The 288,358-nt window shown below is 40.2% G+C and overlaps 5 protein-coding genes and 1 long non-coding RNA gene across 10 annotated transcripts; 3 read left to right on the top strand and 3 right to left on the bottom strand.

Moving 5' to 3' along the window:
• Positions 1-7,137: 7,137 nt before the first annotated feature.
• Positions 7,138-38,232, top strand: PRDM1 (PR/SET domain 1). 4 transcript variants are annotated; one of them, XM_065735477.1, is made up of 7 exons: positions 7,138-7,235; positions 16,819-17,067; positions 23,634-23,753; positions 26,809-27,061; positions 34,721-35,829; positions 36,139-36,267; positions 36,682-38,232. In XM_065735477.1, exons 2-7 carry the CDS (start codon positions 16,885-16,887, stop codon positions 37,255-37,257), a joined length of 2,370 nt encoding a protein of 789 aa, XP_065591549.1. In that variant the 5' UTR covers positions 7,138-7,235; positions 16,819-16,884; the 3' UTR covers positions 37,258-38,232. The 4 variants fall into 4 exon arrangements, with proteins under 4 accessions (XP_065591549.1, XP_065591558.1, XP_065591541.1 ...); XM_065735486.1 differs by lacking the exon at positions 7,138-7,235 and adding an exon at positions 15,240-15,507; XM_065735469.1 differs by lacking the exon at positions 7,138-7,235 and adding an exon at positions 16,240-16,559.
• A 1,058-nt stretch (positions 38,233-39,290) lies between these two features.
• LOC136048139 (uncharacterized) lies at positions 39,291-49,003 on the bottom strand. The gene is made up of 2 exons (XR_010622151.1): positions 48,633-49,003; positions 39,291-40,098 (listed from the first exon to the last, which is right to left on the bottom strand). It is a non-coding gene; the product is annotated as an uncharacterized LOC136048139 (long non-coding RNA).
• An 18,855-nt stretch (positions 49,004-67,858) lies between these two features.
• ATG5 (autophagy related 5) lies at positions 67,859-141,581 on the bottom strand. Of its 2 annotated transcripts, none has more exons than XM_065735609.1 (8): positions 141,517-141,581; positions 140,738-140,898; positions 134,370-134,497; positions 128,200-128,278; positions 122,899-123,061; positions 112,491-112,585; positions 95,109-95,226; positions 67,859-68,869 (listed from the first exon to the last, which is right to left on the bottom strand). In XM_065735609.1, exons 2-8 carry the CDS (start codon positions 140,843-140,845, stop codon positions 68,733-68,735), a joined length of 828 nt encoding a protein of 275 aa, XP_065591681.1. In that variant the 5' UTR covers positions 140,846-140,898; positions 141,517-141,581; the 3' UTR covers positions 67,859-68,732. The 2 variants fall into 2 exon arrangements, with proteins under 2 accessions (XP_065591681.1, XP_065591688.1); XM_065735616.1 differs by having other exon boundaries at positions 141,527-141,555.
• A 14,890-nt stretch (positions 141,582-156,471) lies between these two features.
• CRYBG1 (crystallin beta-gamma domain containing 1) lies at positions 156,472-247,629 on the top strand. The gene is made up of 23 exons (XM_065735383.1): positions 156,472-156,543; positions 186,095-186,224; positions 207,472-208,964; positions 214,287-215,742; positions 215,821-215,997; positions 218,455-218,502; positions 218,595-218,713; positions 220,138-220,294; positions 221,215-221,354; positions 224,149-224,275; positions 224,573-224,608; positions 224,987-225,129; positions 225,845-225,971; positions 226,071-226,216; positions 232,403-232,529; positions 232,714-232,746; positions 234,479-234,588; positions 234,865-234,994; positions 238,553-238,692; positions 241,017-241,140; positions 242,135-242,293; positions 245,065-245,227; positions 247,413-247,629. Exons 2-23 carry the CDS (start codon positions 186,189-186,191, stop codon positions 247,499-247,501), a joined length of 5,280 nt encoding a protein of 1,759 aa, XP_065591455.1. The 5' UTR covers positions 156,472-156,543; positions 186,095-186,188; the 3' UTR covers positions 247,502-247,629.
• Positions 247,630-250,024: 2,395 nt separating this feature from the next.
• Positions 250,025-269,550, bottom strand: RTN4IP1 (reticulon 4 interacting protein 1). The gene is made up of 9 exons (XM_065735370.1): positions 269,292-269,550; positions 268,693-268,844; positions 268,066-268,134; positions 267,681-267,805; positions 263,980-264,028; positions 262,129-262,265; positions 260,374-260,557; positions 258,942-259,034; positions 250,025-250,331 (listed from the first exon to the last, which is right to left on the bottom strand). Exons 1-9 carry the CDS (start codon positions 269,533-269,535, stop codon positions 250,215-250,217), a joined length of 1,170 nt encoding a protein of 389 aa, XP_065591442.1. The 5' UTR covers positions 269,536-269,550; the 3' UTR covers positions 250,025-250,214.
• Positions 269,551-269,788: 238 nt separating this feature from the next.
• QRSL1 (glutaminyl-tRNA amidotransferase subunit QRSL1) lies at positions 269,789-281,563 on the top strand. Its single transcript, XM_065735359.1, has 11 exons — positions 269,789-269,814; positions 269,912-270,071; positions 270,507-270,605; positions 272,022-272,118; positions 273,995-274,171; positions 275,946-276,121; positions 276,247-276,359; positions 277,862-278,054; positions 278,447-278,564; positions 280,414-280,619; positions 280,896-281,563. Exons 1-11 carry the CDS (start codon positions 269,791-269,793, stop codon positions 281,105-281,107), a joined length of 1,575 nt encoding a protein of 524 aa, XP_065591431.1. The 5' UTR covers positions 269,789-269,790; the 3' UTR covers positions 281,108-281,563.
• The last annotated feature ends 6,795 nt before the right edge of the window (positions 281,564-288,358 follow it).

Below are 288,358 nucleotides of genomic sequence, written 5' to 3'. Positions count from 1 at the left end.
AAGGACAGGGTGAAGATAGAGTTAGCATCCTGACAATAAATAACGATAAAACCCAGGTTTGGCTATATGCAATGTGTGGATATTTGCCAGCTGCTGAAGTGCACTGCCTTATGCTTGCAGTGGGGCATCCGCTCAGTGCCTGCACCTTACTTTGAGTAAGTGTGCTAGCAAATGGCTTCTGAACTGATTTACTTGAAACAATAGTGATAAAACTCAGGTTTTAGGGCCTGTATTTAAACAATGCCATCAGCAGGCAGTGAGCCCAGCTCCACTCCAGCCAGGCAATCCTCAGTTCTTGTAAGTAGGGGGAAACATTGGGAATGCCACTGGGAAACTGGGAGCGGAGTTGTGCCTGACTTCCCATTTAACAAAATGGGGCTGCTCTGTGTGGCAGACAGAAACATTTCAATTTACAGTTGAATCAAGACTACTATTCAGCTGGAAACTGCCCCCTCTCTCCCCAGTATCCCTCACAACAGATTGTGGGGGCCAGAGGCTGCTTTAAAATATCGTGTTTCCTTTCACAAATTAGAAGCTCTGGGAAGTTACGTGGGCTACTCGAGGTATGGACCCAGCTGTCTTGACTAATGTGTTCTGATTAGAGATCTTAAGAGGTATTTGCAGAACTGAAGCACTTATGTAAAGAAGTGTTTTTTAAAGTAACATAAGTCCTCATGACAGCATATAAAAGTCAAATGACAGTGCAATTCATGGGTTATTGTTACAAAACTAACTTTTCAAATGACTACCCAGAGTACTGTGTGGTTGGAGTTTCACTTAAGGAATTTACTTTTAAGCCACTTTCTCCAAGTTTTAAATCTGCCGACAGAAAACTTCAAAAACTTTTCATATCACTCCATACCTGACTAAAGAAAAAAATATCTATCTACCTTCTGAAACTGGGCATCAGTTTTCCTCGACAGCACAAAAGCCACCGTGCCAACACTTAGCAATGCAACGCGTCGCCTGCTCTTGCAGCTCATGCTTTATTCTCTGTATCAAAGCTTTGGGGGGGGGGGGGGGGGGGGGAGAAAAAACAGAGAGTGAGAGAGCGAAAGAGACAAGCTCTTCAGAGCCTCTAATGACGCGTGCCAAACACGTGGAAGGTAAATCCCCTAATTCAGGCTATTCTTTCAGCATTCCCTGGCGGGAGGCCAAGCTAAATATTTCTGACGGATAAAAAGTGCACCCTTGCATGCAGCACTTTCTTAACAGGATGGCTCTCGGGCTTTGGTGGAGGGGGCTTCTCTGGGGGAAAGCCAACATGTGTGTTCTCTTATCTATTTATTTATTTTATTAAAAAGGGGCTTTATGGACTGTGATTGGATTAACTTAGCGAACCCGAGAGGAAGAGGAAAAACAAACTGGGAAGCTGGTTTAGCACCCCCACCTTTTTGTCATCTTCTTTTGGGATTTCCTGGCTAGCTGCCACCTTGAGCCTGTTGAATGTTCTTTAGATCAATCAATTAAAAAGGCTTTAATATTTGGGTGATTGGAACGCAACATATGGGCTGCTGGTGCGGATGTCATGTGGTGCGTGTAGTTAATTGAAATGATTAATAGAGGTGTTAGTTTCTTCAAGACTAATTGAAGAAATAATATAATTGGAAGCATTGGCTAGCCACTATTGTTGGCTTTTTTTTTCCCAGCATATTGTGTCTCTTAGACACTTTTAAGTGTTCATAAGCATTTAAATGAATTTTGTTTAGATCTTTCCAGCATGGTGATTAACAAAATCTTATTTACTGTATATCTAGACATCAGACCAGTTTTTATGCAAATTAATCTGAAAAAAATATATATTTCCACTTCTCTTGTCTGTTTCAGTAACCACCACATACTCTGAATTTCTGGTACCTGTTTGTCTTTAAACCAATTTACCCTGCCTCCTTGTTATCTGTGTGTTTACACCATCTGTCCTCAGGAACTGACTGTGTGTCCCTGAAGGGCTGCTAGCTCAGTCCTCTCTCTGCAAGGAGTTGTGCTGTTCTGCATTTTTCTGGTGTCCCAGCACACTGCAAATGTGCCAGGTATTTGGGGGAAATTGCATCTAGATTGTACTGCCCCACACCTAGTCAGCCTGACTGTACTTCAAAGGGATCCAGTTCTCCTGGCTTTGATTGTCAGAAGGAGACATTAAATGAGAGAAATTCAGAGGATTTAGTTGCAGTCAGATCTTTTGGCCTCTCCACCTTCTTTAAGAACAGTACATGCTTTTTTTTTTTTTTTTCAGTAATAACAGTCTGTGAATTTTTACTAAAGTTCTTAAGCGATTGTGAAGTACAAAACCAAAGCCATGAACTGACTGCAGAGGACATCTGGCAGTACAGTGAGGGTACAAAAGGATGTGTCTTCTGAAAGTCACCCCACCAAAAGGGCAGCTTTCAGGTTAGAAATGGGGAAACTGAGAAAACATGACATTCTCTTGTCTGTAGTCAGCAGTCAGGGCTGGGCAGCGCAGCACTGTGCTCGCTGTCCTGCTGTGGTTCTCGGTGCTGTGGGAAGCATTCAGCTGTAGATTTCTTAAGACTGAAGATCACACCCAAATAACATGTGAATCTGGTAGAGGGTAAGTGGTTACCTTTGGGGAAAGAAAATCAGGTAAGATGTGTTGAGGCGTAACCTAAAGGCAAGTCAGTTCCGAATAGGAGAACAGCAAAGATACATTCTGAAGTGTGGTATTTTCACACTAGCCTTCTTGTTGCCTGCTTTTGTTAATGGAGGGAAAGCTTATACGTATTTTTAATGTTATGGGACCTAAGTGTCTTTCTGGAAAGCACATACCACCTTATTGTTTCCTTTCCATGTATGGTGCAGCTTTGTGTATTTGTGCATCTTTTTCAGTAGTCGAAAAGTTTGTTCTGCAGCCCAGAATAAATTGAAGAGAGAAGTGATAAGTTTAGAGGGGTTTGTTGTTGGCTTAGAAGAATAGAGTATAGGATGGTTTTAATATTTTGGAGTCTTCCCACACAGATTTCCAGTGAGGCTTTGAAGGCAACTGTGTGTCTGCAAAGACTTTGAGCCTCCCCGGAAGATGTGGCCTGTCTTGTGTACAGATCTGAGCAGAGCGTTTGTAGAAAGGAAGTGGCTGTCCTGTACTGGGGGCTGAGAGGAAGGGAAGGCATTAGGTCTGATTGCCAAGCTTCTCTTTCTCCCTGTTGCCTGATTTGTGTGTGTATAGTGATGGTAATTCTAAACGAGGAGTATGCCAGGGCAGGCTCGTGCAAATTAATCCTTCGTTAGCTAATTTCAGTAATTCATACTTTTTTTCTCATTATTATTTGGTGATGGTTTTATTATAGCGGACTACTGCAATAAGACAGTCCCTTACATATTTTTCTAATCATAACAGTAATGAAAAATAGTAGCATCAGCATTTTTGTTGGCCTGTTGCTCTTTAGGATTTAGTACATGAAAAGAGGCACTCTGTAAACTTGTTGGAGCTGAAGCATCCTGTCTCCCTTGATGAAACCTTGTCGTTTTTTATAACTGATACAATTCTGGTGCCTTTGGTCTGGGCACTGAAAAAGTAATGCAGGCAAGGAGATAGGATTTAAATCTTTGCACTTGCTTTGGAAGTGATTTTTGTGTTATGTTCATGTTTTCTTTAAAACACAAAGGATAATTTTCAATAGAAATAACCTCAGGAAATTAATCTCTAGAGTAAGTAGGGCTGGTAGCATCACCTGTTGTTAAGACAGACTGATCATTTGCATTAGGAGGCTCTACTGCTTTTAGATGTTCATAAATCTATCAAATTCTGAACACGTGTTTCGGTTATCTCTTACACGATGTATTTTTCCCTGGAACCTATCCTGCTATTTCCAAGAACTTGTCCATCCCCATCTCTGACTTCAGCTCCCGTACCCAGAATTGCTTTTGAGGTCGAAGCCAGCCCAGATGATGAGCAGGCCAGCACCCCAGAGCTGCTGGAGAGCATCATGGCTTTCTTCAGAGCATGAATGCGGTTCAGTCTGGGACTGAGTGCCTGAACTGAGAGGGGATGTTTGATGATTACTTACTGCAACCTATTCTGAGGCCAGAAAATCACAAAAAGGAGCAGTTCAAAAAGCCTGTGGCCAGGTGTTGAATCTGGAAGGGATTATGAAGGAAGAGAGACTCTGTCTAGAGATCCGCAGTGTCAGGAAGGAGGGAAACTGAGAGTAAGGTTGGTAAAGGACTGGGGGATTTATCTTTATGGGTTATTGTGGACGAAGACGAGCGAGCTCAGTGTTAAAAGCGGGTGGGATGTAAGCCAGCTCTGATCCAAAAGCTGCCTGACTGCATTAGCACAGTGCTAAGCCCAAGCTAATATATCCGGCTTCTCACCAGGGCTTATTAGCTCGGGCTCAGTGCCATACTAACATAGTCACAGGACTTCCAGTTGGCTGGACACCATGCCTGCTTCAAGTGTGAATGGTGCTCAGTGCTGTGTGTCTGCTGAGGAGCACCAAGAGGGGCCCGGAGACCTGCCTGCACCTTGCTGTTGCTCAGGTGCTGCAGACTGGGCCTGCTGGGCAGTGGGAGGGCAATTGGGCATGGGGAGCCCACCCCCTTCTCATAGAGCTGCTGAGAAACCAGGAGGAGATGAAACCTGGTGGGAGAACCCAACACAAGGAGCCTGGGAGAGGGAGATGGGAGTGACTGGAAAGGGAAAAACTGCAGGAGTGGATGGGAAGAGAAGATGAGGACTTGATGGGCAAGGGGTCTGATCAAAAGTCTGTGCTGAGGTTTGGAAGATGAGATGAAGACAGGAAGAGAGAAAGGGAGGAGCAAACTCCACACCAAGCCTGGAAAACAACCAAGATTCTTGAAACGAGTTATTTCTCTGCTTCCAGCAACTCACTGGGGAGACCCACCGGGAAAATGTCCTGTCCCAGTGCTAGTGACAACCTTGATAAAAAATCATATCATTGCTCAGATGGGTCTGCTGGCTGCCTTGGCAGAGGTCTGTCCATGGCAGACAAGTATTCCAGTTCCACTGATGATCTGTGCAGGTATCGGTGTGTTGCCAGGTCACAGGTTCTCTGGTTTTGGTATTTGCAGTTTTAAAAATCAGGAAACTGGGGAAAAACTGTGGAAGAAAATTACTAAAACTCCAAACTCAAACTCTCTGGAGTTGAGGTTGCTTGCCTAACCTCGCTTTGATCCTGTTACACATCGTGATACAGTTTTTAATTACTCATTGAATTACTTTTTTGCCAGTTACTTGCCTCGTTCAAGCATTAGACAAGCTTGCTAGCACTAGTACCTTCATCAGTATATGGAGGAGAGACTGTGAAAATCAGATTAGTCATTATTTGATATTTGTGAGGCATTCAGGGGGTGCTGTTGTGAAGAATAAATTGGAAAAATACAAAGCTACACTGGTTATTTTGCCTTCCATTTGAATGGTCTGTAGTAAAAGGAAGACACTGGACCTTTCAAGGAGAATGAGGAGAGAAAAAGTTTGGAAAATGACTTTGAAGTCAGCACTCTTCCACCTAAACACTGAATCAGGAAGAGATCTGGTGGGGAAAAAAAAAGATAGTGCTTCCAATGCGAGGAGGGCAGAAGAAAGCTTGTGTTTGTAACTCTCCACCCAGTATCTCCTAACACTGGAGAGGGAGCCTTGCTTACACCAGGAAAGCCTCCATTTTCTGTAGTTTTGAAGCATTGGTCTTGCTGCACAAAGCATGGCGTCTTAGTGAAGCTGTCATCTTGTGAGGCGGAAGGCTTGCGCTGGGTTTTTATAGAACCTTGACTCAGCTTCAGGGAAGGAGGAATGAAGAAGCAGAAGAGCGAACTGGCAGCTGAAACCCTCCTTTCCCTGTGTTTGAGCAATCTGTGCTCTTATGAAACCTTTTGAAATCTCAGTTGCTGATGTCTTTCTGACCCCCAAAATTATTCTTGTGCAAATGTTGACACCCAGCAGAGATGAAATCATTGACTTAAGAAAACACATCCAGCTTATCAGAAGCCACAGGATTCCGGCAATGTACTGGCAACACTGGCCTTTCTTTTTTTTTTCTTTCCTTTTAATTGTTTGCAGTTAGTTGACAGGTAGCATTCTGAATCAGGTTGTACATATCTGAAGGAGCAGAGTAGTTTTTCAGTTCATACAGAGCTGAGACCGTGTCATATACCAAATGGATTTGTGCTTTGGTCTTCTACTTGTGAATTCTCTGTGAACTTATGATTTTGCTCTGTTTGCTAATTTTATGTTGACAGTTTTAATTACACACTCGTGGAGTGTATAAACAGAACAAGAACTAGATATGGCCAGAAGTGGGTCTCAGTGCAAACAGGCACGTTTTCCAATTGAACTCAGGCTTTGTGTAAATCTTCTGTGTGGACTGGACCTGCAGCTCACCGAAAGCAAAGGACATCAGAATTTCTCCATTGACTGCCCTTTCAGACGCTCCTTTGTTGTTCATTTCTTGCTGATTCTGACACCAAATTTCATTGTTTTGATTGCTGGAGGAAAGCAAACTGAATGTAGGTGGAAAAAACACCATCTAAAGAATGTCCAGAAGCTTTGTCCTCCCATGCAATATCATTAGACAACAGGTAGGGAAGAGCTGCAGCAATTACAAACCATTGATTCGTGGACACTTGTAAAGCCAGGGGATGCCTTTAAACTTGATTTTGTAAGTTAGATTTTTAGTGTTATTAGGCAATTTCAAAATGAGAACATGTTTATATGGAGTTGAGGTACTACTGTGCAGGAGGAGGGGGCAGCCCTCTAATAAAACTAGCAAAAACCCCCAGTAGTCTTCTCAGTCCAGTTTGGAGCTGTGATGTTCAGAGTTTGGGTTTTTGCTTTTTAAATTAAAGGCGTGGCCAAATGTTCATTATCCCTATGATAAAAGCTGTAAAAATAGGTGCGAAGCAGCTCTTGTGCAATGTTGTAATTTACCTTTATTTTAAACTGGCTTACACATCTTAATACATTATGACAATCAGAATTATCAGGCCACCAGGCGGAGAGGAGTTTGTTTTGTTAATTGCTCTTGTTAAGCCTAATTACGGAATGGGGTGGAGTGGATGTGAGGGGAGGGAGGAAATTCTCAAATCCTCGGAGCAGTTCCAGGCAGTGCGTGTCGGGGAGCGAGGGCGCGGGTGCGTGCTGAGCGTGCACGGGTGTGCAGCGCTGGTGTGCACAGCGCCGGGCGGATGGCAGGCTTTCCCTTGGACTAACATCCCAAGATGTGTGAGCTGGAGGTGGGGAGCCCGCTCTGTGGGGACACGTGAAGGTACAGCTAAACAAAGAAGTGGGCTGTGTTCTGCTTGGTGAATTAATTCCTTACTTCTCTCCTTTTTCTTTCTTTCTTTTTTTTTTTTTTTTGTAATTATTTTTTAACGACGTATATTGCTTGCTTTGCTGTTAATTTTTTTCGAGTCTCGTCTTTGGTTGAGTGTCAGATTGATCTGTTGTTGTGACACGCCGTTCTCTGATGTGACGGGTTTGCAGGCACGAGGTTGGCATACGCAGCTACGGGTCATTATCCTACCTCTGAATCCTTTGCCTTCTTCCCTGTGGTTGCGGGAGAGACACACCACCCCAAAGCGGTGTTGTTTTGACTTTTCAGAGGAAAGCGTGCACCTGCAGAGCTCTTCTGCCTGGCAGGACTGGGTTTTGTTTGCGTGCCCCACACTGCTCTGCCTGCCCATCAGCATCCTCGGGAGCCTGCTGGCCCACAGTTTCCAATAAGGCATCTTTTGAGCATGCAAAATGTAAAAGCAAGGGTGATATAACAAATCGGTGATCTTCTCTGGGGTTATGTTACCTGACTTGTTTGCTGCCAAGGTGGTTTTATTGTTTTGGCTACTGGGTGGAGGGAGGAGACTAGCAGAGCAGCTTTTGTTTTGTTTAATTATAATGTATGCCTTTAATAAAACCTTTTAGCGCCGTGAATTAAATGGCACTGCAGCCCCACACAAGAAGAAAAATGCTACTGCTGTCGTGGCTGACAGCTGAGTGGTGAGGTGGCCGGCCGGGGCTGAGCCTCAGGAGCCTTTCTGTGCTGCCTGCAGATACTGCTGCTTAAATGTGTTTACTTTTTCCGTAGTATTTATACTAGTTAATGTGTCGCACTAGATAAATCTACTTCCTGAGTCCATCTTTCAGCTCTCTCTCTCCCCTTCCAATTGACAAATGGTTTGAGTTTGACACCGTTTTATCAGTTGAGCCCCTGCTGGGTGCTGCATGCCTGCTTGGTTTTGCTTTATCGTGAAAAGTGAATTATCTGCAATATTTTGTTACCGTCTAGCTAGCAGTTGGCAGGCTTTCGTATAGGAACTGATTTGGGTTTTAGCAAGGGGGAGGCTGTTGTCTTTCCCTGCAACACCCCGTTGTTGCTCTCCGGGAAAACAAAAGATCCCGGAGCTTTCTGCACCACAATCTGCTGCTGTCCCACTTTCAAGGAAGTGTTTTGTTTGTCGCAGCAGCTTCCTATCTTAAAATGATAAATCAAGAGAACGCGTGTGCTGCTTTAAACCCCTGTCTCCAAGGCTCTACGTACACTTAGGGTAAAATGCATTATTTTGTGGTAACCTCTGGTGAGATCTAGACTTCGTTTAAAGATTACAGAGCAAAAGGGAAAGCATCAACATCTTTAGCGGGGGTAGTTTGATGGAGAATAGCTGCCAGGAGAAGAATTCTACTGACTTACCTCAAGTGGGTTTCAAATGCATTAGGGATTCATCAATATTAATAGTAGAATAGACATTTCCTGCATTCGTTTGGTATCTTCCATGCTCTCTTTTTTTTTCTTTCTTTCTTTTTCTTTTTTTAAAGAACGACGTAGAGTGCAGTTTTAACACTTACTAAAGTTAATACAAGGTTGATAAGCTAAAGTTAAACAGAAGGAGACCCCTGAGTGTGTGGGGTCGGTCTCTAGGAGTCCTGGAATTTGGTGCTGTGCTTCAGAGACAGATTGTGGTAAACTCCTGGGTGAGGCTTCCAGGGCAGTTTGCAAAACGGGTCCGCTGGGTCCAGTTCTAACCAGAAGAAGCGAGGGTGGGAATCCAGTTCTGGGAGGGTGACTGAGGGTTGCTATCAAGAGATGGGTTAATAACCACATAGATTTCTAAAGCGACACGGTAGCGGCTTGTTCATGTGTTCAGGGTTAAAAAAGAAAAAGCAAGTCATTCTTCAGCCTCAAAACCTCTTGTAATGCTTCTGTATGAAAAATGAGTAAATCCAAGGTAATCTGTATTTGTCTTCTGTCTAGTGATATCTTCTAGACTAGTGATAGTCTTAAAAAATAGGGAAAGGAAATCTGAGAAAAACACCAAATACATTTGAGATGCAGGATAAAACCCAGAACATTTACCAGCACCCAGAGTGAACACATACTGGTGATGATCGTTCTCCAGTGTCCGGCACAGCGCATCCCCGTGCGACCCACTGAGCCCTTTAATTCGAGTGAACTCCTCGCAGCAAAGTGAGGCAGGGGCTGGCTTTTTATAGAAAGCACAACTAAGAGCTGCAGCCTGTGAAACGTCAAAGGAAAAGTGTAAGTCGGCATGGAGAGCCAGCTCTGGCAAAACTGGTGATGCAGCAGCTACACAAAGAGCAGAGCAGGACTTTGGCAGCTCTCGGTGACAGGGCGATTGGGATCGTCAGTGTGCGTCTGCTCTACTTGTTGATACTAATGAAAAGTACAGTTTAATCACTGGTGTGCCAAATTGAGCATGATTAGCTGTTATTGCAGATTAGAGCATTGTCTGGGGCTCCAGAATTATCGATCCGGGTGCTGTGTGCTGGTGTTTTCCGTGCCCTCTTCTGTAACCTCTTCTTAATGCCTCGGGGAGGGAGGCAGGGAAGGAGAGGAGGAGGAGAGAAGTCCAGATGGGAAGAAAACAGGTCCTGAAAAGACCACATAGGAACTAGGTCAGGTACTCTGGAGATTAAAGAAGCATGCTTCATCCCTGGACGCAGGAGGCAGGGACAAGTAGCATACAATTACGAGGAATTAGAACGGCAACAAGTAGTGCAGATTTATCAGCTTTAATTGTCTATTGTCAGGACAGAGCCCTTCTTGTAGATCAGGCGCTGCCAATGCTTTAATACCTCTAATGGACTCTCTATTGTGGGATTATCTCTCCTAAGGACAATGTCTTTCTTTTAAACTAGTTGTTTGGGGAGACCAACGAAAAAAAAAGAGAGAGGCGAGGGAGCTGCAGCTCTAGGTTTTCCCCCTGGCTTGTCCCATTCTGCAGGAAGCGGCTGGCAGCCCGGTGCTGCTCTTCTGTCAGCAGCCCTATTCCTGCAGGGGAGCCCGGAGACACCTATTGAACATTAACCCCCTTCGCTCCACCTTCCAGCCAGCTCCTCCAGGAACAATAGCTGCTTGATAAAGAGCAGATAAGCAAGGACACGGGGCTTAGGAATCTCTGGCTATCTTTATTTTAAAAGCTTTCCTGGGTTTTGCAAAGTAAACATTACAACATTTAAAGAAGGATAAGGTGTCAACTGTTTAATGAGAAGTTGTGTTTAATAGCAGAGGAATTCTTCCCTCCCCCACACAACACACAGGTATGAAAAGACTGTTATTTCACCACTGTGGGGTAGGGAAGGTGGAGAAGTGACAACTGTACTCTCAGCAGCTTAAAGTGCAGTTGCTCAGTCCACCCCAGCCCAATTCCTTAACCAGCTCCGATCTCACACTTGCTGTGTCGAATCCTTCCGTCCCAGATGTGTGGTAGCAGCATTGCTGGGTCTGTGATAATCTGTGGGTAAATATTTTCATTTCCAACACACGCACTCCGTCATGGTGCTGAGCTGTTGTTTTTGTTAATCTGTTTTGCAACGTGCTCGGTGGCCAGTCCTTTGTCTGAGAGGTGGCGAGGTTCCACCCTCCTGGATCACAACCTCCTGCTGTGTGCACCAGCCCCTCGCCGTCCACAGCCTGGGGAGCTTTCAGTTGGAACCAGAACAGGGCTGGGACACAATCTGAGGCTTCACCATGGTTCTCATCACTGTTGTTTGCTCAGGGGGTTGAGGAGAGGATACCCCAAAAAGTGTCGAGGCATGCAAGTTGAATTCATGCAATTCTTCCTGAGATTGTTTTGGTATTTCACGTTGCTCTGAGGTAGGTGTTGGAAATATTCATAGGAGTGAAACTTCTAATACAGTTATGTATGTATGTCTGTATTCCGTCATATCCCTCCTCCATAACAATCTGGAAATCAGCCTATCTCAAAGGAAAGTTTCCCCAAACACACACCCTTTTTCAGGGTTGTGTTCTTGTCACCAGGAAGAATGGGAAGAGATTGGAATGGACTGGGTGCTTTCAGTCATTTTTCACAGACTTGATTGCTACAGGCAGAACACTGAAAATGCTGTATATGGGACATTGAAGGTAGACTTTTGCGCTCAGGTTTGCTTGCCCAGGATTAATTTGAGTTGGCAGAAACATGCAAAGACAACATGAGGGTTGTTGTGTTGGGTTCTGGCTATCTTCCCTACCTCTCCTAGGACCACCATTGCTCAGAGTGTGATTGAAAGGCTGCTGGTAAGCAAGAGGGGATCTTCTGATCTTCTGTGGTCCCTCTATCCTTCTCATAAGGAACAGGGAGATGGCTCCTTCCATATAGTCAGTTCTCCATCAGACATCAAAGTCTGTTGCCTTCGAACAAAAAAAAAACCAACACATCAAGAAGTGCGATGACAAAGCTGCCGCTGCTGTTGCAGCTTTCTCAATACCTTCACCAGAGCTTGCCTCCTGGGAAATGAGAGCAAGTGTCTTCACACTGTTACGTCTCTGCTGTGGGGCTGCACTCACAGCAAAGAGAAGCTGAGCTTCTCACGGTGACTTCTCACTCTCCCAGCATCATGCCCAGACAGCCATTTCCTCAAACTCGAGGAACTAAACGTGCTTCTCTGTGCTGCAAGACTGTTTTGTTGTTGTTGTCGCTTTTTCTATTGGAAGGGAGTTGTTTTGGCTTATTCAGAGTCATCTGAGCAGTATTTTAATAAGGCCTAGCTGAAGACAGAAAAGGATATGGCATTTTTGTTCGACTTCTTTTTTTCTCTTTTTAGGGAAAATTTCCTTAGAGGATCAAAGACCATCGAAATCTAAGGAGCCATCTAGGCCTCCACTAGAGTGCGGCCAAAAGGTCTCCTCTTCCTGTAGCACACCAGAGACCAGAATAAACGTACAGGCATTTGGAACTGCTAGGAGGCAGTGGCCAGGGTGCTCTGTAATTAAAGGTAGTCCCTGAGAGCTGAACGCGTTTATGTAAAAGCCTCCTGGCTACAACATACACCACCCCAAATGCCCTTGCAAAAACCTTCATGCAGATTCAAGTGTGATTTTAATTTCTCTCCTTACAAGCAGTCCCTTGCTGGAGTAGTTCAGGGCACACAAAGCCTCAGAGATCATATCTGAAGCCTATAGGCTGTGTTTTGGAACAGTCAGGCCAGTGTGTGGGCAGAAGGCTTTAGCTCACCCTGTCGCTCATCCACCAGAGCATGCCCTCACTCTGGCACGGGGCACATACTCAGAAGCACAGCCCTGAGTAAGTGTATCTCAGCAGAACTCTAAGGAAGCTCTTCTTCCAGTGCTGCCTCTTTTAGAAGAAGTGCAGTCGTGCAATTCCATTGCGTACCTTCTCTGAGCAGTGACCACAACTGGTCCCCAAATGTTTACTAGCACCAGGATGCCTACATACAGGAAGTGGGGAAGGGGGTGGGTCTGGTAGTGGCTCTTGATGTGGTCAATCCAGCACTGACCTTCTTTGGGTAAGGAGATGGGGAGGATGTGAAAATGAGACTGCGCTTTAATCTCTCGTGTGCATTTTATCTCCCCTCCAACTTTCTGAAGAAGTTTCGTAGGCTCGAGGCAGCTCCTTGCCCTCCTCCTTCCCCTGACACTTCCCGCTCTGGCAGGGAGAGCGGCAGCAGCTGAGCGGAGGCCTCGGCTTGTTGTTGAGCTGAGGTGGTGATAGCATCAAAGGAAATGGATGGGGATTTCTGAGATCAGAGCCGCTAGGGCCATTCATGATTTGTTGCCAGGCTGAAAGCTGCTGCAGAGAGAGCTGCCTAAGAAATGCTGATTAATACGGTAATTGAGGTTTTCTATGAGCGAGAAGGAAAAAATGAAAATATGACTAAAAATGTTCTTTTTTGAAATGAACAACATTTTGAAATTGCACATTCCAGACAATAGCAGCTACTGGTATGAAATATTTTTATAAAAGAGCAGAGGGCTGCCGGTTGAGTAGGGCATCTTTTTATGTTTCTCTATTAAAGAGGAAGGTCAGAAGGTCAATCTGTGTATTTCTTTAATAGCAGAGCTTCCTTTATGATCTGGCTTCAGCACACATTCTTTTCAATTTGTTCTCTCTCTTCTTGATAAACTTGCTTTTATTTGAGATCGGGCAGTGCTGCGTGCTGTTGAGATCCCTTCCCCTCTGCAGCTCTGGGGGCTGATTTTGGGCCAACCTCGGAGTGTACCACAGTTGTTGGCAGCTTGTGTGCTCAGCGAGCTACACTTGCCTTCCTGGGCTCTGGCAGAGCTCTTGTGGCATAGGCATCCTCATGTTGTCCCAGAGAGTATGTCACTTCATCTCACCTGGTCTGTCCTCTGCCTCCTCTCCTTCCTTGAAGGAAGGATTTGCTCTTTTCTAGCTTTCTTTCACATTAAGATCAGCCCCTAAAGGAGATGTACCAACCCTATTTTTCTTGTTCCCTCCTCTTTTTTCCTGTCACTCTAACAGGGAAGTGAAAAGCTCTGAAACAGCTGCCTCTCAAAGTGAGACTATTTTTTGGTAAAATAATCACCTTCAGTATGACTACATTGTTTTTCTGCTCTATGTGGTGTGACTCAGCATCAGTTAATTAACCCAATCAAGTAGGCCGGATTTCTCTCCTTTAATGAGTGGCTCTTCCTCCTTCAGAGCCTTCCTAGCCCTCATTTCAGCTGTGCCTCGCTGCTACCCCATGCGGCCAGTGCCACCCTGAATCCCCTAGCCCAGCACTCCACCTCTGGTGGAGTCCCTCGGGGTGATGGTGACATCAGGACACCACTCGCAAGGCAGCTGCTCCACTTCTGCCTGCAGCCATGAGCCCTCGATGCCAGAGCACATGAAGGTCTTTGCACAGATGTACTATTCTGAGCGCTGTGAGCCAAGAGTAGCAAAGTAATCCTCCTCACCATGCTTTATTGGGAAGGAGGAACGTGCGGAGGGAGAGGGCTGGGTGTGCACCTGCCAGGGAGGCTGTGCCAGGGCAGCAGCGACAAAGGTGCTGGAGATATGAGGTGAGAAGGAGGTTTGCCTCGGCCCACATCTGCAATGGGCTGAGCGTGGCTATAAATGGAGCCATGCATCATTGTTTCTCTGAGCTGGAGGATTCCTTGCTGTGGGGACAGGACCACTGGAGGAAGTAAGGCATCTGGCTGTTTTGCAATGAGAAGCAGGAATGCTCTTAATAATAAACAAACAGGACATTGTATGCCATCATCACAGGATGTCCTTCCTTTAGCCAGCACGTTGGCTTGGGTCGGGGGAAGAAACTGGGCTTGGGGTCTGCTGATGACTATTGCAACTCTCTTCCCACCACCATCACTTTCATATTACCCAGCACAAGGACCAGTGCTCTTCTTTTTATTATTATTTTTTAATGCTGCAAATGAGGTGTCAAGTTTTGAAGTGCTGCCCGCTGTGCATTTCCCTCCTGTGCTTCCCTGTCGTTACGTGGGGAGAAGGGGATTTTATTTAAAGGGAGAAATTGAGGTGATTTCTTCGTTCCCTTTACAGACCATTAGAAAGAGACTCTGTGAAGGACTAATACCAAAATAACAAGACTCCTGGACAGGGCTTATCAAACTGCTGTAATCGCTGAGGTTTGGGAGTAGGGGCTTTAAATCAGAGTTGTAATTCGGTACCCTGGAAATCGTTTTTCCTTGTAATTTTCATAGCATCGTAACCACTTAAATCGGCGGGGGGTGGGATGGGGGAGGGCTGGAAACGGAGACCTTTGGCGCTCTGAGCTTCAGACAGCGTTAAAACAAAACAAACCAAAGACGCGTTTCATGTCAAGGGGGGGGTTAGCAGAACCGCGGCGCCCGCACGGAGGTGCCCCGGTGGGGCTGTCCCCACGGTCGGGGCAGGCAGTGCTCGCTCCGGGGAAGAGCAGAACGAGCCAGAAACAAAACGAAAGAAGCAAAGTTCCGCCGCGTTGCGTGAGGGCCGGGGCCGCAGGTACCGCCCCACCTCCCGCCCGGGCATCGGCGGGGCGCCTCATTGGGAATCCGAAGCGGGGAGGGAGCGGGAGCGGGCTGCAGCCTTTGCTGTCTCACTCAGCCCTCCAGTGTCTCGGAAAGGCAAAAGCAGCGAGCGCGCAGCACCTGTCTGCGGCGGGAGGAGGAGCGGGAGGGCGCGGAGGCGCTAGGTGTGAGTCAGTCTCCCGGGGACCCAGCGGCTGGAAGGAAGAAGCAATGTTTACTCGGTAGATATGAGCGAGATCCGCCGCGGACGAGGGGCTTCTGTGCGGAACCGCTCCCCGACTCAGCCCCGGTAAGCAGCGCCGCGCCCCCGCCGCCCCGCGCCGGACCCCGGAGCCGCCGGCGGAGCCTTCCCGGACGGGCAGCGCCGACCCCGCGCCCGCCTCTGCTACACCGGAGCCCCGGAATACGGCTCCGCCGGGAAGCAGCTCCAGCCCGGCGCACCGCAGCGCCGCGTTCCCGCAGCCCGGTGCCCCGCAGCCCGGCGCTGCCCGCCCGCGGCTCGGAAGCCCGCGTTCTCCTCCACCTCCCCCCCCGCCCCCCCCGGCCCTTTCGTTTTGTCGGAGGAGGGATGCGAATGTCGCGGGGCTGCGTTTTCGCTATGGGATAAGTGGGATACGGCTGCGTGCCGGCTGAGCGCCGTTCCGAGCGCCCGGCGTGAGCGCGGAGCCGGGTCCTTCATTTACCTCGGGGAAGGAGCGTCCTGCTACCTGCTTGGCGCCGTGTTTGCTAGCACAGCTTTTGTCCCAAACAGAAAGAGTGGGTTTGGAGGAATTTCTCACTCAGGGATCCTAACCAGTGCTTTGTGAGAGTAATTCCTGAGGTGCCATCAAATTCACGAGGGATACGAGGACTTTTTTTTTTTTAATTATTTTTTATTTTTCCAGTTTCCCTCGCTCCCTTTCTTTGCCTTTTTGACCCCCGGGAATGCGTGGCAGTGCTTTGTGCGGGGCGGTGGGGATGCTGGCAGGATGTCGGCTCGCTCCACCGCCCGTGCCAAAGGATAAGGGGACGGCAGGAGGGGGAGTTGGGGCGGAGGGGGGGGCGGGGGGGGCAGGTTGTTTTGAAAGTTGTTTGTGTGTTGAAAGCCGGTGGGAAAGTTCAGGCTTCCCCATTTGGAAAAGGCAAGGCTGGGTTCCGCTCTTCCAACATGCGCTTTCCATTTTTAGCTTCATTCAGACGCAGACAGCAGCTCCTTTCCTCTTCCTCTCCTTGTTTGTGTGACACTTTCTGAGGCAGCCTTTCCACAGGCAACCGAGTGGTCGCGCGGCCGTGACCCCGCGCTTTCTTGGGCATGGAATATTTTTCTCTTCTCGGAGACACTGAGGAAAGGCTCTGAGAAAGGTACAGCAGCTGTCAGCCCGGGGATTTTTTTCCTCTTTGTTTTGGTTCCCTCCTCGCTGTGACTGAGGCTGGCATTTCAAGGCGCTGCTTCAGCCGGCACAGCTTCATTTACACTGCTTTTTGGCTATTACTCAACTGTACCAGCTATCCTGCATACGCTTTTAAAGTGTCACAGACTGCTGCATTAGTCACGCTGTCTCAACGGAAACCACAACACTGAAGGACAATGAGGATTAAAGGCTGTTTTCTTATTTTCCAGGCTGCTACACAGTGTAGCTCGGACGCTGTGAGTTTCAAGAATCTGGTGAAAGGGAGAGAGTGGACAATGAAAATGGACATGGAGGATGCTGACATGACCCAGTGGACGGAGGCCGATTTCGAAGAGAAGTGCACGTACATCGTCAATGACCACCCGTGGGACCCCAGTGCCGATGGAGGCACCCTCACTCAGGCAGAGGCTTCCTTGCCAAGGAACTTGACTTTCAAATACGCATCAAACTGCAAAGAGGTAAGCGGCGGTGCCCGGGGAAGGTTGGAGTCAGACAATCCAAACCACAGTGCTTCAGAAAGCGTGCGCTCGCCTTGCCTTCCGCTCTTTACGCACGCACACTATGCCACCACCAAGTGCTGCCCACTGGTTTTTAGGATGGGACCCTCGTAATACTTTTAAGAAACAGTGGACGGGGCATCTGTTGCGTGGTATTTGCACTGCGAATTGCAGCCAGCCTGTCTCTGAACCCGGCTCTGAGCCAATTCACAAACAGTTAAATTTTCACACAATTTGAACAGCATCTGAATAAGCATATTTAAACTGCGGGGTGGTTCCCCGTGCCAATTTCTAGACTGCTGTTTGCCAGGACCATTCATTGCTTCTGGCACAGAGATTAAAGTGCCTCACTTGTCCAATAAATAGCTTTAAAAAAAAAGTAGAAGGGAAAAAAAAAAACAAAAAAACAAATTCCTGGAAATGTGTTTAATTATTTCTTTTTGTTTTCTCTTTGGTTATGAAATTGCTTTATTCTTTTCGTGAGCTCGCCATGGTCCCGACTTCCTAAATACTTCAGTTTGGCTTATCGATTGAGGATGTGGTGGGACTGCCGTAAGCTGGACAGCAGGATAGCCATAGCTCAGGTTGACTTGTGTTTATCTGGGACAGCATCTTCACTGGTAGCTGGCCGTGCGAGTCTGTCCTATCCGTGTCCCTGGAGTGGGTGCATTCTTTGTTGTTGTTTCAGAAGGGCTGGAAAGAAATGAGCCCAGATGAGCAATTTAGTTTTGTGTTTACTCCTTCCTATAGAGTAGCTATTATAGCTAGGTGTGATGTTCAGCGGGGTAATAACCCAAGGGACAACCCTTCATTTCTCCTTGTGCTGAGACTTGTGGTGTGGCAGCTATTACCTGTGCTTCTGCTTTGGCTAAACACACTGACCACAGAGCTGAGAAGGAATACACTCATCTGTGTCTATCAAATGTTTCCTTCTAAAGCAGGTACTTGTTTAATCCTGCATACAGAAATAGGGCTGGACCCCCAACTGGAGGGTATTGGCACCATGGAATTGAGTTTGGCAGTGCCTTATACAATGCCTGGTAGAGGTTTGCTAAGAGGTTAAAGCTAAATTCCCATGTAAAATCACTCTTCTCTTCCCATCTGCCCTGCCCTGCCCCGCAGAACTTGGCAGAGTAAGGACGTGCTCCCAAAAAAAAACAGCTCAAAACCTCATTTTACCTCAGTGTATCGTGAGATGTGTCTGACTTTCGGGAGAGATAATGCCACGACTTCACTGTGTGATGCAGAGAGCTCTCTGGACCGAAGGATGAGCTTGTGGCACAGGGCCCAGGCAGCCAGCCGGGGACTGTGAGCCCACCCAGCTCGGGCTGGGTTCTCCAGCCACAGTAGTAGGTGTCCAAGCAGCTTTCGGAGTTCCCAGCACTGTGTTGGGAAATATCGGCATGCAATTTTCTTGTGTTATAGCTGAGCTTGGTGAATCGAGGCGGGAGGATTGCTGTATAGGAGGTGGGGGGGAAGGAAAAGTTGCTGAAGGGTTCCAAGTTCTTCCTTGTCAAGTATGACCCGCACAGCTCCTTGCTAGTGGGAGTCTGAATATAGGACATCCTCCTTTTGTTCTCCAAAGCTCGTTTATTTGCGCTGAATTGCACCTACTGGCAGGAGCAATAGGAACCCAGGAGCCCTGGCTATTTCTAACGTAGTTCTGTAAGAAAGAGAGTGGCTTCTTTTCTGTGAAAGGTCTGGTGCTGTAGCTGTGAGGACAGGTCACCTGTTTGCCGCTTGTCATTGGGGTGATAGCTGCATGCGGCACAGCCCATTTGCCCTCTCACAGCTCCTGACGCGGAGCATTATTTTTTTTTTATCTACCTTATAAGTCTTGGTTTTATTCAGAGGGGTCAGAACTGGGTATGTGTTTCTCTTACGCACCGGCGTCTGCGAGGTCAGAAGGATCCTGGCTCTGGTTTTGACCTCATGGAAAACCACCTAAGTCCTGACAGCACAATAGGGTGGGATTTTTCACTTGCAAAAGTCTGAGGTAAGGCATCGAGGGATGCTTGCGTGCATGTTTGCCAGTGGATTTCAGATGTGAGCTGTCTTCATTGTTAACTTTCGGGAGAACTATGGCTTCATCTGGTTGAGAGTTTTAAATGCTGAGTCAATTTATTGACAAAAACATGTCTGATACATCGCTTGTGAAATGCTAAATACTGTCATGATTAGATCATGTGGTTGTCATGATTAGCATTGTATCTCTGTTTGGAGAAGGAAAAGTACTGCGTGCCTGCCTGGGAGGGAGGAAGTATAAGCGCTGCTGTCTGGGGAGGGCTGCTTTTCATGTTTCTTTTCCTCGCACGCTTTGTGAAGTGAGTAGTGCCTCTGTAAGAGCGTATTGAATTTGCGAGGGAGTCCATGACACATCATACTCTTGTTTATTCTTGGATCTTGATCGGGGATTTTTCTGAAGGACACATTTTTCGTTATGAGTTCACAGTATGTGTCAGCATTTTAAAAAATAAGTTACTACTGCTCGTAACATTCTGGGCTGCTAGATTTACGTGAAGTCATTTATTTATTCCTATGCATGAATTATTTATCTTTGTTCCAGTTTTAGCACTTGTCAAAAATGGACAAAACACTGTGCCAAAATCACACTCAAGAAGGCCATATGTGAATAATTTTTTTTGTTTCAAAATTTTTTTTTTCAATTATTTTTCCCTTTGGCTTCACTTACAGCCCAATCAGCCCTTCTTGACATCAAAAGGCAGTTATTTGGCTGCCTTGAATACTGCCAGTGCCCCATCCTGGCACCCCATCCCGTGCTCCTGTCAGCGAGAACAGATCTCAGTGAGCCAATAACTTGTATGTCCCTGAGATGCGGACACTGTACTGAGGCAGTGATTTGATGCTGTTACCAATGCACCTCACACGCTTGCTGTCATGCTTACATTTTCCATCTTTCATGTATGATCAGAGAGGAAGCAGCCTGAAAACATATCCCCTCATGGCAGCTCTTTTTTAGAAAGTGCTAACTGAATGAAGGGGTAAATTTACATGGGTTTATATAACTGTAGACCTAGGAGTTAAGAAAAATCAGCATTATTCTAAAGCACATAATGGCTTGTCCTGATTTGCATTTGGAAAATACTGTTCTTTCACAGTGCTCTGGAGCCAGTAAGATTTATTTATTTATTTATTTACATTTTTGCATTTTAGCTAGTCCTTTAAAGCTGTTGGTCCCACTGTAAAGTAACTCCTGTAGGAATCTGCCCGAGTTGTTTGTTTCCATGTTCTCACTCCAAACAGTTGTAGGTCTTTTAAAGTTCTTGGTAATAGTGAATCTGCACTCAGCCCTGCTCTCTCCTGTGTGCACACTGTCCCGCTGACACTGACAGATGTGCTGAGGCAGTGGCAAGGCCAGCGCTGCCCATAAAGCATCCACTGGACGGGGTCCCCTCAGGCTGACCGGAGAACCTGAGCCTGGCATCCTGGCAGCGGGCTGGTGGCAGATCGGCCCCCCGCACCGCATTAGGACCCTGGTCAGTTCCAGGGCCGTGGCCGCCCTGGGCTGGGTGCTCCACGCCATGCAGCCCCCGGCTCCCCGCGGCCCCAGGGTGCAGACGCTGCTCCTTATGACCAGCAGGGCCCTCTCTACACACCCCGTCCCGCTGGGACCACGGGGAAGGAGGGGGAGCTCCTCTCGGCTTTGGCTGGTGTGCTAAGATCTATCATCATCATCGTGCTATCGGGTTTGGTTTAGTCTTCCCAGTGCAAATGATGTTTTACTGAGAGGAAGGATGTGTGTGTGTGGCCCAGTTGGGAGAGTGCTAAAAGTTGTTAAGTGGCTATAGCTTAAAAAGAGAGGGGATAATTGTCAGTAAAGAAGATAATATTCTGCAAATAGCGTTCTGCTCACTTACTGCACAGGTTAGTTAGGCATGCTTGCAGGGGCTGTGTGAGAGCAGAAGGCTTTTATCAGGGCAAGCAAAACTCAGGTCACACTTTTCTGTGGTTCTCTGCCATGACACTGCTTCAGAAGGTCTCAACAGACGGAGAAATGTGCTGAAGGACACCTGGTGGACACAAGTCTGAAATGCCTCTCTGCTATGGCTTGTTGGCAGCCCGCAGCCAGCTTCCCATCAGTCTGGGCATGCAGCTCCTTTGCTGTTCAGCTGCAGCCCTGAGCAGCTCTGCACTTTGTGGGCTCCTATTAAGTGATCCCGAAGTCACGGTGGGGCAGGAGTCCTTCCAGCTGTGCAAGCGTCTGACGGTGGCTTGGTGCCTGGTACTGGCTTGACACAGTGGTCCTCCCTCCCCTGGAGGGCAGCCCTCCTCTGGCACCAGCTCTTAACTCCTGGGGACACTGGGACCAGTAAGCCATGCTTGGTTAAAGATCAGCTGGGTAGCTTTAGTCTGATTCAGCAGAGCAAACACACATGTCTAGAACTTCTGCCAAAATCACCTTCTGATAGAAGCTGTCCTTGTGTTCTGGGGAGGAAGAGAATGCTCTATGGAAGTGGATATCAAAAAGCATCTGCTGTGTCAGAGATGCCAGTGTGCAGCGAGTGTTTCAAGTTGACTGGTTCAAGGAGTGATTTCTAGAAATTCTGAGAATTTCATTAAAGTCATTTTAATTAAGAGCAAGATATTTTAAAACCGTGAAAAAAACTCGAGCTACCTTGCAGTCAAACGGGTAGGGTGTGCTGTATCTTGGTTGTGAACTTCTCTTGAGAGGGCAGATGGATGTAAATGAAGATATATGGGGAAGATGAGAAGAACATCTGCCTTTTTCAGCTCTCTATGAGAAATGTACAAGCAAGACAAAAATAAAACTGAGCCACTGAGCTTGTTTCAGCTTGTGGTAGATGTAGGAAAATTTCTGGAAGTCCCTTTTTTGTCTCTTCAGTCCAGATGCACAGATCAATGGAGCATTTAACTACTTCTACTGTTGACATTTAATTTGTTTTGCGGTGTTCTGAAACACGTTAAAACACAGACAAGCGTGAACAACAACCACGCCACATACACCCAGCAATCTGTTTCCGGGTGGATTATCTCCTTGATGCTTGGGCTGTTATTTGTTCCCTTTATTTTGACATCTCACATGAAATTATGCCAGGCATTAGTTGGTTACTGGGATTTTTAATCTTAACCAGAATACAGACAAGTACTTGTCTGTCTGTCTGTTTGTCTCCCTTTCTCACACTGAAAGTAATGCAACAGAAGAAAATGTAGCATGAGAAAAACACAAGGCTTGGCTAATTTGTGGAGTGCTGTCTGCAGTTCAGGGTTTTTACCATCCTCTGCTGTGAAGGGCTGTTACAAAGAAAATGAAATGCTCGCTGAAGTGAGCTATCTGCAGGGTTTGGTGACTGCTAATCTGCTTTGGTAAGAACGTTGATTCCTTGCTGAGTACAGACAGCAGTAATCCCCATTCTCAGTGTTTATCAACAAACTCTGCTACTGCTGTCTTGCTCTGAAATCTTGATGAGCAAAAAGACAACTATTAAGTGGCAAGGTGCACAAAGGGAACATTATTAATATGTTCTGCCAAGAAAGTTTGGTTATAATACAAATTTATGAGCTTTTTACCATCCTTTTTCTCCACTGTCTGAGCAGCAGGATCCATCTTGCATAGTCTCGGGTTTCTGGTTTACAGGATTGCTGTTTTTAAACATTCTTTGGATATATTAAATTTGAGAAGATTGGTGAGAAACAGAGAGGGACAAAACCAATAACTCAGCAGTGTTTTGCAAAGGGTTACTCCAAGGCACGTTCTTCTGAATAATGATGAATTGCTTCCTGATTTGTGGTCAGTGACTTTTTTTGGTATAATTACTGTCAAGAAGGAAGCTGAGCAACTAGAGTACATTTCTTAGACCTAGCAGTGGAGCATTTTCATCAAAACCTTTACGCCTTTCTGACCAAACCCACTTGTCATATGTTACCGGAACTGCTGCCTCTTTTTTTATAAAAGAGGGTGATCTGTGAGTACATGTCCCACTGCCATTTCGTATTCTGTTTCGTATGCCACTGTTGATGAGAGAATTGTAGGTCTTGTTGTTGCTGCTTTTCTCCTTTTAGCTATCAGGAGGGGTGTGGAGTAAGAGGAGTAGGGGTAAAGTTTCATTCTGACCTGGAGATGCAGTCATTCCAATTCCTCACTATAGCTGGCTGTGTAGCAGCAAAGTGATTGATAGTTCTTGAATATTTTTATTTGCTGGAACTAGATTTTAGAGGTTGCCTATTAATAGGAAAAATAACTTACAAAGTTATTTGACAATCTCTATACATTTTGCTTACTGTTTCTTCTTGTATTTCTACAAAACACATTTTTCAGGCATTGTTCATCTTAGGCTTTTGTATGTCTCGGTAAGACTTTAGTGTCTAACAGAGCTGGTCATCTCATATCCGGCACTGTTGTTAAGTATTTCTGTTTTGCCTGACCACTGGCTAAAAACTTCACATATTAGTTGTTTAACCTTGTAAGTTTGCGGGGCAGGGGAGAGGAAGGAAGAATTATCAATTTCTGCTGGCAATGGACTGATCCTGTGCTGCTCTTCTTGTAGGTCACTGGAGTTATAAGCAAAGAGTACATCCCAAAAGGAACGCGCTTTGGACCCCTGGTAGGAGAGATCTATACCAGCGATACGGTTCCCAAGAATGCGAACAGAAAATACTTTTGGCGGGTAAGCAGGAAAAAACAGCACCATGTTGTTGCAGTAAGCAGATCACTAAATGAGTACAGCTGAAAAGCTGGGTCACTTCCTGCTTCAGGCCTGTGCGAATGCAGGGGGCAACTTCTGTGTGCTGCTGCCACGGAGGAGCAGAGTGAACGTGGTGAGCTAAGCTGAGTAAGAGACTGCCTGTCTTGAATATAGGGGTTGTGTAGGTGGAGAGAGCAAGGGAGATACCCAGCCCTTCCTGGCTCTGTCCTCTGAAGCAGATCAGTACTTGATGGGATAAAGAAATAATTCTGCTTGCTTGCTGTAGGGGAAGGTTATCTTGAATTTCTTGACAGTTGATATTCATTCTTATTTATGCAAATGCACATACACTTGATTTTTCCAGCTCTGAAGAAGTTGTGAAAGTACTGCATCACCTTTTTCTCTGGAATCACGGTATCTTTTAGGGTATTTTTTCCTGGTGTTGAATAGAACTGCTGTAACACGGAGATGATGATGATCTTCAGCATGTATAATTCAAGCCGTAGGCTTTTCTAGTCTTCTTCAGAAAGAGAGGCCGTGAATCCTAGTGAAAATTTATTAAGGGCAGAGAAATGTTAGAGGTGATGCCTAATTTCTATTCAGTATTGTAAGTTGGAAGGGAGCACAAGCCGACTTGTTTTGGCATGAAACTCCGTGCTGGGGAAATTGCCTCCAGTTTATCAATTAACATAATCCTCAGTTTCCTTTGCAGACCCATTATTAGTTTTTAGAGAACGTTCTTTAAGCCCCATTTCTTCCATGGATTTGTTTTCCTGCCTTTAGCCATTTAGGCTGTGTTTAAATCAGTGGATTTGGGAGTACATCCAAGCCTCCGTGCCCAGGTGCCTCCCTGCCACATAGCAAAATCGCAACCTCACATCCAGGTGAAACCCAGGGCAAGCACAGTGCCTAATTGCATCATTTTGGTTTTCTCTGATCATCCTCATGCAGTGTAATACAGCATTGCAAAGGCAGCTATTTGCATGAGTGTTTGTACAAAGCAGGCAGCTGCTTTTGCATTCATTGGGCTACAACACTTTTCTTTTAGCTGAGGTCAGAGCTCATGTCTGACATAGGAAGAGTGCACAGCAATGTGCTGGCCCTAGCCCTGCCAGTGGTTTGTAATAGAGCAGACTCTGGGATCAGAGCTGCTCACCATCTTGCTTCATTCATACATGGCAGTGGGAAAGATGACATCATTTTCATGATGTGACTTTAAGCCTAAATGCGAGGGGATCCTTGGAAATAATATCCGAGGAGCCATCTAAGCATCATTAAATTCCCTGCTATAATCTCTTGATTCATTCAAGATACACTGCTGCACTGAAGATGAATTCTTTCCTATGGGGCTGAAGCAGGCCTGCATATGCAAAGGAAATTGTGGGAGATAACTTCCCACATGTTGCTGAAGGCACGCCTGGCTCGCTGATGGGAGCGGGAACATCTGCAGCACGCAGGGGGATGCTCGAGGGGAGCGGGCCGACGTCATTTCTGGGAACTGTGCTGTGACTCAGCACATCTGCTCTCCTCTTACCCAGAAGAAGTGGGAGCCCAGCAGGGCAACTAGGCTGGGGAGGCGGGGGCGTAGGCCCTGCCGTATCCCATCCTGTGCTGGCCATGGGGAGCAGTCAGGGCAGGCGCTGAGTGCTGCAGCCCCACGCCGTTCCTGGAAGTTTGTGAGCCGGGGCAAGCGGAGAAACTTGACGGCTCCTCTTGAGACAGCAGAAATTCACCCATCTCCCTTCCATTTTCTCATAACAAACACACCGCAAAATCTCTCGCAGGCCGCTTTGATGAGGCCACATGTATTTCCCCCTTCTCGGTTTACAGGAAGTTACTCTTAAAGAAAGTGATTCTGGTGTTTATGGCCTGTGTTAAAGGGCCAGGCTGCCTCGGCCCTCAGCACTGTGGGCCGTCAGGACGGCAAGGAGAGGTCCAGGTGGGCAGCAGGCCCGGTGTGCCCGGCCAATGGTGTGGGCATGCTAAGGCAGGAGCAGGTTGCCCAGCATTCTCCTCCCTACAACAAGCTGCGTCTCCTCTTCTGGAGGTATTTCCTACCCAAGGAGACTTGTCACCAGGGCAGACTGCTGCTTTTCATGTGCCCAGCCATTTAATTTGCGAGCTGGGGAACTCCGTTTCATCCAGTGTGGAGCCAGTTCTCCCTGAGAGCAAGGGATGTGTCCAGAACAGACATATCTCCTGGAGGGTTTTTTCCATTTTTTTTTAATACTTCTCCTATTCTTCCCACTTTAAGAAACAGTAGCTTCTCCCAGTGGCTGGGACTTTTTCTCCCCCAAGCTACAGAACAGCATGTAACTCCACATATTCGTTCCTTTCCATGGACAAGTCGGAGCGTGTCCCTTTGATAGGAAAAGTGACTTCTCATCGACTGGCCCCTTTCCAGGTCTTCGCTGAGTTATGGCAGGTGAAGTTCATCTCCGCCTCGCCCAGCCTTCCTACAAAAGGGCTACAGTCCAACAGTGAGCAAGTGTTGCTTTAGGACTCTGGGGGGTGGTGGAGGATGTTTGCATAGTTTAAACCTTTGGGCGGAGGTGGTAGGAAACTGCAAGTACAGAGGCCATAGAAAAAGGTGAGAAAGACTCTGACGTAGCACAGCCAGTCAGTCTTATACACAGGTGACTCAAAGCATTAATGCAAGCATGCACTCAGACCTGCAGTCATTAGTATCACCCAGTTGTTGATCGCAGCACCAGGAAAAGGACTCAGGCAGGGAGAGTACTTGCGTTTCAGATTTTGTGTTTGATTTGTCCATACTAGCAGAGGTACATCAGCTGAGCAGAGATGGAAGAGGTAACTTGCCTGTGACTAAGCATTTCTTTTCTTAAAACAGAGAATATCATAATTGGAATGGGAAGAAACCCAGCTTGAACTCTTACTTCAGTAATTTCTGCTCAGCTTTTTCTTGAAAGCTTTTTTTTTTTTTTTTCTTTTGAACTTATCATTTTTCCACTGTGGACTCTGTGCACGCACGTTGCGTATCATGCATACATATACTCATAGGCACTTTCTGTTCCAGATCTATTCAAGTGGTGAGCTTCACCACTTCATTGATGGATTTAATGAGGACAAGAGCAACTGGATGCGTTATGTAAACCCTGGCTACTCAGTTCAGGAGCAGAACTTGGCAGCCTGTCAGAATGGAATGAACATCTACTTCTACACTATCAAGCCCATCCCTGCCAACCAAGAGCTGCTTGTGTGGTATTGCCGAGACTTTGCGGAGAGGCTGCACTATCCCTCCTCCAGAGAGCTGACAATGATGAACCTCAGTAAGTGCATTACAGTATAAACAAAGAATGCTAGTAATGTCTCTTCTGCCTATATGATCTAATAATAAGTTGTATAATTACACAGCTGCATCATCTGTTGTGTCACAGTAGGTAGCTTGGAGTGGAAAAGGGGAATTAAAAAAAAAAAAGCACAGCAGAATGAGTTCCCTCTGCCTATACAAATGTAAACAGCTTACTAAAATCTCAACAGTTACTGTTATTTTATGGAACAGCAACTGAGTATTTTCAGATGAAATTCTAGACAAACAACCTGAAGATATCCTCTCCCTTCAGAGCCATAGCTGCTGGTTCACGCATAGACTTTCAAGTCCAGATCTCATAGTATATTGAACAAAAATCTGCTTTGATAGCATGTGCTAAAAGCTGTCCAGTCATTTTCTGAAAGCGCTTCCCTTACTGTACAAGGAAGTGGCTGTGTGCCATGACTTTGTCTAGGTGTCTGACAAAATATATGTTGACTGTGTAATAATGTTCTTCAGGCCTAACATCTAAGGTTACTTATCTTCTGGGAGCAAACCTCATGTGTTCTTCTCATCTGGTTTCTCATATTTTAAGCTTGGTATATTCTGTCCTCATTTCTTGGCTTCACAGTGCAGCTTTCATTTTCTGTTCAAAAGTAATAGCACGGGGGAAGAGGTATTTCCAGGAGTTTATCTTTGGGTTCCGCTGTGGTTTCTTACCATTTCCAGCCTCAGTGCTCTACTCATAGCATTAATCACTGCATGGCATCTCACTCAGAGTTCCTTGAAGAAAAGGAGCAATTCCTGCTGACTTCTTATTCAATTCTTAGGCATCTTCACCTCCTGTCCGCTGCTCTGAGACTGAGCAGAGCATTCTTTGGTCCTTCTGCTAGTGCCAACACTGAAATTTGAAGCAAAATTGGAATCAGTTTTTTTTTACACAAAGGTTTGTTTACTGTTATTTGGCAACGAACAATGGGTTATAAAATATCGGTGTTACTTTGGGGGTCATTAGAGCTGAAATACATCCCTGTATCAGGAAAATGACATCGGATTGAATTTAATCGCAAGTACTTCTGTCATCCATGAATGTCTCCCTTTCACTAGACTTTGGTGTTTCACTACTAAACATAACATGCTATAGAAGAAAATTTGCTTTCTTTTAAGGAAGAGGAGGAGTAGAGGGTTGGTGGGGATGTCTTGTGCAGCTATATTCCCTGTTCGAGAAATATCTCACTGATCCTGTCATCTTTGCACATGTCACTTTGTCAATAGCTGTGTGGGTTTATTTCCTGACATGATGAACTTTTAGATTTCCAGAGGGGCCTGCAGGTGGGACAAGTCAACAGTATTGAGGGTTCCCATGGAAGAGGACCTTGCAAAGATCTAGCCAGAGCTGGCTGGGCACTAACTGGGTGGATACACAAATACAGCCATAGTTTCCTACATCTGCTGTCACCTCAGGTTACCTTACTGAAGTAGTAAGGAATGTATTATTTGCTAAGTGTCAACAAATTACCCAGTTACTCTTACTCATGTCAAAACGAGGTTTGTTTGAACACACAGAATATCCCATTCTAATAGAAGAAGGTTTAATACCTGGATTTGAAGTGACTGGATCTTGAGCAACAGCTGTATAGCTCAGCCTTAACTTTAGAAAGGGTCGCCTTTCCAGATGCTGAGGTTGAAACATCTCTTCTTCCTTCTAAAGATAATTATTGAAACTACTTAGATATTTATGTAAACCCCCTGCGCATAAAGAAAATGAGAAAAGAGCAAGAGTTTATTGGCTTATTAAGCATCTTTCACTGACAGTAACAGCTGTCTCATTTTTATCTTGTTCCCTTCATCTTTGTGACAAACATGCTCAAGCCTGAGGTCTACCATTAGGCCAGAATACCATAAGAATTGAGGTTCCTTAGCATTTTGGTGCCCTTTCTTAAGAAGAGCAAAAAAAAAAGTCCAGAGGTCTCTCAAAGATGCTTATTCACTGCAGGGCCTGTAGCAGCCATGCAGACGGGGATGTTTTTCTAACATTAATACTGGAACCAGATGAGTTTAGAGCAGATGTCAGCACCGTGCAGCTTTTTTCTTCCCCTTCCTCCCAGACTACTTCTCATAGTTAAATTTAAAATTAGCAAGCACCCCCTCTCCAGCCTCTCTCTCTAGCATGCGCTTGGCCCAGGCCTCCTCACACAGTGTTCATCTAGGGCTGAAATGCAGGCATCTTGTCCTCAAAGTCCGTAGCACTCTGCAGATGGAGTTTTGCCCCATCAAAACACTTTAACACAGTCTTAGCAGCTGAGATCAGTGCTTGAGGGACCCTTCCACTGGCCACCCCCTCAGGAAAGCTCTTTCCAGCTAAGGGAATCACTAATAATGTGGCATTTCAGGTGGAATGGCTTCTCACCGAGGAGCAGCCAAGCATCACCTGGCATCCTCTGAGGAAAAGGAAGGCAAAGCTGGGGTGTGGATCACATCAGGATTCCTCTCTGCTGGGACACGTACCAGTGAAGTGCAGGACACTGGCACTGACAGACCACAGTGTGTTTGGCCCCAGTTCCATCCCTCCCCCACTCTTGGTTGTGCAGAAGGCTTAGGAGTAGCTGAAAGGTGACCTTGGACACACACTGATGGGGAACATCCAGTGTCACCTCAGTTTTACTGGCTTAAACTATAGGCAGGTGCTTTATGTGCTGCAGGGACTTTGGGATCACAGTCCTAACCTTCAGCACCTCAGATCCTCTTTAAGCACCAGAGTGGGGTTGATCCTCCAGGGAAAAATGTATCAGAGAATTTCTCTGGCTTTATTTCCTGTAATTAGTGGCCTCAAAAATGAGAGAACTACCACTTTGGAGCATAAATATATTTACACATCCACGTATAACATCTACTTGCCTCTGTAACAGCAAACTTTCAAATTAAAGGTACCTTCTCCAGCATTAGTTCATTTGCACCGTGGAAGGAAAGCATCCAGACCCAAGACAGCAATTAGACATGCACTTAGTTATGGGTTTAGCCATGTCCTCTGTGTTTTCTTGAATTGGGGCCTTTGACCCAGTCCTTCAGACGCTGAAGCACACACCTACCTTCTTGGCCGTGATTAGCTCCGATTGAAGCTACATAACCTCGAGTAGATGCTGAGGTGCCTGCAAGGGTTGCACAACTGTGGTAGAAACAGGACTCCACTCTGTCCCGGGGGAAGAAACCGAGTCTCATTTCAACACAACTCCCTTTTCCTTTCCGCCTTTTTTGAGTCTGCTAGTGTTATTTTCTGTCAAGATTTGAGACATCAGACGTTGCCGTGTTGTGCAGTAAATTGCTTTAAGTGTGATGGCAAGTTTACTGTGTCCTACAGACCAAAATATTCGATTTTGATAATTTTTAGGTGTGCTTCTTATCCTTACTGCATTGGAATTGACTGTTTATCTGTGATATTCTAGGTGTTTGGATTAGCGAACAAACTGAGGAAATTTGTTTAGGGATCCCACATAATCTAGCATTTCATTCCTACTTATCGTAACAGCTTTATTTTGAAAAGAAGGGTGGAGAGGCCAATAGTGGTTTTTTTTTATTTCTAAAAACAAAATACAATTGCATTGACTCAGGTCATGACTATTTGATAATAATGTTCACGTATTGCAATCATGTGATGCAACTTCCTGCTATTCATGTCGTGTTTGTCTCATCAGTCAAGCACAGGCAGGTGACATCTTATTTTGGTTAAGTTTCGGAAAGAAATTTGAGTTCAGCGAAGATAGTTGACATTTTTGGGAAACATTTGGCAATTTTTTGTGTTTTGTCAATGGTTTCTGTGATGTTTTAGTTAATCTTTGTATCCTGTGAAGATTTCAATGCTTGGTTTTAAAATGCAATGTGTTTCTTGCTTTCTGTACACTGACTCTCAGAAATTTGTCGTTAGCTAACGCATGCTCTTTGCTTTCCCTTTTGTTTATGGTCAGTTTCACTTTCTGGTTTTAAAGCTTTTCTGTTTGGGTCAAAAGGAAACATCTGCATTTGTTTAAAAAGTGCCTACTGGAATCTTCAAACGAGCTGAGGAACATGATTTTCAAATTGTGTACAAAGTTCTCTCTGCAAAACCAGAACTTGGGGCTGAAGTTGACTTAATACTGAGGATTATTTGAAGGCATCTCTAAGTCCTTCTTTGAGCAAAACGTTTTCAAAGGCAAATCATACTGCCTCGGACACATTTAGAAAACAGATGATCAAATTATAGACTTCTAAGTGTTGGTCTCCACTCTCATTTTGAGTGGAAACACTTTTTGTTTTGCCTATTTCACAACTTCGAGGTTCTCTTTCTACTAGCACAAGCGTGCTTAATTTAGATCAAAAATGTGAATCGGCATAATTAAGCTTCACCACTCAAAGTGTTCAGTGCCATTTCACTCCTGAAATTACTATTGAAATTACTGTCTACCTACAACCGTTTTTCAAGTTTTTAGAAAAAAACAGACCATTGTTTTTATGAAGCCTTTCTCAGGCTGTAGCTAGGAGCTCAAGTAATGAGCAACACTGACAGCACTGCAGCCGTCTGTAGCTGGAACACCCACATTGGAGTGACTTCAGGCAGCCCCTCCACTCACGTTTCATTAATACTTAAAAGTAACAGGCTTTCTGTCCCTTTTCCTCTCGCACGCACTCACAAATCTCAGATCTGAGCAAATAATCTGTTGACCTCAGTGAGAAGTGGATCAGGCTCCTAAGGAGGCACATCTGTTGGTTTTTTTCCCCCTCAGATCAGTAACTTGCAAATGCAACTGCATTGTTCTTCTTTCGTCATTAACTTCTTTTCTGTGTGCCTGCCTGACCACAGGAACAATACAGATCTTGAAAGATTGCGTGCCTTTATCTATTGTCTGTGTGCGTGCAGGGAGGAGTGGGGTGGAGAGAGATGCATAGTAAGAGAGAGACATGGTAATAACTAAGAACTTAAATCTAAAATCACAAGTTTGAAAAAAAATCAATTTATAAAACATAAATCTCTCTAACTTTGAAGTATGGCTTCTTTAAGAGCAGTAAGAAAGGCTGTAAACCTCTCAATCAGTTTCAACCCTGGTTTAAATCCACATTCAGCGTTTAACATCGAACCTCTCCTTGGCTTCTGACATTACCTTCTCTTATTTTACACAGTGCTGACACACTTGTTTGTATTTTGATCTCTGGTGTTCCAGGTCTTCCTTGGGCTCAGGTAATAGGGGAAAAGGCAAGAGGAGATTTATGGAGCGAAGATGACCTCCGAGCTAAAGAGCCCTGTCAAAGTTAGACTTGAAAAATAGTCCTTAAATGTGACTTCTGTTGCATGTGAAAATTAATAGAAGGGAAGGCTTTATTGGGAACTTTGATGGGAAAGAAAGAGCCACTATCTTCTGTCTGTCAAGTGGGGTGGTTGGGCAGCTGTGCACAGCAAGTTCTCCGCGTGAGCTTCCTCTCTGTCACTGGCTCTCGGGCACATCGGCACGTACCTCCCCACCCTCGGCTTTACCCTTGTGACACTGAGAAAGAGCCCTTCCTCCAGCTGAGGCGTCTGGGTTTCTCTATCACTTTTCCAGCAGTGCTGGCACTTCTCCTTCCTCTTCCCTTCCCCCAGGACTTGTTTTTTTTCTTTAAAAAAGAAAAGTGTCAATTTGAACTTCCTGCTTGACAGACCCCACAGAGAAACTGATAGGGGCCTGATAAGGTGGTATTTATTTATTCTGCTGTGAGGCTTCACAAGTCCCTCCCTCTCCCAGCCCACCCCCCGCCCAGCTTTCAATACTTCCGATCCCGATACTTCCCATTGCTGATAGCGTCACTGGGAATGTTTGCTCGGAGACGCTGGCGTGGTGACAGGCAGCTGATAAGGAGATGGAGATAACGTTATCCACTGTGCCAGTGTGGGGCTGCAAACCTAGTTGCCCTACTCCAAAACCTGCGTGGGCATCTAGAAATGAGTACGGACAAAGTGACAGAAGAAAAGCGGGTGATTTCTAATGCCAGGCAACACGACCTGTTGTCAGTTTATTTTTGAAACAGCTCTGAATTAAACTTTAATGTCGAGTAAAGTAGATGGGAAGCCATCTGCACGCTTACGTGTGTGCTTGCTGTACAACACACCCTGTGTTTGATCATAAATGCTTTAATTGACCACGTCTATGTTCGATTGCATTCCGTTGCGACTTGAGCATAAACAATCTGCCTGCATATCTCCTATTAGGTATGCTTGCTGCCAGGCTAATGCTGTTAGAAAAAAGATGCTACTGTACGAGCGGGTTGCTGTGAGCAGGAGCATGTTTTGAAAGCAGCTGTTTTCTTGGACGTGTTTAATGGCTGTTTCTTTGCCTTATAGGGTAATGTTGCCAAATGATAGATTCCGTGAGGGTAGTGAATAGCGAAGCAAAGAATCTGCGCTGAAAGCGGTGTGGTCATTGCCTGTTTCCATCTTCCTCACTGGGTTTAGCTGGTCCTCCAGAAATTAGAAACAACTGTTTCTCAGCCCAGTTAGCAAAGGAAGAACTGTCAGTCACAAGAGCAGAAATTCAGCAGAAGGGCTGCGATAGTTTTGAGTCATGTACCTTCAGCACTGACTTGCATCTTCTGATGGAAAACCTTGCACATAGCTAAGCACTAACACGAAACTTTCTTGCAGTTTTACCCCTATAATGAAGTATCTTTCAAGTCATCATTTCGTGATAATGTAACTATTAACTTAGGGAGATTAGATACAAGTAGAATTCTTTTTCTAACCTCCAGTGGGCTGTTTGTATTATATAATGTCCAGATAAGAAGGTAGAGTCTTTGAATACAAACAGTCTACGTGCTGAACTGAGCCAAATGGATGTTAGCTTCTATTTCTTTCTAAACGCACATTTCTTTTTCTTTTTTTTTTTTTTTTTAAGTACATTTCAACTTAAGCTGGAGCCAACCAGTCTTGCTTTCTTTTGCTTTGCTTCAGCATTTTTTTTTATAAAGTACAGCTGTAAGCAGAGGAGTTTTGCATAGACTGAATGCCACAGAAATCTGCAGTAAATAGTCTGCTTTGTTGTAGATGTTCCTAAGCAGTATATTTAATGAGTAATGATCTGTTTACTGATGGAGAATACCTTCTCTTTGAAGAAGGCTTTCATCCCAGCCAGCCATGGGCTTTTTGGTACTGTAAGTAATTGAACTGGCTGGTGAAGTGACTGCTGCGGTTTGGCAAAAGCCGATTTGTCATGCCTTGTTATTTTAGTGAGGAACATTTCTGGGAGCTTGTGTTCTGTAAAGTCCTTCTGGTAAACCTGTATTGTGAGCAAATGCTTGTTACCACATTTGCTAGAAGTACTGCTTGAAGAGATATCCAGCAGTGAAGCTGGTCAAATTTAAGGGGAAAGTACAGAGAAATCAGTTTGCAAAGTGGAGACTGTCGCTTCTGCAAATGAATCATTGTCCAGATCCGAACAAACTCGTAGTTGTCCCTTAAATTAACAACAAGTTTTTATTAATGTTTCATACCAGCAGGCATTTCTTTGCACAAAAGTCTTTTTTTTTTGTGTGTGTGTGTGTGTGTGAATTAAATGAATTTTTGTCTCTGGCAGCGGCCCGTCCTTCCCACTAAGCACGCAGGAGTTAGATTGTGTTTTGAAAAGAGATAATGAAGGTGGCTTATCTTAATAATAATTACCTTATCTTTGTATTTCAGCACAAACCCACGTTAATCCAAAGCAGCACAGTGCTGATAAAGATGAGCTCTATCAGAAGAGCGTCCCAAAGAAGGAGCACAGTGTGAAAGAAATCCTGAAAATGGAATCCAGTCCTCCAAAAGGAAAAGACTTCTTCCAGACCAACATTTCACCGGTTACTCCAGAAAAAGACTTGGATGATTTGCGTAAGAACTATAGCCCAGAGAGGTGTTTCTTCCCTCGAGTTGTCTACCCGATCCGACCTCACATTCCAGAAGACTATCTGAAAGCTTCCTTAGCATATGGGATGGACAGACCCAGCTACATTACTCACTCACCCATCCAGTCATCTACCACACCAAGTCCTTCCGGGAGGAGCAGTCCAGACCAAAGTTTAAAAAGTTCAAGCCCTCACAGCAGCCCAGGGGTCACAGTTTCACCTCTGGCACCAACTTCCCAAGAGCACAGAGAGTCGTACCCGTACCTCAACGGATCCTACGGCTCAGAAGGATTGGGTTCTTATCCTGGATACGCCCCCCCTAGCCACCTCCCATCTACCTTTCTACCATCCTATAACCCTCACTACCCCAAATTTCTGTTACCTCCATTCAATATGAGCTGTAATAACCTGAGTGCTTTGAACAATATCAATGGCATCAACAATTTCAATCTCTTCCCACGGATGTATCCCCTTTATGGCAACCTGCTCAGTGGAGGTAGTCTTTCCCACCACATGCTGAACCCCACCACGCTCCCCAGTTCATTGCCCAGCGAAGGAGGCCGTCGATTGCTGCAGCCCGATCATCCAAGGGACTTCCTCATACCAGCACCTAACAGTGCCTTCTCTATCACGGGCGCTGCTGCCAGCATGAAGGACAAGCCATGCAGCCCCACCAGTGGGTCACCCACAGCTGGTACAGCAGCCAGTTCAGAACACATAATGCAACCTAAACCTACCTCAGTGGTGTTGGCTGCCACCGGTGGTGAAGAAGCCATGAATCTCATTAAAAGCAAGAGGAATGTGACTGGTTACAAAACCCTCCCGTACCCACTGAAGAAGCAGAACGGGAAGATCAAGTACGAATGCAACGTTTGCTCCAAGACCTTTGGCCAGCTCTCCAATCTGAAGGTAGGTGGTGGAGACTAAGACACACAGGCCCATTGGAAGGCTCTGATTTCTCCCTGTAGGTTTTGTAGGAAAAGTGGGGACAAGGCTGCGGTGTTTGGCAGGCTATTGATCAGTCTGGGCTAAATGCTGAATCCCCCACCAAGAGAGTGTGACCGCACAGACAATTCCTTAATGTTGACGCCACCTGATTAACTAGGTAGCACTGCATTTTGGCAGCAAGAGGCTTCTGCTAACTTTAGGAAACATCTGAAAGTACTTTCATTGCATTACTGGAAACTGCCAATTGTTAATTGCTTTGTTTCTCCCTAGGTGCACCTCCGAGTACACAGCGGAGAGAGACCATTTAAATGCCAGACTTGCAATAAAGGCTTCACACAGCTGGCTCACCTCCAGAAGCACTATCTGGTACACACAGGAGAGAAGCCCCATGAGTGTCAGGTACGTAACACACGCAGAAACAGTTTCCCTTGGAGGCTGACAGGACAGAAGGGCCCGTGCCCTCCCTGCCCTGTGTGCCTTGTCACGACAAGCCAGCAGCTGCTGGGAATTCACATCCATGTCATGGCTGTTTCCAGCCCTGGTGCACCAGTGCCAGTGAGACAGCACGGTTGCCTTCAGCCTGCTAGGGCAGCATCCACCTGAGGCAATTTAGCCATCACCACGCTGAAAATGCTATTCAGCATTATTTAAATAAAAAAGCTGGGGATTTTTTTTTCCCCCGGTGAGAAAGTGTGAAGACATAAAAAGCCACTGCTTCATCCTGCCGTCTCCTCCTAGGTGTCTGATTTAAAGCATAAAATCCCCTCCCACTCACTCAGTGTTTCTCTGCCCCCCCCCCCCCCCTCCCCTTAGGTTTGTCACAAGCGGTTCAGCAGCACCAGCAATCTCAAAACCCACCTGCGGCTCCACTCAGGAGAGAAGCCTTACCAGTGCAAGCTGTGCCCAGCCAAATTCACCCAGTTTGTGCACCTGAAGCTGCACAAGCGTCTCCACACCCGGGAGCGTCCCCACAAATGCATCCACTGCCACAAGAGCTACATTCACCTCTGCAGCCTCCAGGTCCACCTGAAGGGCAACTGCCCTGTCGCCCCCGCCTCCGGCCTCTCCATGGAGGACCTGAACCGAATCAACGAGGAGATTGAGAAGTTTGACATCAGTGACAATGCTGACAAGTTGGAAGAGGTGGAGGACAATATCGACTTAACGTCCATCGTGGAGAAGGATATACTGACCGTGCTCAGAAGGGAAATGGAAGGAGCTAATCTCAAAGTATCTTTACAGAGGAACCTGGGAAACGGACTCATCTCCTCAGGATGCAACCTTTACGAGTCTTCAGATATGTCAATTATGAAGTTGCCTCACGGTCACCCGCTACCTCTGTTACCTGTAAAGGTCAAGCAAGAAACAGTTGAACCAATGGACCCTTAAGACTTTTTGGCAAAGTGATTTTTTTTTTATTTATGACTTGGCAAGTCAGGGTGCCTGTAGCAGTTGCTTGTACATAGTTTCAATGCTGCAAAGCAATCTTGGCTTACAGTAGTTTCCCTACGCTCTCCAACTGAAAGAAGGAACTCCAAAGTTACTGTTTTCTCAGGGCATAAAAAGAGGCAAAGGACTGTGTGTTGCCTCGCCAGTTACTAAAAGACAATCATCTATCCATAATTATTTTTTCAATGATAGTACTTCATAATTTATTATGCAATTTATCATTCTAAAAGCAATAATTAGAAAAAATGTTTACAATGACTGAAAGATTCATTGTAATTTTTACTTTAAGTGTTTTTATTTTTTGTTTTATGGCCATTCTCCATAGAGTTTTTTTTCCTCTGCACATCTGCTTTAAGAACCTAAGATTGGGGTTTCAGTAACCATGTTTTATGTACCAATGTCTTTTAAACAAATGTGGGTTTTTTTCTATTGCCAAAGTTGGACATTTGACATACAGAATCCTAGATCAGTCAGTCTGAAAAATATGCTGGGTACTTTTATGTGCAAATCACCCCATTGGGATCAAAAAGGAAAAAAAAATAAAAATAAAAGAAAGAAAGAAAAAGGGTAGCAACAAGCAGAGAAGAAACTGCTGCCTCGGCCTCTCTGAGGGCAGGAGAGGCTCTTCTACGTGCAGCTCTACCCAGAACAGATGTGACACAGCAAACACCTGCATGGACGATACCGTAGGTTTTTAGAGAACAGCTATAGTCCCACACCTTGTCACGTAACTTTATGACCAAAGGAACGCATCAGCTTAAAGTGGCTCTTCCAAAATAAAATATCACTTACATGCTTTTGTTTCCAGCAACGGTTTAAAAGTAAACACGCCAATATTCTTAATATTCTGCCTCAAGGGAGATTTTCGGCAGACTTTCTTCTCTCTTTCTCTTTTTTTTTTTTTTTTTTTTTTTTTTTTTGTTACTTTTGGTTTTGGCCAGGGCCTTCCAGGGATACAAAAAAATGGTCAGATTCCCTGACAAACAAAAGAGGTTTGGTTTTACATGTGTTTTTTCTCTCCAGCTTTGCCTGGGTGTAGAAGTGGGGAACAAAGTCCTTTTCTGGCACATACTTTTTTTTTTCTTCCTTCCTGTACAACTCAGATTTTTCTCAGTATTTTTGTTTGTACATTTTGTGGTTAATTTAATTAAAGAAGAAAAAGGGCATTGCAAAGTTGTTGAACAACAATTACCTCAGTGCTTGTGTCCAGTGGTGCAGACAGTGCTGTTTTATCTAAATGCTTTGCTACTTTAGAGAAGAAACCAAAATATGCACAGGGAAAGATAGAATGCACGTCCTTTATCTTTTTGTTTTGCTAAGCCCAAAGATGATACGGTGACATTTGAGGTGTAGCAAAGAGTACATGTATATTTATAGATATATTTATACCACTATACTATATATGTATATGTATATATATTTATACCACTTAAGTTGTGAGCCAAACCATGTAATAAAACCTATTTTTCATCTAAGTGTGAAAATCAAATGTTATCCAGTTTTGCATATTACCAATGACCTCAAAACCAAAAGGTTGTACAAAGGCATTTATCGCTTGCGAGTACACGTGCAGGGCTGCCCGTGCGCAGCCCGAACTTGCAAACGCCTGATGTGAAAAACGTCGCCCACCTGGGGAGTCTGGGCAAAGACAGGGGGAGGAGCCATGTCTGCAGGACTGGGGTCCTCGGTGCCCTGCTCTCCTGGCAGTGTGTACTGGGGGGGAAAGAGGCGGGTGGGCAGTGAAAAAACAACCAGCAAACTTAACCAAAAGAACCCGAAAAGAAGCCAAATACTACCCATGCATGGTGTAAGTGCAGAGCACAGTGAAGGGTAGGCTGAAAGTCAGGGGAGGGTGAGCTTTACTGAGCCCCCTAGTCTCATTATACCCGGCCATTAATGAATTGCATCGTCAACTTGCATCATTCTTGGTAGCATTAGTGCAGCCATCCCCTCCAGGTGTATCTTTCTGTCTGTTTCTATCATAAATGGTAAGATTTCCCACTTCATCAATCCAGGATTTGGTGATTTTTTTTTTTTCCCCGTGGAACTTTGTTTTAATGCCTTCGGTTCAACAATCCCGACATACACACAGCTTTTGAAGGACTACAGTTCATTACATTTCCACTCCTGCAACTTGTGAGGCTGACATCTTTAAAATGTAGCAATAGTTCATGAATATAGTACTTACTTGTAGGATAAACCAAAGTATCATTACTCTGTCACTGGACACACACTTTTCCTATATTTGCCTGTAGTGCTTTCTTGTATTTGATACAAATTTTACAAGAATTTATATGCATCAGCTTTAAGAATTGTTACTTCTCTTTACTGTTTTCCCCCCTCCCTTAGAAGTTTTACATGTGAATGTAGCAACAATCAACAGTGTTTTGGGGTTTTTTTTTTGTCTCTCTTAAGAAAGACTCTGACCAAAGTTAACAGGCTTTTTACTTTGCTAGAGCAACAAACTATCATATGTTTACGTATTGGTTTACATCATTATTTATGTGCAAATTGTCAAATGTAAATTAAATATAAGTGTTCATTGCTTTACTGATGCTTCACTTGTCTTCAATGTCTCTGCACTGAGTGCGCAGCCTCGTCGCAGGGTGCCTTCCCCTCCCGGCCGCAAGCACACTGTGCGCTGACGGCGATGATGTCTCCAACAATGCTGACTCCTGCTTTTGTGGGCTCTGATTTTCCGTGATTGAAAGTGGTGAACAACAATGCCAGCGCCAAACACCCTGGTTGTGTCTCATTATGGCACGCTCTTGTAGCCAATACCTCAGTAAAAAAAAAAAAAAACGCTTTTTTTTTTTATTATTTTGTCAGTGTTTCAATGGAAATACTTGAATGCTATCTGCCTCTAAGATATATGACTAGGGTTCTCATTTACATTTTTCCAAATGATTGTCATTTCTGGCCTGAAACCGTAACCACTGGGACCACAATGACACACTCAAAATGTCAGCATGAGACCACTTAGCCCTGTATCAGCGCGGTGGGAACGGCATTCAAAACAAATGTGGATCTGCTTTTGTCTCTCACCACCGAGACATGAACACGAACCAAACCTAAGGGAGAGGTCAAGCATCCACCCCCAAAACCCCCAAAGCCAAAAAGTAAATTTTGACAATAACATTGTGAGGATGCCTCCGAAAGCAAATTCAACATTTGCCACTCCCAACATTTACCATGAGATCCAAACCAGAAAGGCCATGTGCTGGCCTCCTCTACCTGAACAGCACGGGAATAATGTGCCGTCTCATATTGAGACACTCAGCGCTGTATGATGCTTTAAAAGTATTTCACTGTCCTCTTAAAATTCATTTAAACATCTGTCTCAAGAATTTGACATTCTGCCAACGCAGAGCTGTGGAGTTAAGAAAACCAGAGCCCTGTTGTCATAAACGTGCCAAATGCAGCATGTTATATTCCTATATTCGACAGAGCTATTGCTGTAATAATTTAAAAAAAAAAAAAAAACAACATAGGATAACCGTTACCACCATAAATCATACTTCATTACTTGGCAAGGCAGTACTTTGTGCTGGAGAGTTATGTCCTGGGGACACTTGTAAGCTTTAGAAGATGTTTAATAAAATGTGTTACATACAAAGACAATGCACGTTATAGATCACAGCCTCACGAGGCCGAGTACGGCAGCTGGGGCTGTTGTTTCTGGCAGACCACAACCAGTTAGAAGTCACCAGAAATGTGGGGTCAGCAATGCGTGGTGACAACACCAGGACAGCACGCAGTCTGCAGGGTGACCAGTGTGAGCACCAAGAGCTTTTGGTTGCTTTTGGATGCAGCCCTGAGGAGCCACTCACTGCCATCACCTCAGAAATGGGGGACATGGTGCTGCCAGCTGAGCTGCCTCACCACAGGAGCTGAGGCTGCAGCTTTGAGGAGGGTCCCACCGTTCTGGACAGTTTATAAAAGCCTGGAAGACCAAATGTGGGCAATTGCAGCTGTGAGGGTGAAGAAGACGATGTGATTCGCCCACGGGACATGAGCCCATCATGTTCAGTTAGCAGCTGTGAGTACGTGGAGCTGTCCCAACACGTGCCAGGCCAGTGTTCCTTGCGAGACAAGGCCCAGGCCTGTGCTTTTGTGTGGAGGATGACATTAGAGGGCAATAGTTCTGACCATAATTAAAGGCAGCCAGGAAGCACTTGGCTAATTACTGCGTGAGCTGTGGCTGAGTGGCCGTGGCGGGGCTGGGGAACGCGTCCGTCACAGGGCAGGTATCTGACAAACAGAAGCCACAATGGCGGCCTTGGAAATGCTCCCCAGTGTGCTGGAGGAGGTTGACGACAGGTTTCACCAAAATGGTTGCCCCATCCCTTCCCACAGCTGGGATGTGGGGAGCACAGGTGGACAGGGAGGTTAGTTTGTCATGCAGTGCTGAGAAAGGGACATCCTATATGCAGCACAGGTGCTGCCATTCAGTTCTCATGTGGGCACGCTTCACATCCATTGTGGCCGCAGCGGCAAGAACTGCAGCCTACAGCTGCACACTCAATATCATCAAGCACCAGCTACAGGACGTGTGCTGTGATGCACAGGCACCAGCACTAGGGCCTGGGGCAGAAACCAGTGCCTGCAGCTGGGAGGGCACACCCCTACTGAGAGATGCTGGCCTCTGAGTGCTGGTCCCCTGCCCAGCTGCTGGGGCCAGGCAGCCCAGTGCCACGTGGGCGCAGCAGGCGGCCCTCACCTTGTCAGGTGTGCAGGGACATGGTTGGGATGCCGAAACACTTAGGTAGGTGTGACCAAATAGCTCGGTTAAAGGGAGCCAAACCAGTATGACTTCCTCATTGTGCAATGATTAATAAGGGCCTTCAGCTCTTTTTTTTTTTTCTTTTCCCCCCATTAATTGTGACTAGGCAAGTCCTTGATCATTTCCTTATCCCAGTACCAAGCAAGATTCCTTACAGCATTCCAGCCCCAAAGTGGCCTCACTTCACAGGGAAGTGCAGTGATTGGGCTCACACTGAAATACGCACAGCAAAATAAATGCCGGGGGTCTCATCCCTGCTTACCCTGTGCTGAAGGATCACCTGCTGGGACACGATGTGGGACCTGGTGTGTCTCCCAAATAAGTTTACCCATTACATCCAAGTTTAAATTGGAGAGGAGTTCTTATCAGGACGATGAACACAGCAGGCAGAAGCCCACACAGGACTGACTGTGCTGGTCCTGGTTCCCAGGTTTTTACCTGTTTTCACAGCAAAACTTTCTACATGAGAACTGTCCCTCTGCAAACCACAGGCGGCATTTGCTTTCCCCTGTCCTTAGCTTACCTCATCCACTCAGGCAGCATTCTTCTAAGGGCAGGTTTTGTATATATTCACAGGCTGCTGTGAACTAGCTCCTTGCCAACCTCAGAGCCCTCCATAAGCATCTGTGGCCCTCACCAGTAGGAAAGGATCGGAGTTCTGCTGCTGCTGGCTCCTTGGAGAGTTGTCACCTGGCCTGCAACCAGTCATGAAACAAACAAAAGTTAAAAATGGTGCAGAAACCATAACCAGGTGCGAAAGGAGGTGGGGATACATGAAAAGTGAAAATGTGCCTTTTTAGTAAGTCGTGAATGCTGAGGAGGGAACACACACCAGTGCTTGCAATCATCAGTGTGCCCCTGTGTGCTGTTTTTTCCCCCATTTCCCCCATCCCCCATGTTTTATTTTCTTCTAATGAGACCCAAGGGTGCAAGACAAGGCTCCTCTTCTAACCTGTCCTGCAGCAAATCGTGCATGTCTGTAGCTGTGGGTGTTATGTGTTTTCTACTTTGAGTGGTGAGTTTCAGTTTGATTCTGCTCCCAGGAGCCACAGGGACAGTTTGCTCTCGTCTTATTAATGCAGCATCCTAACAGCTTCAGCGTGTGCCCAACCTTCTGACAGTGCAAGCTGAGAGGGGGTGCTTTGAATGCAGTCAAGTGAGTGGAATGATGGCTGGGGGCCTTTCCTTAACCAAGATCTCCAATCTACTGCAGCCCTAGTGCTCAGCAGGACACTAAACTCCCTCCAAATTCTCAGCCTCAACACTGCCCTAAGATGCCCTGCAAGAGCCCAGCTGAGACCCGGTGGCTCAGGCTCTTCTACATCCTTGCTGTCCCAAACCCCACAGCACCTTCTCAGGACCTGACGCTGAAGGTTCTTGGGCTGTCATCATGTCTTTCACCCCTGCTCCTCCTGCCTGGGGTCCTGCATGGGCACAGCCCTGGCACTGTGGGTATTCAGAGCCTCCAGAGTCTCTTTGCAGCAGAAAGCAACCCCACAGTGACCCGATGAGCTCCTGCCCCCATGGTCGCGGCCCAGTGCCCTACACAGCTCTGCTGGAAGCTCTGCCTTCACCACATCCCTGGTGTTTTTATCCAGGAGGATGATGTCACGGCAAATGTTCCCTCTGGATCTGCAGGAGGTCAGCACAGTACTCCTGAGATGCTCCCCAACCCATTGCCTTCCTCAGCGCCAAGCACCACAGTTCTGCGAGAGGCCTGCTCCTAAAATATCTGAATGGTTCTCGAAAGAAGTTATGACCTACATTCAGCTTAGAGCGATATGCAGATTTCTTCCCTCCCTCAGATCTGCATGAGGTTTTCAATCCCCCCACCCCCTCACAGCTACAACATTCAGGAATGACTGTGTCGGCCGCTTCACAGTCACTTTTCACACTTGAAAGCGAGCTCAGGGTTTGGGGCAGAGCAGCCCCCACAGCATGGCTGCCCTGGCACACGCGGCTGCTGCAGGGCCAGAGTGAACATATTCAGAGTTGAGTGCAATCACAGACTTCAGCTACAGCTCCTTTTTTCCCCCTGGTCTGGGGTATCTGAGTCTGGGAACACCAGTTGATGTCATTTCTAATGCAGCTGTTTTTCAGTGCAGTTGTTCAGATCAGTCTAAACACTAACTCCGTGTTAAACACCTACACGTGGGGATGTAGTAGCCAAGTTTATCCGCCAATGGAAATACAAAGACAGACTCCTTTCTCTCCAGAAATTTCAATATTTCAAGGCCAAAGCCAAGTTTCACATTGAGAGCAGTGCCCCAGGAGCCAAGATCGCCGATTCTGGTTTGCTCCCTTCACTAACTCGGTTGCAAGGTCTGCAACAAGTCAGTCAACCTTCCCATACAGCACCCGACTCATCTGTAGAATATGTACAAGGCCTGTACAAGCTGTGATGTAAAACCAATATTTGTACCTTGTTTTGAGATCCTCCAGTCAGTAGTAGCATGTATTTGTGCTGTCTGTAGAGAGAACAGGTTGCTGATACTAATATCTGCAGTACTGCAGAGTTCAGAATTCCTCACTTAAGGGCCATGACTGCACTGCACACAACAAAAACTCTCTCTGCCCCAAGGAGCTTACAAACTAAGCACTATTAGAAACCCAAAAACCACAGTGGCTAGGTGCAGAGCTTAAATTTTCATTTTCTCTCCGAATTTTCCCACGAGGGCATTGCATGTGAGAGCACACAACACAGAGTCAGATCACGCCTGGTTCAGTTGTTCTGGCATGACATTTGGCAATACAAGAATGACATAAATTAAAGTGAAACCTCTTCACCTCAGCCAAAGTGAAAATGTGAAGAATGAGGGGGGCGAGGAGGAAGGGGGGGATATTGATCTGTATCTACTCAACAGTCAGACCAGTGGTGTGGCAGCAACAAAAGACATGCCTTTGCTTTTTCAGTAGCTAATAATCTATAGAGAACCATTTCCTTTTCTGCTGTTAAGATAACACATTTGCCACCTCAGCTGCATGCAAATAATTCATGCCTCTACTTAACTAATTTACCTCTTGGGTGCAGACAGAAGGGAAGAAACCTCGGCTGACACTCACACTGAAAAACGAGCCACCTCGCCCCAAACTTTCTGTGCTGTTAGAGGACAAGAGTACAAACACTGCAGGGCGGAGTGGGCTTCCCAAGGTACAGGGGGAACTTTTGTTAGTCCCTGCTCCTGCCTCTGACCCACATGTGGGCTGCAGGCTGGAACTGCCATTATCTGTGGAGAAGTGTTTGGTATCTCCTCACACAGACCACAGCTGGTCAGCAACTTATTCCAGATTTAAGCACAGTAATATATGAGATCTCATCTGCTGTCAGGAATATTACACACGATTAAAAGCCTGGGCCCCCCGAAGTGTGCTGAAACTGAGTGGGCCTTCACTTCACATTGCTTGGAAATAAATGGGTATTATATTGGACATCCATCCATACCTGGTGGAAACCTTGCTTGAATCAAAATGCTAATGCAACTTTCACTCGCTTGCAGACATCTCTCTTCTCCACACATCAAAACAATGTGAGTGTGGTTCCAATAGCAGAATCATCTAGGTTGGAAAATACCTTCACGATCACTATTTCAACCACCAACCTGACCGACCAAATCCCATCACTAACTGAGGTCCCTTAGTGCCACATCCACATGGTTCTTAAATACCTCCAGAAATGGGGACTCGGTCGCTCCTTTGGGCAGCCTCTTCCAAAGCTTGACCAACCCCTTTGTGAATAAATTCTTCCTAATACTCAATATAAAGCACCCCTAGTGCAAATAGAGGTCATTTCCTCACATCCTATCACCTGCCACTCAAGAAAAGAGCTCAACACTGCAGCTTCCCTTCAGGTAGATGTAGAGAGTGATGAATTCTCCCCTCAGCCTCCTCTCCTCCAGATTAACAATCTCCGATTCCCTCAGCCTCTCCTCATAACTCCAGTTTTCTAGTCCCTTCACCAGCTTCATTGCCCTTCTCTGCACACACTCAAGCAACTTGCACCCTTCCTGTAGTAAGGGACCCAGAACTGACCACAGTATTCAAGGTGTAGTTTCACCAGTGCCATATCTAAGAGGGCAATCATCTCCATAGTCCTGCTAGCCGCACTATTTCTGATGCAGGTCAGGCTGCATCGGCCTTCTTGGCTACCTGGTCATAGTGCTGGTTCAGGTTTAAATCGGTTATTGACCAGTACCACAAGACCCTTTCTGCTGGGCAGCTTTCCAGCCACTCTTCTCCAAGCCTATGCTGCTGCATGGGGTTGTTAAGACCCAAGTGGAAGACCAAGTACTTAGTCTTCCTGAATGTCAAGCACATTAGAGTAATGAAATACTAGAAACAATCAAATCTATCTTCCAATAAGGAACAGCCCTCCTCACCAGGACCGCATGCCGTTTTTTCCCACAGGAACAATACCTCATTCAGCACATGGGATGAGAGATGCTTTTCCTGCATGGGATGGGATAGGGCAGCCCTCCTTCTTTCACCTCTGTCACACCACCCTCACACTCCAACTCTGGACAGGTCTGGTTGGCCCCTGGTGTTTTTGGTGGGCCCAGCAGGAGAACGGCAGAAAGCTTCGCCATCTGCACCAGTGTCACACAAAACCCACATCGGCAGGGAGATGACATCCCTGTGCGTGATGGAGAAAAAACAAAATAAAGAAGTTGGAATTCAGATTCCTCTTTGGGTGCCCAGATTTCTCTGGATGTTTTTTTGGTTTTTTTTTTTCTGAAGCAAAATGTTATTTGACTATAGCATCCAGGTCAGTGGGAATACTCAATTCTTTCAAACTGGACACCTAAAATGAAGGACCAGTATATTTAATGGCCTGTGAAAATTCAGGTTCAGTGAATTCCACTGTGTTATGCACAGCTTTTTTGAGATCAGCCAGGGAGAAATGCATCTCTTGCAGGCAGTGTCCAGCTCCCTGGCTGAGAGGATCTCTCTGTTCCACCCACCCCAATGCCTTCTGGGCAAGGAGACACACACAACTGAAGGCAGGGGTGAGATGAAAAACTACAAGTAAAGGGAAAAAAAAAAAAAAGGAAGACAGCTCTTTTCACAGTTTGTAGATGTAAAATGAAACTACTTTGACAGATTCAGTTCTCCCACGATGAAAGGCCCGGAATTTCTCATCTCTGACTTAAAGACAAGAAGTTTCACCCATGACTTGACAAACTATACTATTCTCAATGCACTGACACTCGTTAGACATCTGCTGCTACCCTACCAAAGTTCATCTTAGGCATTTTTCTGGGTTGGTATTGTCAAATTACTCCTTTTTTTTAGGGTTTCCCCTATTCTGATGTATCTTGCATTGACAGTACTCCCCCCTGGAGCTGAAAACCCAGTGGTGTGGAGCCCATGCTTTTGTAAGTACACTGGGTACAGGCATTAAGGGAAGAAAAGAACAGAGCCCACATCAGTAAAGCATTCCCTTTACTACAAGCGACCACCACCAGCATTCCTGTAGATGCTGAGAAAATTGCTAAGCTGCTAACAGAGGCAAGAGTGCTTTGACTTCAGCTTCCTCACAGGGATTCACCTAGTTCAGTGCATGGCAGATCCAGCTCAGCAGACTGATTTTGGAGTCTTCATCTACAACCCATGCAGTGGAGACATAAATCAATATTATTCTATGCAGAAGTATTTAAATGATGAGAGCTGTGTTTAAGCCTGAGTTTGTGAACGCTCAGCCATGTCCCTGTCTTACCAAAGTTTGCTCACAGGGATAATAATTCTATGTATTGCCTTTGAAGTGTGAAACTGTTTTTGCTCTATGCTGCTTTTGCAAAAAGAACGATCTATCTACAGATGTGAAGGGACTGGTAAATGTTGCAGTCTGGCTTGAGCATCTTTCAAAAGGCCATAGCCTATCTCAGTGAAGTTGCAGAGGGCCTCAAAGGAGTGGTGATACTCTACAGTGTGTACCATACAAGGAAACAATCAAGGATTAAAAACCTATTATTCTGTGATGACTGTACGGATTTTCCTCCTAGTATTTTGAGAGGTTCTGTTTTCCTGATCACAAATCACCTGCTAAAATGTTATCTATGTACTATCTCATCCACTCCTCGTTTCACCCTTTGGTTCAGAGGAGACAGGTCAAAAAAGAAGTAGCAGATGGCTGTACCACCTGCAAAATATTTACACCTAATGTGCTGTTTGCTATAGATGCTGTACTGTAGCTACTTAAGTTGCATCTCCTGCTTATTTCTCTTTCTCCCAGAAGGTAACTTCATTATCATTTTGATATCACAGTTAGCTTAGGCCTTGATATGTGTAGGAGCACATATGCTGTCTGCTCTGCTTCAGCATGGACTCATGCACCTCTCTCGAATGACTTTCAAAAATCAGGAATGGGAAAGAACAAAAACAGAAGACAAGTTCAATGCTTTGGAGACCTTTTGTCATGATACACATTTATTACATGGTGTTTGTCTCCTCTTTCTGCTCTAAACACAGAAATTGGGCCAATAAGAAAGAGTGCACTTGCAGCTTTTAAAACATAGAGAGCAAATGGCAGTCTTACCTTTCATCTCCTTTTGAAACTGAAGTTAGGCCTTATTGGTAACAAGTGAAATTAAACTGGTTGTTGCTGTTTAACCTCTCTGTGCTATTTCCTCACATGAATTAGTCATGATCAAATCTGCTTGGCAGTTGTCCTTACAAAAAACAGAACAGAAAGAGGGGTTAAGCACTCCCATACAGTTTACCCAATAAATTTGTCATACCCCTTATATAGAGTTGTCCCTCCAGTTCTGCCTGTTCCCTGACATATCTGGCAGTTTGAACAATGTTGGCAATATTTGAGCAATTAGGCATTCCAAGTGGAAAGGTTAATATACATTACCCTCAAACGCAGGGTGTGTTTGGTCTTGTGCCTTCAGCCATCCTTGATGAGCACTGATTGCACAACAGCCACAAGGTAGGAAGGTCTTCTTTCAATTACAAGATGGCCTACATTGTTTTGGTTTAGCAAAAGGCCAATACGCCGGTGACTAGGAGCGGACTGACGCACCTTGACTTGTGTGCTATCAAGGAGATTACAAAGAGGGAAATTCATTGCCATTACCACTTTCTGAGTGCTAAAGCCTTTGGTCACACTGGCACACTTCCCCTCTTTTTGTTGAGAGGTCTGGTGGGAAGCTCTGTGTAGGAGTGGGCAGGGCTGGAGGAGTCTCACAGCCTTGTGCCAAGTGGGGCCTGCAAGATCTCAGTCCACCAGCACAGGAAGGAAGCAGCGCAGCCAGAACTGGAAGTGACAGTCTCAGCCCACACTGTCGCTGAGGTTGGGGAGTCAGGGTGAGCTGTAGATGACATCCCTGCAGAGGAGCCCAAGGTTGCAGGAAGGCCAGCTGCTGCAGGACTGGCTGTCACAGCCTCCTCCGCTGGTAGCAGGGCAAGCCCAGGGCAGCCGGCCCACCCTGCCTGGCAGGGATGCTTGGCTGCACAGTCAGGCTTTAACAAAAAAAAACAACACCAGAACCTAAGCAGCAGAGGAAGAAGTCCTGCAGGTTGCAGCCATCATCTCCCTGTCCTTCGCAAGAGGTTTGGAGAACAGGCGGATGAGGGAGGACAGGTCTGAGGTGCCCAGCTGCCTCCTTCTCGTGTCACCAGAATGGTTCACTGTGTCCTAGATGATCTGACCTGTGCTCAAGTGCTCCTGCAGGGCCCAGCACCCCTCACCAGGGTCTTTCACATGGCAGCCCTGTCTTGGTGCAAACGGCTGAGAATCAGGCATTCGGCCTCTCCACTTGTGGCTGGTGGTATTTCCCTGGCTGGGCAATGTTGATGTTCGTAATGAAGCTTTGGCAGAGAAACAGAGACATGCTGTAACCATTAGCAGACTTTGCATTAAGGATTTATCTCCAAAAAGGACAAAAGGATAACTCAGCTTGGGGGTGGGGGGGGTTGTGCAAGTTCAGGCCTACACTCCCCATTGTAATACCAGTCCTGGTCTTCACCATTGTCTTCCTCTGACCCAGAAAAACTTGATCATGAAAACAATGTTAGTTAGAAAATAATGGAACTGATAAGTCATTGCAGGCACATGTGCGTCTCATTATACATCAGTTCGGTTTCACTATATATTTTACACTATGTAACATAAATTTCACTATGCACCACAAGTATTTCAATATGTGATAGTCAGAAAGTGGCAGTTTACACTAAAAGTTTCAGTATGTGGTAGGATATTTCAAATACTATAAATTCTCCTTTTAAATGAAATGTGTTGTGTAGATTAGTAAGAAATGCAGTTGTTTTAGTTTACCCAATGTGGTTTTCTTTCAGAACGGCATTTAGCACTGTTCAATTGCTCTATTTACTTTTGTTATACATATTAATGGATGATTAAGTGAAAACTTATTAAACGTATGCCATAGAGGACTCAGGTTGCCTCTTTCTTACATCTTTTACCTCAGCTCAATTTATACCATATTAAGAAGCATACTAAGTTTACAAAGATGTCGTTAATGAACAAAATGGCCTTCCTGTGTGAAGCTGTTATCTGCCTGCTGTTTTTCTTTTAATGACTTCACTTGGAGTAAGTATAATTTGAGGGACATGAAAGTGCAAATTGGGGCAAATTGTTTAAACAAAGTTTTAACAAGTCCTCCACCAAACTGCCATTTATTGCAGATAATCATCATTTTAACAGCAACCATCAGCAGGGGAATCTGCGCATTAAGCACTGCACAGTTTTGCATTCAATGATCAGATGACCATACAAGGATCATGGTAGTCAGGCCATTTCCAAGCAAAGCCCTTCCCCATTGCTAAAAAGAGGCATTCACTGCAATATTTCCACACCAAGAAGCGTTTAGATGAGGTGCTAAGGGATTTGATTTAGTAGCTTAGTGGGCAGGGATAATGACAGGAGGATGGTTGGACTAGATGATCTTGTAGGTCCTTTCCAACCTAATGTATCTATGAATCTATGAATCTACATCAAAAAGCTCTCAATTATTAGAGTTACAAGGTCATCATATTTTTGCATGTGATGTCCTTCAGCACCAGAAGGTACAGATGGTCTTTAAGGGATACTCGCCATGAAGCAAGAGCGTATCAAAAGCAACCACATGGCTGAGCAATCCAAAGCCACCTCCTGCAACCTCTGCCAAAGCTATGCCAGCATTCCAGAGTGGTTCAGCAAAGGAATTTCCCCACATCCAGTCATTACCATCAGTATGCGCAGAAAGAATTAAAAACACTAGGCTAAATTTTGATTATGATTTCTTCCCTCGTTCTTGAGTCCCCTAAAAACAAGCTACACTAAGCAGCATTTACAGGTGAAGATCTATTTTAACCAAAGGGAGCATGTAACAGTGTTGAGCTCCTGCCCGTGAGAGAAACATCATCCAATCAAACTTCACTTGCATCTGTCCCTCAGAGATAACCTCACAGATAATTTTCTAGCAGTTTTCAATTGACAGTTTTGAAATGGTAATGGTGCCTTCAGTGTTGAGAAGAACTGAAGGCCTCGTCTACCCCTTTCTGCGCTCAGTGGTGACCCTAAGCCTATGCAGCCCTGAGCAAGCCACTTAAAGAATGACAAGGCCCTGGATTAATTAGAAACTAGGTCTTTTAATGTAACTCCTTGCCCCACTGCAGACCCAGCAGACCTCATTGGCCCCCCGCCAAATAGTTCAAGCACCTATTAACCAAGGAAAAGGTAAAGAGCTTGGGATGAAACGTGCTGGATTCCAGCCCAACAGCTCTCAATCTCCTAACCCACAAGAGCAGCTTATCTGTGTTTGCAGGTCAAAGACCTCAGCAAAGCCCTGTTAACAGGTGCTCGCTGGCATAAAATCAAACATTTGGCTCTTCAGATTAGAGCGATTCTTCAGTTTCTGGCAAGTGGGGCAGAAGGGCACAGAAGTGGATAGCGACGCACTTGAGCCTGACCTCAGGTTGTTAATGATAATTATTTGGCAAAACATATCACCACATATGCTTCTTTAGCTCACAGGTGCCGGAACCAAATGCTTAAAGCATACAACTTGGCTACCCCACCCTGACTTCCAAAATTTAAAACAAAGGCCCTTAGAACTTCTTATTTATAGCCCAGACTTAACAGGATAAACAAATTCTGACCCAGACCCACCACAAAGCAGCTCATGAGCTGCTTCAGATGTTTCTAGGTGGCCAAACTGAAGGGCCATGTTTGTGTCAGATGTGAGGCACAGAGAGAGTCCAGTGAGCAGTGATCACTGCATTTGTCCCAGTTAGGGCCTAGATGCAATGGGAAAGCCTGCGACACTGAACGAAGACATTTCTCTAGTGCCTCCTCAGAGGCAGCCTGAGAGCAGCTCTGCAGCCTGTCAGAGGATACCTGCACTGGACAGGCAAAAAATTTGGCCTCTCTTTCCATTCAGTATTTGGGCTAAAACAAAGGGAATCTTTTTAAGTGTCTGCTTTGCAGCATGACCAAACCTGTGTTTTTCCTGTTATTGTTCAAGAAAAGGAGAAGAGACAGTGATGCAAGCCTTCCCATATTTTCTTGCTCTCATGATAGATCTGGGCTGAGATCTGTACAAGGCAATGCATTTATGCCCTAGATTCCTCTGGAGATACAGCCAACAAAAACCAAATTACAAGGATTTTCCTATAGTCAGGTTGCTAGTCTGACAAGTTTTGGAATGAGGGAAATACATTACACACATCCTCCACGTCCCCTCCTAAGCAGTGTCAGGCTATAATTTTAGTTCAGTCTTATTACTGATCATGTGTAATTGATGTTGAGCCATTCTTTTGTCATCACAAAAGTTACATTATCTAAGCTGTTGCATTACTTTCACTAACTTACTTAGTCCGAAGACATCAGTATTTCTTGTCTGAAAGGGCAGAACAGCAACAAAAGTTCATATGAACGTATACCAACTCATTTCTCAAATCCAAACATTCCCACTCAACACATTTTAAGTTTCACTTGCAACCTAAAACACGCGAATTCCAGAAAAGAAAGCATAGCATAACTTGATTCTCCGTCATGATTTCAGAAGCAGTTGGCATCGGCTTGAAGAGCATAGTTTCATATGTACTAATAACATCTAACAAAGGACTTTTTCATCTTATCTGACAGAAGAAGTAGGACCATCTGTAGTGTATAATTAAGCTGTTGAGTTTCCGTTGTTTTGAATTTGACCTACCTTTTTTCCTCTTTACTCAGCTATGGCTAAAGCTAATCTCTGCTCATCAAAATCCTTCTGTTTTGAATCAACGTATCTTTATGCAAATCTGCGAGAAATGCTCATGACTCTGTATTCCTGAGAGCTGAAGCATTCCTTTGGAACATCTCTGTCACCTTCACCTTTGCTATTTGAAGTCAAGGTTTTCACACAGAAAATTTACATCAGCCACGCTTCCTCCAAATTTAGCAACAAAACACTTTCATCAGCAGTTAATGAGCAAGAACCTCTCAAAGTGACAACTTACAGAAAAAAAAAAAAACAACACAAAAAAACACCCAACCTTTGATTAAAAGGCTGTATTGGCAAGGGGTTAAAATGTTCCACACCAGCAGCTTCCTGCATTCTTTTCCGTTGATTTTCTTCAAATCAGCCTTCCTTTCTTCTTACAAAGAGAAAATGTATTGGTGCTTCTTTTAGTTCCGACTCATAACAACTGAAGATTTCAAAAACACGGTGCAGCAAATAGTATTCTGCTGATCTTATGGAAGGAAAAAGAGCAGCCCGAGCAAATCTCATTCATTCACTGCTGCAAGCAAGTGTGTGCTTCTGCACCTGTTCTCTTCTGCACAGGAGAAGCAGCTTTGCTTCAGTGATAAGATGTGATTGAGTTTTGATTGAAAAAGGGCCTCTCCTCAATGTCTGTGCTGTGACTTTTAGGCTGCAAGACATAAAACAACTGCTGAATCCAGCATCTCTTCAGCTCTGTCTACATTAACGGGGAGACGTTTCCTGCTTTGAAACTGGGATTTGCAATATCACTTAAAAGGAGGGCAAAACCCTCAGCTTTTGTTTGCAAAATGATCTGCAAATAGAGACTATAGCCAAGAAGGGGATACAGTTGTTGCTTATATCTTAAGCGTGTTAAATAAAAATAAATAATTTACTAATTAAAAAAAAAACAAAACCACACACTGTGAGAATTCCTCTGCAGCAACATAGCGCATTTTATCTTCTGGACAATTGTGCTCACTTAATATCACACTTCTATACCTAGATATGTGTGGGTTCCCATTTCCCATAAGTATGGGATAATAGTGAGACAGTTAAATTTCACTCTGCCACAATAACAGAAACCAGTAGTCAAAAAGAGTGCAGCACAGACAGGTGCACTTTAACCAGTACTTCTGAGGTTGGCATATCTGAGGTCGACCTCTGAGGCTGGCATATCTAATCATTCATTTTCTCACATTATATGTATGTATTTACATTTAAAATGTCAACCATTAAAATATCCCATTATTTCCACAGAGGGTGAAGATCCAGAGTCAGAGAGGATTAGACCAAAGCCAAATAACATTTTCCAAACTTCAGAGGATGCTGCAACCTCAGAGTGTTTCCAGGAAGCACAAGAGCTGGGGATGGTTTCTGCTGCATAGGTGTTGTTCCTGGGACTGGGCACTCAGGTAAAGCCTTTGGAGAACACACTGATCTAAGGGCATAAACCAACACTGTTTCCAGTGGCAGAAAAGATCCTCACCAGTTTGGACACACCCAGCTAAACCCATCAGATTATAAAGTAACAGCACTCTGAATTCATGTTCAACAGGTGTCACTGCAGAATGGATTCAGACCTTACCTGGAAATTTGTACTTATCCTTCAGCTGCTTCCGTGTAAATAAAAAAAGCCATCAAAGTGAAACTCGGAAACCAACCCAAATCAGCATATCCCATGCCCGGGGTGGCAGGAGAGGGAAGCAGTGCTGTCCTTTTGTCAGATAGCAATACCCCAGAACATATTAAAAGCAGTTATTTCCATATGCTAGTAAAAATCTAATACACCAGTGAGTAACCAGAGCTACCTGCTGCTTTCTTTCATGACTGGTCACAGTATTCTGCTGATACCTGTGCAGCTGACCATTCCACCATACCTGCAAGGGTGGATGCAAACACCGGTCTCCAGACTATTTGGTAAGTCAAGCAGAATGTGAAAGAGAATACGAAGACACAATGTGCTGTCCCTCTGCAGAAATTACTTTTTCCTTTCGGTCTGAATTTAAAGAGTATTAGGCTAGTCATTTTTTCCCCCTCTTTTGAGGAAAAGCGGTTATCTGCCCAAATAAAGACTTGCAGGGAGATAAACGCATTGACATTACAAGGTTCCTCTTGCAAACAGCCCCCACGTATAATACAAAGTAATTTCAAGATACATGTGTGGGACTTCAGTAGGTACAAACAGAAATGCCAGTTCTACAGCTGCCACAGGTCAGCCCATAAAACCTTCAGATGTTTAGCTGGTCAGTGACAGACTGGTTGTCAGGCACGGCAGATGAGAGCAGAGGTATGAGCTCCACAGATGTCTTCCATTCCTCTACCTCCAACTTTTAGCCATCCTCCCCTTCCACCAGGAGCATAGTATGAGCTGGGAAAGAGAAGGAAAAGAAAAACTAGCTACCAGCATCATTTCAGTACCTATTTAAACCCTATTCATTTAAACAAGAACTAGCCCAATCTCTTGGTGCTCACTTTATGCAAAACTCCCCAGGAAAAAACAGGCTTTTTATCTGAAGGCACAATTTAAACTTTGAACACTGTGAAGTTTTCTTATTGAATACTGGATGACACAGACCAATCTGTCTTCCACATCTTGGTGAATGAATCTTCTTCAAAGGACACGATATGACAAAGACAGCTAAGCAAATTCCCAGCCTTTATAAACAATTAACAACCAAGTACATGAACAGGGAAAATAGGTGACCTTTCTCCAAATGATGTGGAAGTCTGGTACCTGGCTCTCTACACACAGGCACGGGATGCACCCAGATTGTCAGTCATACAAGCTACACTGCATGACCAACGAACCCTGGGCATCTGATGTACATACAAAGTACACAAGATGACTTCAATCTGAGATATTCAGCAAAGGGGGAGTTGCTGGTTTAGCAGGACTAGCAGAATTTTAAATAAAAGATGACATCATACACTTTTTTTAAACAAACAAACAAACAAAAGAATCTCTGTTAGGAGCAGATGCATAAATGCATGAAGAGAAGCTCTCATGTTTGCTAGAAAAGAGAATCCTAACTGATGAAAAATCTGCAGTTGCTAAACTTGTCACAGTATTCACCATACATTTCTCAATAAATGAAAAGTGGATTGGCTAGAAGCAGACAGGCTAGGCAACCACTCTCCCATTGTTAGAATAATTGGGCTGTCTCAAGATTCTCTATTAAGATAATGAAGGAACTATTGTGGTCCCATCTTGTTGAAATATTTTGAGTATTATCTGTTTCTGACAGTCCAAGGAATTCTGTTATTTCGCTTGACAAAAGAGGCGAAAACAGAAGGTCTGCATGATGAATCCCCACATATCCATCCACCCTCTCTGAGACAGTTCATAGCAGAGCTCTGCTTCAGACTGCCGTGTTCATCCTCCCCTTCTTGTTCAGTGGGAGCTGTGTGTGCCAGATGCGATGCTTTCCAGAAAGGAGATTCAGATCCAGAATCTAGAACACTAGGAATGCCACCTCCCCCCCCCCCCTTTTCCTCTTGTTCCAACCCTATCGAAATAGAAAAATCGGAGGTTGCTGCATTGGATTGGTTCAAATTAAGCAAGCCAACTAAGAGATTCTTAAAATTTTATTTATGGGATGTGAAAAAGTTGCCTTCAAGTCTCCAAACCATAGTGCTAAATACCAAAAGCGCTGTGAAAGGGGCGCCTCTATTATTCAGAAAATATTTGTGTGCTTTTGGTAGAGTAATTGTATTTAGCATTTTGGTTAAGCACACAAACAAGCACAGCTTTTTGTTGTTGTCTCAAATGAAGCCAGAAACGGAACAAAAGGCACTCAACTGAAGCAATTTGGGTTTATAAACGTATTAATTTTAAGAGCGCTATGTGTACACTTAAAATGAATTTAAAGCAGTCAACCTTTGCGGCGTGATGCCCAGTTCCCCTGAATCCAAAAAATCCATAAATCCAGATGCAAGTTGTCACAGACACTTCTTTGGAGAGCTTGCAAAGTTAAAAGTCCATGTTTCCTATTAATTAATAATTGTTTTCAGCTGTTTTGGCAAATGATTAAAACAAAGCGTCTGCCTTTAATGTTACCATATAAAAGTTTTCTTCTTTAGAGGCCTAAATGCCAAGCGGGAATTACCTCATTTGCAGGAAGGTGTCACACTTGATCACTTGGAACGTTTGTAAGCAAGACGACCAGCAATTGTACCTGCTGCTGCAAGGATTTCCATGCAGCACCCATTAAAGCTGCCCATCGAGCACTTTCAGAGGAACGTCAGCTGAGATGATTAAAACAACACTTTTAATGTTAATGGAGGAACACACAATGAAAGAGTCATTCCATAAAATAAACTGCATCATTCAGCACACTGTGCCATCATGTGGACTTAGCATCAAATGCCCTTTGCACTACAGCATTTCAAGCTTTAAGCTGCAAAGCTGCTGCAGCACCTGTTTCTCTGAAGGCTCAACCATTGCCCAAGACATCACTGACACACACTGAACACATCGGAGGTTTGTCCAGTTTCACAAAGAGGAATCACCACCTCTGGAGGTTTTCAAGTAAAGGGTTGTTGTCACATTGAGTGACACGGTCTAGAGCAGCCACTGGCAAGGGTTGATGGTTGGACTAGATGATTTTATTGGTCATTCCATCCTCAATGATTCTTCTATTCTTTGATTGTGTATCTACAATTCACTGCTTGAAACACAGCAGGATTCAGCAATGGTTTTGCTTTCCAAGGCCTCTTAAGTCATCACTTACCCCCACTGTTCTTTCCAACAACTTCACAGAAGCTTCAGGGGGAAGAGTGCCTGATGTCAGAACATGCCTCACACGTAACCATCTTCTATCACTGTCAACATGCAATACACAAGCAAAACTGTGCAGCTCCAACAGCAGGCCAGGCCAGGGGATGTGCCTGCCCCAGTTTCCTGTTGCTCAGTCCGTAAGCAGATGGACTCATGGTCAAGTTCCACCCTACCAGCCAAAAAAGGATCTATCTATAGATTTCACTCAAGTTCTATAAGAGAATATTTGTCAGGCTTCTCTTGGACAGTACTGTCCCCAAAAGCTGAGGTGAAGACAAAGCAAGCTCCTTTTTGATATCCCATTTTTTCTTTCAGAAATCAAAATTACAAAGCACTTTTCCTTTGTGGTATCAGCCCATCTTTAGAAGATGCGGCACAGTTTTCATGTTTTGAGAAGGAGCTTATGCTGTGAGAAGTGTTTCATTTGATTCCCAAACTTCTACCAGTTTATTCCTTCAGAAAATTGGGGTCACAGTTCTCCTGGAAGCTGACTTTCCCAATCCCTGCAGAGGAAGGACAGTACATTTCACAAGCTGAGAAGCTCTTCTTGCAAAGTGGCAGGTACTATTTTACAGCTGCTTATGTCAGTATCCTCCCAAATATTGGACAACTCATTGAGCAACCTGCCTCTTCCGCTGGAAGGTTGTGAAAGTGACTGAAAGTGCAGGGCTTGAGCTCCTCTCTTTCTGATACATCATGGGATTTACTGCTGGCAACTTCTAGCTATGGCCTTAACAATTCCTAAGATGTTATTCTTTTGTTGAGGTAGGACTGTTACTACCATTATTTTGACTAAGTGGTACACATTTTCTCTCCCTGCAAGGCAATGATGAAGCTGCGGACTACGATGAGCAAGCACCAGCACAGCTGTATTCAGGGGCCTAAAAGGCTGAGTTACTGCCAGAACTCAGAGGAAACAGAATCAGGACTTGGTCAGCTCTCAGTCTGGAGAAGGATATCTTTCCACTGGTACAACAGCCTTCCACATTATCCAATTACTGGAGGGATGCTCCAGCACTTAGGGCAAACAGTAAGCACCAAAACACTAAGCAAAAGGATATAAGCTATCATGTTTTCTCATTTCTGAGACCCTATCTGCCACTGCAAAATAAACTTGTTCTGAGGAAATATGTAGCCACGCAACTCACACTTAATTGCATTTCACTGCACATTGAAATTAAATAAAAATCCCAGCCACTGACTTGCTTTGCATAATTAGCATCAATGCCAGAGTCAAGGAAAACATCGCTTGATGTAAATAACTCAGAAGAAATACTGAAAGCAAAGGTGAATGCCCAAAGTCATGACTTCAGGGCAGCAAAGCATCCAGTCAGCCCCATGTTCTACCCTCCCTGGGCAGTGCCAGGAAAAAAGCCCTGCTTCCAATGAGCCACATCGACTCCTTGGCCCAAGGACAGCCCGTGGTAAAAGTGACTTGTCTAAGGGCGGCTCCGCAGGGCTAGTGCCCTCCTTCACCATGTGGCAACTGCAGCACATGCCCACGCGTTCAGACGTTAAGGATCTCCTCCTCTGCTGATGGTATCCTCATCTAGTTTGGCGTAGCACCTCACAGGACATTAGCATCAAAGCAGAACACCTAAATAAGTTACACTGCATTCTAGTGCAATATTATAGTAAAGATTAAGAACGCATTTTTATGCTATGCAGACAGTACCTTGCAGCAAAGGCTTACTTGCTGATGTTGCAAACGGTGTTGCAGATGTCTGATTATTTCAGCATCTTCCAGTGATGAATAAACACCCTTTACAAAACAAACATATTTTTGCTTGCACTCTCAGGCCTCCTGATACCATCAAATGGTGCTTTGGAACAGCAGCCGCGCGTGGTTTTGAAGCACTGTTAATTGCCTGCAGTGACACATGCGAGGGCTGAGCGGGGCACGGGCTGGGGAGCTGCCTAGCGCCATTACCGGCCCTTTCCATGTGCCAGCACACCGGCACCATGAGGCTTTCTTCTTGAAAGTTTACAGAAAGCTGATTACACAAAGACAGCAAAACAAGTGTGAACAGAGCCCTCGTGGATGCTTCTGTTTAATTTAATGCCATTTTTTGAAGAGAATTTAATTTACACCTCGCGTTATCTCGCTGGAAGCTTGTGTGGTTACCCAGACCCGAGCGTCTGTTAGAGGTGTGGCTCAAAAACTCGAGAGATCTCTATTTCAGAAAACACAGAAAGGACAGCTCAAGAATTAATCTTCATGCCCAGCAGCTACAGCTCATCTGCTTCACTGTTCAAAGCAACAACAGCAACAAGAGACTGCACTGAAGAACACGGCATCTTGTTTGCAGAGGGAGCAAGAGTGCATGCAGGTAGACTTCAGAGAACCAAAATGCTTTCCCCACACCACAAATCTGAAAGACACTGAACTCAACGTGATTTATAGAGGCCAGAGAGAATGAGTCCTGATCACAGCAGAACCACTGGATGCATTCAAGCTCCAACATGAGATGAAATTAAGACCAGTTCCTTTTATTGGCATATTATAAAACACATAATTTATTTCAAGGAAATTGCAAGCTGACCCATTATGATCTTGCCCCTCTTATCACTGAAATAATTGAACACGTGGGGCATCACTAATTTTACTAAAATCTAATTCTCAGAGATGGATATTGGAGCAATAAATAAAACTGATCTTTTAATTGCCATTATAGCTCTTGTGCCATGGTAATTTCCTCAACAACTGTCATGTGTAAATTTATATACAGTAAAACAAAACTTCCACGAAGGAGCACATCTCCATGATTGCCACTGCCCTGGCGGTTCAGCAAAAAAAAACACGTAGAAAGGCAGAAAGGTACAAGGCCTTGCTTGCTATCCTGTTTAAAGGTGTCAAAGTGGCGAGAGCAGGATAGCTAAGCATTAAAGCCAGCATGTCTTCTTTCTGTTGCTTACAAAGCCTGACTAAGAATATTTAAACCATTCTTTACAACTAACTCTGCTATCAGAGAATCATAATGGTTGGAAAGACCGACAAGATAATCTAGTTTAATGGCCAGCCCATGCCTGTGACTACTGTAGACCACGTCTCTCGGTGCTACATCTACCTTTTTCTTAAACACCTCCAGGGATGATGATTCAACCACCTCTTTGAGCAGCCTGTGCCAGTGCTTCACCACTCCTGAGAAGAAGCAGTTTTTCCTAATATCCAATCTGAACCTCCCTTGGATCGTTGTAAGGCCATTACCACTTATCCTATCACTGTTACCCAGGAGAAGAGGTGAACCCCCACCTCGCCACAACCTTCCTGAGCAGCACACCAAGCTGCATTGCACACTCCCAGGAACAAGGCTGAGCCATGGTGGTGCCACCAGATGCTGCACTTATCACATGAAAGCCAGCACCCGTCGATGGAAGGGCGGGAAGGCAGACACGTAGTGGGAGCTGTAGGGTTATGAGTGAGCGAGAAATCTGGGCGAGATACAGAATTCAGCCCTGTCATTTCTCTCCCCACTGATTATTTTTCTCTCAAGCCCCACCTTCACTGTTTTTTATTCTTCACGCTTCCCTCTCCCCTCCTCCGCAGGTTTCTTTTGCTGCTTTCCCGCAGGGCTACTCAGTTTGTGGTAACTGCCAGCAAAACCCAGCCATGCCTCAGACACAGGAGCAGCCCTACGCGAGGGTCACAGAGTGCTCTGAGGATTGGGGTTTTAGTCACACTCACTTTTACAGTTACTGATAACAAACCTGCAACGGAGAAGAAAACTAGAGAGCAAGGGGCAGCCGTGAGCTAATCTCTGTTCAGCTGAGGTCATGGATTAACTGAAAAAAGGAGAAGTTGCAGATTAAAAAAAAAAAAAAGGTGTTTGCAAGCAAGTGACAAAACTCATACAATAAAATTGTCGGAGTGGAAATGATGAACAGCCTGCGTACAACTTCCTGGGTCACAGCAGCACTGCAGGGCACACGGCCACTCCCACGTCTGATCTCTGCTCTCATCAGCCCTGCGCAGGCTGGGATAAGCGTTCAGATGAAGGAACACCAGCTTATTTCGCTCAGTCTGAAGTGTGGAAAAAAAAAACAGGGAGGGCGTGTACACATGCAACTGATGGAAATCAAACCTCTGTAGTGCAGATTATTTTAATTAAAGCTAGAAGAACACGTCCAATGCAACTTTCAGCCAGGCAGTTTCCATCCTGATCTTTAATTCTCTAGTGATGAAAAAACATATGAGTGACTCTGTTTAGCCCTCACACGGACAGAACTGCAAATTGCCTTTTCTTTTTTAATGACAATTGGGACACTACTGACCCTAAGCAACAAAATCTTAATTATACGCAAAAAGAACACAATGCAAAATAGCGCTTGGCTTCTATACGTTGTTTTTCATTTGCAAAGCCCTCAAGAGATGCCCCAAAGAATCTCCACTCCAAAAAAAGAAAAGAGGAGCCTCATAGCTAGGAATCCAGCCCACATCCCTGCTCCCACCCCAGGCCCCTCATCACTGAGCCACATTAGACCCCAAACATTCTATGGCACATATCTACTGCACGCAAGAACCAAACCAGAAGCAGCTTGGCATTAGGAGCACCAGCACTTTGTGCTTTTTGAGTGTAAGACACCCACTGCAGCCTTTATGAGGCAAAGGAGGTGGAGCTTTTGTCAGCAGACAGGGAAAAAATAATAATCTTACTGCGTATTTGTGCTTATACCATGAATTACTAAGTGAATGAAAGAGCCGCTTCCTTCTTAAAATTACTTCATGCTTGTGACAAGCACAGTGAAACAGAGGCATGGTGAATGGAGGGACACATCTACCAAACAATGCTACTGATTTTTTGAAGGAGAGCTCAACTTAGAGTAGCTGTCAGGATGAGCGTGTAAATTTGCAAAACAGAAAGTCTTGCAAGCAAACCTGCAAAGTCTGGTAGATGCATAATATACCATGTAGTGGTTTTACCCTCTCCTCTCTACAACATTCACAATTACCACGAATACTAAGAATATAAAGTGCATTAGGAACTAGATCACACATTTGTTCCCACAACAGATTCATTTTATTACATCTTCTGACCCACATTAGCGAAATGATGTGGAGATTAAGGCTTTACACATCTCCAATGGAAAGTGCTATTTTAAAATCTGATGCATTTTGGCATTTTCAGGTGCAGCTGAGTTCCTCCAACTTCCAACCTTAACATGGCTTCCTCTCTTCTACCCTGACTGTTTCTTATCCAATATAAATATTATTAAAGCCTTGTGAAAAACCATGCCTTTAAACCTCACTGATTGCTATTTCGTATACATGAAAACCTGAACTACACGAGACTTATCTTCATGTACCTGTTTGCATACCTGCATTTGAAAGACGCTTGGTATTTCTGCATTCTTTAATCTTTCATTCAGAGAGAGTGATTTTTCATTTCACAGTTAAGAGAACTTCAGTTACGTGAATCCTGGGGACATGAAAGGTGAGGGGGAAGAAAAACATCCATCTCACTTCAAATTCTTCTTCCACGAGCAAATTCGATAGTATGACTTAGAAATCTGAAATCTACTTCTGAGCATTTGAAACCTCACATCTTTTTACCTCTCTAAGGAGATATTAGTCAGGGTTTGTGTGATATTTTGAAATGTCACTATCCCTGTCTCAAAACCAGAGTTTTTAACATACAACAGATACCTCCTACCTGCTTTAATTCAGAAATGTTGCATGTGATGATTCAGAAATTCTGTATGCGATACGATATTCTAAAAGCCTCTGCTCAAACTACCTGAATCTCTTTCCTGTCCAAGCGAGCCAGAACTGCTGAAATCAATGACTACGGTCACTTCCCAAAAGCCTCACTGCATCAATACAGGCACAAAGTTTGAAACAAAAACACCTCCCAGCTTGAGGTGGGAAACACTGTCTCCTGAGATATTCTGACACATTGACACGTATCATTGTTTTTCCACAAAGACCTTACAGCATAATTTTGTTTATGCTGAAAGGTCAGATTTGGAAAAAAACAGTAGCATGCTCTGGAGAGTCACTCAAACTGTACAGCTGGTCCACGTGCAGCACCAGAACAACTGCTGTGGTGGGATCCCACACAGCCACCTGTGTGGTGCTCATAGGTTCATAGGTTCATAAGGTTGGAAAAGACCTACAAGATTATCTAGTCCAACCATCCTCCTATCACCATCCCTACCCACTGAACTACTAAATCAAATCCCTTAGCACCTCATCTAAACGCTTCTTGAACAGCGCAAGGGATGGTGCCTCAACCACCTCCCTAGGCAGGCCATTCCAGTGCCTGACCACTCTTTCAGAGAAAAAATGTTTCCTCAGGTCTAATCTAAATCTTCCCCGGCGCAACTTGTGGCCATTCCCTCTCATCCTGTCGTTATTTATCAGGGAGAAGAGGCCCACCCCCTCCTCACCACAACCCCCCTTCAGGAAGTGGTAGAGTGCAATAAGGTCTCCTCTGAGCCTCCTCTTCTCCAGACTGAACAATCCCAGCTCCCTCAGCCGCTCCTCATAAGACTTGTGCTCCAGACCCCTCACCAGTTTTGTTGCCCTTCTCTGAACACGCTCCAGGGCCTCAATGTCCTTCTTGTAGTGAGGGGCCCAAAACTGAACACAGTACTCGAGGTGCGGCCGCACCAGAGCTGAGTACAGGGGGATGATCACCTCCCTGCTCCTGCTGGCTACACTATTTCTAATACAGGCCAGATATGCTCCTTCCAGCATTTGATAATCATGTGTATTACTCTGGTGCAGAAGTTGGATGTGATTGCATACTTGCACAGAATATCACATGAGTAAAAACATTCTCTATACTAATGCTAAGTTTACAGGTAAACTTCTAGACTGCTTGAAGAGTTTAAAATCACTATGACATATGATAATAATTTGAGAAGTACCCATGAGAGGGATCTGTCCTTTTCCTGTCATGCCCCTTGATTTGCAAACTTACCGCTGGCAAGCTGTGACATTTGCTTAAAACATTCCCAAAAGTGCAGTCACTTTTTAGCCCTAGAAGTCCTTGAAGAGCGTGCTAATACACTCATACAGCTGACACACAGATTTTCCTGGAGATGAAAATAGAACAAAAAGTCCAGCAGAAGTTACCATCAGTACCATAAACACGGATTTTCACTCAGATGTCATTCACCATATAAGGAAATTAAAAACACCATAATTATACAGTACATAAACAATAGTGGTAGTGATGATTAAGAGTCTTCATCATCTGATAGGTATCTGTCAGAACACAGAACTAAAAGGACTTTCCCGGTCACCGTTTTTTTTACCATTTTTGTAATTTAACCCCACATGGGTTTGTTCCACAGCTCCTAAAACCCATAGTGGAGATGTAACTGGATGTAGCTCAACAGTTTTCCTTCCATTAACGATTTATTCCTACTGCATGTTGCTGTGTCTGATTTGGTTTTTAAGATCTATTACTTCTTTATGATCTTTCATTTCTCCACATTCCTCATCACACCAATACGGATTCCCAGCAACATTTGCGTTGCTGTCACTAAAGCAGCACAGTCCATTCCAGGCTGAATCTCTTTGCTTTGCTTGTGGGAGATCAGAACACTGCATCTGAGAACTACAGCCTCTGCAGACACAACTTTCCTCCTTTTACTGTACTTAATGGGAAGCCAGAACTAGACGTGATTCAGCAGCGTAACATAACACCACATGATTATCTGGGATTTTCTACTCCTTTTTTAGCACAGTTCCTTCTGATTAGCATCTCTGCATACCTCGTATATTCAATTCTGCACCTTTTCTAATTCCTCAGTCTTCGTGGTTACCAGTTCTTCAGGTATCAATTTCACATTCTTCCCAGTAGTCATAATGTCTTTTTTTTTTCCCCTAACCTGAACATATTTTCTGCACTCTTATATATAACTTTTTCTTTTGTTTTTGTTTTTGCCAAAAGAACTCATGGAAATCAATTTAAAAATTAGAATAACCAATTTCTAGCTTTTAATGAAAAGCCATCACCTTGAGTGCTAGTTGACAGCATGCTGAGTGACGATTGGTGGTATCAAAGATCAAAGAAGGCATTGGAAAATTCTCTTTCTTCACCAAACATTCAAAATCCAAAGCAGACATTGCCAAACATGAAATAGAGTGAACAACAAGCTCTGTGTCTTGCTCCTCTTCAAACCGTGCTCTAACTTTCGCACTGGTTGTACATCTAGAGAAAAGTGTTGGTGTACCTTTCACTTTTCATTAGCACTACAGTAAGTTTAGTGAGCACTATGTTAAATTCTGACCAATTTAGACCAACTCTGTTCGTTTGGTTTTGAAGTTTTGCAGCGTTTTAAAGTGAAGAAAAGTAATTAAGCCACAGGGCTCCTCCTGCTCCAATTGCTATGCACATGCTAAGCAGTACAAACTATAGAACCATGATTAGAATCAGGTGAGCAGACTCCATTTTGTGATGGGTCCTCTTGATAGTTGCATTACCTGACCCCAGTTCTTGAAGCAGCTCTCACTTCTCAAACGTTAACAAATTGTTTCTGTCATCCCATGACAAAAGTCCTTGTTTAGATGAAAATAAAGACAGACCCAAACTTTTAAATTTTTTAATGAAATTTAAATAGATTTTGAGGAAAGAGTATGTTTTAAAGCCAAGCTATTTGTTTGTTTCATGCCAGGCCTTAGAAGTTGCACTTACTAGCAAATAATGGAAATAACTTCTATAGGTTTTTTCATGTACTGCCTCTCACAACTCTATCGTGATTAATGGAAAAATTATCCCTACAAAATACTTTTTTTTTTTTTAATATGAAAACTACAAAATATTTGCTTTATCCACTGGCAGGACTTTGAAATTCTCCAGAATATTTAAATGTGCCTGCCTAAGAAAGTTTACAAATGCCAATCCAACACTGCAACAAAAATTCCAAACAGAATTGGAAATCAGAATAACTCAACCAGAATATTATATTTCAGTTCTGCACAAACACAGACCAGCATGTTTCGCCACGTTTTAGATGTTTGTCACGTCCCACAGAATACAGCATATGTTTATTTCCCTATTTCTTCTTTCCTTCCATTTCCTTAATACCATTTCCTTATTTACATTTAAAACACTATCTAATCTGTTCTATTGACATTTTTCTGCCCTTTGGGCCTTTCTAGTCTCAGCTCTATCCTCATCCCAGGAGATCCCACCCCCCCCCCAGCTTCTAAAAGAGTTTTTTGTTTGTTTGATTGATTTTGATCTTGTTCTTTTTCAGCTACAGGTAAGTATCTTACCAAAAAGAACAGAAACAAGCAGAACAGGAAGAGCAGTGGGAGTTATCAGGACATTTGCAAGCCATAACTTTGAGTAGTAACTTCAACAGCTACACTCTTGGATAGAAAAATGTCATGCTTTTTTTTTTTAATATATATATTGATAATATTTGACATACTTGATAATATGTCTACTATAAACATAGCGTTGTGCCGCACACAACCAGAAACTGTAGACAAAGCAATATGGCACACACTTTGATGAATTCAACATAACACAAAAAGTGACGGACTCCCAGCAGCAGCTGTAATGGTAAGAAAGACTTAGAAAACAAAGCACCTCGATAACCTAAGAACAGATCTGCTAAAATAAGGAAAGTTCTGTGCAAGGAGATTATAATCTTTCAAACATCAGACCGATTGCCCAAGGATCACAGTAGAAAAGTAAACTCAAAAGCAAGGAAATATTAGCTTGGAAAAGCCTCAGCTTTCCAAAAATCAAAATTATTAAAAAGCAATGTATCTGCTGATCATCCTACAATTTAACTGTTTTCTTGTCCATGGGAATAAACAGCAGGATACAACAGTTTGCAATATCCGTTTACTTTTTTCCCCCAAATGTTTTGAACTAATTAAAGAAAATATTCTCACAGAAAAAAAAAATTAAATGAACACAAAGAAATGTCATGACAAATCCTGAGACGAATTACCCTACAACACTGCTAGTCCATGAAAACTGGCTGGAATAATAAACATAGCAGAGTACTCAGTGACAGCATACAAATCAAAAGTATTTGTAAATTATTAAGCTGTGCATGTTTTTAAATGACAAAACATGCTCATGGGTTTGCTTTTAAAATCTCTCACTGTTTGTTATCAAAGTTAAAAGATCATTTGCATACCAATACACATACTGTAAACATGACATTCTCATTAAGGAAAGATGGGTTTACAGTAATTCGATCTTTTACAAAAAGCTATTGGTAACTAAACCTGTCAGTACCTAACTTTTCTAGAAAATCAAACCAAGTTTCCACTCTCGAAGTTGAAACGTTACCACTTTAGGAAACAGCCCTGCGTATTTGTTAATCAGAAATATAATCGAGTGACATATTTCCATTTGCTCCTTGGCTGACAGTTTCAGCTTCATTACATTTTACAAGAAAACAGCAAACTTGCAGAGGTCCTGTAAATTCTTTCATATCGCAACTGAAGTTTAATTACAGCAGTGAAGAAAAGCAGCAGTGATGCAAAATAAGATCAGCCCAATTGCCCTTATCTGATGATAGGATCTCTCTTCCTGTTTGGCTTGCAGCAGTGAGGACTTCTTGTTTTGTTTCATATTTTGTTTTTTTTTTTTTTCTGGTCAGGCTGCCTGTCTCAAGACTGATACAAGCAAGCAGTTAACATGCCCCTAAGATTCCACCTTGAGAATGATCCTTATACCAACATAACCAAGTTTCAATCAGTAGGTCGGGGAATGATACTGATGTGAAGAAAATTATCTGGATAGCTCATATGTTCGCTTAGCCACTGTAGTGGTGTTTCCAGCATTGGCTCAATTCCATGAATCATCACTTGAGTCGTCTTCTCTCCATCTGATTCAAAGAAAAAGAGAAACCACTGAGTACATCACTCAAAGTTCACAGAAAGATTAAACATTTACTTATACTTAATTTACAGTAGATTTAATTGGTGTTACAGAGTTCAGCCCTTAACAGAATGAAAAGCAGGAAGTACTGGTATGGAGAAAGCTGAGACTAGTATCATCTAAGAAAGAAACAAACGTAAAATAATTGCAATTAAAAATTGGTTTAAGATAAAACTTAATCCAAGCACCATTCTTCTTCATTAGCTGCAAGGTTTTTTTGTTGGTTTTTTTTCCTCCCCTACAGCAATCACAGCTTGCCGTCAACACAATTAAGACATATCTATCTCTCCCAGATGTAAGCCATATGAATACTTTTTTTGTGATTATTAGGCTTCCTGAAACTTACTGATGACTTTTTTTTAATACTTAGTGTGCTTTCTGCTGAAAGACTATGTGCAGTATGTCATAAACATATGTAATGTTCCTGAAGTAATTCTGTTTTGCTAGGAATAATTTACTTGAGAATCTAGCAATATTGCTGAGTTACTCAGAAGGCTGAGTTGGCACCAGCTTTTCCTCACTTAATTTCATCTCTTGGAAAAGCTATGTTTGTAAATGATTCCCAGTATGACAAGAATATATTCTAAGAATATTTCAATTCTTTTTATTTATACTTGTCCCAGAGGATGCAAGTACTTTGATCCTTTGATTCAAATGATGGGAACCAGCTAAAGCAGCTGACATAACTGTCACAAAATGAACTAAAAAAACCTGAAAATGAAAATTTATTTCAGAGTCATGATATGAGAATCGCATTTAAAATATGCTCCAAATAATGGTTCGAGGGAAAAAAAAAAAAAAAGAGTAAGTGGTGACCTTCTGTTGTTTTTATACTATACTCTGGCTTTCTCACATGGACCTACCACAGTGATATCCAAATTCAGTGCGCAGAAATATCACTGCCTTTTCTAACTGGCATTTCATCCCCCTACCATCTACAGAGCAGATCAAACCACTGCATTGCCCAAGAGCTGCATGAGACAGAGTGGAATCCAGGATGTCAGAAGTGCCATTACTGGCTCTTTCATTCAGCTCCCCCAGTTACAGCGTAACTCCTACTTCATAAAACAGATACAAATCTTATTTGTGTTCAGTAGCCCAAATGCTTTGAAAGATGTCTGAAAAAGTTCATATTTTAACTTGATATCTGTTCCAGCACAGGCAATGTTATTTTAGGAACAGTCACCCTTGAATACACTGTTAACTTTATACTATAAATAATTCCTACTGCAGAAGCAGACAATTGTGTCTGTCTAAAATAAAGTATCATATATTAGTTATATGTTAACTACACATGGTATTGTACTCTGCAAAAATTCCTGATGAAAAACAGAAAACTTGATTACATAGATGGCACAGTATACATGTTATCATACTTGATTAAGTATAAACAATTGCCAATTTCTGTTTTCATTGCAGACTGGTCAGAAAACTGCACATCATGTACAATAAATCTCTGGTATTTCCAACCAAAGCAAGTATTTACAGGGTTGAAACACCACTCATCAAGAGCACAAACTCCTGAAGATTCCCAGTAATCAAGTTTTTATGCTGAGAAGCTGAAAACATCCAACGTTTTCTAAAGTAGAATACACATTTAGCACACTGAAGTCAACCTGCGGTATTCCATACATTGGCCATAACACTGATGACAGATATTTACATTTCAGAACGTTAGTTTATTGTCAGAGAGATCTCATTTGCACAGAGATGGCAGAAAATACCGTGTTAGTTTGCAGACTTATTTTACAGCAATTCTGTCACTGCAGAGGAAAAAACCTTTAAAGCTCAAGAAAAAATTTCAACAAGAGTTAAACTGTAAACACAGATGACAGAATTTCATGTTATGTGACAATATAAGAGAAGTGATACTGCAAAATTTGATCACACATCATACATTAAGACTCACACAATAATTCATATGTATTATGCATATTCTTTCCTTAAAAATAACTATTATGTTTCCTCTTCATCCCAATTCTAACCCTGTCCCTAAATTTAACACGTAGTTATTCGTACATCTCTTTCATCTGTAAATTTAGTAAGAATGTTCTTGTTAATGGGCTGGATGATAGAAACATTAAGAGTCTGGCCAGGACTTCTTCAATTCTTGTCAGGACAGTCTTCAGTTTCTTCTTCCTTTTCATCTGCAAATCATTCGCAATCACTCTCCACCTGGACATTATTTGGTCAATTTAGTACCTCTAAAGTTTCACCAAAAAAAGCCATTGGCTTCCTTGCAGCTTTCAAGGATACACTGTAATCTAATGCCAGAAATCTTACACATTAAAGAAAAGAGTAAGAGGAAACAAAAGATTAATTTGAACCAACTCTGCTCGTGACAAACACACATTGGCTATTGCACACATCAACGTTTATGTACAGTTTATTCTAGGTCCAGATTGTGCTAGCTCCTTATACACAGCTGTTTTTAGCAAAATCCTGCACTAAAATGGATTAAAGATTTCAGAATTCGAGCATCACCTTCTTATGATTGTAGGAAAAACTTATAAACTCTTTCATTTCACTCCTTTCCTATATAACAATATTTTTGGACATGTGCATGTGTGTACTAACTTGATGCCTTTTGCTTAAAAATGAAATGCAATTTATCTGTGTATCCCATTTCCCCTTCCCCCCACCCAACTCTGTCCCTTACTCATGCAAATCTTTTATTCTGTTTCTCAGCAAATTGAGAAAATCTCAGGGGTCAATGAAGAATTTATGCTGTAATTAGAATCTACATCTCTGCACTAGTGCTGTTTGTGCCTTAGTGTTATCTCTGACAAAGCATCACTTCTCTTTAAGTCTTGCTCCCCTGGAGGCTTGATGAAAGAGCTCTTATCTATTAATTCAATATTTACCGTAACCTTCTTCCACAAAATCCCTTGTTTTTACTTCAGTATTTTCCCTTCCTTTTGTTACTATAGAGCATAAACTCTCACTTAAGTGGCATTTACCCAAACTTTCTTCAACTTTTATGTTTTGAGTAACTTCCCCATTTTCAATCACATACAGACTCTCCATAGATGGCTCCTCTACTTTACGTAACAAAAGCTGAAAACAGCAAATTATTAAAAACCTTGCTGAAAAATACTCAAGTCTCAACAGCTGCCTGTCTAATCAGCACCCACATTGCCACTCTGATCTGGGTTCTAAAGATGATTTGTTTCATCTACCTGGCTTATATCTGTAACAGATATGCATCACGCTTTTCTTTCCATTACTGTTTGTAAACTTCTAGGAGCCGTAGATCATTTGGTTTGCATCCTGACACACCAAGTATTGTTCTCTGCTTTCCCACTCCATATTCTGTGGCACAAAGAGATTGTTGGAATGCTTCTGTAAAAGAGTACAAGTTGCTAAACATAACATATATTTAAATAAGTGACATAAGATTTCAACTGCTTAATTATGTAGAAGATTAATGCCGTGTCATTGGACCAGGTCTATAAAAATTAAGAGCTAATAACTTTGCTCATCTGTGCTGCATGAGGTTCAGACTCGGAAAGATCATAACTGTCAGCACCCATTTTACACTACAGAGTAACATAGTAAAAACTCCAGAATTTTCTCATAAGCAATGTTAAACTGTTCTAGTCACCCCACTGACTTCTCCTTTTAAGTCAAGATAAAGTTGGGTTACATGCTAGGTATCATATGACATACAGATGGTTTCTTTTACTTTGTTGCAGATTAAGGAAGAAGAAGAAGTGAAATTTTTCATAGAAAATTTTACAATGCGTGTACACAGTAACTATTTACATCAGAGCATTTACAGTACTACTGAACTGGTACCAGTGATAAATACTGTTCAAGCATTTACAAAAAAGCTTCAAGCAAATGAAGCTACCTGCTATCAGAATAGCTATCAAAGGATTGATTTTCCCTTGGTTTCTTTGAAAATTCATGAATGCAAAAAGCACTATAAGCCCCTGGAAGTTGCTAGTGGTGAATAAGCAAAGGTTATTAAGTCTGTTGGTAAAACATCACCAAGTTCCATCTATAGGCACACAGCTACGACTACCGGTTGCATACTAGATCACTAAATGAAGACACACTAACTTAAAGACCGTAATGTGAAGTATGCACCTGAAAGCATACCATGTCTAGTTTTCCAGCACTAAACAGTCAGCTCAGACCGAAAGGAAGGAAACAGATTTCTACCTCAGTGCTCCCGATCAGGAACCCACCTTGATCCAGACAAAGCAAGCGTTGGTATAGGGCTCTCTTGCAGATAGGCATCTGATAAGAAGGAAATGAGATGGTGGTGTTGCTGCATCTCAAAAGAGACCTTGAGAGAGTGCTTCAAAGCACTTCTCATCCTCAGGCTGCCTGAGTCCACCCTACTATCCCTCCCTCTCTGAGGAGAATGCCCGACTACACTATTTCCTCTCACTGATCCTAAACTTCCTCTAAAACCCTCAATGTTCAATAATTAACGAGAGAGTGCAAACAAAGAAGAAGGGAAAATATGCAATCTTCAGGGAAGGTGGGAAGATGTGCAATGCAAAAATATAAAGTAACACATTATAAGTTTCTGTATTTCCTTTAGCCATGTAAATCATTGCTTGATAACTAAAACACTCAAAATGAGAACACGAGAATTAGCTCATTTAGCATCAAATCAGACAGTTATAATATTCCTGATGTAATCTAAATACTACTGGATCACCTCTTTTAGAGAAGAACAACTAAAGAAGATGAAGAAAATCAATTGCTTTTCAGATAGTTTCCAGAGCAGAATGGTAAGAAGGAACTATTCTGGCAAAGCTGCATACTTCAGCCACTTTTTGCCGCCCACATTTGCACCACAGCGCTCACCAATGTTACAGCTAGAAACTCCCTTTCATCTACCCAAGATCAGCATCTCTAGCCAACCTACATCACTGCTATGCACCACTTAAAACTCTTTAATGGCTTGAACTACCTCCATTCAAACTTGTTACCTCTTAGCAAGCACAGGTCAGGGCAATGTAGCTGGCTTAAATCATTTCACTGACAGACACTGCGAGTCATTTCGGATTTAGCAAGATTTTCCCTAGTGTACTTCAGTTACAATTCTCTGTATGCAAGTCCTCTGCATTTAAGTCCCAGATCTGGCCTGCATCCATCAAAATGGACAATGCAGAACCCTTTCTTGTTCAGGGACTCACCATTTACCAAACTGCCTTTAAAACCCCAAAAAGGGAAAACAAGGAAATCAAATAATGTGCATCTTGCATGATATATGGTCACAGGAATATATTAGACAGCGATACTAAAAATTGTAGGGACTAATAATAAACAAGGAAAATGTCATGCACTATCAACAATGTAATAGGAGTTTCCCAGCATTTCCAGATGTGAAATGGGCCATAAAAACTTGCTTATCTTCAGAATACATCACAGGTTCTGGATTAGATATCACTAGTGACTCCTGACAACAGGTTATATCACACAGTATAACAGGGAGCAGATATTTCCCTCTTTTGTGACTCTTCTGTAGCTGCTCTCCTTTCCATCCCTCCTTCTCTTCACATCACCAGAGAGCAGAACAGCCCTGAGGCACAGGTACCTCAAAGCAGCCAAAACACTCCTTGACCATGTGTGCTCACAGATGGTGCTTTGGACAGCTCAGAATCTGAAGAGACACCTTTACAGGGCAGACTCTAATCTGCCTCTTTAGGATCTTTTAGGAAATTATTTACACATAGGTAATCTTCAGTAATGTGCTTCACATGTAGCTGCAACTACCAAATTTTTCAATGACACTGTTGTCTGTTTTTAAAACAAGTCCTGGGCAAGAAAAGGTTACAATTTCCCTGAAAACTAACATGTTTTGGTTAAGAGCAAAGAACTGCATGCAAGTCTTTCACAGAAGACTACACTGAATAGCAAGCAAATAAATTCAAAGCTTCTATGTTCTAACCTGTAACCACAGGTGGTAATAAAGAACTGGATGGTAGCTGGAGTAACCCTCACATTTGTGGGCAGGCCAGGTTGGTTACTTTGCAATATGTAGAGAAGAGACAGCCCCAGACAAGCCTTGACAATGATTTGTGTACCAGTTGTAGGATATGAATACACACACTTGATGAATGTATTTCACTTTCTGTACTTTTAAGTAGGTAAAGTCTTAAAAAAAACCCAACAACAACAACAAAAAAAGACCAACAGAAACAAAACCCCAAACTGCAATAGTCCATAATTGTTTAATTTGATACAGTACTCTTCCAACTGCTAGCACTGAAACTGATGAACAGCATTTAGCTCTTCAAGAGCAACCTTTTCAAAATAGCAAATAATTCCTATGTCTGAAGTTTAAGTTGACAATATGTAGACACCATTTACAGCAAAGCAATTACTTTTATTGCATGTGCTACAAAGTTGCACCTGCTCATAGAATACCTGTAAACTTCTGAAAACAAAACAAAACAACAAAAAAAAACCCAAATACCTAAGGGGTATTTATTAACTAAACATTACAAAAGTAGCACTAAGATGTTTAGTCAGACACCACATCTGCATTTATGGCAGAATACTTCTTTGCTTCGTCAGCAAACCTACCTATGGAATGAAACAAACCCGTGTACAAATCAAATATTCATGCTTTTCCTTTTTTAAAGTATATTAAAAAAAAAAAAGACGTATTAAAATATTTCAGTTTTATCTACTTATAAGCTCAAGTTTCTACAATTCTTTCCTGACCAGTGCATGTGCAACAGCAACTGAAGTACAGAAATGCAGTGAGAAGTTCAGATTTTACAGTAGCAGTGACCTCAATATAAATGTCTCAAATACAAAAACACGTTAAACAAATCTTACCTCCTCAGTTGAGTACTGACAGGTACTCAATACCTGCACAGTTTTACACACGAAGACAAAAAAAATGCTGAGCCTGGTCTCAACTCAAGACCAACTGATCACATGGCTCTTTCTAATAAGCTCAGCACATGAACTTCAGAGGGGGAACATTAGAAGTCTCTTTACTGATACAAAATACTTAAGCAACCATTACTTCAAAGTCTAAAGGAATTACACATCCTACATCAAGTAGGACTTTTTTTATTTAATTTTACTTTAAAAGCTATTTAAATAGAAAGAAAGTCTTAGTTCAAGTTTTCAGAAGCTTCAAGGTAGTTTATTTCAACCAAAGGTCAAAGGCTTTCCTTACTTCTCTGTGAATTCATCTTCATTGCAAAAAGGACCGACCTTGTTCTTCACAGTAGTATCACCACTGCCAGAAGTTACTCATTCCCACAGCAATCTCAACGCATTTTCCACCTAATCACACACAAGCTATCAAAATTACTGTTTCTTCCTCTCCCCTAATTTGGAGTAATTAGCAACATAAAGAGAAGCACAGATGAAATATTGGATCACAACGGGCAAGATATGCTGTTCAGTACACTCTGAGCAAGAATGAAAAAATAAAAAATCTGAGAAGCTGACTCTAAAATAGCCTAGCCACAACAAAAGGTTCTGTCTGACCTCAAAACTTTAGAGGCTGATGTGTGACACGATGGCACAGCAATGACTTGTCATTCCTTCCTGCAAATCCTGCCAGCACTGGGGAAAGCCACTGATGCTGATTCAGGTGAAGAATTCATACAGAGAAATATCTGTTCAATACACTAGTCAGAACCAGGTTTTTTTTTCCCCCTCAAAATTACTCTGCATCTGGAACAAGCATTGTTCCAAATAAAAGAACAACTTGGGGAAGGATTCCAGTTCATATGTAATCCAATTGCCCAATATAAGTATAACTTAACCATCAGGTAGAACTTTTTAACAGGCAGCAATACATCTCTCATTTTAACTACTGGAAGTAATATAAGTTCAATTCCTCAAACTGAAGGTCATAGCTTTCCAAAATATGTTCAAGGCTCTGGATATTTTCAATACCTACAGAAATATACATAAATATCACACACTTCTTTTAAACGCGCCTCACAGACAACCAAAGGTAAATGAAATCCAACACTTTCTAAAGACATCCATGAAAGCAAAACTGTACAAAATATCTCAATTATTCCTCCACTGTGATATTGCTGTGAAGTCTACACTCACAGATTTGGAGCTATGCTTGAAATTGTGTTGTATTTCTCTATGCACTTTTTTTTTTTTTAATTTGGTTTATCTCCACAGGATCTTCTAGGGGCCGAGATATTTATTACATTAAAGGAGAGGAAATTGCCACCATTCTTAGTATGATTAGATTCCCTGAATGATATTCCAGTAGTCCTAGCCTTCTCTATCTATAAAATGAAAGTAGCTGAATATGCAACATAATCATCTACATTAAGCATCATTAGATACTACGAAAAAAACAAAGTATTTGGGATTATTCCTATTCATTATTTTCTTCATGCAATTCTTCCTCTCAATTTCTTGTCATCCACAAATCAGTCCTCACATTAGAAAGCTACATTTCTGAAACACAACAATGTGACCAATCATCTCTTAGAAAAGTTTAATAAACTTCAGAGCAGCTTATTAGAATTTGGGATGCACTTCAAATCTCACAGCAGCTAGGCAGTAGGTAAACTAGAAAACGTTTCTATCTCACTGAAAGGTTGCATGAAAAGTCTTTTGTTGTTGTTGTTTGCTTTAAAATTCTTGTGTATTTAATAGAAGCTCTTAATAAAGCTGTTGCAGGTAATCCCAAGCTAATTTATGACAAACCAAAAGTGCTTTTCTTCAACCACGAAAATTTTAGCATTTAAAAGGTTTTAGAACACTGAGTCCAAGACACTTCTCAAACATCCAAGCCCCAAGAATATGGGAAAAAATTGTGAACAACCTACCAGCAAATACTCTTACATAATAATAAATCCTTTCCTAGTATCCATGCCTTAGCCTAAACTCTGAACTAATAATGCATCTGTGTCACTTCATAATATACTCAAATTCACAATTGAAACTTTTTTTTTTTTTGCAAAGCACTTAAATTTGGATAAGCATGTGTGAACAAAAGGCAAAGTTCTATGTATACTGAGCCACTGTCCACATAACAAACAAGCACACAAGATACATATACATGCAAAGAATAGGCAAAGTTGTGTTAGGAGTTGTGTAACTTTTCAAATTGCAGAATACTGACTTAGGAGTTAACTCTTACACGCACCATACATTTAATCAGGTTTGAGGTTTCCCTTCACTCTAAACTTTATACAGGTGATCTTCAGAAACTAAGACTTAGTTGAGTACTGACAGGAAGTTAAACGTAACCAAGATTCTTGAAAAATTGGAACATTTGATAAAGATTAGTATAAATCAAATCAATTTGCTGTAAGAGTTCTTGTTGCTAACAGTTCACAAGGACTTTTGAAATGTCATTGTTTTCAACTGTACGGTTCTCCCAAACAATTATCAAATACTTTATACAATTTTATATTTCCTATGCATATGCACATTTATGCACTTTTAAAGGTTTTTAATGGCATTCCTGAACTTTCAACCTCTATTTGACTTCATTTTCAACTCAACTTCATTTTCACATAATGCCTGCAAATATTATTCAATTGTAGCCATCGTCCATCTTTTATAATTAACTTTTCAGCTACTCAAATGATGAACTACTCCTAGCAAGACAAAGCAAAGGATTGCTGTTGCTACAACATTCAATACAGAAAGCATCAGCAGCTTTATTTGTTTTCATAAAGCCATCATGATATTTTTTAGTTTATCTGCCCGGTTTAATAAATCAAACTCAGAATTGGACTTTCTGACATAATTATAATTAAAAAAAATTGCCTGAAAAAATGATAGGAGATATATACAGATCAAAGATCTAATGGTTGCTACTTAATGTTTTACACCTTCCTACATTTAACTGAAGAAAGATAAACTGGTTTTGCTTTTTTCAAAACGCTACATTCAACAATATCGTTATGAAAGTTATCAAGGTAAACTTCACAAGCAAAGTAAACATGAAAACGTGGATAAGCTACTCAACTAACCCATAAGAACAGACAATTTTATTCCATGTCTGACAAATTCTCCAACCTCTGCGATGTTGATCAGTAAAATCCCAGCTAATTGAATCCATTGATGTGAAAAACCACAGGCTCAAATCTGTACTGCATACATCAAGCTGAAGTATTTCTGCTTCAGCCATGGCGGTAATAGTCAGGGGGTCAGGTCAAAGAGGGTTAAAGCGAGTCAGGATATGGCCAAAGGAATACATCAAACACTGATTTTAAAAGGGCAATTAATCTTAGACAGAAATGCTTCCTGGGGAACGAGATCTCAATCTTAAGAGCACACTACATGATGTAGCAGTAAAAATGTACATATACAAGCTTAGAGAGCTTTCATCCTGTGATCACAAACAGAAGGGGAGTGTTGTTTATCAGAGAAATACAAACTCTTGCTACAATACTTACATTAGCTTCTTCCAGGCCCTTAGTTATTGAAAAATAAATTCTTTAATGAGTAGACAATAGAATTAGCACACATAAAATTTCTCTGTACACATACTGTAAGTTCTTTTGAGCAGCTAGTACATAAAAGCATTTAGAAGTCCCTACCACGACACAATTAAAAAAATTTACTCTTGAAAAAATTAGGAAGGAGTAGATAAAGGAGCAATGGAATACCTGAAGGGCTATTTAAACAGACCAGCAACTTCCTAAATAAAGTCACAAAACAGCTATCTGTTCAAAGGTTAAGACTGCAGATTAATTTTCCTCAAAAGTTCAAAAATAATTTCCATACCAAAATAATACCTGAAGAGTTAGCTCCAACAACTGATAACATTATCACATTATCTTTTTAGACAAAACTTGACTTCTTCAGAGCCCTGGAAGTATTTTTCCATTTTAAAGCATAACAGTGGATCCAGGAATTTTTTAACACATGCATGTAATATTTGTAAACAAGAATTTGCTAAATTAATATCATTAAGCCATGTGGACATAACAATGTAGGAACACATTTCTGAAATGAGTTACAGCTTATTTTGTTGCACTAGTTTGTGCTTTTAAAGAGCTAACTCTGCAACCAACCTTCCACCAGAGGATACTGATTCCTAACATCAGGAGTAGCAGAATGCGATCTACTTGTGTAACTGGTACACTCATGGTTTCTTTGCTTTAATTCACAGGAAAACAGAATAGCATGAGTTGGAACTGGATGATCTTTAAGGTCCCTTACAGTCTCCCTGCCACGGACAGGGCTGCCAATCACCACATCAGGCTTCCCAGGGCCCCATCCAACCTGGCCTTGAACACCTCCGGGGATGGGGCACCCACACCCTCAGCTTCTCTGAGCAGCCTGTGCCAGGATCTCATCTCCCTCTGAGTAACCAAGTAACATCTAACCTAAATCTCTGCTCTTTTATTTTAAAGCTATTCCTCCTTGTCCTATCACTGTCAGACTACATAAAAAATTGATTTCCCTCTACTCAAATACTGGAAGTCCACAACAAGGTTTCCCTGGAACATTCTCTTCTCCAAGCTAAACAACAAGCCCTGCTCCTTCAATCTTTCTTCGTAAGAGAGGGGTACTCCAGACCTCTTTGTGGTTCTCCCCTACACTTGCTCCAAAAGCTCCACATCCTTCTTGTGCTGGGGAATCCAAGCCTGGACAGGGTACTTCACATGGAACAGAGCTGAGGAAGGACAATAACCTCCCTTGCCTTGCTGGCCACCTCTCTTCTGATGCAGTCCACAATACAGTTGGCCTTCTAGGCTGCAAACACACACAGCTGGTTTATGTGCAGTTTTTTGTTCACTGGGAGCCCCAAGTCCTTCTCCTTAGGGCTGCTCTCAATGAGTTCTCCCAGTCTGTAAACCTGTCCGGCATTACCCCAATTCAAACACAATACTTTGTACTCTGACTTGTTGAACTTCTTAGGTTCATGTGGGTTTCAAGCCTGTCCAGTTCCATATGAATAGCATCTCTTCCTTCTTTTCTATCATCTATATCACTCATCTTGGTGTAATCAGAAAACATGCTGAGGGTGCACTCGATCAAGGTTGTTGATAAAGATGTTAAAGAGCAGCAGTCCCAAGATGGAGTCCTGGGGGAAACCACTCAACACCAGCCTCCTCCTGGACACAGAGCCATTATCCACAGCAGTATGACTGCAACCATCCAATCAATTATTTATCCACCCTTTAGTCCAGCCTTCAGCTCCATCTCTCTTCAATTTAGAGACGAGAATGCAGCAAGGGATCATATCAAATGCTTTGCATAAGTCCAGGCAGACAACATAAATTGCTCTTCCTTTGTTCCCCAATGCCAGCACTCTTAACACAGAAGGCCACAAGATTGGTTATGCATGATCTGCCATTGGTGTAGCCACACTGGCTGTCTTGGGTCACCTCCCAGCCTCACGTGCCTTACCACAGCTTCCAGGAGAATCTGCACCATCGTCTTCCCAGGCACAGGCATGAGGCTAACCCACCTGTAGTTACCTGGATCTTCCTTTCTTAAAAATGGGGATGATTCACTTTTTCTAGTCACTGAGGACTTCACCTTACAGTCGTGACTTTTCAAATATGATTGCTGCAGATATCAGGGTCTGAGTCGATTGCTCTCAGGCGGGGAAGCATGACAGGACTCAATATATGAGTGATCAGGCTTCAGTTTATTACCCGGACAGCCTTATTCTTATAGTGTTAAAGACAGGGACATATAAAAAAATATCACACAACCATTGGTAGAGAGCCTTGAGAAAAACAACTTTAAAACAACTCCCAACAATTAACAGCAGTGAGAAACACATTCTGGAGGAGGCGACTTTTGATATCATCCTAATCCTAAGAAACCAGGCAGGAATGCATTGGTGGCGGATGTGAAAGGCAGTGCTGGCAGGGCGACCCCTGCTTCAAAGTGCACTTTTCCTCTCTCACTTGCCACAGACCATCTCCTGCTTTTACTTTTCTCAAGGTTTAAACAGTGTAGTTTCTTTTGAGCACCGGATCAGTGTGGCCAGCGCATAACACAGAGCCCAAAGGGAACACCTGCTAGCTAAACAGAATAGACTACCAAGGACAGCTTACTCTAAAAAACACCTATAATTACAATTATCAGCAGTCCTGTGAGGCCCTCTTTGCTGAAGGCAGGCTGAACAACATAATCACAGAAGTTTCCCATAGACATCTTGGCAACTTGGGTTGCTCAGCTGAAGCAGTTCATGTCCGCCTTGAGTTGTTTGTCACTTGGTCCAGGGACATTGTGACCTCCTATCAACATCTAATACTGTTCCATGAGTATATAGTCTGTGCTGCTGTGCAAACTATGCTCGTACATATCGCCGTGACCTCCCTGCTCCTGCAGCCATTTCCCAGTAATGATGGAGAGTGGCTTAGCAATCACATCAGCAGTTCCTTCAGGACCCTGGGATGCATGTCATCTGGTCTCATAGACAAGCATAGATTCACCCTCATGAGATGATCTCTAACTTGCTCTGCTCTTCTAGTGTGAGCAATTTTGCTCCCTAACCCATTCCTAGAGGTTCAGGGACTTGAGACGAGTGGGAAGCCTGACAGCCCTTGAAGATCCAGGCAAAGTACTTGCTGAATACCTCAGCCTTCTCCATGTCTGAAGCCAGCTATCCCTTCTTGTTTATCAGAGGGGGACACTATTTTTCACATCCCTCACCAAGACCAGTTCCATCTGCACTTCAGCTTTCCTGATCCCATCTGGACAGCATCCCCGTATTCTTCCCAGGTCACATCCCTGTTTCCAATCCCTGTGCATTTCCTTGCTCTCCCTCGGTTTGACCAGCATGTCCTTGCTCAGCCATGTCAGTCTTCTGTCTCCTCTGCTTAATTTCTTGTGCTGGGAGGATGGAGAGTTCTTCTGCTCTCAGAAACGTGTAGCTGAAGAGCTGTCAGCTCTTTTCAATTTCTATGCCCAAAAGGACAGTTTCCCAGGGGATCCATCCAGTAATGCCTTAACCAGATGGAAATTTGCTTCCTTGAAGTTCAGGGTTCTGATTCTGCTCTATGCCAGATCCATATTGCTCAAGATCATGAATTCAACCATGGCATGGTCACTACAGCCCAGACTGCCTCCAATCTTAACCTCTTCAATGATTTACTCAGCATTAGTGAGTACCAAGCCTAGCAAAACTTCATCTCTGTTTGGTCTTTCTAACACCTGGACTAGTAGTTTCTTGAATTGCTCGCAGCCCACTGTGTTGCTTTTCCCATCTGTGTGGCTGAAATCCCCCCCATCAGCATGAGAGCCTGCAAATGCAATGCTTCTTGTAGTTGAAGCAAGAAGGCCTCATCAACAGGCTTCTCTCAATCAGGAAGGCTGAGCAGTCCTCAACTAGCAAAAGTCCTATTTTGGTCTGGTCCCTAATTTTAACCCACAAGCTCTCAATCTGATCATGGATGTTTCTCAGAGGCAGCCCTTTGGAGGCTATTCATCTCTTCACAGAGTGGGAAAATCACCAGTGAACACCTGTGTTACAATACAGGACTTTCTGAAGTTTCCCAGTGTAGACACCCATCATATTCTGCCATAGTAAGCATGGTGACAACACCCATCAAGGAAAAAGGGCAAGGGGCAAAGAGATATCCATATCTTCAATGACTACATAATCTCTGTAGAGAATATTTACTACTTCAGCTCTGATATAAGAACAAATTTTAACTTTCCTGCAAATATTCTCCAAAACAAAAATACAATTTACCCAAGGAATGTGAAGATTTCAACATTTTTGATGAAGATGAGTCATTCAAGGAGGGAGTAACTACAATTAACAAGTGCTGCTGAATCCTTATAGAAGGCAATAAATACAGTGCAGTGTTAGTGGTTTATTTCATCTCATGTTATTGGTAAGGCTATTACTTTTCTCCTTGTTATTTTTGTAGGTCTTTTGCAGCTTCTCTTCTTTCTAGCCCTGTAAGATGTTTACCTCCTGTGAAAATCAGGTTACACATGCATACAAAAAGGCAGAACAAAAAAAAAAAGACTGCAATAGAGAATCAAAGAAAACAGGAATGATTTTACTTAGCCTTACTGCACATGAAGCTAATTTATAGGTATAGATGTAGCTCATTAAATGGACCAGGACACATACTCTTTACCTCAGTGCAAGAGCCAGCTTGAGCCTGATCAGCTGAAGTTATCTCTCTAGCCACAACAGGAACTCAGGGCATGTAATGGTAGGACCAGGGTACCGACTTTAAACTAAAAGAAGGTAGATTTAGATTAGATAAAGAAATTCTTCACTATGAAAGTGGTGAGGCAGTACAACAGACTACCTACCCAGAGAAATTGTGGATGTCCCATCCCTGGCAGCATTCAGGGCTGTGCTGGATAGGGCTCTGGGCAGCCTGATCTATCAAGAAGCAACTCTACTCAGAGCAGGGGGATTGGAACCAGACAGTCTCCAAGGTCCCTTCCAAACCAAACTACACTAAAATTCTATGTTTTACATTGCTTATTGAGAATATGCCCTCTACTGTCAACCCATGAACACAGAAGTTTTCTGGTAGAGCATTACTTGGCCTACAGCACAACCATGTCAGAGAACAGCTAACAGTCATACCACATAAACACCAGGTATTCTAGTCTTCTTTTATAGTACAACTAGAAGCATGAACAAAATTCTGTTGCATCTTGGTTGATAAATTTACATTGGTAAACCTTTGTAATGGCTTACTACTGCCTCCTGAAAGTCTGGTAGACTACTAAAGTCTGCAGTTACTTCTCCACCCAGTCACAGTACTAAAGGCAGCATGGATTAGCATGGATAGCAAATGAACCTTAGCAGGATGATTTCCATACTGAAAAAAAAAGGAAAAAAGTACTTCGGAGCATTATTATATTTTCTATTAAACTAACTAACAACAACAAACATGTTAGCCTATATACTTTTCATACTATAGCTGTTGCTGACATGCTTGTTTACAAGAGTAAAATATGAGAAGCTACGAGAAAAGTGTTTTTTTCCTGTGAAGTTTTTGATGCCTCAGTCTCTCATACTGAGTGAACTGTGCTTGAGATGTAAAAGGCTGATTTTGATCAGAATTCAAAGGAAGTCCAAATCTTAACTCTGCTACTGACCTCAGTGTGATCAGGTGCAAGCCACATCACCCCTCTGTGCCTCTAATTCCTCCTTCCTTTTTGTCTCTTCACTCATCTTTTGTCTAAGTGATTAATTCAGTGGGAACACACTGAAATATCCACACAGTGCATAAAGAACCTGAGGTCTCCTCCTAAAACACAAAAAATATTCCTTTTAAAACTGGAAATTCACCACAACCAAAACATTCGGTCAAGACGCTTTGGATTCCAACAGATTTCCTACTAAAACTCATATACAAATCATATTACTGACATAACTTGTCCAATTTCTACTAGTTTTCTCAATCTTTTCTTGACTGCCTAGATTTTCAGATCCACAGCATTCCATCAGGAACTTGGGGATAGCACCTCAAATCTTCCACGAAATGTAGCTCTAATACAGCCCACGAAGTACACTGCACTGGGATGGTAACAATAACTGTTTTCTGCAGAGAATTCCAGAAGTTTTGGTTTGTAGTTTCCAAATGGAATAAACTCAGTTTTGAAAAAAAGTTATTCTGTTCTGTGGAGAATTTTACTTTCTCCATTTCATACTACTACTGTTAATAACAGACATATAAAAACTATTCAAACACACTTTGTTGTGCCTGAATAAAGTCACTGGCATTCTGACAAATTTAAAGAGAATAGTCTGGAGCCTGATACTAATAAAACTTATTGGGTGGCCGACAGAACAATTTCAGTTGAAGCTTAAATTTCCAGAGGCTTGTCCGAGAAACAGGATTATTTCTTTATTTACTGCACCTCTTTCTGCATTCAGCTCTTTTGAATGTGTGCGCAAGTGCACGCCCACAAACCACTTTTAAGTCACAAAGAAGAAGCACATTGTTCTTGTGATATTAGAAACGTTGCTGAATGGAAAATCCTAGGAAAGGGGAAGAGGGCTCACAAGAAGATAATACTCATATGGTTGACTGAGGTGAAGGAGGAAGCCTTATAACAGCCTCTGCTGCTTCCTGAGAACTTCCATGTAGGAAGACAACAGCTTGAGATCTCCACTTTTGAGGGCAAGAACATTTTTCAGACAGAGAAGTCCTCTGCAAACAAAGAGCTTGTTTAGAAATGAAGATGGTAAACAAAAAGGCCACAAACAGTCCAGCTGCCCTAGTACTAACCATAAGAACATTTGTACCTTTATACATAGTCATGACTAATAGGTATTATTTCTGTAATCTCAAGCCAGCCTCTGGACTTAACCTCCCTTTTGAAAAACAAAACAAAACAAAAAAACAACACCAAGGTCTACTAAATCAAAAAGGTATGTAATTTTAATACAGAAAAATAAAAAATCTTTCCACTTCAACTTAAAATAAGGAACTGGATTAAATAGGTATAAGAAGATTTGAGGGAAGAGGGTAATCAGCTACAGAAGGACAATCTAAGCAGACAGCCTGGCTGGGAAAACAGACAAACAATGACTCACACTAAATAGGAGACAGTGTTTGTGATGACCTCCCCTAACACAGAGCCAAAGACACAAGTAAGGTAGAATGAGTTAAGTAGTAGTCTGAATTTCAGTTCTGACTTAACAAAAATGAATCTCACAGTAGAAAAGAGAGTGAACTGTTATTTTTACTAGTGGTGAGGAGAAAAGGAATTAACAGGAATCAAATGCTGAGCCTTTAAACATCTTTTTGCATGTCTGCACACTACAAGGCCTCTAGCCCTTTACAATATTGTCATACCCATATTGGAAAAAAGTGCTGCCATTGAACTGCCTAAGACTGTTAGTTAAGTTTCTGTATTTAGGTGGCCTGGAAAAGTATTCCAACAATGCCATCTCAAAAGAACTAAAACGCAGAGGCCAGCCCTGCAAAAGGCACAGTCAGACCTTTTAGCTAGACACGGAGTAAAAATTTCCCATGTCAGTTCACAAAGAGTCCACTACTGAGGACTAAGATGCTGCTGAGCTGCTCCTCTCCTTGCTTTGTAACTCTTACAGTAAACCCATAGTCCAGCTAATTTTGAGCTCTGATGGTTATTTTACTTCAACCAAAAGGCACTCATATTGTAAATACTTAACTCCTGTATTAGATTGCTTGCCACTTGCATCAAAATTAAGAGTCCACATGTCAAATCTAATCGAAATTCTATTTTCTGTTTGACTAATTTCCTGGAAGTCAATGCTTAGAAAACTAAGGGAGAACAAACACAATTAATGTGTAGTCTCTCATACAAAATACATTAAAAAAAGCTGAGAGTTAATTGAAAACAGCTGATCACTAATTTTTACAATATCATTTGGTATAGCAAGCCTTAAGAGAAAAATTCTGGAAGCCTTTTTGATCCTCATTTTATTTCTGAAAGAACTAATGACACTGCTGTAGAAAGAGGTCAGTTCACACAGCTTTTCTGAATGAACAACAATGCTGTGAAAACTGGGATTGATTGATAGCCTACTGTTTGCGTCATTATGTCCAAATGTTTACCATTTGGGGCTTCAAGGAAGCATGAGACAAAAATCAAAACAACTTTTACGAGGACTTCAACAACACTGGTAAATTAAAATTGCATCCAGAATTGTTTAGACATGATAGTAATGGAAGAAAGCAGTTTCCTTCTGCATTATACAATTATTTTTTAACTTAACCTTATGCACAGTGTCCAAATTTTTTGGTGTGGAAGAGGAAAGAAGTCTTCCACTCCCCCAGATTGATCCTCCTTGCTACCATTTTAACCCTTTGCATTTTCAAGGCATTCTACTGAACTCAATACTAACTACACAATTGCCAGAGAAGACAGGATAATACTGTGTACATTCTCTTCTCCTAATAAGATGAATTGTCATTTCTAACTGAATCCTTGGGAATACCTCTAGGGGAACCTTCTAAACATCAGCTAAACTTTTTCTGACTGCTGGAAATTGACTTTTTTCCCCACTGCTACTTCTGAAAACAAAGGTCCCTTAATTGGCAACAGGAACATCTATCATGAGGTACATAGGTAACAATTCTATTTATCCATCGTAAATGACATCCACACTGTAAACAACATAGGCTAATCTAATTTCAGTAGGACAACGGTAAAATGATAAAGTAAGATGGTAGGGAAAAATAGCCATGTTTTTATCTCCCTTCAGACAAAGACAATTAATTTTATCAGTTGGCAATTTCAGAATACCCTTATGTAGCATGTTCTGATCTGTATGATCTTATGCCATATTTATAAGCAATGGGGTCTTTAAAATCTTCTCTACCTTATGTGCATACACTCTGTAACAAACCAGCCTAAGAGACCATAGGAAATATCAAGTTATATCTCAGTCTGCAGCTCCATAATTCAGTGAATCTTGTCTGAAACGACAGTAACTCAGAGTGGTTTTTATTTGTTTGTTGTGTTTTAAGAAGACTGCTTTTCTAGAACCAGAACTGCTGTGTTCCAAGTTGAGATATAAAAGACATCTGTTATGAACTTAAATCTAAGAAGACATAATACACAGTATACAAGAAGTAAAACAAATGTTTTGACTGGTGGCTGGAAAGGATCTTCATAAAATCTCTGTAATATAAGATAGTGGAATAAAAGAGGGACCCTGAATATATTATACTGGACTATGTTAAACAACCACAACATTTGACTCTGAAAAAGCTGAAAACCTTTCAACTTAAACTGATAGATGAATGTTGATAGGAAGAGGGAGACTGTCCCTAGGTAAATTTTTGGTTTTAATATACAGTAGCACAAAAAAAAAAATTAGGGAGAGACTCAAAGAAATGGAAGTAGAAGTATATACATTCAAACACCAGGGGATAAAAGGACGGAAAGCAAGAAGGAATTAAAGCCGAAGTGACAACAACATAATACTTCACTGAAATATCTATAGGAAACAAGCTGAAGTTTGGAAAACTACAAAAACAGTTATACAAATCTTAAAATTATACAGAAGGGACTTCGAAGATCACTGAGTTCTAACCCTGACCATAATAAGCTCAGGCAAAGCAGAAGAGAATTTTAAAGAATGCAGAAGTAGACTATTAAGAGAACAACACATAATAGTAAGGTAAGTGTGACTATAATAAAAGTTCTGAAGGAACGTGATGCAAAAAAAAAAGTTACAGCTGTAGAACAATCAATAAAATGAGTCAACACCCGTTGATAAAGAGACCATGATGGAATCAAGATTACAAACAGTTCAACATTGCCCAAAACTTAAATAATCAGCTTGCCTCAGTTTTATGTATGAATAACTAGGTAGAAACAATTGCAAAACCAAAAAACCCCACACTGACCCCACACTCTAGAGATCATTACAATTGAGAGTTAATGACAAGTAGCGTAATGTGCTAGAGCTGCAGAAAACTCAAAGATTCACCTCAAAAGATTTAATTAAGTTAAAATGCTCACCATCCAGTAGGGATTACTAATAATTCTTGGAAGTTAGCAATAGTAGTGCATAAACAGCAAGTACCCTTACATATTATCTAGAGACTCACAGACCTTTGAAGTCTGATCTGCAGGTAAATACAATCAACGTGATTAATGTCAATTGCCAAAGTTTAAGAAATTCACTGGCTTCTTGGTGTTTGTACTAATTCAAACCATTGCTTTTCTTCCCACTTTCTCATCATTATTAGTACTGCAGCAGTAGCTTGATGCGCTTTGACAAATGGGTTACAAACTGCTACACTCTGTGACAGAGATGAAACTATTCAGCAGCCCAGAGAGGTGTGTACTGGACAGCATCCATTGAGTGGGATAATTATATATGTAAATGAATAAAGTGTCTGTTTCTCCTCAAGCTGGTAAGTATATGTTTGGGCTAATAATTCCTCAGGTTTTTGCTCTTTAGACAACCTCAAAATATGACAAATGCCTTGAATAAACAGCTTAAGTTAATTTAAATAAAACACAGTATTTAAACAATTACGCACAGTAATATCGATTCCGTATTTTACAAGAACATTTTAATTGTGAGTTTTAATGTCATTACTCCTGACAACATTCTTAACATTGTTTTTTTTCAACAGTTGATAATCTGTGCATGTATTAAATCCATGTACATAAAAATTATTTTCATTGAAATATTTTCTCAGCGCAGTTAAAAGAGAGTTTTAATTACATCCATACTTCCTAAAGAAAAGGCATATAGACACCATGGGTGGTTCTTGAAACAGTTCCCTCCCTCTTCTTGTGGTGGTCATTAAGTGTCTGGCAGCAGGAACAGCTCACATGTACAGCTACAAATGCTGTGTCTGAAAATCTTATATCTTTCATGTTCCCACGGCACGAAGCTCTGTTATGGATGTCATCATAGACAGAAATTACCATGAAGCTTCCAGTTGAAAAGTAATTAGAAAAGACAAGGACATAGAGAAAAGAAAAAAGTAAAACAGATGAAAGAAAATGGAAAAGAAATAAAAGCTCATACTGACCATGTTGCTTTGACAAAAAGATGCAAAAAATGGCACCAATGCATTAACTCACCAAAGAAGAGGACTAAAAAACAGCCTTAGAAAATTATCCAAATTATTTTCAGGAAATAAGAGAAAGACTGAAAAAATAAATACCAATATCTAGTGTGTCTTCAAGCGTGCCTTTGATTAGCTACTAGTACATTTTCTTTGCTTACAAAACAAGTAGGCTCAGAAATTCAATAATACTTACTGATATTTGGAAAAAAAAAGTTTGCCATCATTTTCTAAAATACATTTGACAATGTATTTTATTTTGTCACACTACTTCAATAAATCAGAGTACATTTAAACTATAAATTAAAACAACATTTAAAACAACGAAAGTTAGGAAGTATCAAAAAAGGTTCAAGAATGCCATTTTTAAAATCAAGTTTAAGTCTTACACACAGGTTGTTTTTCCTTCAGAAAATGTGTCAAGATTTTCCTATGAAGAGATGCACTGAAGTAAAACAAACAAACAAACAAAAAAATAAAACCATTTATTTTAGCCAGAAGTATCCTTTTTTTTTTTTTTTTTGGAAGGTGAAAGAGAATAAGAGTAATGAGAGGCCTAGAACTTAACTACAGAGTTCCTAGCATTTGTATATTCAAAGCCCAGAGCTCTCACTGATTCCAAGTACAAATAATTGAGTTTTTCAGCAGAACACAATCTCACCAGAATTCTCTGGTGCTCCCATCTTTAAAATGAGTTGTTTTGCACTATTCAGCTTGCTTAGTACCCCATAATAATGACTTTGTTAGTGGAGAAAGAAATGAATACCATTCCAAAGAGCAATAATCAGCTACCTTAATCATAATGCTTCCTGAAATACTTTAATTTGCCATCTGTCATTTCAGTGATCCAGAAAGTGATCCTTCACTACACAGCCCAGATAATAAGATGTGCTTTGCCTACCCAGGAAGTCACAAGTCTCAGGGAATAAAAGAAGGGAGAGGTGGTGGAGAACAACTCTAAGCAGTAAAATGATCAGTGTGCACATGTCCAGAAATTAAGACTGTACAGGCGATCTAACAATTCTGACACCTTCTAAATTTCAAGCATTCAACTTTGAATGAATATAGCTACATTTGAAGGAAAACATTTCCACATAGCATCTAAGGTTTCAAAAAATGATTACAAATTCCCATTTACCAGCAATGTGATCAGTGATCAGAAACGACTCAGTTTCACAATCTCCTCTGCATTTTGAGTTGATGGGCATCTACTGACAGAGGTAGCTTGCTAATCTCTCAGTGTATTAGCATCAGAGAGGAACTGAATAGATCAAGTGGGTTTAATGGAGATTGCAGCAGCACAGATATGCTGAGATTCAGCAGCTGCAGGACTCTATTCTACCACCAGAAAAGGAAGAAATCATCCAAGTTATAGTCACTAATATTTCTATAGTTAAAACTCAGAAGTGGCACTATGCAGTCTGGCAAGTTAGTGGTTTGAGGGTTTTTTGCTTGGATGGTTTTTTGAGTGTTTTTTTTTTTTTGTTTTTAATAGCTCAAAGATACAGAGAACATGACCATGTAATACAGTATACACCACATACAAATACAAAATGAGATGAGTACATTAAGCCAAGAGAATAATCAAAGCTTCTTCATACATTCTGAGAATGGAAACGTGACCTGTGTATGAGGAGAGAATTCCTAGACACAGATGAGATACTGCATGAAAGAAAGCACTGCAATGATTCTTAGTAGGACTAATTTTAACTAATTTTAAGACAAGCAAACTGAACAGGGTATACTAAAAGAACTGTGCAGAGCTAAGTCTTATAAGAGTAGGAGAGCAGCAAGAAGCAAGAATAAGTTCAAGGCTGAAAAATGTCTTGAAGGAATAAAAAAAATTCACATCACAGGGGATGAATGGCACTCCAGCAGCATCACTAAGAAAGTCACCGTTACAGTGTCCATACAGAAGTCAGATAGAGCATGTGGGAAAATGTTAGACCAAAAAAAATAAATCTCTCAGATCAGCCAGCACCTTCTCTTCCTTCCCTCCCTTTTGACCTCACCTAACTACATCTTCCTCGTGGTCTAAGAGGAGTAGATGGCTGATTATCTTAGGTCCTATCCCTCACTTATTGGATAAGCTGAACCTCCAGTGAACAGTGTATGACGAACTGAAGCAGTCAAATCTAAAGTAGTGCTACCCTTCATACCTCTTCTGTTCAATGACCTTCCCCATGCATTCTCCTCAGCAGTAAGAATCACTGTTGTCATGGGTATCTACCTTCTCAGGTCATTTTCCATAATGGATCCTTTCTCCATCATCCCTCCATTCTGCCTGTTCCATAGTTCACCATCTAACTCTCTATCTCCACGTGACTTCCTATCCACCCTCATCTTCCCATCCCACTACAGATGTCTCTTCTCAATTTTTAACTCAAATTGTTTCTCCAAACAGGTCTCTAGACCACTTGAATCACTTTACCAGCAAGAACTCCACATTTAAATCTTTCATGGATGCCTTACATAATATCAGTACACAATCAACTTGAAATACACTTTTCCTCCCTCATTTTTTTAATCCTTTCACATCTTAATTACTCTCTCTGTTCAAGAAGCATTTAGATGAGGTGCTAGGGATTTGATTTAGTAGTTGGGTAGGGATAGTGATAGAAGGATGGTTGGACTAGATGATCTTGTAGGTCCTTTCCAACCTTATGAACCTATGAACCTCTCCAGGTGCTCAGTTATGACATTTTTTGTCTTTTGCCCCAGACTCTTTAATCCTACTACACTGCTTATGGTCGCTCTTTCCTACCACATTTAATGATCTGTCATTGTCATCCTGACTACTTGTTCAGTCAGCCTGCCTCTCCCTCCTCAGGCCCATTGCACCAGTCTATATCCACATCTCCCACAGAGTTCATATTATTTTCTGCATTTAGCTAAGACAACTTTCCTTCTGTTACTTAATAGATGACGAGAACACTCAGAACATAGGAACAATCAAACAACACAAAACTGCACTGTAGGAAAAGAATCTCAAATAGCTCACACCTACCTGAAGAAACAAGTTAATAAACACTTCAGTTAGCAAGTTTCTCAGTAAAATCTTAAGGATCAAATGTAGGCCAAATCTAAACAGATTTATACACAAAAAAGGTAGGTATACTCCAATACAAAGAAATCCTTCTGCCAAATTTCAACCCTCTTCTCTTAAGTGCAGAAACAGTAAATCTTTTAGTTTCTTTTCAATCAAGTAATTACCAGTTTTTGTTTCCACTGAGTAAACAGCACAGTTTTTATTTTAGCCTGTAACAAAAATGAAACAAAGAATCGGTACAGCAAATTTCTATCCTGCTCTTAAAGCTTGTTGAGTTTGTCAACTTCTAGAAAAAAAAATCTTTTAATGGGAAGTGTCATGTAAGTGGTATTCATGAAATTAAATTACATTAAGCATCCCTTAGATACTAGAATAACTTCTGTATAAATGCTTTTGAGTTTGTTTTCATTTAATTTGTACTCTTGTCTTCAAATCAGAGCACATCATATTTCTTATCCATATTTTTAAATTCCCATTGCTTGTTTTCACTACTGTTTGTAGGATGTTGAAACTCAAGTACTTAAAGATGGCTAAATCAGCTTGTGCCAACATTCAAGCATCTAACTGCACCCTACTTTATCTTTTAGACAGTTAAAATTATTCCCTAAAATTATGCTCTGAAATTCAGAATTGCTTTAGGAAAAGGGGACATGTGACTAGCAACATTACATGTTTTTCTTATCTTTTGTTATTTTTGGAAATCACTGCTTACATGTGTTAACAAGTGTTAAAAAGCTGTTTGAAATAGTTTGATGTCAGACAATTTCTAAGGTCAACATATTTCTTAAACAAACCTATGACGTTTCATAAACTTTTACACTGATTTTAAGTTTACTGTTCTACTCTAAAAAGATGCTAACACTGTACCAGTAAATTGTGCCAGTCTTCTCTAAATATCATAGATTTCTCAAAATGAATTGTGATTTACTGACTAAAAAACAAACAAAAACCACATCTTTTATAGGTACTGATAAGATACAACAGTAAGAGCAAGAAAGAAAACATTTCACATTAGATAATTTTGATGTCACTTTGCAGAGTACATAACTTTCACATTTACCCCAAGTAAATTGGAGTTCCAACAGTTTTAATCTCTGGGCTAATACAGAATCCAAAAACGTTTACCTTCATGAGTGCTAATTAACAAATGATATTGCATGAAATTGTATGATGCTACACAAAATAACTGGTAGCTAGCCACACAAGAGTTGTTAGTAACCATGCACAAATCTCCTATTTTCTAGTACACTTTTAAAAGTTGGATTTCAACAGGAAAAAATCCTTAGATTACAACCCATTTTGGAGTCTGACATATGAAAATGTAATACAAAATTAAACTTAAGACTTCTGTTGATTTTACTTTATGAATATTTGTTAAAATTGTGGAAGATAAAACATGAATGTTTTTATTAAGAACACCATGATGGCAAAGGCATACTTGAGATTTAAATTTAAATTTCCAGAGATTAACTTTTCATAAGTGCCTAAGGACTCACTTTTATCCTCTCCAAACAATGCAGGTGATATACAGTGCACACTCTAATGGGCCAAGGAAGAGTGAGAACTCTGGTACTGAAAGGTAATTCTGCCTCCAAAAAAAACCCCACCATTATAATAATTTCTTTTTTATTTTACTATTTACATATAGTACGTAATGACACAATTTTATTAGACAAAAGTTATTTCTACAGTACCTTCAGAAGTGATAGCACTAGGACACACATCTTTTAGAAGATCTCCCAAAGTGTGCAACTGTCCTCCAGAAGCAATTGGTCGAAACAGCTTTTGTATAAAAGGTCTCTCTGTGGTTGCCTGTTTTAATAACAAAATTAGCAAAAACAACAATTTAAAGACCATGCAAATATCTGTTGTCACTACCTGAGACAGGGATAAGACATGACTGAAAAAGAGGCAGCAGAAGAAGCAATGCCTGCCTTTTTTTTCTTCTCATATTTCATTCACAATAAAGTGCAGGGGAATTAGTTGGTTAACTATTTTAAGTAAATTGACAGTCAAGAACACAGTGAAAATCATTTATACACAGTATTATGCAGAAGTAAAAGCATTTTCATTTTTTTTTTTAATTCATCATTTCTATTATGGAAATAGGATCTGCTTGAGCATTGAAACAATCTTCATTTAAGTAAATAAGCAGTGAGCACAAACTTGAAGAGATCAGCATATTTGCTGAGTCAAATCAATACTGCAATAAATACCCAACACCTTCCTGCAATTTCCTTTTAGAATTACATTAAGCACTTTGAATGGCAAACAAGTACTTTTACAGCTCAAGATAAGCAATTCTTTTATACCACATTTGTTATAAAAATGGTAGCTATTACAGCCCCAAGAAACAGAATCCAGTTGTGCTATGACTGATTTAGTTATTTAAGAATGGAGGTTATTTATGTAAGCATTATCTCTTTCTTCGAGCATCTGTACACAGAACTTCATGGTCATCAAGCACCTGATACTGAAAGGACAGAAATAAGTCTTTTCCTGATAACCAGAGCTCTCCTCCCAAACTTGGCACCTGAATTGGAAAACAGGATTTTAGAACACCATACTCAATCAATTCCAGAATTACTGCTGACACATTTCTACCAGCAGCTAACTAGAAAGCAGCTGATGTAGCCTGCAACTCAGGTGACTGGGCTCCAGGAAGCTGTACTTCCATCACATACCGTCATGAAGGGAAAGAACAATGCAAGCCAGAGTCTCCTTCCAAATTCAGTTTCCTACTACTGCAAAAACAGTTGTTTCTGTCCTATGATGGTTACTTTTATATAAACAAATCACAAACCCAACATAAAATATTTTATCTTCTGATAGAGTTTTTTTTTAAATACCAAAGCAATTGCAGTAATAAATTTGAAGGTTAAAAACATAATTTTGAACAGAACTGACAATGTGGCCTGTGCTACTTATCTACACGAAAAGCCACAAATTGCAGACTATCACAACTTATCTGTCATCCACTTTTCTGAACAGTAAGGAAAGGAATCTTTTTTGGAAGAGCGGTAAACAATGTCCAAGAAATTGCAGGGCAGTAGAGCAGCGATCCTCTGACACAGAGCTATTTCTTACTTCTTGCTAACTGCCTCCATAAATGGAGAAATGATTTCTTCCCAGTTTTCCTTATCAAGACTGATCAGATGGAGCTGTCTGGCTGCTGGAGTCAATTCTCTGTCCTCAGGGCAGCAGAGCATGGATATAAACAGCAGTAATGAAATGTCTGAACATTTGAAAAACGATGGCGGGCACACAGCCAGCAGGATTCACCTCAGACAGATACACACTCAAGAAATGAACTCTCACACAATACGTTCACAGCAGCACAGGATGGCTGAGACTGGTCCTCTGGGCCCATCAGGTCCAATCCCAGCTCCAGCATGGACACAGATCCAGAGAAGGGTGCCCAGGCCCATATCCAGAAGCACTGAAGAGCACTTCCAAAAAATTAGAAAAAACAGTAACAACAAAACACTAAGACACTATAGTCAAAACTATTTTGTTACATTTTTGAATAAAAAAACAAACATATTTACTGAAGTCTAATCACAACTCCCAAGTGCTTACCATCTGAAGTAACAAAGGCAGAAATAAGTACAAGAAGAAGACACCAAGCAAAACAGTTGTAACTGCAGACTTCTGAGCTAAAGACTTCCCAGGTGCTTATTCCATTTTCTTTTCTTTAGTATTTTTTTTCTTAGTTACAATCATCTAATGCTGTATTACAGCATAAGGGAAGTCCAAAACTTATTTTCCAGCAGGTCTCGCACATAGCTGCTGACTGCTGCAAAGCAATACCCACAACAGTTACTACAAAACATTACAGATAATGAATTCAATTTTATATTTTAAGCATTGACCAATGCAGACGTGGTAACGTAAATAAAAACCACTGGTCTTCATCAATATTAAAATGATAAAAGTAACAGCATGTTAACTGTTTACACAAAGACTACAGCTCACATATAATTCTACAGAAGAGTATTTCCCTAACATGCTTATATTTCTTCCCTGCAATGCAGCAGATGCTTTACGTGGACAAAGAGTCAAAAGAAAAATCCCATTCTACAATGTACAGTGTTCACAGGATACTTTTTCAAAGTATCTTAGTCACATAACAGCATAAGTTACCTTAGAAAAAAAATCTGTCACCTATTTTGAAGTGTAGTACCTAGTAATATAGGCCCAATATGTCTACAGCTTTCTACTCCCACATTTACTGCAACAACACATGATAAGAGTCAAAATGAAAAGTTCTTACATAAGATAATGTTTTGTCCAATATTTGTTTAATCTGTCATACAAAACAGTGCTATCTGTAATCTAACCCACAGACATCATTGCGTAACTGCCAACAATTGGAATTTATTTACATCAGGTCTAAAGCATGTATTTGTACACTACCTATTGTTTAATTCCTACTATGACTTTTATAGCTTCGACAGAACATAGTACATACTGTATTCCACAGCATAAAACCAATATATCAGTAAGCTTTTCAAAAGATGCTGGATGCATTTGCAGGGTACTACGGATGAGTAAATCAGTAATTGCTAATGATCTAGAAAGGAAATACCCCCAAGTATATGAGCATGTTAAGACAAATCACCTGCCCCAAAATTGTGGGTGTATTTTGCATTGATCGTGTCCATAATTTAGTAACGAATTTTTTATCTTTTATTTTTAATTAAAGCACATAATCAGTTTTGTTAACATACCTTCTAGGAAGCCAGATTTACTGCAAGTGAAAACCATTCTTCTATACTACCCACTCAGCACCATGTATCTTGAGCTTTACACAGAGAACAATTTTTTGTTGTCGTTGTTCTAAGGAAAGTGACAGAGAAAAGAAATGATGCTACACTGAGAAGATATAGATTGAAATTACTTGTTTGGGTACACTGGCATTGAAAAGAGTTATAGGTGAAGTAAAGTTTTAAGAGGAAGTTTAAGGCAGCATAAAGCCTCAGAAGATCAAAGGCAAGCTATATAGTTACATACTGTGTTAGCAATTACAACTTTCTTCACCATCTTCCTGCCAAAAAGAGTATTCAGCATGCCTGGTCCCTTTCAGAACTGACAGAACATCAAACACTCCATGAAATCCACAATTTAATTAGATATTTTATGCAGGATGCATCCTGAAATGAAAAACATAACTCATGAACTGCTGGGGTTTCATCTGGAAAAATCAGTTACCATTATTTCCAATCAAAGGATGGGATTTTGATTTTCTGACTGAATTCTGAGTTCTGCTGCTACTCTAACTTGTATTCAAACAAATAAAAGCTACCATACTTGTTGATCATGCACAATGAAAGTTTTCCTCTCAATTCCCACATGTGCATAAGCTGGCAGCCTAAAATCATAAATTTTTACATTCCTACATGCTCTGTAGTTTCAGAAAGTTACCATGTTCATAGTCTGCATTGCTTTATAATGAACCACTTTCCACTAAAAAAAAAAGATTAGATAGTTTATCACTCTGTTTAAGCCAGTTTAAAAGTATGAGTAAGAGTTTGTATAGTGATTCAAGTTACTTAATGCAAAAGGAAAATACAGGAATATTTACTACACCCTGAAGATAAAAGTCTTATACATTTTGTATTTAAAATTTAGTTTTGGCTGAAAAATATGTTCTAAGATGTCTTCTGCTCTGTATAAATATTTTCAATTAAAAATCTTAGTAGTGAAAAAGTGACTAGTTTATAAAATGACAAATTGCTGTAGACACAGAGCTGTACCAGTCTATAAGCATGATACCACCAAACCCGGTCCTCAAAAACTGTTCTTTTGCTGCTGCTGATGCTGTTTTTCTGCAGTATTTCTGGGCCTTCAGCTTCTTTTTGTCTCATATGTTAGACCAGAATGACTGTTTCCTTTGTTATGGAAAAAGCACAAGGAATTTTTATTTACTTAAGCAAAAAATCACAGCACTTAATAGACAGGCATATTATCAGACTGAAAGATTAAATGGAAATGACAGCTAAGATGGTAAATCACCAGTAACCTCCAGTAAAAACTTGTTCAGAAAGATTTGTGTGTAAAGAAGTTCTGAATTTTAATAACACTATCTGTAGTTGCTTCAAGTGCTGTGTACTTTTAACTGTTATTCAGAAACAACTTATGTATTAAGAGAGATTACCTAACGCTTAAGCTCATTTCATCTATCCTGTTACCTGTAGAATATGGCCAATAAAAACAGCTGACTGGCCCTTGGAAATAAGTAATAAAATTAAAAGTACTATAGCGGAGAGCTTTTTACACCTAAAAATCTAACATTCCATAGCTAAAACAAGAGAGCAAGTCGGTCTGTGCAACAAACAGCATCTGGAGTAGGAAGGAGTACATGTGAACTGCAGGGCAAACATTGTCTACCATCCACAAAATGCAAACAGGTGAGTACACAGTAAACAAGTCTTAGAGCAGATTTAGACCAACAAATGGTTATTGTTCTGCATTACTGGGATGCCTATAGGCCACAGAAGCTGGTGATCACAGCAGAAGGCAATGATGCTTTATAAACAAAATTGCTTGCGCACCTAGGCCTCTAATTCTTACCCCCACCATTCAGGGCTGCTATTCTGTTCTCTATCTCCATCTCTTATAATTAAAATGCTGCAAAATATTTCTGCATAACTTGTCAATAGCTATAGCAGTCTCTTTTGGTACTTTCCTGAATATTTCTTGTTGACAACACTGTAACATTTTGAATCATTAACTAAAATTCCATCTATCGTTAAAAACTATCTAGTGTGATCCTCATTCGGATTTCCACAAACATCTCTATTAAAGCAACTCAATGCAAGTTATCAGTGACAAACACGATCATTTAAATTAAAACTCTGATACAAACTGATCTCTGAAACAGTAAGAGGGAGACTTTCCATGGAATCGAAATGTTATCACAAAGGTTTCCAAAGGAGGAAATTTTAGACACTGTAACTGCAATCTTCTGTTACAAACCAGTTCAACTGACTTCTCTCTGTATCTTCCTGATTCTGTACAAGTTCCTAATCTGCCCACACGCAAATTTCTCCAAGCAAGGCTGTTCTATCACATATGTCCACGGGTTTATGATGAAACGATCCTAGTGCGAAAAACAACAGACATTCAGATGAATATAGACTTAAGTCTGTAGCTTTCATTTTGGCTTAGACTGTAAGAAGGCCCCAAGGTAACTATTTTGCTTTTGTTTATAACATCCAAGACTACGCAACACTCCAGATGAACGCCTAAAGGGTACATTTACAGATCACTACGCTGATGGTAAACACAAAAAGGAGGAAATATAAATTCTGGTAAAATTTATTCTACAAGGGTGCTGAAACAGAGCATTTCTACAAGCCCATTTCACTTGCAAAAAAAAAAAAAAAAGAAAAGAAAAAAAGGGAAAGCTTCTAGTTTACATCTGTAGCTAAGGTTTGTCCCTGCTACAAGGTAATTTCTGGAGATAAATTGGGAGCTTACTTTCAAGAAAGTATGTTCAACCAGGATCAAAATCAATCTTTATTAGAATTATCTCTTGCATTTATTTAAAATCATTTATAATAATTCCCCTAAAAGCACTTGTTACATTGTTCCTAGAACATGTAATTTATCCTCACCAACTTCTCTGATAGAATCGATACATCATTCTCACAGAAACCATACTAGTGCAATTCTCTCAGGTAATCCATATAATGATTATTCAAGACTTAATCTTCCTTTTCTGGACCAGCTGAGTAATTTACATAGACTTGATTGCAAACTAGTAACTACTCCCCTCAATTTGCATCAGCTAGCCTTCATTCTCAACGTTTCAACAGCAGGTTGCAAAAGGCATTCAGAGATTCCAAGTAAAACAAATTAAATGGAAGTTAGTTCATTCCTCTGAAATGAAAGTAAAATAAACAAATAAAAATTAAGACCTACCACAAGCAGTCAAATAATGATATGGAATATAACTGATTAAAGTTATACTCAAGAAGAATAATACACTCAATAAGTACAGAGCTGCATCAGGGGAGGGTCAGGTTGCGTGTTAGGAAAAGGCTCTTCACCACAGGGTGGTTGGGCACTGGCACAGGATCCCCAGGGCAGTGGCTGTAGTCCCAAGCTGCCGAAGCTCAAGAAGCGTTTGGACAATACTCTCAAACACAGGGTATGATTTTTGGGTTGCCCTTTGTGGAATCAGGAGTTGGACTCGATGGTCCTTAGTCCCTGTCAACTCAGGAGATGATTCTGTGTGTATGCATACACACACACGCATGAGTGCATGCGTATACACAGTAAGTTGAACCTTGATTTTTAGCTCAACAAGCTAAAGTACAAACAGTGGGAAAAAAGAAAAGGAAACAAACTATGAAGATATATTGCTTTATCTGCTTGAAGTTTATCATCCTTCATTTGAAGTTGTATTATGAAAGGCTGGAAATATGGCAACATGATTTATTTTTCTACTGCAATAATTCTTTCCTGCCCCACTTCAGACCTTCCAAACTATACAGGACTTCACCTAGACATCTCATTGTTTTGTTGTACACCTTTGACAACTTTGCTATTTCACTCTAAGCTATTAGGACATGAACAACATACCAAAAAAATCCTTTCTAGCATTTCTTTCAGCTATCTTTTTCTGATGAAAAAGTGAACTACAACTAATACGTCTTTTTGATATGGTGACATTAATTTTTTTCTTTGGACCTCTCTCATACTGCTTCAAAATACTGCACTGCTGACCTGCACTGTCACACTGCAGTTCCAAGTACAGCATATATCACATTACAAAATAGAGGTAATTAGTGATCTCTGAATGAAGTAATTAAGTAACCGATTTATATGTCCAGTATGCAACTAAAAATGGTAGGACAAAAGGAAGGAATGTAAGCATGTTCAGCGCACACCTATCTAGAAATTACCAGAAAAACTGACTCACTGACATGGAGCTGTAAAGTCAATACACAGAATAAATAAAACAGCTTGTCTTCCCCAATACACTTTTAAAAATCACAAATTTTCAGTAGCTGCAGAAACTATAGTATATACCTGAGTACAGCCCTAAGATATCATGTGAAATTATGGAAATAACTTAGCCTATAAAGAGAATATTGAGTAGCATATAAGATATACAAACTTACTCTGTGGATTAATGTTTTTCTCTTACACTAACATTAGAGTGCATCCATACTAACCCAAACGAATTTTCTTACCTTTTCATGATATAAATGATTAGGAAAATAGAAACAGAAACTGTTGTAATTAATACTCATGTCAAAATTAATTGCTATCTTAGCTGAGGCTATAGTTAAATTAAAGCCACAAGTAGAAGCATAAGGTTAAAATTTTACATAGTCGGGTTTATTACAGTTATTTCTAGAAAACAATATTGAACAGTTCTAGGTAACAAATAGTTAAAAGACTATTCCCCAAATAATACGCAGCCAACAAGTCATACCTTCCCTGAAGCCTTTCATTGAACAGAGCACACTGTATGAAGCAACCGCAGTTCTAGCCTTACTTCCTACATAATTAAAAATAATTTACCATTATTACAAACCTACAGAGAAATATGGCAACTATTTAGGTTAGTTTTCCCAACACACTATCAAGGTCCTTTATTTGCTCAAATTTTTCAAAAGATGAAAGAATCATTTAAAATACCTCTCTATTGTATTATTTAAATTGGTAGTGTGCTTCCTGACAATCTTTTAGAAAAAAATGTGTAATAGCAACAAAAACAGTTATTACAACCATGAAAACTATTCAAAAGTTAAACTTAGTTCAAACGTTTAACAAATCTGAAAAACATAGGCCTAGTTAGAAGATATCTTTGTACCAAACTCAAGTGATTCAAAACATAATAGATTTGCTTAATTCTAACACTTCAGGATATGACAGTTTCCACTTCTACAATGCTTACTAAAGATGCATCACTCTGATCATGTTGATTTTATGTACATTTCAAATATACCCCTATCTCATTATGCAAACAGATGCTCAGTTTGCTCAGTCATCTTCATGGCCTTTGTTTGGATTCCTTCCAAAAGCTCCACATCTCTCTTACACAGTACTTCACAAGTGGCTTTACCAGAGCACAAGCGAGCACTCCTCCTAACCCATTCAAGGATATTCATCAGCAATCCTTGCTGTAAGGGCCCGCGGCTGAATTTCCTGCATTCTTAGAATTTACAAGTTACCTAGGGGAATCCTTAGTTACTGCATGGAGAAAATGAGTGCCTTCTGAGATCTTCAGTGATTATATTCTTTATCATCTGCTTTGTAAGTTCTCATTGTAGATGCTCACACTTCAATCTATTTGCAGAGTGACTGCATGCTGGGTAAACTAAGAAAGGCCGCAACAGAACTGCTTCATTTTAAGACTTTCTGATCAAGTCTGCAGCTGGTTGATGAATTCCATTGCTGTTGGAAAATAAGAGATTGCTTTACAGTAGTTCTTCCGTGAAATTATTTCAAGTCCACAGAAAATCTTCCTTCTGCAAATTGCCAAATTATCTATGGAAGAACAAAATTTATTCTTTCTTCTGCTCCCAATGAAAAACTTCATTTGTCAAGGTTTCCTTGAGAAAGTCTGAACAGGTTCATGGTGGACTGAAGATATACATCTGTTGTTTAAGGTGTGTTGAAGTGTTCTTTTATACTGTGAGTGACTTGAAGGAGCACAGCACAATCATTTGGAGAACGGTCCCAAAGCCATTTGTTCAGTGAAGGGTGAAACACCAAAACCACTTTATTATGTTAATTACTATCATGTTATGGAAAACCAGTGTGAAGTAAGTCTGCAAGATTCCTACTAACTCTGCAAAGGTTAAAGGAGACTCCCTAATCAATTCTTGCTTGTATCCTGAGACTAGATTCATAACTGACTGTCATTAAAAACACTGTGTTGGAGTGGTCGACCCTTTGGGTTTTTTCCTGAACAAATGATGAACTCTCCTTAAAGACTCTTTCTCATTACGTATTAAAAGATATAGCCCACAATACATAAAACTATGCAGCAGAGCTTCAATCAGAGACGCATGCAGTTAGGGACCAGACTCTGACAACACAGCACGTTGAATACTGACCTGAGAAAACCCTAAGCATTTAGGATTGTTCAAAGGATTGTCTTATTCTTACAAGCAGCAACATAAAAAGAACCAGCTGTAAGAACTGTGCAGTCCATTCCCTCTGGTTTAAAAGCATTCCTTGTAGATATAATAAAATATAAAAACAACTTAATTTCTCATAAAAACACTGAGAACACATTCATTCATTCTACAGATTTCCACAGAAGAAACACTTCTCAAAGGGGGAAAGGCAGAGATCAAGATCTCTAAGCCACCTATCACTAGCAAAATAGATGAAAAGCCTTGAAAAACTCATCCGAAGACTTACAATAAATATATCCAACTAAGTGAACCTTGCCAGAAAGGGCTAAGAACTTATAGAACTAAAAGGACATATGCTGTAAAGCAAAACACTTACCTATAGACAACAGTTTTGCATCCAAAAAAACAAAAAGAAAAAATAACAAGCTGCTCTGTTTTATAAGGTTTTTTTTGTTGTTTGTTTTTGTTTTTGGATACCACCTGCATTACAGCATTTCCGACAGGGAAAGTTTATATCTATCATACTAAAAACTATGCAGAGCGTATTGTAAGGAAAGGGGAACAAAGGTTTGAAAAATTATGTTCATCCAGCTGCTGTACAAAAACGGTTTGAGGAAAGGAGATATAGTTTTAGGCACTGAAATCAAGAGGCTAAAAATCTTTTTCTCTCCCTTTTTTTTTTTTTAATTCTCTTCTTTCCTCCCCTCCCTCCCCTTTCATTTTTTAGAAGAAATTGAAACAAACAACATAAAAAGCAAATGTGCTGTTGCACTCTATGGGTCATTATTAGCAAGGGCGCATATATATATATATATATATATATATAAAACCAGAAGTTCCAATATCAGTTATATATATAAAACCAGAAGTTCCAATATCAGTTATATATATAAAACCAGAAGTTCCAATATCAGTTCCAGACAGGATGTTACAAGATGCATAACAAACAGTTGAACTTCATTCTGGCTGTAGCTTTGTCCCTCAAATGATCCGTAAAATTTGTTTGCGCAGATCTACATTCTCTAAACAACTGAATTTGCAGCATTTAACCTTAAATAAATTGCACAGCTCCTAGGAGGAGGAGAAGGTCAACATTGAAGAGTGATTTCATACAAGAAAGCCAGCAGGCAACAGTCAATAAGGTCAAATAGTAACAAAACACAAAACAGTACAAACAATTCCAAGAGAAAGTTTTGTTGAAAGCTGGCAAGTCAGACATCTACAACACAAGCATATCCTCAAAGTATTAAATTTCTTGTCTGGAAGAGAATTCCTCTTCACAATTAATAAGGTATCTGATACATTGGTGACAAAAAATGAATAGTGCTTTTCACACTTGCAGTACTGTACACTGCATATGCAGAATTAATTCTTACCTAAAAGTAAGCAACTGAGTATTGACTAGCTATGAAGAAAACAACTTTAGATATGGATTTACATCCAAAAAAGCAAATGTTATGTCATTTGCTTTAAAGCACTGAAATGTACAGTAACTTATATGATACTATTATTCTACATACATCATTAAAACCAGTAATTCTCCTAAATTTCCACAATTAGGATCAACTAGAAGAAACTCTTATGATTATGGGTAGCAAAACCACAGACATTTATGCTTTTTAATTCGTAATGCATTCATATGGAATGTTGCCACATCCTAGCTTCTCATAGGCTTGTTTCATTCCACACTTACCTGAATAAAACTTACTTTCAGAGTTCAGGAAAGTGCAAGCTTCCTAAAAAAGTGAACACTTTCTATATTTATTGATCCTCAACTTTGTGCAGAAGTTAACCGATTTTATTTTCATTTATTTTTTCCCCTTGCTATTCCTCCATGGCACAAGAGAAAATCAAAATAAGGTTCTAGATTGCAAGATTCAGGGAGTTGACTACATAAGTACATAGCAAAAGTGACAAATGAGTTTGCATTGACAGAAGTGACTGAAACAAAAGATGAACAGATTTAATGATCAGAAAAAGCACAGTAATACAATAAAAAGCACTGCATTTAAGTGGTAGAATTCAACAGTAAATCTAAACACACCTAATTCAACTGAATTATTGCTTCATTTATTGTCATCATTGTCATCATTGCAACCTCTCAATATATTCATCCTTAAAAGTTAACATTCAAGTTTAAGGTGAACAGTGCAACTTTTTCTTTTTTTTTAATTGCATGTACCTATTAGCTTTCATTACAAGCTTAGGATGATACATCAATATACAAGTAACTATGTTACTAATAGAATTTAGGGAAACAGAGCCACAGCAATTCAAATTTCACTGTTTGAGTATGTAACATGATCATTTACATTAACCTCTTTACATCCAAATTCATTATCATAAGTCTACTTAGAGAAATGATGACAAATTAAGTATTCTGCAAAAATAGTTTAAGAAGTAACCTATCAACTCATGATTGAGGAGTACAAATTCGGAAAGATCATCACATTTTGAAGTCAGGAATAGGCAATCTTTTTCCCCATCAAAAACATCAATTATTTAATCACAACTTAAAACATAATTTATGTTCTGCTAACAGAAAACATGTCAATATAATTATTTAAAAGTGAACTTACTAACTGCTGGGATGCTGATGACTTTCAATACACATAGAGTCTTCCAGAATTTAAGACTATCTGATAAAGGACTTAGAATTCAATATCACCCAACTTTCTCCAGCAGGCAGAATAGAGCACATCCCTCAATAGTTTTGAACTAGTTACATGCTTCAGAAACTGAAGAAGCTATTTTTCATACAAGCAAAACTACTATATTATTTTTTATGCAAAGTTATGTCTACATTCAACTCAGAAGTATTACTTCAGCTCCTATTGACAAGCACAAGCTAACTGAAAGCTATCAAGCATGGTAACGATTCAACCATGGCTCAGAGAAAATACCAAATTGAGGTTTTATAGCCTCCTCTCTTCAGCATTTCCCTCCTATATCTTATGCAACTTCTACAACAGCTTTGAACTAGTTAGATTGACAGCTTTACAGATAGCTCAGGCATATTTACATAAACTTTAGTTACATCTGACAGCAAATATAATCTCAGAATTTTTCTTCTACTCTGACAACAGCCCTCATTGCTGCACAGATTCTTAAAGAAACAAGGCTGTTCTTGCACATAGGTTCCATGAAGTCTCTTCACAATAAACAATTTTGCATAGTAGCTTATGATTTCTACTACTCATACAGAATTTTCCACAGAAATTTCTCTACCTGAGACCCTGTGAAACATATTTGCCCAAATCTTCAAAACTTTCTCCTTCATAGAGCTTTCATTTTTGAAGTAATTTTAAACCGGTGAAAATAGGCTATTATTTCTTCACTGCTGAACTACCAGCTATTAGAATAGTCGTTCTGTGTACTCAATTACTCATTAACCAGCATTGCTTTTTCCTTTCAGCACAGAAATTCAGTCAAATCAATGACCGTTTCACATTATCTTATCTACTCAATCTTTGTAAAAGAAAAATTTTGGAGAAATAAATCAGCCTATTACAGCAAGTTCTTTACAAAAAAGATTATTTTTAAAACATAAGATATAAAGTTAGATGTGGTATTACATAGAAGCATATTCAAGAGCATTTTGCATAAGCCAGCAACACCAGTTGTGCTGCGTTGCCCTCTTCAGGTCAGTAGCAGTCATGTTTTCAGTCCTGCTTGACTAGAAATTCAACAATCTTCTGACAAAAGGTAAAACTGCACATCTGCAGTTTCAAGTTAACAGCTAACTCTATCCTACCTAAGCTTGAAGTATTATTCTACAGGATTTTCAATCAAAAAACTTTACAGATTGTCTCTGCTTTGCCTGAACTTCAATACCAATCTTGAGGATTTTCAAAGCAGCTGGTGTTTTAAAAGACTACAAAACAACTTCAGTACTGGTAAGCAAGCTTGCAAAGCTCCACTGATTGACCTCATGAAGTAAACTGAAGCTATGCAAATCCATGTTAGTGAACACAGAGGTCAGAAAGTCAGAAGCCTTTATAGTGGTGGAAGGCAATGTAAAAGCTAGAAACTGGACTTGAAGTCTGACTAATTCAACCTTGAAATACAGCAAGACTATTCACTCAAAAGAAGAACAAAAAATATTTTCCTAACTTATTAGTAAAGAACGACAGATTCATCATGTTACTTGACTTAAAAACTTTTCAGGTAGATCCAATATCCTTCAAAAAATTGGTTTCGGTCAGTTTTTAAGTGCTTGTCATTGTGCAAGCCACACTGCTATATTAATTTTAATAATTAATGGATTTTTGAATTTATTATTTGAGCTACATAATAGTGTGGAAACAGGAATAAAAAGTCCTTCCTTGTTTGGGAAGGGGTGGTGGTTGGGCTTCCAATATATTTACAGAGCCAGATATTCATAATGTCTTAAAGTGTTTAATCTCCCCCTCTCACCTTGATATTTTCAGAGGAGAGGTCAGAGTAGACATGTAAATCTATTTAGACATCTCAAAGCCACACCTTTGACATAAAAAGCAAAGTGCTCTATTTAACTGGTACGTTGCTAAATATGGTGAATTTGAATCACATTACTAAAGCAATATAACAATTTGTAACTGTAAAGTCTAATCATGACATCTTAAGGGATTTAGAATTGGAAAAAATTTAAGCCTACTACTAAATTAGGCAGTAAAATTAATAACCTAAAACAAAACCCTTAGAAAGCAGAGGTAAATGAAAAGGTTGTTTCAATATCATAGCACCGGTATCCAAATAAAGGAATGAACAAGCAATCTTGGATCATTCCTTCTTGGGCCAGCAGACAGTAAACAGCCTGTCTGAATGCAAGTGACTGACCAGAAAAGCTCAAAACTATTTAAGAAAAGTTCCTTTAACTTTTCTTTCATAGTTTTGCGATTTTACTCTCAAGAATGAAGTCTCAAGAATTCTTTAGACTCTTACAACAGACTACAGAGGGAAAGAGGGAGAGAGAATGACAGGAAGCAACACGCAGAGGACAACCAAGAACAAGTGGGTGAGCATGACCCAGTGAGAGTGTGGACAAGTTGGCGTGAGACAGAGATATCAAAACTAAAGAATGAGTACAGACTAGGCAGACAACAACAACACTGTTCCCATCTGCAGCACAAGATAGCATGCAGTGGTTTACCAGGGCAGTCTATCAGCATCTGACTAACAAGCACTGCTCCAGTGCCTGAAGCCAGAAGTCCTACTGCAGATTGAAGGAAACTTCTCGTCACTTATCAGCCTTACAGTAAGTCCAACTGTAAAATCCACCAATATTAACCATGAGGAAGAAGTCCTCATGACAAACTAGCTATAGTACAATGCATCTAATAGTGTTACTTTTCTGGTATGACATATGCAAACCATTGCAATTATTTTCTCTCTTCAAGTGGAAAAGGCATTCTATTTAGCAGTACTACCAGAGAAATGGTTTTATGCAACTGTCATTTGAAGACAGTAGCTTATATCTCTGAAGAGATTATGTGGGGCATATTTATTTATTTTTGAAGCATATCTAAGTAAAAGTGGCACAAGAAAATGGTCACTGTTTTTATACTACTCTGGCAGAAAGTCTGTACCTATGTCAAAGCTTCAAACCTGTACAAGTTTCTAGAGACACACTTTAGACTATGACAGAATAAAATCACCAAATCTCTTAGCTAACTTAAAATTACATTAGTGACATGCAATCTTTTTCTTTGTCTTCTATGGCAGATGCTAGGATTCCAGTCGAATCTTAGCTGCTGCTCTTAAAAGGAGTAGTGCTGTACAAAGCTTTAAAATCACTTGTGTTTAGTTTAGTTCTGACTTACTCAGGTACTATGACAGTATTTTCGCCATCTTTTCCCATCCAAGTTGGATACCACAAGGGGTATGATTTATATTATTCTTTAAAAATGATTTTTAATAGACAAGATTTTCAGATGAGTGAGCCTTTGAGTTATGAAGATATACTTTTCAATGAAGGTCAGATATCAGATCTTTATTGCATTTCTTTTTCTGCATTTTTAAGAGCTGCAAAAATTGATTTTTCTTAGCTACCATCATTTAAACACATTTCTTGGAAGGAGAAGAAACATCTACAGCCAAAAAGAACACACCAACCACCACCCTCTATGGAGTTCCCTTCACAAAATTTTATTGTAATATATCGGGGATAATGGAAAGGAGGGAGAATAAGAGGAGTAACTCTTCCCATTGAAGGTAATGTCTATTAAGTTCCTGACATCCAACAGGTTTATTTATCTACAGAACTGCTGTATAAGAATACACAAGGGATGAATGCCTAACTTATTATGAACCCATACTATCCTGACAGATATTTATGCAGGAATATGAAAATAACCAACTAGAATGCAAAGCTGACTTTTGCTAACAGTAAGAGAAAGTGAATTCTGTTGGGTTGAGGTTAAATAGATTTCAAGAATATATTCATGTATTTCAGTATATGCAAGCCTGTCACTGAGTACTGCAAATTACTGTTGAAATTATAGAAATTAACTTCCTGTTAATTTCACAGTTTTCACAACACTTTCTGAAAACTTCTCTAAACACCACCTTTTATGATGAGCAGTTATCAGTACACAAAGCAACAAGACAAACAAAAAAAGCTAGAAACACCTGCATCCACCTTTTAAGAAAGAGAAACATTACTGAAAATATTGAGAAGTGACTGAAAATTCATTTGCACTGAAAATAATATTTCTCTCTCAACTTTCTCAAAGGCTGTCTCAGCATCATCTTTATTTATGTTTGGTCTTCTACTCTTAATTAGATATTTGGGGTTTAACTATACCAAGTAAAGGTTTCCAACTGAATAGCTAATGTGAAGATCAGCACTACAGAATAGAAGTATAAAAACAGAAAACATTTTTTTAAAGAAAACTTTACTAGCATAAAAATCACATGATATCAAAATTTCACTCAAGTCTTAAGTCCTCTAAGTTATTAAAAAAAAAAATTCACTTCATGTATCCACGCATGTGTTTTTTATAGAAAGTTTTTTGTTTGTTTAAAGTCTATGAGAGAATAACAACTCAGTTGTCCAACAGAAATAATGCTGAGCAAAGCACTTTTCCTGATGTATACTTTTTGATACCTAGACTAACCTTGTCATCTGCTATGATAACCGATTTCCGTTCTCAACCTAAGGTTTCAGTATGACAGTGAATCTCTTGTATCTAACATTTAAAAAAAAATTCAGTCTCATAGCAACACTGATAGTCTTACAGATTTTAATGTGTCACTAAAACCTGTTATGAAGCAGTAACATTATTCACAAGACTTTCTTTTTCATGTGACAGGTGCAAAACAAATGTAAATAGCTGAAAATGTTTCAAAGCCAGATCAGAGCAGAATTCTAATTGATGAGAGACTACACTGCTTTTAACCACGCTTAGTTCTGATGTTCACCACGACCATAATGCTATAAAAATAAACATAAAAAAAACTGGAGACTTATTCCTTGGAATTCTTACAAACAAACTGATGAGAAAAACAGCACCAGTGTGTTAGATCAGAAGAAAAAGAAAAAAAGAAAATCAAAGACTGCTTGGTATTGTAAAATACATAATAAAATAAAAGGTAAGAACTGGACACAAGATCTGTGCCTCTAAATTTCACTTTGTAACACCAGCAAGAAAAGAAGCCTACACAGTGGTTAAGGGAATAAGTGATGATTCTCAAGTGTTTGATTTAGCCATTTCAAAGCACATTTTGCATTCAAAGTAGGCTCCATGCTTAGTTTTTACACATCAAACTACCATCTATACGAGCTTTAGCACATTCTTAATTACTCACATAGGACACAATGAATGGTAAATATTTATTAGAATAAACACAACCCAGTTTGTCCTTACTAATTCACACAAGCTTTCACCATACTGTTAGAAAAGGGTAAGTATAATTACAAAAAGCCATGGTGATGACATATGAAAGCTCAGGTGAAAAGTTTAATAAAATTGATTTTATTTTGTTGTCTCCTACCTGATAAATTCTAAATGGGATGTACCGAAATCCACTATCTTCTGGAGGATACTCCATGAGTTTTCGATTTATAGCCCAAAATTGCTCAAATTTATCTGTGAAGGTAAAAACAGATTTTGTTAATATTAGTAACATGCCTAATTCTTCAGCAATAAGAGATAAATGAGGCATGATTGAAACAATATGCAAATGCAAACTTTTTGTACCGGAGTTATAGATTAACTGAAAAACAGGCAAAAAAATTCTCAGAGCGTTTATATTTGTATATGAAAGTCTTAAAATAATCCCCAGTGACACATGAACTAATCTGAAAGTACACTGTCAGTTTCACAAGACATACTGGAAATAAAAATTTTGTTTGAAAAATATTTTTGTTAATATTACGCATACAACTAGCTTTAGCAAAACAGCTAAAGGCAACACACCATTTTCATCCCGTTCAGACAACACAAGAACTGAACAGTATACTGTGCTTACAATTTGTTAAGGTCAACATAGGTCTAAAGCAATACTTTATTTTTTTTTCAGATTTAAATCAAGTACTCAATTCAAGAAAACCAATAGAAAACAGAAATATGAAGGGCTGCAATGAATAAAGCTGCCACTAACCTCAATGGAGAAGGCACATTTAAAAAGAGAAAAGCAAGGGATAAGTTTCCTTATAGGCCCTAACATTTAAGGCACAAAATACAACAGCTGGGTCTTCAGCAAGAACATAGTTTCAGATTCTTTCCTCAGAGCAATGCTGAGCCTCATTATTAGAGAATTCAACCACTGTGAGTCAAGATTAACCTTAGAAATCTGATCAAAGCTTCCAGCTTCCAAAACTGTTGCAACTGCAGAAAACTAATATAATCTGAGATTTGCTACTCCTGAGCATACAGTACCAGACATCTGACAGTGCAACAAAGGATGCAGTGAATACACAGAGCAGAGTTTCTAAGTTACTGCTTTTCCTGATTGAATATGACACAAAATTTCAGAAACAGTAAGCAAACTTCTGCCAGGCATTCTGCTGCAGCATTTCCTGATACCTATTTCAGGAAGTATTTCCACACCCTTTTTTCCTGATTAGAGCAGCACCTCTGGGCAGGTATGTGCCTGAGCTGCAAGGTGCTTGACAGCTAACCTGCTGGAGACTTCAGCTGTGACAATGATGACCCTAGAACTAGCTGTGCCCAAGATTTGCCCTACAAAGGCAAATCCTGCAAACCCCAGCCTACAAAGTCAGATATTTATTCATACAATAAGCAAAAAGAATGACAGCAGTTTTCTCATGAGCTCTGCTAGCAGGAAGGTACATAGCTCGCTCCAAAAGTGATGCCACTAGAGGTTCCGCTTCTACTATTGTACCACCAACATTTGCACCTGATATCATGGGCCAACATAATCAAATAGGAGGCATTACTTTTGGAGTAGCCCTCATCCAATAGTCAGAGGTGTTAAGACACATAATGCAGTGGAGGTGGAGCATTATCTAAAGATATCCAAGATATGTCTTCCTCAACATTCTACTGCTGTCCTTCAAATAACTTTACACAGAGATTTTTATTTTTTAATCACCAGAAGCTGATTTGGGTGTAAGAAAATTACCACAAAATTTTAAAGAATGCAGGAAAAGATTACCCAGTCTGCATTCACACTAATACATACAACCTAGTAAGAGCTTTTATTTGCATCAAGCACATTGGCTCAATGCTAGAATTCCACATTTTTAAAGAGCATGAGCAGCAAATTTAGAATTTTAAGCTTAAAGGAAAAAAAAGACACCCAATTCTCCTCCCCAAATCCTTCTGAAAATATGAGTAAAAGGTGTCATTACTCTCCCACTTTTGTGCCAGCGCCCTCCATTTATACAAAACTGACATAAGGAAGCTACTAACAATATTGTAAGCAGCAACAACTTACTAGAGCATTAACTACATAGGACTGAAAGGCACAAAGCTGCTGGGCAGAAGTTTAACAATCAAAACTGAATTTTCACCAAGCCAGTAACCAAGGAAGTTTTGTACCAAACAGCAAAAGCACTCAGTATGCTCATCTCCCTCACTCCAGAGAATGCTATGCAGGGTATGTAACATCTAGATTCCCATACTGTCAAAAACAATTACTTCTGTTTTCCGGGATCAGTTCTAAAGAAAGTGCTTGACCAATACATTAAAATTTCTGTATTAGCAAAATCAGTACTCGTAAAAAAACAAGATATCTGCACCTGAAAAAACAGTATTTCAATTAATGGTAATAAAACTCAAACAGAAATGTTAAATTAGTGATAGCAGAAAAAATTCAGATGACTATTAATCACATTACATAAACAAGAGCTTTACATACGTTTGCCACAAGCAACTTATAAAACCCTTTTCCTCTGAATTTTATGTCAATGATCAGAAAGTTAATAACCAAATAATGGAAGAGAGATCCAGTTGAAAGAAACCTCTTAGTTGTCATTTATATTTATAAATACATATTTATTAGAAACGCAGCCAGTAGACAGCCTTCAGTACAAAATGTATGCACTGAATCTACAAAGTTTTGAAAATGTATTTACATATACGCAGAAATAGTAAGAGATGACAAACCCACAAGAACAATGTCATCATAGTCTCAGTACACCAAATCAGTAAGCAACAAATAGTCAAGTAAGTTACATAATGCATTTGGTGCTCAGATAACTCACTGAAACTGTTAATACCCTCAGAACTCCCTTTAAAATTGTTTAAGACAGCTACAAAAAACAAAACAAACAAAGCCATCACCAAAACACCACACTGAGAATTATGGTTTCCTCCATTAAGCAGAACTGGAAATCATTTAAATCACTGAAATTAATCCAAACACATAATGGTTACACTAAAAAGCTGTTAGTAACTCCAGTCATAGCTTAGAATACCTTTGTTGTTGTTAACAGGCAGCAATGTTTGAATTTCTAATATTAAGCAGCTGTAATTAAGGATTAATGCAGATGGAATTTCCAAGGATGGACCTCTTTCTCAGACTGAGACGTGTTCTTGAGACAATCAGAAAAATCAGTATTCATTCACATTAGCGTGCTACAGTCATTCCCTGAAACTCAAGTGCACACTTCAAATGAACAACTTGAATATGGGTAATTATCACAGAAAGATAAACTATATCCGGAGTAGCTTCTACTAAAACAGTGGTCAATGCATATAGCCTGGCAAAATGAAGTTCTCAGTGTAGAAGGGTGACAAAAAGAACAAAAAAAGCTTTTTAAACTTAACAGCAGAAAAATTATTATACATCAGAATTATTTTTCTCTGCATGTGACACTTGCAACTATTAACAAAATACTGATTCCAGAATTCAATATTTTTCAACAAGGCTGCAGAGAAGGTTTGAATAACAAAAAGAACTACATGCAGAAATAAGGGAAAGATTACTGCTTAAATTCAACAAGGAAACAGCAATTCTGGGCATTTACCTTCCTGTATAATTTTTAAAGAATCAGAAAAAAAAACAACAATCCAACAAGTAGGTGTAGCACCCAGGTTATCAGTTATGCATGATTTTTTTCTGTATGATTCATTGCTTCTTCTTAAAGACATACAGTTTTTGTTTTGGTTTGATTTCTTTTTAAGCTGCTTGGAATTTAGTTCTAACTCTATACAAACAATAGCAATTCACAGCTGGCATAAAAATGTATCCAATTCTTGAGTCAAAAAACTTCAACTTTTTTCTTCTATTCTCAGTGGTTCACCACTGTACAATAACCATATGAACCACAGAAATGATGTACAGCTTGAGCAGAATCAACCATAACATTAACAACTGACATAACAGAATCGTGGGAAAAATTAGACTAGAAGTGCCTTTGGAGAAGAGGTTTTGGAATACAAGCTCCTGACTAGAATAGAGCTGCCCACATTAAGTTAAATGTAATTGCTCAAGGCAGAAAAGCTGAGTTCTCACTGTCTTCAAGGTTAGATAGCACCCTGGGCAATGAGTTCACATTTTACCACTTTCACAGACCTCCCTTTATCCCAACAGAATCCTTCCAAGTGTAACCATCTTTTGTACTTGTCAAACTCCACACTCAATGGAGGTACACCCAAGAGGAGTCAGAACTCCATTTTTCTTTCCAGTTTCTCCCTTCAGGTAGTGGAAGGCTGCTGTTTAATCCACCTTCAGCCTCTCTTCTACAGGCTAAAATATACAGACTCTTCTATTGCAGCATATATTCCAGACCACTAGTTGTCCTAACAGCATTCTATGGATTCTCTGCTGCTTGCCAACATTTCTATTGTCAACAGAGTTTCAAGGTGGACACAGCACTCCCAGTGCATCTTCACTAGTGAAGAGTCAATAGGCATAACTATCATATAATAACTATTACACCAGGAAACACAAAGTTCATTTGCCTTTTCAGGATGTCTTCAGACAAGATCAACTATAGATGCATACAGAGAGGAAGTTCGAAAGATTCTACTTAATGTGACAGAAGCTAGCAACAGAAACATGGAAATTTTCATATCGTAGCTAGTAAAGGAGCAACACAATGTTAATTTATTCATCTCAAGTAGTTGTAATTTTACCTTCTAATTAAAGAACAATCATTGCTCGTGAAAGTATCTTGCTGGAACGATTTCCCCAGTAGTTTTAGGTACCCTCCAAATTCTCACTCAGTTGCTGCATTACTACATAATACGATGGAAAAGAGTAAACACTGTAAAATTTTAAAGTCAAGAGCAAACAAACTTGGCCTGCTCACTCTAAATGAATAAGCCATGGAATCATATTGAAAGCATATACCATGCTAACAAGCTCAAGTACTAGCAATAATGAAGCACAGTGGATACGGGACTCAAGGTCAGCTACCAGCATCTATAAAACCTTTCAGAACCATTATCATGTGAATTAATTTAATTCAGCTCATTTTGCTTGTATGCACTACACCAGCAGTGTTTAGAAGTACAAAAGAATTAGGAGAAACTTCATGTACAATTAGCTGTAAATTCTAGTTAAAAATATAAAGTCATAAGCCATGGTGTAAGATTAGCAATGGATTAAACACAAGAAAAGAAAAGGATTTCTCCCCTAATATTCTGCAGTTAGGTTTGAGATCAGCATACTTCATACAAATATTCCTATGCTACATTTTTTCTATTAGTTCTCAAATAAAAGTAGTGTTCTAAAGCTAACTAAAGATTCAAAGCATACTGCTTAAATTTTACAGGTTAACAGGATATTCTGAAAGCTGTATGACGAAGCAGAATTTGGGGTCTGACAGATAATGCATTATGTGAGAAGGGCTTGCCTTCCCCTTTCTCCATGAAGCAGCCACACCTTGCCAACATTCTTTTCACTTACTAAACATCCTCCCTAAACAGAAGTTTCACTAACTATGCTGTTTCCTCACCACTACCTCCCTTCTTTTCTGGGTCAGCAATTTATCTGGAAGAAAGTAGTCCCTTTCATTCCTTCTTTCCATTATTTATATGTGAAAACACATACCTCCTACTTAAATTAAGCTTTCTCTGCAGCCTAAAAGGGAGAGCTGAGTAGGTATTGTGACTTAAACTGAAAAGAAAGTACTGCTGACTATTAAAAAACAACACAATTATTTTTGAAACACAACTCACAGGCTAGATAAAAGCAGAACAGCAGGGCTTGTCGTAGACCTCCCTGGATTAGTCAGAGTTTAAATGACTCCTGATAATTCTACTCATCTCCAGTCTTCTGGACCAAATCCAGACAGCCTGAATACTTCAAATGAAAAGAACTCTGGTCTTTAGAGATAAGTCTACTTAGACATTTGGTTAGACTCATGCCTCCTTCTGCATACTTCAGGGAAATGAATTTTTTTCCAGGGAGAAGGTGCTATGAAGAGAACAGGATGCAGTTAAGAAAAGGGGGGTTCTGTATCACTTGTATCTAACTAAATCTAATATTGGGGGCGGGGGGAAAACAACTGGCAGTTTAGAACCACAATATTGCACTTTTGTGGGTGCATCACTAGGTTAGACATTTATGCATACAGGGTAACACACCAGTAAACACTACAGAACTAACATTCAAGTCAGCAACAATCCACTATCACAAAAAGCAAAACAAGACACCCCAGAAAATCCCAGGGAAGGCCTGCTCAGAGACATCTGATTCATTCTGCTGCTCCAGCCTGACTGAACCTAGCCAGGTTTATTGGCCCCAACTCAGCACCGGAACAGTTCTGGGCAGAGCTCTTTGAATCCTGCTTTTGCCAGGCTGTTCCAACATCAGCAATCTCAGGATTCAGCATATGCTATGCTCTCTTAACTCCAAAATAAGCAGGTAGTGACAATTACCGTAAGAAAAAATAGGCACCTCAAGAGAATTTTAATGACCAGACCAGAAAGGTAATAATTTTCTTTTTTTTATTCTTCTTAACCAATAAACACATTTTCAAAGAACAGCTGCTCTGTCTTTATGAAGTAAAACAAATCTCTGCAAACAGAACATGACTGTTTTGGTAGAAATAAAGGGAAGAAGAAAAGAAGATGGCTTTGTGATGTGAAAACTAACAGCTTCTTCATTCCTTCTCTTGCTGATTTTCTACATACATATTGCCTAATTTAGGTTTCAGATGATGAGTTGTGATGACAGATCTCTTCAGTTACCTACACATGCTTATCATCTTGGACTGAGGTAAAGAACAGTGTTGACTTCCATTGGTTCCTTACAAGAGGAAACACACACATCATAGCTGTGGGCCATGCAGCACAAAAGACACTGATAACGTTATGGCATTTCACTCTCTGGGAGCTAAAACATTTCAAAATAGGAATGTGATAACCCAGAAACATGCGATATATGCCCCTTAAATAAAACAACAAAACAAAAAAAACCAACACAGGACTGTTTTAAATATGAAACTGAAACTGAGAATTAGAGAAAATACAGGTCTCTTTCTGTCAGTCAGTAAGGTAAGAAACAAAATCACATGAATTTAAAAAATATTCCAAATATCTGTAGAACTTTTCTGCTTTAATAAGAACAATTCAACATGGCCATACACTCACACTGTAGGTGAGCCCTACAGCATGAATAAGCATTACATTCTTTTTCCATAATATTTTCAGTAAAATAATGACTTCATTATATTTTAAAATATATAACGAAGTCTTAAAAGTGGTCGTGAGATTTTACTGTTTATTTTGCCCACTCATGCATCTGAAACATCAAGTCTAGCCTTTACCAGCTATAAAGGATGCTTGTGAAAACTTCAGAATATGGTTGCTTCTCTACCCACATCTGATGAAAAGCAGCTGTGCCAAGTCTAAAAACCTTCTTTTATCAGAACTATCATATACTGAAAGTTATAGACAGTAATTCTTTGAACAATGAAAGAAATATAGCTCTCGCCCTAAAAAGAGTTGAAACCTCATTTGTTTGATCCTAAGTCATCATTAGGCCCACAGTTTGAATATTTCAAAGCAGAATGCCTTTTTCTACCACAAAAGGCCAGAAGAAACAGCCACCCACTTGAAAATCCTTTTTACCCATGATAAAAACAGCCATAACATCATTATAGCAAGAACATTAGTAACATTTTCCATCATTTCTGACCAAGGAATTTCAGCAATTCTTACAAAGGAGCAGAGGTTAGTGTAGCTACATACCCTGCCTTTATTGCTTCCCTACCACATTCAGGCACCCATGATACTGGTCAAAATTAGGACAGCACAAATGCAGCTGGCCCAAAGAAGTGCTCTACCTAAGGAAATATCTACTTTATGGACAAAAATCAACTAACTGAAGTGGTTTTGCTTGTTCCTCAGACAACTCAACCAATAGGCAGAAAAATAAATTACCTCCTTCATGTAGTAGCAGACTGATACAGAAACAGAAATAGTGGAAAGAGGGATACAAAGGGTGTTAGGAATATCTATCAGTTGCTACCAGCCACAAATTCACTATCACAGCTCTATAGATGCCCTTTTAGGGAGCCTACAGCCATTGGAAAACTTTATCATGTTACCCACTCTAGTACTTTCTTCTCAACAGAAATATTTATACCAAATTATTCTCGGTAGGTACACTTCCCCAAAAAAGCAAAATAGGATTTTTCTTTCTCTTCCCCCCCCCCAAAAAAAAAGCGTTATACTCAAGTAACATATCCCATAGGTATTGGAATCGATCACTAAGCAGAATAACACTCCCTATATTTCATACAAGAAGGAAATTATTTGAAGTTTCACAGAAACAAACCCTGTAGATGTATCATAACTAACAAGGCAGTTATTGCAAATGCTACTTTCTTTTTTGTGGTGATTCTTTCTTGTTTCACAAAGAGTTTTAAAATTATTACATTTCAAACGAAAGCCTATAAAAACACTCAGAAAAATATAACGTGCTTAAAAAGAGTTTTCTTGGTTTCACAAGCTTTTCTTGTTTCGTTTTTATAAAGACCTGAGAAATTAAAATTAGCATTTGAAAGTATTCAAAACATTGTTTAAACTTCACATTTAGCTGTCAGATTCCACAGGTGTGATTTCTCACTAAATACAGTGAAACCTTCCTAAATACAGTTCAATCTTGCTTGGCAACCTCTGTTCTTAACAACAGTAAAAATCCAGTGTGCCTAGAATAGAAGATAGACAAATAATCAACTAAAAGAATCTGAGATGAGAACAGAAAGAACACCATCTACTTGTTCTCTTACCTTAGAACACTGAAGGTGTACATTAGAGGTTCTAAAACAAAGAATCTTAACTGCACAAATAAATAGTATGAGTTATCTCTTCTGCCATTAACATAATTTACTCACATTAGAGGTCTTGTAGCTTTAACTGTAACAAGACTTAATATAAAGAGCACAAAGTGTGCTACTGCAAATATACCAACAGGAGTAAGGGACAGGGTTTCATTTTCAATAAAGCTAATAGTTCTCAATATAGAAAAGTGTGCTGGCACAGCATTTTGCTTCTCTTGAACTGAACTGCTTGCAAGACAAATGCTACTAAACCAGAATACAGTTTTCTTACAGAATCATAAAAAGTGCAGTTTCAATTGAGTTGTGACAATACAGGCTTTAGGGATATGTATTTTCTTATGAATTCTTACTGCTAGATGACCAGAACACTTTATTTACTAATACACTCACTGTAAATTTACATCAGTCAGCTTACTATTGATATCTATAACAATCTCTCAAGCAGTTAAACTATTTTGAATTGAACCAGATAAAATTCATTTTTATCCCACAAGTTTCGCACATATTTAATGCATCTCTCAAGATCCTACTAGTCAAAACATCAGGTTAAGATAACCCTTGAATTTATAACCCTGCTTCAATTAAATCATTATTAGAAACCAGAGTTTCCAAGTAAGCACTCAGACTTCAAAATTATTACAGAAGTCCCCTTTACCACATAATAGGAAAAAAAATTGAAAACCCACACATTCATTATATAAACACACCAAATCAAAAACAATTTGACACCTCACTGTCTAAAGCAAACATATGCCTTAAAACTTCCTGCATTCAGAGTCTTTCCCATTCTGTTTAATTTTAACACACAGAGTCACAGAATTGTAGGGGTTGGAAGGAACCCCTATAGATTATCTAGTTCAACCTCCCTGCCAGATCAGGCTCTCTAAATCAAGCTGCACACAGGAAGAAGTTAATTCTGTTTAGTATCTCAACATACTTAAATGTGTTAACTCTTAAATCTTCCATAAATCTACCATTAATGATATAACAACTTCTGAGATCAGGAAAATGTACTGAAAATTATTTTACCAGCCAGTAACATCTGAAACCTATAAACTTTTCAACCTACAGGCCTTAGAGATCCATGATAAGTAGGAAGAGACACCGAAAACAAATGAAGTTGTTTTACATTGCAATATAGATTCATACCCTCTGTTTAAAGGAGGAGCATTAGTTGTATAATGTTCTGCTCTGAATTATTTTGCTGATTTTTTCAAAGTCAATACTCAAAAATAAGAGACCTTTGTGAAAGCCACAGTAATACCAGGAAAAACATCTAAAATTTGGCAAGGGTGGAGGGAGTAGAATTTATTAATCTACACAGCAAGGTTACTGAAAGTCCACATCTATGATCTATGATCTATCAATGACAATCCTTAAGTATAAATTGGAGGAGAGCTATTTCTCTTTCTACAATCTCAGATAGTTCAAGGTGAACACCACTTATACCCCCAGTGTGACCATCGGTTGTATAAAAGTACACGAAGTATTTTGCTGCTGGTTTTGTTTTGTTTAAACAGTTACGACTCAACTCGATTCACTACTCAATTTCAAGTTCCTTGAATATCCCAAGGTACTTTTGGGCTATCACATAATTACTGTTCTTTTTAATAAAACAGATCTTTTCCATGACATATTTGAAGTAATTTATTAGCATGGTAGTACTAAACATAATTAATATTTGATGCAGTGTATTACCATTCTGTAACCCCATCCACAGTTGCTTATGATCCTTTTTTTGCATCTCATTGATGACTTGACTTTTGTGCTTTAAAGCATCTGCTTCTTTTATGCAAGCCATAAAATGAGCTTCAATCACATCCTTAGAATGGCAGTGTAGAAGATCCTTTTCTGGAAAATTCTACAAAGAGAAAAATAGATCAAGAGAAATAAATGTATCACAGACCTCAGAAGATGAAGAATAAAAGATTATTTTAATCTGGTTGATACTTATACAACAGAAGCAGACCACAACTTTCTACTTGTTATAGATAACATCTATTTTCTCTCTGATGAAGAAAGGTTTAGCAGTGAAAAATGTTCAAAAAAATTGAAGTTGAATAATTTTCTGTAAAACTAGGAATTACTCTAAATTACTCAACCTCAACTTGAATGTTTAAATAAGAAGGTGGATGTATCTAGGCCCTTACCTACTTTCCAAATTCAGGAAAGTGTTTTAATATGCTTTCAAGCATATGTTCAGTACTCTAGCAATTCCTACCACTTCACAATGAAGTTTACATAAAAAAGGTTTTCTCCAGTTATCATAATCCACTTATATGAATTACAGTATATAGTCCATTAAGAAATATTTATGCTCAAAGACGCTGAGAATCTTGCCCAATTTTACTTAATACATGGGTCTGTTAGACTGTGTAACGATTCCATACCCTTTTTACTTCATTACCATTGGTGCAGAGCATTCAACATTGCAGATGTACAATTATTACTCAGAAGGTGATAAATATCACATCTAGCACATCCCCTGCTCGAGCAGGGATACCCAGAGTGGGTGCTCAAGCCCACATCCATGATGGTTTTGAAGATCTCCAAGGAGGAGGGCCCACAGCATCCCTGGGAAATCTATGTCAGTGCTCTGTCACCTGCACAGCACAGAAGTATCTCCTGGTGTTCCAGTTTGTGCCTACTAGGCATCACTGAAGAAAAGACTAGCTCTATCCACATTGCACCCTCCCTTCAGGTATTAACAAGTATTGTAAGATCCCCCAAATTCTTCACTTCTCTAGGCTTATTATTTCACACAGTGCTTTCCCTATGACATTGAACCCTGACTCTGGAATCTGCGCATCAAGAAGAGGATTATCTTCTAAAACCACGAACGCAATGTGAAAAGAAGACTGCTAACTCATTTTCCCTGAAAATACACACAGTTTGGTACCTAACCTGACAAAGAAGTGCTATTGTTACTTCAGACTGATGGACATAGGGCCAACTAGAATAAAGAGGACACAGATAAAGTTTGTTTCTTATATGAGTTTGGCCAAGTAGAAAGACTTTAGAGAGGATGAGCAAGAAATGGAAGTTCTTTCCAGAACAAAGCTCACTCTCTCTCTCCTACAATGCTGTGTTCTAAGCTTAATGGGGTTCAAGATGAATGGAACACATTTGTGGGACTGTTATTTGCCAGGTGACATCTGCAAGAGCGTGTAAAATGCCTCTAGAAGTTTAACAACTTGTTCAAATGAAGTATACTCTGATAACCAATCCAGAAGAAAAGAACAATCACATCTCAAAAACAAAAAAGTTCTTCACATGCAAGAATTCAAAGCAAGACACCAGCATCCATCAAAAAAGATGGAAGAACAAACATATCTACAGCCAAGTAATATGGGAACCTACAAACTGACTTTCACAGTCTGAAGTTTAAGGTTTAGTTATCTTTGAGAAAACAACAAATTCGAGAACTATTTTGTTACTTAAGTCTAAGTATTGAACTGCTGGGTCTTGAGATACATATATATATTTCTTTTTTTCTTCTTCAAGTTTTTCTACAAACTAGTATCTCCACTGTGGTTTTCCTTCAATGAATTTCAAATGACAGCAAATGGAACTTCTTGGGATGTGTTCTAAAGGACATACGCAGCGTAATCTACAGAATAGCAAGGAGAAATTTACAACTGATCAAAGCAAGCTGAACTAATAGAAAGTAGTATGAAGTTGTAAGATGATTCACTTTCCCAGCTTCTAAGTGATAATACACTGGAAGACATTCCCAAGATCTTGGCACTGTCTCTTTTCATTTAGATGAAAAACACTGGTACATTTCTATTCAGCACTGTGAGTAGAAGCTGAAAAACCTTAGCACAAAAGAGGTAACTTAAAAAACAACACTGCTATATCTACTACACACATACTAGTCTCTAAATTTCACCTACATGAGACTACCAACATAAAACATGGCATCCTCACTTACATAAAATAGGACATAGAAGAAGAAACTTCTGTACTTAAATACGTAGCACATTCTTGTTTGTTTTTAAGTTCTACTTGACTATACAGGAAATAGTAAAATGTAAATAACTTGACTCAGTTCCCTGAAGAAATAGACAATCGTAAACAAGCTGGTAGTCACCTCTGGTTATGCAACTATGAGATTTGCAAAAAGCTTTAAGAGATCTCACTGGCAGCTTTAATTCAAATACTCCTACTACTGAAGTCCTATTCCCTCTATATCCTGTATCTTCTAAAGACAGGTTATTAAGGGTCGACCACGATTGTCTAAGAAAGCTTACATACTGCTGGTTTTGTTTCACATATCGGTAGGCATTTACAGTATAATTTTAGGCATAAAGAGGAAAGTATTATCTGTACAGACAGAAGCACTAAGTAACTTCTTATATAAATCTGTTCCAAAACCATAGCAGGCAATTTCAGCAGTCTGGTTTCAAAATTCCATTCCACCCAGATTTATGTATCAGCTCTAGTTCACAAAACACCTGTTTTTACAGTGGCAGTATTAGGGTAATTTTTCAGAAAAATTACACCAATAATATGGTATTAAATGCCATAAGGAACATACCCAGTGGCAGAGGAAAGGTCCATGTGTTTGTGTTTAGTCACCATCAGCAGTTTTTTCTTAGAGAAAATTTTGTTTTTTAAGAAGAGAAACAAATCCCCATGCCTCATTTATACTTCGGTTTTCACAGTGTCTCCTAACAGTTCTATAATTTATGTACTATGTGGAAAAGCACTTTCTTTTCAGTCCATTAGACCCTACTTTGAACTAAGAAAACCAAGAACAGAAGACAGCTAGCTGTTGCTACACAAAAGCAGTTGGAACTTCTCCTTCCCTACATCAGGTCATACATGGAAAAACAGGGGCCAGCAGGTGAGGGCTTCAGCAAAAGAAAACTGTTTGCCTTTCACCTGGCACATCCGCTTTACCTTCCTCTTCCAGTGAGGGCATTTCCAGAGCAGTTCATCGCCTCCTGCCAACTACCCAAAATCCAGAGAGCTGGTTGCCACGCTGAGAACATACGTAATGCTACGCGAGCTGAATTTAATGGGAAACGATAAAGTTTCCTTCTTTTCCATAAAGCTATAACTTAATAACAGAAGCAACTTCCCAGACTACAATTTCACAGGATTCTCAGACCTTAGTACTCTGTTCAGATACATCAACTATGACTATTTAAGGCAACCACAGTTCAGTTTTACTAGAGAGATAAATAAAAGCTGTCTTGCTGCATACTACTAGCAGATATGAATAAATTGTTTCTTCAGCAAAAGGAATAATTGTGTTCTTTATCTGACTGCATACTTTTGTAAAAGAAAGGAGAAACTCGCGACAGCAAGAACTAAAGCATGGGAAAATCTAACAGTAGCTAAAATAAATAACATCCACGGTTCTTTGAAGAGTAACTACACACAAATGATAAGAATAACACAGGCAGCAATCCACCTAGACTCTTTAATCTGTAAAGAATTGTAACACATGAAAATGCCTTCAACAGTTTGACATACTTTGATACACTTTGGTTATGTTCTCACTTTAAGCATTAAGGTGGACTACTTTAAACAAACTTTCAAATTACATTAAAAACAGGAAAAGAGATTAAGCAGGTATTTAATCCAAGGAGTTACATTTTTAAAAACTAAGTTACAAAAACTTCTAAAATAGCACTTCCTTAGCAGTAAATTATTCCTGCCAATCTTTAATGTATCCCTTTGAGAAAAACTTAAATTAGCTGATCTCCTGGCAAGCAGCAATATACAGACAGCTGAAGTCAGTTTTCATCATCACATGAAACTGAAAATCATCATGGTGCTGCAATTCATTTCTCAAGACAGCTCAGTTTGGGATGGCAACATCCTCTCCTTGTCACTGTTAAGTCTTCCAGAGCTCTCAGGAGGTGCAACAGCTAAATCACAATCTATGAAACTAGACACCCTACAGTTTCTTCAAAACAGCCTGGAAGTTTCTTTACCCCACCCCTCTCTGACATATATCAGAAGTGTGGCAATTACAATGGTTTCAAAAACATTCACTCACTTTTAAAGTTTCAACACGCAAAATTACATATCATAAGAACACACAATTCCAGTGTATACTCCCAAAATGAATTACACCACTGTGATTAGAAAGATTTTTTTATAAAAACATCTTCAAGAGAGGAATAGTTTGAATGAAAACATTCAATACCACTGCTTCTTAGCATGCCTTCCAGTATGCTCAAATCTCACACACTGAAGGCAAGCTTATTAATTCAGCACTTTCCTTTGAATATTTTCCTATTTTATTGTTTCTTTTATACCTTTATAGTACAACAACAACAAACCAACATTTCGTAGTTAAACATCATGATTTTTGCCTGTGGTTCTGACTTCAAAACATACCTGGCACCACCTTCTCAATGCATTTCAGACTATGAAAGAATTTGCTGCACGTACTCCTCTGAGCAAAGATCAGTAGTGGCATGAAGTCATACCTAATGGTTTTACAATGCGTAATCAAAATAACTTCTGTGACTAAACTGTCACAAGACACAACTCACTTCGATCAGTTCTCTATGGAGGACTCACACAAAGTATAACTTCAAAGAATGACAACAACTCCCTGACTTCAAGGATTTCCGCGGTATCTCGTATCTATGTTAATGTGCTCAAAGGGATGAGTACTTTTCAAGTTAACTTGAAGTGACTGAATTAAAAATGTTTTGAAAAGTTCTTTTTTATCCACTCAATTGTACTGATACAATCTCATAATTTATCTTGAAAAATGATTTTGGACTTTTAGATTATAACAGAATCATTTTCAAAAGGTCATGTTGAAATCACATACAAGCTCATGGAAAACAACTGTAGATTTTCAGGATATTTTAGCTGCTTCCTGAAGAACAAACATTCTACTCATCAAACAGTCCTACCATCTACCTGTTTGTAAAACAGAACGATTATTAATTTTTTTTTTCATGACTTCTGAATTTCATGTAATGCTGTGCTCAGTTCATCTTAATCTAAGGTGTATTTAAATTTTACCTTGAAATGCACTGTGATGCTCCAAGGAAGGGCTGTATTTGATGCATGCAAATCAAAGAGCAAACCAATTGGGTAATGCCTAGAAAATAAAAGGATTAAATCAACATAGAAACTGTGCATTTAATTCTACATAGAACAGTTAGAATATTTACATAGATAAATTAGCTGTTTTCTTCCCACAGTTAGTGTTCATTTCGGTTTATTCAAAAAAAAGTTTACACAGACAGTTATGATTGACTTATAGTTCATAGTAAAATCAGGCCTGTAATTCACATGTGCAATATGTGAACCAGTGTTCTCAGTGCTATGCTCACCAAACACTGCTAGCATTGAAACAGTATAAGCAGCCTACAGTTGCCCTGTGGAATCCTTCAGAACAGTATTTTCAATAAAGGAGCTCAACAATGGTAGCACTAGCTGTTCTGACAGAAGCTGTTCAGACATTTGAAAAAACAATTTTATCCCATGCTGACCCTCAATGTGCCTTCTCTCATTTTTAAATGAAGTCATTTTTTAAATGACTTATCTGTAGAAAGGATTAGAAAAAAAAAAAGAGAGATGATGACCTCTTCATCTTTACTATCAAAATCAAGGGGAGGAAAAACAGATTAGAGCTTTGAATTTCAATGGTATTCTTAGCTAGAGAACATATACAAAGCTGCTCTCTCCAAGCACTAATTTTTGTCTTGTAACTTCACCCCTTTTAAATTCATTAGAAGATACAGTCTCCAGCAATGCAAGTCATATACATCACACACATAAAACTTCCAGTCATTTTTAAAAGCTCTGGTCTCTCTTCTTCCAAAAAAATTTCAACAAACTGAAAAGGCCTTATTGGTTTTCTGAACCTACAAAGATAAGCACACTTAGTTGTAAACCAACAGCTCCAATAAATTAAACAGGACAGAACCGAGCTGAGCAAGAATGACTTTCAAAAGTCCAGAAAAGCAGTAACAAGAGTTACTCTAAAGGCACCTGTGTAGAGCAATTCCCTCCCTCGCTAAAATGTCATAAACTGGGCTTTGGCACCCTCTACTGGTAAACATACCTTAAACTAAGTCAAACTATGTCAAAAACACAAGAGCAAAATAAATAAATAAATAAATGGGCAGAATTCTTGAACTTATCTATAGCATTTCAAACTACTTAAGAGAATAGGGGAAATATACCGAGAAGAGATCTAGAACTGTTTTGTCCTTACAGGGGAGATAAAGCATACAGATAACAAACGTTCAGATAAATCCAGATTCAGTGATAAAAACATGAGCATTAGCACTAAGACATTTTACTAACTGCCAATCATGTGCTGAGTTCATCAGCAGGGTTTCAGCAACAGTGTTTTTCCCAGTGAATTAGGTAACAAAATCAGATTTCCTTTGATAATTATATGACCATGAAAAGAAACTTCTCATTTTTTTCCAATTTACTTTGGTATCTTTTATAGCTATTATACATATAGCTATAAAAGACACCGAAGCATTAGTGGCAGACATCTATTTTCTATCAAGCGCAGATAACAAAATAAAACTAATCAAGTTTAAGTAAAATCTTTGTGCTTAGGACAGATTATGTATGCTTTTCATTTTGAAGATGTCAGCCCTAACATCACTTTGTCCAAAGCTGAACACCTGAGACGGATGATGACAGCAGATAAAATAAAACCAAACCTTCCCCAAGCCCAACACATGGGACTGCGGAAATCAGACTGGTCTTAAGTAAATACTATAATTTCTCAATGCAAAAGGAAAAAAAAAAAACAGGGTGGGGGGAATACAAAGAAAACATCTTAGAGACCAAAAGTCCCATTTGAAAAAAAATGTTGCTAGAATAACAATTGATTCTGGAAAGCCTTCAAACTATGTATCAGCACCGACTTCTAGCCATTCTGTATTTCTTACTGCTTTTGTTACTACACAGAATGTGGTTTCAAGGTGTGAGATATGCCCTTGAAAACACAATTTTAAGAACTTTTAGTCCTTTTGAAAGTGACAGATGGGTAGGAGCTGTGTCCCTGTCTTCAGTCAGTTCCTAACTGGGCAAGGTGAAGCATCCATTCCACTGGTACCAAAGACACCCCACACAGCTGACAAGCCTAGAGCATAATTCACCAAATGGGGACAGAAACCCCACTGAAGTTGAGCAATTGCACTCAAGGATGGTCACAACATACAGGATGCCATACAGGATGCCCTCCCCTAGCATTCACTGAAGAAAATTCCTTTAGTTTATCAGATGCCTGCACTCAGCTTGAACGGCTGAGAGAGACAGTGGACTTGCCTACAGAAGAGATGTGTTGACTGAGGAAGAGCTGTCCACAAGCGGAGCTGTGGGAGGCCAGTGGACTGCTCAGTGTCAGGGAAAACAGAACACTGATGGCATCTTCACTAAGACTTTGCAGAGACGAGATTCTGAAAGCCCAGCTGCACAGAAGGTGAGTCTGCAGTCACTGGAGCAACAAATGGAGACTCGCAACATGAGGAAGACAAGAGATTATGACTCCTGTCAAGAAAAGACAGGCCCCATCTCCATCTGCAGTAGGTGTCCAGTGGCAGACAGAGGGCTGGAAGTTCCAAAGAAACTGCAAAGCAGCCTGAACAGCACATCCATGCCAAAAAGAAAGCAGTAATAGTGGTAGGAGATTCACTCCTACAATAGATGGGACTCCAAGCCCCACCACCAACTTCACTTGCTATAGAAAGGTTTATCTGCAACTTCTTGGCAAGCAGGAGGCTGGCAGGGACGACTAATCCTTGCTGCTCATCTAAATGGACACAAATGGTAATTGCTGAAGAGAGGAATCTTGAATGTATCCAAAATGGCACACAGCTTCGAGGGCTAGGTGGCATAGAATCACAGGAGCTGGAAGGGACCTCAAAAGATCATAGAGTCCAACCCCCCTGCCAAAGCAGGTCGCACAGGTAGGCCCACAGTTCCAAAGATAAATGCTCAAGGGAGATATAAATTCATGTCAGTAACTGGTTATGCAGCTCACTTGTCAATAGGATCTTAGTTTTTACAATCACAGGATTCTCTTTAAGGGTAAAGGTCTACAAGGGAGAAATGGGAAACGCCTAAGTGGGGCAAAAGCATCTTTGCCTTCAGGTCGGCTGGTCTGGTGTGTAGGGCTATCAACTACGAACATAACGGCTGTGAATAACAATCCACATTCAAATGAAAAATTAATGGACATAGTGTAGCAGAAATGCTAAGTCACAGCCTAAAACAGTGACTGCACACCTGGTGGGAAGGCAGAGCCAACCCACGGGCACCCAGGTGCATGCAATATACCTGACTGACCGGAAGGGGTGGAAACAGGATCCACTCCTTCCCAGATCTCATTTAAGGGTTGGCAATAGAGGTGAGAGCATCTCTTTGCTGGAGATCCCTCCCCACCTGAGGCCTTCTAAAGATAAGCAGTAACTTCATTTCTGTGGCTGCTGCATCCGGGCTTGTTTTCATTTGCTGTAGCCAAAGGCTTTGCCACTCCACTATTATTGCATTACTTTGCACCCTGTTATAGCATTACACATAGATTGAAAGCAAGTGGTAAAATGTGACAGCTACAAGAGAGAGCTCAAAATGAGAAATGAACTACAGAAATGCAGGTGGAGAAGGCTTCCTCTCACTAACAAAAGCTACATACTTCTTGCCCCTTCCCATCTTGGGAGTCTATTTTCCAAATCTAGTAAGCACAGATTCTGCGTGTTTCTTTCAATGTAGTTACAGGGTTAAGCTCTTCTAACTGCAGGGTGTCTGAGAATATTTGATATGTTGTCTTTTTATCTCTGCTGCTATGGAGTCTGGTGACCTCTTCTGGCAACTCCTTATACACAGACCCCAGCCCACACCTGTGGGCAAGAAACTCATCTTCCTGTGCCCCAACAATCTGAAAGGAGGCCTCCAGCACCCCCTGGATCTTCAAACAGGAGGGCTGCACCCTCTTCTAAGAGTTTGGTTTGAGTACCGCAGAGAATGAATTTGAAACTGTTTCAAACTTATTGGAACTCACTGAAAAACAGAAGATCTGTAACTGAAAAGATATACACTGTATCCCAGCCAAGTACAACACAAAGCAGACTGCAAGAAAAATGACCTTTCAGTGTAAACTAAGTAATCAGAAATATTACAATCAATCATAGATTCAAATATATGAGTTAGACTAGATGACCTTTAAAGATCCAACTCTCCCTGCAATGAACAGGGATACCTGCAGCTAGATCAGGTTGGTCAGAGTCCTGTCCAGCAGCCCATCTCTGCATGCGCCATCCACGGAGACATTCACCCCTCCTGGAAGCCTGTTCCAGTGTTTCACTTCCCTTTTCATTAAAAACTTCTTCCTGATATCAAGTTTAAATCTCCCATCTTTTGCTCTGAAACCATTTTTTCCTTGTCCTGTCACAACAGACAGACTAAAAGTCTGTCCCCCTCTTTAGATATTGAAAGGCCACCATAAGGTCTCCCTGAAGACTTCTCCAGACTGAACAGCTCCAGTTCCTTCTCTCAGCCTGTCCTTGTTGGGGAGGTGCTCTGTTTGATTCAGAACACAGAAGTAAAACTTAGAAGAATTAAGTGTTAACACTCTGATATTCTCTGTACAAACTACAAGCTCAACCTCATTCACAGTTCAGATGTTTTGGTTTTCTCTGAAATAATTTTCAGCTTTTTAGGGGATTACCATTATCCTAACACAGAGTTTTACAGATAAAATTTTTGTTAGACAAGCAGCTCCACTAAAATTAGTGAAGCTGTTTCTCTCAGCATATGCTTAGTTTTTATATTATCTGAACCTTCTTTAGGAGATAATTACACTATTTTCAATTTTACATCTGTTTGTTACCTCTACCTAATCCTAAAGTTAGAATATAATTATAGAATTAAGATATAAGTTATATGACTGAAATAAAAATCTGGTTTAAATACCGTGGTATCCAAAGATTAACAAAAATACAGATCTGTTTTGGTTTACATAGGCCTTCCTTTCCTGTTACAGCTTCAGTGAAAATTACCTGCCTAAAATTACGTATGTGCTGGGACAAACTTGGTACCTTGCTGTTCATTAAGACAGTATTTATCACAAGGTCACCATGGAATCCCAAGAGACCTGTTAAATTCCAAGTAATCTGCATAGATGCTTAAAGCTGGTTTTACACCAACTAGCTATGTGAAACATTAGTTTTTGCTTTTCTGAAACAGAGGGGAAAAGAAGACCAAACATGTTTTCAAGCATTACAGTAAGTTGGCTGCAGAGAAACAAAACTAGAAGCAAACTCCTGTATCACCAAGTCTAAAGGGACTCAATGATGTAATGCTTGCTAATCACAAGACACTTTACAGTAATAAAGTACTCGGTTTTACCTCTTACAGCCAATTAAAAAAGCTACAGTAGTCGCTTCATTTTTTTTCCTACTGTGATACAAGAAATAGAAGAGATTCAAAATACTAAGTGCTTGCTAGGTAGAACTTATGCTATCTAAACAGAGCCTAGCAAATGCTGCAGCTCTCAGTGTTCTTTTAGTACTCAAAGCAGAAACAGAAAACAAAAACAACATGCTGGTATACAGTACTCAAAAAACTAATGAAATAAGACAGTATTAATGTGATTCTCCAAACCCTCAGAAAAATGTATTTTTCACAGACCACACAACAGAAAAATAATTGAGATAATTGCTGTCAATTCTATTATTAAGTTAAACAGAATTGAACAAAAGTCTATGCATCAACGTTATTTTATGTTTTTAAGCACATATATATATCACACCAGTGGGAATTGAATGTTATTATGTCTGTAACACGTTCCTGTTAACACAGGAAAAGAAGTATTATTTCCAGAGATTTTAGGCATTTAAAAACACAGAATGAACCTGATCAAATTTCTTTGGTAATCCTACAGCAAGAAATAGTAAAGCCAAAAATACAGGCAGTTTGCATTACAGTGACTAGAACAAAAACAATGGGTGCAGCACAGACTCAGTCTTTTAAACATGAAGTACAAGCAGAATCATCAGAAATACATTCAACATTAAACCTTCTTCAGTTTTTTCCCCTATCAGTATTTCCCTACCTTCCTTGAAACCCAATGAAGTGGTTAGTTCAGGAAAAGTACTGACACTGTGCTAAACTCAAAAAGCCTTCACACAATAAATTGAGTAAAGCCACAAACTTAAACTCACCATTTCAGTGGCGTACCTTCATATTCAAACCATATCTCATTTACTTCCTCTTGTCTCATAACTTTCTGAAAGTGTTTCTTCACTTTATCTGTTACCAATGTCAAGTAGCTTATTCTTGGCAAAAGCAACTGAAAGGAAAAAAAGTACATCATTTAAGTATACATAAAATATACTAATCAAATAAAAAGCTTTAAATTATGATTTCCGTAACCAAAACTCAGTGTTCTATTTTTTCTCTTGAAAGTAAGATTTCTTTTTGATGATTTTCTTATTAATGGCTAATGAAAAGCTACAAAATTACACATTTGAAAGTTACACAATAGTAGCAACCACTAATCTAACAAAAATGTCACAACAAGCGCTTCATTATTTTAATCTAGTTTCTGCTTTCTCTGTATTCCAGTAGGTAAAAGAATAAAGTTAACATTTTCATATGAACATGTTCAAACTTCATACTGAATGTAATGATTGAGTGTGTACCAGATAATAATCCAAAATCAAAATTACTATTAAAAAAAAAAAAACAAACCATAACTGAAATCAATTGCTTAAGGTTGATTAATTGCTTAAGGTTAATTGCACTTGCAAGCGCACTTTGTACTTCCAATAGGTGGCAATTTCTTTTTCCTTTGCTCTTGATTTGTCAGTTCAACACGTTAGCTAAGGCTACTTATTCTTCCAGTACTTAACCTGACCAGCTACTAAAAGCAGGAAGAATCACAGAACAATTTGTGTTGGAAGTGACCTTAAAGCCCATGCAGATCCACCCCCCTGCCATGGGCAGGGCTGCCACCCCCAGCTCAGCTGCCCAGGGCCCCATCCAACCTGGCCTTGAGTGCCTCCAAGGATGGGGCACACAAAGCTTCTCTGGGCAGCCTCACCACCCTCTGAGAAGGTTTCTTTCTTACATCTAATCTAAATCTACACTCTTTTATGACAAGCAGTAATGGTCTCAAACTACCAAGAGAAGTGTCCTATTTCAAATGATAAAATACTGACACTGTCTTACAGTTTTCTCACGAATTACTTTTTTCCTCTCAAGTATAACGTTACACACTATGCAAAACAGAATGTTGTGTGCATTTTTTATCTGTACCCTCCACCTCCCTTAAAAATAAATACTGTGCTCAATAATAAAGGTCAAACAGTCTGCATCAAGCAGTAAATCGACAACTGCACCGAACATTTACAGTCTGTAAGCATTTAGGTATCCAATAAGAAAAGATTAACCTACTTGTAAAAGAAGATACAGCTTTGCTTGACATTTTAAGTGAATTGTATACACCCTGTACAGTTATTCTGATTTCCCAATTAATAATAAAACAGGGCTCAGGAATAAGAAGAAAGATTCTACTTTATGTATTCAGATAAAAATAAACATGTTCCCCATTGTTATTTATTAACATTGATGCTTCTTAAAGTATTGGCTTCATAGTACATGGATAATAGTAGGGCGTACATGAATGTCTACAGTACAAACTTTGAGAACTACGTAAGGATATATTTTACCTTACAAAAAACTTCCTCTCTGCTAGAACGTTCTTCCTGAGTTTCTCCTCATATTACTGAGGTATTCTGGCCTAAATATCAAAAATTATTTAGAAATACCAGATTCATAAATGAGAAGTACAGGCAGTAAATCAAGAGTAACTTCCTATGAAAGAAAACAGATTTGTCATTCACATAATTCTGCACTGGGTTACTAATCTGCATGCTTCTTAAAAAATGAATTTTAAGCTTACATAAAACTGCAAAAGATCAAGACTCACCATCATATAACCAGCTCAGGAAATGCTTGTGTGTTTTGTGTATATATGTATGTATTTTTTTTTTCAATCTGTTTCTCTTACTGTCATCATTAGATTGTTTTTTCTTTTTTAAATACGAGCTTAATTCCTCAATGGAATTGAACACAGCTTTCAGTTCTAAAATGTGAACAATCTTAACATATATAGTGAGGTTGTTCACACACACAAATTGTTTGGTACTTCAAATACTTAAATGATGACATACTCAGTGATTGTTCTCAAAACAAAGTAATCCAGGCAATTCTAATCAAAACCAAATACTTCTGGTACTAAAGGCATGTTATTCCTGAGAGATACTCAATGTTAAATTAAAGCTGATGTATTCTTGTAAGACTCATTCAGATTGCTATAAAAGCCAATCTTCACCATGCTGCATGTGGCACAACCATATAGGAAAGGAATCCATACATCCATTATTAAAGCGTTAGTGATTACAACAGTAGTTGACGTAAGCCTTAAACTGCACATCCAACTTCCTCTGTAAAATATTTAAATTTATAATATTTAAACATGTTTTGCCTTTAACAAGTAATCAACTTATAAGATGCCTGAAGATAAGTCTAAAGCACTTAGAGGGTAAATTCCTTTTAAGTGTCAGAATTCCCAAAATGCAAGGTGCCTTATCTTCACTTTACATTTCTCGGGAAGGGAAGGGAAAAGCTGTCATAAACACCCTTGAAGTACAGTACATGGTGTGAATCTGAATAGATATTCAGGGACCCATTGGGATCAGACTGAGTACTGTAACAGTAATGAAGACTAGATAAACAAATCACTCTGTTACTAATTATAAAATTTCCACTTGAGAACATGAAGAATGCTGACATTCACATTCATTTTAATTCATCAGTCATAGAATGGCTTGGAAGGAACCTTAAAGGTCATCTAGATCTAGCCTCCTGCCACCGGCTGGGCTGCCACCCACTAGATCAGGCTGCCCAGAGCCCCACCCAACCTGGTCATGAATGCCTTCAAGGATGGAATATCTACAGCATCTTTGGGCAACCTGCAAGAGCATCTCACCATTCTCTGAGTAAAGAATGTCTTAATGTCTAAATCTTCCCTCTTTTAGTTCAAAGCCATTCCCTCTTGTCCTATCACTATTAGACTGTGTCCACTCCTGCACAGAAGCTCCCTTCAATCGCTAGAAGGCCACAATGAGGTTCAGCCTGGTGAAGATTCCAGGGAGACAAGCCCAGCTCAGCTCCCTTAACCTTTCTTCACAGGAGAGGTGCTCCATCCTTTTAAACATCTTTGTGGCCCTCCTCCAGACCTGATTCAACAGATCTATATACTTCTTGAGCTGAGGCCCCAGACCTGGATTGCAATACCCCATATGGGGCCTTACAAGCGTAGAGTAAAAGGGGACCATCACCACCCTCATCCTGCTTCATCCTGTTGGTCACCCAGCAAGGCAATGGCCATGCCATGAGGGGGGACTATTTAGTCCTTTTTAAAATAAAAATAAATAAATTACTAGCTCTTGATTAAAACTAAGACCCAACAATAACCAACTGCCTTTGGCCCTGTCTTTGAAAGGAGTTATGAAAAACACACACGCAATTTATATACTCTCAGCTTCAATCAAAATGATGACACAAAACTGTTGAGGGAAAAAAAGCAAACTGAAATAAGATTAGGAGCTTCCATTAAATTAAGAAAAATAAAACTTTAAAATCATGGCAAGGTAAAACGAATCCTACTAGTTTAATACATGCTATCTCCCAAATTACACAAAGTGCAATACCTTCCTTTTGCACATCCATGTTGCATTTAATTGCAATAACCTCTACAGAAGGTATTCCCAGTTAAACAAAGTGCAAGAATTCCTAATGTTTACGTAAATGTTTGGAATATATTCTTCACAAATAAATAATACCTGGGTTTTCCCACATTAAAACAAACAAAAAAAAAAAAACACCCACCATTTTGCAGCATGTGAAACATGGTAAAACACAAAAATTACAGATTTAACAGGAACTGGACTGGTTAGATCACCAGTGCATCCAGGATGAAAAAAAATAGCATCCTAACTCAGAATGCCTTTACATTGCTCAGTATCATAGACTTTTTAATGGAACAAACCTTTTCACACTTGATAAACGTAAAGAGTGATCCAGCAGAGGCTAGTCCCTTGTGCCAAGTACTATGCTATGACTGCCTTACATTACAGTTTTGTTCTTTACACCTTATGAATCACAGCCAATAGTACTCTGCTTCCAGTATGTGCTACTTTTGACTATCCACTACACTATGACAAACCATAAACTATTTTTAAATCAAAACTGTAGCCATTTTGTGGACGGAGGAAAAAAACAGATCATTCAGCAATTAAAGCTGTTCAACCCAGATGTTCCTAACTACACTTCCACTCCAGATGTAAGCACCCGCTTTAAATATGACCTATATTTACAATGCAACTCTGCAGAGACCTACCTGGTAGAAATAGCAGTGCTTTACTTGAATTGCTGAGTCTTGATGTCACTACTTTTCAAAATGATGGACAAGATCATTTTAAATTATCTCTGCAATTTGTATGCAATGCCATGTTGTGTTACACGCATGTATCACCAACATGCTGTGTTCATATATCTAGTGGACATGTCTAAGTATCCAACTACACCACTCAAACTGAAATGAATTGTAGAGATTCTGGGTTATTTTTCTAACCCCTCAATTCTTTAGACCTGTCTTCCTATCTTCACAAAGCAAGCTCCTCCAAGCAGAAGCTGTTTTCCTCTTAACATAATGATGCCAGTATTTCCCTCCAATTTAAGGAGGATACCAATTTAAGGAAAGCAATCTGGAACACAGAGGTGATATCTACTTCAGTAAGCACTGAGATGTGATAACAGGAGATGTGTAAAGAAAAATCAGTGTCAAGTGCTGGGAATGTTTGCTAAATATGCTCAAAGCAGGTTATTTCAATTCAGCTCCATTTTGATCCCAGAAAATTGAGTAACAGTTAGCAGCTAACACAAACAGATCTCAAGCCCAAAGTATATCTTCAGCTTTGTGTGAAAAAGACTCAGCCTGGAGACTCTGAAACTGTTCTCTGCTAGAAACCTGGCCATAGTAAATGGAAAAAACAAAGACTTGCTTCAGAAACACACTCTAGATCAGAACCAACACATTAATGCACTGAAACCATCAGAACTCAGTCATGATGTAAAATCTTAAAGGATTCATGGTTCCTTCAAGAAGCAAAACTATACTACCAGCTCCAACATGATCTGCAAAAAGGGAACCTAAAATTTGAGAATTATGACCTATGAATCACTAGATTTCACAGAATAGAGAGTTAAGCCTTGAAATTTCCTGCGTTCACTTGAAGTAAAAGAGACACTGTCATCTATAAACTATCTTGTTGTCAACTTTCTAATCCTACACAGAAGATAACATGGCTTTAGGGTTTTCACACCGATGTTAAACAGATTAAGACTGCATTAAGTCTCTACACTAAAACTTATGCACACTGTGTAAGGGTTACATTAAAAGCACATGTAAATTTCACAGAGTTTTAAATCAGAGACTTCTAAATAGCTCAGGTGCATTTGGCAAATGGTTGAGAAGTAAAAGTGCTTCTGTTTCACCATTGGTGAAACAAAGGCACAGAGAGCTGAGCATTATCATTGCTGAATGAAAAGCATTAATGACTTATTAGGTCTCAAAACACACATTAAGCACACATGCAAAACCTAGAAAAACAGAGATGCTATAAATTAAATACTATCTATCAAATAGTATTTTCTATAAGGCATGGAATGAAATATGACAAAACAGGAGGGTTTCAGAATCACAAACTCACAGTCCAAGATTTTTCACCCAAAATACTTGTTACTTTCCAAATTCAAGTTTCACTGAATCAGCTGTTCCCTATCAATCAAATGCCTACAAGGTACAGAACGGATGAAAACTGCAGAGCACTCTATAAGCCAACAGGCATATGATTACAGAAAGCACTTCACTTACAACTGAAGCACACCCACCACCCTTGTCTGTATCATCAGCTATCAGACCAGTCACTATGCTGATAAGACATCATAGGTCCTTTTCCTACTAGATTTCCTATAGCTACTAGTATTTAAAGAAAACAAGCAGAAGTTATCCACAAGCAGAAGAAAAACTGTAGCCAGTGTTCTTTATGAATAGATGTTATGCGAGTGAGTAACTTTTGTGTTTAAGATGGCATGAAGCTCTAACTAAACTTATTTGTGCAGCAAGGCAACATACAAGTTCTCTCCCTTCTTCTGAAGAATCTTCAAGAACACAGACTTACGGTGAGTTTGTATGTACAGCCTCTGCTTTCCATTTAACTATTTGCTGAACTTTCTCATAAGATTTTCATAATCTTAACTAGCTGCTGTAACCCAATCTCATTGGTGAAACAAACCTAAGTGAGAAGACTCACACAGCATGGACATAAAGCACTCTCAGAAGGTTCCAGGAATACGAAGAAAAAAGCTTTTTCTACACATCTAACACCATGTGCAATGAGACTAAATGAAGCAAACAGAACCATGGGATCAGGCTGCCCACAGCTACCTAAATTATACTCACATAATAAGGTTCAGCTTCCCTTTCAGTTATCTCATCCTGATACAGAGTGAAGCAGGTTGGTATTCGTCCAAACCACACATCTCGAAGCACATCTTTGTCATCTGTCATTCTTCCAATGGATCGTGAAGCACATGTAGATCAGTTTGTTTCTTCAGTAGGAACTGAAACCCCATTTCCCCCCAAAAGAAAAAAGTCACCACTGCTGTCGAAAGAGGTTTTCCCACAACCACACATTTCCAGTTGTGAATAACTACACCGCACCACACACATTCGCGCAAAGAATCAGAGAACACCCCAGTATGAAAGGGACCCACAAGGATCACTGATCTCAGCTCCACACAGCACCACCTAAAACCTAAACGCTACGTCTGCCAGCACTGTCCCAGTGTTACAGCACTCTGGCAGCTCGGTGCCACTACCGCTACCCTGGGGAGCCAAGGTACAGCGTGAGTTATGCCAGAGAGGCCTCCAACTCTGGAGTTCCTTAAGTACAGGGCGTGCAAAGAGTAGGCATGCCCTTTCCCAGCCCGCAGCGTGCCTCGCACAGGCCCGAGGCCGTTTCCCCGCACTCCGCACACGGCGCAGCCCACGCCGCGGGGTGAGCAGCCCCGCACGGTCTCACTGGGGTGAATCAGCAACGCCGGCGCGCACTGAGCAGCACAAGGAGGAACACTACAGCGCCGGCCCCTGCGCGGCCGAACAGCAGTAACCCCGGAAGCAACGGGCAGCACACGGCGTGTAGAGCCAGAGCTGCAGGAAGGAGCCAGCACGATCGTTACCTGAACGTACCCCTCAACACCACTCCGCGTAGGGGGCGCGGCGCCGGACGGGAATGGAGCGCAGCTCCGCCCCCACTTCCCGCGCATGCGCGGCCCCCCGCGCAGCTTCAGCCCGGGAATCGCTTCCGCCCGACTCTGGGCTGAACCTCTTGAGTGTTGGCGGAAGCGGCGTGCGGAAATGGCGTCATGAGGCGCGCGGGCGGGAAGGGCAGCGCGGAGCTGGCAGTCCTTGTAGTGCGGGATGCTGCTCACGTGATGGCGCTGTCGGAAACGGCCTGAGAAACGAAGGCTGCCGCAGGGCCGGCACGAGTCCTGCTAAAGTAACCCGTTTGTGCTGATGGGGCACGCAGGGACAAGGTTACTGGGCATGGTGAGGATGGGCTGACAGTTAGATTAGATGATCCAAGTGGTCTTTTCCAAAAGTAATAATTCTGTTATGTTTGTGGGTATATGTATTACCGATTCACGTAATTTAATAGATTTAATTTTAGAGTTTTAATACCTCTTCCAGTTATTGAGAGATTAGAGAAGTCCAGAGAAACTGTTTAATTTGTACCAGTTTAAAAGAGCTCATCATGATAACTTGTTTTCAATTAAAGAAAAGTATTCTGAACATGAGCCCTGTTAGAAATTATCAGAGAAAAAACTATACTTTTTTTTTTTCAGCACCCTCTAAGCAAAAAGTTTAGCCACAGTAATTCTGCAAAATGGGACATACCCAGAGAAAATGTCCCAACCTTCCAAGCGTTCTTGCAAGTCCCAAGTCTAGAATGCATTGATTTGAAACCAGGTAAACTCAAGGTCTAGCTGAAATAATTAAAGTTACCTGAAAGCTGAAGTAATTTTGTGTTTGGTATGGTCCAGACCAAAGCATATGGAAGGATGGCACACAGTACATGCCATGTTGCAAGGTTTTTATGCTTCCAAGTGGCACAACAGAGCTGCCTGGCAGCAGGAGCAAGGGATTCTTCTGACATTCCCTTATGCTCCTAAATACAGGCAAGTTACATGTGCCCTGGCCATGGCCTTTGGGCAGCACCTCTGAAAGACATGCTGGCACCAAGCAGACGAAAGGGCAGGAGTTTCTCTGGAAGTATTACCCATGCACTCAGAGCAGTGTAACTAACATGGATGATGTGGAAATCACTGTCTTGTGGACCTATAGGAACTTCTGGATGAGGAAGGATGCTCTTCAGGAGATTTTCATTTGGATCTCAAAAAATAATAATTTGTCCTGGTTATAAGATTAGTGAAAAATCTTTGCACATATGGGTTTCCCTACAAGAAATCAAGAAGTACTTTTTTTTTTTTTTTCTTTGTCCTTTGCTCTTGTGCATCTTTAAAGTTCTATGGAAGAGGATTGTTTTAGTTGTGTTAAAGGGTTTGCCTGACCATTGCAGCTAACATCAGCTGATACTTAAAAGTAAATATCCCAAAAGCATCCACTGGCCCAGGTGCTCCCACTCTTTTTTTTTTTTTTTTCACAAGCAGGAAGCCTGCCAGCAATGTTATTAGCAGAAGAACCAGCAGTGTGCACATACGGAGCGTGTTGCCTGAGCTCCCTGTGCTTATATCCTGAGACCATACTTAAAATTGACTGCTGCAGCTCTTGAATCATACCGCTGGCTGGCTGCACTGTGTAATCAGTATTCTGCTGATTATTTATGGCACTTTCCAAACAAATTAAATGTTTGCTTTTGCATTATACCCTCATGTTGAATGTGAGGAACATAGGCACGTGACTCAGGCATGTAGACTCCACTTCATAGGTTGAAAACTGAACGCCATCAGAGTGCCCGAGCCTTTTTCTGGATTTATGTACAAGGTACTAAGTAGAGAATAAAACACAGTAAGTTCTTAAGTGTGATAACATGCTGCTTAGACTATACTGCTTTGTAAACTTCCTAGCAAGCTGCTGATGTAGTTACTAGGCACAGATGCAGCAAGATATGTTGTACAATCTGTATGAGATTATAAAGATGGTAGATCCATATGCAAATGTTGCTCCGCTGCTGGGGAAATGAAGCCAGTTGTAGACAAATGCATGAGATGCAATGTAGCTACTGAATAAATAAAGTAAACCTGAAGTGAATGCCAACTTTGATATATTAATATGACTATAAATAATAAGCATTAAAAGTAATTGCTGAGATGGAATGTCGAAACAGATACAATAAAAAGGCATCACCTCCTCTGTTCCTCTGTCTTACTATTTTTCAGGTTATCTAATGTTTCATGTTGCATCATGACTCAGCAGAATGACCAGCCTGAATTGGACAGGGAGCGGTTCCCAGAGCTCAACAAACATATTTCCAATTCCAGAGATCCTCAACCAGTATTCCCCCATTTTAAACTTCATAATCAGACAACACACAGTGAGTCATTGCCTAATGGCAGCTGAGCCAAAACACCTGTTAGTGAATACGTATGGAATGTGAAGATAGAACAAGATTATAATTAAAGATGTATTAATTCTAACAGAAACAAGAGAAATGGAGCAGATGCTATACATTTTTGTGGCTAGTAATGTTTTTGTGTAATGATAGTGGAGATGAATGTCTAACCAGAATTACTATGTAATTTATGTTGGAGAGGAGCTTTAAAGTCCTCTCCTGACCTCCAGACCAACACCCTTTCTCAAAGCAGAGCTAGCTAGCCATGAAGGTAGATCATGCTGGTGAAGACAACATCAACATTTGGTTACTGCAAAATTACATGGACAAAAGGCAAAAAAATATTCCTATGCATATTTTGCTGTAGCTAGGGTAACTCTTTTCATTACTTTGATCACATGGAATAAACATAACATGGCTTTTATAGAATGATATTTTATGGCACCTACATAAACACAAAGTAAGGATTATTCCTATATGCAGCAAAGAACTCTTGCAGCCTGATCAGAATTTCCTTTTATTCAGTCCTGTGTTTTCTTTGTAGAAAATCACAACTCCATTAAATCAACAGAAAAACTCCCAAGGACAGGTGAATTTTTACTTATTCCAGAAAAGCTTTATTAGGAACTAGTCAGCAATCATAATTTTTTTTCCCTTCATTTCTTAAACAGTTTTCACAGCAAGAAAAAATATTTTGTTTTCATCTCCTAGCTATTGCCTTTTGAGTATGGAAATGAAAACAGATTGTGAGAATAATTAATGAGCAGTTTTTACCATGCAACAGTGAGTAAGTCAAACAAAACTCACAATGCTCATTAATAGTTCATTGTTGCCTAGTCACAGTGAAGAATTAATTTGATTAATTATAGGAGAAGTTGATTCACTCGTCCAAGACTTTTTTGGAAATATTACAGGGCAGAAGCACTGTATCTGATGGCATATAATATTTTTCGGATACAAGTTGAATTGATACATTTGCAGAAGAAAAAAAATCATTCTTACCTGCATATATTTCTTCTTTCATGCCCTCTTCTCATACTAATATTTTCCTTCTATATGCGTGAAAGTATTCTATAGGTTTGTAAATAACTGAACTGTGAAGACAACTGTCCTCATTTTGTCTCACAGTAGTTAATTGTTTTAATTCACCAACTTCCCATTTTAATTTGAATTCAAGTCCATAAATCATATTTCAGACTATCAAGTAATGTTTTATTGCTAAAACAAGTGACTGGACATTAGAAAACTTTAGATCTATGTCTGCTGCTTATTATTTCACCTTGAAATACCTTCCTACTTTGTAGTAGCCCCACTAAGGCATCGTGGTTTTAGTAAGGAGTGGGAAAATAAAACTTCCAATGTTTGTACAATTTGTATAAATGGATATTCCTTATTAGCATAGAGAAGATCAGAAGCTTTCTTTTACAATATATTAATAGTGCCAATAGCCATTTGTTCTCTTAGTTATCGTTTTACCCTTCTGCTCGTTGGCTAAGTAGTACCTATTCTGTCAAGTATATCACTTATCAAGAGAAGTTCCTTCTACTCAGAAGACACCAGAATGATGATTTCAGAGTATTTCCATTTTTTTCTGTTGGGAAAACTGAAACAAAGAAAGGCAAACAGCTTCATCAATGCTATCTCAGTATATAATATGATTGGATGCATCAATATTCGTTACATAAATACTGCCTTTCATGACCCAGGATCACCACTATCATAGTGCTGAATCACAGCATGTTCAGGAAGTAAAACAAAAATATAAGGAGGATGATATAATAATCCTGTGCTGTCTGGCTATTTGAACAGTCTTCAAATTGCTTCTTTGAGCAGGAAGATGTTTCACCCCTTAATCTGAACTGAAGCCTCCTGTTAATATTGTTACAATGTCATCTTCTGAGACAAAGGCAAACTGGTCATAAGTGCAACGAAGACATGAAACTCCCATGTCATTTATTAATCAAGAATACCCAAAACTGAAGCTAGCAATAACTGCTGTTCATCAACAAGTAATCTCTTATAGCTTGGTAAGATTCAAATAAGAATTTCATTTATTTTCTTTGTTACATTGCATAAATTCAAGCATCTGATGATACTGTGATTCAAGTATTTACTATAATCTGGTCCATTTGCTAATGGACAAAATGGTGTACTATTGCAATCAAGCATCCAGTACCATATGAGTTCATTAAGAACACAGTGTGGCCAGATGTCATGCTGACACAAGTCACTGTGGCCTCAGAAAAGTAATTTTCTATTCTCCGTGGATTGAATGATGTGTGCCTATTATATCTAACCATAAATGCCTAGAATACTGTTTCTTTTTTAGTTTCCCAAAAAGAAATACTGCACTTTCAAAGTGAAATACAGGATTTCTCCATCCAGACAAAATTGTTTTTATGGTGTGACTGGAAGTTCCTCAGTGGTTTTACCCATTGAAAGAATTTTTCTCAGTGTTTATATTTACTTTTGAGTGTGTATGAGTTTAAAATATATATTGGGTGTGAGTTCTTCCTCTTTGTTGTATTGGCACATCATTATTTTAATGAACTTGTTGTTAAATCACTCTGTTTTCTCAAAAAAAAAGTAAGCATACAGTGCATATAAAAAAGGAGGATGGATGTTACTGTTTTCAGGGGAAAAAATAAAAATCCTGAAGTCTGTCAGATGCTGTAGCAGGTGTAATCAACAGTGGCCTCATCAGCATTGACTGGAAGGAAATAATCACTGCCCTTAACTTTCTGGCTGTACCAGATTGTGCTTGGCTTTCACTGCTGCCAAGGTGCACTTGTGATCCACATTCAGCACTTCGACACCAAGACTCATGCAGCCAGCCAGTCCCCATCCGGCCTGTGTGGTTGTGTGAGGTTACTCTGTCTAATATGAAGGAGTTTGCATGTGCCTCTGCTGAATGCATTTTCTGCTGGCTCATTCCTCTTGTTTGCTGGGATTCTTTTGAACAGTTTCAACCCCCTGTCTTATCAACACCCTCTCCCTCACTGTCACATCGTCCAAAAACACAATTGTGCATTGCATCCATTGTTGAATCAATGATAAAAACATGAAATAGCACTGATCCTAGTACTGACACCGGAGAAATATCACTGGTAACAAGCTTCCAGTTAAAATCTGAGCCATTAAAGACTACTCTCTGAGCTCAGCAGTCCAGCCAGTTTTTCACTCATGCAGCACTCTACCCATCCAGTTCACATCTCCTTGGTTTGGCTCTCACTATACTATGAAAGGCTGTGTTGAAAGTTTTCCTTCAGATAAACTGTACCTGTAATTCTTTCATTCACAGAGACAGTCATTTCATCATAGAAGGCAATCAGGTCAGTCAAGGATGATTTGACCTTCATGAAATATTTGTTGATTGATTCCAATCATCCTTCTGTCTTTTATGTGTCTGAAATGGGGAGTACTTGTTCCAGAATTCTCCCAGGCACTGATCAGGTTTTAGAATCCCAAGTCTTCTTTCTTGGTTTTTTAAAATAAGATGCAACATTACTGTGGCTCCTTACCACTGCTCCTAAACCACAGCAGTCTATTGTGATCTCCTCAGGGTCTCTTTTGGCAGCTTTGTTTGTGCCCAGATGGGTGAACAGCAACAGATATTATTCCAAAGCCTCATCAGCCTTTCCCTAGTGTCCCATATCCAAGCCCAGTGCAAGCAGTCTGCCTTCTGAAACAGTGGGTATGATCTGCTAGGGAGTGCTAAGGCCCTTAGAGAAGAGAGTTGTGGCCACCATTACCCATCACCTCACCCTTACGGTGCTGTTTCAGCCAGTTTGGGATTTTTATTGGATACCACTAGCATTTCTCACGAACTTCTTTAATTTTAGCTATCCCTCATAACTTCCTGTACCACATAAATTTTACTGCTTTTACATATAATACCTAGGTGATAAGTATTTTAAATAAGAACAATATTATTAGAGGTTTTAGGGGAATTTTACTGCTTGATTTCTTGTTGATTACTTAGTGATTGTTATTACTTTCTATTGACCGATAACAGTTCTTAGTTGTTCCAAACTGTAACTATACAGTTTCCTTGATAACCTACTGGGAAGGGTGTGCTTATAAGTTCTGAATCAATTTCAGCTTACTCATTCTCCATCATCTACTTTTTTGTAGACTAACTAGTAGATAACTCCCTAATTATTGTTTATTGACAGTAGAATTTCCCTGACTTGCATTCTCACCATCAATCTCTGCACTTGTTTTAAATATTACATCCTTATTCTCTGGGATCACAACGGATTATCTATGGGAAAAGTAAGTGCTGATGAACAGCTCTGCCGCTTCACCCTTTTGCTCTCTGTGACTCTCAATAACTGGTTTGCTTTATCAGACTATTTCAACACATTTTCTTTTTTATAACTCTTAATGGTTTTGGTAACTTTTAATGGGATGGTGCAAGACATTAATTGGTCTCAGAAGGTTACAGAGCTGATGGCTGATTCATTCCACATAGTCTCCATATAAGTAAATGGGTATTCTAACATACAGAGAACAGGAAGAAGTGACTGATGAATGTAACTATGAAGAGAGAGTTTCAATTTCCAAGTCATTCTCCTATATTATCTGTGGCCATATTGGAACAGTTATGCTTTTAATTATAGCTGGTTAGTTTAATATTTAATTGAAGATTCTTTAGCCCCTAATTAGGTTACGGAAGACTAGATAGCTCATAAATTTCTCGCAGAACACTCATATCCCATAACAATTTAATCAGCTATGCTTACTCTTGTCTTTAGAATTTTGGTTTTAGACTGTAAACTACTGAAGATAGAGACCCACCTGCCTGCATGCTTGTACATTTCCCAGCTCATGTTAGATACCATAAATAATAATAAATAACTGGTAACTATGTGTTTAATGTTACTGTTAAGCAGTAAATTAACAACTTGCTGGTATTATATTCCCAATGCCTTATTATTATGTTAATTTTGGCATTTTTTTAACTGAATTCATTTGTGGTATTAGTATTATACTTTTAAATTACACAACTACAGGAAAACAGAGTGCTTTTCCTTTTCCTTTTCTTTTTCCTTTTCCTTTTCCTTTTCCTTTTCCTTTTCCTTTTCCTTTTCCTTTTCCTTTTCCTTTTCCTTTTCCTTTTCCTTTTCCTTTTCCTTTTCCTTTTCCTTTTCCTTTTCCTTTTCCTTTTCCTTTTCCTTTTCCTTTTCCTTTTCCTTTTCCTTTTCCTTCTCCTTCTCCTTCTCCTTCTCCTTTTCCTTTTTTTAAATTTTAAATCATATTCCAGAGGAGCCCAAAGCCCCTGATTCACCAAGAGGCACATCACTGGCAACCAGTGTACGATTAAGCAGTATCTCCCATCTCCCATTCAGTTTCTAAGACAAATTAAAATATAATTTAACATAGCATAGAATGTTCTTTCCTCTGAATAACATCCACAGCATTTGCTTCAGTCAAGTTACAGTGTGTTTTCTCATAGCTGTTTTATTTTTCCTTGTTATAGTTTCAGGAAGGAATGACTGCTTATTGAAAAACCTCTGATATTAAACAAATGTCGTAGTGAATCAATGTTGACATTAAAGAGGATGGTATGAAAAACATAGCATACATATAGTGTTTTACATATTTTAGTGTTCAGCCTGAGACCAGGCATGGATCCATCTCTATGTAAATTCTTTATGCAAACTGACAAGAACAGAGATCACAATCTTTGAGTACATCATGTGCTGAACAATGAAGAGAGAAAAAATAAGTCTCTTAAAAGGGAGCAGAAGAACACAACACTTGATACTCAAGAGCAAGTCTGAGGTGGGATACATGAATTGTCTTGGTTTTATACTCAACACCACACTTCATTGATATGTAGTTACATGGACAATTGCCCTGGATTGTCATTAAGAAAATGAACAAAGAACTTAAAAATTAACAGAAGAAAGAAATTCTTCCTGTGGGATATTTTTTTATGTGAACTAATTGGAGAAGGAATGAAAACTACTGCCACATTTGTATAATTAAGAATTAATGTCCTACGCTGGGAATTCCTGAGTATTTCATAACTGAAATTAATTTGACTATCTGCTTGGCTGCACCTAGTTGGTATTAAAAATCAAGCAGAGTACTGTCACTGCTAGTATCATGATGGAGTTATTATGTGGAGGCAGTGTGCATAAATAGTGGACTTCTACATAAAAAAAGAAAAAACAACACAAAACAATACAACAAAATACACACAAACACACACACACAAACAACAACAACAACAACAAACAGTGGGATAGCTGTGTTGGGAGGAGCTGTTGACTCCCTCAAAAGTAGAGAGGCCTTGCAAAGAGGTCATGATGAATGAGTGGGCTGGACAATCACCAACCATGGGAGGTTTAACATGAGATTCTGCACCTGGGATGTGGCAGCACCTGAGTGTATGTACAGACTGGAGAATAAGAGGTTGGAGAGGAGCCCTGTGGAAGAGAATCTGGGGCTCTTCGTTGAAAGCAAGTTGAAAATGTTCCAGCAGTGTGTACTGGCAGCTCAAAGAGCCAACTGTACCTGGGGGCACCCGGCCCAGCACTGTCACCCCGCAGGAGAGGGGTTGTCCCACTCTGCTCTGTGCTGTGCAGCCTCATCTCCAGCACTGCATGTAGGCTGGGTGCCACAAAAGGAACATAAAACTACTCAAGATAACCTAAATTAGGGGTACAAAGATGATGAAGGATCAGCAGGGCAAGCTGTATGGAGAGCAGTTGAGGTCCCTCAATTTGTTCAGCCCAGAGCAGAGGCAGATGAGGAGAGCCCTCACGGCAGCCTACAGTTCCTCGCAGGTTGTGGAGGGACAGCACTGAGCTCTGCTCTCCAGTAACAGAGACAGGGCCCGAGGGAATGGCATGGAGCTGAGTCAGGAGGGTCAGGTTGGGAATTAGGAAAAAATTCACCAGAAGGTGGTTAGATGCTGGAACAGGCTCCCCAGGGCAGTGGTCATGGCTCCAAGCTGCTGGAATTCAAGAAGTGTTTGGCAATGCTTTCCATAGTATTTGATTTGGGATGGTCAAGTGTGGAGCTAGGATATTCTGTGGTTCTATGAAACATGCTACACCTTGGCCATATTGTAGGACACTTTCAATGAGTAAATGATGAAGTTGTACAACCCCATGATCTACATATTGTCTTATTTTTAGTCCTTCCCTTAGGTTGTAGGATTTTAATGTGAAAGCCTCTTTAAACACCCAGAGTTTGGTTGTGGCTCCTATTTGAGAAGCTGAGAGGAGTTGTGTGGATAGCAAGGAGGGCTACATGACATCTTCCATCTTTGTGAAAATACCTGCAATTCAAAGGTTCAGATAAATAGCTTGCTTTATACTGCACCAGTAAGAATAAGAAAACATATGAATATGGAATTTAATAATGATTATGCTAATTTCTCATTACAAATTCTACATGCTTGTATCTGTTGTGGATTGCACCATTAAAGGAATAAAACTCTCCTTTAGAATATCAGCGAGTTCAGCAGAACTATCCTTGAAAGCTCAGACCACAGATAATGTCCAAACTTTGAGAAGAATGAATATCATTGGTGAAATCTTGAACCTGTGTAAGAGTCACAAGAGTTCTGGGATGTATCTGATTAATAACTAGCACCTAAGAGATGGGCACTGCATGCTTTCAACAGAGACAGCAGCTCACAGATGGAGTTGAATGCCTAAAACATACTGAAAGGAGATTGAAACCAACTGACACACAAACCTAAAGGACTATCTTCAGTCATATGGAGTGCACAAGTAAAAAGAAATTCAGAGCATGAGGTTGTAAATCATCCCACTCCAGAACTTCTCTCAGAGCCTGAGGGGTCTCTACCTGCTACAGCTCCAGAGCTTGCGTGCTCCCCTGTGTGCCACCCCTCCCAAGGCAAGGGCCAACAGACAGACCAGGGTAAATCATGGAATCTGGAACAGTAAAAACATCAACTACCTCAATATTATCCTTTCAGTTTGACAGAGGTTTTGCCCCCACCTACCAGGCACATAATACAATTCCAGAAGCACTTCTTAGCTCTCAATCTTATTTCTTGTCTGGATCTGAAACTGCTGGGTATTGCTTCCAGATTGTCTAGTTCTAGTTGCATTTGATTTCCGTTTGTTCTTCTCCCAGAGCCTTCCCTGAAACATGGACTTGCTAACCTTTTCAGATTTTGTCCTGCTGTTTGTTCCAAGAGTCTCTTGGCTTCTATAATTTCCTATCTAGTTCTGTGGCTGCAGTTCTGGCTGTGATGTCTCTGAGCTAATTTGGTTAGCCTAGCCTAGCCTTGGCTTTCTCTGGTCATAACATTTAGATGCATTTTCCAGCTTTGGTTTCAGGCAATCTTCAAACAACAGGAATGATCACTCACATCTTATCCACTGTCTTATAATTTACTAAGATTATGTAACTATGCCTTTTCTTTCAAGTTATGGAGTTGGACTCACTCTTTCTCTTTTCAAATGTAGCCAAGGAACCTGAAGTCATGTTGAGCCAGAAAGAAAACACAAGTGGTAATATGACTGTGAGGCAGAACTGTGGTATGAATGTGAGAAATCCTACCTGGTAGGTAGGATATTCCTGAACTAAGGCCACTATTTCTGCCACTATTTTCTCTATTGTACCTTGAAAAGGCTGCCCAGAGACGTGGTGGAGTCTCCTTCTCTGGAGACATTCAAGACCCACCTGAATGCCTAACTGTGCAACCTGGGCTAGGGAGCTGCTTTGGCAGGGGGTTGGACTCGATGGTCTCTAGAGGTCCTTCCAGCTCCTACAGTTCTGTGATTCTGTGATGCTCTGAAAAGTTACTGAGCTCTTGGAAAAAAAGTAGAAGCTGACATGACATTTTGTACAGAGCCTGGTATTGCTGTGTGTGTTAAATATGTCAATCACAGGGAGTCCCTGCAGAGATTTAGGCCAAGTAAAGCTAATTCTTAGTTCTTTTTCAGATTTAAGCAAGAAGTAGCCACTAAACTCTCAGTCTTGTCAAGACTGAGGCAGTTCTGGGCATGGGAAGTGGTGAGTCCCTAAGCAGCTGGGACGCTTTCAAGGCAAACAGGGAGGAACTTCTGGAATTTAGGTGCCTTTAGGGCTAGGTGTCAAATGAATGTGGGATTCCAGGACCATAGTTTGGATCTTGCATGCTTTATGTGGGACTGTCAGGATTCTGGCTCGTGTGCTTTAGTGCTCTTTTATCTGTAGCTCCAAAGTATGAGAATTCAAACACACTCTTTGTATATACTTTCAAAAAAGAAGTTATTTTCCTATAATTTGATTATGAGATTTAGATTTATTTTAACATATATTGTGTCATATATTGGAACAGTTTTGTATTAGAACGGTGTTTCTGCTTTGAAATAATTAAAAGGGAGGAACAATGATTTGAGTAAATAGTGCTATATTAACTTGAGTTTTATTTTGCTTCTGTAACAACTTTGCAGATTTTGAGTTTGTATTGACCTGATTCACATTCCAAAATTATCATCCTCCTGTTTGTTTTTTGTATATCTTGCATAGTGTGCTGTCAAGCAAGGTGGATATTGAACATGATGAAGTCTAATCCAGATATCCAATCATCTTCTTTTTCACCACGCTGGAATGAAACCAAACAGGAGAAGGCTTTCTTGCATAATATCTTTCTATGATAGGAATTACTACGAAGTGTTGCAAAACTGAGTTGCTTCAGATAAAAGCTAGATTGGCTTGTTCTGTCACATATGTCAGGACTGCTGACATAAACATGATCATCATTTGAAGTTTCTTAAATGAATGGCTAATTCTAATGAATTTCTATCTTTACTAATGTTCTTTAGAATGCCTTTCCTAAAAAACGATAAGGTCCAAATCTTCTAAATGAGATTAGAAATGAATACTAGAAGTACCACCCCTCCATAAATCTGTTTGGTCTGATTTCATGTGGTGTTCTGATAATGTAATATCTAATACTCAAATGTAATTTTGACCAAACTCTGAACAAGTATCAACAAAATATCCTTCTTCCATTTTTGTGTGTAAGTACATTATAGTTGATGTTAGCACTGAAGCATTAACGTGGGATACCTTAAAATTGATGTTGTATTTGTCACTTCCAGAGAGATGGTTAACCCTGCACATTTTTTAGCATGTGAACAACATACTCTGCAATGCTAATGTTGATTCTAAACCTACTGAGACACTCTGAAAGTATTTTATAAGATACTCCTCTTACAATCCTCTTTTTCTCTGCTCTGTGATTTAACCTGTATGTTCCAGGTCCATATACATCTTTTTGTTATGGAATGAAGAAACACAAGTCTGCTGAAGTCTGCTCAACCATCTGGTATGCTGAGAGCTGAGGGTCAACAATTGCTGCCCATCATCATCAGGTGGACACTGACAAGTCTGCAGGTGAGCATAGGGCCATTCGATGGTGACTGGTTCATCATAATATATCCATCTGCAGGCTGGTGGCCTTAGTGGGTGTAGTGACAGAGTGGAGAAACTGGGGCTGCAGGTTGTCCAGACTTATTTCTCCCTAGTGCTGCTAGTTGAAATGGCCCACCAGCACCAGTGTGTTCACCTTCACTCAGAAAGAAGAGCTCCTGCTTTATTCCTAGGTTTACACCAAGGACAGCACACTACCTATGATCTCACTCCTTGGAGATCCTTAATGTCCAGCTGGACATGGTCTTGAACATCCTGCTCTAGCTGATCTGCTTGAGTGGAGGACTGGATGAGGCAGTATGCAGAGTTCCCACCTCAACCATTCCATGATTCTGTGATTTCCCTGCTCATAGAAATTGCTTCACTAAAACTGACAGTTTTTCTTGATGTGTTTCCTGAAGGCACAACCACCCATCTTTCTGGTTCTGCCCCATTTTGTCATGACACATTACATACTACTAATAAACTATTTTAATGTGGAGAAAAATCACTTTCTTCACAGATTACTCTGTTTAGTTATCTACTAGCCAAGTAAACTATGCACAGCTCAGAGGAACAACTGACCTCACCCTCCCAGACAAATGTATATATTGCTTTGGATTAAACAGTGGCATAAGAAAGGCTGGGCTGCTCATTTAACCTCTTTCTGTATTTTGTCTTCATCTGCCTTGTTCATGTTCTTGTCTTTCCGCTGTAAGAAATTCAGCATCGAATTATGTCCATCTTGATGTATGTAATGCATTTCTCGTTTATCAGCCAATTATGGCCATTTCTTAACAGTGAATGTGAAGTTTTTCTAGCACACAGACTTCTAGCATTTTCATTAGCTCACACTAACATTTTTGACAGCCATTATAATCTCAACATCACTGCAGCAGCAAGCAAAGTTAGAACAAACAAGACACTGGTAGTGCCCTTTTGTGTTGCGCACAAATCAGTGCTTGTTTGTCAAGACAGACAGTATCCTTCAATGTGAAACAGCGACTATTAGAGAGCATCCAAAGGAGAGTTATGAAGACATAAGGAGAGCGGTTGAGGTCCCTTGGGGTGTTCAGTGCAGAGCAGAGGAGCTGAGGGGAGCATGGCGGCTGCAGCTCTCACAGGGAGCGGAGGGGTAGCGCTGAGCTCTGCTCCGTGTGACAGCGATGCGGCCCGAGAGGACAGCATGGAGCTGTGTCGGGAGGGGCAGCTGCGGGATAGGGGCAGCGCTGCACCAGAGGGCGGTGGGCACGGAGCGGGCTGCCCAGAGCAGCGGGCACGGCGCTGAGTGCCGGAGTTGAAGGAGCGCTGGGACACTGCTCGTAGACATAGGGTTTGATTTTGGTAGGTGCTCCGTGGAGCCAGGGGATGGACTCGGTGATGACTGTGCGTCCCTTCCAACTTGGGATTTCTGTGGTTCTGTGAAATTCCCCTCCTCTCCCCCCCTCACCAAAGGGCTCGATTTTTACTTCTCGGCATACCGGCAAGGTGGCAGAAGCCAAGTTGTCCCCAGGGAGATGGATAAGCAGCTCACTAATTAACGTGGCGGGCACAAAGCAGCGCTGCAGGGCCAGGAGAGCCCTCTGTGCCGCGGAGCCCCCTCGGCGGGTGCCGGTGCCGGTGGGTCCCCACGGCTCTGCCGTTTCCCGCCAGTGGCGCAAGAGCCCGGCTCGGCCCCGAGGGCCGTCGGAGCGCAACAACAAGATAATGGCCCCTAATGCGCACCCTGGGCACGGATCGCACGCCGGCCGCTCCCTTCCTGTGCCACCGGCGCGGAGCCTGCCGCGGCGCGGCTCCCTCGGCGGGGAGGGACCGGGGCGGCCGGCGGTGGGCAGGGACGGCGGGAGGCGATCGCCTTAATAACACATACACCGCGGCGGGCGGCAACCGCCCCGTCCATGCCCGCAGAGAGACCGCCGCCCGCGCAGCGCTGCCCTCGCTGCCGCCCCGGCTCCGGCCGCCGGCGGGCGGGCACCCCCGCGCAGCCCCTCGCCTCCCGCCGCCGCGGCGCGGAGCTCGGCATGGCGCGGCGCGGCCGCTTCCAGCGCCTCTTCGGCCGCAGCGAGTCGGAGGAGTCGGAGCCCGAGGGGGCGACCGCCTCCCCCCGCCGCCGGCCCTCCGCCGCCGCGCCCAAGCGGCGCTCCGCGTTCCCCCAGTGGCGCCCGAAGAGGAAGGAGCCGCAGCCGCCCGCCCGCAGCACGCCGCCCGCCAGCCCACTCGGCCTCCCGGAGCCGCCGCCGCTGAGGTAAGAGCGTGCGGGAGGGCACGGCCGGGTGGTACCCACAGCAGTGCCCCCTCGACGGGAAGTGGTTCCCAGCAGGGCACGGCGAGCTCACGGCGCGGAGTTGATGCTGCTCCTAGCTGGGCAACGCCGTGTGCGCGCTGCGCGTTAAGCGGCCGCGTCGTTAGGTGGCTGAGCTCTCGGTGTTTGGCTCGGGCTGGGAAAACTGAGCTCTGTGAGTGGCTCTGTGTGGTTTTTGAAATGTGTGTGTAGTAGTTACACCGAAAACACCGGTGTTTGCCTGGCGCAGATGGGTGGACTTGACTGAAGCATGGGCTAATGATGCGTGTGTTTGGTAGTGGAGTGTAGCGCTGAAAACTTCAAATACCGAAGTATTTCATGATAGGAAAAAGGTTTATTTGTGTAGGAAAAGTACTGTGAAGTCTGATTTACAGAGCTACTAATCCAGGAAATCCTGGGTCTGATCATGCCGAGAGCAGGGCGCTGCTGCAGGTGACCTCAACCAGGAACGGGTCCCTCTTCCACCTCCCCAAAGACAGATAAATTGAATCCCGGTGCTCTGTCACCAGCAGAAGATCACAGCTCAGCTGGAGGGGAAGCCAGGTTGGCTCTGCACCCAGACCCAGGCTGCACAGGACCGTGCCCAGCTGGGCTTTGAAACCTTCAAGTGGAGAGCAGCCTCTCTAGGCAAGCTGCATTGCTGCTTATGTAAGGAAAAGTTTCTCCTGGTGTGAGGCTGGAACATCACTTCTCTCCCTTTTTGGCCTCTCCTCTGGCTCTGCCACACTGAGGAGCCTCCAGGCCCTTCTTGGAGACCCTCACCTGAGTGCTGGCAGGTGCTGCCTGAACAAGCTTCCCTCTTCTCAGGCTGCAGCAGCCCCGCTTCACAGCCTCCCCTCCCAGGGTAAGTGCTCCAGGCCATCAGCATCTTGAGGCCTCAAATGCTCCCCAGTTTATCATCTGCTTTGTGCTGAGGGGGCCCAGAACTGGTGTTGAGATGTGGTCGGGTGAATGATGATGAAAAGGAAGAGGTCTTTCATTGAGGTGCATCTTTAACTGCACTTGATCATCTTTAGAGAGTACAGGATGCTCTGTGTTGTTTTCTGCCACATGCATTTTTTGTTTTATAAATGGAAGGAATGAAGCCTTTAGTGCACAGACCAAAATACTCAATGTACTCTTTTTTTCATATTGAATATTACAGTAGCATTTTGGATATGGGACATTGTTTGAAGCATTTTGTTTTTATTACGTGAACAGTAGGCTGTAACATATGATTGGAAAAAATGCTATGTAGACCAAACAGAAGATTTTTAACAGCAATGATTTTGAAATATTGAGGTGCTTAGTAACTACAATGGAGATATAGTTTGGCATGTAACTAGTATGAACGCTGCCTGTTTGAAGACATTTATTTCAATGATGTTCCAACTCAATATCTGATGAGCTGCTTTGCTTTTCTTATGTCATTTTGTTTAGGTAGCCAATACTTTTCTTTGCTGTTAGGTTACTTACCTTGAAGAGCAGTAATCAATATGTCATAAAACATCTTAACATAAGAAGGCAAGCAAACAAATAGCTCAGCTCTTTAAACTTGAGGCTGCAAATTCTCATGCCTTGATGGAATTTGTGTTACACTACTTAAGTTCTTGAGTATCTCCAGATGAGCTCCTGTGGTCTGTTTTTCCAGCAAAAAACTACCTAGAATCTCTTTGCCAGAGGTAATAGTCACAACCTGAAGCCTCAAAACAGCTGAAGCTTAACTGGAAGAGAAGAATGGGAAAGAATGACAGTTGCCACCATACCTTAGGAAAATGCACTATTTAAAGAATCCAGATTTTACTTGGTCCCTTGAAAGTTGTGAAGGTTGTGTCTTCCCATCATCGGATAGACTACAGAGCTGACATGTTTTGGACACTGAATGATCTCCACCCAAATGCATCTTTAAAAACAAAGGTGATGACTTTAGTTTGAACTTCGAAGCAGGAAGCTGGGTACTGGAGGACAAAGAAGATTGTCAGTCTTTGGGGTGTGATTGTTTAGTGTGCTGCTACACTGTGATTCTGAAGCTTTTGGTATTTGATGGTCATGACTCGTTATTTCAGTCCAGCTATAAACTGGCTAATGCATAAATCACAGTAGTTAGGTTCTTTCCCAAAGCATGTCACCATCAAAACATTTTTGCAGCTTATTACTTCCTAAGTTTCAGGAAGCACAGTTGGTATTGAAACTGCTTGGACTGCTACCATCAGCAGTAGCCCGTCTTACTTCTGTGTGCTCCTCTCTCCTGATTAAATTCAGCTCAGCTCTTCTTCATCAACATACTAAATGTGAAGGCAAAGAAACCTCTATGACTCTTATTGTACAATGATTTCTCAGTGATGCAAACGTGAATTAGGATCAGTAAGCAAAAAAAGAAAAAAGACAAAAAGGCACAGAGAAACTTATACTGTCTGCATCCAAGGTTAGTCAGACTGTGGAATAATTAGATGTTATCTCAGAGAGGAACACACACATTCAGGAGATGGGTGAGGAAGTATGTTGCAAGCAGAGAAAGTGGTGCTGGACCATTTCCTTTCAGCTGCTCTTTGATTTCTATGTTAGAATAACTGAGGAAATAATGCTTCGCAGCCCACGCACAATGTCATGTTTTGCAGAAATATTAAGAATAAATGTTTCACCCTATTAAAAACAGAGCTCGTAATACCACAGAACATTAGTAGCTTGACTGATCGACAAGAAAAATTTGCAGGAAACTGAGTTGGCTGAATTAAATAGTAAAACAGGAACCGTCCATTCAGTGTACTTTGTGTATTTGTGTAACTTTACACTTCTGAATTGTATAGTTGAAAGAAAAACGGAACTGTTCACTTGTGCTTTTTGCAAGATTGAATGCGGATGTCTAGAAGAATTGTTTGTTGCATTTAATTTGTGGAAGATGAAACTAAAACGATCAGAAGGCTGGAGCACCTCTCCTACTGAAGAAAGGTTGAGGGATATGGGCCTGTTTAGCTTGGAGAAGAGAAGGTTCCAGCGTGACATCATTGTGGCCTTCCAGTACTTGAAGGGAGTGTGGAAACAGGAGGGGGAATGACTGTTTACATGGGTTGAACTAGATGGTCTTTGAGGTCTTTGTTAACCCAGGCCATTCTATGATTCTGTGAAGAAAATGAAAAAGGGTAATTACTTTTGCAGTATAATTCTTCGTAGTCTGTAATGCAAGCATAATGCCTTAAGAATACAGGTTTATTAGATTTGATTTGTACAGGAAAGAAGTTCTATTAAACTATCAAGATTAAAAAAGCAGAAGATTTTTGCTCAAAATTTTATCTACAGTATGACCCAATGAAGATACCATTCTTTATTAAGCAAATATGTATCTAGATAGGTACTAAGACAAGAGGAGTGGAATGCGGAAACATTCACTTGTTTTGTTAGCATTCATAAGAAATGAAAAATACTGTCCTGTGAAAACCTACCTAATGACATCTGTGCCAAGGAGGCAGCAGTCCGCCTTTCCTGCTTGAGTTAGCATGGACTGCTGTTCCTGTACTGCTGGTTTTACAGTGTTGGTGGCTGTCAAAACACCCGTGTGAAGAGGAGTGCTCTCCTTTTCATTTTCTCATATTAGAAATCAAACGATAGTCTGAAAAATTGGTAACAGCAAGGATGTCAGTGCCCCTGCTGGCAGCCTGATTAGGTGGCAGAGAAAGATGATATCCTGGTGGAGAATGGGATCTTAATGCCGACTTCTGCTTCAGTAGAGTTGTTCACTTTCTTTTACCATTTGTTTTCCCTTAAATATAGAAAAAAATGATCTTAAAAAATGAAATGAGTCAGTGTACTCATGCCATTCAAAATAATCAGACTGAACGCAGATACATCCAGTTGGCATTTAATAATGCATGGCGTGCTAAAACTGTTATTAAATATTGAATGAACACCTATTCAGTGAACATTGTTTGTATAGATGTGGAAAAAAAGTTTTCATGTTCAACTCTTAAAGTTGCTGTAAGTTACTCCTTTGCTCCTTGTCATGTTCCCTTGTTCCTACAACTGTCTGTCCCATCTCTCCTTCCCTTTTTGTCCTCTTGAGTTTTGTACCAACCAGTTAAGCCTTCTTTCTCTAGCAGCTTCCTGCCTGCATTGAGCACACAGAAGAATACTTTATTGTACCTGAAATGGCCTCAGGACATAGGCAGGACAACATCTGTAGATAGAAGTAGTATCTGTAGATAAATTGTTGTAATCAGAAAAATTAGTCAAGCTTATTTTGGCATTGAGGATCCAAAGAAAATAATTATTTTGTTTGTTTAACATCCTTTCTTTGCTGAGGTTGCGGAAATACCATATTAGAAAAAACAGCAAGATGCTCTAAGTCTTTTCACGTGCTGATAAACAATGGCTTTATTCAAAAAAATGCAAAATCATTTTATTTAGAATGAAAGAAAACCTTTTTGAAAGGCCTGTAATTGTCTTAAGATGACATTTTGCATTATTTTTGGTAATACTAAATACCATAGGAGAGCCAAATCATTATGTTATTGAAACGGTGAATATAATTAGTTTGAGTTACTTCATGTACAAATACAAGATGGCATCCTTATCCTCTAATTTCAGCTATCTAAATCTGAACTAGCTGCTCTCTTTATAATCAAGGAGGACAAATAGGCATGTCTGGTGTGCAATTCATCTCACCCTAGGGCAAGCGTCTAAAGCAGGCTAACTGAATTGCAACTTAGATGGGCCAGTTTTAATTCACTGACTTTAAAATGCACTTGAAGGTCACCTGAAGCTCCAGCATCTCAAGCTGGACAGTGGGTGCCCTTTGTGTTACATGGTGAGGAGGAATCCACAAACTGATACCTTCATGCAGAATGTTACACTGCAAAGTCATGAACTTCAAAGTCTATGTCCTCATCTTTTGCATGCACCTTCTTTGCTCGTAAGCAATCTCCTACTGAAGATGCTTTTTTTTTTTTTCCCACAGAATTTCTGTGTTTTCTGTTGATTGTAGTTAAGAGTTTTCGAGTTTCTTTAAGGAACTGGGGTTGATACCTGCTTGTGCTGTATTTCTTCGGCAAAGCTTGGCAAATTGTGGGTTAGTCGTGAGAACAAACCTTTCATAGATGGCTATGGAGAGAGAACAGGGGAAGCCGGAGAGAAGGGAGAGGGAACTCCTCGACCTAGGATCTGTTTTGCAGAATTATAGCCAAAATGGCAATGCTTAGGAACTGCTGTGTCTGCTGGAAACATAACCTTCTAGTGGGAAGGATGGGAAACTATTAAGAGTAGGCAGCTCTTCCTTTAGCAGCTTGCATTTTAAAATAAAAACATGAAGAGCTGTTCTATCTCAGATCTTCCCATGCAAGGGAAAATCCCTTCTCTTTAGCTTTCAAAACAAACATTAAAAAAAATTAACGGCTTGCCTACATATAATGTTATCAGATAACAGTGTATCTTTGTACATACTATTCCTATATTAGTCACTTCTTACACCTTGCAGACTTTCTGTTGTACAGTTTTCCTTCTCACGCTTGTTTGTTCATGCAGCCACTTACTGTGAGCTAACTCAGTCATCAAATATTTCATCACTCAGTGCTCCTCAAAACAAGAAGGGAAAGACAGGCGAAGGCAGATCAATACAAGGGGTTATTATTTTCCTACAGTGTCTTCTGAAAAAAAAAATGTCATTGTATTTAATTTATTTAAAGAAATTCAGTTATCATCTTGTCCAAATACTTCAGTCCCACATCTGGAAAAATGTCATTTTTCATGAGCCTAGCTTTGGAGCTCTACTTGGAAATTCTGAAATGAAAATGAAATATATTGGTTTGATAAAAGAGAACCTTTGGGTAAGTGAATCCTTTTAGTCATCTAGGACATCTGTTTAAAGGAGTGTCTGAATTATGAACATTTGCAAAACAGACGTTTGATGGATTTTCTGATCCTATGTTTCAAGTAGACCTGAAGACCAGAAGCACAACTGCTGTTTTGATAACATATTCTGTTTTTCCTCGCTAGCTATTCCTTATGTTAACTATGGTGCTCCTTCTACTGTCAGAGAAAACTCTGTAAGTGCCTTGAGACCTTTATTCAGACTGAGGGGCCATAGTGCATCCTAGAACTGACCTTTTATAGTTGCTGTTTCATTGTGGTAAGCTACTGTTAGATTGTCTAGTGTTGTTGAGAGAAGGCTGTGCATGAGGAATGCAGTGTCCACAAGACAGAACAGGATCAGGCTGTAATTAGCCAAACAGAAATAGATTATGCTGCATGGCCTGGTGGAAACCATCATTCTCCTTTTGTCTCTTGCACTGTGGCCAGGAGCAGGTGGCACAGTACAGGCACTCAGGCCCATGCAAAGTTACAGGTGACTTCTAATTAACACTGAGGCAGAGAGAACCTCTAGCGGAAGCATTTGTGTTAGCTGTGAGAGAGACTGCTTTTTAGGAAGTGGGGCGTTTTATGTTTCCTCTTGATGGGAAACTAACAGAATGCTCTCCTCATTTTCTGATAAATACAAAATAGATTAAGTTAGAAGAAACCTCTGGAGCTCATCTTGCCCACCTCTTATGAGAGCAGAGTCAACTTCAAGGTTAGCTTGTGCTCTGAAGTTGAGTGGGATTGCTCAGGGCATTGTCTAGTCAAGAGTATGATATCTGCAGCTTACTCATGAAGGCTATGAATTTTTTTTCTTAATTCTAATCAAGATTTCTGTTTCCTGTGTCCATCTCCTCTTTGTCCCTGTCCACCTCCAAGGCAACATTGGCTCCTATTTGATAGGCAGTCTCTCTTCTTCCAGCTGCTCCTTGTGTTGCATGCCCCAGTACCTGAACATCTTCCTGGTCCTATACTCACTTCATTTTGTCAACACTTTTCTACTACTATAAATATGTAGACAGCCTGCACTGACACAAGGGCTGATAATGTCTGATGGCAGAGTAATGTGCAAACAATGGGCTTGCAGATACTGGCCACTGACAAATACAAGAGAATGCCGAGTCATTGTATACCTGTGGCTTTTGTGGGGTGTGTGTCTAGTTTCCTAGTCCTTGGCTCCCAGAAGGGCTTACTTGATCTGCTTGTTTGACTGTTTTGCTTTCTGTCATTTCAATTCCTTGAAATAATCAGCGTGGATTCCATGGTGGATGGCCCACAGAGCCAAGGAAGCACTCTGTGATGAGCAGTGCTGCCATTTCTCCTACCATTAGCTGAAAACCTTGTGCACTTCACAAATCATTTACTTATTAACCTGTAATTCTTCTGACAATACACGTCTCGAATTTTTGAACAATATAAGCACATTTGGCATAAACCCAAAGTGTATGATTACTATCAGAGAAAAATCCATACCAATCTGGTACAATCTTTTTCTCTAAGAAGAGTATTTTAATGATTCATTCATTATTATTGATTGCAGGTAAAGTACAAGTAATTCATACTGCATGGTGTAGGGGGACACCTACAGATACCTGCTGAAATACACCTATTGTCCTCTGCTGAATATCCTTCTGGCTTCCCCTGGCTATCTGCAAAAGCTGAAGCGAATGGGAGAGAAAATAGAAATGGAAATGAAACCTACACTGCTACTCTTCTTTCTATTCGATGAGTATTCCTGTGCGTGATGAGGAGAATTTGTTGCTTGGGTTTTTTTTCTAATTATTCAGTAATGTAGCATTGTAGATTCTTCAGTGGAACTGCAGGAAAAGAAAGCTTCCCTTCTGCTACGTTCAGTGTGGGATGTTATTCGTACCTGTACCTTGTAGGTTGCAAGAGGTGTGTGTGTGGTCTTCCTGGGTAAAAGTGACCTAGGAGCACATAGCTGTGGGCCTGTGCTTGTGTTATGCATTCCCAGTCCTGAGACCCCAAGGACAAGTGTGCAGTCACAGCACTGTGATGAATGATGTCTTCCAGCCCAGACCTGCTTTTCAGCTCGCTGTCTTGAACCTGGACACACTGAAAACACATCAGTCTGACCCCACCTCACAGACATATTCTGAGTTAACCTCATGTGATTCTTGTGATTTGAGACTGGATTCCTTAAGTTATTGAGTGGGAGGAAACCTTGTCTGTCTTCAGTTTAGACAAAAAAAAAAAAATTCTCACAGCTTTTGTCTGTGTTGTTAGTTTAGTGACTGATCCCCCCAGGCTTGTGCTGTGTTTATCAAATGCCTGGAATAATGGAGTCTCATTTTGACGGGCTTCTGTATGCAAATAGTGAGTAACAGCAGGAAAGACCAAAAAACTGTTGGCACCTTTCAAAAGCTCTGAAGGAATACATATCATCTGAAATTTCAGAATGGAATGCATTGGGCTTTATAGTCCTTGTGTAATTTAAAGGGCGTGTTTGAGGTGAAGAGATAATAAAGAGGCTGAGAGGCAGGCCATGAGAGTTCCATGAGGTGTATGGATGACAGTTGTGCAGATGGTAGGTCTGTAGGTGTGAGGTTGTCTGCCTGGTTCCCAATGAATAGCTTGATACCTGTTTCTGTCACACGTGCTGGAAACAGAATGTTCAGGACTTCAGGCTCTTACCCTCCGATATTTGGGATCAAACTTGCTTGTGTTTTCAGGAAAATGCTTTTTTATAGAAGGTGCTAACAGAAGCACATCACGGAGGTTGCTTCCCACATTTTTCCTCTGTTGGTAGTACTGTTAATCATGGAGCCTGCCTGGCATTTGGCACTATCTTACACTATGTATCTGTGTCTTGGAGCAACTGCTAATTGAACTAACTAGTTCTTTAATAACATTTAGATGATATCTTCTTTATTTGGGACAAATAGAAATCTTTCTAAACTCTTGAGTGAGTTATGTATTTCTATATATATATAGTATTTTTATATGAGATGAAAATATGAGTAAGCCAAATACTGTGGGAGACATTTCATGTTTTCACTATAATACACTAAGGGATGAAAAATAGGATAGAGATAAGACAGTACTCTCTCTGCTGGCTTGTTACAGTTAGTGTAATGAAAAAAGAAAAAAAAAAGACCTGAAGTGTAAATGCATTCTTTCTGTCAGGATACCTGACATCTCATCTTGACTCTTGAGAAGTATTTCTTAGTTCAAGCATATTTGTTTGAATGAAAGCCTAGTTTAGAAGATGTCTCACTTTTATAAGCCAAAGTTGAAAACAAGAGCCTTATGCTAAGCAACTTTTATGTGTATGCCAGTGTACCAAGACTGTCTGGTAAACCAGAAGGAAAAAGAAAATCAAACATTAGCATTTAAATTTATTCAGATGACCATCTTTACTGTTACACAGGTAGTCCCCCTTTTTTTTTTTTTTTCTGTAAAGACTTAATACGGTGTGATGGTAAGACTTCCAACTTGAAAACATGAACAACTAGTGACCTCGATTGTAAAAGTTTATTAGTTTGTGAAACAGTGTGGTAACTCAGCCTGGTGTATTTTTAGAAGTCCTCTGCGTCCTAAACGTATCTCGTTAAAATTGGACGTCTGTCTTTCCTTCCCACTTTGTCACACTGTTTCCAGACGCCGTGTGTGAGCCTGCCTGGAACTGGCACTGAGGAATGTCCTGCTGGCTGCTAAACCTGTGGGGCAGCATAGAGGGAGCAGGAATAGCTCCACGCCGGTACCCACATGCTGGTGGCACATTGCTTGGTGTGACTGCTGAGGAGGAACTGAACAGGAAGTGCCTGGCAAAATTTGGCAGCTTTAAATTCCCAAATTCCATCTCTCAGTGAGCAAGTTCAAGTATTGAGCGTAACAGTGCTTTTATGACACTGCAGTGTCACCTGATTTCACCGGTGTTTTGTGATGGGTATTTATGATTGAGTATTCTGGCAACTTTCTTTTATAAGTCTGAAATACAGTTAGCCCATGAGGGGTTCCTTTTACTGTTGGAGAGGGCCCTGAATGACCTCACTGCCAGTTCCCTGTTTTCTTTGTCCACTTTATCTTCCTAGATTTCTTCAGCAGTTGTTTTCTTTGCCATTAGTTTTCTTTCTTTTTTTTTTTTTACTAAATATGTTCACGGCAGTTCCTTAATAGCACCACGCTGTGACTAACTTGCTATCCTCTACACTGTTGTGTTGTTGATTTTTTCTAAAGAAAAGTCAACCCCTGTATTCCTGTTTGGACATGTCTCATCTTTTCTCAGTTAGATCAGAGTTACCTGCCAGCTTTTGGCAGATTTCCATGGTGTAATTATGTTAAACACTATTCCCCCCCATGTTGATGTCTACAGCAGTTCCTTCCTTGCTCTCATCTTCAAGCAAGTTCTTTACACTTGAAGAGTCCACATTTTGATAATCCATGGGTTTGTGGCTCGTAAGAATCATCAAGGTCCAGAAGTCGCTGCTCCCATTATTCCTTTTTACAGTCCATTGAATTCCTTCCAGTGACGGGTCTGAATGTGCTTTTCCAGTTGAAGCTGAACCCCCAGTCATTACCCTGGGATCTGTGCCAAAGCAACAGTGTGTTAACATATATTCATTCCTTCCCACACCTAGAAGTATCAGCTCTGGCTTTGTGCCATTGAAATTGCTGAATTGTTTGTGTCTAACATCTTCAATATTTTCAGTTGTACCTGTCTGTAACTAAGACAGACAGATCTCTCTTTCATCAGTACTGCTGCTCAGTTTTTACCAACATACAATTCCTTAATTTCTTTTTCTGGATAGAATATTTTTCAGGCTGTCCCCCAGATGATCTGTTTCTCTCAGAATTTTGAAAGATATTTTCGTCTGCTTCCATGGGCTCAATTTGCAGTCTATATTGCAGCAGAGATGTGCAGTGTAGGCTTACTGAATATAGACATTATTTTTTAAACAACATTATACCAATATAATTATTAACATTGAATACTTGCTTTCATTCTAATATATACATTTTGCTTTAATGACTGCATTTTCTTACTGGCAGGATGTCCATTACACTTGAAGATGGTTATAAATAAATTTAGCTTCTGATTACAAATGATATGTCCTTGTCATCTAATGAAGCAGGTGTCACCAGCCACGTGTTGGCAATAGCAGGCCGTGGTGCCTGCTTTTTGACTTTGAAAAGCAGCCAGGGTATGATTCTCCAAGGGCAGGTGGTGTTTTTTGCTGCTTTTTTGGGGCAGTGGAATATTGCATCTAGTGCCTGAGTTAGTCCTACCTTTCAACAGAGTTTTAAACCCTTTTCCAAGTGGCTTATAGATGTGTTCTTCCTATAAAAAATATAAATAACGAAGTATTAAAAAGCCTGCACATCTTCAATGTAGTGGATGCCCTGTCCCTGGATACTTTCAAGGCCAGGCTGGAGAAGTCTTTGAGCAACCTGATCTAGCTGTGCATGTCACTGTTCATTGTGATGGAGCTGAACTAGATGAAAGGTCCCTTCCAACTCTGAGGAATCTATGACTGTATGAATCGTGTTTGCCATATTTGTTTAGCTTGGAGAACAGAAGGCTCTGGGGAGACCTCATTGTGGCCTTCTAGTACTTGAAAGAAGTGTATCAGCAGGAGGGGGAACAACTATTTACATGGGTTGATAGTGATAGGACAGGGGGGGAATGGTTTTAAACTAAGACAGAGGAGATTTAGGCAAGATGTCTGGAGGAAGCTTTTCACTCAGAGGGTGGCGATGCGCTGGAACAAGTTGCCCAGAGAGGTTGTGGATGCCCCATGTCTGGAGGCATTCAAGGCCAGGCTGGATGTGGCTCCAGGCAGCCTGCTCTGGTGGTTGGCGACCCTACCCATGGCAGGGGGGTTGGAAATCAATGATATTTGAGGTCCTTTTCAAGCCAGGTCTTTTATGATTCTATATTTCCAAGGCAGTACAATATTCAACTGTATTTTGAGCTCTCTGTGAGTATATTCATTTCTCATTAAATTGTAGCATTGTTGGTATCATTAGTGTATTCTTTTCCTTTAAAAATTCACTCATTTTATACAATGGCCTAGATTCCAATTAAAGAAAACAAAAATCCCACACCAAATGATTTCTTAAATACAAAATTATTTTATAATGTAAAGAGTGTGAGGGAAAAGAACCGTGGAAAGAAGGATATTGTCTGACTGATGAATTTTAATACTAAGTGGATATTGTAATGTAGGCAGGCTTATTTTATTTAACAATTACTCTGTCTTCTCTGTGTTGCCCTTTGTTGCCATTCCTCCCCTGTGAATTTTAGTTCATGAACATGGAAACTTTTATTACTTTGCTTCTGAGCTTTAAGGTCAAGTTGTTAAAGGAGATGTCAGAAATCAGGATAAAAGAGAGAAACCAGGACCATGAGTGGTTCCTTGGAAAGAAGGCTTGGCAGAACTTCTAACTTCTCTGCACATTTCCATTGGTTTAGGTTCATTGCAGTAGATTTCACATAGCTGAAGAAGGACACACAAACAATGTAGGTAGTGATCAGGGCATCTAGAGTAGTGAGCACCTCCCAGGACTATAACTGAATATTTTCCAATGGTGCTCATGCATCTTCTGGTGTCGGTGACCTGCTTCCTAAATGCCCGGTGAGGAAGAGGTGCTGTGGTGCTGCGAGTGCCTTCTGCTTGTCTGAATCACTGACAAATGACAATAAGGAAACAGTTCAGACACTGACCCTTATTGTGGCATCTTGTTATGTGATCCTTGTTACCAGTACCAGTGCTGGCACGACCCAGGCCACTTGGTGTGTTTGACCAAGAACACAAGTTACTTCAGGGCATCTGAGCAGTGGGGAGCACTGACTAATGATCCAAGAATTTGGAATTGCTTTGCTGAGAACATTCAGTTTCCATGATGTCCCAGCTGCCTTTAGCACTGAGGCTATCACTGTGATGGAAGGGTGTTCCCCATTTGTATGACTCCTCACCATTTGTGAGAATCTAGAAGGATGCGATAGGTCGCAATTCTGTTTCTCATCCTGTTTCCTTAAGCTTTTATAATTAGCCGCGATGCCTTGTCTCTGACGTAGTTTAGGCAGACCTTGTAAATCAAATCAGACCATTCCTGTTAGTAATGGAGAGCAGGCTCAGAAGAGCCTCCTGGACGGAAATCTATCTTCTGACTTCTTTCAGGAATATTGGAGGGCTTGAGCACCTCTCCCATGAAGAGAGACTGAGAGAGCTGCAGTTTTTCAGCCTGGAGAAGAGAAGGCTCTGGGGAAGCCTCATTGCAGCCTCTCAGTATTTTGAAGTGACCCATGAGAAAGGTGAGGATAGACTCTTTATCAAGGCATATAGTAACAAGACAAAGGGTAACTAAATTTTAAACTAAAAAAGAGTAGGTTTAGATTAGGTATAAGGAAGAAATTTTTTACTCATAGGGTGGTGAGGCACTAGAACAGGTTGCCTAGAGAAGCTGTGGATGCTCCATGCTTGAAGTTAAAGGCCAGGTTGTGGGCCCTGCACATCCTGATAGAAAATATCCCTTGTCCACGGCAGGGGGGGGTGGAACTGGATGGTCTTCCAACCCAAACCATTCTATGATTTTGTGAAGATTAGAGTTTCATTTCTGAACAGGTGCTGTATTCTGCTTTATGACTTCTGGTTTCCAGTTCTAGCCATAAATATTCTCTATCTTTATCGAAGTGAGTGTGTCCTTGAAGAAAAAGATTATTTTTGATATAGTGTAGGGATGCAGGGCATCTGTGGTGTTTAGGATGGCCCAGTGAAGGTCCCTTCAGGCCTGCCTCTCCCAGGAGTGGTCCTCAGGACAAGAAGATATAGTTCAATGATAGACAGGCATTAGAGATCTTGTTCCCACTTCATCCTCTCAAGATGAACTGATTCTCTGGATGAGTGCCCTGCAAATGAGAAGATTTCAGAGAGCTAATGTCTGAGACAGTTGCAACACATCACCACATCAAAGAGCCAGCCAGTGTTGGTGGAAAGTTCAGCAAACAGCCTTGGGAACAAATGACCTTTGAATAACAGATGTGTCAAATTGACCCAGGCTTCCAGGGCCCCAGAAGTAATGCCTCCAGCACGCTCAAAATCTGTATGTATCTTCTTTAAGAGTTCCAAAGAACAGTTTTGCAGTTTCTCATTCATAAAACACTTACGTGGTTTCTCAGGGCATCCAGATTTGATAATGTATTCATCAAAATAATCATTTAAGTCTCTCTGCTACTTCCCACTTCTGAGTTGACTGTTTATTCCCTTGTAACTACACATGTGCATGCCTATGGACTATCACAAATGGAGGAAATAAATTTTTTTAGTGTGTGTTACTTAGCTCTCCTGAAGACATGTTGTCCATGGACACCTTCTACAACCACTCTTTCTTCAGATAAAGCAACCTGATCTTGCATACTTGTGCTGAAACTGAAATCTGGGGCATGCTCTGCCCCTTATGACACTGGTGCAAAGAACACTAAGCTACATCTGGAGAACATCAAATACACAGGTACTGCTACAAAAAGTTCACCAGATCTGAATATTAATGGTGCACGCACTTAAACTGGAACACGCTTATGGCCAGTACTGATTTAAAGTGGGTAGCTAATTTTTTTTTTTTTTGCTGTATAGAAAAATCACTCAGAATTGAATGAAAGAAACATTTTTTCTTTAAGTGGAAAAAAAAACCCCTCTCTTTATTTACAAAATAAATTAAATGTACACTTTATAATGCTTTACTGAAATGCAGTTCTACTCAATAATATTTCAATCCCTTCAACTTTTTCTTGTGTTATTTTCCTTCGTTCCTTTTTGAGACTGAAATGCTTGCTTTTTTTTGTTTTTTTTTTTTAAGATTTAATGTGGCCTTATATGTTTGTGATAGTTAATGCATATAAACATGAAAACAAATCCAGGTCCAAACAAAGAATTGGACCTATCTTACCATAATGTGACATTCCATGCCATTCTGTGTCATTACGTAGCTAGTAATGGAGTGGTACAACAGACAAATTTGAATGTTACTAGAAATGGCTGACTGTCACCATTGCCTTGTTGATCTTGATTCGAAAGACTGGAGAGGTACACGTGTTCTGTGTAACTTGGATTAATCCCAGGAGCTTGCTCATATCCTGTCAATTGGCTTTGATGTTCACACCTGCAGTTATCCGTCGTTAATGCCACAATCTTCCCTGTCAAATGTTGGGTCTTGATGGTGATAAATCTGATAAAACAGCTGCTGCTTTGAAAGCATTAAGATAATTGCAGATGTTTCAGCATAATTATGTCACCTCCCTTCCCAATTACTGGATATACCCACTTTGGGACAGGACCTCCCGCAGTGAGATTCTCAGCATAGCTGCAGTGTAAATGGTCATAGATTTTACCTCTTATAGCCTCTTTTTTTTTTTAATTTATTTTTTATTTTTTTTTTGTCTTTAATACAGGATTACATTGTATTGACTAATATTTGGGTCAGAGTTTTTTTATGTGGTGCTTTGTAGCACATATGCAACTGAGTAACAAATTGCAAAAGCTTAAACAACTCCAGGAAATTCCCTCCAAGAGTAAGAAATACTTTGTTTGAAGAGACCTTCTAGTTACTGTTGAGAAAGTTCTCAGCCTTATTTTTCCTCTCTTAACATTTTTCATCATTCATACATTCCAGAGTATTTTACTTCTTCTGCTCTGATTCCTGTAAGTCTCATATGCCTGGAACAGTCTCGTTATTTTCATCATCTCAGTAATCTTCTCGTCTCCCTAAGTCCCTTTACCAATGTGCTTATTTTGGTTAGCTTTCCACCCTTTCTTTTATGCTCCTCCACTGTCCTTTAATCTAGACCAAATTACAATTTAATAATGCAGGTGAGGGTTGGTGAGGAGAGGTGGTTCCAGTTTCAAAAGTCAGCTGGAAAGCAAAACCATTCAGTCATCTTGCCTCTTCTGTTGTTGTGGTCTATGGTTCAGTCTGGTCAGGCTTTGCAGGGCACTTGTTTGTGCCCATGTACTCGTGTACTGACTGAGGCACAGAAACACCGCTGTACACACTCTGTGAAAGAGAGGAGGACTGAAACTTCTTTGTAATGAGACCTGTGTGGCTTCTATGAGGAACAAGCAGAGGCTTTTAAGAGAAGCAATTTTCCGGTGTCTGCCAAGTTTTCTATAGCAGAACTATCCTTTGAGCCAGCTTTGACTATTTGCACAGTAAAGCATTAAAAAAGAATGACTGAGTACATAGAATTAAGCTAAAAGCAACACAAGTAACATAATGGATTTGTTTTGTCCCTTTTCTTCTTGAATTTATCTGTTAGCTGAGGGCTGCCATCTTTCCTTTTGTATCACTGCCAATAACTGCTTTCATTTGTTTGTATTATGCCAGTTAACACATAAAAGTGTTTGGCTTCATCTTGGCTATATCTTTTATTTTAGGAGTCTGACATCACACTTTGACATACTATGTGACTGCTGATGAAACATAAATACTGGGAGGATGAGAGTGATTTAGGACAATATTTAATTATGTGGTCCTATGTGGAAAGTAAATTGGTTTTTCAATGAAAGAGTTAGCACCAGATGAGCATGTAAAATGAACACCGTTAACACTAGATTTTTGTGCTGAAATTCGTAACATTTGATTAGTGTTTGTTGCCTCTGTTTTCATTAGTTCTTGTGACATATCTTTAAGGCAGGTGGGTATTAGACTTTCCTGTGCAAATGTCTTTGTACAGCTGGACCTTACCTCAGAGATCTTTCCCTGGGAATTGTAGGGTCTTCCTGGTCCGGCCACTACTGTTCTGAAGGCCCAAAAATGTCATTGCACATCTTTATTAGTGAGGCTGCATTACTAAAATGATGTTGAGCTAGCTTTAATTAGTGAAAACAACACCTCAATGCCCTCTTCTTTCTGTAGCTACTGTTTTTTCTCCCATTAATTAATGAAAGCATTAATAGAAGATGATATGTTTTGTTTGTTTCTTTTATGAGAAAGATTTGTAATTAACAGATTTACAGTGCTGGCTTTTGATGGAAGTAGAGCACAGATCAAGTCTTTTAGTAATGCCATTTGTTTATGATACTCCATCAAAATCATGTCATTTTATATTTATGTCTATAATTTGGCAATATACAGCATTTAAATTGGTAAAGCAAAGTCGTTATCCAGAGAATAAACTTCAATATTTTTTCAATTGTTCACTTTACTTCAATTGTTTCCCATTCTCAGCTGCCTCCTCTTGCTGATCCTGGCTTCTTTGAAGTGAGTGTAATCTCATATGAAGATAGAAATAAATACAGTTCTGTATAATGGACAATGAGTATCTCTTGGCAGAGATTTCAAAGTCTGTATCTTTGCAGGGAGAAGCTTTGCAGGCTAAAAGGTCTGCTGCCAGGTTAAGTGTGTTTTCATATGTGCATTTATTGTACACAAAAGCCTGGAGCAGGCTTTCAGGGCACTTGAAGGTCTGAGTTTGGAGGCTGAGTCCAAAGACTTTGAAACTGCCATTTGTTTCACTGCGTGTTTAATATGATAAGAACATGAGTGCTTGCTTTCTTTTCTCTCGTGTATGCTATTGTAGTAACCACATTGATTACTTTACTTGTTTACCATTGCTCTCTTGGGCATGGATTACTTAAGGTTTTACAAGGAAATCTCAGCTCCTCAGTTGTGAGTATGCCTTTTGTGAAAAGAGCTTTTTTGTCTTACACTTTGAAAAAATCATCAGGATACAGTGTAAAACCCAGTACTAAAAATGTTTTTCCCCAAATCCTGAGGATTCATGTGTGGGAGTTAGTAATTTCTTTATCCCTCGTGAAGAAGTTGACCCAGCTGTGTCACAAATGACAAGATAAATGCCTTGTTAAACTGGTTCTGAACCTTAGAGGCTTAAAAGTAGGCAAATATAGAAATTAAAATAGAAGGTTTTAGCAGGTAACTACAGAGCCAATGGCAGATGACTCTGTAGTAAGCTGTTGTAAATAGGACATCCTAGGTGACTTAATCAGTCTTTGAACTGGCTCCAGGATGACTTGTAATTCATGTATAAAGTCCAAGACTCATAATGCATTTGTTCCAAGTGATGCTTTAGGATAAAGTTTAATGTGTGAACTATTTTAAAATTTAAATGTGACTGAAATCGTTGTACAATTATTTGATGCGATTTGAGATGTTTACTTAATTACTCTTTGTACCCAGCTCACGATTAGTCATCTTAGTAGCTCAGATCCAAACTGAGCTACCTAAGCCTGGTGGTATAAAACCCTTTTCTTCCAAAGGAACATCCGAAACGCTGTCATGTGATGCTTTTGTATGTTTGTTTGTTTTTAAATGGCTACTTGATCTTTTCAAGACTCCAAATGTCAGGAACTCATACACTGAAAGTATATGAAGTGTGAGAATCACTAAGATAGTATGCAGGCTCACTTGAACAATGTAGTTTGTCACTTAGCACCATGCTAAATAATTTATTTAATGGTGACAGATCTAAAGCATGACACCGAGACACAAAAATTACTTCCTTCAGCAAATACCATGGATGTTACTGCTGCTGGTACAGACCAGGTTGGGTGGACACATTAAGATTATGTGGTGGTATAGCCACAGGCTAGTAAGAGCAAGTTCACTCCCGTAAGTTTTTCTTCTTAATTCAACTTCAAGCATACCTGTAGTAGTGTTATAATTTTATAGATGATATCTTTAGTTAAAGATAAGCAGGACTGTGTCTAAATTTGTTTATCACATGGAGAGGGAGCTTTCATTACTAACAGCTTGACTGAATAAGAGTAGGCGTGGCTGACATTTATTGCTAATAGTGGACAAATCAAACTGGTTTTCACTCAGTAGTGCACATGTTTTCAGATTGTCACCTTTGTTCTGACCCTCTGCTTGGTAAATTTAAGAGGCAAGATACAGGTAGTCCTTCTATGAGATGTAGCCACAGATCAGTGTGAGAGATAGAAATAGAAATCTTCCTTGGCTTCCTCAAAGTTAAAAACTTACTTTTTTTTTTTTTGTAGGGTTATTTCTTATGATATAGTGGTCTCATTATAATAGCACACTGTTGCCATTCATTATGAGGAGCCTGCCTGCTTTCCTGTGTTCAGGACCACTTGGCAGGATCCATCCCAGACATTTAACATAATTAACTTGAAGATGTTTCCTGCTCAGGAGGTATTTAAACACCCTGATATAAATGAGCATGGAGGATGGAGGATGAGCTATCTGTAACCAGTAGTTGAAGGCACTGTAGTTTAGTTACCTAGGAGAAAGCTGGTACCTAGGAGAGAGCAAAGTAGAAGCGGCAGTAAGTAAGTGTACTGAATTGTACAAAATGGTCATCATTTTAAATAATGATAAATAACACAATGTTAACTGGGCAGACAGTATTCTAGTTAATATATATATATCCTCTATAGTTTGTCTGCACCTCCTTTCCCAGGATCTGCTTGTCCTCATTTCTCATTTTCCCCTCTCTTCTATTCTTTATGTCCTTTCTTGTACGTTTCCTCCTCGCCTGCAACATGACTTTGGATAGCTGTGGAAAAGAGAATATGAAAAAGGGGAGTGAAAAATGGATTTGAAGAGAAGCAAAAACACAGCCAGAGCTTGTCATTCCTTAGAAGATGAAGCAAAGTAATTTCTGAAGCCAAAGCCTGTGATCCCTGATTCCGTAGTAGTAAGATGCCAGCAGGCTGCCTTGCAGTGAGCTTGAATAATGAAGTTTTGTTTCTCCTTGCTGTGTAAGTTAGTCCTTTCTAAAAAGGCAATAACACTTCAAAGAAGCACTTCATAATGTAGATCTGTATGATGTTCAGGCTGGCAGAATGCCTGTTTTGTGTAGAGGTAGAGTGCACATCCACATGTGTGTATTTATTTTGATGTGTTTCTTGAAGAATTTAAAATCTGTATTCACTGCTCTTAAAAAATACAAGAATGAAGGACTGTGGTGATAATCTGTAGGGGTACAGGATGTGCTGTGCAATAGACAAGGCTATATAGAATAGAATAGGCTTAGCAATTACTAAGATTTCCTCAGACTACTTTCTCTGTCAGATTCTTGATTTATAATGCCGTAGGAAGTATGGAAATAGATTTTAAAAAGCTGTATTCTAAACTGTGTCTGTGCAAAAGCATTTCTAAGTTGTTGTCATACATATAACTGTAAGCATACATGCAACTAGAACACTGCTCAAAGACACAAGAGTCATAGACTTGGCCTGTTGAATATGACTGTAAATTGATTGAGTATTGTCATTTTATTACCTTAAATCACAATTCAGATTTCACTCAGTTGTTAACATAGAAATATGCAGAGAATTTGAATGAGTGTAATCAGTGGTTTCTTAAACCAAAACTGTAAAATGTTAGAATTTATATTAAAATCTCTGCAGGTGCATGTTTTTAGGCAAATGGGAAAATGCAGATTAGCATTGTATGCAATGAAGCTATCATTACCTGAAACCTGAAATTATACAGTCCATTATCTAGTTTGGAAAGGGCAAACAAAACATCTCATCTTACATGAGATGACTTATCTAAGTATAACTTAATGCTCGCACATTACTTCTTACTGAATATATCATTTCAATTCAACTTTCCACTCATGGTATCAAAGAACAGTTGATCAACCACTGTAATAAATAAACTGTTCTTCCTTTCTACTTAAAGCCCAGTAAAATTTTAATGACCACTTTTCAAAGCAAAATTTCTATGACTATGTGCTTAGCTGGTGCCTCTATTTATAGTGCCACTTTAATATCTATATATTTTTCTGTAGTATGTTAGGAAATGTTTTCTAAGTTTCTTAGATGTTTAGGTGGTTAATATTCAGAAATGACATAATAAATTTATATAAGAAGGCAATTTGTAATCACAAATCCCCACTGAACATACACCGCTCTGTTATTCTCTCAGCAAAAGGTGGCTCAGTGCTCTGCTGCCAAAAACCTGAGTTTCAATTAGGCTTAGCATAATTGATGAGCGTGTACAAGAGCTGGTACCACACTAGTTAGTTGCCTTTGTTCTAGGCAGTGGGCTAATTTAGCTAGTGAAATCAGCTCATTTTGGGAGAGTTCCTTTACTGTAATTGCAGGGTGTAGTTTATGAAGAATTTGATGAACAGATAAATTGGTGAGTTTGTGCAGCACCAGACGGACCTCCTGCACTCACCTTGTTCACCTGTCCTGCTCCTCATGCTCCTGAGGGGCAGCTCGGGGGACCGAGTAGAGCAGGAGAGATGAGAGCAGTAGGCTGAAGCACCAGGCTACTCTATGGAGAGTCATCTTCTGGGATCTCACACTGAAAGGGATCTTGCTGGAAGCTTCAGTCCTCAGCAGCAGCCCAGAACTGTGGTCACTTCTCTGTGACAGGATGTGGCTCTGCCACAAGGCCAGGTCTTAAGGACTGTATTTACCTAGGTTGTCCCTCCCTGCTTCTCCCAAACCCATCCTGCACAGGCTTTCATTTGGTCCATGGGAACATGAGAAGCCTGCTCTGATGCCTCATCCCTACTTCATCCCTTCTCAAGGTCTGAAGTTCTTCTAAGATTTGAAGTCTTTCCTATTTGCTGCTGGAGTGGTACTTTATTTAGAAATGTCAGACTTTTTCATAGTGGAGGTTTATTCTAAGGCAGATCACTAGATGCACACAACAAACTTTAAAGAGGAAAGAGCACAAACTTTGCTGTTGTTTTTTTGTTTTGTTTTGGTTTGTTTTTTTTCCAACTATGAACCAAATGCTAGTACATAAAAGAGCAGGTTGGAAGCACAAGTCTATGTTGAAAAGTATTTTTATGTCCCTGAAATTGTAAACACCTTTCAGTCAGTGTAGTTACAGAAGACAGCAAACTTATATTTCTGCTCATCGAGTCAGGGTGAGTCAACATGAACAAAGAAAAGCATTGTGTGTTTAAAGAAATGAATGATGCTGGCTTTCCATCTCCTCAGTCAAACAGCTTCATCTGGTTCTTTGAACCTCTTACTATATAAAATGAGATATTACCTGGCAAGTGTGTGTAATGATTATTGTTTGTACAGTGCTTTAAAGCTAGACCAGGACATAAATATCAAGATTAGCTCTACACTCAGTAAGATATTCTAGTGCAGCAAGGTTCCAAATTATTTCTGGGGCTGAGGATGTTAGTAGTGCATATTTGTTCCTTGCCTACCAATTTGACCTTGGTTGGGGTCTCTGGATGCTACCACAATATCAGACAGAAACATAAGATGGCTTGGGCTGGAAGGGACCTTCAAGATCATCTAGTTCCAACCCCCAGTCATAGACGTGATTTGTGTTTTATCATTACACAACAAGAAAAGATCATTAAATACTTTCTGTATCACATCAGTCAATTAGATGTCAGACACTCTCAAAAGTTCCCAATATTTACACATTCTCAAGCAATCAGATTTTCACCAATAGGTTATTTTATAGTTTCATATTCCCAGAAATGGCAAGTAAAAAGTTAAAATGGAAAAAATCAGGAATATTTTGCAAAGTCAATTTTCAGTAATAAACTGTAGGTATCTTGATAATATGGCTGCACACACACAGCTGCTTTAGCATCAGAATTTGACTGTGGAATGAATGGCGTGGTCATCACATGTCATGGTTTTGTTGGGGCACATCTAGCATACATGCAGAGGTGCCACCCAGTGGCCAGATGGCAATGATAAGTTTTTTTTTTACTTAAAAAATGTAAAAGGAGGGCATCTTAAAATAATATTTCAAATAATTTGCTTGGTTTCTTTTTTTACACTTTGTGGTCAGCACATAAACAAAAGAGGTTCCAGTTTCTTTAAAAGAAGGAGTAGCTGACAAAGTAGCTGACATTGCTTAATTGTCATCAAATTTTAGAATAAAGAAGAGCTTCAGTTAATTGAAATCTAAATAATCATCAAATGGAAAATTGTTATGTCTTTGAAAGTTCATTTTAGAAATTGTATCAAGTGCTCAAGTGATTTTGTTGTGAACCAAGGTACTATTTTTGTTTGTTTTGCTAGATTTGTTATAGTTTTCTTTCCCATGCAAACAAGAAGTACTAGAAAATGGTTATTATCTGTGGTAGGTGTAAACTGAAATTTATGCTTCTCCTCGTAGCAATATTCGTATCAATAACAGAGCAATAATCGTAGCAATAATAGAGAATGATAATCTGATAGTAAATGTAAAAAGGGAAAAAGTAGAATTGTTATATGATATTTATGATACCTGCAAAATGCAAAATGAAACGTGTTGCAGTGATTCAATTTGTTCACTGAGACTATCAGAAGACAAAGTAGTGAAACAGTGATGAGCATTGGTACAGCTCAGCAATACTATTCATGGAGATTTTAACTAGCTGTGTAATGACTGGTGTGGCTAAAAACGTTCTTCGCTAAGTTTTCAGATTATCTGGAAGATAACTTTGCAATTCAGATGAAGCTGTTCTCAGTCTGAAGTGTCTGCATTGAGTTTATTTCCAGTCAATAGAGATGGTGAAGAAGATAGATAACTGGGACAGATATCTGGGACAGCTGCTTGGTTTTGTTTTTTTTTTTTTTTTGATCCTGTAAAACTTAAAAGAGTCATTTGGAATAAGAAATGAGCAGCTGCTTGGATTCTCTGCATTTGAGATTTGGCTACAGAGCAATACTGTGCATCTGTATTAGGACTCAGGAAAACATGTTTTGAAGGACTGATGAGTGTAGTATTTCCAATTGAATGCTGTTTGAAGCACAAGAGAAGCTAGAAGCTTGAAACCATTTCATCTCATGAGGAATTGCTCAGAGCTTTAGCTAACTGCCAAATGCAAACAAATATATTTAATAACCTGAAATTAATATATTGTACTGGGAAAGCAGTAGGGTTGAATAAACAAATACACGTAGGTCTGACAGTGGACAAGTATGACAAGTTTGTGGTGTTGCAGTGGCTCAGAAAAGGTTCTGTGCGGTCTTTGTGTGTGCAAACGTATCGTGGAACAAAGCAAAGAGGCACAGACCTACTCTTTGGGATTTTTGTTATGACTGGAAACAGGACATTGTGTCCAACTTTAGACATGTCTTTGTTGGAGAGGTGTTGTCAGAAGGAAACAGAGAAGAACAGAGGAATTCCTTTACAAAAGGGAAGATTATGCTAAATAATGACTGAGCGAGAGATGTAGCTGAAGCCTGCAAATATTTAAATTGTGTGAATTTGTCAAACAAAGCAATAAATTATTTAGGCTGGCATAAGGCAGAATGGAGTAACTATAACAAAGGGAACTTTTAGGTGAGGTACTAACCCTGTTATTATTAAGATCTATGACAAGACTTCTAAGTAGCTCAGTAGGAATACATCTGCTGTGACAAGATGTGACCTGACTGAAACAGACAATCTCTAGGATCAAGTGGAGGCAGAAATGTTAAAAGTTTGATTCACCTGTGTATCTGAGGTCTGGCCATTAGATGGCAGGGTTCAGGTACTGGAACGTGGGTGCCTGCTCTTCCCGTCAGTGTCACACCCTAGGAAGACCTCAGGGCTGCTAATCCATCCCAGTGGCCAGAAGAGGTTGGAGATGCTCTTTTCCCCAAAAAACCACACCCATGCAGCCCGTCGTTCACACAGCAAAAGTCACACGACTGCTGTCTACCACACATGTGTCCTGTCAGGATGTGTGTATGAACTCCAGCTTTTTTCTGCTTGCAGCTCTGTGTGGATGCAAGAGGCGCTAAGTTACCCAAGTGTAACAAACCACTTCATACAGCACCTGAAGTCAGCTGGAACCTGAACAAATGTATAATGAGGAGAAGAAAAAAAGCTGTAACCTGGGATGCAATAATGGGAATGTTGAGGCAGTGGGAAGAGCTTGCTACAAACTGTTGAGGAAGTCCATGTACTGGTTTTGTGGAAAAGATGACATGAGGAATAAGACGCAGTAGCTTCGTATGGAATTGTCTTCAGTCCAGAGCAGGCTGTTTGAAATGATCAAAATATATTAAAACTGTAGCTAGAAAAGCTCAAATAATATGCAAGGAAAAAAAACAACAAACTTGTTTAAAACAGTCTGCACTGCTAAAGGATCTGCCTTAGGGAGCGATCCTTTTATATGCATCCACACCTCTCCGGATTACACGCCTCTGGAGTGAACTGGCTGTGTTTGTGCTGCATAACACTTGACCTGGGTCTGATGCCCCTGTGGCTCTATGACCATAATTATATTTTTGCGGCTTCAGTTCAAAGTGTCTGAGGTAATGTGAGGGCTGCTTTGCTGCCTGCGAGACTGGTGTTTTTATAGCATTATGCCAAAAGTATGATGCCTGCTGTGGGGTGTGGTGTGTGCACTCAAGGGGTGTCTGAGGGCAGGAGGATAGCTAGGATGGTGTAGGGCAGGAGGAGCCAAATCTGCTGTAGCCCCATCCCTGCTCTGCCATCCCTTGGGCAGTCCATCGTCAGAGCTGCCCCTGGCTCCTCCTTGGAAGAAAGCCTTTGGTTTCCTCCAGAGAGCTCAGTGATTCGTGTGCACTATGGCTGACAAGGAGACCAGGACCAAGAAGTGAACCAGGGAGCTTACATAGCAGCATAGGTGGACCCATTGCAGTTAAGAGCACCTTGGCAGCGGGCAAGCAAAGACCTTTACTGCTCTCAGTACAGTTCTGTGTTGTGAAGTAACTCTTCAGTGCAGGCACTTTGCTGATTGGATTGATATTTGCTGATCCCAGAGCAAAATTCAAGTGCTGATATGGCATGGGACTGGGGATTCTGGGCAGAGAACCTGAATAAGCAAAGTACCTGTTTTAATCAAGTTGTTCTTGCTTGTACACGCTCTGACTTTTTTAAAGCATGATCTCATCCTATGTAAAAGTGTTGATTGAAAATGGGAATTAATATTGAAGAATCATCTACAGGATACGGTCTGAAGTCTGTAACAGAAAATAGCAGGCTGGAGATGGATATCAGGGGCTGAATATGATGGATGATGAGGGAAGCCGTGGCTGTAAAATTAGAAGGCTGCCATTTCAATAAGTACTACTAATTTAAAATGTTTGGCAATCTCCTCTTTTCTTTTGTTTGTGAGTTTTGTTTATTGTTCCTACCATGATGTATTTGTGTGGTTTTGTCTTCAGGTTAATTTCCTTCAAAATGCTTTTTAATAATTGTCTTAATATTTTAAGATGATAGTTTAAGACTATTAATAGAATATCACTGTGTCACTACCAGAGACTTTGGCATGGACATGCAAGAGCAGTGAGTCTACAGTTTGTGTCTGTATTGTAAAAAGAGCGCTTCTCAGTTCAATTTCTATTTCATAGTTTATGATTACTCTTGCAGTCAGTAGCTCCACTGCAAACTAGTGTCTCTGTACTCAAGAAGAGAAAATTTTTCTACCTACAAAGCTGCTCCTACCTCACTCTCTTTTCAGAAGCTTTGTAATTTCTAAGGCCTTCTACTTTGTCTTCCTTCTGCTTCACTGCAGCTTATTATTTTCATTAGCTACATGAAAACATGCCAGGCACTCATTGCTGTGGACAAGGTAAACATATCCTGAGTGTTTTTGACATAATTAGTCACACTATTTAGTAACCAAGCACAAAACAAACAGTAAACAACTCTATCTTAAATATTCAACCCACCATTTCTCTCCATGTTAAAATTCTTACCTCCACAGACAACCTCCTCTCTGAGTGCCTCAGACAATTGATGGGCCTTGCAAAACGTCTGGGAGGGTTTCATAACATTCCTAGCATGTTGCAAACGCTCTTTCCCCCTCAGGCCTGCGGGGCTTTGAACGAGTGGGTATGGTTACACAAACAAGTCAGGGTGAGGAAAGCCAGGGTGTGGATTCGCAGTGCGTCAGCTGCCCCACAGTAACTGTCCATGCGCCTGCCCTCACCCTGCAGTATGCAGCAGTGAATTGGAGCGAGCTGCTTCACATTTGGTCCGGAACATGAGGATTTACACGGGCAGTTACCACAAAGTTCACACCCTAACTTGCCCCATGGCAGCTTGCTTGTGCGTCCATGCCTTGAGGCAGGAAGTGTACTGCTGCGCTGGGCTGGAAAACTGCTTGCTGCCTGAAATCAGAACTTGTGTGAGACAATGGGGAACTCAGCTATCAGTAGTTTGTTGGGGGAATAGACCTGAAATTGTGCTCACTTTTAAACATCTGCTATCCCATTTCAAAATCCATTGGCTATGGTGTTGTTTTCAGGTTGAAGCTTCTATTGCTGCTTTTGTCAGCTCCAGTTTTTGGCCTGAAATAATATTCTTTAAAAGAAACGTGTCTGAATGAAACAATATTACTCCACTGTGCTCTGAAAAGAGGTCAGCACCTAAAGGTGTATCGGGATCTGATAGCCCATACTCCAGCCTTGAGCTCCTCATTTTGGCTCCACAGGGGTGAGGCCTGAGAATGGGCTCTGGAGTGGCCCTACCCCCTGCTTCCTACCTAGAAAGAGTTTGCTTTCACAGCTTGTCTTTCTTCTTTTGGCATTCTGACATGCATGGCTGGTGGCATGTTTTCTTCTGACATAGGTATGTGACGTAGCATCAGGAGCACTGGGGCCAAGCAGCACCGTTATAACATAAGTTCATAAGTTCATAAGGTTGGAAAGAACCTATAAGATCATCTAGTCCAACCAACTAGTTATGAATGGTGGCCTCTCACGGGCTGTATCACCGCAGCACTTGACAGCGCATCCATCTGCATCCTGCATTCTCCTGTGTTTTCCTTCTTACACAGATTTCAACCAAACACCTTTCCACCCTCCTGCCCATACTGTGTCACCATTCCCCCACTCTGATAAAACCACTTGGTCCTCAGTGAACTGTTGTTCCTCGAACAGAGGCAAGGTATATTAGATCAGGTAGGATATAAAAGAATCTTTCAGTGTATGATGAGCAGGTGGTGAATAGAACTTCTGAATTCTTGTGTATACAATTTGTGTGGAACCACTCCAAAGCAGCTTTTATAGTCAAAGGCCCTGTAGACAGCAGGCAGAAAATGCAAATCCTGATGGACGGCTTAAAGTCAGCTGTGGCTTGGAGAAGGCAACCAGCCATTGAGAGGAGCACAGTTTCTTCCTTAAAAATAGGTAAATAAACAAAATAATTGCACGCGTTTATTGGAATATGTGTTAAAATGTCAAAACATTTTCACCACAATTATGCAATAAACTAAACACCTCTATAAATAAGCCTGAGGCTTCTATGCTCCCTTATTTACTCTTTGAAAACAGTATGACAGTCAGGCATAAAACTAAATTTGCAACTAGAGTTGTACAAACAGAGCTGGATTTGGAACTTTGTGAGGAGTCTGGAGAAAAAGCCTACAGGAAAAGAGTTTTGATCTAACTGAAATGGAAAATGCACATGTGTTAAGAACAAAACAAACAAAAACATTTGAGACATTGTTTTTGCTGACAGCAAAGTGTTTGTGGAGGATATTTTAGACCTAAAAATCTGTCACTGTTTCAAACTGGAGTGAGTTGGATGGAAGGCCTCCAATACAGCTGGAGGGTGGCGTGCATGTGAGGTTGATGGAGGATGGAAACTTGTTCAGCCCTGGGGAAGAAGCAGCTTTGAGGTGTGAGGAGGAACCACGAGGCCTCCAAGTACACTTGGAGAGGTCACCAAGACAGAGGCAGACTCTCTGCAGTGGTACAAGGCAGGATGGTGAGAGACTACGAGGCAACAGGCAAAAACTGTGAAAAGAGATTTGGACTGGATGAATATTTTAACTGTTTCCCCAGAGAGGTGATGTCTCTGTGCTTTTATTTTCAGAGTTGACTGGTTAAAAAACTGAATAACTTGGTCTGATCCTGTAGCTGATTTTGTTTCTGCACCATGTTGGATCAGTGACCTCCTGGGATCCCTTCCAACCTGATCTATCTTATGAACCTAAGAAAAATGCAATCCAAATTGGAAATAAAGATATCCAAATATATTGATTAAAAAAAGCTGAACTTAAACTAATGGTTGAATCATCTAAAGGATTAAATATACAAAATATCATTTTAATTCAAGCTTTTTAATGAATTTATATCTTCATTGAATTCTTTGTTTCTTTGCTATTTTGCTACTTTGGTTATTCAGGCAGCAAAATGAAAGGGATGATACAAGTTGTCCATTGTTTTCTACTCCTTTATTTCTCACTTATGAATTAACCACGTGAACTTTTCCACATTCTGTGGATTTCAAAATTCAAAATTGACACTGAAAAAAAAAATAAGAAAAATGTATGTGTTGTTGTAAAGATTGTGTACTTGTCATTGCAAAAGTATCTTTCCAATAAATGACCTGTTCTGTTAATTCAACTGATACTTCATTGAGACAGCTTGGGGAAGGAAGGTGAGCAGCATGTGATGTAATGTGGAACAATAAACCCCAAATGTTGTAATCTGCTGTTGTCTGTAGAGATGGAGTGTCATAAGATAATAAGAGTACTTTTCTTCGCTTGTGGCTCTGATGTGGTTATCTTGCTGAATATTGTAATCATTTTCATTTGTTTTGGTATCAGGAAAAAGCTGACAAGTTACAGACAGCTGAAGCAGCTGGGATGAATTAATATCTAAATAAGAGCACTGAGCAGTTTGGCTTAAAAAAAAAGCTATATAATTTAGAAGTATTGGAAGCCTGGAACCAGGAACAGGAGAAAGGAATTTAGCATATTTGTCAAGAAATACAGCGGATATTAGCTCTGACTTTATTTCACTAGGATGTGTTAATTAGACAATATTTACTCTCCTTCTAGGTACTACGATATATCAGGCACACGCTATACTGTTCAAGAAAGCCAACTACCATCAGTACTTTGTCCACACTCTTACGTTCTTCCATCAATATCAATGTCTACTGCCTCGTTACCAGCAGCTCTTAGAAAGGTAAGGGAAAACTGAGTATCTATGTGTACAAAAAACATGTATTTACATGTAGATGCTATGTACATACATATACTATGTGTATGTAAATGTGTGTATATAAATATATACATGTATAATAAGAGGACCACTAATCTGAAATCAGAATTTAAGGTGTAATTGAACACAGTCTTCCTTTAAAAAAAGTATATTTGAAGTCCTGGAAATTTTTCAAATAAATGTCATGTACGGAAATAAGGAAGGTACATAATTACTGTAAGCTGGCATGAACAGCCAACAAAGGAAATGGCTCGTGGAGATCTTCCAATGTTCTCACAAACCATATGGCTTTTTCTTTTTTATTATAAAATATACATAAGCCAAAATAATAAATGAATAGCAGTTACAGTACCATAGTTCTCACTTAACCTCCACTGTTTTCTGTGCAGGTTTTATTCCAGAGAAGGAAAAAGGGCTATGCATTAATTTTCTGAAATTCATTTAGTTCATGTGGTGTTACTCACTCACTTGGCAGCAGTATTATTTCATGGAAGCATGCTGGAGAAAATGCTAATTGTTTCTGCTTTAATGTGAGAACTTCATTTCAGATTGCAGACAATGTTGTGCAATACCATTCTTGTCTTTATTTTAATCTTTCTGTGCAGAGAGAAATACCTTTTTTCATGTTAACAAAAGTGCAGTAATTACAAAAGCTGATTTTTTTTTCTGATGCTTGTGGAACTAATATTCATCTGAATATATTTGATGAGGACTTAAAGTATTCTGTCTTTAAAACAAGTAAATGTCTTGTCTAGTCCAGTCTAACGTGGAAATCTTATCTACTAATTTCTATATGAAGCCTTTGGAAAAGACTCATTGGTCTTAATTGAATAGACAAATAATATAAACCCCAAACATCCCTTGTGGTCTCATTCAGCATCTTGGTTCCATTGGTACTGTAGAAACACACCTACAAACAGAGCTTAGTTCTTTACAGTTATGAAATTGCAAAATACTCAAGTATTTTAATAGGCTGTGGAAGCCAGCTTAAGACTTAGCTTTCTAACAGAGCAAACTGCTGTTCTTGTGGCTTTATATATTATATTAATTCTTTGCAAAGAATTCTTACAAAGGTCTGATTGTCTGACAAATACATTTAACAAAATAATAAAGGAAATTAATTTTCCTTTTCAGGAATTAGGGAGAGAGGGAGAGGAGAAGGATGGTCAAAGGAGAGGAGAGAGAATTCAGCAGTTTCTTTTGTTTTAGGATAATCTGTTGTAGTATATAATAATATAATCACCTGATGATGACAGATGGATTATGAGGATTGGGCTTTAATGAAGCTCTCTCTTCCCTCAGCACTTCTTGTGGGAGAGCAGTAGAAAACTGCATGACACAGAACATAAGCTGTTTGCGCCAGACTTCTCTCTGTTGCTCTCCTCTACAGAAATCAGTTCATAATCCCTTTAAAGGTGAATGTACTCAATAGAGTCTTGTCGACTAATTTATAAAGCTTAATTTGTATTACTCTCTCTCTCTCTCTCTCTCTCTCTTTTTTTTTTTTTTTTGCCTTATTTAGGTTTTTCCCTTTGCCTCAGATAATTAAGAGCTGACTCTAGCAATGACTAAAACAGACCAGCTCTCCTGCATTCTTTTATTAATTAAACAGTCTTCTTGAGAAACCTTGCTTATCAGTCTGTGGAACTTGTTCACATTTAGTTTTCTTAAAAAAAAAAAAGCATATGTGTATATACATTGCTGTTTTCTCTTGCAGTAATAGTGATCACTGTATGATGGAGTTCACATTCACCTAAATCCCCTTCCACTCTCAGCCAGTTCATACCTACTAAGAGAATCTAAAATAGCCACTCCCTTAATAGTTTTCTTCACCTTCTGAAGAAAAGGCTGTCCCTAGCATATTCCAAGAACTTGTTGGACTGTCTCTGTCTTGTACTTCTTTTCCAACAGGAAAAAAGAAATAATTCCAAGAAGTAATTAAAGCTGTCAGGTTCTGTCCCTTTGGATGCTTCCCTTGCCTGATCAAAAAACAGTCTTCTCTCCACCCAATTAACTAGTGTATAATAAACTTCTATTACAGTATACCCTGGTATTCTCCTTTCATCTTCTTCCAGAGTCATTTAACAAATCTTCATTTTACCCACTCTAGTGCTTCTCAGCAGCTCTTCTTGATATACAATGCAACTTTGTTTCTCCTTTTCACCTGAATTTCATAAACAGCACTAGTAAAGCAGAAGGAAATTTAAAAAATTTTTTAGATTCACTTGTTTGATGGTGTTACTCAGTGAATAAATGTTGTACTGCCCAAATTACAAGGTTAAAACATTTTCTTTCATTACACTGTTTTTGAAAAAAAGCTACATTGTTCATTGTTCTTTATCAGCTTTATTCTCTCATCAAATGCCTTTTGTGCTGATTCAGATGTATTCCTAGTTCTGTTCAAAGATTTCCAATTTTTTCTTTCCTAATCTGTCTGGAATTTATCACTTTATTTGACTATAATCTTCTGTTTTTGTGCAGCTATATAAAAATCAACACGATTTTTTTTCTAAATGTACTTAGCAAGTATGTAAATAGCATATGTTCATTGGAGGCAACTAGATCTATGAGAAATAAATAAATGATGAAAAAAATGAAATACATTAAATTTTCTTCATTTTTCTAGCCCATTTAATGTGAAAAACATTCATTTCTTAGAATATAAAATACCTTTTGTTATTTTGTTAAATAGAATTTTGGTAACACTATTAAAGGTTGAAAAAAAATTACAGATGTCAGTTCTGCAAAGTATTCTATCACTAGATTTATAAACCTCAATTCCTTTTCATTTTGCCAGGTGATGCATTGTGTCGTTTATGTTTGCACAATCCAGTTATTCTCAGAGGAGCTATACAGGAGGAATTCGTGTTTATGATTTTGTTTGTAAATGAAGGAAAAGAGTTTGATTAGCTTCCTATTTGTATTTAAACTGTCTGTGCAGATCCAAATTGAAGATTATTTAATCTGTCATAAAGGCTATACACCTTGAAGCTTTGGCCGTAATTTTATCATCATTTTTTAGTATTTTTAAGAGAGTTTAAATTAGTATAGCATTGTGACCGCTGTTCTTTCTATAGATGAAGAGACAACTACCTGAGTGTTTCCTGCATTCAGCTCTCTTCAAATAAATACAAATTTAATTTGCAGATCAAATAACAGATAAATGTGCATTTTGCAGTCATACAGTTTCAATAGGAATAAAATGGATGTTAATACAAGTTGAGGAGTCTTCCCTGCCACATGGTAAACTCAAATGACCTTAAATTACATAGTTGCAGACAAATAGACATTATTCTGATAGGTTTCAGTATAGTTAAGCAGAAAGATATTTGCTTCTGTAAAGACCAATTTTAAATTTAGATTGGCTTCTACTGGTAGTAAAATGACTTTTAAATTTAGATTGGCTTCTACTGGTAGTAAAATGACTGAATGAAAAGAACGTTCTTAATACTTCATTGCTTATACATTTCCCCTTCACTAGGACAGTGATTACACAACATCTGGACTTTCTAAAATTCCATGTAAGATATATAGTTCTAAACGTTTTTTTCTAACAGTCAGGTATCTGCGCTCTAATGCTGCCTCTCCTCTTACATCGAGGTGTTGATTAGTCAGTTTCTGAGACATATAACCAGATATCTGTCTAAAGGTTTCTCAGGATTCTCCATCTAGATAAGAGTTCTCACACCTACTTGCTACCGGAATACAGCCACTGCCTTTCACACAAAGATTCAGTCCTATGACATGAATATTTAACTAAGGAAACTGGGTGGAGTACTTCTAACACCCAGGTGTGGCTATGGAAGCCCATTTTGATTCTGTGTCAAATGACTGGATAAAATGAGTTTATTCTATCTCTGCTGTTGCCATGCTCCTGAGACAGCAGATACGCAGGTCCGAAAGTTCCCTTGCTCTTTAACTCACCTGTCGGGATGATAGCTAGTCAATATCTAGGATGTTTTCAACTTTGCATTCCTCATCTGCTTCCTCAGTTTCATTTCTGCTTAGCTCAGACTAAAGCTAGCAAAACATCAAGCCCAGGTCCTCAAAGTGTTTCTCCTTACAGTGCTTAATTTTTTCAAGAAATACCAAAACTCTCAGTCTGTTTGGGATCTCAGGATTGCAAAATCACCTGCCAGAGTGATGTTTAAACTGTGGACGCAAAGCGTACTGACACTTCATAGTCTTCCAATACTGAGTGAGGGTGAAAGCAGGTGAACCACTTTCCAAAACAAAATTATTGGTTTGTGGATGGGTGAGAGGAGCCTGCCCCGAGGAGAACAGGTTTTTGCCATAAGGTTCACCACAGTTTTCAATAGATACAGCCTTTCAGTGGTTAACCATTCCTCTCCCAAAACTTTAGACAGAAAGAAGAAAAGGAATCCTTCCTCAGCCTAGAATCTAAAAACTAAACAAACCCCTACAACCAAAGTTGTACAAAGTGAAACAAGCAGAGCTAAGAGTATGTGTTGTTTTCTCTGGTGAAAGAAAATAAAAAATCCAGGAAAGTACTAACTTGCTTTGTGCAAGGACTCAGGAGAAGGGAATAGGAAATTATGGTATCATTTTAGGATTTTTTTTTTTCCTCTATGTAGAAAGGTAGGCACAACAAAGCAGTTGTTTAAGAGGAGATTGGGGAGTGGTGATGAGCATGTTCTTGATTTTGTTCTCTTTTATGTCTTCAGCTGTTTAGATTAAGCTAAACCTTTCTAGCTGAGTAAATTTTGCAGGACAAAATTATATTACCAGAAAACAAACAAACAAAACCAAACAACAAGAAAAATGAAAAAAAATTAGCCTTTTCAGTGTTTTTCTGCAAACCAGAATTGGAGTTTCTATCATCTTAATTTATGCTCAACTGTTGTGTAAAGGAATTTACTTTGGTGTTTTTTTTTTTCCTTTCCTTCTTCTTCAAAGTAACTGTTGTGTTCTCTGTCTGGTAAAACACCTATTATTTCTAGTGTGGTCAATAGAAGAGGGCCTCTAAATTTGGGTTGTAGGCCTTGTTCAGTGCAGATTATTCACTGCTGCTACATGATGCTTGGAGCCACCGTTCTCCCAGGTGTGGCTTGTTTCCCTGAAGTAATGACACTTTGTACCTCCCAGGCTTAACAAATTGAATCATTTTCCTCTTTTTGTTCCACTAGGAACTACCTCTGTTACTAGGCAGATAGGTGCAAAGTCCCTTCATAATCCCCAGATGATATTCTTCAATAAAATGTGGGCATTTACTTGCTCTTTTTTTCAATTAGTCATGCTTGTGGTCACTCCAGTAGGGCTACTTTTTAATGACATTGGTCTCCAGTGTCATTCCTGCAGAGAAAAGTGTAGCCTCCCATATTTTAAATTTTAAAGTATAACTTTTATCCCCTGTTAACCTTTCTAAATAGTCAGATCTTCCCATGGCAGTCACCTGCCTCTCATCCACTCACTTATGGGAAAACTGGAGACATAAATTTCTATGCTTAAAGTGAACCAAAAATACAGAAATAGAGAGTTTGTTATAGACTAGGATAGATAGAAAGTTTTATTTACATATATTTATATGCATATATATGTATGTATGTTTAAATGCATATATTACTTTATTACAGTTTGGAGGATGTTATTCATGACCCATAGATTTGGGATCACACTCCTAATGTATTTGTGTGAATTGAAGAGAACAGTATACAGAAAGAATGAAAAAAAAGATCGAATATGGTAAAGCATGGATCACATGAGAGTTCTTCAACAAAACTTAGAGCAGCTACATTATTAATCATCCGTGTGGCTTTTAATATGGATTGTAATAGGATGTTACTGAGCTGGCTGCTAAGCACAGTAATTCTTTATTGTGGTCAAAAATGTCTAGGAAAACATGAGAAAGTTTTAATAGTTTATCTAAGTTGTTTTTTTCTTTTATTCTATCTATGCAATTTGTACCTATTCTTAGGCTCCAACCATGCTGTGGTTTGGGCAAGAAGATGATGTTAATAGGAAAAGAACACTGAAGTCTTTGCTTTGAAATTCATAGTTTAAAAAAAAAGAAGGAATTGAGTTTCCAAACCAAACCAGTTGAGTCGGGTGGAGAGATGTGGGAAGGGAAAACGAGTGCCTCATTTTGTCCAGGCCCTGCCAGCATTTCTTATATGGTTGACAAAGGGTTTATGCTACACTTAGCAAATATTTAATTTACTCTGTCTGTTCTTTAAACTTTTAAAGTTTTTATAGGATGCTTAGCTCTGAATCATGCTATATTTTGCAATAGTTTGAGATGATTAATACTGAAATAGTCTTTCAGAATGACTTAGTTGATAAATATGCAATTCATAATTAAAAACCAACAACACACCAACCAATTGCAAGCAAAGTGTAAATAGTACTGAAGTCATCATGGGAGACAGAAAGTACATAACTGGGATTGAATTTAAAGGCTGCCCACTTAAGTCACAGTGATGTCTCCCACAGACATTTCTGCTCTGAGAAGCCATTATATCTTAAATTGCTTGTCCAGGGCATTTGGTGAGTAATGTCATAAAGCAGTAACCTTAAATGATCTGGTAAAATGGGAAAACCCACAAAGGATTGCAGGGAGTGTAACTCGGAGATAGCTTCTGTCAGTAGGCTTTCCATTAAGAGGATATCTAAGAGTGAAGTCTACAGAGGTGTAATAGCAGTGTTGACTACCATTGAGTATATCTGACGGAAAGGGATGCTCGGTACTGTGTAGACAAGGCAAAACTGGCCCCAGCATGCCCCAGCAGTCATTATGTAATACCAGCTGCTGGCATGAGCCCACACGTTGGCCAGCTCTCCCTAAGGAACAGGACTAAGTAGCAGCGGAGGACTGAACTACAATTGGGATAATTCTTCCAGCTTAAATAACTCTTAGTACTGTCTTTGCTGTAAAAATTTCTTTGCATTTGACACTGAAACCTAAAGAGGCCGCCGAGACCCTGTACAAGCAATTTACTTTTCATAGCACATATGTACCAGTGTACCTGTAGGTTTGCTGAATCAGGAGTGCACAGCTATCTGTAGTTGTAAATCAACATTGGTGATGATTTGCTGGCTGACAGAACTCAGTCTACCTTAAAGAGAAGGAAAAGGTAAACACAGTGTGAATCTGTACATCAGGCACTTCTGGTTTTGAGCTGCGATGACTGCATTTTCATTCCTTAATATGTATCTGTGTTTTGTCAAGGCCTAGATAAGAAAGGGGACAAGAGGGATACCAGTGGGGAGACAGAAAAGATGAAACTAAAGAATACCAGTAACAAAGTAAAAACAAACATAGCACATAGGAAAGATATAAAAACAAAATATGTTAACAGGAGTGTTCGGAAGACATAATAAAATGTTGCACTTCTCTAGGTCTCTATCAATGGGATCTTAATGTAACTCTGATTTATTTTATGCTCCTTGTTAGAGCTATTGTGAAAATTGCATCAACAGAAAATTAAATTGTGCATAATATAATTTTCTGTCTAGTATGATTGACGTGAGATATACAAAGATGTCAAGAATTACTGATTTAAGAGTATCCATAAGGATAAGATAAGGATTATTTTGGTTAAGGATTATTCTGCCTAGATTTCCCATGACCCAGCAGGCATGGATAACTGCAGCAGAAATGCTCTGGATACAAAACTGTGGTTCTTTCATTGAAAAAAAAATTGCGAGGTGCCCTCAATTCTACTGCATTTGTTGACAATGAAGGCAGAAGAATCCAGCAGCCAGTTACATATGCACAGAAATACGGACTGTGTAAGCAGAGACCAAAATTCTCAGAAGTTCTAAAATAAAAAAGCTTGGATACCAGTGCATTATAAAACCATCTGATTATCATTACTTGGCTTTGTCGCACAGCTCACTGAAGACATGCTCCTCCTTTTATCTTTCAAAAACTACTGAGATTTAGGGGTAATTAAAGCACAGGTGAGGTTCTCAGCTATCCACGACAGGAGCTCTCTGAGCATTGCTCAACAATTACTTCTCTGCCTAATAAAATACTGTTCTGCTGACTAGACTGATGGCATCATTGCAATTTCCTTGTCGTTCCACTTTTTTCCATATTCCCAGCTCATTATACCTCTTATCCCCACATGAACTACAAGTTCACTTCTGCATTAACTTTAAAGGGGTTTAATTTTGTTATTTGCAGTCTGGCTTAAGACACCAACTCTCTTATTTCCTAAAAATAATATCCAGTTCTTCTGGCTGATTGTGAGAAGCCTTGAAAACAACTTTGTCTCATATTTCTGTGGCTTTTTGGTGAGGACTTTTCTTTTGAGCTGTAGCACGGGAGTAAATAAGCTGTGGTTGATTGCGGGTGTACTGAACTACAGCTGACAGCTAACGTGGGCCTTACAGAAGTATAAAAAGCAGAAGGGAAGATGGCATGGAGTTACTTAGTATTTTCATAGAAGTAACATGACTTCTGGAATGTTGATGTGAGGAAAAAACTGTCTTGTATTGTAAGACTTTGTCATTCAAGATAGCAGTACTGAGTCAAATAGGTTCCCCCTCACTCTTTTAATATTAATACATTTGAAGGTGTAATAGAAATAGCAGTTAATTCTTATTCTGACACATCTTTCAAGCACTCAAAGCTTATTGCTGACATTATAGTAGGGTTTGTTTTTTTTGTGTGTGTGTGTGTGTTTTTGTTATTTTTTAAATACATTTATAAAACACAAATAACAGCATCAGGCAACATACTTTTCTTAACTTTTGGCTGACAATTACAAGCGCTCTGCTTCCCAACATTTAAACATATCCACCTCGATGCAGGAGAATTAAAGAAAAGCTGTGTCCAACTTCATGATAGGGTTGTCTTTGTTTTGAGCTATGTTTGGAGCTGAATTTTATCATAGTTATTGCATGCCCTGTGTGATACTGTGAAGATTCAAGCAGCAAAAACATGTTTCCATTGGCATGGTTAGTGACTACCAAAAAGGCAATGACATGAGCACTTGTCCAGAATCTCTGATAGTGCTGAGTTCTTCAGAACTGAAGCTCTGAATAATCTACAGTCTATCACTGGGCAGTGACAACATATGAGAACTATTAAAATGGCACACTGCTCTGCTGTGCAGGAGCGAGATAACAGTGTTCCAACACTGCAGCATGCCTTGCAAAGTGGTAAGGAGGTCAGTCATCAGTGATCAAACGTGGACAAGCAAAGTAAGACTGGTGTGGATGATGTGGGAGCATGCACCAGGCAGTCCACTGTTATCAGTGACCATCCTTTATATACCCCACCTTGTGTATCATCCTGACAAAGACCTAGCTAGCATTGCAACATCTCACTGATGTTGCTCATGCTCCTATGTAACTCTTAGGATGACACCAGGCACTTTTCCAACTTCTTCCCAAAGGGCATACTCCTCCCTTCTCTTTCCCTTGGTAAGTACAGTCCTGTGAAGTTAGTGTTTGAATCACCAGGACTCTGTTTCTGGCCCCCATGCTAGGCTATTTTGTAGTGATCTGGAGACTGCTTTGCGTCATGCTCTTGTACCACTTCCATGCTTGCACAATGTGCTGGAATGGTTTTCAGGACCTTGGCAGCCAGCTGAGCTCTCTCTTTGGGTGGAACTGTATTTCAGTTTTGCTCTGCTACGTGACAAGGTGGCTCAGCATATCTGCTGTACACCTGTGCATCCTCAGATCTGAGGAGATTGCAATGCAAAGCTTTTAGTATAGTTCACTCCTCCTGACAAGGCTTTTGCCATTTGTACTCCATATAATGTATATGACAATTAAGAAAGTGTGTGTATATACATATATGCATTATTTATTGCTCTGCACATCCATCTGCAGTATAATAATGGGTTTGCAAAGGGTAGTAATGAAAAACATCTTTCTGGTTTTATTCTGAGAACTGAATCACAGTGAGTAAGCTGAAACTCTTCTTCTTTTTTCCCTTTAAAACAAGCTCTCAGTCTTGTAGCTTAAAATCTTCAAGGGCAAAGAGCAACCCACTTTAATAAAGAATTGGCTAAACAACTGTTTGGTTAAGATTTAGAGATTTTAAAATATATCTACCATTTCTACAAACTAGCTTGGCTGAAATAATTTTCAAAATTACAGTGGGTTGCAAATTCAAAACTTACCTGTTGAAATGTAACAGCTGCAAACATTCACAGAAAGGGTTTAAATGGAATATAAAGTTTTATTTTATGAACGTTGCTTTTTACTGTAGGACATGACAACATAATTCCCTCTAAATTGTACCTTATGACACGCAAACAAAAATAGAACCTCTTTCCCTCTCCCATCTTTACAAACTATTTCCCCATTTTTAATATCGAGATTTGTTTACTTTTTTGTATTTCTTTTAGAGAAACTTGTGGTTTTTAGAATGCTTATCAGTGGTAATTCTGCATAGCACCCTCCCCTGTTCTCCAGAGGAGTTTCAATTGTTTTGCTTCTGGGAATGCTAAGGTTATGTTTTTCTTTGGGAAGTAAAATTGTTTTTTTAGCAGGTAAATTTCTCACTCTTGGAGCTGAAATTAAAAAGACTAAAAAATAAAAATAAAAATAAAAATAAAAGACAATGAAACAACAACAAACAACTTTCCAAACATGAGAAAGGTATATGCAGTGTTGTGTCCTGGTTTTCCTAAGCAGCTGCCCCATGAAGCAGAAGCTCACCATGCGTGTTGCTGGCTGCTGTTCAGAGCACTGTGCACAGCTGAAGAACTGAAGAGACTTGTCAGGCTCATCATGCAGCTGGCTAGGAAAGCCTGAGCTGCAGCAGAGACAAAAGATAGAGTCACCTGCAGACAAAAAGGTTGGGTAGCTAGAGGGAAACTGTATGGGCACAGCCAAGATTTCTCTTCCCACCCTCCCAACCTGCTGCCAAGAAGGCGTAGGAGGGAAGCATGGAGCAGCAACAGGAGAGAACACACACGCTCTTTCCTTCTGTGTAGAGGAAGCACTTGTGGCCTGCCAGGTTTTCACCGGTCATTCCCAGGTGCCTCCCATGTCCTCAGGCACTGAGGAGTAGTGGACTGAGCTCATACAAAGTGCCCCTCAGTCTTGCAAGCAGAGCAAGTTGTTACCAGATTGTGTTTAGAAAGGTTCTCAAACAGTTCAAGCCCAACACTGTTAAATGTGGTAGTTAAAACTGCATTTGATTAATCCTGCTACTTTTAAGGATTAACGCAAAAAGTGGCTCTTCGTCATGCTTCTTTGTCCTAAACCACATGCACTGATGCCTGTCCTAGTGTGCTGTGTAGTCCTGTGCCCAAACTAACGCCTTATTCCAAGATTCAAGTCTGGAATCAGTAGCCCTGTGTAATTCTTGATGTTTCTTGGAAATGTTGGTATTTCTGACCTGTAGAGCTTAACCCATTTTAATCCACTTCCTTGTTCATCATTCTTAATCAAAAAAATATATTGATTTTAGGGCTAAAACCTGATTATTTTTTTAAGAGTTGGTAGAAGTTTGAGCATTCATCCAATGGTCCACTACTAATACTATCAAGATTTAAATGCTGCTGTAGTTAGGTATCTTTAGCAGTTAACATTTTGTAATTGGTGTGCATGGCAGTTTAATGCAGAATGTCTGTAGTAATAGATCTGTGATAACAGGAAAACATGCATCTCCCATTTTCTACAGAAGTAATAATGTATCTGTTTTCTGGGTGGACATATATTATTTACTTTAATGCTTCATATACTAATTACATCTGTTTGGAGCCTAGAATAAGCACACCTAAGAACATAAATGAATTTCATCAAAAAATTCTCTTAGAATTTTCTGTTGCTTAATGGTGAATATAATGCAATACTGATGTAATTGTGTGATTAAAAACAAAGAGTTTTGAGGAGTACTCCACTCAATTTAACTTTTGCCCACTGTAGGGAATTAGTGGGTCCTGAGTCACACCTATCTTCTCTATATGGGTTTTATAAAATTTACTATCATTTATGGCAAGGCAGTTCTCAGTAACAATTATTATAATAATTAGTCAGAGGGAATTCTGGGAGCCTCCGGTGAGCACTGTTGTTTAGAATAAATACTGAAGGATAACATTGTAATTGAAATGTAAATTGAGATGTCCAGCCATTTTTATAGTTAGGATAAGGTATTTTAGTAATAATGGTTCCTTGTATTTAATACTCTTCATACGTACATGATGAAAACTGTACATCAAAGAAGTTATCAAGGAGTGTAAACTCTTCTTACATTTTAGAAAAGGGCTCTTTGAAGTACATAGTCTATCAAGCCCAAATTTTTCAAAGCAGACACTTTGTTAGGTGCCTTCATACTGGTGGGGTTAGCTTGAGACATGCTTCAGTTTAAAGGTTCTGTTTGTTTAAAGATACTAAATGGTACCCGGGATAACTTATAATAGAAGTTACACTGCACCATTTTGATTTATTTAATGAGAATGTGGAGAAGAGAGTTTCTTTAATTTAATATTTAAATGCACTTGATTAAATGTCATCATTTTTCCTCCTATTGAATGTCTTTCAGAGTCATAAACATATCGTAACTTTTTCCAGTGTCAGTACCATCACATGCACTTCTCTGTGTTGTGAGGTTTATGAAATTTGGGTTTCATCAGATTAGCTGTCCAGTTTGTTTTTTATTCTTAGGTAATTTTGCAGTCTTGCAGTAACAACACAGTGCCTGGGATGATGGCTTTCTGTCTCTTGCTGTGTGTGCTTATAGCTGCCTATTATCTACAGTAGCAGAACTGGGGAAAATCCTTGTGTTGCTAGCAAAAGGACTTCAGTTCTACAGGTATTGCTTCAAAATATTTTACCCAGTAAAAGAAACCCCAGTTTTCCAAATTTCACATGACATCATAACTTATCTTTAGGTATCCAGGGCTAGAGCCAGTAAAAGACTTAGGTGGCTTAGTTATCTCGGAGGCATATTTTTCCTAGACTGTATTAAAACTGCAGGTAAGGACCTAGGTATCCTATTTAATGCATGCAGAGAATGAGACAACCTAAATCCTTCATCTGTTGAGTGTGTAGGGCTAGCTAACAAGAAAGATTGAGCACAGAGTGCATTAGGAATGCAGCTACATGCAGAATCATGTAGAGATGCCTAAGCTAGCCCAGGAGGAGCCAACTCAGTTAGCCAGCGCAGGGTAGCCACATCAGTGCAGTGTTTGGCAAAAGCTAATAATGTATGTGGCTCCTTAGGGTTACTTCCTCTTTGTCCAGTAATCATCTAATGTAAAAATGTATAAACAGTCCTGAGAAGGTGTTTTCAGTGTGCATAATTTCCCTTTTGGGAATACACATCAGTTTTACTCTTTGTGCTTAGCAAAGAAGTCCTGATTGCTACTTAAAATGTTTTTCCTTAGATTTGCAAGATGCAGAATGGAAATCGTAATGAGTTGTCACTTGTGCATGTGTTAGGTCAAACCTAACAGGCAGGTCTGTCTTACTGTAAGCTCAGTAGTACTACTGAAAACTCTGCAGCTTATTGTCTTTTTTGAAGGAGCCAGTTTGGGGTTGCTCATGGAATTTACAGATATTTTATGAGATACTTGTACATGCTCTGAAACATAGCAGGATTTGTTCAAATGTTATATGCTTTTCAGTACTGTGGAGCTCCCAGTGACCTAAATGATTCTACATGAAAAGAAGGAAAAGAGATCAAGAGCAGCATTACACAGTGCTTGAGAAGGAACTGATTTGAAGACACTTAGGACTTAGTCTGTCACAAAGACACACAGATGTGGAGCAATAGAAATCTATTTCCTATCTCCAGTAGTCATATAATCTAAAAGGGATTGGGAAGTGTTATGGTGAGCTATGTCTAAATTAGACATCTCATGTTAAACCCACACATATAGATAAACTGTTACGAGTTAGTAACAGTACCTTCTCACAAAACAGAAGAAAGAAGCCTACAGATAAGTAATGCAACAATATTTTTGTGCCAGATTCTTTATCGTTCTGAACCACGTTCAGAATTAAAATAAAAAAAAGTAAATGGGTTTTATTTATTAGCTGTGTCATCTGGTTACAGAGACCTAAGAAAATTCCAAGGCCACTTCTTCCCCTAGAAATGCTTTTTCTTTTTAACCTTATTGCTTAAGAGAGCAAGTGCTTTCAAGTCCCTGTCTCTTAGGATAAAACACAGAGAATGTATATTTAGTTTCAGTTTTTACCTCAAAAGAGATGGTTTTACTTCATAGATTATCTAACATTACTGCTCAGTGATACCGACTGAAGAAAAATGCTAGAAGTGCTAAGAGCAAAGATATGAACTTAGCTAATATCAAGCTTTTTCATCTCTTAAGCTGAAACACAACTACTAGTATTATTTATGTTAATGCATTTTTTTTCATACATGTTTATTTCTGGAAGTCTTCCAAGATCAGGAGAGTTTAAATATTCTCTCAGTTTTTTAATGTTGAATGGTCCCTGCTTTACTTTCAGTGCTGCTTGTATTCTGCTTTTTCAAATTCTATCAGAGTGTCATTTTTTCCTTGAGACTCTAGAAAAATGCACATTTACTATACTAGCTCAGGAAAGCGAAGTACCAAGCGTACCTGTATAAGTCAGTCTCTTCCAGAATAAAGGCACAATGGATGTGTTTGCTTTTTTCTGTGGACAACTTAAACGCAGCTCAGAAAACGTTAATCAAGTTTGTGAGAGCCAACGTGTGTGGTATATTTTTCCTACTGTTGCATATCTACGTCCCAGTATTGCATGTTAATTAATGCATGTAAGCTTTTTGCCCAACACTAACTTCGCTGCTCCTTGCAGCAGGTTCTCCACTTCTGCTGTGGTGCTTATTGAAGGATTTGCTGCCACCCTCTGCAGCTCTTCTCCTGAACTCTGACTGAGTTCCTTCCATAGCTATAATTTGTCTGCCAAATGACTTTATCAGTTGGAAAGGCTCATTTCAGATACTACTTCCTTTTTTGCTTTTTTTTGACTGAGTGCTGCCAGAAGAAAGAAGGGGTTAAAGCGTGGGAGGATTGCTGAGAAAAAGGGTTTGGTTAATGACAGCAGGACTGCATCTCACACACACCATAGTTTGTTTATTCTTCTGTAAACAGCAAAAAGAATTGTCATCATCATGGTAAGGCAAATGGTACTCTTCTTTTTTTCTTTAAACCCTGGCAGAAATCTTTGGGTTCCTACACAATTGCTTTTCTTTTAATTGTGAAATCAGAAATTAGTTTTATAGAGTGTCTCTTTAAATAACAGATGCTGACAGAAGGGGAGGGGGTAAGGATTTTAGCGTATGGAAATAACTAGCTCTGGGGAAGAGGAGATGGGAGCAGGCATGTCTTTTCTGACATGCCTGTTCTTTTTTATCAGCCACTTTTCCTAAATACTGATTTAATTATCTGTTCAAATTTTACTTGTGCTTCTTTGCTTTTGCTGAGCTTTCTAAGTAATTGTGTTTACTCGTTTGAGCACAATTTGCTGCTTTCAGGCTAGCTTCGTTTTATATATATTCAATATCTAAATATCTTATTTTGGCATCTAAGAATTTACACTTACATCTCTGCTTCATGAGGTGAATATTTCCTTAGAAAAGAAAATCAGTTAAACATGTAGACTCAATATTAGTGTTATTCTAGATGCTGTTGCAAAATGGTCACTTTTCAGAATACATCTGAACTACAAAATTAGTTTAACACTGAACGCTGAATTGGAAACAGACAGGTCTGTAGGGAAAATAGGATATATAAAGGAAAAGGGTGACTGTCAGAAACGTCTGTTCATTTCACTTCATTCTGCTCAGTAGTCTTGTATTTATAGCTCCCTGGTTATCAGAAAAATTCCACAGCCTCTGTAACTACATCCCCATAGAAAGAGCTCAGTTAAAAGTGAAATTGTTAGGAACAGCTGTAGATGGATGTTATTCTTACGTAAGCGTACCAGTTGGAGAGTTGCAAGACGGAGGGAGTGATTTCCATGCTTGGATGAACATGTTACATTTACAGCATATTTCTTTCCCTGCATCTGAAGAGGAAACTGCCAACCTGGAATCTGATGTATTTAAAAGAAATGCTAAAAATGTTTAGCGTGTGGGTGCCAAACTTTTGTTACTTGGAGGAAGGCACTGTGTGGGATAGAATATTTGTAATAGTAAACCCTTTTTTGTGGCTTTGTGAAGGGTCACCATAAACAAGGAAAAGATATTTTAGTGAACTGAAATGATTCAAATACATGTTACTGATGATAAGCTAAAAGGTAAAAGCAGAAATCACTTAGGATAACGTGAAATATAATTGTGTTTTTTTTTCTCCCTCATGATCACAAGATTCCCCAAACTGTTTCAGGTCAAATGTTTTGTTAATTTTTTTCTATGCTTCTTAAATAAGAGCACAAGCAAAACCAGCAAGCTTTAATTTCTGTTTACAACTCCCTTTTTCCCTCTGCTAGTAGTTAGGGCACTCACCCGGGAAGTGGGAGAGTGGGGCAATCTTCCCTCAGTAGCACTGGAAGCAGGATAATGAGCGGCTCTTGTGCTGCTCAGACTTTTCTCTTAGCTTTCACTTGTACAGCCTTTCTTTCTAGTCCTTCTCCTACCACTTTTACGGCACATTTTGACAACAGTACTCCAGCAAAGTTTTCAGCCTAACAAAGCCTAGCACTGCAAATGCTGAATATTTGAGTCCGTCACTGTGAAGAACACTACAGCTTGAAGAGTAGTACTTCATTTAAATGTTCTTGGCTAATGCACTTCTTGGGATATCATGTGACTGACAGAACTCTGAGGCTTTCTGTTTCTCATGGTTGTAAGAATTAGGATTTAAAGAGATCCACTGGTACCTATATTATCAGAAATGTTCAAAGCAGAGGGGTAGCGAAAGTTTGCATGTGACTTGAAATCCATGGTCTTCTAGTGAACGTCAAAGCCAAACTTACACTTCACAACATATTTGTTTTTTGATTGTTTGTTTGTTTGTTTCCTCTGAATGTGAACATGTGCTATCAAATACATGTTTAAATTGCAGACCTATCCACGTTAGATATTCGACCTATTAGTTACCAGAGAATTGCATATGACTAGGACAAATATTACTTTTTTTCTATAATGTATACCCTAAGAAGTGTTGTCAGTCATGTTCAACTGATTCAGATGAAGTAATCTAGCAAAATAACACCCCATTGATCCCTCAAGACAGAGCCTGAAGCTCTGATTCAACAAATCACAGTTGCTTATGCATACTCCCTGCTGGAGACCAGCAAAGCACATATTTAATTACTTCGTTAAATTAGGGGTTTGACTGTGGCAGCTTACATTAGTTAATGAGGGAAAACAAAAAACAAAAAACAAAAAAAAAAAAAAAGGAAAAAAGAACAGCCAGAAACAGAGGAAATATTTTGATGCTGACATAAAGAGGTATGAATATAAACACAAACAAGATTTACATTTCTTCATTAAGTAGCAAGCATCTTGCTTTCAGATTAGAACATGACTTTAAAGGCTCCTGCAGTACACTTGAAACAGCTTCCTGCATTTTGTCCAAGGACAGGCGAGATCTCCTTTTTATCTTATTTCCCCTTAAAAATTGGCACCGCTGTGTCCTTTCATCAGGGATTTCTGCAATGGCTAATTTCTCAACTTTGAGAATGCTGAAGCTGACACACATTGAAGAAGCCTGTTCAGCAAAGAGGATGCTTCTTGCTCTCTGAAAATCCAATATTTATTTATTGTCCTCTGTCAGGTTGGGCCTCGTGTTTGTATCCTGAGAACCTTGGTCTCCGTGCCCTCTTGCACTGGCAGTACTGGCTCATCTACATTTATCTGAGTTAAAATACAAGCTCTTCAGGGCAAGTGCCTGGCCTTTTATGTGTTTTGAAAGAGCTGTATGTAATTAAAGTACTTTGTATGAAGAAATTACTTCAAAACAGTTTACACAGGGCAGCTATTTCAAGATCAAGCAAAAATATCCAGCCTTGTTCCCTGAGGAAACAAGGCTTATGTGACTGGACTGGCTGGCTGCCCCTCCTCCTTTCCATCCAACACCTTTTGAACTTGTTGGGCAGTTTAAACTACATTTGAAAGGGGGAGACGTCTCAAAGATAATTAAGTTCCCATGGACTTTATGAAAATCAACCTCTGGGAAGTGAGAAATCCAGATCGACAGTTCAAATAACTAATTTTTTCTGAGTGTAATCTTGCAAACCCAAAGCTTGACTGCAAGTGTAATAATCATGTCCGTCAGGTTGATAGTTAATCCCAAGTTATTTAGAGGACCAACAATTATTTTTCAGCTGAATAGTAATATGCAGATTGAAACCATAACCAGGTTAAATTTCCCCTATTTTGGTCTTCTAGCAGTTTTTAGTATGACTAACCTAGTGCATCCTCCTCTCACTTGGCAGTTATTATGAATTTTCAGATGGTGTTACTCATTGCTTATTAGCTTCCTTTAACTGGTTGTGCAAATTTCTCATTTTTACTTTTTTTTTAGCTAACAATGTTCAGTCCTTATACCTTCCCTACAATTAATTAGTACTGGCAATGCATTTGGAGAATAGTAATAATGAAACAGATAGTAATTGGGCTATGATACTCGAGATTATTTTACGCGATAGGGAAATTTACAGCTGGTTTTGTTATCACAAAAGCACCTAAACTGCCTGAGCTGTATGAACTTTATGCAGACCTTGATGTTCCTCTGCATTTAATGGAGTGTTTTGGTTTGGCTGGTTGTAAGCAGTCAGTAAAGGGAGGGAAACAACAGACATTAGGTTTTCTCATTTGCAGATTATTTCACTCTACAAATACATAAAAGAAAATGTAGAAAATGAGCCAGCAAAACTTAAAAGTCCTGATCATGATCATTGATTTGCACATTTGAGAGCTGCTGGGGAGGTCACTATGTGCACGGAGACAAGACTTTGATGGTGGTACAGTTGCTTATCAGTTGTATAAGCAAAACACTGAAGACAGGCAGGTAAGGACAGGAGGCCTCATGGATTTTGGTTGGTTGGGGTATGACGTGCCAATTGCACAAATTAATTTCCTCATTTTAGGTCTTCAGTTTTCAGGTGCTTGGGCAAACTTACTTGCTGCGTACCATTTCACCATCAACAGGCTCAGTGGGGCCACCCAGGAGAGGGAGTTTTATAACTTCTGACGTTTGGAGTAGTTTTAGAACAGAGGCCGGCAGCTGTTCTGCTGATTATGCAAAAATAAGACACCTACTGCGCAAAAAAAAACCGCCCATCTCTTCAATAGCCGGAGGGTGGGCCGGGCTGTAGGGGCTGACCTAGTGCCTCTCCACCTCAGCGCTGAGCCCGAGCAGAGCTTTGCGTGGTGGTCCTTCCTGACGAAGCTGTTACACTTCATTTAAGTCATTAAGCGTTAATTAGAAGAGGACTAGTTTAGCATTCATTAAACATTAAATACTAATTGAGCGCCCGGGGAGAGCGCCGGCACCATTAGGCAGCGGAGTCATTCTCACGCCTGCCCGGCCGGGTACGGGGCAGGCTGGGGGGAGCCACCCGGGCGTGGGGCGAACCACCGCCCCGGGCCCCGCAGCGCTGCCCCAGGCGGCCCCGGCCCGCGGGCGACGCGCCAGGGGCGGGCTGAGGCGGCGGCACAGGCGGCGTGGAGCCGCGCCCGCCGGCCCGAGAGGCGGAAAATGCGGTTCATCGCCCCGCGGGGCTTTGAACTCGGATCTGCCGGGAGGGCTCGGCCGGGCAGGGTCGCGCCGGTGCCTCGCCGGGTCTCGGCACCTCCGCGCCGCCGGGCCCGGGCTGAGCTCACGGCAGCGGGTGTCGGGCCGGCAGCGCCGCCTCGCCTTCCTTCCCTTCCCTTCTCCGCAGGTGGGGCTGCGCGGAGCTCGGCCCGCCTCTCCTGGCGCTCGGCCCTCAGCATCAGCAGTGTGTCGGTTTTGCCCGCGGCGGCGTTTTGCCCTCAATAACGTCGCAGCCGCCGCCGCACTGCCCGCGCTCCTGCGGGACGGGCGCCCACCCGTCCTCTAACAGCTCTCGCCCGATCTCCGCCGCTCCGCGTCCCGTCCCCTCCTCGCCGTCCGGCAGAGGCGGCCGGGCCAGGTAGAGCCGCTGCCCGCGGCGGAGGCGGCGGCTCGGGGCGGGCCGGGGCGAGCTGCGAGGGCGGGCCGAGGCGGAGCGCCCAGACGGCCGGCGCCGAGGTAGCGGCGTGCGGGGCAGCTCCGAGCCGAGCCGTGCCGCGCCGGGCGGTGAGTGCGGGGGACGTCGCTCGGCGGGGCGGGGAGGCGCTGCGCTGCGGAGCCGGGCGGGATGCGGGGCGGCGCTGGGTAAAGTCCGGCTCCCTCCCGCCGCTCGCCCCGACCGGGGCTGGGGAAGAGTGGCGGGGGTGCGGATGGCTGTGGGCGTCCCCGAGGGCGGGGAGCGGCGGCCGGGCTGCTCCGTCCGTGCCGGGAGCGGGAGCGCGGCCCGCAGCCAACCCGCGGCCGTCCCGTGCCCGCGTGGGGAAAGGCGCCGCGCGGCAGGGGCCGGCGTGGAGATCATCGGGAGGTGCCGAGGGCCGGAGTAGGAAACGTTCGAGGTGTTTAGAAATACACAGCTCAAAACACGTATTCATCGCGCCGGCATGTAAAAAGTGCTAATATATTAAAATGCAAATAGGCTTCTGTGCTCGGCAATGCTATTGCGTGTTTCCTGTTTACCATGTTAATTAGAAGTTGTAAGAGAAAACTTCACGGGGAGTGATGCAGGGCAGCGTTTGACCTGGGAATGCTCATTGAATGATGCAGTGGCTTCTTTTGTTTTCAGCTTTCTGGCCCAAATCACGAGCAGATATTTACAGGGCTTTGTTAAGGAAAAATGTAGGAAATGAAGCATAACTTACACTCGCTTCCATTAGCAGAAGCCTCAGAATTGTCAGCCAATGTGGAAAATTTAACTCCACGCTGTGTTTTTGACACATAAATCACCAACTCCAGAATACTTCATTACTTCGGGTGATATTAACTGATTGTGCAATAGCTTGAGATCTAGGACATACAATGCTGCTTTTGTAGGGCATGATGAGCGTGCCTGTAAACAAACACAGGCAAACGTGTGACGAGGAAAATCTTGAGGTTCTAATTGTGTTTTGAGGTGTTTCTGTTTGTTTTTTATTAGAACTAGTAGCATTTAATGTGTTTTTTTGTTTTAATTTTGTTTTGTTTTGATTTTGTTTTGTTTTCCTGTTCATCGTGTCCTTTTAAATGCAAGATAGGATTAATACAGACATGCTTATGAAAGAAACGCTTCTGACCTTAACCAAATGTTTTGTTTGTTTTTATAGTCTTCCTCACAATTTCCAGATTGTTCCAGAGAAGAGCATAAAAAGAAACCGGTTTTGGAAAGACTTGGAAATTTGTTTGGTACAGGGAGAAGAAAAAATGTCAAAAGTTCGTTAGAGCATACTTCACACTGGAAAGGAGAGAGATCGGTTTTGCCTCGTGCTGCGCAGCCCGTTCACTGTAAACATATACAACAAGGACCTGAATCTCCTCCAGTACAGAAGCAAGTGAGAAACACGAGTGTCGTTCCTGAGACACAGGAATATAGTTTCAGTGGGGAAGTAGGACCTCTATACCACGATACCATTTCAGAATGGAGTGGTCGAGGAGTCTCCTCTGACAGTGAGTGGTCACCAGACTGGAGCAGCAGCAGCGAAACCATTAAAAACTCTTTCTTTGAGAGTAGCTTGAATGTGGACACCCGGGAACCAGAGAAGGGGTCTGTCACAGATATAAGTAATTCCACAACTCCAGATTTTATAAAAAGCTTGAGGAATTTATCTAGTGAAGACTTAGAAAAGAGCGTCTTAAGCCACAAGCAGCTGGTGAACACGTGGGTGACTGAAGAGCCTGGGCATGCAAAGCCGAAGGATTTGCCATACAAGCTGGAAACTCTAGCAAGTGAACACCCACAGCCTGCTAGAGTGTTAACAGTTGATATTTATCTTAGAAAAACAGACGAACTCCTTAATGAACCCGTGACTGTTATATCAGAAGAAAATTGTGGTGACTCAGACACAATGGATAAGAAATCTTCTAGTAAAAGATCTGGCAAAAGGAGAAAATCTCAGTCATCTAGTGACATTCCAAACGGAGAGAGAAACCAGACTGAGAATACTGCAAGGGAAGATTCTGTTTTTGAGGACGATGCATCTTCTGAGGGGCTTCCAGACAAGGTAATAACCTCAGAAAGAAAACTGAAGTCTCCTCAGCAGACTCCTGAACGGAATTCCTTTTCCCCTGGTAATAATCCAGACCTAAAAGCTGGATCTGCTCACAAAGGCTCCTCCAAGACTGAAGCTGACAAAGGTAAACAGCAGGTCTCGACCACGACCCCTGCAAGGAGAAGGTCATATAAAAAGAATCAGTTGGATACTGTTCCTACTTCCCCCACCGGTTTGAAGAGTCAGATGAAAGATTACTCCTCAAAAAGGCAACCTGTAGCATCAACAGAGAGTAATAACCCCATGACAAAAAGAGCTCCACAAGAAAAAGGAAGTCTGCCTGGGGCTTTTGGGGAAGACAGCTTGGAATCTCCCAAAGTCTCATTGGCCGATAAGGCAGAAGACAACACCTTGGTGTTTGCTGAAGGCAGAAATGAAACCAAGACAGAAAAGCGTGGTAATGATTCTGATGGAAGAGCTTTCTTGCGTACTGATAAGATGAAAAATGGAGACCTAGGTATGCCAGCTGAGAGGCAGACAAGTTCTGATTTAGAGGGCTTGAAGCTGAAGAGTTTGGATACTTCCAGAGTAGTCACAACAAAAATTAGCCTGTAAGTAAGATAACTACAGTTTACCTTACCTTTGTAGCTGTAATTTTGCCAGTATCTGTATTTGGGATTATATAGGAGCGCTGGCTATGTATCTGCTATCTATATTATTTTCAATTGAGCTGTTTCTTTTAATCATATTTACACCTAACTAACACTGTAATCTGCATGTGTTAGAAAAATAGTTCGTGTGTAGGTCGTTTCTTTGTATGTCTGTTTTGTTATATTGAATAATTTAATGTGCATAAAAGCTGCTCTGCTGTTGTCGTTGTCCCTTTTGTAGCACAGATAGCTTGACTCTCATTGACCTTCATGTGGTTTTGCTGTTTGTAGCCAACGGAGGATCTGTTTGAAGATTTTGTACTTTAGAATCCCTGACTAAGGAAGGTGTTCAGGTTATTCCTTGAAGCAGGAGCAGTTCTGCTCAGCAGTTATTTTACGAAGAAGTGAAGGATGCAGTGTAGAACTTACTTGGTACTTCAAATGATATGATAAATCCAGAAATTTGAATGCATTTAGCTGCTTTTATAAGTACATGCAGGACAAAGCATGTAAATTCTTATACATAGTAATGAGATCAGGCATTTGCAGAATGATGCGTATGTTAGTTTGCATGGTTTACTGCTGAAGCAGTTGTTCTCTGTCAAGCAGATGTGATCGGTGCTTTCCTTAGGAAGATGTGGAAGTATTTGTTACTTGCAGTGTAATCATTAGTAGGACTCCAGCTATTGATTTCCTGGACTCTCAATGGTTCTTTTTCTGGGAATCATTTTATTGTACTCGTCATTTCTGTTGTTTGGTTTTCTTTGGTATGTAATAGGCAGCACTGAAAGGTGCATTAACTTACAAGTTGTGTCAGAGTCCACCTGAGGTACGCTGAGTTCAGAATTGCCATTCACTTGTGCTAGAGGGTCATGAAAGTTTAGCATTAAAGCTTAACAACCACATATATTTCCAGTTATCCTTCCCACATCCCAAAGTAATGGGATGAAAGGGACATTTTCTTTGCACAGTTTGATTTGCACCTTTTTAACTGGATTGAAAACACCTCATTCTGGTAGTTGAATTGTGGTATTTTTATACATGATGCTGCTTTGTCATCTGTCGACAGAGTTCACGAATGTTAAACCCTGAAGTTTTTTATCTTTACATCTTTGAGTGCAGGTAGCCTGTGTATTTTTCTCCTTGTGTCACTACCATTAGTGATGATGAAGTTACAAGCACTTGCATGGCTGGATTTTGTTTGTCTGGGTTTTTTGTTTTTCTGCTTGTCTTGTTGCATGGAGAATTATCTTCTGCTGTACTCCTACAAGTGCCCCTTCTGAGAGCCTTCATTTTAATGGATAAAAGCCTGTTCTTTTTCACCTGGCAGTGTGGGCTGTGCGCTGCTTTCTGTCTTGACCTTATCTGCTGCTCCAAGAACTTTAGCCCAGGGTGGGGACTGCTGCGTAGCATTCAAGGTTCATGATGCTCCTGGTAGGTACTGTTGCACGGGATCACACAATTTCTTTAGACTGATAAATTGATAGTCAGATTATCTGATGTGTTTTGGTGGTCATCCTTGAAAGCACGTGAGCTATAAACCTGGATATGAGTTAAGATGTGAAATGCGAAAGAAAAAAATGTGATAGTGGTATTACAAGAAGGTGTGTTTCTGATCTCACTGCCAGGGACTAGAGACCAGATGCTTTTTCCATTTTTAAAGGGAAAAATTACCATTAGATACTCTAACTGAAACCCCTTCAGTTTGAGAAGTACTGATTCACTGATTCAAGTGAGAGATTCATTTCCCTCCCATAAAATTGATTTGGAATAATAAAAGTAATTTTCAATTGAAGAATGCATGTCTTTTACTGATGACATGGTGCCAATTCTGAGAATCAAGGTTCTTGAGAAATACTTCTTAAGTAGAGGTTGCTTTTGTCAGTTTTCAGCAAGTAGTGATAGCAACTCCTGTCTTTGCTTCTTTTTATGTCTGTGTACAGTGGAACCTGTGAGTCGGAGGATACTTTTGCCTTTCTCTTTTGAAAGAGGAACTTATTAGGCCTGAGACTAAACTTACTGTGATGGTACCTCAGGCAGCCATTAGGATTTTGCGAAGCATGTCAGCCTTGGCTTTAGCTGCCATTTTTGATTTTTCAGACTTGGTTTTGTAGCTGTCTCTGTGCTTATGCCCACTCATTGAATTCTTCTGCTCTGTTAACATGCCATTTTTCTTTACTTGCCTCTGTCTGGTGTTTGGCATCAGTTACGTGTTTGATGAGGTCGTTTGAACAGTAAGCTTCAAGTATATGAGTCACCTTCAATTTATGACTATATTAGAGGAGATTTAACTGCTTACTCACACAAGTTAGCTGCAGGGCATAGCCTAAGAGAAGGACATTGGTATATCTCTTGTGCTTGCTTGTTCCTGGCCAGCAGTGGGTGGAAATGACCAACTGCATTGGGCTGTTGGTAAGAAAGTGTGTGTACCATTATGTGAATTTGTCTTTCAGTGTTATTTGTTCCATGCTACAGGAGAAATTAAGGGTCACTCAGACAACTTCTCCTCCTTTTAAGCAAGCTTAGAAATTCAGTATTTGCAATGAGACACATCCTTCAGCTATATTTAAAATCAGCATTTCTCAGTGTGGAAGATCAGCGTTCCTCAGTGGCGAAATGAAAGGCTTAGCTGCACGTGACTGGCTGTAGTGGACAGAGATCCAGGGCTGAGCTTTTTATTGCTCTTCAGCACTGGTTTGTCTGCTGCAGAAATATTGCAGAGTAAAATACAGGTTGCTGAAGCTGTTGTTTGTGTGTAAATTTGCAAAGCTTGAAACTATACCTTTGAGGTGTTAGTTGCTCATTGACATAAGTTTTAGGTGTGGTTGATAACTATCAGTGTTAACCATTGCACTTGCTTGAGTGAAGACGTACAAGGAAAGAAGGATCTTATTAGGGAGGTATGTATTGTTTGTTGTGTTGAAACACATGTAGTAGTGCAAATGAAGACTGACAGGAGGATGGTATGGAAATGAATCTTAAGATTACCAGGTGCTAGTGATACCTCTTGAAAATACAGGTAGAAGAAAAGGGTTGCTTCTTTCTCTAGTGTGACCTTCTAGTGGATAGCAGTTAAGCCTGTGCTGGGCTATGCTGGTAGAAATGGCCAGCACCTCAAAGGAGAAGGAAGGGGTTTGATGCTCGTGAGGAAGAGCATGGGCCTTTGTGTTGATCAGTACCCCTCTCTCTCCTTCTAGCTTGATTCCCCTTATATGAGTGAGATGTTTGCAAATGGAGTGAGTCTTTCAGTGTACTCTTACAAAGATAACGTCACTGGGATGCACCATTTATGTGTAGGAGCTGAAGCACTTCACTTTGTTTAGCAGGAAGGATATGGGTTGGTCTCCCTATCATCTTCACAGAAGCATTAGAGAAGGCAGAGCAATCTTCCAGTGAAAGATCATCAGCCGGGTTGCAAGTTGCAACAATTAAGTTTCAATGGTATATAAGGAAAAAATAAATCATAAGGCAAACAGATGACTTGCTGCAGTGCTTACCTAGCTAGTGAGGGTGCAAATTTTCCATCCTTGGAGATGCTCAGTCCTTGGTTAGATGAAACCTTCAGCAATTTGAGCTAATATTGAAGCTGCATCTGTTCTAAGTGGCAAGCTGGACTAGTTGACCATCAGAGATCCCTTTCAACTTGTTTACGTTTCCAGAAAAGAAAAAATGTAAAGTAACTTAACTTTCAAAAGTTACTGCAAATGAAAATTAGGGTGTAGGTATGTTGAAATTTATTGTCTGATAGTTTCCTCCTCACCTTCTTTGTCTCAAGAGTATTTCTTTTTCCTGCTTCTGGGCTTCAGTTTTCCAATTGCTTTTTATTCAGCTTCTGCTTGAGGTACAGTCAGTCAGGTGCTTGTAAGTTCACTATTTCCTTTTTTTTTTTTTAGTTGTCTTGTGCTCTTCATAACCTTCCAGTTGAGAGCAATTGGAGCAGGCAGCGAGCACTGTCAGAAAGTCTTCTCCTAAAATACACAGTGATTTTGTTACTTTCTGCATAGTTTCTTAGGCAGCTGATTTGAGATTCCTTCTGTTTTCACAGTAAGTTTGTTTTTTGTTCTTTCTCAAGAAGGAAAGCTTGTGCATTAAGTTTTGGTAAGGTTTACCTTTTTTTACCTGGGCTGTGTTTCCTGAGAAAGGGAAGGAAGTTTTTAACGTTTTTGTTAACTCAATTGTACCTCATCCTTCTTCACTGGACTGAAGAGCTGTCTCACAGCTCAGTGAACAGTTGTGTAGGTGAAGAACAAAATCAATGAGTACAAAAGTTACTGATAGAGCATATGAGGCCCCTGCAAGTGAGTTTCTTTGATCTCTCACTGTTATAAGGTTTTGTTTCTGCGCATTCTGTCACTGCTGAATGTCTCCAGATTCCTCTGTGGAGAGCAGGTCTGATTTGGAGACACTGGTGGGCTGCTCAGTACTCTTTATTTCTGGCTGATAATTTTGAAGATGTGCCCTGATTCTTCTCAGTTGTTCATACTGTTTCTGCAGTAGCAGGTGAAACCGACAAATGCTTTTCTTAGGATCTGGATATTCAGATGAAGGAGGCATAATACTATTAGCTGTTATAATCAGCTTTCTGCAATAGTAGCCAAGTGGTATGTGCTGAGGCCTTATAGTATGCACTTTCCTATCCACTCTGCTGAAGAAGTTTTTACAAGTATTTCTCAGTTCAATTCTTGTAAGATCAACAGGGTTAGTTTACATTATTTAAACAGATAGCTGGCTTTACCCGAAGGAAATGGGAGAGTGTGATATTTTCTACCAGCAATAATGCATCCAGAAGAGGTTTCTCACTTGATTTATGGTTGCTTCTGCAGTGCAAGGACTGAGAAGAATCTGGGCAGATGTCTTCAAAACTTGCTGGAGAGGTATATTCTAATGTTAACCAACTCATTATCACCTTAATGAATTGGGATTTGTTTCCTAAACTCTGCAGGGAATTTCATGCGTCTAATTTATTCTGCCTGTTCACTATGAAGTTTTAATTTCTGTCAGTCATAAGTAGTTCTCTGCCTCATTTGCAGATGCTGTAGGCTGCTGTGTTTCTGCGTCTTTGTTTTGCTGAGCATTAAAGAATTGCTTGTATTTGAAATGTATTTTCTTTATGTAGTGTTTAATTATTTTGTCATTTTTAATTCCTTTTGAGATACTGAAATTTAAACTTAGTATGACTATGGAAAAATCGTTATAATGCTGCATTTTATTGTTTTACAAACTCTTACAAGTCTTTTCAAGATTACTGAAAGATGTAACTGTGTGTCACTTTGCCTCCTGTAGTCCAGCCAAACCGAAGAATGTAGAGTTGAATTTTAAAGCACCTACAAATCAAGACAGTTTAGAAAGTGAGCAGGATACTCTTGAAAAACCAGTTAATAAAAATAACAGCAGCATTGCCAACAAAATTTCCTTGTTTGAAAATAAATGTGCCAATCAGAGCCAGAGGCCTGCTGACATCTCTGCTTCAAAAAGTAATGCTGTACCAAGCACGTTTGTTGGTAGAGCAAAGCTGATATTTGGAAAACAACCTAAGGAAAGTGAACAGCCTGAGAAAACGTTAAATAAACAAAACAGTCGCCAGAAGTTATTTGAGAATGGCACAGCAGAGAAAGATGGCACTGCAGAATTAAAAGGCAAAAACGAAGAAGGCTTTGCATCTCACGAGGATTTTGGGAAGGGAACAGAGCTTAAAGTAAAAGCTGCAATATCCCTTTTTAACCAAAGCAGCAAAATTGATGCTAGTGGTGCCTCTCTGAAGCAACCTGATCCAGAATTAAGCACAGTTAAAAAGGAAAGTTTTCCTTTTAAGCCATCTTTGCACTCGCCTGTTAAAAGTGAAAGTGTTCATGATATTTCCTGCCAGCAAAATAACACAAGCTCAGAATTCCCCAGAAACGAAGACAAAGCACTGCTAGACACAGAGGTCTTATTGCCTTGCAATGGTGACACATATCCTCTACGATCTCATCAGCTTTGTAGATCAGAATCTCAGAAGGTGGAAAACGGAGATAAAAATGCAAAGCCCGGAGATTTGACCTTTGCAGCAGTGCAGTATGATGATGGTCTTGATAGTGTATTGGTGTCAGATCACAGTAGTAATATTCCAGAGAGTCCAGGCAAGACTTGTAATGGCTCTGCTGAAGATGATACTATTTTTGATTCTCCAACCGACATGAAGAAGTTTGCTGAAACAATAAAAAACTTGGACAGCTCAGTTTGCTTACCACAGAAAAAGAAAAGGTCAAAGCTTCCGAAGTCTCCAGCACCCCACTTCGCAATGCCTCCGATTCATGAAGACAACTTAGAGAAAGTATTTGATCCTAGTGTATTTACCTTCGGTTTGGGACTGAGAAGGGAAAAAGCACAGGACCTGTTACCAACCCAACAAATGAAACTGCAAAGTCTGGAAACGATAGCCAGAGTCAGGCCCAAGCGTGCATCAACAGAGCAAAGTATAATATTCAAAGCCCTTCAGTCATGTAATAGAGAGGAACCTGCCTTTATTCAAGAAATGAATGGAAAAGAGAACAGGGATGGTACAGACGGTGAAGTTAAGAGATCCCGGCTGGAAAAAAGCTCTCTCTTCTCAAGCTTGCTGTCATCTGCATCTAAAGAAAAGTTTCTTAATCCTTCTTTGACCTCAGTAAATAATGCAACTTTTGCAGCTGACTCCTCAGGAATTCCTTCTTTACAACAGGATGCTTCTGGGCCATTCAGCCTGCCTCAGAAACCCGAGGTAATAAAAGAAGAACAAAATTTTACATGGTTGCATTTAATGAATTAACTGCTGTTAATTTGTGTTTTTGTGATTCAGTCTCTTTCAGATATGAAGTTTCCAAGTTATATGGAGAAGTACATACAAGCAGATAGTGCCAAAAAAGAGCTAAGTTTACAAATACCCAACTATGGGAACCCAGAAGAAAATTTTTCCAGCTGGTTAGGGGCAAGCAGATATGAATCAAATGTTCCCCCTGGTTTATTAGATGTAGATGTAAGTATTATGTCATTGAAAATCAGTCTTGAAAGTTACCATACATAGCTTTTGTTTTGTTTCCTGTCATAGTGGGATATGCATAGATTACAACTGCATAGAATGAGCATAGATATAGTAGCAGTTTCATCTGATGTTTGCTACACGAGGAAATAAGATGCACATATGGCTTCTCTTAAAATGATTTCCTTCATGGTGCCTTTATTTTGAGGTTCTTCACTAGTAGGGATTGAAAGAATGTGTTTACATCTTCACGCTTCTTTTTTTATTTTTTTTAACAAATCTCATGCTGCGTCTGTTTTTTATTATAAATTAGTAGAATGCTTTCTGCAAATTTCAGAAAACTTTTGCCTGTTCTTTTAAGAATAATTTCTCTGTTCTTCCAGTAAGACAGTTGTACGCTGTTATTTGGAAAGCAAGGGAAACTTTTAGTCCATCATTTCTGCTCCCAGTATCCTCATGTATTTGGTAGAAAATACATAATTCTTAAAGTATTCCTAAATAATGGATAGTAGTGCTTATTGAAAGTGCTGCTACATCGGAGGGATGCTCCTTCATTTAATTATGAGCATCTGTTCCCCACGAGTGTAGGTAGACCTATATTTTCCTTCAGAGGCAATTTCATCCCAACATGAGAACTGTGATTTCTGCTTTTGGAACTTTGAACCCACGTGCTACAGTATTTGCTGTTTCTGCAGATGTTGGTCCTTGTTATTACCCAGGAAGAAAAATATAATTAGACCAAAGACGAAAAATGCTTTCCAAAGTTTAATAACCATATTAATATGAGCTGTGGAACTGTAGCTGCATATAAGAAGCTTGAGCAGTACTTTGCTAAAGCAGCTGATTATCTGCTGTTATAGTTGTACTAAAATGGCTGGGGAAGTAGAAATAAACTTCTTCCTTCTATACCCTGTGGAAGGAAATCATCCATTCAACCTTTCAGTTTTGATGATGTCGATTTTTCTCTTATGAGAAGTTTTTAATTAGCATAGGGTTGAAAATTAGGTGGCTTATTTGCAGTGGTGCAGGCTCATACTGCCAGTTCTAAAGGATTTCTGACTTTAGGTGGTCCTATTTGGATTTCAAAACCTGAATTTGAAACAAAATGACTAATGTAGGTGCTAATTTTTTGCCACTTAAGTTGTTGTCCCAGATTGGATTTCAATATTTCATTAGAATATGGAGACACAATGTGGCTAGGAGGTGTATCCACACCTAGGACTGCTCTTGGGAGAAGAACATTAGGCTCTGTCAGGTTCCAGGACTTCTGCATCGCTGTCGCTGACTCTGAAGTGTCTTGTTCAAGGTAGACAGGTATAAGAAAATGTTGCATGACCTGCACATACTTGACATCTTCATCTAACTAAAAAGATGGTCATGAAGAGACTAATGGACAGTGTGAAAGGAAAGAATAAGGGCAGCCTGAAACGATGACTCTGGTGTTCCTTAAAGCACAGAGCGAGTTCTGACTGGAATTGAAACACAGGCTGAAAAACCAGTCATGCTTCAACTTGTCTTGATGATGCCTACAAAAATCCAATGGCGGTTAGGATCTCTGTCCTGAGACCACTGCCAGCCCTGCATGGTGACTAATACATTCTCATTAGTTCCCTGCACGTGTTGCTTATGCTTATCTGTGTTGCAAGCTGTTTGGGAGCAGGGTCTGTTTTTTAGTTTGTATGGAATAGTACCTAGCAGAGTGGGACCCTGTCCAAGAATTAATGTTCCAGTCCTTGCTAGAAAGCCACACATAATTACAACTCTTTCTTTATTTGTTTTGAGATCACATGATACAATCACAGATTTTTTCCATACAGTCTATATCATATAGTTCACCGTGGACTTAGAAGTATCGTTTTAGATTTTGTATACCTGAGCGTATTTTATTTCTTCTCAGCATTTTTAGTCTATTTCTTGTTGCACAGAGCCTCATAATTTTGGAGGATACTTAATCTTGTTAGAAGGTGTTCAGCAAAACAATGATTATAATAACTAGGTCATAAATGTATATGCCACCATGCTTCCTCAATCTTGTCACCTATTCCTTCAAAACTAAGTCTTTATGGTTACCAGACACTAATGTTTTTGTTAATATCTTAACATTTGCAGAGCATGTACTTTCATAATGCCAGTTTTCTAAGCAGTCCCTCAGTATCTGAAACTCATGGAATAAGTAGAAAGCTGATCCAAAGAAATTTCAAAGATTTCAAATTTGAGAATACTTGTCTTCAGCAAGATGATAGTTAAAAGAAGTAATAGCGAGGAAGTGTGTTATTCACGGCAAGGTATCCTCCTTCAGGAAGAAGGAGGAATTGAAGCAGGAGCTAGGTGTAGGTGAAGTTTTTTGCTGTTCAGTATAATTTTCATTTTGTTTCAGTATAGTTTAGCATCTTTATTGAATAGATTTGTGGTCTGTTTTGTATATGTGACTTTTCTCTCCCCACTGTTTATTAGACACTTTCAAGAAATGGACATAGTAAAATCAACCCCAGGCCTGGGAAGGTAAGACCGATTTTGTGTTCTTTGCTGTTCCTCTCTGTATTTAAAAGCACAGCGAGACAAATATATGCTGTTGGTTTTTGTTTTAAACACAGCTGGTGATATACTGTGAATCAGACAATCAAGAGAATGCTATTGAAGTTTTCCATGATGTTCTGGATTGCAGTTCTTGGGTTCTGTCACCAACAATCTTAGTTAAAGTTGTCAGAGGATGGTAAGAGATGAATTTTAACTCTTCATTGTTGATAAATCTTCCCAGAGATCTTTGTATATCCAGAAATCCTTTGGAACTGAACCAATGTGTAATTCATAGTAGATCTGCTTTGCAGGTGACAACGTAATGTAGACATCTTTGAAAAGGAAAGGTGATATTTTACCTCCTGCAATAGGAAGTTTTGTATTAGCTAACTTTGCTGACAAATTGGAGTGTTACCATCTGGAAGAGTTCAACATCTCACCCCAGTGGGATAAATGGACAGATACTGTCTAGCTATGCTGCCCTTTGATTCTTCTTTCCTTTATGGGTTCTTAAGTAGTATTTGAATTGGGCTAAGAGGCTAGCTAAGGATTTTGAAGACAGGTTTCGTGTGGCTTAAGGCTACATTAATCTGGATGAGGAAGATGAATTCTTTATCCAAATATACGAAGTGATAGTGTAGATGTTTCTCTTGTGAGTCTAAGTGATTTTTTTCTCTAAAAGCTAGATTGTCTGAGTCTATTTAAAAACCAGTTCATCTCCTACCCTTATAGTGTTAAAAGAACAGCTGTTATTGGTCTGGATAGCATGGCAAGTTAAGCTGTGGCCAGGCTTTAATATGGTCAAACAGCAGGTTCTCAAAAGTAATGGTCTTATAGCAAGCTGGATAAACAAGGGCTAGCTGCAGTAGGAGATCCTAGGAAGCATTCTGATTGCTGTTTAGCTTCAGAAAACAGGAATGAAAATCTTCTGGCCTGTATAAACTGGGTCTCTTTTCTTTTCCAACATGGTTTTCAGTTGCACTAAGGGGCTCTCTCTCTCTCTCTCTCTCTCTCTCTCTCTCTCTATATATATATATATATATATATATATATATAACTATTCCCTTCAACTGAGAGCTCTAGGGGAGGGTTTAAATTTGTGAATGGATATAGTTTGTATCTAGTTACTTATTCAAGCCTACAGTTAAAAATAAAGTTGTACTTGTCTTCTGAGCATTCTTCAGCACATCTATACCAGCACAAGTAGAACTTCAGGATGCTGTTCGTAGTACCCAAGTAGCCTTTGTGTTTATACATGACACAGCAGTCTGCAGTGTCAGTATTTTCTGGCCTACAGATTGGTTCTGATTAGTATCTCATGCAAAAGTCTGGTATACATAGCACTCCTTCAGCCCCAGATCATCAGTTTGAAAAGGGTGGAAAAATTTTTGATGAAATTACAAAGTCAGCAGTAGGCATCTTTGTTTTTATCATTGCTTTAAAAAATATCACAGAGACAAAGTATGACTTGCATCAGCATTGTTGGGTGAGTAAGCTGTGTTGGGGTGGCAGGAAAGCCTGGAAATAGTACTTGTGAAAAAAGAAATGGTTAAATGGAAAATTATTTTTGAAAATCACAGTTGATAAATGATTTTAAAGTTATATTTTTTTTATTTTAAGCTGGATACTCTATGAAAAACCAGATTTTGAAGGTCCCTCTGTTCCTCTGGAAGAAGGAGAACTGGAACTCTCAGATATTTGGGGTGCAGGTGAAGAGCAAAACGAAGGCGAGTCGCAAAAGCCTGCAGTGATTGGTTCAATAAGACATGTTGTTAAGGTAAGTAATATAAGTAAAGAAAATCTTATACAAGTCTTAATGTTTGATGAGGTTTTATACTGATAGGAAAAAGTCAGTCTTGCAGGTTGAATTTCTCATATAATCACTGTGTGAGTGGGTGGGGAGGTTTCTGTTGTTTTTGTTTGATTACTTGTTTGTTTTGTAATAGGGATTTTGGTAAAATGCAGTGAAAACTGTATGTCAGAAAGAAAACTGTTTTTCATTGGAATAGCCCAGAAAATGCTACAGAAACTTAGGCACAGATATGCTTTTCAGCTTGGTAAATCTCTCGTGGAAATCTTTCCAGAAAACACTCAGTAATTCCACTGACTTGTATTTTGAAAAGACATGGATTTTTGGTCTGGTTTTTTTTGGACACCTTCAAATCTTTTTTGTATCTCAAAAAGTACACTTGTGTGTACAAACCTATTGAGGAGTTTTATATTTGGTTGAAGCAGCTTTCTTACGTGCACTTTTAACCTCCCATATATGTTTGCAGATTGCCGAAGTAACTGTGAGTTATAAAGGTATTTGACTAGTAAAGAAAAAAGGAGCAATGTGTATTGCTCGTAACTACAGTTCTTGTTTAAATTAGTTCTTCTCAAGAATGGCTTGCTTGTTGTGTTAGGATTTAATTTGCTGGAAGACATATTAACTGATGAAAGAAGATGCATTCCTGCCTAGATGGCAGAAGGTAAACAATGTACGTGGTGATTAAAGATTGACTGGCTGAGGTCTTGGTCCAAACAGAGACAGGCACCTGGCCTAGTTTTAATTTTATGGCAGGAATCTGATAATAGTAGTAATTGACAAGAAAGGGAAGCAATTTAAAACAAACAGAAGTTACAAAGCTGTTGTAGTTAGCCACATTAATTACGGCACAGATGGGGTAATTATTACCATCTTCTTCATTTTTTCAGGATTACAGGATCAGTCGAATTGATTTGTATACAGAACCTGAAGGGCTAGGAATTGTGACTTCCTTTTTTGACGACACAGAGGAAACAGGGGTGTTTGGCAGCACTCAGAAGACTTGTTCTATCAAAGTACACTGGGGCATGTAAGCACATAGTTTTGTATGAACGTGTACTACTATGAAAGGAATTTCTTTTAAACCATTGATTACATCTATCAGACTTGCAAGCAGGCTATGTTTATTCCAGTCAGGTTTTTGTTGACTATGACATCATTACATCATTTTAATTCCTCACACTTGGTGAGGATTGTGCTTTATCATGTTTTAATTTCCTTCTAATTATATGGAGTTAAAAGCATTTGCAGTAAAAGAAGGAATTTTCCTCTGCTACTGTTTCACATTCAGGCAAACTTAGAAGAAATGGCAGAGGTAGTAATGAACTGTTATGTTAAGACACATTTCCTACCTGCTTTCATCTCTAAACTTGAAATCATTGTACTGAAAGGACATTTTTAAGCTGTCATGTAATGAAGTAAGGCCTAACATGAAATGTGATCTCTGGAAAGCATCCTTTTATCTGGCAGTGCATTTTAATTGATGTATTTATACTGATGATTAAGAATGCATACTATATCACCTGAAAATACACAACCATAAAAGTTAGTAGTATAATGTGTGCCATAAACCAAGCAAAAATTTGTGATAAAGGAGACTGAGGAACAATCCAGTTACTGTAGAAATGATAACTTTCCTAACTTAATGAGTAAATCAGTACTTAAAGTATGCCTCAAATTAGCACCAGCAAAATTGGTGTAATAAGGAGGGAGACTTCATTCAGAAACAGGGAATGTAGCCACATTTAGTGGTCCTGGGTCCTGCAGACTGTTTTACAGGGTGAGCAGTCGTGGTGGCTGTGCCATGTTTGGGCTGTGGTAGAAATTTGCCTTTCTGCTAATGGTATATTTAACTGCTGAAAATTGCACAACTAAGGATCAGTATTACATATCACCACAGAGAGATATTCAAATACACCCCACGATGGATGAGGCACTTTAGTTATCAGATAAAGGTATTTTATCTGATGAAATTTGCACACGTTGATTTTTGTAGGAAAACTGAGGCACTTGGGTGTAGGAAAATTTTAAGATGTTCAAATATTTGTTTCTCTAATAGAAGCTTATATATGTTGAACTGCAAGCTCAATCCAAATGACATGTCTGCCAAGAGTAATAAAATCAGATGTTATTTGGAGGTTGATTATTAATTTACTTCATCTGCCTTCCAACTTTTTCTGTTTCTCACTTGGAAGCATTCTGTAAGTAGTAAAAGAGTATTTTTTTAGCAAAGGAAGCAAGGCCTGTGCACAGCCCTCAACTTCAGACTGGTCCCTGTTCTGCGTTACGTGACAGCATTTTTGCACTAAATTTGTGTAAACTTTTTAAAGCCTTAATTTCTCTCAGTTTTATTTTGATCTCTTGAAGGAAAGTGGACTTATATTTTCACTAGGAAACAAAATAGATCTCAGTTACCAACTCTTTATCCAGCGTGGAAAGATGTCACTTCTGCCAATTGGTTGCATAAGAAATACAGTAAATTGCAACTGCTTTTTTTTTTTTTGTATGTTGCTGGGTTCTTTCTTTTCTTTAGTTTACAAGCATGGCATAGTTCGCTGTATTGGCAGTTGAGGGAGTTTTGATTCTGAGTCACTTTGCCGTGTGGGTGTGGTTGTATCTGAAGGTTTCCCAGTGTGCGTGCTTAAATGTGTTTATTAAAAGCTGCCAACAAAAATGAGGCAATGCACCATTATCTTCTGATTATATTCTCTTCTTGGTTTCCCATGTACTTAAAATTCTTCTGTGAAGCTGAGAGCTCCCTGAGTTGTGTGGTTATAGGGCACAACATACCGAATATTTGTACATATCAATAAAAGCAGAGTTCTTTGTTTCTTGGAACGATGTGTCTGCAGTGAAGCGAGACCAACATGTGCCAGTTTGCATTAGCTTAAAGCAGTAGATAAATTTAATTATTTCTCTTTCTCGTGTCACCAGATTTATATATTGAGATCCTTTTGCAGGTGACCCTTTGATTATGTAAGGTGTTTCTGTTTAATATTTTATATCATGCCTCATGCTGCATTTCTGAGAGACTGATAAGTTTAAGTGGGAGATATACATTGTGATCCTCTATGCAAAGGTCAGCAGTAGGTTTCTTAGTTTCCAGGAAGTGGTTACTGGTAAGGTTTTTCTGAAAATGCTTTGAAAAACTACTGTTGCTGTCCAGGTCAGGAATCTTGAAAACAATGTCTTTTAAAGCAAACTCATTAGCAGATACAAACCATGAAGAAGCAGATTTCAAAGGGATCAGTTTTGTGTGTGGTTTTTTTTGTTTGTTTGTTGGTTTGGTTTGGATTTCTTTGTTGGTTTTTAACACACAAGTTTTGAGTTCCCCATTGAATAGATTTTTCAACAAATGCCAAGTCTACATTCAATTTAGCTTCTAGAAAGTCTGGTCTGAATATTTTAAGGCTATTCTAAAAATAATACACAACAGCCTTCAGTCTTGAAAGTTCAGATCAGAACTGACATTACCCCCAGTTAAGACAAAGTCAAATTCACAGCGCTATGTACACTGCATTAGCTTTTTTAGCCTGTTCAAACATGATGCATACATTGGTAAAGTGCTTCCCTGCGCAGGCACAGAAGTTTGCAAGTGCACCAGTTTGTAGTTGGGAATTTTGATGGTAAAGACAGAAGAACAAAGTTTTAGGGGTACACTAATTTATTTTTTTCTAAACCAAGTTTGTTTTACTCTTTTCTGTTCAGAAATGATTGTGTTTTTTTTTATTTGGGGTTTGTTGTTATTGGCTTCAGGTTTTTTGTTGTTGTTGTTTTGTTTTGTTTTGTTTTACTTTTTGCTTTCTACTCCCCCTTTGCTTTAGATGGCTAATTTATGAAGAACCTGGTTTCCAGGGAGTCCCTTTAATGTTGGAGCCCGGTGAATATCCCAATTTAGCTTTCTGGGAGAAGAAGGAAGCCTACGTTAGGTCTATGAGGCCCTTGAAAATGGTAAAATATAGTTACTTACAAGCTACATGACCTTCCTTTATATACTGAAAGCAGTGTCTTAAGGTGGCTGAAGAAGAAATACGTCTTAAAATAGTAGAAATATAAGTCCTAAAACCACAAAATTTTAGTCTGTCGAATTCTTGATCTTTTGATTTGCATCTGTTTCTGCTTTGATCTTCGTAGATTTCACATGTATTCTACAAGAAGGGTTTCATTCTACTTCCTGCTTTTTTATGAAGAGTTTAAGACAACTTAGGCTACTCATTTCTCTCTCTCTATTTTTTTCCTCTTCAATAGGGTGGCCGCAAAGTTGAATGTGCTGGAGACCCGAAGGTAAAAATCAGTACTTGATTGTCCTGTTATCACACATCAACTACATGTGGATAGATAAGTATATCTAGATCAGGTACTGCCTGCTAGTTGCTGGTCGTGCTGCATGTGACCACACCACAAAACTGCAATTTGTCTAATTTATGCATCTATCATATATGTAAATGACAGTATTAACAGCTATCTGAATAATGTAGACAAGTAATGAACATTTAAATCTTAGTGTTGCATGTCTGTTGCATTTCATCTTGAAAAGAGAGACCCTCATTAATTATTTTCCTAATCTTACCTTCTCCCTTTATGCAGCCATGCAAAAGAAACTCAGTGCTATCAGGATTTGTCACACTTTGCAGCTTTTCTTTTATTTTGTTTCTGTGACAGGTAGTCATTTATGAGAAGCCTTTCTTTGAAGGGAGACATGTGGAAGTAGAATCGGAGATCTTTATGCTCAATGACAAAGAATCAGAAGAAAAGACACAACTTTCACTTACATCAGTGGGATCCATGAAAGTGCTGGGAGGAGTGTAAGTGTGGGGGAAAAACACTAGCAATGTTTCCCCTTCAGCGTAAGCAGGAACTCTATGGATTTGAAACTGCAGTGGATAAATTTAGTGCCCACTTGTTTTCTGTCTCTCCCTCGTTTTTGATTTTAGATATATGTCTGGGTTAAATTTGGGAATAGTCACAGCAGTGGCTGCATTCTAGTTAGTACTTTTATAACTGATTTCACAGTGGTTAGAGAAGCGATAGAATGGCTGTCAAGCAGTCAGAACAGCCTAAGTCTGCTAACTTCTCTCTCTCCTGCTGTAATGCTGTTTCCATAATTAACTGTTTTAAACTTCACTCACTGAAGAATTGGAGAATTTCATCAAGCTTTGTTTAGAGAAAGGATATAAAGCTTCTCAAATTAACTTGGAAGTTCTATATCATAACAAACCAGGATGAGTTGATGGATTTTTTTTATGCTCTGTCTTTCTAGCTGACTACACTGTAACCACTGTAGTAGTGGTTATCATGATGTAACTTTGCCTCTTTGTTTCACCACTGGCAAGTTTAGCAAGTATTTTTATTAGACTTTTTTCATTTGAAATGATAATGTAATTATATTCACGTCAGTGTGAAAAGCACAGAGGAGACAGCTGTATCTTTAAGGAAAGATGGGAGAAGAAAGAGTTAACTTAGCACATAACAGTGCATAGTGGCAATAGTCCTTTTTCACACACAGTTTCTGTTGTTTAGCTGGGTCGCATATGAAAAGCCTGGATTTGAAGGCCACCAGTATTTACTGGAAGAAGGAGAATATCGGGACTGGACAGACTGGGGTGGCTATGATGAAGAGCTGCAGTCACTGCGACCTGTTGTTGGTGTAAGTTCCAAGAACATTGAGGTGTTATCTCCTGAGTGCACTGAAACGTCACACTGCCTGTTTTCTAATGGCGTTTCATTTATGTATTTTTTTTAACAGGACTTCACAAGCTCACATATGATAATGTACAGTGAAAAAGACTTCGGATCAAAAGGTTCCAACATTAATGTGTTAGGAATTGTTTCCAATTTGAAAGACACTGGATATGGGCTGAGAACGCAATCTATAAATGTGCTAAGTGGCGTGTAAGTGCTATTTTAACTGCTCTTCAGTAGTGCATGTACAATTTTTAGAATTTTAGTATTTGGTCATGTTTTTCTATACTTGGTCTAATGTCTCGGTGATGTCTTCAGATAAAAGAAGTTGGGGGGAAGTTGTTGTTGTTCATTGAGGTTCCTGAAACTGTTGATTGGTGTGGTCAGATCCTCTCCTTGATGCCATTTGTGCTGTCACACGCAGTTGATAAGTTGGTGTTTGGGTTTATTGGGTACATTAATTGTGGATTGAATTCCACAGCCTTGGAGACTGCATCAAAGTCTATACTTTGGAAATATAAACAAATATTAGCAGTCGTGTTTCCAAGTACACAAATTCTGAGATGTACAGTCTCTTTCTCTGCCTGGAATGCAAGTGACTTGCTGAAAGCTCTGCCTTATTCAGCCACACCTTAAAATCTTTCTACGTGTTATCTGTGTGATATCTCTGCAAATTCTGTCTGGGTAAAGACTGCAGAATCGAGCTCAGTGCATTCCAAAGGAATGCTTTTGATTTGTGCATGAATGTGATGCAATGGCAGTTTTTTCTTTGTAGTGACCTTTGACGCCACTGTGCCCTTTTGTCTTCTGTAATATGCAAGGAACACTCATGGGAAAGAGTCTTCTCTGAAGGTTGGGAAACAAATTGTGGGGTGCTTATCACGCCCTTCGTGTAGTTGTTCTAGTAAATGTGACTGTTGCAGCTGAGATAGGAATCGTACTTTAGTATGAGTATTCTAGTAATTAAGAATGACTCCGATACTTTGATGGTAAAATTGGCTAGAAGTTATTACAGACAAAACCCTTGTCCCACAGACTCTGCTCCTGCTCCTGTCATCTTACCTGCTAGTCTCTTTGAGGTGTAATTTGTAGCAATAAGCATGTTTTTTATTTAGACATATTGTTGATAACAAGTTACTGTCAGTCCACTTTTAGTCTTGTGTGAGCATTTTGTTTCCAAAGAGGTTTTGAGTGTTGCAGCATTTTGGGGTGGTGGTCTTAGTAAACGCTAATGTGACAGGAAGCTGAATCATGTTAAGTCATGCTTGGTAATAAACTGTTTTATTTTAAGCATTAAGTAACTTCAGGTAGAATTTTTTTTATATCTTTCCTACCAAGAAATCAGTCACACAGTGATGAATAATCCATTGAGCAATTCCTAAAGCTATTTAGACTAGCTCATACATGATGTCATAATGCACTGTTACAGGTTCAATAAAAGCTTGTCATAATATTTCTAAGTAACCTTCCTGGTACCATACTGAAAATACTTCATTGAAAAAAGAAAAAGCAAACTGTAAGAAGCCCTGAACCTTCCCTAACATTTTTTTAACTACAGGTATCAGTAGTAAGAAGTTATCGCTGTTAACAGATAACACATAATCTGTATTTCCCACATAATGAGTTTGATTGCTCTGTAATTTAAAGGGTATATCAAAGAAAAAAGAAAAAAAAGGCTGACATTGCAGAACATAGATACAAAAACTTCAGAGCTAAACTGTGACTCTAAACTGTATGCTGAGGACAGCCCAGCTCTGCATTTAGGAAATGAATATCCTGTTTTGGAGGCAATGGAGAAATGAAAATGCATGAAAATTTTCAGCTACTGTTTCCGATGAATGTTTCCAAGCAGTATTTTAATATCCTAGGTAACTCCATTATAAAGGCATCTTGAAAATATGTACAAAGGTGTGGAGTATTGACTCCTTTTAGATTGATAAATGTTTTGCTCTTGAGCATTTGTCAGAGATTGCCCAAGCACAGAATCCAGAGTATTCTATTCTACCACTGGGTATGGGAGAAAACAAATTCGGGCTGCTTGAAAATAGGAGAGGCCTTTTTCAAGTAGGATTTGATCTTTACTCCCAAGTTGGCAGAACTGAAAGTAGTGGAAAGCGAAAGTATTTAATAGCAGCAGGTAACACCCTTTACAAGTTTAAGCAAGTACTTAAGGCTGCAAGTGTGTTGTATAATTTTGACTTTCCTCTTCGCTTAATATTTCTTCAAGCTTATGTGTAATGGTTTTTAAGATCATGGAAATTGCATGTTTTCAAATGTGACTTTTCTTTATCCATAAACACGTAAAGCTTTTGCCAAAATTAGTGAGAAAGACCCTGTATTTTAGTTGATCCTTTTTTTTTTTTTAAGTTGGTAGAACAACTTTTCTAGGAGTGTGTTCTGCGTAAGTGTTTGTTTTACCGTGGTCCTGTAATTCATACTGGTTTCCTTCTGATTTTCAAGTTATTAGTTAATAGCATAGATTTGTCTGCTTCTAGTGCATACCTGCTAAATGAGGAAATTATTAAGTGATGGGTTCTTTGTAGGTAGTAGTCAAAATATAATATGTTGAATCAAAATGCATTCAGGATGGTAGCACTGTACAGGCACTGTACATGCACAAAACTCCATTCTGTACTTTGGATAGGTAAGAGCCCTTAGGTTGCCTGCAGAAACGTTTCAGAAAGTTTCCTCTTTCCCCCCATCTCTGAACTGAACTGAGCTGATCTGACATTGAAGAGAACAAAAAGTTCACAGGTCTGTGGGACCCTAGAAATTACAAGCAGAAGTGAGTATAGTAAATAACCTGTTTCCTCTCTTTCCTACAAATAGAATTTAATTACCTCTTCTTTCCTCTTAGTCATCTAAGTGCCATCTCTCTGGCCCTACATGGTCTATGAGATTAACGTATGGACCAATTTATACCTGTTGTCTACATGTAGTATTTAAGGTTTAAATATTATGGATTCTATTTCAGTCCTAAAGGAGATCATGTGTGCCTGAAAGCTTAACTTTTTCCAGCTCTGTCATTTAGTTTAATAGTAAGGTGTTGCCATTTCTTCTGCAGTTGAGAAAGAAAGAAGTAGGTTCTTGCAGCAGGTAATCTGTCCTATTATACTAGTGTGAGCAACACCAAGAGCAGGATTCCAGCATCTCATACAGTGCAGACTGAGGTCTTTGGCACAGTTCTAGCAGTGACTTGGGATGAGGCTGTTGCTCGGTCCACCTGAGTGAATTTGTTGGGATGGAGGTAACAAAACTGTTACGTTGCTTTGTGTGGGTAGGGTAGGCTGCAGTGTAGAACTTCAGTTCTTGTGGTGCTGAGGTGTGACTCTTCTGCTTAGATATGGAGGCTAGGTCTTACTCCGCAGGCCTTCCTGTTGATCAGAAGTTGAATTCAAACAGCACTCTGTCCTGGGGGAAGTCTTGAAGTCTGAGAGGTTCAGCTGGTGCAGGCTTCTGAATAAGTGGAAGAGCACAAGGATTTCACCAGTAATCCTCCAACGTGGGCTGACTTGCATGGAAGAGCAGTACTTATTAATTTAAATCCCATTGTTTTCAACATAAACATGTGCCTAAAGTAAGATACTTTCATTGCTTCTGTACTTGGGCTTTTTTTTTTTTTTTTATAGAGAGGAAGAAAAGAAATACCTGTTATTAAGGGGCCCCTGGAAGGGATCTGGCATGTTTTATCATTCACTTAATATCTGAAACACTTTTTTCGTAGTTATCAATTAAGTTCAACTGTCATGCATTGCAGTTATACCTTAGTATTTGTGCACTGAAAAACTGAATGTGAATCCATTCAAGAAGTCAGTTAATGAAACCTCGTTTTCTTTTGGTCTCTGTGGAGTACAGGTCTAAACACACCTGAGACATTTGAACTTTCAGCTTAATTTATTCTACATACCAGTGTCTCTTTGATGAATCGCTATGAGGCAGTTTTGAAATGTGCCATGAAAAGTGCCTTAAGTAATTAGTGCAAAACAATTTAGAATAATTGATTATATCTGAGGCAAACCAAGAGATGTGAATAGTGATAAACATGAACACTCTCTGAGTGCTTGCCATGGACAAATAATAGGAAGTCCGTACTCGTAACACATGCATGTTGCTGTAGATTTATTCAATTTGAAGTTACCCACTTATTGTCTCTGCAGAGAATCTGGCATTTGTTCTTGAACTAAAACTGCAGCTTAATGGAATCTAGTTGCTCAATACATGTAATGGTGTCAATTTTTTTTTGTTGTTGTTAATGTTGATATTCTGTGTGAAGAACCCACTGAAAATGTGCTCTGGAATAAACTTTACATGCACTCTTTATATAATGCATGGGCCAGACTGTAAAGCCAGGAGACTGTGAGTAGATTGTCTTGTACAATCAGGAAGATATCCCAATCCCTGCAAAAACATAACAAATGAAGCTTGGTTGTTACTGTGACCAGTTCTAATGTCTGTACTAAAGCAAATAAACCGAAGAAAGTGTCAGTGAAAGGCAACAGAATTTATGTAGGTTGTAACAAAAACAAGGGTAGTGCTGATGCAGGAACAGTTCATCTGAGCTTGCAGTACAGGCCCTGGGTTGGGAGAATACTGTGAAAGATTACTTGAAAGTAGTAGGCTACGCATAGCAAGACCAGCTGATAGCACGCACTTCAGAGCAGAAATAAAGCTCTGTGGTGTTAAGTGAGTGTTGGAGGGACTAATGCAATGATTTGGTTACTTTTCTAGTAACTCAAGTCTTTGTCTCAAGAGTTGACTGTCTCTGGCTGAGGCTAAAGCTGCAGGTTTGATGCAGAAATTAGTTTGTGGCCTGATTCAAGAATGAGGTTTGACTAAGTAGTCATAACGATTACTTTGAGTTTGTATACATTAATCCATTTAGATTTTTGAGGGCCTCAATGCTTTACTGTTGAGGACATTCTTCCTGCTGATGTCTGTGATCCCCAGCAGGAAACATTCTACTGCCATTAGCATTTATACCTCTTGTTATAGCTTAACTTTCTGCAGATTACTGTGTATGTCTTACTGAAAACAACTGAAGTTTTGGAATGTTTACTTTTAACGTTGCCTGTACATGACTTTCTTTACTGCTCAGATTACTCTGTAAAGTTGTAACCAAACAATTTTTTTCTGAAATCTGCCTGATTTTCTAGAGAAAAACTTAATCTAGATAACAGAATCTTAAAACATCCCAAAATAGTCTTAATGCAGATAGCTTTTAAAGGTATCTAACAAGATCACAGAATCATAGAATTACCAAGGTTGGAAAAGACCTCCAAGGTCATCCAGTCCAACCCTCCTACCACCAATATATCCCCACTAAACTATGCCCCTTAGTACAACATCTAAATCGTTTCTTGAACACCTCCAGGGATGGTGACTCACTGACCTCTCTGGGCAGGCCATTCCATTGCCTGACTGCTTTTTCAGAGAAGAAAATTTTCCTAATCTGCAACGTGGATCTTGAGGCCATTCCCTCTAGTGCAACTTGAGGCCATTCCCTCTAGTCCTTTCACGAGTTATACAGGAAAAGAGGCCAACCCCCACCTTGCCTTGGTCTCCTATCAGGTAGTTGTAGAGAGCAGTAAGGTCTCCCTTGAGCCTCCTCCACATGAAACAAACTCAGTTCCCTCAGCTGCTCCTCATAAGAGTTATGCTCCAGACCCCTCACCAGCTTCATTGTCCGTGCCTGGACATGCTCCAGGGTCTCGATGTTTCACTTACAGTGAGAGTTCAGAACTCAGCACAGTACCCAAGGTGCAGCCTCACCAGGGCTGAGTACAATGGGATGATCACTTCCCTGCTTCTGCTGGCAACACTGTTTCTGTTACAAGCCCAGGATGCCATTGGCCTTCTTGGCCACCTGGACACACTGCTGCCTCATGTCCAACTGAGCATCAACCAACAGCCCAAGGTCCATTTCTTCCACACAGTCTTTCAGCCACTCTGCCCCAAGCCTGTAGCACTGCCTGCAATTGTTGTGACCGCTGGGCTCAGCCCAGATATCCAGCCTGTATAGATCTTTCTGTAGGGCCTTCCTACTCCCATGTAGATCAACACTCCCTCACAATTTGGTGTCATCTCCAAGCTTATGAGGATGCACTCAATCTACTCATCTATCTCATGAAGCTATTGAACAGGACAGATGATATACTTGATCATGTGGTCTGCTTTAGTTTTGTATAGTCTGAATCATATTGAAATAGTAGGGCAACCAAAGTGGAATTTGCAAGAGTTTTGGAGAGTCAGATCTGTAATTTTGTTCATTTTGAGATTTAACATCACTGAAGTTTAGCATTTGAGGGGAGGAACTGTTGATTTGTTAAGACAGTAATGAAAAAAATGGAAAAAGTAATATGACTTTTACCCTCTGCCCTTTTCTTCTCTTTCTTTTAGGTGGGTGGCTTATGAGAATCCTGAATTTACAGGAGAGCAGTACATACTGGATAAAGGGCTATATCCCAGCATTGAGGCGTGGGGGGCAAAGAATTGTAAAATATCTTCAGTTCAACCTATTGTTATGGTAAGGAGTTGATTCTGTGCTTCTTTTGCAAGTTTCTTTGAAGTATTTCTAGGTAGTCTTTTTCTATAGAATCTAGTTTATGTACATTCTTTAAGCAGAGATTAATAGTAAATTTTTGCATGTGTGTTAATTTAGCACTTCTTAAAAGTTGCTTTTTTCTTTTTTGTTCTCCAAATTTTTATAGGATATTGTTGGAAGTGAAAGGGGTAAAGTCAAGGTAAGATATTTCTCTAAGTGCATTAAACATACTCTGTAGTGTCTGTGTAACATCAGGAAATGGGATCAAGCTTTTTGTATACTGTAACACCCAGGTTTTTGCAGATTGTCGACTAGTCAAAGAGAGTGCTGAATGAAGAAGGAGGGCTGCTTTCTGCACCTCCTAACTAAGGCCATGAAAGTCCTGGGGAGCTGGGATTTAATATACAGCTGACCTAAGAAGTTTTCTGGAGCCCAGGCAGGATTTGGGGTCAGAAAGTGAGCTTTTTGGGAGGATCAGAACTGTTCTGAAGACCTGGAGCCTTTGTCCATCTATGCAGAGCTTCAGTGACCAGTTAAAGTTACCTGGAATCTGTTGCAGAAGCAAGGGCAATGCAAGTTAGTTGCATTTAATAGTTGTGACTTTGTTTTCAGCCTAGTTCCTTTGTTAACTGTTCTGCTAGTAGTGGTTGTGCTGAAGTGACACTGATTTGTTCACAAATGCTGCTTTCTGAGTTGGGCTTAAAAGGTAACATTGTACTTGACAAAAACAAAGAGAAGGAAATGGCAGACTGAATTTGTCTGTTTAGTAGGTCAGCAAATTTCTGTGTTAGACTATCTCCTGTGTGCAAGTACTAGAATGTTCTTTGACAGTGAGACTAATGAGGGGCCTTTTTTCCTTCTTTCATAATTCTAAACCTTTTTGTCTTTTTCCCTGTAGGAAGCCATTACTTCCATTTCAGTCAAAACAGTGAATATGTCATGGTGCTGAAAACCAGGGAGAAAAGTCTTGGTTTTCTCAATTTGCATTCATAATTAGAAACATGCCTTACTGGAGTATCCAGTGTAGGAATATGTATGAACTATGGGGGAATAGAAATCTCCAGGCTGCTTATTTTCTGCTATATGCATGAAAAAAATATTTACAACTATATACCTTATCCTAAGGAAACTAAGAAATAATGGCTTGTAGTCAACAGACTGTATCCTTTGTCAGCATGTTCCTCTTTGGAAAATGCTGTGCATGCCTGCACTCGTATCTCTGCTAAGAGTGAATAAAGCTGGTAGGCATGTGATAATGTGAATGACTTCTGTGTGATCAGAGTTAATTACCCTCTAACCAAATTAGCAAGTTTGCTATTTCATCTTTTTTTCTTTTTTGACAAGGACACAAGACTGTGGATTACCCTTTCATACTCTCTTATCCTCAGAACACAGTAGGAAAGAACTGACATGACTACAGCTATCATTACAAGAGGCACATAGAGCCCTTTGGCTCCAAGAACATTTGCCACACCTGTTGGCATGCTGTCTGATTACTTTGCCAAGACTGTGCACCATTTATGCTCTGAGAAACAGATAGTTTTCATTTAGTGAGAAGACTGTGTATTTTTGAGATTAAATGGATTAAGAAACTAAAACAACAGTTTGTCACCCTTTACTAATCGCATGTCTGTTCAATCCATTGCATGAGGATTTATGTCTTCTCCAGCAGATAGTCAAAGTAGCTACTTCTGTCGGTGTTCTTTTAATTATTTTGTATATTACTTAATTATTTGCAGATAGAAGTGGTTTTTGGCATTGCTATCTTGAACAAGGACTGCAAAGTAACAACACTGAAAATGCAACAGAAGTCTATGAAACTGAATTAATCTGGATATTGAATATATAGTAACGTAGTTTTCAAAGTAATGGTGATGTTGATGAAGGTTATGGTATTAATTGTTTTTAAATATGTCTATGACTCTTTAAAGGTCCAGTTATTTTCAGAGCCTGAATTCAAGGGTAACTGTCAAATACTTGAAAAAAACACAAGATGCATTGATTCATTTACTGTGAAGTCTTCAAAAGTTTTAGGTGGCAGGTAAGTTATAAAAAACTAGTATTGAGAGATCACTGGAATAGTAAGAAGTTTTTGTTTTAAATAGCTTTCAAACATCTAAAATGGTTTTACCTATGGGGACTTAAAAAGAACAGTGCTTTGCAGTATACACACATACGCATTGACCTTTAGCTTACCAGGACAAAACATTGTATGTGATGTTTCTGCCAGTACCTCTTACTGAAGACTCAAAAACATTACCATCATTTCACTTTCACAGTTTTCCTAATAGACAATTTCTTCTGCTTCTTCCTTCAGCTGTATAGTGTTTGACCAAGAAGAATTCTCTGGTAACCAGTATGTGTTAGAAGAGGGAATCTACCCAGATCTGATGGCAATGGGGTGTTCATCCCAAGCAGCTCTAAAATCTTTACGAATTATAAATATAGTAAGTAAAGCAGATAAGTACATCCATGTCTCCTCTCCTTTATTTTTTTTCCTCTCTTTTTGTGGGATACGTGTACATTAGAGCAGCACTCTTCTTTTTTCTTTTCACTGCAACAGCAGTGAAACATCCTACTTGCAGTCAGTTTTTGTACCTCTGTGCCATTTTTTGCAAAAGAGAGAACTTCACAGAAACATCTGTCTGGCACTGCTGTTCTCAGTAACAGCTTAGAAAGAACTTCTGTAAAGGTAGTTAAGGATGTGTCAGACCTTTTTATTTCCCGGTAGAAGAGATCACTTAAAATAGGTTAAGAAATGGCAGTAGGGCAGTGTGAAGTAATACTTGTACTGTGAGCACTCTTGTTTGCTCATTTAATGTGAGTAAAAAGCTTCGGCTAAGGAACTTTGCTTGATATACATGCAATTGTGAAACATTCTTTGTATCATCAGGGAAATGCAATTTGTGTTCATCATGAAATAATGTACCCTTCTAGATAAAGTAAAGCAGTACCCAACAACATTTGGAAAAATCAGACACTGTTGTTTTGTGCACTGGATACAAACCTAAACAACATTTATGTATTTTGTAACTCCTCAGTGGTCAGGAACAAGCCAGTCATTATTATGGATCACTTATGGTAATTGCAGTATCTCTTAAGATCAAAGTAACTACTAGCAAAATGTAGTCAAGAATCCATGAACCTTATGCAGCTTTACGAAAGAAGTGGTACTCATTCTAAAAATGGAGGAGTACTTTATTGACTCTTCTCTTTGAATCTGCAACTGTATTGCAGTCCACTGTAATTTTGCTAACTTGTTAATGATGTAGCAGTTGACAAAGAGGAACTAAAATGTGTCATCCTCTTTCATGTCTCTGGAGCATTGTGATGTACAATGTAAACAAACATTTGCAGTAAGTATGTCTGCCTTCTGAACTCTTTGACTACCCTGTAGACAAATGGCATTAGAAACAACCTAAGTGGTTCTAGCCGAACTTGGTGGGTGGTCTCTGTGGATTAAAGTAGGCTCATCTGTGCATACCAGCATCAAGCTCTTGGGTCTTAAATCTTATTTCACACTGGTAGGATCAACTCTCTCCTGAAAAATGCATTCTTTATGGCAGAGACTCTTGTGAAAACAGGCAAATGACAATTCTATGCTTCTTGAAGTTCTTAAAGCTTCTGAAAATTGCTCTTGCCCTAAATTTACCACACTTCAAATGGTGGTAATAAGCTGTGTCTGTCCGCAGGTTATGTGCTGGTGCTATCTTCTTCAGAGGCTTCTTACCTGGGGAGCAGAGAAAAATGGCTTGCTTTACTCAGTGGTTTATTAGCAAACCATAATACAGGCTTTAGAAGTTAGATGGAAATGATTATATTATACTGTTCATTTTTCATAGTTTTATGGAAGCTTGAAATTATTCTTGGTTCAAGTTTCACTTGTCACTTTTGTTTTGTGGCTGGTTTTTGCCAGTGACATTCTCAATTCCTCCCAACCATTTGTTGGGCCTGCAATTTCCCTGTGATTCTTCTGTGGCATTTCTGTCGAAGAAGCACTTTTTTTTTTTTTTTGCTTTAACATGCAAAGCTGCTGTAACTACCCCGTTTAGCTCCATTTTTGCAGAGATCCACTTCTAAGGGACCACTAAAAACAAAACAAAACATGAGATGTTTTATAAACTTGGAAGTGAAAGTTAAAAGGGATTTTATTCATAATCTCAGTATCTTTGCTTGATTGTTCTTACTTTGCATGCTCCAAATAGTCGTTACAGATGGAAAAAAAAGTTTTTCCTTCTTGAATTTGCTATGTGTTCTTTTTCCTGAACATATTATAAATGCAAAAGTGGATGTGGTTTATACTTGAATAGTCATGCTGAAAATACTTGTTTTTAATGAGCAACTCTGTGAAATAGCTATATGTAGATGTACATGAAGTCTGCTTTGTACAGTGTAATGCATGGGAAGAATTTCAAGCTAGAAAACTCTAAGATGACCTTGCACTTGTTGCTGTGGGGAATGTTTTGTATAACAATGTTGCTGCTGAATCTTAAAAAAATAAAAATAAAAAAATGCCCAGAGTGGAAGGTGTGGTTGAAAATTGGAGGATTTCCTTTTCTCTCTGTACTTTCTTTGTAAGTAGATTATTTCTGAACTGTTGTATGTGGCTCAGGGGTTGCTGTCTGACCTGTTTTATATCACAGGAGGCAGGTGCAGGTCTGTAAAATGGCTGAGGGTTCAGAGATACTGGGAAATAATTGTGGTCCACATTGGGCTCTTTACCCATATTTATGCTTGATAGGCTGACTTATGTTAACCTTTAAATAGTGGGATAAATGCAGACAGGAAAAATCTAGATCAGCTGCTTTGCCATAATCTGAACTACTGCTGAGATGACAGTGATGCTAATGTAACATTATCACCTGGACCTTTAAACATCAAAAGGAAGGTTAAGGAAGAATTTCAGCACCATCAAGAAATTGGCTAACATTAGATTTTTCCTTACAAAAACTCAGGGAAGCATAGATATTCACTGCTGTGTGCATGTGGAACCATCTCTGTCTTGGCATGGTCCGTTTTCATGACCAAGACTGTTGTGAATCTCTTCAGACTTTGCTTTATGTTGATACTTTCAAGTATGCAAATGCATCTCAACAACAAGGAGCTTTTCTGGCTGTGGCATTGGGTTTACTCAGTTGTGACTGGAAGACAGGTGAGAAAAAAATGACCCTGCCACTCCCTATCTGTGACTATCAATTGTGACACCAGGATACTAAGGTTTAATTAACTTTACCCTGAGGAATTCCAAACCCTTACCTCCCAACTTCCAGGGAAGAAATGTAATCATGAGAGGCTGTTTCCAATCCACTGCAGGTACCTGCTGCATGGAAAAGAATCCAAGGTCCATTATCCAGAAGGCATTTAAAATAGATTCAGTGATGCAGGGACTTCTGTGTGGGTAGGAACCTTTTAAACCAGAAACATTTTGACAGTGAAGAGCCACGTGAAAAATTCAGGTGTTATTTTTTGCTTGAGTAGTGAATTTTACCTCAGAAGTATGAATCTTTGCACTTTTGTCTGGTGCTTCTAAGCATAATCTATAAAAGCTAAGGAGTGAAAGCTGTGAGGAATAAGCAATACTGACGAGACTGTTGTGATCTGAAGCTGTAGAAACCACTATTATCGGTGTGTTGAGATCTGAAAATGAAAATGACTGCAGTGAATGGGAGTTACTGCAATGGGAGAGGGATAATGGCATTAATTAGAATGAATTTTTAAATAGAATGAAGCTCTGCAAGAATTGTCCACAGATTTTTGTGTGCCTTATGATAAAGAAGCCTGATGTGGACAAGAATACCCCTGTGTGCTTTCTTTGAGGGCTTTTAATGATATTTTCATTTATTTCTTTTAAGTATCCTATTGCCAAGCAAAAACCTTTTTCAGGGTCTTCGAGTTGAAACAGTCAGAAAACTCTGATGTATAAAAGGGTTGCGTGAAGTAGTGATGCTCACAGTCAGTATTTTGGCTTTTAACATCCTGTAAAAGTGTTCATCTTCTTTGTGCAGGAGCTGTCTGAGCCATCCATAGCTCTTTTTGAAAAGGTGGGTTTCCAAGGAAAAAAAATTGAATTCACTACAGAAATCTTAAATCTCCAGTTCCTGGGATATAATCCTCGAATAGCTTCAGTTCAAGTCCTTGGCGGCACGTGAGTTTAAAATCACTTCTTGCATCTTTAGAATTATGTTTTTATTCAACAGGAAAAGAAAAAAACAAAATAACAAAAACAAAAAACACAAAACCCAGAGGTGGTAGAAACTAAGGAGAATAAAATCAGAATAACATAACATGCGTACAGTGCATTAATGCACATCGTACTTACAGAAACTTACTTTCATCCTGATTCTACGTCATCACTGAGTCACAAGGAGGTGCCCTGTGCTTTTCTAAGAAGCTGAAGTGAATTTGCACACAGCTCACAAGGAAGCAGGTTCCAACCCTCCTGCTAGTATTTTGAAAGCTAGCTTGCATAGTGATGTTAAAGCTAACTTCTGTGCTTTTGCTTCGGGTGCTGATCATAACAAATCATACAGTTCATGATCTGTGTCTTGTACCCCAAGTTTGAAATATTTTAATAAGCTTTGTATTTGTTCTTTTACCTTGGTGTTATCAACACTGATATAATGAGATCATGATACAGCCCTTTTTGTTAGCATATTATTTGTAATAATCCCTTTCACTTCAGGAATCGAGTCAGACTCTTATTATAAATTTGTCAGTTAAATTTGTAAACTGTTTTTATGCAGTTGTTTTCCCTGTGCCCAAGAAGATCATGTTAAAAAAATAAACAAAAAACAAGTCTGTGATGTTTTAAAAACTTTCAGTATCTCAGCAGATCTGTTAAATTTGTCTTCTTCTGTTTTTCCTGGAGCTAATTTTTACCACCAGCATAGGTGGTAAACCTCAAGGTTTTCTATTTTGAAGAATCACGCTTCTTTTTTACTGTTCCTTTGCATTTGAATGTCTTCTTTTGAAGAGGTAAATTCCCAATCATGAGCACGAGAGATGCTGTTAGATAGCTCAGTATTGCCCTCAAGTGGATAGTTAATACCTGGTCTTAAGTACAAACCATTTCCCCTGTCTGGAGGAATGGGTCAAGGGATTTCCTCAGCTCACTGAACTGAAGTTTAAAATATGCAGGTCATGAGAAAAGCTGTGCAGGTGTGTGCTCCTTATTTTTTTTAGTATCCTGAGATCTCTGCATCTCTCACCATAGCCACAGTGTAGTTGATTTACATTTTCCATAAGGAGAAACTACATGAAGTCAAACGTGGGGTTGTTTATTTGCCATGAACGTGGTCACCATGATTCCAGATAACGGAATCGTGAATTATCTATTTTCTGCCCAATGAACATACAAATCTCTTTTGGCAGTTCACTGGGAAGATACAGGTTACAGTATCAAAACTCCGATTTCATTATAGCAGCATCAGCTGCTAGTCTACTTCCTGGACAGGGTCACAGGATGGCTTAGGTTGGAAGGACCACTGGAGGTTATGTTTTTTTGAGTGCCCCAATCCCTACTGTCTGCCTCACTGAAGGGTTTTTTGTCTACTCTCTTCTGTGACTAAAAGAAATCCATTTATAATTCTCTTAATTTTTATGTCTGGGGATGGATGTGTAATAGGCTGTGAAAAAGCTCCAACGTGAAGGTGAGTGTGCTGCTTCTGGATATACTTTTTTGACTACTTTTTTGTCTACTGACAAAAAGAAGGTAATAGGAAAATATTCCTATTGAGTGTCCATGTACTGGAAATTTGCTTGTGGTTATTGGACAGCCCCAACAAATCTGTGAGAAAAAAACAGATTTTGCTGTGTTGCAACCTATTTCAGTATCCAGTTGTATTTCTCTGTCTGGGCTAATGGTAAAGATACAGATGTCAGGTTTGATGGGTTGCTCTGAATGTGATTTTGTAAGCGTGTTTGGTCAGGTTCTAGGGGATGCTAAACATTTTTCAGAATGCTACTTTTCTTTTTCCTTTCTTTCCATTCTCAGGTATTTTGGAAAGAGGAAAGATATTCTGAAAAAAAAAAAAAAAAGCAACAAACCTCTACCAAAATTCTGTAGATCGTTTCACCCTGTTGCAGTGCCTGCTGCATTGTTTCCCTAGCAGATCTTGCCCATGTGCATCAGGCCTGTCCAAGTTAAGATGCACACCACTAATGCTTTTGAAATGTAGCACACACTGCTTATGTAGCATGTTACATATCTGCCTTCTGGAGACAGATGATACTTAAAATTGGATTCTCCCTTTAAGACAACGAAGTCCAGTGCACTCTAGTTCGGCTGACTAAATCATAACATGATTTTGAAGACTCATTAGAAAGAATCCCTCTGCTATCAGTCATTGGCTTAAATATTTAACGCTACTGTTCTCCGGGATCTATTTCTGTTAAATTTGTATTATTATTATTCTAAAGAATTCAGCAGTGAAAGCATTATTTATGTATTTATTTATTTATTCCCCATAGATGGATAATTTATGAGCATAGTAATTACAGGGGACGTCAGATGTTGCTGTCACCAAATGAAATTCCAGATTGGTACAAACTGAGTGGCTGCTGTCAGATAGGTTCTCTGAGACCTTTACTGCAGGTGAGGAGCTGACATGAGGTTGTGAAGTACTGATTTATTTAGTTATGGGATGAGGCAGTATTATACTGTTAAAATCTTACTGTATGTCACAAGCCTCAGTGATGGCAGTTGTATAAAGAAATTGCTCTACAGATTCATTGTAATAAATACTACTTGATTTTGCTACGTGGTTTTGCATTACTGCTGTTTAAATTGTTCATTGTCATACTTTAAATGACAGTATTGAAGACAGCACACAAGGATTGGCGGATAATTTTAACAACTAATGGATTTAAATATTGCATATAGATAACATAGAAAAATAATTTGGAAGTCTAATGTAAAACTCACATTATCCTTTTGGTTTTCTTCTCAAATAGGAACCTTGTAATTTGGTCCAAATGCTTCAGCAATCCTCTGAGCCTTTGAGGTTCTTGCTGAGCTGTATTTTATTGAGGAAACAACTTTTTGTAACTCACAGATTACTTGTAGCAAATGCTTACTGTCATGGAACTGCCTTTGTATAGCCTTAAGCAGAGTTAGAAATAATGTATTTTCACTGCCCTGGCCAAGAGCTTGTCTAAACAAAAGTGTGAATGTGAAACAAGCCACAGCATGAGTGTGAAGTGTAACGCTTGGTGCCAGTAAAATAAGCAGCGCTGTACAAGTGCACCCTTTGTCAAGAGTAGGAGCATCTACACAGAAAAGTTACTGCTGTTCTGAATTCAGCATTCTTAGTATCCTGCTGTGTGCTGATCCCAGTACCCAGGCAAGCCTTATACTACGTCTTCATGCACAATGGCAGGTTCTCAAAGCTTGCCTCATCTTAGACAAGTAGGGACTTCGTAATTCAATTCTAAAACAGAAAAGTAAGATTTCTGAAAGAAAGGGATGAACCTCGTTCAGCACTGAGTAGTGACTGCTCCGAAGTTTGCCAGAACAGGGTATGTTGTGCACTAGAGAGACTGTGGTCAGAGTTCTGTTGTTGGCATTTTTTATTTTATTTTTTCCACAGAAACGTGTGTACTTCAGGCTTCGGAACAAAGAAACAGGAAAGTTCATGTCAACTGATGGAAACTTGGACAATTTGAATCTTCTCAGAATACAGGCTACAGAAGATGTAGACTCAGATGATCAAATCTGGGTTTATCAGGATGGGTTCATAAGACTGCGGGTAAGATTCAAAATCAGTGTGAATTTTTTTCCCTCTTCAATTACAGGGTTCACTGAATTCAGTTTCTGTTCTATAATCTTTATTCATTGTCTGGGTTTATTCAATTTCAGCTGTAGTGCTTTTGGTGGAGCTTTTGGTTGGTGTGAGGTTAGTGGCTGTTGTGCTGAACTCCGGATTTTTTAGGTGTCATAGTTATATGACCACTTTTTTCTTATGTAATTGGAAATCTGAGATTTAGTTATTATATACATTTACCCTAAAGAATAGTAGTCTTATAAACCATACAATCACAGAACTGTCTGGGTTGGAAGGGACCTTAAAGCCTACCCATTTCCAACCCCGTGCCATTGTCAGGGCTGCCAACCCTGGCTCAGCTGCCCAGGTCCCCATCCAGTCTGGCCTTGAGCACCTCTAAGGCTGGACAAACAAAAGACAAACAGCATTGGAAGATCACCATTGTACTTTTAATGAGCTCCTTTTACTCTCGTCTTCCTTTTCCACAGCAAAAATGATTACAGAAGTATCAGGTTATATCACCTTCTGCATTCAGACAACCTTAGGGCTTAAATCCTCCTTCTTCCTTCCCCCCTCCTTTCCCCACCTTGCTGGTTATTCCATGTTTGTCCACGTTTGTCAAGTTCTATCCCTTTTTCATGCCTCTGTACAAGTTCCCAAATGAGGTCCTACTTTTCTCACAGTTCATAAAACTAATTGTGCAAATTGTCACTGAGGTGAGCAGAGGTATTTGCAGTTCATAATGTTTAAGCATGAGCACTCTTAGGTAGGGATGCAGGCCAAAGAAAATTAAGTTACTTTAATACTGTTAAACAGCTTGACTGCAAAGAATCATGTGAACTTTTTTCTATAGGATTGTGTAACTTCAAAAGCAGATGTTTATAACCACGTCATCTATGCTGGAGGGAAGAATCTTGCTGTTAATAAGCTAAGACATTGTTTGAACGTGTTTACAGGACAGATGCAGTGGTAAAAGGGATTTATGCAGGCAGTGAAATGATGCCCAGTAAGCTAAAAGCTTGAATATCATATATGAAAGATTTTTCTTATGTCTGTCTCCCTCAGTTGTTTTGTTGCAAATTTTCACATCACGACAGCGTGGTATTATATGAGTCTGGATAAATGCTCTTTCATTTCTCTTCCCTGTTTATGGATTTGATAGTGCAGTTTTGTTGGGCACAGAAAATACACGGCCTGTGCTGTGTAGCAGTCATGTAACTCAGCATGGAGTGCAGGAGGGCAACGCTGATCTTCAGTAACAGAAGTCTTACAGAGCTCTGCCATCTTTCTGCTGAATGGCAGTCAAGTCTTTCTATTTTGCACAAACAGATGGTTTTTACCACCTTTTAGAAAATGAAGCTCATGGGTGGGTAGGTGCATGCATGTAGTCACACACAGTTCACTGGAAGAATTTCTGCCTTTTTAGCTCTATGTTTAGGGGCACCTTAGTGACTATGGGTCACTGAATCGTGAGGTCTGCCTGAGGTTCTTGGGTAGGTGGGATGACTCAGGGAGCAGGATATTAATATCATTCGTCTCATTTGTCAGAAGCAGATACAAATTGATAAGAGTTTAGATTTCCTCACTCAAGATGAGTTTCTTAGAGGTGCATGAAGCAATGGGCTCATGAACCTATGTGGAAGCTTTGAGTCCTCCACATCCCAGCAGTTAGGTACAAAGAACTAAATTGACTTACTTTGTGGTTGTATTTCAGTTCTAGGTTATGATGGTAAGAGGTACTCCTCTCTCAAAATGCCGTATTTAATAATTTAGGGCCATATCAACAACGGCAGATGAATGTTTAAACTGCCACTAAAGTAAATTCAGAACTGCAGGAAGGCTCATGGTGATCCATTGAAAATACAATGCTCCCACAAAACAATTCATCATAATTCACCACTAATACAGCCTTAGCATTCTTTCCAAATCAGCTTGATTTTTGCCAGTCGTCTTAGCCATATATTGTATCATCTGGCAGATGACTACAAAAAGATTGTAGAAGGAAGAATACCTTTGTGATACACTGTGACACGTAATACAGTGTGAGGCTGTGTACTTTCTCAAGCTCAAAAGGTTACTGCAGAACTGGAAAAGGCTAGAGTAACAACAAAAAGGCAGCAGAGGTGATGCATGGAAGAGACTAACTAGCCAGGACTACCCATAGTGTGGACAAACCACCCTTAAAATAAGGCAGAAGGGGAAGGAGAGCATCAAATAAAGCCAGTTGTGCATATCAAATGAATATTTTCTCTTGTTGCAGTAGTGAAGATGTGGACCTGCTTGCTGCAGAAAGGTTATGATACTGAAAGGTGTTCAGAAGGGTTGCATTGATCTCAGTGTGTTGTGACAAATTTGCACACAAGACAGGAAATGTAGGTATTGGAGATACCAGCTCTGTGTGGAAAAGTTTCTGGGCTAGAAACTGCTGTAGACTGAGAGGAACATTTAGCATATAGAGCAGAGTGAACATAATCTTCCATAGCATCTGTTATCAGCCACAGATAGAGGCAGGTGCTAATTGCACCTTTCGATGTGATACAGCATGGCTGTTTTAAGGTCCTTACTTAGTGGGGAGTGCCAGCAGAAACAGGAATGGATATAAAAAGCTTTGAGTTTAGGGGAAAAATATAGTCCTTAAGAGGAACGGAGTTCTTAGGTTCTGTTTTCACCTGTTTTCATACTTTCTGATTAAAAAAAATAGTGGATATTAGAATAAGGCCTCTTGAATAATTGCTATTGCTTTTCTGATTATATAGATGGCAGAGGATTGCTGCTTGACAATTGTTGGAAATCTTATAACGCCTGGCTCTAAACTTGGTCTGTCGTTTGAGCGGAATGAAGACAAGCAGTATTGGCATATTAGTCCTGATGGCAGGATTTACAGCAAGATGAAACCCAAGCTGGTTTTAGATATCAAAGGTAAGCAAATGTGTTATCTCATTACACTGCGCCTTAATTACATGGTATTTACAGTGGGATAGGCACTAAACGTGCCTATAAATTAAAGATGGTGTTGCAGTTAATCTAGAATCGGAAGACCCGATGAGCTAGTCTGACCTCCTGAGTTATACAGGCCCTAGGACTTTGTTGCATTTTTCCTGCACGGAGTATAGGAACTCACAGTACTGGCTTATCTTGTATTCCCAGTGTCCACTGTGTTGTAGATACCCCCAGTTAATTTTACTCAGCACTGGGTAACGTGAATATAATTATTTAAAAACGCTGAAGCTGTGTTTTTCTTTCTTACCCAGCTGCTCATTAACTTTAGTTTGTATACAGCAATTTTTCTTACATGTTAGTTGTAGATGAAATAGCCAAAGGATACTAGGAAAGCAAAGGCAGCACTGTACCCTGACATGAACAGATGCAAAGTTTTTTCATTTGTTCATTAATGACCATACCTATCTTGGAAACATGAGATGGTCATGGCAGCCTAATTTGTGTGTGCATTCAATGCACGTTGTACTGCAGTTGTTGTCACAGCCAGTTTGCTTCATGAAGGTACTGTTCTTGAATGGGTAGTCTTTGCTTTCATAATTTCATAGGTCTGAGAAGGCAGCACGGTTATTGTGATCAGGTGTTCCTACGTAACTCTGCATTTTTTGGAGGGAATAATCATTTTTGTAGCTGTTGATTTCCTTCTAGCAGTTTTAAAATTTATTTTGGGTTGATGTTGTGGCTTTAATTCCAAAACAAAAACAAAAAAAAAAAAAAACAAAACCCAGAAAATTATCTGTCACCAGTCAGCACTTAGGGACTAAAAAAGACAGGCAGAACTGTGAGACGAGGGCTATATAATGTCTGGCTGTGATACCGTGTTGGTGTAGATATTCCTAAATTTTTTTACTGCCCTATAAAGTTGGCAATGATTAATGTAAAAGTTACTGAAAAGACTCTGGTTCAAAGGACAGTCCTTATTCACAATGGCTCCGCATACGTTTTCTGAAGTCAGTTCTAAGTCGCACCAAAAAGAGTACTGCCACACGCCCACATGACTTCAGTGAATCACGTTAAAAGCTCATCACATATTTTGCACTTAAAATGGATTAACTTCGTAATGGATAACTCAGGTGACAAAAGTACAGGCCCATTCTGCAGGTACATTTATTTGAGAAAGCAGAGGAACATGATCTCTTTTCTGCCAGTTCTGCTGATCCGGTCTTGCCCGCTAATGGAGCTGTAATGAATTCTTCGGTGAATGACCGTGGCCGTTCGGCTGCGCAATGCCAGTGCCACCCAGTGGATACTCGGCGCGGTGCAGCAGCTTGCCTGGAGCTCGGCTCTTAGCACAGCAAATAGCCCCGGGTTCCACCGAAAGAAACCTCATCTTTTCCCATTGCTCCATTCGTATTTTACCGAATCCTGCTTACAGAGTACTTCCTGCCCAGCAGTGGTAACTGAGAGATGTAGCCAACGTTATTTTTTTGTACCTGCAGGTTAAAGCTTTTTCCTGTGGATCTGTTACTTCTCCCCAGATTTCCTTCTCTGAAGATCTTTGCCAGTACTCATGTTGTGCATCTCTGTTGCTTCTTAATCATTCACTGGTGATGGGGGGAGCTGTGTTGGCACAGGCTGCCCAGGGAGGTGCTGGAGTCACCGTCTTAGCAGTCTTCGCAACTTTAACAATGGTGAACAATAAAGGAGACCCAACCTCATCCCCTGGCTTGTTCTAATTTTTGTTTTTTTGTGTGGTCTTGCTCCTGTTGTCTGCTAATAGCAAGACCTCTTTCACAGCGTAAGCATTTTCATTAGAACAAAGTGACAACCATTGGAGGGAAACTGAACAGTTACCTTTGACTTCTAGGAGGTGGCAGTCTTAAAAGAGTCAGACGTGGCTGTATTACAGTGTTTTCTTTCTTCTCCATCCAGGCTGAAAAGGCTGAAGTGCAGAATTACTGAAGGGGGTGGAGAAGAGCAGGCACACCTGTTTCAAACGAAGTTCCAAAAGCGGGTGGTGATAAAAATGGATCCATTTGCATTTTCAGTGCCTCAGGAGAAGGAAGAGCCATCAAATCAGCACTTTACTAGAGTAGCCCTGAAGCCCAGAGCACAGGCTGCCTCCTAGCTCAGAGCTAATCTCTACCCTTTGCGTTTTTCTTTACAGGGGGCACACAGTATGACCGTGATCACGTTGTTGTCAACACAGTCAGCGAAGAAAAGTTATCACAGTGTTGGGAACCACTGGTTGTGTAATTCCGAATGAGAAAGGCGATGTCTGAATTGGGCACTGTTCTGGACACTAGAATTGCCACTGCCAGCTTTGAAGGATGCAAGATCAACATCAGGAGCTCTGTCTTATCACCTTTACAAACAACAAGCAACAGAATGATTTCATATCTCTTTACTGGACGTTAATTATCCCTGTGAAAGCTTGGGTAGCTCTCAACCTTTTTTTAAATCACTGCAACTCTGAGACAGAGAATGGTAGCGTGCTTCAGACTAGCAGGGAAGAACCAGAAGTGGGAGAGGCCCCAGAGTTACAATCGTGTCAGTGAGTACTTAATCCAGAACAGTCAGGAAGTATAATTTTAAATTATTTTTAAAGGGTTTGTTGTGTTTTTTGTTTTTGTTTTTGTTTAAACTAAGGGCTAAAATAATTAAAGCTTATTTTATAAAGGACAGGAGTGCAATGTGTATACGGAATAGCAATTCAGGCCTACTGGCTGATAGCATAGAGGAATATTCACTACTGAAATTTTAATATATTTGTCTCACTGTAACAAATGTATGTTTACTGAAAGCTTAAGACCACTAGCAAACAGCAGATCCAAGCAATGTTTAACAGGTTGTTTCAAATGTAGTTAGTATGCTAAAGTAGTAAGTCCTAAATTAAGAAGAAAAATAATCTAGATTTTCTCATGTAGAGAGAGGATATATATGAGTAGATGGTGGTTAGAAAAAGAGAGGGTTGACAAAAGGATTTATCAGAATGTGAAGAACTTGCCTGCCCATTTCCTAAGCTGCCTAATTGTTGGGTTACATGTATTTTACTTCTTTGCCAAGTCAGATTGTATCTTTTAAAATAGCTCCAGTAAGTACAGTCTTCCTGAACTCTAGATTCATTTTCTATATTATATATATATAAAAGAAAAAGAATTCTTAAAGAAACTATCAATAACCATGACTGCAAAAGCATCTAAGCACAGTGGTTACCAGGCTTTTTAGCTGCCAACTTTTGGCCTATGCTCTGGCTTGCTACGGAGAATGCCAGACTCCCTGGGCTTCTGGGTGCTGCTGCTTGCTCCCAGTTTCTGCTGGGAAGCAAAGTGAAAACAAAGGCACTCCCCACTCAAAGCAAGCAATGCAGGATGAGTAAAGGATGTTTCACACATGAGACACATGCAGTGACTCCTGGACATTTATTCTGTTACCCTGCTCTGAACCTTAGTTTTATAGAACAATATTGGCAGAAAAGTAAAATATGGAACAAAAAAAAAACCCTTCTGTACTATGCTGCTGTGTTTTGTTCTGACTTAGCTCAGTGTTCCAGCATGCTGCTCCTAGGAGCACCCAGTCCTTTGTCTCGCACAGTAAGTCTGTTCAAAAGTAACAATTTCATTAGTATTGCGTTGCCTCAAAGGACAATGATGCTTGCATTGTCACCACCCTAGAGGAAGTGCCTTACTAATTTTCTTCATGTACAGAAGTACTGAAGTTTTGTTGCTCTGAAATGTGCTGCTTTTAGTTCTTCATAGAAAATATGTTGTTACTGGTTCCAAGCACTGGTACTTTGGTATACCAATGTGCTCTTGCTATATATAATATAGCATTTCACAAATAAATCTAAGTTAGGTAACAACTTACTGAAATTATTTGACAGTTCTGCTTCTAACTTAAAAAAAATGTCACCTTCCTAGCTTGTGATTTTCTCTGGCACTAATTCCTCTGCTACAGCTGCAGGCTCTGAGGAAGGGGTGCTTCTCCTGTACAAACAGGTGCTCAGTGCACAGGGGTCTGCATTACCACATGGCTGCTGCTTCTGCCCCCAGTAATGCACTATGATGTGGTTTTGCCATGGCCATGGCTGCACTACAGGAACTGTGTAGCTCTCAATTAGGAGGTTACCACTTTCCTTTGATCTACCTGCACAGCTGCAGGTAAGTAATTCACATGTCTCTGACATGATGGTAGTGTTAAAAACAGACCAACAGATTCAAACACTTCAACAGCACTGGCTGAGATAGGGGGCAGTTTCCCTGATCACTGCCAAAATCATGTCTGGCTGTCCTGCATGAACACTACAGCCAGCTCAACTGGTATCACAAGTCAGGCAGTCAGAGTAATTGTCACTTACAGACTGATTTTGTTCTGTGCTTCTACTCAGATCAGTTATGCCATGAGAGATGTGGTCAAGGTACATCAAACTTGAAGTACCGTCTTGAGATAGCAGTGCAACCATTTCATACAAGTTCAGAGAAGGAACCAGACTGAAATGTTAGATTTTTATATATATATATATATATACACAGATAAAGGCAAACAGAACTGAGAAAAGGAGAAAAGGATGGCATGGGTTTTATATGGACAGTCAGATGACAGTGTCTTCACCATTGTGGTATTTAGCAAAAACCACCCAGAAAACAGAAGCTCCAAACTGAAAATGCTGCCACGCTTCTCAGGTCCCAAAAGTAAGACACGTCCTGCAGAAGTCACAGCTACATTTGTAAGATGGTTTTCATTTAGAAATAGCTGAAGAGACATTAGTATTTCTTATATGTATCAACAGTTCATATCAGACAGTGTATGAAAGGAACCAAAGAAGCTTTTCTCAAGCAAAACAACTTTTTAAACGATTCATTCTTTAAGAGCTTTGTAAGGAGCAGCAGTTGCTACATACCAATTCAGGTTCAAGTGTATTTTACCAGTTAAGCATGTGACTGAAGGCACAACAACCATTAGAGTTGCTTTATTTTTTATTAGTGACATCAATCACTGTTTTTCCACGTGCGTGTCCTCCTTCTAGTTTCAGAAAGGCCTTTGGAACTTCAGAAAAAGGGAAGACTTGTTCGATAACCGGCTGAATCTGCAGAATAAAGTGTTACTGCATTAGGAATAAAATGACATGGTTTTAGCACCTTCAGTGTTTACAGGAAGAGGGTTTTTAATACTGCTTAGGGCAGAAATTGCTCAATGCAGTCACCACCTTTTAATGTGTTTTCAGGCATTCTTCTGCATGCAGGAGAAGAGTTTCTGCTACTTTCTCCTAAGTTTTGAAATATCTTTAGTAGCACAGCTCAGAGCCCTAGCCCACGATTTAAAAAAAAGCATGGTGCAAGGTTGTGAACTACCATGTATCTGTATGGTTTTCTTGTTAAACCAAGAACCTTTCATGAGGTTAAATGTTTCAAGATGCTTACTAATCTAGTGCCCATTAGCACCAGTGTGTGCCTCAGTATCTTCTAAAGGCCTACAAATTAAGTACAAATAGAAAGTACTCTGTTGCTGAATCATTTGGATACACTTGATAACTCAGCTACTGTGTATTCCTGCTGGCATAGATCATTAAGCCTGGCTTGCATCCACTGCTATTTTGGCATTAATTTTGTAGAGTAGCCTTCTGGATTGTTTTAGAACAATCTTTAATAATGAAGGTGAAACTACCAATTCACTGTGCCCGTCAGCGACTAAGAAGCCAGAAAACCTTACCAGCATTTTCTTCAGCTACTGCAGTACACTAGTGGAGGGAGATGAAATCCCAACTGCTTCTGAAAATTACTTTTCACCATGTTCTGAGTCAACCTTCCAGCAGCAATGGTGAGCCCTGTATGCACAACTGCTGCCCGCAGGAGCTGCCAGAGCCCTGACCCTGAGGCAGGGCTCTTACCTCATATCCCCTCCTGTCAGCCCACTGCACACTCTTCCTTTGCTGAACTGATCCTACTCCTCTTAGCTGAGGACATTAGCAACAGATGAGTATTCAGCCAGCTCATTCAGTGATGTTAAGTACCAAAGATCCAAATGCTCTTTCTAGTGCTAGAAAAAGTTCTTGTTACTTACATCACTGAAAAATATCTTCAGGCCTTTTCCCTGCAGCTACCAGCATGCTCACTTAGTATCTTGCTTAGTGCTCCTAGAACTGGGAACAGCTCTCTCAGTAGGACACGTGCTTTGCTAGGAAAGGAACGAGACAACCAGTGTGCCAGTGTCAGAGTACTGCCTTCGCTCAGCAGCCTTTCTTTTACCAGAAGGTGGGGTACCTACTCAGACAGCTGCTCAGAACACAGCACTACCAAGGAAAGGTTTCTCACAAGCACACCTTTCCCAAGCTGGGTTCTATGCACCCTCCCCAAAAGCACAACTGCAATCCAGAATATTTTCTATGCTCACATAACCATGCTCTTCTCCTTTATCCTTATTACTGTCAAGTCCAATTATTGTACTAGAGTAACTGCTTTTTTTGTTTTTTAATGCTATTCTAAGATATCAATAATCAAACTGTTATACTGCAGCGTCTCTTATTTTTGCTTGTAGGGCTCTCCCTCCTTTTATTATGTCAATACATGCCTAGCAATAATGTCTGAGTACGGATGGCAGAAAAGTAGGAAGAACTGAATTCCTTCCAAGAACTTGCAGCTGGTTCCTGAAGAAAGCAGTTGAGCCAATAAATGCATTATATGCCTTTAATCTGCCACAGCAATCTCTGCAGCCAGACCCCTAACAAAGGGAGGAGTAAAATGCAACAGAAGGGACAGAAAGATGCTGTTTAACACTGCTACTCAAACAGGGAATAGATGCGGGTCATAACTAAGTTCCAAGTAAAAATCATGTTTAACACAGAATGGAAACATCATCTTGAGCATCAGCAGTTGGGGGTGTGGCCTCAAAATTACTTGCATGAGATGCCTGTGGGGAAAGCAAGCACCTGAGTCGCAGCTGCTGTGACAGTCAGCAGGATGGATGTCACTGTTCAGAAGACCAATCCTTGCTTTCATAGCAGAAGCCTTCAAAAACAATCCAGTAACCCTGCTGAGCCAGGCACATGTGCAGTGCCTGTACAAGCAGTGACTGCTAACGGAAGCAGCAGCACTGTGCTCCAGTTCAGAAAAGTAGGAATATGGAAATGCACGGGCACTGCTGACCCACACAGAGCCCAGGGGCTGGGAAGAGGGAAATGGATTGCAGGAAGGACACAGTTCAGCAGCATGGTGCTGCGAGGCACAGGGCTGCCAGGGGTTTGCTTCAGACACATGCAGTAATTGAGCAAAAAGAATCCCGTGAGCACTGGGCTACCTGCAGCCCTGTACTGTGCACTGCAGCTTGCAGCCCTGACAGAGCTCTCCCTTCGGTGGAGTTCAAAGCATCACATCTGAGAAGTGGTGACACAGGGATTCAGAGGAGCCCCGATTTCAGCCCACAGTTCAAAACACCATAAGTACTGCAACCACCAGGCACCGAAAGCCCATCTGCTACATTGATGTAACCTCTAGTTCCATTTAAACGCTGGCTTCAGGCAATGCTATAGAGAGACACGAATACCGAACTGATGATCCCGACAATCTAGAGCATTAAACGTTTTAGCTGGCTGGCTGCTCAGCCCCATTGTTTGAATAACCCCAAAAGGGCTGACCACATCGCAGCACAGTGATTCACTCAGCCTTTACCATAATCCACTGACTAAGATAAAATTTCTTCCTGTGAACAGAAAAACAAGCAGGGAAACGTCTGCTGTTTGTTGAATGTCTGATAAAAAAAAAAAAAAAAGAGATTAACTTGGATAATACAAACACTGCCTATTTACAGCCACACATCAGTTCCTTGCCAGAGGACACCTATTTGTTCAGGGAAAGGGATTAAACTAAAGTCTGAGAGAGAAAGGATTACACACACCTGCAATTAAATGTTTATCTGAAAACAGATGGGCTGAAAGGTGTTTTCCTCCTCTCTGCTCTCTCTGATGCAGCACTTACCACAGAAACCAAATCTCAGGTCTCTTGAAATGAACTCTGTGTTTCAAAAACTGAAAGAGCAGCAGGTCCTCTTAGTTAGGAGCTGCTTCCTGCCACTGGAGGGACAACTACAGCCTACTGAACCTCAGAGATCCACAGAGCAACCTTAGCTCAAAAAGAAAGTTTTCTCATGCCAAGGCTGATGAAAGTGCATTGGCTCTTCCCCAGGCTCCTGAAGGGTGGCTGTGTGCACACCACAGGGCAGTCCAGCTTTGCAGTGCCTTCCCCCCAGCTGCTGTTTCCTCATACGCAAGAGTTACATCTTGGCTGTGAGTCTGGGCACAGCTCGTGCACACGCTCTGCACAGGGCACTTCCATGTGCACGCAGAGAGTGTGACGTGCTCCAACAGACCTCAGAATCCTCAGCTGCCTTCTTTAATGAGAAAGACCACCACGTGCCAAGATGCAGTGTATGAGCCAAGGCACAAATGCAGTGCTTGATGCTCTGCTTTGGCCTTCAGTGAGTATCCCTTCAATGTCAATAAGAGACCTGAACAGAAATCACTACAAGGTACAGCCTCCATCCCATAACGAAACACGCAGTTATCTATTCAATACTTCATTGTCATCTCATAGAGAAAAATGCCTACTCCCATGGTCCTCTTACAACAGTTGTGTTACCAGATGCTCCTTATTAAGTTTTTCAAGCCAAGAATATCAAACGTGTAACAGCAGCTCACAGTAACTCTAAGTACCAACTACAATTATTAAAATGCTAGAAGATAAATCCCAATTAAGCAAGCTATGCTTCAGAGTGTAGAAGAGGTTTAAAAATCTCATGTTCCTTAATTGGCCTTGGCAGCAGCTTCTACAGAACACAATAAGGAGCAATATAAAACTGGAACAGGCCCAGAGGTGTAGCTTGTGCCAGATTAGCCCAAGTTTAGATGAGCAGAAGCGAGGAAGAAGATCCTGGGTTCAGTTACTACTGAGCTGTGCTGAAAAGCTATTAAAGTGAAATGTAACTGTCTTCAAGAATTTCCTAGCAGCCATGTTCATGGTGGCTGTTCTGCTGGTTTTGCTGGTGATTGTGCTGATCCAGGCCAACACCACCAAGTCAGCAAGACAGAACAGACTTTACTACAGTTGTATGAAACATCTGAAAGCATATTACGTATTCTACAAATAGTATAAAAATATCTTTGTCCAACCTGCATCTTCCGTCTCTCCAAATTCAACTCAGGCAAGAGCTGTCTTCTTGATCCTATACTTGCCTCTTGTGCTGGACATGGTTCCCTGCTATGCCAGGAGACCAGTGGTAACTTGCTATAAAATGTGCAGTTATACAGGGCTCAGGCAGAGCATTTGATTAAATACCAGATATCTGCTGAAAGTTTTCCAGACCCTACTATGGCTTATGTGAGCTAACACACTCAAATACTATTTCTCCATTTCCCAAGATTTCCTTTTGTCTTCTTCAGGTATTTCATGACATAATCACACAGCTTTCATAAAGAGTCTTATCACTTGTAAGAAGGGATGCAGATGCATTTTAATAAAAATCACTATATTTTTGTTGGCCATAATTAAAGAGGTTCCTTCTTAAAGTGGCGGAAGGACCCATTAGCCTTTGGCATCCCCTCCTTGATTAATATTTCTGGGCTCTAGCCAACCAACTTGGCAAGCAAAAGCACTGCAACAAAAAAATTCTGAATTAATGGGGAAAAGGTACAAGCTTTGCAGCTTCACACGGGTGTATGGGAACTGTTGAATCACTGCCTGAACCACTGATTGATCACCTGAGGCAAGCACTGAGTCAGCCACGGGAGCACAGGTGAAGGCAATTCACCTGTGTGACCAAAAGGTGGAGTCTGACTCCACCTCACCCAGACTGCATTTAAGGGCCGACCACCATTCAGGAAGGATCTCTTTCTGGAGATTGCTCCTCTGGAGTTTTCTACTGTGAATGTAGGATATGGGTGAACATCTTCCTTTATTTTGATTGTCTCTTTACATTATGATAATCTTTCTAACTATAACACCTGTAAAATATCTCAGCTACAATACTTTTTGGCATTATTTATTCACTTGACCATACAGCGGGGAAGGAAGGTCATCAGAATGAGCACATACAGCACAACAGGGCCAAGGAACAGTGAGCATCCCATCCTTCAATCTGCTAAAGCAGACTACTCAATCCAACACAAGTTATCTCTGTAGCAGCAAGCTCGCACAACACTGCACAGAAGTTCCACAAGTTATGGATATCCCATTGCTTTTCCTGTGCTGCAACGTTTATCTAGGGAGGAAACAATACAAAGAATGATCTTTTCATTCCTCTATCTGAGACTCTACTGCTTCCTTTAGCCTTACTATTCTGAAATCAGTTTTTGCCCATCTGGTGCTACTTTGCTCTGAGAAAAGTACTGAGCCGCCGAAACACTGCACACATAAACCTACAGTGTATTTAAAAGACACTTTAATTAAAATGAAATTTTCTAACTTCTGCAGTGTTGTATATTAACCCACACCCTGTCATGGTCCAGCAAGAGCATTCAACATACTTGGCACTTCCCCTTATGACTCTATTGAGTCTTGAGCCAGCCTTCATCCACCAGGCTTTATAAAGGCAAAGTAAGTGCTCAATTATAACTGCAGAAATTCATAGAAAAACTACATGAGGTTGATAAACTAAAAAGTTAAGCAAAAATAAATAAAACTATCAATGTAAAACCCATAACATAAACAGCAATACATCAAACTAATTCCTAACAAGCTGTTCCATGGCAACGCTGCCAGCAGAGACCAGCAATGATATTTCAGCACCCAGTATGCCAGAAAAATCTATGTTCTGAACCAAAGACTTTATTGATTTCAGTTGTCTTTAACTGAGAACCTTGTAATTCAAAATGAATGCTCTGCCATGCAAGAGATCCCTTGCTTCTGACACGCACTTTGTCTATTGATTTGGTGGAGGCTACGTTAAGCCAACCCTCGCTGCCTTGTAATTAACTGGCCAAGCTGAACCCACAACAGGGACATCCCAGCAGTTTATAAAGTAGCAAGTATTTCTAAAATTTGACAAGGAAATGCTCAGTTTTCTCCATGCCCACCGCTGCTGCAGCAGCTTCCCAGCTCATCAGTCTCACAACAGTCTCTTGGCAAAATGTTCTGCTGCAAAGCACAGAAAACAGCTCATAAGCTGAAAATGATTTTATGATCCCCAGAACTGAGCTGATGTGCAAGTGAATTACAAAGAGAACATTATTCTCCTTTTTTGACCAGTGTATCAAATTCTTTCCTTATTCTCCCTGTTAAAAAGGGCTGCTCAAAGAACTCATCCTTGTAGCTGCTATTTTGCAAATCCATTTCTTGTTGCAAAGGTCATCTGTATAAAAACCAAGTATCTTTCAACAGTATATCCTGCTTTGTCCCTGTTCATCCACTAAAGGAAAGGGACTCCTCTTGCTTTCACAAAGATGATGGAACACAACAGAACTAGAGATCTGTGTTGGTGCAAAAGAACTACAGAAAAATAATCTGACAAATAGATCTGATTTGTGTGCTCTTCAAAGCTTCACTTACTATAAAACATCATCTCTTTAACCCATCAGCTCTTTTGAATTTTGTTCATGTAAATCCACCTTCAAGACTTATGCTATCCTAAAAAAATGCCCCTTTTTCACTAGCGCTCCAATTCATACGTTGCACAGTCCCAACTTGTTTGCAACAGAAAATTCAATGAAATTTCAAAAAATCCACAATCTGCAATACTCAAATCTGTACTCAATCAAAACTAAGTTCAACCACACAAACTCACTTCACTACCTTTCTCTAGCCTTCTCCCTACACTTCAGTAGTCCTTTTTCTCCCTAAAAATTCTCATTTACTATACTCCAACTAAAACACAAACATTTATTGGAAGGAGTATACAATAATTTACCATAACATCTCTCTCTCTTCCCCTTTTTCCAAATACCTACCCTTCTGAATGGATGATCTACTCTCGTGTCTTGACAACAAAACTCAGTCTTACTAACAGCTGTATATACAGATCACACCTGGGACATACAAGAGTGTTGACAGTATTTCACAGAGAAGAGCACAGTACCAGTAGGATGACGACTGTGCAGATATACAGTGTGTCATTATGACCTGGTCTTGTCGGTACAGAATTAAGAAGGAAAAAAAAAACAAAACAACAAATAAGCATCTTTATCCTCATGATCATCTTACAACAAGAAGTACACTGGGACATTCATGTACACGTGACGTACATTTTAAAAGGCATTACAACTCACCTGTCCAGATTATTAGACAGATGAATACTTAATAAGCCCCATCTCTATTGCATAAACAGACATCTTCCTAAAGGCTTTCATAAGCATATTCTGTGTTTCTGTTTTCCATACAAGGTAGGAGCAGAACACAAAACAAGCTGTGACGAGCTAAGGGTCAGGACAAATAGTAAGAACAAAGACAAGGACATTTCTGTTTCTTACTCAGTTGTAATACAGTTATGTGATTGGATGAACTCAGAGGATGAGAAGCACATCTTCCAGGTTTTTTTTTTCTAGACTGTAAAATAAGGCATAAAGCACTGCACACAGTGCAACATGGAGTGGTGTAAAACCAAGCAGGATCGCCATTCACCACAGCTTGTTTGCTTCTATGGCCTTTGTTAATGAGTAGATAACCTTTTAGGAAACAGATTCTCCATGGGCTGTATCAGCAGCACCCACTCACAACACAGGAGTGGCCAAATTTAGGAAGATCCTTATTCTCAGCAGCAGTGCTGGAAAAGCAAATAGAAGCAAACAGATACTATGATACGAATTTTTACATTACATAAAGACTAAAGGTAATCCAAGCTCAAACTGTCCTTGAGAGCACTAGATTGTTCTAAGTATGCACAGAGTTCGAGTGCAAGATGGTCTGGCAGCTCACTTACCAGAACAATGAGCTGCCAGGGCATACTCCTCTGCTTAGGCACCATGCAAAAAGATGAACAGCAATTCAACCCGTATTCTGTGCTCTGAAAATTCTATCAGTGTGAAATTCCCCAGAAGAGAATGCACCAGGATCTACAGCACCATATATGCAATACACAAACAAGTGGCCAACCTCTCAACCTCACACACATTTTGTAACAAGTTCATGAGCCTGAAAAGATCCAGTGCTCTGAGACTCCCCAAAAGCTTATGAACACCCACAAGATTTCAGGTCACTGTGCTGAATCATCACTAACATTATACTCTGAAGCACTGAAATAACCAGACATCAGTCTGCCAATGCAGATCATGCACGGCCTGCAATGAGCCGAATATCCTCGTTCTATGCACATGACATGCAGGACTCCTGAACATCTGTGCCAGGGCCATGTTCACGCTGACCAAATGAACCAAACAAGGCCTCTAAAAGCTTATCACTTTCAACAGCAGTTTACACTAAATGATTCCTGCTGGCAAAGAACCAAATCACTAGGCATTCTTTCCTCACAACTTATTACATTTGTGTTTTTTAAAAGGGGTAGGATGAAGAGGGGGAAAGCAGAACAGCCTTAAGCGTTATAAATACCTAAACTTGATGTCAAAGGCAGAAGTTAGAAGTCAGATCAAATCAGTTGTTAACTACTCTTCCCCGCCACGACTCGTAACACTATATTACTTAATTGCCAATTACACCATTTTTGTGTCAAAGTAGCAGCTCTTTCAGCACAAAAACCTAAATAACCGTTGCTGACATACCTTTCCTGAGTCAACTAGTTCTGCTATTTCATCCAGACTTGGGCCACTTGGCATAAAGAAGGCCCACCGATAATGGACTCCTTTAAAGAGGTGCTGCAAGAAAGATCACAAATATATTTAAAAAATAATGAGAGGAAACTGAAATGGGGACTGAAAGTAAGAACAGAAGCATCAGAGAAACAATGTAATGGAAAAAAAATATGGACATTATTTGCCAGTGTCTAAAAAAAAAAAAAAAAAAGTACCTAAGCACATGGATTAAATGTACAGACAGGGATGCTGTATTACCACAATGGGATCAGTGAGAATTGTGTCCAGTTGCAAAAGTCAGCTAGCTGAGAAAAACAACCACCTTGTCTCTGCAGCTAGAAATAGCATTATTTTTTATGTACGAGAGAAATGGGGCTGTGTGTTTGTACACATTCACAAAGAGAGTGAAATAAATCTACCTATATGACATTTAGAACTTTCCACCTCAGTGTCAGTGATTAAATTTTCCACCGTCATATCTGCCAAAGCCATCACCATCTGATGACAGATGGCAGCTCACACAGAAAGCATTTCAGGAGATCACACAGGCACGAGAGCACTTTCTTTGAGTTGTTACAGGCACAGGCCTTCATCTGCCAAAACCAGCTGACTTTTAATGCGTGCCATACAATGCTCTCCATCATGAAAACATGCAAACTGAGAAACCATATTATGTGACTTCTTTCCAGGCTTTTGTTTTTGAGATTTCCTTTGAAAACACTGGTACTGGACCTAGAATCTCTCAGCCTCATCACAGTAATACTGTGGAAACAACTTGAAAAGCAACAATTTGGATAGCAAATACATGTGTTGAGAGAAGAGCAAATTCAAAAAGGCCTCACTGAACTGACCACAGGGAGAATGCTTTAAACTAGAAAAATCAGTATCATCATCCATGCACAGGAACGTGGAAGAGATGAAAGACTTTCTAGCCACTCTCAACTACTTTTACTACTCCATGGTGCTGGTAGAGGATGAAGAGAACCAGTAGCAGAACAATGTTTTGAGAGAAACCCTGACCAGCCTGAAGCAAGTAGTAAAATTATCCTAACTTCAACAAGGCAGGGATTTCAAAGGACTAACTGTCAGCAGGACTCACTAGGAGGCCACATGGAAAAGGGAAGACACAAGAAGGAATCAAGACTACAAAGCACCCTAGACTACCATGCGTACATACTATATATACGTATATATGGGGACGATGCTGTTTTTTGTTGTTGTTTTCTTTTTTTTCTGGTGCAAGAAAGAAGACAGAATCAAAATGCAACTGAGGTATACTTAATGATATATGTGGAAAATAAGATAGATGTTCCCAGGTGAACCACATAAGTAGTGCCTAAGCCACAAAGGAAACCATGAGGATACAGCACAACACTGAAGAACAGAGGATCTTACCAAATACCTTTATGGTTTTGGAGCCTATCGTGACTCCTGTTTGCAACATGCCATCAGCCACTCCGAGTTTGTCCACATTGATCAAGAAAGGCGTCACTAAGGTGACATATGTTGCTCCTGACCATTTCTTCAGGAGATCTAGTGCCCACTTCTCGGTGGATCCACCGACATTATCAAGGATGAAATCAAATCTGGAGACACGTAAAGAACAGGCTCAAAGTCACAATACTGGGAAAAGAATCATAAATGAATTAATATATGAAATTGGTCGTGGTTCACATTTCTATTTCAATGTAGCAACACATTAAAATAATCTGCCTGCAAGGTAGTAGCAAGCAAACCCCAACACTTCAACTAAATCCCAGTTTTACTGTAGAAAGGGAGTTAAAATTACAGGCTACTGTCCATTCACTGTAGAGCAGACAGAGGCTGTTTCAATAATTAAACGGCCCCTAACTCCAAAAAGCAGACCCGTAGATGGACAATTACATTCTCTATTTGCTTGAAGCTCTCTAGAATTTTCTCTCTTCATCCCTCCAACTGAAATTACTGAAACATTGTTGAGGTCTCCTCCTGGCATTCAACAGAATGCTACGTGTGTCTCTGATCTGAACTCCTGCCCTGAATAGGAACATCACCTGCACACACTGCATTCACATGGAAGCCAGTTCCAATGGCCAAAGTTATATAAACAAATTAATGACATTTTATTGTTACTAACAGCTCTTCTCCCTGCATCTCCCTGTTTGAATTAGGGCTCCACAATGCAAAGGGTCTAAAACCGTTTCTTCACATTATGGCTATATGGAACCACTGGCAACAAGCCACAGTTTTAGCATTCATTCATTCTTATTATCCCAGCATAGGAACCTGAAAAGGCTGAACGTGGCAACTGGGAGCTCCTGCACCTATTCTTTTAGAAACACAGCTCATTCTCTGCTGTAAATTTCCAGCAATCTCAAGATAGGAACAAATGCACTACAGATTATATAAATAGATAATAGATGATATAAATGTATATACTTCATCTAATGAATCCATAAATGAAAGGAAAAATGCTTTATGTAAATAACTGGAAAATTTCTTATCTCTGGAAAGAGTTTTCCTGTCTTCCAAGGGTGTGATTTCATGTTATAGTTGAGCGAACCTAACAGTTGTCAACAAAACAGGAATTAATGCACTGAAAACTAATGGTGCAGAAAAGAATAGCTCATTATGGAGACTGCTGAAAAGAGGGGGGGCTACAGGATCCTTCCTCTCTGTGTACATGACTGATGGGCTCAGCCACATCACAAAACTGTACTCTAATAAGGCTCACAGCTCCTAAAAATGGCTGTTTCCTACAACGGATGTTTAGGATTTAATAGCAAATTCAGCACTGCTTGCAAACTGCTAGTTTTTGTATATTCTGCCAAAACAGACAGCACCAACACACTAACAACTGACCTCAGACCTGCTAGCAATCACACCCCAATAAAAAGGTACATGCCTCCTTTCTTAGGCACGTTGAAAGTGTGAGCTTGTCTCCACAAACCCAATTAAGTGGCTTGACCTTACAATGAAATCTGTGCTTACAATACTCACTTGGCAAATTGCGTTCAAAAAAAGGACTGGGATGAATTTGCTTTTCAAAGTAAGGCTTTAGAAGTGGGTAAAAAAACAAACAGAAAAGAGGGAGTCCAGACTAACTGCAGCCCAGAACCAAAAGGCAGAACTGATGGCCAACTCCTTCATCTCAGTATTAAGCAACACAAACACGTACGAGGGTAAGGTTTTAAGCTGCTGTTCCAAATTTCCAGATTTGTAATCAATCACATCATCTGCTCCAAGCTTTTTCATCAGTGTGCTGGCATCATGGGAACAAACTGCTGTCACATGAGCACCCCAGGCCTTCACAAGCTAAAAGCAGGAGAAAAAAAAGGCAAAGGTTTAAAAAAAGGTTTAAAATGTAGTGAGAAATACTTAAAAAGAAAAAAAAAATTATTGTACTATACAAGGCAATGTATCACACGTCAAACAATGGTTAGAACTTGCTGATATTTAAGGCAAATGGGAGAGGACAGAGTTGGGGTGGGCAAGGAAAGACTTTTTATACAATTTGCAAATACTAGCTCGCAGGATAAAAAAATAAAATACTCAAGATTGCCTTCTGAATGTGATAATTCAGGCCACGCATTTATAAAGCAAACAATCTCTAAAACTGTCAGCAGATCAACCACTGTAGGCATTTAATTTTAACTTCCTACTTGCTTGTTAAGTATTCTGTACCTCTATCCCACTGTAAACAAAGCATTAATAATGAGAAAATGTAATCTCTAATTTATCCCAAGGAATATGTCAGGTTAACTCTTCTGCTTCAGAATTCAAAGCAAAGTAAAGGATTTTTGCTAGTTATTCATCTCTTCTGTATGCCTTATTCAGAAGATAAACACTAATCTTTTTTTTCTTTCCCCATTGACTGTGGGTTAATTAATACAGGATTAATAGGTAGAAATCACAACCAGTCAGTGGTCAGGCAGCCTTTCCCACTGACCTAACTTACCTACCTGCTTTATCACTGATCAGGCAAATAGGGTACCACTGAAACACTCCTGAGAGCTTCCTAAAACCATTACGTTTATGGCCCAGTAACACAGAACACAGTGATGCAATCACTCAAGTCACATTTTTTTCATATTCTCAGGAGAAAGCTATTTCCACATAAGATGACACCAATAAGAAAAACATTTGTGACCCTGCCCACGGCTGGGTGGGTGAAACCAGATGATCTCTGAGGTCCTTTTCAACCCATTCTATGATTCTATTAATTAGAATCAAAATCCCCGAATTAAATGAGAGCCTGAAAAGAGGATGTTCTACAATAAAAAGACTGTTCTGTTTAAGACTGGTCAATACAAGACTGACAACACTCCAAAGTTTAGAGTAACTGTAAGGAAGGAATGCAAGAAGGCAACAAGGCAAAGACAACGAGGGAATGTTAATGTAAGCCGCTATGCTTTCCCTAGACTGCTCATGAAAGCCTCATGCCTCCTGCATCAATGTCCACCTACAACAGCTATAAATGTTACCATAGTACAGACAGTCACAACTGCAATCATCTACATACTCCATCATTTCTCTACTCATATGCCAAGTCCTTTCCATGTTTATGGAGCAGAGCTGACTGAAAGAAAACGAAAACAAACGACATATTTCAAGGCTTGCTAATTAAGAGATTGTGAATGCCCTCTCCCTGGCAGCACTCAAGGCCAGGCTGGATGGGGCTTTGAGCAACCTGCTCTGGAGGGAGGTGTCCCTGCCTATAGCAGTGGGTTGGAGCTACATGACCTTAAAGGTCCATTCTTACACAAACCACCACGATTCTATGTCTCCTGCACCTAAACTATGAAACGTGTTCTGTTAGTAACTACACTCAATATCATTATTTTGAAGCCCCCTTCTTCCTACTTTAAAATAATACAGTGTAACAAACAGAAAGGAGCAACCCCCAAATTTCTGGAGCTTTGACAGCTCAATGGGTGACTTCCTATTTCATGTCCCCTCAACTTCCCTTTCACATCCTTCCCAGTACTGAACAGTTTGAAGACACATCCTGGGGACACTGTTATATTACCTGTACAGCAAATGTGCCAACTCCTCCTGAAGCTCCTAATATTAACACTCTGTAAGAGAAAAATAAGCATTTATTGAACAGCTCTTCACACCAACAGCATAGCAACTATTTATTCTTATACATCTCCAACAACAAATGACTATAAGCAGAAGATTTACTTGTTATTCAGTATTATTTGACTGTTAACTCAATTAACACAGCTCTCATCCTGTTTCCTGTGCTAAGAGCATTACCTCAGCACAGCCATACAGTCTTCTTCATATGTGCTTTCCACTAATTCCAGGCAGTGGAGCTGTCATTATTTATCACCAAAATAAAGATAATTCTGTTTCTGTCCACACTTCCCCAAATTTAATTGCTTAGTTTGGAACACAGTTGGAAAGAACCTTTCTGCCTCCCAGACTCTGTTCTCACATTTCCTAATGAAAAGAATTAGCACCAATTTCTGTTAGCAAAATCTATCTAACTGAAGTATTTTGGTATCGTGCTCCTTAGAGAGACTGGGGACTTCAGAATACATCGAACATAATTTTCCAGTATTGCTGAATATTTATCTAAAAGGAAGGCAAACAACAGTGACATAACCTCACAACACACAGGTTCAATTAAATTATCTGAAGAAAAGGGCAGTAGAATTGTGCTAGTTCAGTGCATCTCAGCAACACTCTGTAAAATGCCTGGTTCTTGATAGTAGCAAATGAGTAAGAAAACAGAGGTGCATATCACCAAGTTATTATCAAATGAGAGTTCATTTTAACTCAACACATCATCCTAAATTTCATACAAATGAACACAATTTCCTAAGTGTGAAAACCTAAATGCTCCAGCAGCCTAATTGCTGCTCAAAATTTACACCAAAGTGCTTTTATTAATTAGCTAAACATTGAAAAGAAAGCCTTGCAGGTGATCCTACAGTGTTCCAACTTTGGACTCATTTGCTAATTCTAGAACAAAAGGTACATCCAAGATGAAGTCTTGGCATAGGGCTGTGAAGAATCATGTTTCTCAGAGCTTCAGTTCACCAGAAAAAATTCAGTATTTTCAAAAGCTGATGATGTTCCTGTTTTACATCTCACCATGCTGGATGCTGAGGGAAACTGCTTTTACAATGCAAAACTGCACCAGACAATCTAGAGTATCAGTTGACAAAAATTCTTGGAAGTAACCTCAGAGACCTGGCTTCGGTCACAGTCTCCATTCTAAAATGGATACTCTTTTGAAACTCATCAGATTTTGTTCCCCATTTCACTGATCTAAACTGCAGAGTTCAGGTGAAGAATTTGAAACCACAATGCCTGCTGCTTTGAGACCTGCCAAAGTGTACTTATGCTCAGAGCCATGCTTCTAACAACAGATGTCTGAAGCAACACTTTCATTCAGATCTGATTGTCCTTGAGATGTTTCAGGGACACTACGCTCAAGATCTTGGGTTAAGCCCATCTTTATCACTACAAAAGACAGCTACCATTATCTCCCTCCAAGAAAAACCCCCAAAAAACAGAAAACATCCTGTAAAACTATCTCTAAGGGCACCTCTGAATAACTGAATAATGTACCTCCAGGCCAAGTGACAAGTGGCTCACACCCACAAAGCAGGACACTGCCCTCATCCACACTGCACAGCACTTGCCCTGGGCTGTGAGCGTGCAGTTGTGGCTGCCACAGACCTGCATGCATGTTTTCAGTTCAGAAGTACCTGTACTATCAGGAGGTATGTGTGCCACAGCTCAGTGTTTTGTACAGTGCTGGAGACAGGGCACACTGCTCAGCATTACTTAAGGATATGGGAAAGTGTTAGACAGCGTAAGAGCTGTTAGAATATAAAATCAAATTATATTTGATTATGCCAACAAAATGTCCCTAATGTTTCTTCTGGTATCAAGAAGCGTTTACCCTATCAAGAATTACTGCACCCTATACTCACTTTGAGATTCTCATCAGATAAAATGATGAAATAACACACACCCTTTGAAAAAACATTTCTTGGGTTACTGGATCATTACAATTTTCATTTCCAAAATGCAAACCAGGAGCATAAGTTTAACAACCCATAGTAGCACAATCCTAATGTATCTCTTCCCAGTACACTCTAACATACAAAATGCTTCCTCTGTATTTATATAAAAACCTTCATTCTCTATCAGTGTGCAAGCTTTCAAGGTCTTTTCAAATGGCCACACTTCTACATAGCTATTTACACACACCTACAGGAGATAAAAAGACCAACATAAAGTTACTCGTGTAGGCAACTTCTTATTAACATGATCAGTCATTACAAGAAGTGAAGTAACACGAGGTAAATTCTTGCCTCGTAAGATTACTGCCTTGAATTTCTATTTTTCACTGTCAGAACAATTACAAACCCATTAGCAACCCAGAAGTAAATGTTGTACGTGAAGACGTGGTATAACTGCAGTTTGCATTTCACTTCTAACAATCTAAACACTTCCCTGAAGATTGGTAAGGTACTTTAAATAGGGTTAGCCCATCAACACATTTCTAATTCTATCTACACATGACCTAAGATAACAAACAATTAACTAAATACTTAAGAAATAAAAAGGAAGATGGCACATTCCGTATGTTATCACTAGCTGGAAGCCAGTTTCAAAGATGCCTCTGAAATTATTCCAGATGTTGCAACTTGTTTTCCCAGAACATTATCTTTAGAACAAATAATTAACTGGTATTTTTGCGATGAAATTTACCTTGATGTATGAAAAACCAATCTCTCAATTACTTTCTAAAGAGGTGGGTGAAGGATTTCAGTAAATCTGGTATCCTTTGCTAACTGTTGTGTTACAACAGTAACACATGAGGAGGTCAGACATGAGGAGGTCAGGTAACCACATTCCTATTGCCCAATTATCCTTTTATTACTTAACCGTTTGAGACAGCATCGTAGCTTTAGAGATTATTTTTCAGTTCAAGTGTTTTCACTTTTCCCATTCTTTCAATTCTGAACATTTTGCTACCTATCTACACAAACATCTGAAGGCTGAAATAACTTCAAATTTCCATTATGAGGAGAAAAATGGAACCCGCTCCCAAACGTTAAAGCATTTTTCTTCTCCTGACCTTCACCTGCCATTGTCAGAGTAACAAGCTAAGCCATTTTTTTTTTCTTTTTGGCTGCTAAGTCTGGCCTGTTTTCCCCTCATCTTCTACCTTCCTGAGCTTATTACAGTTCTGTCCTACTGGCCAAATGAGACCCAGTCACTTCTTTCTCAAAAGCAGGCAAAGCAGCGTGCCCCAAATTGTTCTTGCACGCAGGACTGAGCCTCGGTGAAACACATCTCTGTTACTGAGATGAATGGGTTGCCGAGATGTTTAACAGAGAGAATATAACATTTGGGCAGCTGGCCTTGCAAGCAGAAAGGCAGTCCCAGTAAATTTCTGAGGATATCACCCTTACATTATCTAGCCATACACAGTACATACAGAGTAGACTGCAATTACATAGTTACTAAAAGGAAGAGAGGCGGTGACAGGAAGTGGCCGTAAAACTTCAGTTAGGCTCCACATCTGAATCTCCCTCTGTAGCAGGCTCTTCCTTAGCAGCTGTGCAGACTGCACCTGGCATCTGCAGGCTCTATGAATGCAATGGCAAGGCAGCCTTGAGCACTGTTAGACATGTCTTACAGCTGCTGATTAGTATAAAAATGAAATGCTGTATTTTAGCACCAGCACTAGTTACTTACCTCTTCCCACCGCAATTACTTTGGTTCAGTCCTCCAACTTTGTTAATTGCAGACCACGCAGTGAGACCTACATATGGTAAGGAGGCAGCTTCTACGTGACTGAGACACTTTGGCTTAAAAGATACCTGAAATAAAATCAGTCTTATCTAAATCACACAGCGGAGCCTATGTGATACTGAAATACTAAATCAGCTTCACTGAATTGCCAATCATCTATTCCACATTTTCATCTACCTTGACAATTCATGTCTAGCAGGAGTCTAGATCAAGTCAAATATTATGAAATGGACAGCTCTTTAGGCACCAATGGAAAGAAAAGGAAGAGAACACCATTATTTACACTTTTAGTTTTTCATCTGCTATCCACATTTTTTTGCAGGTTTACCTCATTTGCACTAGCTACCACAAACTCTGAGAGAGTGCCTTGTTTCCATGGAGGAATTGCTGCCCAGACCTAGAAAGAAACAGAAAACAACTACAAATTTTTGTGCACAAAATCATACCTGCATGGAAAAGCTACATTCAGTAAAGAAATCCTTCAATTTCAATGTCTCCACTTGTTTATTTGTTTAGCTTACTCTAAAGATAATGCCAAGAACAACTAAACAAAGTGTAGTCGTTGCTGAGTTATGTAAATAACTGTAATATACTGTGTATAATATATGCTTTCTCAAAAAGAAAAACAAAAAACTCAGTCTTGTTAGAAATCCACCTTCAGTCAGAATCAAAGCAGCATCCTCAGTGCATTTACAAATGTTAGGCCAAAAATTAAAAATCTAAAGAGAAATAGAGAAACTAGCTTACAGACACAAGTTAGGGAAAGGTGATGTATCTCTGAGAAAAAACGTAGGGAAGACAGCATTCCAGAAACATACTGCAAGACGGTCCATATTCAGAGCACAACAATGTAAGAATTTTCTTAGTAGGGAAAGGAAATTGAACAGCTGGTGGTGTATTTTAACTAGGTGCTTTTAGAAAAAAAAAAAAAAAAAAAACAGATGAATGGTATCACCTCATCTCCAGGTTTGAAATAAGACACACTTAGTCCACACTCCATGATAACACCCGAGACATCTCGACCAAGTGTTAGTGGAAATTCAGTGTCCATGGTCTTGATTTTCAAGGGATCCCGCTTCATATTTAATGCGGTTGCACCATAGCCACCTAGAAAACATGAAATTAGCCATGACATATCTTGCTGGGATCTAATTAATTAATTGGAAAATTACACTTAGAATTATCCACATACAATGCCTCATTTTCAGCACATTCTGCACTTCTGTTATAACTGAAATCACAGAAACACATAACTGTAGGGGTTGGAAGGGACCTCTTGTGATCACGGAGTCCAGCCCCCTGCCACAGCAGCTCCCTAGCCCAGGTTGCACAGGTAGGCGTCCAGGCGGGTCTGGAACGTCTCCAGAGAAGGAGACTCCACCACCTCTCTGTGCAGCTGTGCCAGTGCCCCACCGCTCCTTCTGAGAAAGAACTGCTCCTAAATGCTACCGACCCGTGAGCTTCCCTCAGGAAACGCCGGGCACAGCCGCGGCTTCAGCCCCGCGGACCGCTTCTCAGAAGCGCTGTTAGGGCCGCTCGGGCCCCGCCACTTACTTCTCATGCTAAGGTCTATGGGGTTCAGGCCGGCGGCGTGCACCTTAACAATGACCTCGTTGGGATACTGTATGGCGGGGAACACCATGTCCTGGCTGAAGCGCAGCACGTCGTTGCGGCCGTACCGGTCGATGACCCACGAGGGCATGGCGGTCCGCGCCCGGGGAGAGCCGCGGAGGCCGCGTACCGGCGGCCGCTGCCCGCCCCGCCGCGCTGCCCAGCGCAGCGCTCTCCCAGCCAGCATGGCCGGGAGCAGGCCCTGCCGCGTCCCCGTCCCCGTCCCCGTCCCCGTCCCCGTCCCCGTCCCCGTCCCCGTCCCCGCGCCCGCCGGGTGCCGCTCCGCTCCGCAGCGCCCCGGCAGTGCCGCAGCCAATGGGCGGCCGCCGTCTTGGCGGCTCTGCCAATGGCGTCGCTCGGTGTTGCGGCAAGATGGTGGCGCCCAGGCTCTCGGCGCGGTGCTGGGGTGCGGGCCGAGTCGTGGCGGTGTGAGAGGGTCGCCATGCTGCGCGCTTCTCTCCGCCAGGTGAGCGGCTCCGGGCTGAGCTGCGGGTGTCTGCGGCTGGCTGGGTTGGGGTCTGATTGCAGCTCGGTGCCGCTGACGGTTGGCGCTGCCCTTTCAGATCTCAGCAGCGCTAAAGGAAGGACGGGTCACCCCCACAGAGCTCTGCCAGAGGTGCCTCGCTCTCATCAGAAGCACCCGGTTTCTCAATGCCTACATTACGGTAGCAGAAGAAACTGCGTTTAAGCAGGCTGAGGAGTCAGAGAAAAGATACAAAAGAGGTACGTCAGCCTGTTTATTAGTTGCTCCTGGTGGAAGAACTTTTATTGTGGATTGCATCCACTGTGCGTGCCAGGTGGGCAGAACTCCGGGCTCCTGGGGTGGTTTGGGCCTAGGCAGCACCTAGGGCTGAGATAAGTATGATGTGGTCTCATTGGAAGCAACAAGGACTCTGCTGGGGCAGCTGACCAGGCTGAACGCAGCTGCCTGCTGCCTTAGGACCTGCTGCACCTTGCAAGGTCAGCTATGGGCATAGTGCTTGTAGGAGTTTTAGGCAGTGGGTCTTGAGAGCATAACAGACACCCATCAAATGCTAAATGGATAGCACTTGTGCTTCAAAAAAGCACCAGAAGTGATACATAAAGTAAATTGTAATTGACTGTGTACGTAGCACACTGATGTAATCTCTGTGGTCTTTGCAATAATTCCTAATACAGGTCAGCCACTGGGTGAGCTGGATGGAATTCCCATTGCTGTGAAGGACAACTTTAATGCAGCTGGCATTGAGACAACATGTGCATCAAACATGCTAAAAGGTACAGTATGAGAGGCGCAGTAGAGCTTTTAAAGTGAAATCAGATCCCTGGCTCTTCAGAGGCTCAGTAGAGTGAAGTTTTCAGAAATGAGCAGAACTGATTTGAGGAAATGTGTTCATCTGATTTTCTCTGTCAAAGTCATCTAGTATTACAGGTTTATCTTTTTCTTATGCAAGTGCATTATCTTCTTTATTCATGTAGCTACACTGCCATTAACAATGCAATGGTTGTTATAGCCCATCTATTAAAATGAAGTCATTCTGTACTTCACGTTTTGCTTTGTGTTAAGCTAGATTTACAAAGGAGAGCAGTCACTAGTGTTTGCTTTTGTGTTCAGCAAAATGCAGACAGTCCTCTTGTGTTATGTTCATAACCATTGCCTTATGTAGTGCTTTCATATTGCAGTAGGAGAGTAGATATTAACAGTTCTCTGCATTCCTGCTTTGCAGAACAGGTTTGTATGACTTTTTAATTTAATTTCCCAAGCTTATTGTTTCTGTTAACACTTCAGGAAAATTTTCAAGCTGTTCCAGTGTTTCCATAGCAAAAGCAAAAGTAGAAAACATTTCTTACTAATAGTCTTTATTCTGCATAATGTGAAACTGTGAAGTATTGAGAAAGAAAGACTTCTGCTGTTTTACTTGATCTAATCCTATTAGACATCTTCTTAAACAGAAGAAACAAAATTTGGTATTGCAATTTAAAGAATGTGTTCCATTACCTGGGGTGTTTTTCCTTAAGTACATTCTCAGACCTATTGTGCTTTTGTGTGGTGTAATGGTGGAGAATTTTAGGAGTGATGTTGTCCTTGTTCCAGCTGAGAGTGGGGGTGGAGAAATCACTATCATTATTCACAGAAGCAGTTCGGGATCTCTTGGAGGTGGCACAGTATTCACTGTAGTTTAGGTGAGGTTAAAGTGGCTGAAAATGCACGCAGTTGGTCGCAGGACAGCCAGTGTTTGTTTCATCTTGTGATTAACCATGCTCCCACATCTTATGGTAGTGGCAGTAATTTGAGATAACTTAGCACTCATCTGTAAAGAGCTGCTGTTCCTCATTTCTTCTCATTTTAGACAGCTTCTGCAACTGGCCCAAATGCCATAATTTGCTACCCCTATGGTAACTTGTTTGTGTAAAGGCTTAGTTCCGTATTCTGGAAATGTATAATCCAGAATTACTGGATTATAAATTGGGGGGGGGGGAAGCTAAACAGATGAAGCAGTATTTAGTATTTAAGATTATTTTTGCTAAATCTTGAGAATTACCCATATTGTCTTGGAGCAAAATCTGGGCACTGTGCAGTGATACATTTTGTGCACAAATAGTGACAAATCTGAAGCGTTCAGAGGAGTAGCTACTTTGGAAAATCTGCTATTTCTCATCAGCCACTCCCGTAACTGTTTTTATTGTTTTCAGGTTATATTTCTCCTTACAATGCTACAGTGGTTCAGAAATTACTGGATCAGGGAGCTGTGCTTTTAGGAAAAACAAACCTAGATGAATTTGCAATGGGGTGAGTGATGTTTATTATTATTAACGTGATTCTACATTAAACGAATTACACACCATCTGTTCTGATTTATCCCTAATCCTTAAACTCTTCTTTCTATCTGGAGTTAGTTAGAAGATAACTGTTATCTTGCAAAGAGAACTAAGAGTTGCATGAATTTCTCAAATATCACAGGAACATTTTTACTGTCGTGTAAATTATCTAAATGTCATTTTTTTAATGAACATAGAGTTCAACTGTGGCTATGTTTGAGGGAAAGGAGTAGTACAGCCTTTGCAGAAAGCAGAGGACAAGCAGACTTGTATATCCAGTAGTGAGTAGATCTGATTACCACAGCTATTTGCTGACTTTTTCCCTCCTTTCTTACCACTGGTTACTGCCCTTAATTAATTATTATTATGCCCTAGATGACAGTTACTGCCTCTGCCAACCACTCGACTGCTGTATATCAGTACTCTCTGATTTGCTGAGAACAGGGTAAAGTAGAGCAATATTTTGAATTGCCTATGCTGATGTTGCCTAATATTGGTGAACTCTACTAGAAAACGAATGGAAAATACTGTCACAAATTAGTTCTCTGACAAGTCAGTGAAGGCAGCATGCAGTAGCCTGGGACAGCTCTGTGCAGAAACAGGAGCCTCTGTCATCAGATCTGCTGAGTACTGAAAAGATGTGGTTTAGTAATCATGGTGGTAATATGTTGGACCACATGATCTTAGAGGTCTTTTCCAGCCCCAACGATTCTATGAATGTCCAGAACTTCAGCTACCAATGAGAAACATTAAGTCTTGTGTTTTTGCTTTGTTTTTATTTTACCTAAACCAAAGGCATAGGTTTGTTTGGGTTAAAATACTTAGGATCATTTCTGCATCTGAGACGCATCTCAGAGGAAAAGCAGGGAAAAAGCACAAAAGAAAAAACAACCAAATCCCCTCATTATGCAGGGTTAGAAGTAGTTTAAGCTCGCCTAAGCACAGGATTCTGCTAAAAAGAGTTCTCTTGCACCCAGCCTCTCATCTTTGTACTGTGTATTTGCTCGGTCTCATGCCAGCACCAGTATGGCTGCATCATCAGCTTGAATCAGGGAGCTGATCTGGCTGAAAAGCAATGTCTCAGTTAAGTTCACTTTCAGCTGTGTGAACTGCCAGCTTAGCTGAATTGGCTGATAACACTGACACTGTGGAGTCAGGGAACCTGAGGTGGCAGTTGCAAGGGAGATGGAAAGCCCTTCCTTGCTTCTGGTGGCAGCCTGCACCTTGATTACCACAGGCAGAAACCAGATTCTGACATGCCAGTCTAGCACTCTGAACCAACAAACTGTGGCCTCAGGGGTGAGCTACAGAGTAAGTAATAGTGGGTTATTTACAGAGGAGCACTTGCTGCTATTGCAGGGCTTTTCCCCCCTCCTCCGGGGCAGAGTCCCTAAATACTGTGGTCATATTTGTTCACTTTTTCCAGAGGCAGGCTTGGGGAGCCAGAATACTTATGTTTTGTAGTGGATAGATAGTTTTACCATAAGGTACATCAAATCAGTTTTATATTTTTGTGTTTGCATCCTTTCCAGTGGTGGTAGAATCACAGAGTGGGTCATGCTGGAACATCAGAGCCCACCCACTTCCAACCCCTGGCCACAGGTGGGGTTGCCACCCACTAACAGAAGTTAGAAAGAAGTACAAGCTGAGGTTCTGTGACAGAGAGGGGTGGAGATCCCTTTGAAGACCTCAACATGTGCAAGTTGTTTTCACTAGACTGTACATATGTCAGTCCCTTTGTGTTGAAATTGAATCCATTAGGGTAAGGGTTGAGGAACCAGATAAAGGAAAACTTGGAGAATGCCATGTATTGTCTGTCACTTCTGTCTGTGTTTGTTCTGTCTTAGATCTGGGAGTACAGATGGGGTTTTTGGACCAGTCAGAAATCCCTGGAGTTATTCAAGACAGTACAAGGAAAAATGTGTACCAAAATCTGATTCTGAGCCTGAAAACTCCAACTGGGTAATAACAGGAGGGAGCTCAGGAGGCAGTGCAGCTGCTGTATCAGCTTTCACATGTTTTGCGTAAGAACCTTTTCAGAATTGTTTTTAATTAAATGTCTTGCAATATGTTGCAAGGTTTTCACTTAATAATTTTCTAATAATGTAGCTTGTGAATTAAATTTTGGAAGAGATGTTGATCTTGTCTGATAGGGGAGCACTATTTGTGCTGGCATGCAAGAATTTATTTCAACATCCCCAGTTTTTCATGGCATAGCATGAAGCCGGCGTGATTCTCTGTAGGCAGATTTAGGCTTATTCATTTAGAATGTTATTAGGTGTACTGATATGACCACTTTACATTGCACGAGGTAAAGTGATAATGGCAGTGAAGGAATGACAGCATTATTGTTATTCCCACGTATTCTTAAAAATAACACAGAAGTTGAGACATACCCACTACCTCTTTAAGTATGTTAAACATGTACACACTGAAAACTTAACTCATCAAATGATGTCAACTTGTGACACTGTAGAAATCTTTCCTCCTGGCTTTCATTTTTATAGCTGGGTATGTGATAACATAGATACGTGAGATTTAACATCTAAAAGCTTTCAATTGCTCAATTTGAAAACAGGAAGCCAGCTTATAAAGATACGTGGAATCTTGTCTGTTTTTACAAAGTTAGAACAGTTTTAGTTTATTAAAAAAATATTTTTTTTTACAATAATCTGCATGGAATAGCAACACACTATTTCAAAAATTGATTGTTTATACTCTCTTCCCCATCCATCTGTTAAGAGAAATCTGTTCCTTCAAAATTGACTCCTTTCATTTTATGCACTTTTGAGAGCTACATTTGGGAACACATTTTCAGCTGTGTTCTTAAATGGAAGATGTTTAAAATTCTCTGTAGCTTTTATGTCTTTGCTTACCCAAGTACTCTGTGTCTACTTTCTTACTAAAATATTTTTGCTCATGATTTCTGCAACTTAAAGAAAAAAACCCAAACATATTTTTATGTATAAAACCTGAGTTGTTTTTTTTTACTTCGATTAAGGAAGTAAATTATTTTATTAACTTTTATTTTTTATTAACTTTTATTAACTTTTGTTTTTTGAATGATCTTTGAGTTTAAAGTCACTAAAAAAGAGAGAACAGACTTAATTGCAATGCAACCTTCCAATTCCATTGAAATTTTTACAGTGAAAATTTCAGTTTAGAACAAGGTTTCACTTGTGAAAGAGCAGTAAAAGAATTCAATGTAAGGAGAAGAAAGAAAAATTGCATTGAAACTGCTCTAAACTGAGAGTTCTGCTACTGTACTTAGTAGGTTTGGAAACAGGAAGAACCTCTTACCTAGACTCTGGAAAGCATGCCTTGATATTGGGGGCAAAAAGCATACTGTGTGTCACTGCTTCTTTGTGTGCTGGAACACACATGGACTACTTCATGTAGTCATTCATTAATGAATAAATGATCACAAATATCTGAAAGTCATAAATTAAAACACAGGACATCTTTCACAGACTACAAAATTGGAACAGACCAACAGAGAAGCAGGAAGTAGGTATTTAGGGCCCTATTCTGAATGCCTCATTTCTATTTATCTGCCTCTGATTTGTGGAGAGAACCGGTCTCTCCTGATGGCTGATTCAGAGGCCCTAAGAGAAATGCTGAGAGGAGCTGAAAAGTAACTGATGTAGTGAGGGCACTAACATTTAGGTTGTGTGGTTATGACTTTTAGCTGGGAAGAACTCAGACCTTTTTAAATCCGTGCATCTTATAGCCATAAATATTTATTGTTTGGAAATGTTCTGAATCATTTTACTAATGGTAATCCTTTTGAAACCATAGAGCTTTAGGGTCAGACACAGGAGGATCTACCAGAAACCCTGCTGCTCACTGTGGTGTAGTAGGTTTAAAGCCAACATATGGACTGATCTCTCGCCATGGTCTCATTCCTCTAGTGAACTCCATGGATGTGCCAGGAATCCTAACCAGATGTGTGGATGATGCAGCAGTTGTGCTAGGTATTACTACTATGTATATCTTTGTATGCTCTATGTTCTTGTTCAAAAGATTGTCTAGAAGCAAGCTGAATTCATCTACCCGATGTACATTTTCCTGTTCTTCAATGTATCACGTGGTGTTTCAGGTTCACTTGCTGGACATGATCCTAAAGACTCTACCACAGTTCAGGACATCTTTCAGCCATTTGCACTGCCAAGTTTGACTGATGTCAGCAAGCTCTCTATAGGGATTCCTAAGGTAACATTTAAATCCCATCAGCAGTTGTGGACAGGGATGGCAAATATAACTCCTTCCAAAATAAAGTGTTTGTGTATTGCCTGTCACCATCCAATCTCTCATAATCAGAAACAGTGAAGACAGTATGGGCAGCTCCCAGAAAAGAGCAGTGTGAGCTCTGTTGCCCATGTAGGTGATTCAGAGTGAGCATCTGCTAATGCTTTGTCTAAAATGCTTTGTCATCGTTGTGGGAAACACTGCCAGGAAGTTTCAGAGAAAACAGGGGACTTGCTTCTCTCTGTGGCTCTTCCATCAGATACCTCCACAACTTCCAACAGGTTACTCTTAGTGACTTCTCATACAGTGAGGTTAGTACTGGTTTGTGTGGTGTTTTGAAATCTTGGTCTAAATGGCACTGTGATAAAGCATAGTTTTAAGAGCAATTGGATGGCACAAAGAGCTGTGACTCACAGAGCTCTAGCAGGGATGGAAAGAAAGCTTCATGATAGCCACTAATGTTTTTAATCAAATAATTTGGCTTCTAATGCATATAATTCAGCCGTTCTTGTAAGTATGCTTGTAATTTAAGCATGACATTTGGAGTTGCAGCCTATTTTTTAATTACCTGTAATAGTTTTGTAAAGGTTCTGTCTTCAAAGAGACAACGTGTGTAACATTTGTTGGTTTGATTCTCGGTATCTGAGCCTGTGATTGAATCTTCTGGTTTGCCCATTGTGTTTCATAAGAAGAGACACTTGCTGACTATTAATTATTCAGAATCTGTGGAATGCAAAAAAAAAAGTGTATAGAAAATGAGTTTTCTGCACACTGTTTAGATTTTGGTAAATCTGATATAGTATTGATGAATTATTCATATCCCTTTGACAGTTGTTTTCTGCTGCTACAGATTAACCCAAACAGGTTAATGCATATATTATGATAACATGTATGAGTTGTTGCCATTCAGAGATCACGTGGTATGTTGACCTAGATATTTTGAGCTAGAACTAAAGCAAATATCTTAAAACAGGAGCGTTGCTTGGCTAAGTCTTACCCCACCCTTGTGATTGTAGTTCTTTGGTGGGTTGCTTGTTTGACTGGGGCATGCTAGTAGCTGCTGATGTGCTGCGAGCATAGCTTATTCCCTGCTAAAAATACCTCTAGTATTAGGGCTTACATCGGAACAGTTTGTACCCATGAACTGTAGAGCCATGCAGTGTGGTCTCTGTGACTAGAGGAACAAGTGGACAACTTCTCCAGTAGAGAACTGCTGAAAGTCCATTGTGGATTGGGTCGTGGGTTATAATTTACTAGGTGAACATAATATTCTTCAGCTGCCAGAGTCTAGTTTATTTAGTATTCCTTGCTTTTATAATAATTTAGTAGATGTAATAGGTTGCAGTAAGTAAGTATTTAAAAACATGTAGTGTTAATAGTTTCAAAGTATTTTTAGCAAGTAGTATTTTTGTGTTGGGTGCTTGTAAACATAAACATGACCCTCCTTATTCTTGTTTTTCTCTAAGGAGTACCACGTACCAGGGCTTTCTAGTGAAATTGTGGCTGTTTGGTCAAAGGCTGCTGACCTCTTTGAGAATGCAGGTGCTAAAGTAATGGAAGTGAGTTTACCACACACCTGTTACTCTATTGTCTGCTATCACGTGCTCTGCACTGCAGAAGTGGCATCAAATATGGCCAGGTTTGATGGACTGGAATATGGTAAGGCCTTTTGCATTATTTTGTTGTTGTTGTTCTCAGACATCAGAAGCCTTGCTAAGTGGCATTAAGAAATACCGCTTTCAAGTAGCACGCATTTCACAGTTGAATGTTTGCTGATGTTCTTTCAGATTGGAATAGAATAAAAAACCCTGTGCACATAAAAGCTGAAATTAAAATAAATATTTTATATTGTGCTTTACTTGTGAGTACATGAATGTCTGGGGTTAAAATCTTCTCAGTAATGGAACAAGAATATGGTTTGTTGATTTTCCAGAATAGTGGCATGTCAGTGTGCAGCAAAGAGCAGCCTATTGTACTATGATGCGTACACCATTATGTTAATGAATCTTAAGAATCACAAAAACTATTTCTAAATTGCCTTTTCTTTCCAGGACATCGTTCTGACATGAAGGAGTCCACAGAAAGCATGTATGCTGCAACACGGCGAGAAGGATTTAGTGATGTTGTAAGAGGAAGAATTCTATCAGGAAACTACTTCTTGTTGAAACAGTAAGTGGAACACATCTTGAAACTCACATTTATTAAGTTAATTTGTTAAGAAAATGGCAAAGGATTGCTCACCAAGACATGAAGAAGAAACATCCTCAAGCTAGTAGCTACTTCTATTATTACTGCTTTAGCTATGTAATACTTAGTGAACTGTAACGGTGAATGAAAATGTTTTTCCTTCTGAATTAAGTAAAACACATTTGATTTGATTTTTTTTCCCCAACAGACTATTATTGTCACCTAATAGTTAAAATAAGGAAAAATATATCCTATAGAATGACATTGAAATCACAGTAAAGCCATCCCTTTTGTAATGTTAAAAGTTCTGTAGGTGTTAATCTCATTAAAGCTGTATAGAAAAGCTGCTGGTGCATTCTGCTTTGGTCTTCAAGAGCAAGCCAGGTGATACAGCAATTAAATGAACTATAGCTGTCTGCCTTAGTATACAGGGGAGGGAAGGCACTGGCAAAGGTTCCTGAACTAATGTTTTTATAGAAGATAGATAGATAGGTTTTTATCCAGCTCATGTAGAGAGCCTGGTGAATGAATCAATTTAACTTTTTTTCACCTCTGTTTTCACATCTTATTTAAGAGTCCAAGTATGTTACAGAAAATAGGAATCATACTTAACTTTGTTTAGATACTAACAGAAAAACTGGTCCTGTAATTTGTCTCCAAACAAATGCATGACAAAGCTCCTTCTGTCAGCAACAGCATTCATCAGAAGTGACTTCTAGTTGCTCTCAGAGACAGGAATGTTGTCAGTCAGTAGATAAGAAAAAGCTTTTATGGAATGCTGATATTCCTGCCAAGTATGCTTGTTCTGGTCACAACTGTCCAGGTCAGCTTTCCAAGGACTGCTTTAAATTTCACGCAGCTCACTTTTTTGTGAAGAAGATTGCGTTCTGTCAGGACTGAATAAGAGAGTCCTGTTTCTGTCAACAGCAAGTTACTTTTGAAGAACAAAATCCAGGGTTCTACAAGAATTGTTAAGACAAATAGAGTACAGACATCTGCATTTCCTGCAAACATTGCCTTTTACACAAAAATTTTGTCATGCTTTTTATAAAATAACCACATGATCATTCAGGAAGTGATGGCATCAGAAATTAACTGAGTAGATTTCATTTATCAGTTTTTTTTGTTTTTTTTAAGAATAGGGGTGATTGATTTTGAAACTTAACACTGAAATTATGAATTCTGTTGCACATTTACCAATTCTGCATGTGAAATTAAGAAAAATAAACATAAAGCTAGCCGATTTGTTTCTGCTTCAGAATTGCATAAAGACAGTTTTGAAAGCCATATATCTGATATTTACGTAAGGAAAAAAATTGAGGAAAGGTAAGGTATTTATAGTAGTCTAGTAAGAAGCATACTACAGACACATACTTGGTTTTAAGTCCATTTGGTTCTCTGCATTGATCATACTAGACGTTCATTAAGTGTCTAGCTGGATAGAATCCTAGCGTTTAATAGCTATTTTGCAAACCTTCTTTGCTTCTGTATTATTTCTAGACTTTGCTGTACCAAGCAGTGAAATCCAATATACAGCTTAGTTTCAGAAAGGCCATAAGTGTTTCCCTGATCTTTTGCTGAGTATTTTAAACTAGGGCTTTGTTTTCCTTTCGCCTTTCTTCAGCAGAATTTTCTTATGCCTTCCTTCCCTGACAGTGTAGTGGCTATGAGAGCACAAACAGTGTTTGGTGACCAAGCTTGTGAAATATGAAAAACTCAAGTACATGTTAGCCTCTTATCACGAGGAATATAGGGCTTATCTTTTCTATAGAAATTGTTCTGTATTTTCAGAATTATAGCATCCTGCCTTCATGCCCCTATTTCCTTCTAGGAATTATGAGGATTACTTCGTCAAGGCACAGAAAGTCAGGCGTCTCATTGCCAATGATTTTGTGAAGGTTTTTGGAAGTGGTATCGATGTTTTACTCACTCCCACCACTCTGAGCGATGCAATCCCGTATATGGAATTCATCAAAGAAGACAACAGAACTCGCAGCACACAAGATGACATCCTAACACAGGCTGCAAACATGGCTGGTAAGGAAGGACAGGAATTCAACTATATTTTCTCCTACCTATACTATCTGCTTCCTTCAGCCTTTTAACCTCTTATGTAGAATAGAGATACCTCACCCCTCTCATTAATGTAGTATTATAAATACATCATACTTCCATGTGAAGTGCTTTATATTATAAGGCTAGATTTTAAAATGCTGCTGAGCTGCTCTGGTTCTCTCAGAGTTGTTAGAAAAATGATTCTAACTGGATTTGTTTAATAGTAAGCCTTTGTGTGCATAACTTCTTTTGTTTCAGGATTGCCTGCCATAAGTATTCCTACAGCTCTTTCACAAAGGGGCTTGCCAATTGGGCTTCAGTTCATTGGACGTTCATTCCAAGAGAAGCAGCTGCTCACAGTAGCCAAGTGGTTTGAAAAACAAGTGAAATTCCCAGTGATTCAGCTAGAAGAAGTGAAGAAATGTGACGATGGTGTCCTTCAGCATCAGAAATCTGCTTCTTTCTCGTAATACGAGATTTGCTGGTCAGTGAAAGCAAGAAAGCTGTTGGGATGGTCGAAGAACGTACTTCTGCAGACAAGATAATCCAGTTTAAGAAGACTATATGCAGGATGGAACAATGAGAGCCTGCTCCTGTGTAATGAAGGCAAAGCAAATCATTAAGTAAACATGTCTGTCTTACTAAGAGCCACTTCTTACTGATATTAAAAACACCAGATTGAAGTTATTTTACATCTGTGGAACTGCTTTTTTCCATCCCCCGAGGGCATGTAAGGTATCTGGCTCATTAAAGAGCTAACCTGAATTTTCATGTGAAAATTGCATGGGTGCCAGCAAGCTCAGTTTCTCTCTGGAGCGTAGACTTTGGTAATGGAAACAACCAGACAAGCTGTAATGGAATAAAGTTATTGAGAGTCAATTTGCCAACAAGTAAATAAAATTGAAATCAAGAAAATGGCATATAGATAGTTGAATTTAAAAGCAAACCAACAAATAGTCCAATCCTCCTCTAGCAATCTCAGAGCAGGACATGAAGTACCTTCATATATATATATACCTATATGACTCTTGCAGCTCTCTAGTTACATCTGTCATCAGAAGGATGAATTCCAGACTTCTTTGGGGGGAAAGATGCCGATTAATCCTTCTCTTCCTTCATGACAATTCCCTATGATCAGTGGTTAATTTCTTAGCACTCATTTTATTTCCAGCAGTGTAACTCTTGTAACTCTCCATACAATACCATCTATTCCTTCATGGAAACTTACTCAGAACAGAAGTAGTATCCCAACTATATATTTCCCAACTATAATGTTGGTACACTGGAAAACATACTAAACAACTGAGAAGCTCTTGTAATTTCCATTTCTCTAAAGCTGGAAAACATGTATGGTGTTTGAAGATTTGATTTTACAACATTAGTCTTCAGTCAGAATTTACAGCTTGCACAGATAAAAGGAGTGTAGGGTGATGGAAAACTATTGTGATACAGTAACATCATATAGAATCTTCCTGAATACTTCATGTCTTGGATCATGCTGTCCTCTGTAAAAAAAAAATCATTTCTAAAATACACAAATAATGAGGAATTTCCCACATTCTAATATCAGCTATACCAATACCTTTCCCACACAGTTAAGTGCTGCACAATTATTTTGTTTTTGTAAACATTATAAAACAAGGTATGCCTTGTTTTAGTCTGATGCTGTCTTTTTGTCATGAAACAGTCTTCAGGGTACTTGGTTTTACTGTTAGTGGGTGGTGATAAATGATGGTCCCAAAAGACTACTTTTCCTTAACTACTGTATTGCTTAATACTTTAGTTGTGCTCTAATCACACTTTGCGGTGTATGCCATGTGCTCTAGGTGCCTACAAGCCAGAGCTGTCCATGTGATCATCTGTTATCCAACTTGAAATCCCTATTTTTTTATTTGCAGTTGGGACCCAAGTCCATATCTCCTACCTACTTAGTGATTCTTGAAGTAAAGATCAGTGTCTTTTGATGAGAGATAAAGATAAAAATCCTGACTCTGAAGAGTGTTCCTTGAGCATAAGAGTATTATGGAAGAGAACAAGCAAATAAAAATTACAGAGGTTAAGAAATAAATAGGAAATATGTCAGAAGTTAATTCTGGACTGACCGCTGGCCCAGAGAAAAATATCTACTTCCACTAGGCAGTTTTTCTCTTTAGACTTCCTCTGCTGCTAAGACTAATCAAGGCATCAAGGCATGATGAGACAAATCAAGATCAAGGCATGTTCTCCAAGCTGGGGAAGGTGAAGGGGAACTGGTCTCATACCTGCACCACTTCTTTTTAAAGTAGTCAATGTAGTTTCCAGTATCCTCCAAATGAGCATTCAAATGATTGAGGCAACTGGTTGTTCTGTCACAAGTCCTTCAGAATTTCTTCTGTTAAGAGATTTTGAAGTGTAGAATAACTGTGCAATGCAGTAGAGTACAAACTAGACAGACATCTGTCCTACAGCCCTGAATAGTACAACAGTTATATCTGTTACCAGTTGAGACCCACCTTTGAATTAGATGATGTTAAGATTCAGGAGCAAAACTTCAGGTTAGATCAGTAAGTTTCTGGGTCAGTAGGTTGAAAGCAGCCCTGACAAGGCTTCTGTCCTACTCCTTCCTGCTGTTTTGGGGACCATGTACCAGATGCTTTTTCCTCATTTCCCTGATACTGAAGTTCCACCAAGGCTGAGGTTAAAGCTTAAGAACCAGTGTAGCTGCACAACTTCAGGATGTAAACAAGAGTATTTGATATCTAAGGGAGTTTTGCAGTCCTCATGTTAGAAAACTGTCTTGTAGTTGATCCAGGGCCCTTCAGCAGTTCCTGAAGCAGCTTGATAGCCTAGCCTAACTCAGATGATAGAAAGATTGTGAGTGGTATCTCTGATCAGATCTTTGTACATCTGCTGCGAGTGCAGAGTCATGGCTCCAGAATTTTAAACAGCAAAAGTTTCTATGATGGATTATCAAAATCTCAAAAACCCTTCTTAGAGAAGCAGTGCAATTTCAGAACACAAGATAGTAGTAAGTCTAGGGAAAAATAAAAGGAAAAGAAAAAGAAAAAAGAAAAAAAACACCTTAAGAACATTTTGTGCAGTTGTCTTGAAAAACAATTTACTGAAATAATGGAGTTGAAACTTTTATGGCATTGTAGCACAGCCACAGCAGGTGGCTAGGTGTAACCCTATCACACAGGCAGCACTGATTTGTAGCTAGAGGATAATTCCAGTGCTTCTCGAAGGAAACAATAGCTAGAGCATTAGCAAACAAGCAATCTGCTCAAGTGGTTTTGGGGGTGAAAAGTCCAGGCAGTGAGAAACTGCAAAATAATTTCTCCATTACAAAATAACTTTAAACAGAAAATAAAGACTTTTTGCTATAAGGTATTTCTAAATACAGCTGCATTCTGGTGTTGTAGTTCATGTACTTTCTGTGCATATGTTGTTCTCACCTTCCTTATTGGACTCACACTGTGAGCAGATTCAAAGCAAACATTTGACTACAGCTACTTCACTATTACATTTCTCAGTTTTAAAGTGCAGGTCACTTAGTAGTTACTATAACTTCATCATTGCTCCCCATTATGTAGTGCTCGTTAGCCATTTTTTGCCACTTCCCTTAAGATTTAGCTAGGAATTAATCTGTTTGAAAATCTGCAATGGAAAACAGGCTACCTGCACTGCTGCCTTGGGCATCCCGGGGTTTCCCTTCAGCTCTGCCACCAGCATACATTTCCTCTGTGAGCTGTAATACTGCATTCCTACAGGATGTGGGCAACTGAAGAGGTTAAAGAGGTACAGTGTGTCTGAAAATCTGAGACTGGTAGGGTTACATGGCAGTCAAATTTAACTTCAAGCTAGTGACCAGAACACTACCAGAGACTCGTAGAATGGCTTTGGTTGGAGAGGACCTTAAAGATATCTAGTTCCATCCCTCCTTACCAAGGACTAGATCAGGCTGCCCAGGGCACCAAGAAGTTAGGAAAAAGAAGCAAAAAAGAGGAGCAAAAAAAGGGTTACCTACATTTGTTATTATATCTCTCAAATGAAGAGAAAAGTATCTGATAGCACTGATGTTAGAAAGAGGCATGAAATGGAAAACTATTATCTCAGTGAGCTTACCACTCCTTTGGCTGATTGGTATCCAGATGTAATTAAGGCATTCCAAGCTAATGTTTTGGTTTTTGGGGTTTTCTTTGTAAACGAGATTTTTTTCCCCCACCTAGCATGGGCATCCTCCCATGGCTGTTGCTGAACAGTAGAGTGGTAAAAAGATTCTTCAGCTCAGTTGTACATGGCACCTGAAAAAACAAATGGGAACCCAGCAGGTTTTGAGTCATCCTACATGCAATTTCGTAGCTCTGTCAATGGTATGACTGTGGAGAGTCACAAAGGATGAAGCATCATAGGAACTACTAGCTCATTTGAGAAACCACAGCCTTAGGACTGGAAGACTGAGTAGATGATGGACACAGGGACAAGGAATCAGATGTGTGGTGAAGGAGGTGCCCCAGTTTCATGTTTCTAAGCTGAAACTTCTAAAGGTGGGTGCATTTTTGAATTGTACCTCTCCAAACTAGAGCGCCTGCTTGACTTAGTCCAAGATCAGACTGGCTAAGATTTGCATTTTCAGTTTAGTTCAAAAGAGAATCCCACCATCTGAGACTCATACACAACATCTGCCTAACCAGAATGAAAATGAAAACAACAGGAAGCTTAGGAACACACAGCAAAAGGGACCTTGTGGGCCAGATTTCTCTTAATGGGCAACTATTTCATGCAGTCATCTCTATAAATGTATTCAAATCTGTCTAGTTTAAGGAGTATTCTAGATTCTTGCTCCCATTTAGAGTGATTTGTTAAAAACTTATTGCAGCCAAGCCACACACATCTGTTTGCTCAAGGCAATATTGTTCTGCTTAAATACACCTTCTCACTCCTTGTGCTTAATTCACTATTGTATTTATAAATCACACTTTCATTCTTCCTTAGCATTTATTCTGCTAGGACAAACAAGACAAACTCTAATAGCTTACTGTTCTATATTGGACTGCCCACTGCTAATCCCCACAGCCACTCACTGCACCTGCCCCAGCTGAGTTCATCTGTTTCTGGCATGGGTGACTAGCATTGTAAAGACAATTCCAGGTGCAGTTTTACAAGCAGAACTGCTTTAATATTTCCCCATCTGTCTTGTAGAATTCCTCCCCAGAACACTCTAGAACTGCAAATATCTTTTACTCAGACACTTTATAACAGACCAGCAGCCCAAAGCCAATTTATGATTAACCAGTGCACTTAAGGTTTTCTCTGCCTCCATAGCTTTTAATGAATAAGAATCTCTGGTATGAGCTGAAAGCTCATTATTAAACCTCTAGGTTCATGACTCTGCACTCATTTTCCTTAATGCTGTTCATATTACCAGCATTCTCCCATTTTTCCTGAAGAGTCCAACCCTCCACCGTTCTGACAGTAACACACAGCTTCATGTCATCAAAAACAAAGAACATGTCCTCCAAATTACTTACTCATCACCATAAATTTAATGTCGTTGCAATAAGCCATTGTAGCACACTGACTTAAAGGACAATACATGTCAGGATTTCCTCTGCTGTCTCAGTAAGTCTCACCTGTGCACTGATGAATTGGGCCAATGTGCTGTCTACTGGCAACAGCTAGCTACAGCTTGAGGAGCTCCAACCGCCCTCGATAAAATCTGGGGTTTTAATCCCCACTCTGTTTCATACTACCTTAGTTTGAAGGCTACAAGCAAATAGAGCCATCCCGTGACAAACATCATTGAAGAATACCGAGATCCTGTCCCTTGAAAAAGCATCTGTCTATCCAAACCCCCCCCCCCAGCAACAACAAAATACCCAGGACAATACGCTCTTTTGAACGAGAGCTGCATTTTTGCTTTGTATCCACAGCACTGGAATCGTAAGTGCTTGAATGATCTGCTCTCAGTTGCAGACAATGGAAACATGCTGAAACACTAAAACAAAGCCTTCAATAGATAGAATGAAGCCTTGTCACTAAGATGAACTTCTAACAGCAAGTTCAGCTGAGCCTGCACTGAACTAGCACCCCAGCTGAAAATAAAGTAGATATTAAAGATATTATTATTATTTTTGAAGTGAGACCCCTTGACATGTTACAGTGCAGAGGAAAATTATGGAACAATTGCTCTGCTCTGGGTGTTACCTACATTTTAAAAGCAACCCATCTCTGACTACTGCTCATCCAGTCTGACACCAAATGCATTTTTAAATGGAATAAGATATTCTAATGAGTTTGTCCAGTCAACATGGAATTCACTGACAGAATGGAGATGATGGAAAAAAAGTGAGAAGAAATCTGGCTCTACTTGCTGTCAATAGACTGGATGTGTTGTTGTCAAGATTAAACATCTCACAGTCAGTAACCATAGCAATGTACATGCTTCCTAACACAAGAGTCCAAAATCCTGACACTCTTGCTAAAAGCACAGACACTCCCTAAACCATCTCCTGGGGCTTTCAAGACCACACTCACTAAACGTATTTCTGTGCCCTCCAGTCTTCATAAAGGGAACGTGCTAACAAATTAACAACTTTAAGCCATTTTAGAATGTTCTTATTTCAATATTATTTAAGATGCAAAAATTCAACTAATCTGAAACTCTATTTCTCAGTCAGAATTTGCTGTAATTGACTTAAGTAACAGCACAGTGAATGGGTAAAGAATGGAAATTTAAAGAAAATACAACAACAAAAAACTTGTGCGTTGAGATAAAAATTATTTACTAAGACAGAAAGAGAAGTGGAAAAAGGATAATAATGAAAATTGTGTATCTATGTGATATATATATAATAAAAACATTCATACAAGCATGAAACAAGTGATACACAAGCAGTTGCCAGCCACAGTCCAGTTCTGCCCTCTTTCATGTACTTCAGACATAGTTCATTCATCAGCACACATGCCTTACAAGCTGCAATGGCAGCCATACAAGAGCATTAATATTTTGTATTCTTTTTTTTTCCCCCTCAGTGACTGGGTTTTAAAAGGCCAGAAGTCCTGTGTCTACGTTACTGCCTCACCTACACTGTGAGGTTTCTCAGGAGGGCCCAACTGGCATGGCCACAGAAGAGGCTTTTGTTTTACCCCTCTTTAGACACTGTTACACAGGTTACTGAAGTCAAAGCTAGGACTATGTTTTTCAGTAAACAGAGGAAAAGCAATCCATGTGTTTTCTTGCTTTGAGGTGTGATGAAGGTGTGAAAGTAGTGCTTTTTGCTTTCCCTTTGCTACGAAGGCAGCTTTGGGTGACCAACCAGCCTCTCATAGTCCCTTATCCTGTAAAAACGTAACTTCCTCACAACGAATTTGTTTCTACATTCATCTGGGTTAAAAAAATAAATAGTAGCTGCTTGTTTGCAACTTTTCCCAACTCATTCTCTCTGCACTGTTTCAGAAAATTCAATCAGCTCTCAGATTAGAGGTTGCCTTGCAGGAACCAGATGAAAATGTTAAGAGGACAAGGCCAGCACTCAGAAGCCTCACTAGCATTACTTTGTTATGAATAGCTTTTCTTACTACTTTGCTGAAGCAGGCCAGCCGGCCATGCTTACTTTAGCATGCTATACTAATTTTATATCTCTCCCATTTCCTGAGCAAGTATCAAATAACATCCAAGAAAAACACCCCTATACAAGTCTAAATACAATATGGCAACATTATTATACACCTTCAATAAC

Source organism: Cyrtonyx montezumae, unplaced genomic scaffold, assembly GCF_038088225.1.
Source record: "Cyrtonyx montezumae isolate F1298 unplaced genomic scaffold, pur_monq_1.0 scaffold_0, whole genome shotgun sequence".
Taxonomy (NCBI): Eukaryota; Metazoa; Chordata; class Aves; order Galliformes; family Odontophoridae; genus Cyrtonyx; species Cyrtonyx montezumae.
Note: the sequence above shows the minus strand (reverse complement) of the source record. Positions and strands in the feature narration are given on the sequence as shown.

Coding starts and splice junctions, on each gene's coding strand:
- PRDM1 (XM_065735459.1), top strand. CDS start 16,786: ATGAGGATTAAAGGCTGTTTTCTTATTTTCCAGGCTGCTACACAGTGT. Junction 23,754..26,808: donor ACAGAAAATACTTTTGGCGG/GTAAGCAGGAAA, acceptor TTTCTGTTCCAG/ATCTATTCAAGTGGTGAGCT. Junction 27,062..34,720: donor GCTGACAATGATGAACCTCA/GTAAGTGCATTA, acceptor TTTGTATTTCAG/CACAAACCCACGTTAATCCA.
- ATG5 (XM_065735609.1), bottom strand. CDS start 140,845: ATGACAGATGACAAAGATGTGCTTCGAGATGTGTGGTTTGGACGAATA. Junction 128,279..134,369: donor GAAGGTACGCCACTGAAATG/GTGAGTTTAAGT, acceptor TTTATTTTCTAG/GCATTACCCAATTGGTTTGC. Junction 123,062..128,199: donor GCATCACAGTGCATTTCAAG/GTAAAATTTAAA, acceptor TTCTCTTTGTAG/AATTTTCCAGAAAAGGATCT.
- RTN4IP1 (XM_065735370.1), bottom strand. CDS start 269,535: ATGCTGGCTGGGAGAGCGCTGCGCTGGGCAGCGCGGCGGGGCGGGCAG. Junction 260,558..262,128: donor CAGCTTAAAACCTTACCCTC/GTACGTGTTTGT, acceptor ACGTGTCTCCAG/ATTTGATTTCATCCTTGATA. Junction 250,332..258,941: donor AACTAGTTGACTCAGGAAAG/GTATGTCAGCAA, acceptor TTTATTCTGCAG/ATTCAGCCGGTTATCGAACA.
- QRSL1 (XM_065735359.1), top strand. CDS start 269,791: ATGCTGCGCGCTTCTCTCCGCCAG. Junction 269,815..269,911: donor TGCGCGCTTCTCTCCGCCAG/GTGAGCGGCTCC, acceptor CTGCCCTTTCAG/ATCTCAGCAGCGCTAAAGGA. Junction 270,072..270,506: donor AGAGAAAAGATACAAAAGAG/GTACGTCAGCCT, acceptor TTCCTAATACAG/GTCAGCCACTGGGTGAGCTG.
- CRYBG1 (XM_065735383.1), top strand. CDS start 186,189: ATGTCTACTGCCTCGTTACCAGCAGCTCTTAGAAAG. Junction 208,965..214,286: donor GTCACAACAAAAATTAGCCT/GTAAGTAAGATA, acceptor TGCCTCCTGTAG/TCCAGCCAAACCGAAGAATG. Junction 241,141..242,134: donor CTCTGAGACCTTTACTGCAG/GTGAGGAGCTGA, acceptor TTTTTTCCACAG/AAACGTGTGTACTTCAGGCT.